The sequence below is a fragment of the Haemaphysalis longicornis genome, unplaced genomic scaffold (genome assembly GCF_048455015.1).
Source record: "Haemaphysalis longicornis isolate Haplotype H1 unplaced genomic scaffold, Haemaphysalis longicornis Haplotype H1 scaffold_6, whole genome shotgun sequence".
Classification (NCBI taxonomy): Eukaryota; Metazoa; Arthropoda; class Arachnida; order Ixodida; family Ixodidae; genus Haemaphysalis; species Haemaphysalis longicornis.
The window spans coordinates 84,193,404-84,481,761 of NW_027526407.1; the positions used below are offsets into that span (position 1 = coordinate 84,193,404).

Consider the following 288,358-nt stretch of genomic DNA (forward strand, 5'->3'; position numbering starts at 1 on the left):
GATGTACCCTAATCTTCGCACAGTGGCTAAACACCTTGGATGGCGGCCCTCATATGACCTTTCAGTTGCAGACCTAGAGTCCCCCCGTCCGATCCAGGGCGGTATTGATTAATGGACTACTACCGTCTCGAACAGCTGCATCCCCACACCCACAAAATTGCCCTCGCCGCTTCCACGTCTAAGAGGCAAGCGTCGTAGCCTTGTAAAGCGTTGCCAACGCCACAAAACCTCACCATAAAATATGATGCGTATCAGCTGCTTGCTTCGCTGCAAATGACGAAATGCGGTGATAGTTTTGGGCCGCCGCTGCCACGTAAATGCTTTTCTTCCCTCCCTGCCGCCAAACTGTGACGCTTTCCCATCTCGTTCCATGGAACCTTTCGTTACTGTTGGATTTTTTTTTGGATTGCCGCCAGAAGGGCTCGTGCCGCGCGCGAGCGCTTTCTGTATTTTGGGGTCAAAACATTTTTTCAATGTATTGATGTAATATGGGCAGGAGTAACGTCATATGGGCATGCACTATAAACAGTTATCAGTATGTTAACTGTACGTAAACACTCAAGTGATATCGTCAAAAGGAACTATAGGCCCCACTGCAATCGCCCTGTCATTTGTCATTTGCTATCGCGAAAGTAAAGCGGCCATGTAGTAATTGAAAGAACAGTGCAAATGTCACTTACGTATTAATGTTATGCCTCTAATATTCCAGTTATGTTTGTGCTCTACATTTTTGACAAGTATGCACATTGCCACCAGATTCATATTAGTTGGGGAATGTTCTTCCTATATAAACGCCTCGCTCAAAGTATTCTCTTGCGTTTTGCCTGGGCGGCTGAATCGCGGGACAAGCGTGTATACAGGCCAGAATTTTCGCATTTTGTAGCCTAAGAAAGACTACCGTGTTTAAAAATGTACCGTTCTAATTACTCGGCAATCCCAAGAATATCCGCACGCCCTAGAACATCTAAAATGGGTGCACTTTTGCGACCAGACAGCCAAGCCAACGAGCATTTTAGCCGGCATTTTAGGTAGTGGGCTAACTACACATTATTTCTAAATAAATTGGCAGAAATAATTTTAATTGCACTCAACTTTCCGAAATCTGACAGGTGGCGCCATGTGGTGTCTAAACGTGGCACTACCGTTCGTATGCAGAATTGCAGATAGCTCTGTTTCGGTTTCAATGCGTGATTCCAAAACCGCATAAAGGAATTGGAAAGACTCCATTTTATTTTTCTTTTAGCTGCGGACAAGTTTTTAAATACCTCCTTTCATCTCATGTACAGTTAAAAGCATGTTGCCTCGCGGCTCACTGTCCTGGTGGCCAGTATCCATTTTGGCAGCTTAAAAGTTCCGCTTTCGAACGTTGTGCGGTGTTATCAAGGAAACCCATGGAGGAAAGAATGAGGAAACCGCTTCGGTTCCTTTTCATTTGGGATAGAGATCATATACCCCACAAAAATCGTTTTGCTGTCGCTGTAAAGGAACCTTCAGCAGTAAACGAACGTGGGAACTATACTTCGCTACCTCATAGAGAGCTCTCATTCTCGAACCACTACCAACAGATTCTTCAGGTCATTGGCAACAGCGACCTTTCTCCGTGAGCCCTTGTATCCACTGCACAAGAGACCACCTCGTTGGCCACACCGTCACTCTTCTGATGGAGGCGAAAAGCAAAAACACCCGTGTGTACGAGATTTCGGCGCACGTTAAAGTTCCCCGGGAGGTCAAAATTAATCCGGAGCCCTCCACTACGGCGCACCTCATCGCCTGCGTTGCGTCGGCGCGTTAAACCCTACAATCAATGAATCAACACCGTCACTCATCCTAGCCCTCCCACCCAACCTCAATCTGGATGCACTCTTTTACTCAAGGAAACCTTGGACAAGCACTATCGAAACTCGCGTGCAATGCGACACTATGAAGCTTATAATATACCCTTTGCAGAAAGGCGGCCAACACTGAGAATTCAGCGGTGGCAACACTGGTGGTGAACGCGACGACGCCATAGGAAAGGAAGCACCTCGTAGGAACGCCGTTGCGGCTGCACGTTTTCGCCCACGGCTGCACGAGTCTGCTGACCCATATAGATTTTATTGCTTATTTCATGTACGTGCTAACGCTCTTGTAGCGTTGTAAAGGACGATGCCCTCGCACTTCTGTGTGCCTGTCTGGAAGCGGCACGGATACGTAAATGATACCGCACAAAAGCTACGTACGATGCACGTCTTTAGAGTTTCCCGTTTTGTTTTGGCTATCTTCTGGCCCATGCATCATTTTTAGGAGTCAGGAAACACAATTAGAACTGGACAACTAAACAAGGAGGTAGCACTAAGGCTATTTGTTATTAGCAACAAATCCTCTTGCTGATGTTCGTCAACACGGACGACGGTGTAACGTACGAATCCACGTTGGCGTTGTAGGATCTCTCGTAGGACCTCTTCTCAGTGGACGATCTCGTCGAATAAAAATCCAGAATATGCCGCTCTTCTATCAAAGGAACTACAGCTAGGTTATTTACCCACCCAGTAATGGGAAGCTCACTTTACGGGAAGCGTGTACCATTACGTCGCGGCGGACGGCAGCTACTCCGTGTTCGCACCCTTTTCGCTTCCCTTCTGATGGCGGCGCAGCGGGTGCACAGCGTTTCCAGAGTGGCTTGTTGCTTTGCCGCCAACGATTTGGCCATTTTGCAAAGGGTCTATTAGGGCCCGGGTCACCAGCCGTTCCTCCGTAATTTGGATCAAGACACCCAAGACTATCATCAATGGGCAAAATGTACTCTCCCAGCACAGTGGAGACACTCGGACATCACCCTGATTCCTGAACTTAACAAACGAATCCCCGCAACATCCATCGGGATCGCCGCTCTCACGTAGTGTTTGGGCAATTAAACTCTTTGAGCGCGTGGTTCACGAAAGCCTTGCCGCACGCCTACCTCGAGGCCCAACACCTCTACCCCCTCACCATGTTTGGATTCCGGCACAATCTCTCAACGCAAGATATTCTGATTCAACAGAAAGATCAAGTCATAGACCACCTCAGCCGAACCGCTCCCAAAGCGATCCTCGCTGTGGATGTCGAGGGCGCATTCGATAATGTCACCGATTATTCTATTCTGGAAAACCTCACCACAAACTGCGCACTCCGAACCTTACAACTATGTCGGGGCATTCCTCTCAAACTCAGACTGGGGTTGCACAAATCCCATAGCTTCGATGCACACGCCAAAGGTACACCCCAAGGCTCAGTGATATCCCCCTGCTTTTCAACATGGCTCTCCTCTCATTACTCAGGAAACTGGACGCTATCCCTTACATCCACCACGAACTCTACGCAGAAGACCTCACTCTGGAGACAACCACTGGGTTTTGTAGGATCATCAAAACGCCATCCATCAAGTGGTGTATGAAGCACTAATTAAGCAACCTCCAACCACGAGGCACTACATGTAAACCCTCTAAACCTTCGGGTCCTCGGTGTATCATCCGATCACGATGGTTTAGGGACTGCACTTCTGCCATAGCTCCAAGCGACAGTTACCCAACTCGCACACCTGATTCGTAGAATCTGTGGCCAGAAACACGACCCTAAAGAGTACGACACGTGCAAACTTGTCCAAGCCATTCTACTCAGCAGACTAACGTGCGGTACCCCTTTCCTTGCGCTCAAGCCAAGCAAGTACAGCAGGCTTGATGATCAGCCTTTAGCCTTCCAGCTTGTCCTGTCTACGCCCACTGCAGGGCAAAGGCCTCTTCCATAGATCTCCAATTATCCCAGTCCTGTGCTAACTGCGACCAATTTATCCCCGCAAACTTCTTGATCTCACCTGCCCACCTAAATTTCCGCCGCCACCTGCCACGCTTGCCTTCTCTAGAAATCCACTCTGTTATCCCTAATGACGGACGGTTGTTTTGCCTTCAGATTACATGCCGTGCCCACGCCCATTTCTTCTTAATTTCTGCTATGTCCGCAACACGCGTTTGTTCCCTGACCCACTCCGCTCTCTTCTTGTCCCTCAACGTTACACCTCTCATCCTCTTACCGGAGTTACCAGCGTGTAGCTCTAATCAAAAACTTCTTCAGCTCAGGCTACACAACACTTTTTCACAGCTTATCGAAGCACCAGCCTCCCCTTGAAACGCCTCGCCCTCACACCGCCAGGAAGGAAGGTCGCACGAGACAACGGCCGACCCCCTCCTAAATCGCGCACACACTCAACCCATCCCATCCGACGTCCGACGTTGCATTAGAGTGACACCGATACCCGAAAGTTAGGGGGGCAGATGAGATCAAGAAGTTTGTGGGGATGAATTGGTCGAAGTTAGCACAGGACCGGGATAATTGGAGATCCATGGGAGAGGCCTTTGCTCTGCAGTGGGCGTGCGCAGGCTGATGATTATGACTACTGCGCAGCACTGAAAGCGGGTTTTCCTGCTACATTGAGTAAATGACGCAAACGAATATAAATCAACTGTCTCGACCGGTACCGTCCAAGTACAACTGGTTTGTATACTAAATTGTTAAATAAATGAATCGGCCAAATGGCAGGTGGAATTTGGGCCATATACGAGGGTGGAGATGAAATAAAAATTGCCGCAGCTTGCACTGATGGTGCAATGCTGGAGAAACAGTAGAACTGGCCGCTCCTCTCTCTTCGTAAGAGACCAAGCTGCCGCACCTCACGTGGGTTTCCGTACTTGCCGCTGAAAGTTCTCCATGACTGGCAGGCCAAGATCGTTTCGCCCGCAGGCTTTCACCTCTCACAAAGTGGACCGCGTCAGCACGCGCTAGAACCCGCGACCAAGTCCGACGCCAACGCCCGCGCTACGAAGCCAAAGGAAAAGCTGTGTACCCCGAATGCAATAAGCAAGGCAAGAAAAAAACGCGATGATAGCTAAATCGGATAGGCGCCGGTTTCACGACGTTACGAGGGTCACAGGTTCGATTCCGACCACGGCAAGGGTTTTTGTTCCTTTCCAATTGGATGCACATGTTATTGACCCCTGCCACTGCTAACCCCGTACCTCTCGGGCCTTTGGGGTGGCCCAATGGTTGGGTTGCCGGTTTCATGACGTAAAGGCCCCAGGTTCGATACCCGAGACCTCGCTAACCCCACTGTTTTAGGCATCGAGGTTTTTGGGTGCGACGGAGGGAACAGGCTCAGCATAAGGGAAAAGCGACTAGGGCTCTGGGAGACCCCCCTGATCTCACCTGGAAAGTGGCGGAAAGGGTTGGGTTGAAGGTAAGGGGAAGAGGGAAAAAAGGGAATGGGCAATTGTAAATGGGAAGGGAATGGGGACAGCGAGTTTTTGTTGTGATCTATAGATGTCTGACTTCTTTTCAAGCCACCCGCCGCGGTGGCTCAGTGGCTAAGGCGTTGCGCTGCTGAGCACGAGGTCACGAGCTCGATTCCCGGCCGCGGCGGCCGCTTTTCTGATGGAGGCGAAAAGCAAAAACGCCCGTGTGTACGAGATTTCAGCGCACGTTAAAGATCCCCAGGTGGTCAAAAATAATCCGGAGCCCTCCACTACGGCGCGCCTCATCGCCTGCGTTGCGTCGGCGCGTTAAACCGTACAATCAATCAATCAATCAATCAATCAATCAATCAATCAATCTTTTCAAGCCTAACCTCTCACCTCAGGGAGGGCATGAGACTGCCAATTCAGCAATTGTGCGGCCCCTGCAACGGGGTTGCCGCTCACCCGCAGGTGCTGCTTGCTGGGACCATCAGAGACAGAGAGAACCCAGGAGGGGGTGGCAGCACTAGCCCCTTCCGGGACCCTCCTTTCAACGGTCCGTGCCTCAGGCGGGCCCCGATCCTGGGTACTGACGATTCACCGAGGAAGTTTTCAACTAATCCGGGTACTGAGCTGCTCTGGGTGCCGGTAGTTTGTTCGCCAGGACGGATATAGTGTCCTGGTCGAATTCGGCCTGCGTGACCTGTTATGTCCTCTTCCAGCCTACTCTTCCTCACACAGGAACAAGAGTCTTCAGGCTGCTGGCCGGAAACCCAGTGGAGGCGATCAATCCGGCCCTACTAGCCGGCACTCAGCAAGGAGAGTTGCCCCAGTCGGTGCACTAACCCCCTCTTTCGTCGTTTCCCAGAAAAGTTGAGACCACTCTTTCGGCACCGACCACTGCGTCCCCAAGTGTCAGTTCAAGACCTGGCCTTCACGAGCCCCTCGCGTAGGACATGATTCTTCGTGACCAGTGTTGTGCCAGAGCGCCCGGCCCAAATTACTTGCACGGGGCGGCGCGCCGACAGCGGGGCTGATTCAAGCCTCGACCAAACGAGACCAAACCGCCCGCGGCCGACAGGCCCAAACTCGCATCGCTGCAGAGTCGCCTCTCCCTTTCCCGTCGTGGCGGCTCGGCCGAATCATGCATCGGGCGAACGACCGGCAACCAACATGCTTGGAGGCGGCTTCGCTGAGACGGCGACGGCGCCGCCTCCCATTTCCCCGTCGGGGCGGCTCGGCTGACGCAACTGCTTCGCCTCCATTCGTCGGATTTCAAACTTCGGCCAGCGAGAGTCCTGATTGGAGCGATTCAAACCGCTAGCGGCTACAACGGACTCTCCGTGTGTAAAAACCCGCCCGGAGGCACTTATCGGAGGCTCTCTTCAGAGGCAACGAGTGGAGAGGTGTTGTCGCCTTTGTGCGAGCCATGTAACGCTGTTGTTACCCTTGTACATACTGTGTATAAATGTTTCTTCAACTTTCATCGGCTCGAGAACTTCATAGCTCTGCTCTGCGCCGCGTCGATAGCGCACGGATCAAGGAAACGCCGCTACACCGGTGACTGCGCTCGGATGGCCAGTCGCAACAGTGGTGGCTGCGGCGAGATGGCCCAGTCCCAACAGCGGTAAGCGTCGGGATGGCTGATTCCCAACATCGATGACAGCACTGGGAAGGCCAGCCACAACACCATGAACCTTCGCGTTGGAAGCCAGGCATGCGTTCCCTATGAAATGAAGGAGGGTTGTGACTTCGTGGAATTTTAAGAAGCATTTTTCGTCGCAATTTGGTCTAGTTGCCATTCCAAGAGCCAACCTCGGTAGCCAGTGCCACCCAGGCTGTCAGGGCCTGCGTCCGTATCACGTATCGGTATCTTGGAAGGAACTTGCCCTCAAAGTTTCTGGGAGCTGCTCCAAGCTTTCTTGGGACGATCTTTACCCCAAGAGAGGGACCTAGTCACCCACTCACCACTGTCATTGCGACTGACCAAAGCTTGGCAGCCGAAACCACCATTTCCAGCCATGGGATGACAGTCGAATCCCCCCTCCTCCGCTTTCCTGCTACAGTGGATCAGGCGGGGCGACTCGTGGAAATTAGAGCACGTACAGTAACACCACTTGCATCTATGGGATATGTAACATGAAGGTGGCGCCTCGGCTTGGGGCGTCTCAAAGGAAAAGTGCTCGCTTTGGATGGATACCAACCAGCCCATACATCCCTTATATACTGGGAATGAGGTGGCGCGTGCCACTGCCCGCGACCTTAACCACCGGGCATTCGCAGAAAGAGAGAGAGAGAGAGAGAGAGAGAGAGAGAGAGAGAGAGAGAGAGAGAGAGAGAGAGAGAGAGAGAGTCTTTTAGTAACACAAGGAGGGCCCAGGGGCCGGAAGGCGGAGAAGGGGGGAAAGGAGAGGGGAGAGGTGGTCACGAGGTGATGTTCATTTGAAGATCCTGGAGAGGAATAGTCAGTTCCTGAATGCACACATAGGGGTGGTAGACCCCGGCTAAACTACTTTTGCGAGGCCACTCTCGAGAGCGAAGCGCCCAAGGGCAGCAAGGAAGTCGGGGTCGCTGAATGTCGTGGGGGGTATCTCGCTTGGATTGGGTAGGGTATTTAACAGGATGGGGCGGAAGGAGGGGTACGCAGAGCAGTGCCAAATAAGGTGGATCAGGTTTGCTATTGTAGCTGTGTTGCAATATGGGCAATAGGGCGGAGGATCGCCGGTCGGGTGATGCCATTTGCGTGTGATGTGGGGAGTCAATGCCGTGTTCGCGCGAAATTTGTTAATAAAAACTTCGGCAGGACGAGTTAAGGATGGGCCGTTATGCAGGAAACCTGCAGGAGTGGCAGCGGCAAGGCGGTTGTGCCTAGCCTGCCGAGCGTGATCCAGCTGTCGCCTGAGGGAGAGCGGGGGAGCAGGGCTGTCAACCAGTGGAGGAGTTACTCGAAGACTCTCCTGCGCTGCCTCATGGGCAGCCTGGTTGCCGGAACCCTGAGCCATGTGTCCTGGTATCCACGCAACACGTACAGAGGTACCATTGCGAGCAAGCAGACTAATCATATGTTGAATCTGATGAACCAAAGGGTGATCGGAGAAGGGTTTCCGGAGCTCACGTAGCGCCATTTGGGAGTCAGTCAGGAACCGAATGCGGAGTGGTAATGGGGTAGACGTCTCGTATGTCAAGTGGTCGAGGGCTGCGAGGATGGCATGTAGCTCAGCGTCCATTATAGAAGTAGTGGATGTTTGTCGAGTTCGAGCGCCGTCTAAACTAGGTATACCTGGACATCGCCAAGCAAGTCCCATGCGACTAGCAGACACGCTCGCGTCTGTGTAAATGTCTTGTTCATCAGGGAGTTTAGCCTCCAGAGTGCGAGAAACAGCATGATGGCGAACTCTGGATCGGGATCTTGGGACGCCTATGCGTTACACGTTGTCAACCCCTAAGGGCCGTTTCCATGGAGGAGGAGGAGGCTGCGGTAGGGTCTGGGGGAGCGCCATTTGCGAGTCCCAAGCTGTAAGAGCCGCACCCTGCCAGGTCAAGGAACGGCGATCTTCGTGCAGCTGTCGGGTTTCCTCGAGGAGCAGTTCGAGCGGGGGTACCGGGGCTGATTGATTCAGGGCTTCCGTGCGGGTATGGCGCGGAAGTCCAGTAATGGTGCGAAGAACGGCCCGATGAAGAACGTGAAGATGCTTCATATGCACTTTGTTGAGCTTATAGACAGGTGCGCCATACGTAAGTCGACTCATTGCCACTGCTCGAGTAAGCGTAAGGCAGGCTGACTGCATGCTCCGCCGTACTTGTTAGACATGCGCGAAATGAGACGAAGCATGGGTTTCCAGTTGCGCTCAAGCTGGCTGATCCAACACTTAGCGCTATTGTTGCTGGCCACCGGGACTCCTAAAATACGAATTTGCCCACTTTTAGGGGAGACTGGCGTGTCGCCGAGGTAGATGACCTTGCGTATATCTGGTGGGAGCTGATGGCGACCATGAACAAGGAGAAATTCCGTCTTTTCCGGGGCAATCTCAAGTCCTAGTGTCGGAAGGGTTTCATTGAGGCTGTTAGCGGCACATTGAAGTTCGTCCGACATGTGATCCGGGTCGGAAAAGTCGGCGGCTTCTACCCAAACCGTGAGATCATCAGCGTATATTGCAAACCGAGCGGCAGAGTCCCGTTCGAGCGTACGAGCAACCCGGGCCATGGCTAGGTTGAAAAGCACAGGCCCCAGGATAGAGCCCTGGGGCACGCCCCTATCCAAGTAGTAAGTCCTGGGGCTCCATCCCGGATACGTGCTGCTAAGACGAATGGGAGGAGGGCCCAAAACTGGGTACGCAATTTTCTTGAGAACCACGGCAAGCGTTTTTTTTTTGTTTGCACGCCTGATGGGCCTTCGCGTATCATCATCGTTTTGTGAAACCCACTGTGCAAAGTTGGCTTTCCTGCAGTGCATTTTTGTGACGGGACGACCGCCATCAGTGAGGTTAGAAAGCTTCGTTTTAAACACGGTATAGACGTCGCTGGCCATTGGTGGCACTGGTTACTTATCAGTGTTCAGTGCTTACCCGTGGTTACGGATGTTTAACGCTGGTTAAGCACAGTAGCCAGTGGTTACCATCATTACCTTAGTGAGCCACCAATTGCAAGTGAGCCAGTGACCTCTCTACCGTGTTCATCGGCAGAAAAGTACGCGATGCCGAAGTTTCATGTGCGGAGCTTGAGTGTCTAGCAATATATCCGAAGACAGGAAAAAATCCCCGTATATGCCTTGAAGCACTCGAACGGCACCAATTCAGAAATAGCCGCCGAACACGTCTTGCTTCCCCAAGGTCACCTACTCTTTATGCAATATGTCATCGGGTGGTATACATAAATAAATCCGTCGTTTAGCAGTGTACAATGACGTCAATTGGAATTGCTGTTGGCGGCCTATACAATCCGTTGCGCTGAAGAAGTCAAGGCGAAAGTGACGTTGGCAAGGACAACTATTGTTGTGTATGTATAGAGCTTCTTGGGAGTCCTTTGCATGCATGATGACTACAATAGCATCGTAATACTTACCAACAATAGGTTCTGTTGGCATTTTTGTTCACAGCAGTACGAACACGCCGGAAAACGGGCATTAAAACCCTGTAACACTTCGAACCAGTTGCAGCCGTCAATCGCCGCTGTACGACGGCTGGTCGTCGCCTAATTTTTGTGACAGAGCACTTCTGCTGATGAAATCGTCTCCTTTACTTGTGTTCCGACAACGCTGTCCGGTACACAATCAATAGGATAAGACTTATGGCACGGAGGAGTGTATGCCACAGCATGCTTGACACAGCGCTGACAATACGACGACTGACAAAACCGTTCTTAAAACACAAAGAGGTTCTTAGTAGTAAGAAACTCTAAATCAAAGCGTCTGTAGGAAATGTGAGAAGCCACTTGTGCAAAGCTCTTTCTCTTGCAAAACCATCACCTCAAAAAAGCTCAATGAAGGCGACTGGCCTGTCGTGGGCACGTCGAACAACTCGACGGCAACTTCACGCGACAGGCCGTTCTAACCGTTATATCCATGCACCACTCAAGACATGCCTGGGCGCCCCGCCGTACTTTATTCGCCCCATTTCCTGACAAGAAAAAAAAAGCGAGATTCCCCCGGGATCGGGGAGGCACTCTACACGAACAAGTAACCACACTGACGATGAATGCGGCGTGCCTCAGACGAGCAGCTGGCGTTCGACGCCGTTCCCACGAGTCACCATGGGACACCACCAGCGTCCGTTGCTGAGCAACACGATTCCGCTGAACTTGGACGAGTAGAGCGCCATGACGACGATGCACGTGGCCGTTCCCACGAATGTCAGGCAGATGATGACGCCCAGAGTGGCGACCCTCTGGCTGGCCTCCTGGTTCACCAGTTTCTTCATCTCCTTCTCGGCCGCCGCGTCCATCACCGTGTCGTTGGCGACGACGACCGTCTGGTTGAATAGCAGCAGATGCTCGGTGGCCGTGACGCTGGTGACGTTGCCCTGCGGCACCACCTCCAACGAGCCGTTGGCCAGGAGGACGAGCGACGGGGCGACCTTGGTGACGTCGGCTACCGCGTACCTTGGTGGTGATGGCGAAGACACCTTGACGGTCCGCTTGGAATAATTCCCCTGCGGCAGCAACGCAGCCTGAGTTGGGTGCTGCTCGTCCGTGTCGTTGAGGAGCAGCTGTATCTTGTATATGAGGTCGTTGAGAAACGTCCGGCTGTCCTTTGTCTTGATTAGCGTGTCGAGGAACTTGTCGTTGAAATCGTGCTCCTGGTCTGTGCTGGCTATGCAGCCGACGAGCGCGCCGGCGATTAGCAACAGCAGCAGCATCACGGCCGCTCGCGACGTTGCGCTCACGGTCTCCTAGCGTAGGGCGCGCGTCTCGGGTGAAGCGATGCCGTCACCGTGGTCACCGTCCCGCCGAGTCTTCGAGGCACCTAGGAAGACGGAGCGCAGCGCTGGCCGTGGGTCGTCCTCATGGCGTGATGAATGCAGCAGCGGGGGTTTTTACCGCAGCAGCAGCAACGCTTTTAGGGAAAACGGCGCAGGGTTCTTACGAGCGACCGACTTGGGAGGCACGAGCTGGCCTAGGCCTCTGCGTCATCGTCTTCGTCGTCGTCGCCGCTCGGTTGCTCACAGATTTGGTTTTCGGCCGCGTGGCTGCTTTTCAGATGAAGGAGGGAAGCGAAAACGCCCATGTGTCGTGATTTAGACGCACGTTAAAGATCCCCAGGTGGTTTATTCCGGAGACCTCTACTGCGGCACGCCTCATAGTCAAGGTGTATCTGCGGCGCTCAAAACACGTACTCCGACATAGAAAAAATATTTAGATGTGATCTTTATGAGGAGGATGATGATTTGGTTGATGGTTAATGATGTCATTATCATTGAATTTTTCTAGCATCTTTACAAGAGCAAGCTGAATTTCGATCCATTCTGTACTAAAAGCCTTAACGATGAGTTTTACCGCGAACTAATCAAACTAATTACACTGTCTTTGTAACCTGTCCTTCATCTTTAGGACAGTAGTTCTGTGGAATAGCTATAGAACGCATGAGATTATAGAATGCAATTATAGAACGCATGCGAGAGAACGCACGCAATTGAACATGCTCGGAAAATGAAATGGCGTGACGGTTATTGAACAGTACAGTGTGGAACATACCCAATCAGGGGTTCGGCCAATAATTAGTGCGCAGAGAGAGAAATTTTCTTTATACTGGAGGAGCACTACGTAAAGATAATTTAAATCGATTGGAAATAATTTTGAATTCACACCCAGAAAAGAAAAAGAAATTGACAAATGCGAATCCCTTCCTATGGCTAGCGGCGCGCTCCGATTTTGCGTGTTTTATTTCACAGGCACGGACCATGCAACGCGCCGCAGGCACTTCGAATAGCTTCATATTTTTCGCATCAAATAATTATCGCCAAGTTTCCTCCAATTTCACGCTGTTACACTCGTTCTCACTTTAATTTTTTTGGAGCGTTTATTTTGCCACAGGGCATAGATAAGGGGTATGAGTTGATGAGGAGGCAAATTTGTTAGATGAACAGGAGAATGTTCGCTTCGCTTCGCGTATAAAGCATACAAGATCATTTCCGCTCTCTTTGGTGACCACAACGTCGACCTTGTGTTACCAAAGGAATGAAGAGGATAGAGGCAAGCTTACTGTTCCGCATCCGGACCAACTCAGCGCGGACACCGGCGTGGCTTCATAAGCTGAACATTATCTCTTCACCTCTGTGCGGAACGTGTGGTGCTATAGGCGACATCGGTCATTTTATTATGGACTGCCGAGAGCATGCGGAGCAGCGGTTAGCTTTGTTTAAAGAACTGCGAGGGAAAGCCGTTCCGCATGCCTCTTTGAACGATTTAATTTTCCCGAAAGGCCATTGGATCACGAGGAGGGACATCTTTCGTTTGATCCTGCAATTTTTAAGGGTCACAAGCCTCAGCGAATCATGGTGAATTCCCGAGCATAGCGGTAAAAGGTGCCGATCGGGTGAGCGATTGCCGGCATACCACGCAAGGCTAGGTCCACCCGTCAATAAACATCACCACCACCACCACCATAGGAGGACATCCGTATAGGGGGAGAAATGGCTGGAAACGGTGATTGGTGAATGTGTGTGACGTCATTAAAATATATATGAGGGAACGATGATGGGGCCCATATATCCATGCGTTGTATGCGGAGGCCTGTCGCCGCAAGATGTCGCAGTCTCGTAGGACGCAAAGCGAGGCAAGACCACAGCAAGTGGTGTATGTCGGCTATTGCATCGCTGCATGCGGTGGCAAACTGGGCAACCGGGGTCTGTAAAGCAATCTTTGAAGTGAGGCCATTGGCGGGTCATGGCGAGAGTTAAGGCCACCCCCACCCGGATCCTCCTAAGCGCAACCTCCTCGACACGAGTAAGACCCGGAGATAGGGTGGCAGCACACGGTGGAATTAGAGCACGTGTGCGGCGCCGGAGGTGTTCCTTTCTAGTCAGCAGGAGAGTCGCATCATCCAGCTCTAACGGGGAAGTCGGAGATGGAATGGAGGCAGCTAGCAGGGCTGCTACGTCTGCCTTGCAGTGGGCCGTCAGTAGCTGTCACGCGGAACCCATTCAATCAGTATCTTGTGAGCAGTTCGTGCCGCAAGATGGTGATTACTCTGGGCCAGCATAGGGCTACGGCTCACAAACCGCAGTAAGCTGACTGCTTGAAGGGCATCGGTGCGAATTACGTTGAAAAAGTGAGTCCGTTCACAGCCAGAAGAGCCTCTCTAATGGCTGCAAGGTTGAAGGCTGGGTGGCTAGTGCAATGAATGGCAGTGGCAATCACAGTATCTTGTATACTGGCGTTGTCATATAATATGGTGGAGCCGGGTGGAAGGAGGAGGAGGAGGAAAATCTTTATTAAAACAACAGGTGCAGTTGTTAGGGCACCCGCCCGGTGGAGGGGATACCCGGGATCCACTGGCTGCGGCTGGCTGCGCGGGCCCTTTGCACCAGGTCAGGCTGGAACGTAGGGTCCTTGCTGGTCAACCGCGCCGTCCACTGTTGTATAGAGGGGTTGGGAATTGGGTGCAGGTCCGGTGTCTTTTGGCACTCCCACACCTGATGGTATAGGGTACCGGGCGCTGGGCAGTAGTGGCAGGTGGCTGGATAGTCTGTCGGATAAATGGCATGAAGAAGGGTACGGTGTGGATACGTGTTAATTTGAAGTCGTCTGAACGTTGTTGCTTCATCCCTTGTGAGGTTGTTTGAGGGCAGACGCTGAAATGTTGGAATCTAGACGACGAAGGTCAGTTGGTTTGTTGCCACTCAATTGCACTAGAGTGAACTAGAATACTTGGGATTCTAGTTCACTCTAAATTGCACGAACTGCCACGGGGGAAGTACTCGCTGCGGTAGGGCTGGTAGCGTATGAGAGACTGAGTAAGCTATTGATGCTATTGATGCTCGCGCAGAATCACACAGTGCAGCCTTCAATTTCCGAGCTTCGCGCCACAACTTTACTACCATGCAGCCACTAAAATGTTTGCGCCACCTAGTGGCGCAATTACAAATGAGGAGACAATATTACCGTACTTTTGTGTTGTCGTCGATGTTGTACTACCTGACAAGTTAGGAAGCATCAGCTTGAAATCGCATCACCTGGGTCGGTCGTGCTGCATGTAATAAACGTGTCACGGTGCTGTGTTAACCTGTTTGCCATCCTGCGTCCAAGTTATGATCAAGCGGAAGATTTGTACAGATCTGTAATGTACATCGTTTCTGAAGCCAGCGGTATTTTTTTCGGCGTCGCAACTTTGAACACGCCAGATGAAGTCCTTCCGGGAGGAGGAGGTGTGTCATTTTAGGCTCGCCTGCTTCGCCGAGAAAGCTGTGATTGGCAGTGTTTGACAGACTTTCCGACTCTGTTCCAAGAGTTTCTCGTAAAGTGGCTTGCGCTGCACTCAAGCCCAAAATGGTTCGCCAACGAGACAGGTGAGATCGTTGCTTCCTTCGTCATTATTGTCCGTGTTTCCTGATGCTGTCGTAAACGTAGATGCGTGATCATTTTCCAGATTTCCTTTTCTTCAGTCTGATGTATGTTGTACAGTGTGTTCGCGCAGTTATTTCGACTGCATTATTGAACGTCAGTGGCTCACTGCAGCAGCAGCGTAAACTGTTGTGCGTCTGTAGTGATCTGAAGTTGTCGCAGTCTAACGCCAAAGTGAGGGCAGATTGTCGGCTCTTATTTGGAACTCTTGACGCCGTTTTAAGAACTAGGTGCAAAGACTTGTGAATCCTAGCACCTGCGGCTGATTTATAATCGATTGATTTATTTCTGCCCGTTGTAGCGGTTCTGTAGAAAACCAGACAATCTGAGTTTATCTAGCTGAAGCCAACTGCTAGTACTGACGCTCACTGACAGGCTGTTAAAATGACACGGCATAGTTCGTCGAATTCCAATTTGTGACTGCGGCATATATAGCTCAATCAGTGGATTTTTTTCTCTCACTTTTCAGTATACAAAACTCACAGGGAAAATAGAGAAAAAACACGCCGTAAAAACACAGTTGTCAGCCAAGTTAATGCCGAAGCATAATAGAAATATACTGAGAAGCTGCTTCACAGATGCGGCACAGAGTACAGGAACTGTTACGCCACACTGCTTTGTACTGTGTTTTGATGGTATCCCAGTCTCCGAAATTTGGGTGTTCACCTGACTTATCGTTAACGCCAACGTTATTGTTTCCACCTTATTATTAGTGTCATTACCGATGTTCTCGATTCATTCATTGTCGCCCTTTGAAGCCGTAATCACTTTATTGAAGCCAGTGTCACGAAGTCAACGAGAAGGAGAAATTCCTGAGAGAAGCGGTACTTCGAACAAAACAGTTCTCACGACACGAAAAACAAAACAAAAAAAAAAAGCGCTTAAATTGGCATGACAACCACTCTGAACTTAAAACCTGATAATGTGTTGTAATGTGTGTATGCAGGGTGCAACGGCTTGTCTCAATGGTCCAAAACTTGATTTTCGTTCCTTAGACCGCGGCAGCCGCTTTTCAGATGGAGGCGACAAGTGACAACATTTACCGTAAAGTTCCGAAAGAACGCCCACTCAGAGTACAGAGATAGCAAGTGAAAAATTCTAGATGGGCGATCTTTTGGGTCAGGTGCGAAAAAGTAGAAAAAAGTGGCCGCACCGTCAACCAAAACTATGGAGATATCAAGAAAAAATAGCAGATTAGCGAACTTTCTCGTCTCGAGTATGGAAAGGACAAAAGTGACTGCATCAACACATGAATAGAAGATTCATGTTTATTTTGCTTACTCATCGGTGCTAAAATCATCAAGTTTGTGTGGGTGACCTTTGGGGTGCTTTAGTAATTTGAATATTTCACCCCTAAAGGGGAGTACGGGCGATGTTTCGGGGGTGGGCGTTCGCTTGGTAACTTTACGGTACGGGTCGAGAATTTGGGACACGTTAAAAATCGGTGAGGTGGTCGAAATTAATCCGTAGCTCTCCACTACGGCATGCCTAATAACCCAAGTTTCGCTTTGGAACGTTAAACACCTAAAATTTGAAAAAATTTAGAGTTTGATTTTTGTTTCATCTCTAGGATGTACTCCGACTGGCTCGTGCTTCCGGTGACCGACGATGCGCGGGAGCGCTGTACGAGCGTTCTCCAGAAGTTCCCCTGCGCGGCCGGTCGCAATGTGGTCACCGCGGTACTTCACTCCCTGGCCAGCAACTTGGGGATCAGCACGCCAAAGTGTGAACCCAGCACCCTCGTCTCCGACATCGAGGTCAACTGGTGCATGGAGGTAATGTGCAACCATGCACTATCATTAACCGTGCATTCTCAACATGTCATATAAGATACACCATCTCTCGGTTTTCTTTTTCTGGCACCTGGGCCTTTCGACCACCAAGAAATGCCCACTGTATCATTTCTGATACCTCCTAAGCGTTTTTCAAGAAACTATTGTTTGATAATTGGCTGCATAGAGTCCCCAATACAGTTTGAAAGATGGATTCCTCCATTGTAAGCGCACCTGGTGCGTCTGCACCTACTTTCACTGGGTATATGATACATTATACACCTACAGGTGTGTATATATATATGTATATATATATATATATATATATATATATATATATATATATATATATATATATATATAGACACACACACACACACTTGCTTACTTTGCATTTATTTATTGTTTGAGTCACAAATTGTAATTTAATAAAGCATTACAGTTTTTATCTATTCTTTTCATTGTTTGGGCATTACAGCGTTAGAGCCTTACAGGGGACACGAAAACATGCAATTTTGTTCAATTTGAAAGAAGTTGCGTTTGGTGACTCACTCAGTCAGCTTCATGCCAGCCACAAAATGCGTTTTTTTAATTGGAAAACAAAAACGAAATGAACATCATTGCTTGGATTGCACTGATTATAACACAAGAAGGACTGAAAAGGGCACTTGCACTTGACGTATAGGCTGCGCTGTCTACATACGGTGCAGTCTATATACGTCAAGTGTACATGTCCTCTTTAGTCCATCTTGTGTTATAACCAGCGCAATCCAACGAATGACGTTCAATCAACAAGCCCGCCACCAGGCGTTACTCAGACGAAACGAACGTTGAAGCACTTTCAAATTTTGTGCTGCCGGAACATAATATGGGCCAGTGCTGAAAGCATTTTTACCAGTGTGTTAACTTGCTGTTAGCATTAAAGTTATTTGATCAAACAGAACTGGAGGCCCTGCTACAATCGACAATTTATGTTTCTCAGCGATGGCGTAGGTCGGCAGCCAGCAATCGCACCAACAAGGTTCTGTGACGTCTTAGAACAATTGCCGTGAAGTGGCTGGGGGAGTCTACTGCCTCATCTCTTTTCTTTAGTATCTCGATTATTTGTTTGCAGTTTGCCGTAAAGTTGGTATCATTGTTATCGGGGCGAGGCAGCATTTTAATAAACCAAACTTGTGTTTTGTCTTCACGGCCTCTTCAAGTCCAATTGGGAAAAAAAAAAACAGGTTTTGTTGTTGTGTGGTACAGAACGTGGCTGGGGCTGTCTTTGACTTTGTGGGAAAATTGAACGAGGGTCTGCAGAGTTGGAACTGAGTATGTTACAGTAAAGACGCCCAACGGACCCAGGAAACATGTCTTTTGTAACCAAGGTCTCTTCTATATGGTGTTGCTAACATGGGTAACATAATAAAACCAACCAAACCGTTTTTACTCAGTTGTCTTTTATAAACAAGTGTCTCTTGTAATGAGGTTTTACTGTACCACCGCTCTGCATCATTTTGTTGCCAGCAGTGGAACACGAGCTCGCCTAGTGTGTATTGTATGGTGCTCGCGTCATATTGTGCAACAGGTGAACATGGCTAGCTGCATGCTTACTAGCCGCAATACTAGCCGTGAAGTATTGCCAGGCTCTTGCATTCACACGATGTAGACAGACTTAAAGTGCCCATAGCGATTACTTGCTGTTCAATCCACCTTTACTGCTCCCCCTGGCCAGGTGATCTGCTTTGGGCTGCAGCTTCCGCTGTCAGAGCACGAGGCCATCCGAGACTGCGTGCACGTCTACTGCGAGTGGATGCAGGCTCTGACCCAGCCCAAGGTGTGCGTCCCGAGGCCCGTGCAGGAGGACGCCAACCAGTATGTCCGTCGGATGCTCCGACACCTGTACAACTTGTTCGTGCCTCGGGAAGACAGCCGTGAGTTGGTCCTCTCTCTCTCTCTCTCTCTCTCTCTCTCTCTCTCTCTCTCTCTCTCTCTCTCTCTCTCTCTCTCTCTCTCTCTCTCTCTCTCTCTCTCTCTCTCTCTCTCTCTCCCTCACCCCCTCCACCTCTCTCCTTCTCTACCATGTTTCTGTTCCTCCCTCTCTTCTCTCTCTCTCCCTTCCCTGTCACTCTCCCTCTCTTCTCTGTATCTATCTCTGGCCCTCTCTCTCTCCATCTCTCTCCATACCCTCACTCCTCCTCTTCTATCCCCCTCTCATATCCCACCATCTCTGTCCCCCCTCGCCCCCACATCCTCTCTCTCTCCCTTTCTCTCTCTCCCACTCCGCTTTATCTCTCTCGGTCCCTCGCTCTCCCTTCCTCTTCATACCCTCTTTCTTCTCACTCCCCCTCTCTTCTTCTCCACCCTCTTTGATCCTCACTCTCTCTCTGCCCCTCCCTGCCCCCTCCCCCCTATCTCTCTCTCTCTCCCCCATTCAAAAAGAGTCTCAGTGCAGTGCGCTGTGTTGCGCATTACGTGTATAATGAGCTTAAAAATTTCCTAGAACAGGAAGTTGGGCATGTTGACACTGGGATAGCTTATGCATGCTTTGTAGTGTGAAAAAGATACAAGCACAGGAGAAGTATGCGAACGTCTGTCCCATCCACGTTGTTCTCCTGTGTTCATTCCTTTTTTGCGCTTGGAAACATGCCTCAGTTAAAACATTCCCTTTGGTCGTAGAATATTTTTATTACCATTAAAAATTTGTCCCTTCGTGCGTAGCGACCCGTTGTCATTGCCTGCCTTTTCACTTACGTGGTAAGACAGGTAATCATGACTCTTCATGGCAACGACGACTTTTCACAACAACGAGGTGTTGACTCTTCACGGGGGCAGTAGAGTCTGGCGGAATGAAGAACAATCTTGATCTCATCAAGGATTGTAGGCGGGCCAGTTGGTTCATATTTCTGAGATTAACAGCGCGAAAGAATGGGACAACAGAGGAGTAGACTAACACAGACTAACTAACAGACTAACAGAGTAGACTAACTTGATCTCATCCCTGAAGGGGGACTAAACCTTGACTTTGGGCTGGTTGGGTACACAACAGGTGTTCTTCACGCTGTTTCCTAGGGTGTCCTGAAAGGGGACTATGAATTGATTGTGTGTGTGATTTCACGTGTATGATTACAACCATAACCATTAATTATGTCATTACCATCTACTCAAAATGTGTCGTAACCCTGATTTTCCTTTTTTTTCTTGTAAACTGTTATGCTGTCTTCAGGGCCGGATTAACAATGCTGAGGGCCCGGTTCAAAAGAACAAAGGGTTGCGCAGGTGTATCTGCACTGGGGAAAAGCAATTCCAATCTGAAACGACTTGAATGAAACAACAACACCTTTCAAGGCTTCTTGTTTATTGGTTGTTCCCTTTCTAGACACCGACATGATCAGTCGTCAGGCGGTGTTGTGCCACCAGGTTCTTCGGAGGCTTCAGTCAGTCGCTCAAGACTCGACAAAGATTGAGAAGGAAACCTGGGACGAGATTCTCCGCTTCCTCCTGGCGGTCAACGATATCCTGCTTGCGCCACCGTCCAAGAAAGGTGCGTTGCTAGCCTCTTGCCCGGACATGGCGTAAGATCTCAGTGTGGAAATGCATCGGTTTGGTTGTGCACGATTGATTGATTGATTGATTGATTGATTGATTGATTGATTGATTGATTGATTGTAGGGTATAACACGCCGATGCAGAGCAGGCGATGAGGCATGCCGTAGTGAAGGGCTTCGGATTAATTTTGACCACCTCGGTCGGGGTCTTTAATGTGCGCCAAAATCTCGAACACATGGGCGTTTTCGCTTTTCGCCTCCATCAGAAAAGCGAATGCCGTGGCTGGGAATCGACCCCCGCATCCTCGTTTGGTTGTGCGCGAGAATTTGTGCGTGTGTGTGGTAACTTAAAAATGGCAGTAGGCTGAAAAAGGAATTAGGGGATTTTACCCCGGTGATTTATGTGGCAAAAACTGAAAACTGAAATTTGTGGGTTTTTTTTTATGCGTTTAAGTTACGTCTGTGCTATGAGGCATACCGTAGGGGTCGACTGTGGCTTTGTTTTGACGATCGGGGTTTTTTTAATGTGTGCCGAAATCTTTACACATGGGCATTTTTGCTTCTTGCCCTCTTTGGAAAGTGGCGCTGCGCCCAGAAATCTAATTCACATCCTTGGGTGCACGGAATACAAAAAAAAAAAAGAAAAAAAAAAAGAAAGAAAGAACTGATAGGCGTTGCAATTTCTGCAGTCTCAAAAGGGAACAACAAAACTGGAAAAATTAGCGGAAGATTTTTGTTCTGAATTATTTGGTAAACCTTTTAAAGCTTGGAGATGCCTATTGTGGAAATGCGTGCATTGTCGCCGCCATTGGGGACTGATTGCGGCTTTTTGTATGTGAAATTACTGCTGAAAGTGTTTTTTAGGTGGAAAAACAACGTAGGCAGAAAAATATTAGCAAGCTGTCCGGTAGGAAGCTCTGTTGAGTTTGCTTTGGATGGATAGGTTGATGGTTTGTTTGACGCACAGACGACATGGGCTCGCACCTGTGCGAGCGCATCCTGACGGCGCTGTTCGAGGTGTGGCTGCTGGCGTGTGACCGCTGCTTCCCGTCGCCCAACCTGTGGAAGACACTGCGCGAGCTGTGCTGCACCTGGCGGCACCGGGGCGCCCTGGTGGAGCAATGGAACCGCACCAACCTGTTCCTCACGTCCGCCATGCTGCGCCTCATGTATGGACACCACTACCCCGAGATCAAGCTGGGTGAGGACCCCCCTCCCCCCTTCTCTCTCTCTCTCTCTCTCTCTCTCTCTCTCTCTCTCTCTCTCTCTCTCTCTCTCTCTCTCTCTCTCTCAAATGAAATGAATGACTGAAATGATTGCAGCAGCAGCAATGTATGCAACAGCTGGCGTAAATGTGCCCATTGAGGGATCATCATCATCATCATCATCATCACCAGCCTATCTACGCCCACTGCAGGGCAAAGGCCTCTCCCATTAATCTCCAATTACCCCGGTCCTGTGCTAACTGCGACCAATTTATCCCCGCAAACTTCTTGATCTCATCTGCCCATCGTGGAATGGGTATGCCAAAATAGGCTGGCGTCACGTTGATGGATTTTTTTGGATTGGATTAGTTCGGATTTTGGGAGGAGCTAGTGCACATGATGATGCTGCTAGCTGCTTTGAAGCCGATATTGCTTGTGAGCCTGGTTGTAACGTGCAGACAAATTTGAAGGCCAGTTTTAGGGAAAAAAAGGTGTGTGGGTGTGTTATAATTGGGCAAAAATCATAGATAATTTCATTTATTGTTAGTTTAATAATTGTTGCAGTTTCTCGTGTGTACATCTATTTTTCTCACTTACCGTTTGGGCTATGAACGTGGCTCGTGTTTATGCCTGTAAGACCATCAGCTGTTGTTTGATTATTCACTTTCCCCTCCCCTTATGCAAGCCCTGCTGGTTCACATAAGGTTTATGTAATGACAATGGTGACATGGCTCTTGATTATATTTTCCCCAAAGTTGGCTCTCGGTGGATTAGCATCCTAGCTTTAATTACACACCTGAAGCCATCAGTAATGGGTGAGTTGTCTGTGTTTTATTAAGGGTTTGACGAAAGTCAATCTCGTGAGGCATTCTATGAAGAAATAGTAATGTGGTAACTGGCCAAGTCAAAAAGCTCAAAGACGTATTGGAACCCGTATGGAACCCGAAACCCATATGGGGAATCCATACGAAACCCGTAAAGAACCTGTACACGGAACACAGAACGAATCCATCCAGACGGGTTCCATGTTCAAATGAGGCCAAAAAGGACGAGCAGTGGAAATTTAAACGTGAAGCTTGTGACATAAACTACTGCATGCATATCAGTGGCAACGTCCCTTCTTTCGGTTCACTGTATCAAAGTGTGTTTGGGCGATGATTCCTGCAGAAGGTGTGATGTCGGGATGTGTTTCTTTGTGAGTTGTGTGTGTGTGTGCAACGCCGCCTGTATAATCATTGCCTAATGCGTGAGCGAAAAATGGCCAAACAGCCACTCCTGTTGCTCTTTCCGACCCTTCCCCGCTCCGTAGCCTTCCTGCGTGCTTTCATGTCCGCCAGCTAGCGCCGCTTCTTGGAAACTATGCAAAAGAGTTGAGAGTTTGTTTAGCGTTCCCGTTGCGGCGCTCCTATGCCTTATTCTTTTTCACCATGCCTGTCTACCTTGGTCCGTCGCTGATAAAACCGCCTTTGCCTCGGAGCAAAACCGCTTGTGCTGGTGGAAGCTGACGCCAGCTTTGCGCGCTTATCAACTTGGATCACGGGCCCCGAAATTTTCTGAGTGGGGCATCCCCCCTCTCTCCCCTCCACATTTCGGTCTTGTTTTGTGCCCGCTGTTCGCACTCCGCATCGGTACGCGCTTTTAAAATTGAGAAATCTACTTCAGAAGCACCCAGACAGCGTGGCAGGACCCTCTGATGCTTATCCTTTTGTTTTCTATAATCTTCTGAAACTTACGAGCACGTAATATTTTTGGAAAGTAACGATAGAAGTGAGCGCCTGAACAAAAAATGTGCACGCAATTATTTTTTACTTCCCTAAATCCTCCAAAGAGAAAAACATCAGTAAAATAATGGCTGCACCATCCGAAAATATCTTTTTTCTGTTCACTGTTTGTCTACCCGGCAATTAACATGTTCTTACACTATTTCAGTTACGCCTCCGTCAGTTATCTTTGGAAAAATGCCGCAAGTATGAAGTGAGGACATGTTGAACGAGATCCCCAGTGCGCCCCAGAACTATCGCCCCGTCGCGACTAAGATGTGAGCGGAACGGTTCTTGAAACCCAACAGGCAAGCTGTCAGAAACAAGTCGTAGAAGTGGGCGCAGCGTTCGCGACTCGCGAGCAGTGATGTAAGGCAAGATGTTCGCCGGCCCGTGCCACATAGTGGATAAGTGCCTGAACTAAGCGTCACCTACCCTTCCCATTGAAAAGCGCGCGACGCGTTAGGCAATGTTTCTACAGGCGGCGTTGGTGTGTGTGTGTACGTCACATGACCGAGATTCGTGCTGCCTTTCCCCGCCCTGCCAGAGGAGGAGGTTCCGTCGGCGGTGTCGGAGCTGAGCGGGGAGCAGCTGGCGCAGGCGTGGTACCGCTTCCTTCACCTGCTGGGCAACCCCGTGGACCTCTGCCGGCCGGAGGTGGTCAGCCAGGGCTTCTACGGACTGCTGGAGGAGGCCGACTGCATCATGGACCCCTCCCAGAGCCCCTGTCTGGCCGCCCTCCCCCACATCTTCCACCGCGCCATGGCGGGCATCGCCACTCTTGTCGATGCCTTCCTCGGTGCGACGGTTTTTCTTTTAACCCATGCCGTCATTGAAATGGTGGTGCAGGCCATACATCACTAAGTCGGCTGTCACGAAGCCACTTGTGTATGACTCCACCGTGTGTTACTATCCTTCGCACCAAGCAAGAACGAGAGAACGAAAACTGTATCTGTGTGAGACTACTCAGTGCAGAAGCTGAGGCGAATTGGTGGTAATTGAGTTCAGACATCATAATAAGTGCAAAAGAATACGAATGCAGAGAAGAGGCCTGTAGGCCCTTATTTACGGACTTGATGAGGGTAGGTTCAATTTAGATCATCCTTGTATTAGCTGGTGGGCTGAGTCGAAAAGGCATTGGAGCAAGCTTGTTTGATCCACAAGCAGGGGGTGGGTTGACCTGCTTATTGGGCTGAATCTAAGGGTCATGAAAGGCTGTACAGGCCTTGTCAAGACCATGTATACAGGGCTGTAGACGTCATAGACACACAGATTACACCATATACACATAGTGCCCATCCTGTCTGCATCTCCCTCCCTTGTGTTCAAGTTATTTTGTACTTGCTATGATGTAGAAGTCACGGAGAGGCAGGTGAGGGGGCAGTAAGTTAAAGGCCATTGTCCCTCTTTATGGGTGTACCCTCCCCCCTGCGAGCCGTTAGCGAGTGCATTGAGAGGAGTTGTGTGCTTGTGCATGTGTGAGTGCACCCATCGGCTCGCATTGTACAGTAAAATCTCGTTACAAGAGACACTCAAGGGAGCCAAAAAACGTGCCTCTTGTAACCAAGGTCTCTTGTATGCAATGTTGCTAACATGGTGAACATGAGAAAACCAACCAAACTGCCGTCATTCAAACATCTCTTATAACCAAGTGTCTCTTGTAACAGTGTCTCTTGCAGTGAGGTTTTACTGTATTTGATTTCCGTACGGGTTCCTTCAAAGGTGGAATTTCCCCTCAATCTGGTCGATTTACACCTGTCCCTCACTTCGAGTTGTTGATAAATTCGCTCTCGCGCTAAAAACGGCTAGCCCCCTGGTTAGCTCAGTTGGTAGAGCGACTGCTCCGGTTAAGTGGTGGTCCCGGGTTCCAATCCTTGACCAGGACGAATTTTTCTCCAACTGCGATGTTTCTGAGAAAGCTGTACAGCTCTCCTGTGTAGCCACACAACTGCATTTTAGGTGGATGTCAAGTTTTTCGTCGCAGAAACTTACTCAACCTTCGGGATTTCTCCTCAGTCTGATCAATTTATCGACCACTACCATCTAAAGAGGAATTATAGTCCAGCCCGCTTATAACGGACACATCGGGAAATGGAAACCAGTTTGTTATATCCGTTTTTCGCTGTATCTGGACGTACAATCTATGTATACAAATGGTAACGGGAAACGAAGATTTGTTCGTTATACCTGGTATTTTGTTAAAACCGGGTTTGCTATAAGTGGGCGATACTGTACCTCCAACATTTTTGTTGTCCCCCATCAGGCATAAGCCCGGTGGCCGCTGAGGAAGAGCACCAGAAGAGCCTGTCACTGCACAGCAGCTTTTCGTCCACCGCAAGCGGGCTGTCGACGGTCAGCACGGGGTCATCGGCGATGACGCCGACCACGACACCGCCACACCAGCGGCGGGGAGCGACGCGCATCTCGGCCATCTCCAACCTCAAAGGTGATCACTTGTCGAAATGGCGCTAGAATATCTCAAGGGGGAATTATAATGTAGTCGACATTCGATAGTTCGAAGTTGCTTACTTGGAATTTGTGGTTAATTAGAGGTGATGTGCTGGTCCTGTCAATTTTACATGCGATTCAGCGGAAGAAATTGTCAGATAATTCGAAGCTAAAACCAAGTATATTGGTTAATTGGAAGTTATTTCAAATAAAAAGCATCAAGAAGACCCTGTGTCTTTAGCAACCACACCTCTCCCTCTCCCTTTTTTCCCTTCGGGCAGGCATGTCAAAGCCCGGCGTCTTCTCCAACATGAGGAGTGGGACGTCAACGACGGTCTCCTCGGCCGGTCTCCAGTCGGGACCGTCGTCGCCGCAAGCGCCGCCACCGACTCCCCCAGCCTGCAGCACGGTCCCCCAACAGCTGCGGTCTATGCCGGCACCCATGCGACCGCGCTGCAACTCGGTCCTCCATCTCTTTGGTGCCTGGCTCTTCGAAGCCGCCCTGGTGGGCTCTGAACTGGACAACCACGCCGGATCAGGCCACGTGCAGACCGACGGTACGGAGGGTTCCGTCGTCAAGTAACTTCAAACCGTGTACAGTGGATGCTCGTTAATTTGAATGTTAATAATTTGAATTTATGGGTTATTTGAACTGTGGGATTTGGTCCGGCCAGGCTCCATATGAGTCGATGTTAAAAAAATCAAAGCCCCTTTCTTGAGAGAAAGATAGTTAAGGGGGACACTGCTCTTAAAACAGCTTCCTTTAATTGTTGAGTAAACCCTTTGAAACTTGTCAGTCTTGCTTCTTCTTTTTCCACTGATTTCAAATGTGCCATTATTTTTTGAGTGAGTCAAATAATTCCCAAGATAATTACAGATAATTAGCCATTTTTGGAGGAACAATGGACAAAACAGTGTTAGTCATAAAACTGTTCTCTTGAAATTTTCCAATGCTATGAACCCTGGTGAGTGCTATAAGAGCATCGGTTTTTTGATGCACCTCTTGGAACTAATTCTACTGCCCATTAAACTTTGGCGTTTGAAATGGGCATTCGAAATGGTTCCTTGCCATTGGTGCCACTAAGCTTTAATGAGCTGTAAAATTAGTTCGGAGTGGTGCATCAAAAAACCGATCCTCTCATTGCACTCGCCAGGGTTCATAGTAATGGAAAATATGCAGATTAGACTTTTATGGCTAGCACTGTTTTGTCTATTGTTCCTCCAATAATGACTAATTATCCCGATTATCTTGGTAACTAATCGACTGACTCAAGAAGAAATGCTTTATTCGAAATCAGTGGAAAAAAAGTACCAAGACTGACAAGTTTCACAGGGTTTACTGGACAATTAAAGGAAGCTGTTTTAAGAGCAGTGTCCCCCCTTAAGGGGGCACACTGGTTTCAAAAAATTTTTTGCTTTCCAACCAATCTTCATGAAACTTGATGGGCGTGTTCAGTTTTTTAGCTGATTGCAAATATCCAGTTAGTTTTGATGTAAAGCATTTAGTTTCTGAGATAATTAAAAATCTTTCCTGATTGTTCTTGAGAACAATGGGGAAAAAACTAATAAACGAAAAATTACCAGCAAGGGAGGAATAGATACCAGAAGTTGTGGAGAATGACTTGTGGCAAGCAGTTTTTTGTTTTGCAATCACATAAAAGTTTATGTCATTTCTAACTTCTAGAATTGAAGTACTCCTGCTAACCAGTTAAGAATACTGCTAATTAAAGAACTTCTGAAACACAAAATGCAAAATCTGCTCCCCATATTTGGTAGTTTAAACATTTAGCTTATCACTACAAAAGAAATTATCTTTCTAGCTGCTCTACATGCTGGGATGTACCCCTTGAGAATTTTCTATTGCTACAATATCGCTCATGCCGAAAAAGGAGAAAATTATGGAAAAATGATTTTTTTCATCAAAATCGGGCCTGTACGGCTTTTATAAGTACCTTGTACTGTTCAAGTACCAACTTTTCAGAGGAAACATTATGCAAACGTAATGAAAAAAGGATACCTAAAAAAATGCCTTTTTTTTGGGGCAATGTGCCCATGTGCCCAAAGACCCATGTGCCGCTTAAAACACGAAGCTTTCTCCCATGCAACCTTAATCAAAGTCAAAGTCCAAAATCCAAACTTTTTTGTCCGTGGCGGAATGGCGCAATCAAATAGACGTTGGCTTGATAACGCGAGGGATCTAGGTTTGATTCCAAGCACGGGAAGCATTTTTTTCTCGGGCCTTCTCTTTTCATCATGTTGTGAAACCCATTGTGTCAAATCAGCCTTCCTGCAGTGCATTTTTGGGACGGGACAGTCGCCGTCAGTGACGCTTAGAAAGCTCTTTAGAAGGCCCGTTAATTCGAATGCAAGTAAATTCCACCACGGCTAATTTGAAGCATGCGGCAGAGAAGGCAGAAAAAAATGACGTCCATGGGTCCAATAAAAGATGTCAGCTGATGGCAAAACAGCTGAGCAAATCACAAACAAACTTTTTCCCCAATACTATCAAATTTGCAGAAGAGTGCAGTCTTTGTCTAAATTTTCTAGGCCTCACCTAGAGTTCCCGGGCCACAAAGTTTTCAAAGCAAAAGCTTAGCATTCATCTGTTACCCAATTGTTTTATGAGAGTGAAAGGGAAAGTTTTTTTGTTGCCAGCTCTCTGGCTGAAAACTTTTCAGTCTCACACAGTGGGTAAACTCGGGTTTTGAATTCTTTGTAACGTAAAAACTTTCCTACATGGTCCAGAAACTTTTGGCAATGACTGTACCTGATTCTAGAAGCTGACTGTAGCCTTTTCTGCTCTTCAGCACTCTTGGCACATGTTGCAGTCACCAGATTGGGTCATGACAGCAAAAAAGAAAAAGAAAAGTGCTTTCCCTAGTTTTCTTTGGGAAAAAACTCTGTAGCCTGACACAGTCGGTAAGCTTGCATTTTGAATTCTTCATTTTCTGCTACATCGTTTACACAGCATAGAAACTTTTGGTTTCTATGCTGTGTAAACGAATAACCTGCTTAATGACCTGCTTCTCGCCAGAATGTCATGACAGTAAAAAAAAGAAAGGTGCTTTTCCTAGTTTTCTGAGAGAAAAACCTTTCAGCCTGATGCAGAGGGTAAGCTTGCATTTTGAATTCATTTTTTGGCAAAGTCTGTACCTGCTTCTTGAAACTTAAAACGCCCCCCTCTGTCCATTTTCACGCCTGGAATGTCTTCCAGGTGCCGAGTCGAGCTTGCAGTCTCGCTCGAGCTCGGTCATCGACTCGAGTCGCGGCGTCACTGGTGGCGGCTCACTGCCGGATCCGATCGAGATTCCCGGGAGCCTGACGTGGGAGAGCTTCGAAGCCGGCCAGGCCGAGGCTCTGGGGACTCTGTGCCGCCTGTTCTGCTCCAAGCGCACTGGGGAGGAGATCCTGCCCGTCTACCTGTCGCGGTTCTACCTCTCCCTACAGCACGGGCTGGGGAACATCGAGGTGAGCCTAGGGAAAGTTGGGGAAACTACCTCTCTGGGAAACATTGAGGTGAGCCTGGGGAAGAGCCTAGAGCCTAAGGAAAGTTGGGGGAACTACCTTTGAGGTGAGCCTGGGGAAGAGCCTAGGGAAAGTTGGGGAAACTACCTCTCTGGGGAACGTTGAGGTGAGCCTGGGGAAGAGCCTAGGGAAAGTTGGGGAAACTACTTTTGAGTTGAGCCTGGGGAAAGTTGGGGAAATAGACTCCCCAGGCTGCTGTAAATTTCAGCTTTGGGTGAATTCGATATCGAGTGAAATCGTTTGGTGGATTTATTAGAGTTCATGGATTGGAATTGTTGTTTGACTATACATCTTGTCTGGCCTTGCCTTATTACCCTCTGTTTGTCTGTTTTTGCTCCCCACAAGAAAAGTTTAAGGTACAACTTAATGGGGCAAGGCTGGACAAGACATGTAATCAATCTAAAAAAATTCAATCTATCAATAACAATCAATCCACCAAACAGATTCAAACAATGGGGACTTCATCCCAAGCTGGAATTCACGGCAATTGTATTGACAACCATGATTGACAACCGTGATTGACAACTGGCATTGACAACCATGAATGGTGGGAATACTTTACTATGACTCATGTGAGTTTTTGTGCAACTATTTGTAGCCATCATAAACCATCAAAAAAAGAGGTTTTCCGATCGTCTGCTACCTCACTCCTTCCTACCGCAAATCGCCATCGCGTTTTTCGTAGTGCATATCCCAGGTTACTCCGTTGTTCCAAGATCAACTTGCATGTCCAAATTGGCCGCCATTTTCCCATAGGTGAAACTAGTTCTTATTTATTTTTAGAATAAACAGGTAAGTACTGTTGTTGCTCCTGGTGTCAAACAAGATAGACCACAAAGTGTGAAGTTTGAGCGTGAACGGAGCAGCGGTTCACTCAGGAGTAAATTTTAAAGTGTTCCATATATCGACATGACACCCCGTATTTAGCTGATTATAGTTGAGAGGTGCGGATTTGTTACAGTGGTTGTCTATAACCTGGGGGAAGGATAAATCAACGCAGCTTTGGTACGCCCGATTTCTCTTTTTCTTCTCCACCAGTCACGAAGCCAGGTGGTGGCCAGCATCCTCCTGAACTCGTGCGACCTCTTCCACCAAGACATGGAGGGCGTCAACATCCTCCTTCCCCCGTTCCTCCAAGCTCTCGAGTCGGTGTTTTGCGCCGACAAGGACTCCAAGATCAGGCAAGGCTGCTTTTCTTGCTAAGGGAATACGCTGCTGACCGCGAGGACGCGGGTTCGATTCTCGGCCACGCAGCCGCTTTTCTGATGGAAGCGAAGCACAGCGGCATCATCTCTGCCTCGACATCAGTGGTCCCACATACCATATTTGCTCGCGTAATGATGGCACTTTCTTTTCCAAAAATATGATGCAAATATAGGGGTGCGTTCATTACACGGGGTAAATTTTTCGCGAAAAAGTTTCAGCGCAGAAAACGCAAGTTGCAGGTCAGAGTGTTTACGATAAGTCTCATGAACATAATAAACATAACAAATAAAAACATAATAAAAACTCCATTGACCACCGAATAACCACTGAGTGACGCCAAATGAAGTGTTTTCATTACGGAATGCGCCGGAATTACGGAATTACGGAACGCGCCTTAACGAGTTTGCTGCGAGGTGAGAACAGGCCGACCATTAAGTGGCTGCTGCTGTCACAGTGTGGGACATCAAGACACGGCTGCCGATGCAACGAGCCGAGCGCATTTTTTTGTCTTTTAAGTACATTATCTGCATTTAGTGAGAGTTTCTTCCCCACCAATAATGAACTCATGCTTGCCGCTATCGCTAATATCATCAAGTCCGCGGCAATAACGTAGCCATGTCCACTTTGAAAGAGGAAGAAACTAAGGTAAGCACGACAATCGTCATCTAGATTTGGCACACATACAACATATGGCTGCGGCAGGTTCAGGGTGCGATCATTGCGTGGGAAATAAAAAAAAGTCGTATTTTGACGACTAACTTCAGGGGTGCGATCATTACGTGAGTGCGATCATTATGCAAGTAAATACGGTAACCCTTTCAGTCACCGTGTCTCCATTGGAGACGCGACTTTCTTCGTCGTTTTCCTCGTGAAAACGAAAAGAGTTCATGCTGCAGAGCGGTGCGGCTGATGTTCGAAACCTACGGAAGTGAAAGGTTGCACCATGTGATGTGGAATGGCGGAACCGCACTCATAAACATCATTTCAAAATGGACGCTGCCGCCAAGTTTTCTGGGGTCTCCGGTGTGTTGCCGTCCTAAGTTCTCTTTTACTGTGGCGTAAATCATTTATATAAAGGCTAAAAACACCTCTTTCATGTGCAGAAATTATTATTTCACCTCCTTGTTTGTAAACTGCCTCAGGATATTTATTATTTTTTATAGCTAAAAGCAGGATTGAGTAATGGTGTCTCCGTATGAGGACGCGATGCCATTTGCGTAATAAGTATTCTAGAGAGACTGAACCTCTTTTTTTTCTTACGTCTAGACGCTTGACACTGCTAAACCTCCAAGTATGGAATTTTTCTGCAGTGAATATAATAATTCATGACTGAAAGGGATAAAGATTAATGCCCCTATTCTTTTGTATCCTCACACGTACATAAACAGATTTGGGTTTCCTTTGTAATTTTTGTTCCTTTTTAAAGTGCATTTACGAGACTTTGCGTTATAGTGTCTCTGAATTGACAGGTCCGTGCCCAATGTGTCCCAAGTGGAGCTGCGCTGGGCTTCGACACATTTGCTGCTGTCTATGCTCCCCTTGCCACTGCACTACGGGAACCTCAACCTCAAGGGTAGGTGGTGAACTTTGCTCCATTTTCGTACATTTTTTCTTGACTCAAAGTTAGGCCTTTAGGGGGCCATGCAGACACATTACAAGTTTGTTTTATTCGAAAGATTTCGTGTTTTATATAGAGCGAACGATGCTTTATTCATCGAGCAATCAATCAATGTAAGTTAAAATTTTGATGCTCCCGCCAAATCGTATGCTTTTGTGACGTTTGTAATAACGTCACAAGAACAGGTCTTCAAGCAAAACCTAGTGCGCCATTACGCTCTGCAGCTGACTGTGGAGCATTGTTTACCGTCATTCCTCCTAGATGGCGCCACCATACTGCTCTGCACCGCTATTCGCCTTTGCCTTGTTTTTGATCGTATTTGCACCTGGCTTGTTTTTGTTCAGGTAGAAAGTAATCGTTTCGTGAAACATGGTGTTCGCTCCACAAATATGGTCACGTAAGGCAACATCGCTTATGCCAATCTGCCAGTGTCGTGTAAGACAACTACAAAGCAGCGGACTGCTGCGCAGCCTAAACAATTGCATAGTGCACGCAGTACCAAGAGCAGTACGCACTGGTAATTCTTTTATGTACACTTTCGTAACTTTCACTGTTTCCCCCCACCGTTCTTATTGCTATAAAATGAACATGCATTACACTCAAGCGCAAAAAGCTCATTCGGCAAGCTTATAAGCCCTGCCTAATTTGCGTTTGCCGGCCTCAGCCAATCACAGAGCTGGCACATACAACATCAAAAGTTCTGTTGCAGGAAATGAGTTACAGTTAAACCTCGTTATAACGAGAAGGGCTATAACGAAATAATGGATATAACGAGCAAATCATAATTCCCCTTGAAAGTCCCCATAGAAACCAATGTATTTAAAACCTCGTTTTAATGAGGTAAAATTTCCCCGTTACGGGATATAACGAACAAATTTCGTTGAGAAATCAAATTTTCAGCTAATTTTACAACAGTGCGCAACGCAGATTTGAGACAGTGCGTGACGCGGCAACTGTATTAGCAGTTCAAAACTCCCGCCACGCGCGCGAAGCTGGCTGGCGCGCCATGCGGACGCTGCGCCTGCGAATGCCCCCCCCCCCCCCCCCCTCCTCTCGCTGCGCACGGCATGCAGACAATGGGGCCCTTCGATTAACAGTGTTGGACTCACCGCGGGCTCCCCGAGAAGCAGTTCGACGTTCGATTTTCCCACGTATCCCTATGGCTTCGGGGAATCCGCGGACTATCCGCGGTGAGCCCGAGAAGAACCCCAATGCACACGGCGCACGCGGTTGCGTCGCCTTCCTCTCCCCCCCCCCCCCCCCCCTCCCTCCTCTTTTCGTATCGCCGGCGTCGCTGCGTAGTTGTGTGTGCGTGGGTTTTGGCATATCTTTTATCGTACTGCCGGCGTGATTACAACAACGCGAGTGCGACAGGCGGGAAGCGAAAGCGAAAGACTATCACGCTTGAACAGAACACGGCTATGATAAAAGCCGTCGCGTAGGGCGCGAAGGAAGGTGCACCCCGTCAAGGTGGCAAAGAGACTTTGACTTGTGGACGAGTATGCTGTCCACCATCGTGCATCGTGAGCAACCGAGAGTCCATCGTCAGCGCTGTTGCCCATGGCTTGAAAAGAAGCGCTAAGGACGGCGTCGGAGGCTGATGCGGTGGACGTGCTGCGTCGCTACTTCGGCACGCACGAGGGCGGCGAAGATGGCGTGAACGTAGCGGCCGCAGCTGAGGGAGCAATCGCTCGCATCAGGAAGGTGCATCAATGTCCATTTGCGGACTTCTTCGTAGCCAAGTCTGTTTGAAATACGAGTTTTGAACTGCAATAAAGTAGGTTCGTGACTTTTCCTTTTTACCTCCGGAATGTGTTTATTTTACTGACTATCGCCGTGCAGCAAGATGCTATTTCGCCCGCTTTTTGTTTAAGGTAATTACTATGCATATTATTTGCAGTAAATGTCGGCTACGGCTATAGCGAAATATTGGCTATAACGAGCAAATCGCGGCGCCCCTTCAATTTCGTTATAACGAGGTTTAACTGTAGTAGGTGACATGGCCGTGCCCTTTTTTTCCTAATTATATAGCCTATTTGAGCGCGTGTTAAAAGTGGTGTCAGTATGATTCTAACGAGGCAATCTTTCGAATGAAGCAAACTTGCGTTTTGTCTGCATGGCCTCTTTAAAGGAGCCATGAAGAGAAAATGCAAGTTGGTTTTATTCGAAAGATTTCGTGTTTTATAGTGCCCCCAGCGCTTGTCCGGATACAAACGATGCTTTATTCACTGAGAAATTAAACAATTTAAGTTAAAATTTTGATTTTCCCGCTAAATCGTTTGTCTTTGGGGTCTGCAATGACATCACAGGAACAGACCGCTCTGCAGCCTAGAATCCCTTCATTCACGCATCCGCCGTACAGGGTAGAGACACGTATACGCTGGCGCCGCCATTTTGGGTTGCTCGCTCGCCGCCGAAGCAAGTCATTGTGTCAAAAACGTGCTAAAATTATCGCCGCAACGCGGTTTACTGAAGACGTTTGAATCATATTGTCTATTTCGCGTTGCTAGGTCTCGTGGGAAACGAAAAGAATAACGCGTTGAGCCCGTTGGCCCAATTGCGGCGGCACGGGACCGTTCAAAGGTTGTCTCCACCCTGTACAGCGGTGTTGGTTTGTTCCCGTGTTTCTTTACGTTACCCGAACCTAGATGGCGCCACCATACCGTGGCAAGCATTTGGTTTGTTTTTGCCCGCATTTAAACTTGGCTTGTTTTTGTTCTGGGAGAAAATATTTGTTCCCTGAAACAGTGCTCGCTCGACAAATGGGGTCACGTAAGACACCGTTGCTTGCGTCAATCGGCCAGTGTCGTCTGAGACAACCCCAAGCCCCGTAGTGCTGTGCAGCTGAACCAAGCATGCCGTGCGCAGTACGAGCAGCAGAACGCATCAGTACTTCTATGTTTACATGTGCTTTCGTAACTTCCACTGTTTGTCCCATCATTCTTATTGCTTTGTAAAGAATGTGCCCTAAATTTAAGCGCAAATCGCTCGTTCGTCTAGTTTGTAAGCTCTACCTAATTTGCGTCTGCTTCTGCCAGCCTCCGCCAATCGCAGAGCTTAGCTCATGTGACATCATAGGTTCTGTTGCGGGAAATGAGCTGGTGGGTCGCATGACCATTCCCGTTTTTCCTAATTATGTAGCTTATTTGAGCGAAGTTTACGTTAAAAGGGGTGTCAGTATGATTCTAACGAGACAATCTTTTGAATGAACCAAACTTGTGTTTTCTCTTCATGGCTCCTTTAAGTATGCCACAAACATTACTACAGTTGGGGCAACAACACTGCGGTTTTCAAAGCCGAACAAATTGGAGGGGGTAGTAAAGGAAGAGGCTTTGGTTGCTATAGGTGAATACTGGCACATCAGTTTTGCTGTGTGATCTTTTACTCATGTTACGTGTACAGTCTCTGTCAAAATTTTCTAGGCCAAACTGGAAACGTGCTGGCTGCAAAAAATTTGATGTGAAAGGTTCATTCTGAGCAAGGCTGAAATGTTCTATGCAGGAAAGCTAGAGAAAACACCTTTCTTTCTTACCGTCATAAAAGTTTTTTGTCACAATGAAAGATAAAGCTTATTCTTTGAATTCTTTGTGGTCGAGAAGGCTTAGGATTGGCTTAGAAAATTTTTATAAAGGGTGTACATGCTGGTAAAGAGTCAAGTGTTGGCACTTTCATGTTATTTGAAGCATCTTTTAAGTGTTGTGTATTGTTATGTGCTGGCAGAAAGGAACAACAGATGATTACTGAAAAAAAAGTATTGTTGAATTTTTTGCAGCAATGAATCCTTAAAAACGATAGTGACATTTTTGCAAGAGTTTTGTTATAGCTAAAAATGTTTGCTAAGGATGAATTTATGCTGTAGTGTGTTTGTTTATAAAGTTGCAGCAACCATTTTTTTCTATGGGAATTTATAATCGTGGCAGCGGTTAAATTGCAATTGCTATTTCAAGAAATCTACCATGATTCGGAACGCCATTGATAACATTCATGTATAAACGAAAATTTGTCCTTTTCTCTTCAGGAGATGTAACTTTCAGCGCCAAGTTCTTGCTTTCCAAAATCAAAGAGTAAATTCTGTTACAATTTCTGGCTTTCTCTTGTTTTAGAAATTTCTACTTGTTTGTTTGAGTAATACAGCAGAGTAGACGTTGCGAATGAGTGTATCAACATCGCTGTTTTGTCTTCTCTTTTCACCTGTTGCTGTTGCAGATTTCGGCACCAATCAGACGATAACATTCCAGTCGCTGAGAGCGCGCCTGATGAACCTGCTCATTGGAGCCCTGCAAAGCGAAAGTGACTCAACCAACACGCAGATGCTGCTCGGTGAGTCAACAGTTTGCGCTCTCTTTGCTTCAACTGTACAGTGCTTGGGTAAAGCTGATGAGGAGTGCTTTTTGAGGCTATTACCTAGTTTCTGGGGTTTTTAGAGGGTACATCGGTCTTAAAACAACTTCATTTAATTTTCAAGTAAACTCTGTGAAACTTGTGAGTCTTGCTGCTTTTCCACCACCGATTTCACATATGTCATTATTTTTCGAGCAAGTCAATTAGCTCCCAAGATAGTTAAAGATAATTAGCCATATTTGGTCTAACAATAGACATGACAGTGTTGGTCATGAAACTGTAATCTTTATATTTTTCAATACTATGAGCCCTGGTGAATGCAATAATAGAAGCAGTTTTTTGATGCATTGCTTGGGACTAATTGCATAGCTCATTAAATTCGATGGCACCAGTGGCAAGGAGCCATTTTGAGTGCCCATTTCAAACACAGAAGTTTAATGAACTGTAAAATTAGTCCCAAGCAATGTTTAAAAAAAGCTGCTTCTCTCGTTGCATTCGCCAGGGTTTATAGTACTGGAAAATATAGATATTACAGTCATGGCTACACTGTTCTGTCTATTTGTAACCAAAAATGACTAATTATCTCTAATTATCTTGGGGACTAATTGACCAACTGAAATAATAATGGCATATTTGAAATCAGTGGGAAAAAAGCAGCAAGACTGACAAGTTTCACAGAGTTTACTTGAAAATTAAACGAAGTTGTTTTAAGACCAGCGTCCCCCCTTAACCCCTTTAGGGTTTACAACGACCTGAGCTCGTCATGAGCAGTCGTCGCTTTTTTACTTATGACGACCCTTGGTCCTTTCCCAAGGTTCTAAGTGGCTTTTGATGAGCTCAGCTCGTGAAATGGTGCCTTATGTTTTAAACATAGATGGCAGCACAGGTACTATCATAGGTGTCTTTATTCTTTGAGATTTGCACACTAGATGGCGAAATGCGTGGCTTGTGTTTTCAGCGCATTATAAACAGACGCGGCCCCATTCGTACGCTGTTTTGTCTTTGTCTCTCAGATAATGAGAGCTGAAGTGAAGAAGACATCATTATCGCACTTGATTCTTCGAGTGAAGAAGATAGCAATGGTGTGCTCAGGGACAGCGATTCTGAATTTTTTCCGAATACACTGCAAATGTCCCAGGTATCTAGTATTGCGTGATGAAGAAAGGAATGACCAATAAAACATTATTATCTGGCGTAAGATGTTTTTGCAAATGTTTTGTTTTTCACATGTTACTGCTTCATATCAAAATGCGCTGCATATACTAATACGAATTGGACAACAAAGGGACTGGGACGAAGTTGGGCTTCGTCCCAGTCCCTTTGTTGTCCAGTTCGTCTTAATATACGCAGCACAAATCGATATGAAGCAGTACCAACTAGCCCCATTCTACGTCCTTTTGAACTGAAACATTTCATGCCATATAAAAAATGGGCAATTTTGGAACATTATTGTTTTGTTTAATAAGCCCTTAAAGGGGCCATGGAGACAAAATACAAGTTTATTTTATTTGAAGGATTTTGTATTTTGTAGTGCCCCCAGGGCTTGTCCGGAAGCAAATGATGCTTTATTCACTGACGAATTAATCAATTTAGTATGCAGTTTTGATTCTGCCCACAAATTGTGTTGTTCGTGACGTCACCAATGACATCAATTGTGCTGGGAGCCTTGTTACTCTTCGTAAACCTAGATGGTGCCCTCATACCGTGGCGGGCTGCTTTCTGCCTTTGCTTTTTTGTTGACCGTATTTGTACCTGGCTTGTTTTTGTTGAGGCAGAAAATAATCGTTTTGTGAAACATGCTGTTCGCTTGACAAGTATGGTCACGTAAGGGAATGTCGCTTATGTCACTCAAGCAGTGTCGTCTGAGACAACCCCAAAGTGCCATAGTGCTGTGCAGCTGAAACGAGCATAGTGCGCGCAGTACCAACAGCAGCACACATTGGTGCTTCTATGTTTACGTGCACTTTCATAACTTCCACTGTTTACCCCACCATTCTTAGTGCTATAAAAATAATGTGCCCTTAATATAAGTGCAAATAGTGCCTTCAGCAAGCTTATAAGCTCTGCCTGATTTGCGTTTGCTTTTGCCGGCCTCAGCCAATCACAGAGCTGGCACATATGACATTCTGTTGCGGGAAATGAGCAAGTGGCCATTCCCTTTTTTTCCTAATTATGTACCTTATTTGACCAAAGTATGCGTTAGTAAAGGTGGCGTCAGTATGATTCTAAGGAAGCAATCTGTCGAATAAACCAAACTTGTGTTTGTTTTGTCTGCACAGCCTCTTTAATTAAGGGGTTAAGCAACTTGCGAGATAACTATTGGTGTTAGGTGTGCAAGAAACACGGAGTAAAACAAAGTGCTCAACTTGTGGTCCAGGTGGGCTGCTGTTTTGCGTCCAAGACGCGACAGCGTACGAGGAAGCCAACCAGGTCACGCAGCCGGCGCCCTCTACCGGCCAGGACAATGCCAGCATGGCCTACTCCAACCTACTCTGCTCAGGTGGGGAGGATTCACGCTGTTGATGCAGAACCAAGCGATGTTTACTTTTTTGCGTAAAGTTTCTTATCTTTTTGTTTATCTTTTATTTCCGATAGTGTCAGCCCTTGCAGGCTGTGACAGGTTTGGGGAAAAATGGATTTCAGGAAAGACGTAATGACAATTCCGCATTAAACAAAGAATGTATTCCGTATTTTATCAATTCTAACGTGCCCCTGATTGTAGCTTGCAGGAAAGTTTTTTTTTTTTAAATTTTTTAGAAAAAGATTGTTTTGATTGGATTGAATTATATTTTTGGATGCGTTTGTGCTCATAGAAATGCTGCTCAGCCCTTAGAAGCCATTTTCAGCTTGGAGCCCGATTGTAACTTGTAACGTGCACACAAATTGAAGGTTACTTTTAAGCAAGGGGTTCGCTCACAGACTCCGTGGCTCACTGCATCCGCGGCATTGAGTGGCCCGTGTTGCCGTGTTTTATTGAGACTCCCTTTCAGTGCTTGCGTCTCCCAAAATATACCTCTACAACCTAAATTTCGTGCCTAGTTCTCCATAAACTTTGTTACATTGAAATTCCCGCTAACGGGACTTCGTTACACACAGGGTGAAAATACATGGTGTGCATTCACTTGAAGTTATGAAAAATTCCGTGGTTCCTTACATGGAGGGTTTCGTTACATTGAAGTTCGTTACATCGAGGTTTAACTATAGTTATAATCTGTGTTGAGCTTGACGTCCCATCGGGCCGTTGCCAAACTGCCTAAAGCCCACTTTTTGGTGGTTTAGCATTGTAAAAATTTAGTGTCTTTTAATGTGGAAGTCGTCCTCAACTGAAATTGAGGGCAACTTAGTGAGCAATGGAAGGGAAGATGACAGGTGTAACATTAAGGGACAAGGAGAGAGTGGACTGGGTCGGCGAACAAACACGCGTTAAGGACATATTAGTGGAAATTAAGAAGAAGCAATGGATGTGGGCAGGGCATGTAATGCGAAGGCAAGATAACCGTTGGTCATTAAGGGTAACAGAGTGGATCCCTAGAGAAGGCAAGCGTGGCAGGGGGCTGCAGAAAGCTAGATGGGCAGATGAGATCAAGAAGTTTGCGGGGATAAATTGGTTGCAGTTAGCACAGGACCGGGAAAATTGGAGGTCTATGGGAGAGAGAGACCTTTGCCCAGCAGTGGGCGTAGACAGGCTGATGATGATGAATGTGGAAGAGAAATGCATCATCTCTTGAGGCTATGCATCAGTGGGTGTGACCATCGGCATCATCATCCTCACGAGGCATGCCCACTCTGCAGATGACAGCTCTGCACGCCCGTGGAAGCATCGCAGCAACTCTTCAGACTCGGACATTGATTGGTGGATGGAGGAATGCGGTAAACGTGCTTGTTGGCGGAGTCACTGATTGCGCCTTTCTGTGTGCCATGTGTGTGTGCGTCTAGGGCGTGCGTGTTTGCCCCACGCCTTGGCCGTTGAAGAAGGCACGGATGTGTTGGAATGCTGTCTGTGGGTGGCTACAACGCTGGCCGCTGGTTATTGGCAGGCATGCTCGTGCTGTTACAGTTCAAGCCGTTTGTAACAGTACTGGTTATGGCATAATACCGGTTATGGCGTTGTATCGGATGTAACGATACAGTCATGGCGACTCCAAATTTTCCGTATGTTGACAAGTGGAGGAGAGGACTGACAAGCAAGATTAGAAGGTGTCCTGTTGTGCTGTTTATTATTTTCGTCTTTGTCCATTTTGGGGAAAAAAAGAAACCTGTCATTGCTGAATTGCATGACTCACAGATTGGATAAATGTTCCGATAAGACTTGTCTTCACTTTTGGCTGTGGATTGATTTACCATCAGAGTTCAAGCAGCTTGCTTCAACTTAGCTTAGTTAGACCAAATGTTATCGATCAGTATGGATTTTTCTTCAGTTCTGAAGTTTGGGAAAACCTGCATAGCTTTCTTTTGTTGCATATATATACAGGGTGTCCCAGCTATCATGCACCAAGATTTAAAAAAAGAGAAATTGCATAACTCGAAGAAAACCTAGTGCATAATGTTTGCAGTACTGTCAAGAAGCGTAGCGTATTTTTTTCGTTAATGAGACTTAATTAATTAATTGTAATTAATTATCTAACTCTAGAAATACTGTCATAATCACTAAAGTGTCAATGAGGCACTTATAGGTAACCACGAGGGGCATCTAGCTGCGCTATTTTCAGCGACGAACTAACTGCGTACTCATTTATTCTGACTGATAAAGGAAACCCGCGAAATATGAAAAGTACCACGTGACGACGCTTACGCGCGCATTGTAAAGCAGCGTCCCCAAACAAAGCTGATTGAAAGCAACTGCTTCGCGTGTTACCCGCCCGAAGAGACAGCGCATCACCTCGATAATAGCATGCATGGAAGGAGCAGCAGCACCAAGATTCGCGGGACGCGTGTGCAGATAAGGAACAAACTCGGTCGCGATTTCTTCTTTCTTTATTTTGTCTATTTCATTCTGGCTAACTCAGAGGCAGCCTGTTTGAGGGCGTTGCTTTACGGTGCGCGCGGAGGTGCCGTCACGTGGTATTTTTCATATTTCGCGGGTTTCCTTTATCAGTCAGAATAAATGTGTACGCAATTAGTTCATCGCTGAAAATACCGCAGTTAGATGCCCCTCGTGGTTACCTACAAGTGCCTCATTGACACTTTAGTGATTAGGACAGTATTTCTCGAGTTAGATAATTAATTACCATTAGTTAATTAAGTCTCATTAAAGAAAAAAATACTGTCCGCTTCTTCACAGTACTGCAAACATTATGCACCTGGTTTCTTTCGAGTTAAGCCTTTACTCATTTTTTAAATCTTGGTGCATGATAGCTGGGACACCCTGTATGTGTGTAGCTGTATATATACCAGTGTGTCGAACCCAAAAAAATACCAGTTCGGTTACGGTTCTGGTTCAGGCGAAATTCATTCCGGTTCAGTTCCGGTTGACAAAATCACGTACTGAACCGGTTTGCGAACTGGTTCGGGAGCTTGAACCGGTTCGCGAACCAGTTCGATGAGTTGAATTATCACTTAAATAATAAAAAAAAAAACATTTAGTAGTTTAAAATGACATTCAAATCAAAATACAAACACAAAATAAAAATGCTGCTGTTCCTCAAGGCCAGTGGCGCAGTTGCAAAACAAACTTTAAACAATTACGAGATACTAGAAAAACAGATGAAGTGGCGACGATTTACCACCTACTTTCTCGCCCAGACTTTATGTTGTCCTAGCGACTATTTATAAAGCCACCGCCAAGAGATATGACGGTGGGATATATTTTCTGCCCTTTCCTTTTTTGTTCAAATCGCAATCGTCGCTATGGAATCGCCAATCACGCTAACCTTGAAGCCTTATATTCAGGCCTGCGTACTGGCTCGCCCAAATGCCACCGTTTAGTACCAATGGCGCACATTTTTTATAGTTGTAACAAAACTGTAAAATCATACCACAGGCACATAAATACTACCAATGAATTAGATTATTTGGTCACCCTCAATAATTTGTTAGCTGTCACCTTATCGAATGTGTTAGCCACACTTTTGTTAAAAGTAAGCTTTAGTTAACGCTTTGTCACTGCAATATTGCTCTGACCACTGCAATTCCTTTTGCGATAGCTATACAGGATGTGTGCATTACAATCAGTATGTCATCGTACCGCCTCACCCCCGGCCATCATTCCGTGTGCTACATTGCGGAATCTTATAACAAGTTATGCCGTTACAAGATGAAAGGGAATTATTTGACGCGCGGAGCATGAGATGGGACATTTTTGGGTAGACGCTCCTTAATTCGTCCACAGCAGTACTCCCCTCCAGAACGAGCAGCAGTAGAAGTAATGTAGTGAGTTGGGCAGTCAGTACAAGTTCATCTTCGAAAAAAAGCAGATCTGAAAAAACTGCAGTACAAGCAGAAAAGATGATTGCTGGGTGAATGGGATAGTGTGAGGTACCAGCCTGCTCTTGTGCACGTGTCATCTGCTTTATTACTGTTTCTGCTTCCAAGACAAGGTCGAGGGCTGCAGTTTCTTGCCAAGGGACTAAGTGCGCACCTTAACAGTTTTCCCTAACATATCTGTTGTTATTTGTATCCATAAAAAATGGAACTTGTCCACTGTACTGTCCTCAAAAACTGACCACGGAACTCACTTTCTTCGTATTGATGTCACGTTTGGTGGTGAAAGGCAGTGTTTTGGTACTTTTTTTACTTATTTGGTTTTACCTATTTTTTCCGTAATATTTTAAAACAACGTGATTCGTCTTTTCTTTTTTGTTGTTTTCCGTGTAAACACATTAAAAAAAACTGGCGCATTTGATGCCTCATGCTAGGTATATCTTTGCTCCGAGGCGCAGCTTATGTTGCAGGCCGGCAGACTTGTTTTAACCAGCTGGTGATATTAAACGTGGATCAAAATCTCGATACATGGACGTTCTCGATTTCCATCTACTTCAGAAAAACGGTTGTGGGGAAGGGAGATCGAGGCCGCTTGTGGTCAGCAGCAAACGGCTTAGCCACCGAGTAGCTCCTGCGGTCACGCTTGTCAAGTATTAACAATTTCAGACCTTTTAAGCAAATTATGAAATGCAAAGTTTGCACACATTGGGTGTGGGCTTTAGCTGCTGCGCAGTGGAGCCCTCCTGCAGCCTGATTGCTCCAATAAAGTCGCAGCTAGGGAAGGGCAAAGTCGTTTTATATCTCCTGCAAGCTGCCGAGAATGACATTTTGTTTGGTCAGCTTGTACTACACTCGCGCTTCAAGCAGCAACAGACCATTGCTACATTGGTGCTCATTCATTTCCCCTATTGTTACATAGAGCGTGATAATGTTCAATTGTCTGGAGGGGAAAGTGTGCGAGCGGGTACGAAGTTGATGTACGGGAAAGAAAAAAATGCCTGAATTGCATTGTCTGTGCAATATCAACAATAGAGGGTCGAACCGTTTCGGCATGAACCGGTAACCGTTATTTGTTTTTTTGGTTCACTTCTGGTTCGGGTTCACCGTGCTAAAAAAATAACAGTTCGCGTTCGGGTTCAATTCCGGCAAAAATACCAGTTCAGTTCCAATTTTTGGTTCGGTTTGGTTCTGGTTTGACACCCTGGTATATACACACACAGAAAGGAAGGCTAGCAGTCAAGAACACCAGGGAAGGCAAAGGGGAAGTGGTTCATAATTTTTTTCCTTCTTGACGCAGATATATTTTTTTGCCGAGTTTGAAAGATAGAAAGAAAGTTGAAGAAAACATGCTGCCCGGGTGGAACCCGAACTCAGAACCTTCAGAATGCGCGTCTCATGCCATAACAACTAGGATAACGAAAAGAATGTGTTTCTCCCACTTTCTTGTGCATTTATGGGATAGTCAGCACAGCTCTGACAACTCTGGGTGAAAAGTACCTTATTTTTAACCTCTGGCCTGTGACTCGAGCGTCGAAGATGTGTCGGGAGCACTCAACCAGTGGGGAAACCTCTTGAAGGCCAACTGCACTCAAAATTTCAGCCACTTGAAAAGCTTATTTGCACAAAGTCTGCCAAAAAAGACTGCAAAATACAAGAGACAAAATGTGGCAGCTGAAATACGTGCATGCACAGCGCAAAGGAATCGGTGATTTTGGAACCGAAATTGAGGAGAGCGTGGCCATCATGCCCAGGCTGAAGTGATGTCGCAGCCGATGAGTGAGTGGCCATCTGGTTGGAGCAAACCTGCGCACAACGCTTCGCCCTCACAGCAGCCCTAGGAGAAGCATGCCCAGCAGAACTTGACTGGTTCTCCTGGCTGGCCGGAGGAACGAGCGCCTGGCTGGTCGAAATGTCACTTCTACTTCACGGCTGTTTGCACGATCCGCCGGCATGTGTAGCGTCACCTGCGGCAGAGCTACTTTAAATGTTTCCAACTGATTAACAAGGCACGTAATGGGGCTGCCAGTCATGCCCCAGTTGGTTTGGTGGTACGTGCGGTACGTTCAAAGTAAATTTGAGTGCAGTTGGCGTTAAGACTACCTACGGCACCAATACTGCCATAACCAAGGCCCTTGCTATGAGTGTAGCGAATTAGTATTGAAAATGAAAAGCTCAGCTGAGGGGCTCATTAGACTCAAGTTAGTAAGTACTAATGTGTGTAAGAACAAGCACTGCTCTTAAAAAAATGAGGCTAAGCCAATTTAACACTATTTATTGACAAATATCATCCGCACATACAAAACAGCAGACTTCGTTGGTGGTAGGAATAGATCTCTTCTGTATTCTAAATAGGACAGGCGAAAGCACCAACCCTTGAGGAATGCCCCTGCTCTGATCTAGTGTAGATGTCTTAAAAGCAGGCGGGTTTGCTGTGACTGGGAAAAAGTATATAGTATCTTCAAGCGGTTGTGGGAGCCTGCTTTTAAGACATCTACACTAGATCAGAGCAGGGGCATTCCCCAAGGGTTGGTGCTTTCTCCTGTCCTATTTAGAATACAGAAGAGATCTATTCCTACCACCAACGAAGTCTGCTGTTTTGTATGTGCGGATGATATTTGTCAATAAATACTGTTAAATTGGCTTAGCCTCATTTTTATTCGGATTTTTATGTTTGATTGTTTGACAGCTTTGTTTGACGGTTATCTTGCCTTCGCATTACATGCCCAGCCCACGCCCATTTCTTTTTCTTAATTTCTACTAATATTTCCTTAACACGCGTTTGTTCCCTGACCCACTCCGCTCTCTTCTTGTCCCTCAACGTTACACCTATCACCTTCCGCTCCATTGCCCGCTGAGCCGTCCTCAATTTAGGTTGATCCCTCTTAGTGAGCCTCCAAGTTTCTGCCCCGTAGGTGAGTACCGGTAAGATGCAGCTGTCATACACTTTCTTCTTCAGGGACCATGGTAGGCTGCTATTCATTATCTGAGAATGTCGGCCATATGCATTCCACCCCATTTTTATCCTTTTAATTATCTTTGCCTCATGGTTGAGATCCGGTTATCAATGTTATCAAAACATAGTTATCAATGTGTTAACTATAGGTTAGCGCTTAAGTGATATGATCAAACAGAACCAGAGGCTCTACTACAACCGCTTAGTCATGTCTGTTGGTGGTGCCTTTAGCCGACGACAATCAATCACACAAACAAGATTCTGTGACGTTACAAAAAATCACGCGAAAGTTACTTGTGAGTCACGAATGGTTCATACGTTTTCTTTAACACCTAGATTGGTTCTTCGAAGTTTAGGATAAAATTGGTGGCATTGTTATTGGGACAAGGCAGACCTTTTAAAGAACCAAACTTGTACTTCGTTTTCGTGGCTCCTTTAAAGCTGCAAAGAAATGTTTAGGTAGCCTGCAACTATTTACCAGTTTTACCAGCATGCATACACGATGAAATCAGGACAACTCTAAACAATACATGCTGGTTGACGATTATGTCTGTTAGGTGTTTCGAATGCTAGGCTAGGCAGCGGCACAATGCCAAGATATTTTTTCCCCAGAGACATGTGCCAGCAGCAATACATAGCACGTGCTATAACAGACAAAAGCAATGCTCTGCGTGGATTCCCAGAGAAGGCAAGCGTGGCAGGGGGCGGCAGAAAGTTAGGTGGGCAGCTGAGTTCAAGAAGATTGCAGGGATAAATTCCCGCGGGGATAAATGCGGGGGATGATGATGGTGATGATGATGAACTATGTTTTACTGCTGGCCTCTATTGCATCACTGCTGCTGCTGTTGCATCGCTGCTTACAGTGTGTAGCACAAAATTTGATTTGTGGCTCGACTAGAGTTGAGCGACTGTTTTAAATTGAACAAGTTTGCATTTCGTCTTTGTGACCCCTTTAGGTGTGCGCAACTCGGGCTGCAGAATGAGTGTCTTGTGGTCTGACCAATTCTGTCAGTTTGCGCAATTTTTGTTGTGTGCATTTTTTGTGTGCAGTTCGTCTCTTTGCGATGTGTTGCATTTGTTGACTGAGTGTGTATCGCGATTGCTTCTGTGGAAATTTTTTATGCAGACGTAGAATTGAAATTGACTTTCTGAAGTATTGCTTGTACATAACATTGTATTGCTTGAAATAAAAAAAAATCAGGGCTGAAAGGGTTAATTTTGTTAGAGTAGTGGTATAATTATTGGAAAACCAAGTAATACTCGCTCATAGCTAAGGACAGTGGCATTTTTATTTGCTCAGGTTCTTGAGCATTTTCATCACGCTTGCTCGACAAAATTAAGGTCTTCCTGCCAGCCTAATTCTAACACTTTATTTGCGAATTAAAGTGCAACGTGTGCATTTTTGCGGTGCTGTGTGCGGCATGGCTGATATTGCTGCATGTGTGAAAGTTTGCATATTACGTATGCATCAAACAAGTCTTCTCTGTGTGGAGTGTGCTTCTCAGAGAAATGCTTTTCATTCAAGTATTTGTGTGGGCCGGTGAACGCCGATTTATGTATTGCGGGTGGCTCATGCAATGCTGCGGAGAGCCATTTGTGCAACTGAATGACTTGTGTGTTTGTGCCACTAACTTTTGCGTCCTAAACCCTGTGTGGAGTATTTTTGCGTGGCTTGTATGACTCTGTACTTTCCTCTTTTTGCTCATTGTCGTAAAATCTGGTCTTGTAATCTTTTTTTGGTCTTGTATCGAGTCTTGTAGCATGTTTCTCGTTTCTGCTGTTCATTTCATTCATCTAGAATGGACTTCACATTTGAGTAATTTCTTTTTTGGAGGGCAGTGTTTGTTGCTTTGTAACAGGGAAAGGATTGGATGTAAACAGAAATTGCGAATTTTTTGGATCGATTAATCAGTACTCTTCAGTAACAAATCTCCTAAGTTTATAAATAAATCCACTTAGTTACAAAAAAAAAAAAAATGGGGGGTGGTAGCTAGTGCAAATTCAATAACTTTTTTGCTGTATTTGATGTACCTTGCGATGCCATGTGTGGACTTGTGCTTTTGGATTGGAGAATGACTGTGAAACTAAATATTGGGCAGTAGCACTTTGTGGGAGGGCTTAAATATAGGCGTTACTGGTGCATTAAAAGTTAAGATTTGGCATTACTGGCGTGTAAGTCAGAAACACATATTCCCTTAGAGTCTCAGAATATTCAGACATTTGCAAAAATTGTTGTTCGCACTTAACAAGGCATACAACACTGTATCCACTTTTTTTTTTTTCACTAGTCGAAATAAAAGTTCCCCATTGCATGATCATAGGCTAATGAAAGGTTGAACGTCGAAATTTATTGTTTTTTTGTAATAATGGCTGAGGGTAATTTTTTTTTCTGATGGTTTTTCTAGCGTCTTGAAGGGAATTGACTTGCTACAATTTTTACTTTTATTGCTTTTGTTGCAGTAAAGTTTATTTTTAGAAACTAGTCATCGCTATTTATAAAGAAATGAAAAAAAGGGGCGCACATATTAGGTCCTGTGGATATTTAAAACAGGCACATGTTTATGGCACCAAAACGATGGACCCTTCAGCAGTTTCTTTGGCATTTGAAGGCAATACCGAATTGAATTAGCTCATATACGTAAAAAATCATCAAACTTACTGTCTGCAATAAATTGGATTCTGCATTTCCCTTCACCTAAACAACTAAGCAAGCATTTTTACAGAGGCAAAAATCTTTATTGCATCTGTTTCTTGGCTAGGCCATGTGCATGGATTTTGTGGAACCACCTTTTTAGATCCGTGCATGTTTCCGTTTTTGGCGACAACTCGCAGCTTACTTTTTGGGCCTAGATCAGTTTGTAATTATTGTATTCTCGCCTATTTCAACCTTTAATCATTTTATTCTAACTATTCTAACCGCTGCCTATCTTTTTCCAGATTCGGCCAACGCGCTGTTTGTGCGTTCGATCTACCTCGTGTGCCACCGACTGATATCCTCGTGGAAGACGGATCTGCATGTCTCACTGGCCGCCCTCGAGGTTCTTTCAGGGCTTGCAAGAATTCGCCAGCCCCAGCAAGGTGAGGTCTGCACGAAATTTGTGCAAAGTTGCGTGCCTATTTGAACCACGAAAAATACCTGCAAGGCTGGTTTTTTGTTGATCCGAGCTTGTTGATCACCAAGTTGCCATGCCTGCTTACAGCGCTTTGCTGGTTTGTTTTGAAGATGAGAATATGTTGCATCTGGCTCTACAGTTTGTCCACCAAGGTTTTGGTAAACAGAAGTGGCCTGCAAAAATCAATCGCAAGTTTTGTGAGGTTCTAGGTTTTCAGTAAAGTCCATCAGCTGTCGTTATTGCAACAAGCTCGCGGGGTGAAGTCAAGGGTATGACGGAAGCCTGTCTGGTGAGGATGCACATTGAAGAATAAAAGGCAAGAATGCTGACCACAATGTTAGTATGCCCATAAGAGCTGAAGTGCGAAACTTTTAAACGTAGCACATTTATGATCGGCGCCCTTGCCTTTTCTTCTTCAACTTATGGGTGAGCCTATTCAATTGCGAGCGCATTAGTGCAGACTGATTGGTAGTTTAACTCGCTGTTGAGTATTGGTCTGAGTTAGGCTGAAGGCGTGAGGCTGAGTCTGTACAAGCATTGTATAAAAATGCGATTTTGATGGTCAGTGGGCTTCCGTGATTATCGCTCTGGGCTCTTGCTTTTCTCATGCATTCCTATGGGGCCCCGTAGGAATGCATATCTATCGCTGATAGGTACGGAATAAATCATAAGTACGGATAAATTCCGTACCTATTGCTGATGGGTATGGAACGAATCACAAGTGCACTCTTGAATAAGAAGAAAACGTTGGCGCAAACTAGACGAGAACAAAGAAGAGAAGATACGACAGAAACAGGCGCCTGTTTCTGTCGTATTTCCTTTTCTTTGTCCTCATCTAGTTTGCGCCAACGTTTTCTTCTTCATTCAAGTATGTAACAACCAACTCTGCGCAAGTTTTGTGAAATGAGAAGTGCACACTTGCAACTTCTCGCTGGACATAGAAATTTTCAGGAGTCAGCAGTCACGATCAGTGCTTATATAACCTGTATGGCTGAAATAGTGCCTAATTTGTGCCGCATGAATTCTGCACTGCTTACTCAGTGAAAAACTAAAATTAACACATATGTGCTCACATTGTACATGTGCACATAGGCTGCATATGTTGGTATTTTAGGAGGGACATTGCTCTTAAAACTGCTCCTTTTAATTTTTAAGTAAATGCTGTGGAACTTGCCAGTCTTGCTGCTTTTCCCCCCACGGATTTCAAATATGCCATTATTTCTTGAGTGAGCAATTATATACCGAGATAATTAGAGATAATCAGCCATTTTTCGAGGGACAATAGCCGATATATGGTGAGCCATAAAACTGTAATCTTTATATTTTCCAATACTATGAATTTTGGTGACTGCAATAAGAAAATCGGTTTATTGATGCATCGCTTGGGACTAATTTTACAGCTCATTATACTTTAGTGGCACCAGTGGCAGGGAACCATTTTGAATGCCCATTTCAGACACAAGGTTTAGTGAGCTGTAAAATTAGTCCCAAGCGATGCATCAATAAACCGATTTTCTTATTGCAGTCACCAAAATTCATAGTATTGGAAAATATAAAGATTACAGCTTTATGGCTCACCATGTATCGGCTATTGTTCCTCCAAAAATGAGTTATCATCTCTAATTATCTTGGGAACCAATCGACTGACTCAAGAAATAATGGCATATTTGAAATCCGTGGGGGGAAAAGCAGCAAGACTGACAAGTTTCACAGTGTTTACTTCAAAATTAAAGGAAATTGTTTTAAGAACCGTTCCTTAAGGCCATAATGGATGCCAGAGGTGCCATAACGTGCGCTCATGCTCTGATTTCTTCGCAGACTCGCTGGAGTGCCCGCGGGCGGTGAAGTGGATCTGCGACTTCATAGTGTACCAGTGCCAGCGGCCGCCCCCCTTCCACTCGCGGGACCTGCACTCGACCATCGTGGCGGCCTTCCAGTGCCTCACCGCCTGGCTCGTGGCCCACCCGCTGCTGCTGCAGGACAAGGAGAGCGTCCACCACGTCCTCGAGGTCGTCGAGCTCGGCATCTCGGGCTCCAAGTCGCAGGTGCCCTCTTCGTTGTAGCCGTCTTGTATCCTTAGGACGTATTTTCTGCACATGCAACGAGGCCCTCAGTTTCGGCTGCCTTGGTGCCATAGGTGGCTTAAAAAGGTTTTCGCTGGTTGACCGTTCCTGACATGTCATAGACCCTTGAGTCACGTCCCGGGTGTTAATGGGGCAGATGGGTATTTGGGGCCAAGAAATGGTCAAGAAATCATTTTCTGAAAAACGGCCTTTTTGGCATCCATGGCCATTTTTCTGTCCATCTGCAAATTTTCTCATCAAAAGGCGCCATATTTTAATGTAAATAGCATTTTAAAGTGCACCCTACGGCCAAGTTTGCTGAATTCGATGGTAAAATTGCACTTTTCTTGCAATGCAAAGATAGCATTTTGCTGACGGATATATCGGCACCCAGAGCAGATATGACTGTAATTTCTTTTGCTTCTGGTACCTAAATGCGTGGAGAACACAATTTTGGAAACAAATTTTCAAGTGGAGGCTTGGCAAAATTATTATAGCGTTCAATTGACACCACCTGTGAGCCATTTCTGGCAGAGCACAGGGGTGAAGTTCAGTGCATTGTAAAATGACCAAAAATAGCTTAATAAATAAATTTCTTCCATCATTGTATTTTTTAGTCATCTGTCTGCCTAGCCATGTGGTAATAGCCATTCTGTATGGCATGGTATTTTTGTAATTGTGACCCAAAATAATGGCAATATTCATTATCTCGAAAAATAGTCAACTTGCAAAAAATGTAATTGCAAATTTGAAATCAGCGCAAGAAACTTCATAATGCTGTGCAGTTTAATTTTAATTAATGAGTAAATAAAAAAATGGCTCTAAGACCAGTTTGCTGGCTTGAAAAGGAAGGTCCCCTTAACCCCGGATTCCGAATTGTCGGAGCGGTGCTGGCCACCACCCTCGAGGGCAGGAAACAGTTGCGTTCACGTAAATGCACAATGAAGTGGAGGGGAACACAGCCTCCACGGTAACCTAGTTGTGAACGTCGTCGGTTTGGGTCTAACCGGGGGAGCATGTTTTTCTCCTCTTTTTTTCTACCTTTCGAGCATTTCAGAAATAAATCTGTTTCAAGAAGAATAAAAGTTGAACCGCCTTGTCCCCGTCGCCTTCTTTGGCGTTCCTGCTTTAACGTGTGTGTATATGTAGGATGTAAGTAATGTAAGTACACATTCAATGTTTTTGAAAGAAAGGAAGTGGCGAAAAACATGCCTGCCAGGTGGGTGTCATGGTGAGGTTGTGGGTTCGGATCCCACCTGATGGGCATGTTTTTCTTTTATCTTTCAAAAACATTTCAACAACTCTATCTGCTTCAAAAATAATAAATGACCTGCCTGATTCTCCCCTTTGCCTTCCTTGGCATTCTTGACTGCCTACCTTTACATATTTAATATGTATATATTGCCAAAAACGCTTAAAAATAAAATAAATAAAAAAATGAAAAATGCCTAAAAATAAAAATAAATATATGAATTAATGCATACATAGGTATTAAAAGTGAATATGAACATACATCATATATATATGCATAGTTTATGTATGTTTTATTTTTATACCTACGAACGTCTGTACACTTTTAATACGTATGAGCTTTCGATGCATGTCTGGTTCTAAGCAAAAAGATTTGTCTGTGCATTTGCTGGTCAAAAAAATAAATTAAGAATGCGTTCGAAGGCAGATTTTCTTCCCTTCTCTTCGGAAGATTTTTGCCCTGTTTCGTGTACGCAGCCAAAGGTGTCGGACGTTCCTCAGCTGAAGGCGGAGAAAGAGCTGAAGCCGTCTTCTTTACGTGTTCGGGATGCTGCCGAGGCCCTGTTGTCCTGCATGATGGACCATGTGGTGAGACTCGCCACCTACACAATCTATCGAAGATGCGCAGGGGACCAAATTGGTGGTTTAACTGGATGAGTGGTTGCAATAATTGAAGAGTTTCATTAGGGACATGGCAAAGAGTTCTGAGCTGTTGCCTTATCTTTTATAAATGCTAGTGCTACTTAACTCTTTCTAGGTCTACTTGAAGCTGACAATTTGGTCTTTCAGTCTGTTTGCCGGTCTGTCGGTCGTCCGTCCGTCCGTCCGTCCGTCCGTCCGTCCGTCCGTCCGTCCGTCCGTCCGTCCGTCCGTCCGTCCGTCCGTCCGTCCGTCCGTCCCGTCCCGTCCCGTCCCGTCCCGTCCCGTCCCGTCCCGTCCCGTCCCGTCCCGTCCCGTCCCGTCCCGTCCCGTCCCGTCCCGTCCCGTCCCGTCCCGTCCCGTCCCGTCCCGTCCCGTCCCGTCCCGTCCCGTCCCGTCCCGTCCCGTCCCGTCCCGTCCCGTCCCGTCCCGTCCCGTCCCGTCCCGTCCCGTCCCGTCCCGTCCCGTCCCGTCCCGTCCCGTCCCGTCCCGTCCCGTCCCGTCCCGTCCCGTCCCGTCCCGTCCCGTCCCGTTCCGTTCCGTTCCGTTCCGTTCCGTTCCGTCCGTCCGTCCGTCCGTCCGTCTGTCTGTCAGTCGGTCACCCGGCCAAAAGAAAAGAATTCTGAAATGAGAAGTTTACATAGGCAAAGCATTTCCAAACCACCACATCTGGTGCCATACTTCGCACTAGTCAACATTGTTGAGCAAAAAGAAACATTGGGCATGTTTTAAGCAAAACATCAATACAAAGCTGGTACTAGGGCATGTTACCTATTTTAACCGAAAATACATAGATGGATGCTTGATATTTGCGACAACCCGTTGGAAACAATATTTTGATCCAGAAATACAAAAAGAGCTCATGCCCGAGCCTGGACCTCAGGTGGAATTCCAAGAAGTCCAACAGTAATGAAGGGTTCTGACAGACTCCGCAAGAGCTGTGGAACGCGGTAAAATTGGGTTGACTTTAACTTGAGGAAACCTCTGCCGTATTTATTGTGGTAGGAGTGAAATGGGAAAGGTAGCGTGAGAGGTCTGGGAAGAGAAAGAATGAAAGGAATGGAGAGAGAAGGAGAGAGAGAGAGGCAATGAGAAAAAGAAAATGGGAGAGATAGAAAAAGAGGGAGAGAGTGAGAGGGAAGGATAGAGAATAAGAGAGAGAGAGAGAGAGAGAGAGAGAGAGAGAGAGAGAGAGAGAGAGATTTACATGGCAGGGATGGCAGAAGACTATTGTCTGCCGACGACATTTGCAACGAAGTAGTAAAGATATGTGGTCAATTTTTTTTCTCACTTTGTCGAAGACAGGTGCTGGGGCACTTTAGGACCGGAGGAGTACAGTGAATGCGTCTTCTTCCCCTCGCAGGGCTACTTTCCCAAGCTGGCCGGTCCTGAGACCCTGTCTTCCCTGCTCGATGAGGAGGCGCTGCTCAAGTTTGGCAATGCCGACGCCACGCCTTCACTGCCCGAGGCCGTGGGCAAACACTTCCGCTACTTCGTCTCGCAGAACTCGGCCATTATTGCGGTCTTGGAGCAGAACCTGGGCAATGACCAAGGTTGGTGTTGTCAGCACCTATGGGACAGGGGCCTGGATATACCATACGGTGTGGGGATCACTGTTTTTTACAGCAAAAGTTGTTCGTAGTGTTCTGTAAGAGATTTTGTGGCCATGTTTCAGACCAGCAATGTCAAAACGTACCTTCTGAACGAAATGTTCGCTTTAGGGGGAGGTGCGCCTCGAAAACTTTTTTTTTAACCCTTTCAGGGTCACGGACCTACATATACGTCCTCTGCAAACACCTTAAAAATGGTCAATAATGTATGTGTACGTCATCGCTTGTATGTGTAAAAAGCGCACCTTTTTCATGAACGTCTCTTGCTTGGCATGGGCTGCCACACTGCGGAAATACGTCAAATTAGAGGGGGCGCGCACTGGGTATCGCCCATTGGGCGCCTCTCGCTTCTTACGCCTGCCGCAGACCAAGGGCGCCTGCGAAACTGATGAGGCTCTGTTCTCCTTTTTTTTTTGTATTTTACAGGACTGGTGCGCCGTCTATCGCTCGCGCATCCGGCGAAATTTCAAAATTTCAACAGGCAAAATTTCGTGCGAAAAACTTGATTTTTCAAGGAGCATCTCCCCTTAAAGGGGCCCTAAATAGGCTTCCGAAGGTCGCCATTTCAATCGCGCAATCGCTAGAGTACCCCTTCACGACAACGTGTACCAAATATTACACCTCTGCGTAAAGCAGGGGCCGCACAAACACGAAAAAAAGATTTCAGTTTCCCTCCTGGCTCACCAACCATACCTTGCCGCCACACTTGCGCGCTCTGACGCAGTTCTTTTCGGGTCTGACGCGCCTCTATGACGCACGAGACACTGCCCAGTGCGGCGCCGCGAACGCGAACCACAGCGACAGCGCTCACCGTGCAACCGGAATCTGGTGGGCGGAGCATGCGCGTCGAGTGCTAAAAAAAAAAAAGCGTGCGCAGGGCTTGGCGCAGCCAATGACTGCACGTACATCAAGGAGGGTGATGGATTGCCCTGTTTCTCTCGGTGGTCTTGCGCCGGGTCGATGACGTCGCGGCTTCCACAGTGCTTCGGAGGAGCTACTAGAGGAGGAGAGCCCCAGGCCTTATGGGTGGCCCCTTTTAATGAGCGATAACTCGGCTAATACTTAACGCATTTAAACAATTTTTGCGGCATGACGTTCCTTGGATAGTACTCCAGTGACTGCGCACGCAAAATCGTAACATTTGGCAGCCTATTTAGGGCCCCTTTAAAGCATCATTGCAACATCTGTTGCTATTTTTCACATACCCTTTGGGGGGGGGGTTGTGGGTGTATTTTTGCATAATTGTCACTAAACGCCCACAGCCTCCCCTGGAAGTGGTGTTTGCAATGACTTTGAGTGCGAAATTTCGGTCTTGGTTAATTGTTAAGAGCGTGGCAGATGTAATAACTGAGGGCCCTGTAATTCATGCTGGTGGAAACTACGTTGTGTTGTTTTGCGAGTAACTAATTGCTGCTAAGTTAAGAAAAATCTGGCAACCAGTTTGAGCAACAACATTTTTTAAGGGTAAAGTGTGACTGTTAATGCTAGCGCTCTTTAATTATCACTCGTAAATGCATCCGCAGTTGCTGTAAAGCGGAGTGTGGCTTTTTCACCTCTTTTTATTATCTGAAAAACCTCCTCCTTCAGTCCGGTAGTTTTCTGAGTGGCATATTGCCAGAGCCGCCCCCCATTCTTTGCTTCCTACTTTTTTTAACAGCGAAGCTATTTAGGAAATTGTATTTTTTCGTGTCCGCAGTTAAAAATACCAAAAAAATTGCCAAGCACACGCGCACCAGAACGAGGGCCTCGCGACGACCCCTCGGCAGGTAACAAAACCAAGAAAATTCCTAGTGCTCGTGCGTGCGTGAACCGCGACGACCTCCCAACGTCCCCTGTGCACGTTTGTCAAGCCAAGCATACACACTTCATTGAGGAAATTGCCCAAGATTGGCCAAAAAATGATTTACAGCCATTGCCATAATCATGGCAACACTTGCTTTGAATGAGGAAGACATGTTATAATGAATGCCTGCCTCTCCAAGGTGATGTCCAATAATTATAAAAAAAATGAAAGAAGCTCACACTTATAGCAACATTGATGAAGTAAAGGTCGTTGCGGCAGTGAAGAAGGAGCAAATTGGCTGCAATTGTGGTCTTAAAGGAGCCATGAAGACAAAATACAAGTTGTGTTTATTAGAAAGTCTGCTTAGTCCCGATAACAATGATACCAATATCATCACAATCTTCGAACAAATAACGGAGATATTGAAGAAAACGTGTGAAGCAGTGATGATGATGATGGTTGGAGTTTTTTAGCGCAAGGCCAGCAGTGTGAAAGTCGCGACCCCTTAGCCAATTTCCCGCAACTTTTCTGTGACGTCACGGAACCTTGTTTGTGCGATTGGCAGCCGCCTAACTGACCTGTCGCGACGACACATGACTGGACGTCTGTAATGGGGCCTCTAGTTCCATTTGACCGCATCACTTGAATGCTAACGTGCAGTTAACGCACTGAAAATTATGTTTTATTGTTGGCCCGTATGACGTCATTCTTGCTCATAACACGTCACTGTGGCGCAAAATTTGAAAGTTTTTAAATACTTCTTGCTTTTTTTTCATTAAAAAAACATCTTTTGTGGCGCTAATGGAGCTGAGTGAGATACTGAATCTTAGTTCGTTCAAATTAAACGAAGTTGTATTTTCTCTTCATGGCTCCTTTAAACCTTCGTGATGTTCGGAAGGTTGCATACAGCTTCGCTACTTTCAAGTCTTGCGTGTTAGTGTGAGCTTCCTTCATTTTTTTTTCTGACTTGATGACAAAGTACATTTAAAGACATGTTAGGTACATGTGATGACCATTCTTCATCGAAATGCAGGAGCACTGCCGACTGTGACGCTGTTGGTGCGGGTCCCTTTTGGACGACACGCTTGGACAATGCAGCTACGCCACTTACCTCGACACAAGGTTGGTTTTTTTGGCAAGAGTTGCTGGCAACTGAGAAAGGACTTTAGGTAGTCATGTTACATGGTTTTACGAGCTGCACAGTTGACTTACATTTGGAGGTAGTGGAAAAGCTGTTACGAAAATGTGCTCCCAAACTTTTGCTGCTCAGGGGAGTAGTTATGGTAGCCATTGGCAATTCATTTCTTCAAAACCAGGTGTATACACTACTTGAGTTTTGCTTAACTTGTATTTTGATGAAATTACGTACTTGGGATGAGTTTACAACCTGGTTGCTATGGCCTAATTTTCAGTGACACGAAGTACCCTAAGCTTTGAGAAGTAGGCGGGAGTGCAACTATACTGAGATTTTATTTCGTTTTGGTAACTCGTAGTGCTTCAAACTATGCGTGCTTTCACTGTGGCTATCTTGCAGAAAAAAAATATTGCGGGCACAGTCTCGGTCTAAGTGCAGAAATTGTTAGAAATAAGCTGTTAGAAATAGTTGTTAGTTGTTAGAAATTACAAATAATCGGTCGAGGTTGTTAGAAATAAGCTGTTAGAAATAGTTTTTAGTTCTTAGAAATTACAAATAAGTAAGTTGTTAGAAATAAGTGCGGCAGATATGGCAAGGTGCCAGTTCAACATTTGCTCCTCTGGGACGGGATTTTTGGTGTCCTATCGACTGAGCTGGAGATTTTAATTTGCAGGTTTGAAGTCGTCGGAATTGCACTTACTAAATAACAATGCAGGATATTTTCACAGCAGTTTTTAAAACACTTTTTGGAGCTGTTTTATCAATCATCTTGATAACATAATAGTTCAGGGGAACCCTGCTCACCAGGCTGGCACATCCAAGGACATTGCAGGACTCTAAAAAAAAACTTCTAAACTTTAGTTGTAAAAAAAAACTAATGATAATAAAACACACATAAAAAAGGAATGTAATGAAGAATGTCCCATTGTAAAGAGTATCTTAGAATAATTTTGTGAAATGCGACACTAATGTTTTTTAGGGCTAGAAAATGTGAGCGAGGGGAGCGAAATTTTTGTTTTGACTAAGTTTACTCTTGGACCGCTGGTGACATTGAAGCTTTGCTGAGAATGCTTGCTCTGCTGGATGCAGTCTGGGTCTCGGAGTGCTGCGGCAAGCCCGGGACGACCGACGCCCTGTTACGAACCGGTTGTCGGAACGAATCCGCTACCATCTTTCTTCCCCGAGAGCATCGCAGACATTCCAGTTTGCGAGATGTGAGTGGTGCTTACTGTAATATTCCCATCTTTCAAAGGGTGCCTTGCACTGTTTTGAAACTGATTATTGTAGCTGAGAGGAGCGGGCGTTACCTTCACTTTTAAAGTATTTTTTTCTGTTTGTGCTTTGTGGTGTTTGTGTATTTACATTGTTTTATTCGCACGTTTTGCTTCTACATTTGTGACTGGACAACAGAACACCTTTGGAATCGCACATAGTTTCAGGCTTAGCTTGTTGTTAGGGCTTCCCTCAAGCATGAAGGCTGCAGTTGCAGTACAATAGATATTGGGAAGCAGGCCAACTGCATTGGATTCAGGAATAAAATAAGTAAAGCAGCAATGTAAAACGCTAAGGTGTAAGCTTAGACATGCTGGTGGTTCATTTTTGGATACAGCGCAGGAAAAATGACATGGATGCCGACAAGTTTCATCTTGCTCCGTTTTCTCGCCTCTGTTTGTGTCGTTTTGTTTCGCGCTGTACCCAAGAGTCCCCAGTGGGCGACAATCCTACAAGGTGACCATTGTTTGACTGTCTGGTTGCACGTCGGTGTATTTAAAGGAGCCATGAAGATAAAATACAAGTTGGGTTTATTAGAAAGTCTGCTTAGTCCCGATAACAATGACACCGATATCATCGCAATCTTCGAACAAATAACGGAGATATGAAAGAAAACGTGTGAAGCAGTCGCGACCACCTAGCCAATTTCCCGCAACTTTTCTATGACGTCACGGAACCTTGTTTGTGCGATTGGCGGCCGCCAAACTGACCTGTCGCGACGACACATGACTGGACGTCTGTATTGGGGCCTCCAGTTCCATTTGACCGCATCACTTGAATGCTAACGTGCAGTTAACGCACTGAAAATTATGCTTTATTGTTGGCCCATATGACGCCATTCTTGCTTATAACACGTCCCTGTGGCACAAAATTTGAAAGTTTTTAAATACTTCTTGCTTTTTTTGTTAAAAAAACATCTTTTGTGGCTGTAATGGAGCTGAGTGAGATACTGAATCCTAGTTCTATCAAATTAAACGAAGTTCTATTTTCTCTTCATGGCTACTTTAAACAGCTTGAAACATTTTTACCGTATTTATTCAATTATAAGGCGAGCGTGCAGTGTGGAAAGTAAAAAAAAATCGCCGTACACCACACACTTGCACACACACACACCTAGCTGCGAAAATAACGCGGGGTATGATTTTGAGACCACGGATTTTGGAAAAAATCTCGCCTTACATTCGAATAAATACGGTAACTTTCCCACATGGGCTGGAGATTTCCGTGTCGGGTAATGCGGGGTTTATTCAGCGAGTCTTAAGTGCCTCACTCTGTGAAAGACCATTTTTGTTGTTCTTGCTGCAGTTGTAGTTGTTGTCCGTGCAAGAAAACGGCTGCCCCTATAAGGAATTAATTAAAAACTCGTGATCCAATGGGATTTCAAACCCTAGTCTTCACAGCAGCAGGCATTTCACTGAGCTATCAGTGCACGTAGTAGCAAGTGGTAGAACAAAAGTTTTGTTGTTGTTTCTTTCTTTGTAGCCCACACAAATTCGGCGGATTGGCCAGGCAACGGAAGCTTTGAGGGGCTAATGCGTCATGAAATTCACAAAACTTTGAATCGGAAACGTAACAGTTGTACAACACTGCGCGCCTCATGCTGTAAAAGGAAGAAATGAAAGCTGAGAGACGCATACAGGGTGTAGCAGAAAAGAAGCTGGTCGAAGTAATTCCGCACCAGAAGACAAAAAAAAAAAAAATAAGTGAAGAAAGAGATGTGGATGTGATGTAGTAGTAAAGAAGTAGTTAAAGGAGTACTGACACGAGATTTCTTAGCTGAGATAACTATGTGAGAGGCTTCCTGTGTATATGGAGATATCTCCCAGCAAGTTTCAACAGTAACCGTTCAGTATAACATATTTTAAATCAATTTCAATCTTGGCATGCTGCAAAAAGCTCAGAACGGATACCCTTTTGACATTGGTATCAGCATGACGCCATCTGCTCCTCACTCCAAACTGCCGATGTGAGGGCTCTTGTGACATAGCCGAAGAGCTGGCTGCTGTTTGCGCACACTGCTTCACCTTGTACATCACGTCATAGTTCTAGGACTGATGTCATACTGCTTTGGGGCGTGCAACTACGGCCGTGTGGACGTATGTGCATGCGCTTTGAGGCCGGTTTTGGTGCGACGGGAGCGGTGGTGTCGGTGCACCCTCCTGTAATGGCAGCCACCTCGGTGTTTGTTTCATCAAAACTGAAACTGACAGAATAAATGTGGCTATAAACGATTATTTACACTGCGATCAACCATTTAACAAGTTCTATGATTAGTGGGTTGGTAGGAACTTGTAGCAGCAAAAAAGCCTAACATGAAAATTTTGTGTCGTCGTCGTCACCATCGTCATCATCATCATCACCACCACCACCACCACCACCACCACCACCACCACCACTACCAGCCTGTCTACGTCCACTGCAGGGCAAAGGCATCTCCCATTATTCTCCAATTACCCCGGTGTTGTGCCAACTGTGACCAATTTATCCCCACAAACTTGATCTCATCTGCCCATCTAACTTTCTGCCGCCCCCTGCAACGCTTGCCTTCTCTAGGGATCCACTCTGTTACCCTCCATGACCAGCGGTTATCTTGCCTTCGCATTACTTGCCCTGCCCACGTCCATTTCTTCTTCCTAATTTCTACTAAAATGTCTTTAACACCAGTTTGTTCCCTGACCCACTCCGCTCTCTTCTTGTCCCTTAATGTCACACCTATCATTTTACGCCCCATTGCCCGCTGAGTCATTCTAAATTTAAGTTGGACCCTCTTAGTGAGCCTCCAAGTTTGTGCCCCGTAAGTGAGTACCGGTAAGATGCAGCTGTCATACACTTTCTTCTTTAGGGACAATGGTAGGCTGCCATTCATTATCTGAGAATTTCGCGTCAGTGTTCCTTTATTAAGTATCTCCAGGCTTTCGCCTTCAAAGCACGTAAGCAGCATTCAGTGCCCCAGTGAATTTTCGCCCCCGCGGTTCCCTATTGTTCCAGTGACAAGAGCATTCCAGACCCAGCATCGCAGAGTTTGACTCGGGAAGAGGCCCAAATGCTGGGCTTTCTGGACCAGCAGGCCAAGGTGGAGAAGAGTGTGTGCCACCAGTGGGAGGACGCCATGCTGGAGCAGAACTTCCCCGACCCTGCCACAGACTGCCAGGCTCCCAGGTGGGTGTGGTTTCAGTATAAGAGCTATGGGATATGTGGTCATACAGGTTTCAGTATATATGGGTTACTATTATACGGGTACCCGTACATGGTTGTACAGTGGAACCCCAATAACACGACCTCAGTATACAGGCTACAGCATATACGGTCATACAAATTTCAGTATATGGGTTGCTATTATACGGGTATACGTACATGATTATAGAGGTACACATACATAATTATACAGTGGAACCCTGATAATATGACTTTCAAGGGACCGCGTGAAAGCGTCGTATGATTGGGGTACGGATAAATGCCGGCCTAGTGGACGGTCTTGCACAAAAGATAGGGCTACGAATTTGTTGAGACTGGTATACAGTAGAATCTCGATGATACGAACCTCGCGGGACCGCGAAAAATATTCGTATCATCCGAAATTCGTATGAACCAACACAGACCAAAAAATTGAGCTCTGAAAAAAGTTTTCGTTTATTTCTTTTCTTACTTTCGCGTGGGGAAATCCATGATTTTTTCTGCTTTTTTTAAACCTCCACGTCACAAAGCAGTCCTTTCTGGAGCGCGTAACGCTTCGCCTAGCTTCGCGCTTGTCTCCTCACTCCCGGTGTCCAAGCTCGCTACACGCCGCAACAGTCAAGCGTGAACCGCATGGTGCGCTTTTGCACGCGATTCGCACGCCTCGGCTTTGCGCGCGCTGTATTTTCAAGGCCGCATTGACGATTTCGCGCCCGCGGTATCTCCTACCTCGGTCAGAAAAAGACGCTGAGCTGACGACTTGCGAAACGCTCGAGACAGCCCACTGGCTCCGCCCGAGATGTTTAGGCTTAGCACTCCGGCAGATATTTTATGGGCGCTTTCACTAGCGGCGCGGATGGTGTTTTATAGTACCGTTTTCGGCAACGTTATCAGCTCCTTTACTGCACAAGACACTTCGTGTCTGCCTTGAGCGGCATTTTAAAGAGCGGCTAGAAGCAGTCGCTCAAGCAGCCGTGCCACTTCGCGGCCGAAGCCGCCGCCATGTTGCCGCCGCCGGCCGCGGCACGCGCAGCGTGCGAGAGGTTTCGCGGCGCGCTTTCGCGAGCAGAAAACAACAGCCCGGCCGTTTCTGGAGAAAGAAGAGTGACAAATGGGGAGAGAGAGCAGTCACTTGCTTGTTCGGCAGTCGGGCGCCTCGCCGGCTCGTTCGTATCATCCGCCGGGCCGCGCAGGTCCGTTCGTAACAGCCGAAAATTTTCCCATTGCAAACAATGCAATTTTGCCGGGACTTTTCAGAAATTCGTATCATCCCGAAATTCGTATCACCCAGAATCGTATCATTGAGATTCTACTGTATTTAGCGTGTCGTCGTGTAGTTTGCAAATTTTTAGCTAAGGTCTCAAGTTTCTAAAAAAACGAAACGCATATTTTGTGCCCTCTTCCTGTCCACGGCATCTGCGCTAGCCTGCCAGCCATGTACCTTGCATGGCCGAAACAGCCGAACAAGTTGAGACGGGGGAACGTGAGGGTGTGAAACTGCCAAGGTGAAGTGAAAGGAACAATAGTGCGAGGCAGCTATTGAAAAAAAAAAAGGAAGGAAAGAGAGCAACGGAGTGACAGCACGGTTTTGAAAACCACTGATAAGGCAGAGAGCAGAGAGAAGGCGAGAGAGAGCGTCGTGAAGGGAAGAAACTTCAATCAGGCGAGAAGAGTGGGTGTTCGGTCATCGCTGTGGGGTTGTACCGTATGTGCTTTTGTGTTTGTTGGTTTGACGGGAGCTTCAAATTTGCGATCTACCGGCCACCTGGATTTTGACTTCCCATGGTTGGTGTGTTCGCATTCTGCCAGGGTTACCAGATCCTCAGGACAAAAAGTCGCTGGAAAATTGCTGAAAGTAGCCACACAATGCGCCACCTTAAACTCAACATTTGAAGAGTAACAGAAAAATCGCCATTTTTAGGAAAATGATGCAGTGATTTTTTTGTCGATGGTCTGCATAGTAAAAAGGCAGAAAATTCTAGGAGTAGTGAAACTGGACCTCCAATATCAAAAAACTTTGAACTCAAACAAACACGCAGTTTGAGTTCGAAGAAAGCCTGTCAAGATGGAAAAAAAGGGCTGTTGCAAACGCAAATAATGTTACGGTATTGTGCAGCAATCGTACACGTGTTCAACCAATAACGCTCTGAAATGTCCTTTGCCAGAAGTTCCACTGACCAGAGAAGGTAGGGCAACTTTGTTTTTGCTGAGCAGACAATACCCAATTTGATCAGTTCACAATGGCACGCTAGGAATACGTCAAGTTTTACTGCACGTATGATTCTGCGGAGCACTCATTCGATGTTTCTCTTTGATCGCTAAACACCTCTACTAATGCTGCTTTTTTGAACTATCCTTCAGCTTCTGACATGTTGTATTTTTGCTGCTTGGTTCGTTGTGACTTGGTGTTCACAGTATATCGTGCTTTGCAACTTTCAGTGCTTGCCAGGAGTTCCAGACGGCTCGCTTGTTCCTGTCACATTTGGGCTTTCTCTGGGACGACGTTGCCAAGGTATGCAAAGCGTGGTGGTTGTTCTTTATTTACCGTATTTTCCGGTGTGTAAGTCACGTTTTTTTTCTGAAATTTTCATTAGTGCGTCATATCCACCAGTGTGACTTATGTATGGAATGAATTTGGTATGTGGTGGCCGCGCGTGGTCCACGCTCGAAAAGGTGCCTGTGTGCTTGACGTCAACGCACATTAAGAGACAGCTCTATGGTCTAAATGAATGAATCATTTGTTAGCGAATTGGAGGAAAAAGGCTTCGATGGTTTTGCCTAAAAGCGATCTTTAAGTACATGCCATCTGTGTGTATTAATAAACCATTTTTGAGAAGTTAGTTATGTCTAGATTTTGAACGGTAGGTGCACGTGTCTAGCACTGCTTACCGGGGGATGCATACAGAGGCGGCGGCCGCCTCACTTTCTAACGACCTGATCCTCTTTGAGTTTACCTGATTAACAAGTGCATTTTGTACAGCGGTGCGTCTTATACACCGGTGCGACTTATATATGTTTTTTTTTCGGAAAAACTGTCATTTTTGAGGGGGTGCGACTTATACAAAAGTGCGACTTATAGACTGGAAAATATGGTATTAATTTATTTATTTACAATACTGAAAGCCCTGTTGGGCTGTTACAGAGTGGGAACTACACACAAAAACAATTCTAATTTAGCAACAAAAGATTCAACTGTATCTACATTTTCAAAGAAATCTACAGCAAGGCAGTTCCAGTCCACAATCGTTCTGACAAGAAAAGTCTTTTTAAATGTGTCGATTCTTCAGGCTTCGTTTGAGCCTTGTGCCTTAAGGCACCTGTGTACCTTGGGGTTTAGTAGTTCCCAGATTCCTATGTAGGGAACTTTTGAAAGTTCTTTGAACGTTGAGCAATTTTAAATTTATTTATGAGGGAATTGACTGGCAGTCTCTCTATTTACCACTAATTTAGCATTTCTTTAATTATTTTTTTCTGGAAATGCGAGGAGTTCCGATCGATTTAATTTTGCAATGAGCAGAGTGTACCTGTGCCCGATCCAGTTCTTAATTGTTTCTGTATGTTGTTATGCTTTTGAGTTGTCGCATGAACTAACCAGCTTAGAAGCACTAACTTTTTATCGATAACTTGGCAGCTTTTCGCTCTGTTTTCCAAACTTCACCACTCTGATCAAGCCGCTGGAGTTGGTAGCTAGCTTAGGCACTGCCTTTATCTTGATCCTGTTCGCAAATTAGATACACAAAATCTCTAGGGTGGCCTCATCATATCACTTGAGAAAGTGATACGACGAGGCATTAAAGGGGCCATGCAGACAAAATACAAGTTTGTTTTATTCGAAAGATTTTGTGTTTTATAGTGCCCCAGCGCTTTACTGGCAGCAAATGATGCTGTATTCACTGCGAAATTAATCAATTTAGGTTAAAATTTTGATTCTCCTGCCAAATCGCGTGTTTTCGTGATGTCTGCTATGAAGTCACAAGGACGGGTATTCAAACAAACTTCCAGTGCGTCATTAGGCTCTGCAGCCTTGCTTAGCGTCAGTCCTCCCAGGTGGCTCTGCCATACTGAAACGCAGACTATTGCCCGCTGTTGCTTTGTTTTTGACCGTATTTGCACCTGGCGTGTGTTTGTTACGGTAGAAAGTAATTGTTCTGTAAAACATGAGGTATGCGCGACAAACAGGGTCACGTAAGACAACGTCGCCTACACCAATCGGCGAGTGTCGTGTAAGACAATTCAAAAGCGGCAGACTGCTGTGCAGCTAAAACCAGCGTGGTGCGCCCAGTACCAACAGCAGTGTGCATCGGTACTTCTATGTTTACGTGCATTTTTGTAGCTTTCGTTGTTTACCGCACCATTCTTACCGCTGTAAAATGAATAGGCATTACATTTTAGCGCAAATAGCTCGTTCGGCAAGCTTATAAGCTCTGCCTAATTTGCAATTGCGTTTGTCGGTCTCAGCCAATCGCAGAGCTGCCACGTATGACACCATAGGTTCTGTTGCGGGAAATGAGCTAGGGGGTCGCATGGCCATGCCCTTTTTTTCGTAATTATACAGCTTATTTGAGTGAAGTTTACGTTAAAGGTGGTGTCGGTATGATTCCAACGAGGCAATCTTTCAAATGAACCAATCTTGTATTTTGTCTGCATGGTTCCTTTAAAGTTGTCGAGAGCAGAACAGGAGAGAGAAAGAGTGTGTGTTAAGGTGCTGGCATGAAAGAAGACGCAGTGGAAGGGGAGAGGATGACTTTCACCAGAGCCGTGGTCATGCTTATACGACTGGTGCTTATACGACGATCTTGCCATGGAGCGCTTGTTTCCTTTCAACCAGGTGGGGGAATCGGGCGGCGGGGGTGGTCAGCCTCTGATGGCGCTCAACCAGAGCCAGCCGGGTTTCCACGCCGCCTTGGACAGCCTGGACCGCATTTCGTCTCGCACCAACGACACCGTGTTCGTCTTCTACGTCAAGGAGGGACAGGTCACGCCTCTCGAGATTCTCAGCAATGTGGTGAGTCCAGTTCTCTCATTCGTAGATGCGAAAAACTTTTAATGGGACTACTCTTCAACATTTTTGTAGATGTTTTCTCTCAGTGGTTGATTTGTGTCTATACCCTGACTTGTCTAAAGGAAAAGGAGCAGCCAACTGCTTTTTCTGGAGTGGAGGTCCTCTAGCTGGTATGAAAGCCAGCGTTTGATATAGTGGGGTAACTATGAGGAATTTAAGAATAAATTGGCGGAGATAGCTGAAGTTTGGCAATAAACTTTCTGAAACATGAACAGTGGTGTCGTTTTTATGCCTAAACGTGGCACTACTAACGGCTCCGTCGGTTTCAATGCACAATTCGAAAACCGCATAAAGGAATAGGAAAGACTGCCTTTCATTATTGTTTCAGCGGGGGACAAGTTTTTAAAGGGGCACACTGGTCTTAAACCAAAAAACTTTGTTTTTACAGTTATGATTAAAGAAATTGGGGGATGCATGTGGTTGTTCATTCTGACTTTAGATATAAAATTTGTGTGTAAAACAACTATATTCAAATTTATTTGAATTCTTATGTTTGATTTTTTGACAGCCTTTGTTAAAAAACTGTTGGAGGGATGCAGCTGAACAGAATACCAGTGAACTGTGCGCAAATCAAGGAGTGCAATGAGACTAACATTATCATTCTATCTGGTCTGTGGCATAAGTTACAGCCATTTGAAGTTTGGGCTTGGACGGCAACACGAGGGCCCGTTTGCCCGAACGCGATAAGTGTGGAAATACCGTATTTACTCGCATAATCCTCGCACTTTTTTTTCGGAAAATTCAATGCAAAGTTAGGGGTGCGAGAATTATGCGGGAAAAAAAAAATCCGGTGCACAGTGTTGCCAATTTGCCTTATGCCAATCCCGCTAAATGTAGCGGTCGTTTTTTGTATAGGTAAGCTCAGTGTTGCCAACAGCAGTTATTTCTTTTTATTTTATTATTTACAACGTAAACAGTCTCCCGTCCATCAGCGATCATGAAATTGCCGCCTTTGCTTTCTGGCGCGCGCCTTATCTCGTCGTCGTATGTGCGTGTCCTACTCCAGCACTCCAGTAACGCACGTTGAAGTCGGTGACGCCGAAGCGCCTGCCTGCGGCACGGTTGCCGTGTTCGATCGCGTACTCTTTCGCTTTCAATTTGAAAGCGGCAGTGTAGCTGGCATTCCTCCCCATGGCGAAGCGGCACCAAGCACAAAACAATTAGATCAAAAAGTTCTCAAAACGGCAGTGAGCTATCCACCACTGACGCGAGTAACTCACTGACTGCTGCCGCTCAACGGCGGGACCACGACGGCGACACGACGACACGACAGCGGGCTGCGCGAACACCGTCTAGTTGCGCGCACGCGAAACATGCGCGAAACCGGCTCAAGGACAGTGTGAGTATAGCGTGTTAGGGCGCCTGTTAGGGAGTAGCCATGCAGGTTGTTAGGGCACCTGGATGGCCTTGGATAAACAGCGCTCTCCGCCGAACCGAGAGGCGGCGGGGGAGGGCGCGCGTTGGAGAGCGCGTGCACCATGCGGGTTTCGCGAGCAGGCAACTTTCGCCGCTGCAAAGTTGGGGGTGCGAGGATTATGCGAGGAACCAAAAAAATTCAAGTTTTGGTGGCTCACATTAGGGGTGCGAGGATTACGCGAGTAAATACGGTAAGTTCTCAACTACGACTTTAGCGCTGTCTAGGTAATAAGTCGCGTGTCCAAAACTGATACGAACGCTCAGTTAAGGTAGAGTTCCTGTCGGGTTTTCTGGCAACCGGCTTATTTGCCGTGACCGACTTCTACTTATTGGCGTCTTATTTGTAAGTGAGAACTTAAGGGGAGACACTAGTCTTGAAGACATTTTTGTTATTTTTTAACCCATGTTCTTGAGATTTACACATTCGGTGTACTATTTTAACATCCTAAGCACAAATATACAGCCGGTTTTCGTCTATGGCGTGTAAGTTTAGAGTTGTGCAACATGGTATGCCACTCCGTTTGGAGCAATATTTTCATTATCTACCTATGAAATACTCAAATAGGTTTTATCCCTTTGTGCTCCGTAAGGACCACAGTAGTAATTTTAGCCTTGTTTCTGCAAATGCTGTAAACTTCATAAATGTCAGGTCATCAATGTTCAATGTTTTTGTAAAACCAACTGCATAAAATCTTGCGCCAACAAAAAGAAATCCTATACTTTTTTATTTTATTGCACTGTTTAGTTCATAAGCTTTCAAATGCTGCAAAAATGATACATATCGAACCAGTACATCCCAAAGATATTGTACCCGACAGCTGACCATGTGGGGAAAAAAATTGGTTCTGAGAAAACATAGGCAAAAATGGCCATTTAGGCGACTTCAAAGGGCAACAGCTTTGTGAATACTTATGATACAGCTATGATGTTTTGCAGGTACATTCTTTGGGACCTGTAGACTGCAAATAAAATTAATACAGAAAATTGATTTTTTGGCAAATTTTCAGTCCTCAAGACCAGTGTCCCCCCTTAATTGGGAACTTAAGTGTACGGGCAAACGGGCCCAGTTTTTCTGGTTCCCACCTTATAGGCCCAAACTTCAAACCCTAGACTCTGCGCATGATGTGTACCTCTAGTGAGCATAGTGTAATTTTGGTTTTCTTTTCATATTCCCTGCAGACAAGCAGCCGGAACGTGCACCCACAGTTCCTCGAGTTCCTGCGTTCCCTAGGCTGGCCAGTGGACGTGGGGATGCACACTGGGTGGACGGGCAACGTGGCCACCTCTTGGAGGGTCACCAGCGGGGACTTCAACATCGGTGAGCACGCGGTCTGCATTGTTCTGCGCCTTGCATGTTCGCTCCTAAGTAGGGGTGTGCGAATATTCTAAATTTCGATTACGAATTGAATATTCTGTTCATTTGAAGCATATCCGATTCAAAAAATGCATATTCGAAAGTTTCCGAATAATCGGCTATGTACGAATGTTTCAGCAAATAACAAATTATTTGCATGCCACGCGGTCTCCTAAGCATACGCTCATCTACTCCATTCTAACACGCTCACGTTTTTTCTCTGGGAAAGCATCCTGAAATCGCAGTTGAAATAGCGCAAGCAGTTGCTGGAAACTATGACTGCACATTTGCATGAGCAAAGCATCGATGAGTGCGCGGTTCGTGGTAGATCCGAACTTAGAAAAAATTGCAACCGATAATTATCTTTCCTAGAGGAACGTAGGCACGCACTGCATGCAAGGTGTTACACGCTATAGCAACTCCAAGCAACATGCGCACATGTATGCACGCACACACCTACAGAAAAAAAAAACAATAAAAGATACTCTCGGTGGGTGTGGCCATGTTATCTGCTTAAGGGGCCGTTTATTGCTGTTGCTTTAACCCTTTGCCTACCGTAGACTAGCTGAGCTCATCCACACGGGTTGTACCGCTCCGACCGAAGACGAGCTACGCTCGTCCACGCTTAAACAATCGCTTGCGCGCTGCCGCAGTCAAGCTACCCTTAAATATGTTAGTTTACGTGTCATTTTAGCCAGGTTTATCATGTTGTTTATCATGTTACTTTATTTTGAACCAGTTTTATTCGTTATACACTTTTTTGACCATCGTTTGACAACATGACGGCAGAAGATGTTGGTGTCTCCTGTCGCTTGGTGACAGGAGACGCCGACAGCCCGAGTTCCTAAGGTGCTTCACCCTAAAGAACTTCGTTGAAGCCTTTTGCTTCCATTGATAAAGATAGTCATCATGAGATTTTGTACCAAAATGATCAATTACGAGTATAGTCTCATCGGTCATGACAACTATACTCGTCATCGCTCATTTTGGAGCCCTGATGGCGCTTTTCTTGCAAGACACTGTGGTCATGCGGTGAAGCCATCCTTGAGCAACCTTTTTACACAATTAAAGAAATAAAGGAACATATTTCATCGAGATAATGGTGCCGTTGAAGCCACCTTACAGCAATTTTTTTTATGCAATTAAAAAATGACGGAACTTTATTTCATTGAAATAATGGTGCCATTTTATCCAGAAAAAAAAGCTCTACAAATTGAGCGAAAAACATTTTTCGATAAATTTGGTACATCTTTCTTTCTTCTTTTTTTTTTTTTTTCATGGTACAGAAAGGGTTAAAAGGACTGAAACAGGGTCAAGTCGCGAACTCACAGCTGTGTTCTTTAGCAGCATGGAACTCACTACAGGTGCAAATCACCTTGGCTCCTCATACCTTCTTGCGTAATCGAGCTGGCACTCGCAGTCTGTTAATCTTAAAGATGTTTGTGGCCATGACTAAAGAACGGTCGGTAAAACTTAAGGTCCATATCTTACTTTAACTTGAAGGTCCATATGAAGTAGAACAGCGAGTTCATGTTTTTGTGCGCTAAGTGCAAGTCCGACCAAAGGTGTTGGGTTCGTGTGTCACTTGTCGGACCTTTGGACTGTGTACGGGGGGGGGGGTGTAAAATGTTTATGTCTTTCTTGCAGCCGATCTGCCAGCGGATCACGGAGGAAGCCTGTACAGTGGCCACCACCAAGTGCTCTACTGGTCCGACGTGCTTTCCGAGATTGTCTTCGTAGTTCCGTCGCCTAAGAGCCTTCCACAGGACGTGGTTTCCGGCGAGGTCACCCTAAGGCCCAAAGGTGGGTAATGGGAAAATTTTTCTACGTGCAGTTTATTCGAAGCATGTTGTTCCAAAGTACAGAGGGCAACCTATACCTGTGTCATATGGCAGATCTAATGACATTAGAGCAAATGTCATTCGCTCTAAATGTCATTAATTCGGTGCTACATGAGAATACTGAATGACATTAGGCGTGAATGACATTTAGCGGCTAACTGAGGTTTGGGAGCTCATTCCGCAGCCAAATGAGCAGCCTCTACAGCAGTGGCGCGTCGCTAGACAAGAAGATTCAGTAATAAACTAAGGAATACTGCTTCTAAAAATTGTCAGTAAACTTATATTTTCCTTTTTGTGTTGTTGTTCAAATAAAGAAAGACAAAGAAGTACTAAAGAAAATCTCGCCCCACTGCACGCGCTACCTAGTACGGATTTTTTGCAGACTTGTATCGGCTTGTGATGTCTACTTAAATGCCACCTAAACCGGTGATTTTCCTATTTTTATTAAAAAAATAATTTTTTTGTTATGTTTTTAAAAAGGTATTATGTGTAGAAACATTCTAGATGTGCGTAAAATATAATTTTGTGGTTTTGCGAGCTCTCTAAACGTCACCGCTATCACAATCAGATGACGTTTGTTTCACCGTGTAGACCCGCACGGCCGAACCGAATGTCATTAACCGCTAATGCAGTGATGCTACCGCTGCGCCAATTGCGCCAAACTGCGCCAAAGTGCTCTGGCTGCTACATCCTGCTACATTTCCTCTAAATTTGGCGCTTCTGCGCCCAACCTGCGCCGAAGGGTGGACGTCCCCCTTTCAGAAACGAAACTAACTACTTGAGGTTCCACATTGAAAGCGACATCGCGGTGTACCTGTTTTCAGGACGCAATCCGAGCCAAGCCAAGGCAAACTGGCCGTTGTTGCGAATCTTGCGATAACGGCGATGATGCGTTTTGCTGCTGGCGCCTCGTAGGCGTTGGGAAATCTCCCCATCTCCCCCTGTATAGAGGGGTAGATGGGGAGATTAACAGTTTACCCATCTCACGGAATTAACAGTCTCGGGTATACCCGAGGCTGTTAATTCCGTGCAGTGCGCTTCGCACCTATTGGGCGCGCGAGACCGGCTGCCGCCGTCGCGACCGTCCGCCTCGCGGTCTTCGGGCCGCGATATGCGTCGTGATGTGCGTGCCGTACCCGTGTGCGTGTCGTACCCGTGAAGCTCGGCAACAACGTCAGGCTTCGTGAAATTGCCGTACTCGCTCGCCAACGCGCCCCGACAGCGTACGCGTCGACCGGGGGCCTGCGGAGTTGTGCTGGTAGAAAAGTAGGCAAGAGATGAGGACGCAGGAGTTGTAGTTACAGTGGAATCTGGATGATACGATTCTGGGTGATACGAATTTCTGGATGTTACGAATTTCGGATTAGTCCCGGCGAAATTGCACTGTTTGAAATGGGAAGAATTTCGGCTCTTACGAACGGACCTGCAGTGCCCGGCGGATGATAAGAACGAGTCGGCGAGGCGCCCGACTGCCGATCGAGCAAGCTACGGCGACGTACGGGCTCTCTGCCCTCTTTGTCGCTCTTTCTCCAGGAACGGTCAAGCTGTTTTCTGCTCGCGAAAACGCGCCGCGCACTCCACAGGCACGCTGACGCCGCCGCGAAACCACCCGCACGCTGCGCGGGGCGCGGCCGGCCGCGGCAACATGGCGGCGGTTTCAGTCGCGAAGTGGTGCGGGACGCTCAAGAGGCCGCTTCTAACCGCACTTTAAAATGCCGCTCAAAGCACACGCGAAGTTTCTTGTGCGGTAAATGAGCTAATAATGTGAGCGAAAACGGTGCTATAAAACATCATCCGCGCCGCTAGTGAAAGCGCCCATGAAATATCTGTCGGGGTGCTAAGCCTAAACATCTCCGCCGGAGCCAGCCGGCTGTCTCGGGGGCTTTGTAACTGCCGCCATGAGGCGCACGCCTTCCCATTGGCGCAATTCGTCAGGCTCCTCCCACTGCCACGCGCGTCGCGCGTAATTTTGTGACCGCGGGCGCCGAATCGCCGACGCGGGCGCGCAGACGCGCACGAATCGCGTGCAAAAACGCTCCTGTAGTGAGTGAGTTTGGGCAGCGCGAGTGCGGAGATGAGTCCAGAAAGGACCGCTCGGCGACATGGAGGTTTAAAAAAAGCAGAAAAACGTCACGGATTTCATCACGCGAAAGTAAAAGAAATAATCGAAAACTTGTTTTAGTTAGGGGTGTGCGAATATCAATTTTTTTAATTTCGAAGCGAATTCGAATAATAAAAACAAAGTTCGAATCGAATCGAATATTTTTCGAATATTTTTCGAATACGAATACTTATTGTTTTTTGTAAAATTAATGTTTTCACCATCTAGAGACACAAAAACTGCAACTTTATTGCACAACAAATCACACAAAGTAAAATTAGGAATTACACAATACCATTGCACTCCACAGGTTAATGTCTGCACTCACTTAAATGTTAACATGGAGAAAGGTTAACTGCTCGACATGTTCGGGGAGCAGTGACAACCTCCTGCTCGTCACCACTACCAGATATCGAAAACAGCCGCTCACTTGAGACACTAGTAGCTGGCATGCCTAAGCCCGTGCACATTGCCGCGCGCTGATACAGTAAAATCTTGATGATACTAATCTCGCGGGACTGCGAAAAATATTCGTATCATCCGAAATTCGTATGAACCAACACAGACCAAAAAATTTAGCGCTGAAAAAAGTTTTCGTTTATTTCTTTTCCTACTTTCGCGTGAAGAAGTTCGTGATTCTTTCTGCTTTTTTTAACCCCCGTGTCGCAAAGCAGTCCTTTCTGGAGCACGTAAAGCTTCGCGCTCGTCTCCTCACTCGCTGTGCCCAAGCTCGCTACACGCCGCAACAGCCAAGCGTGAACCGCATGGTGCGTTTTTGCACGCGATTTGCTCGCCTCGGCTCTGCGAGCGCTGTATTTTCACGCCCACATCGACGATTTCGCGCCCGCGGTAGCGCCTACCTCGGTCAGAAAATGACGCACGACGCGCGCGGCAGAATGGAGGAGCCTGACTACTTGCGATGAGATCGAGACAGCCGGCTTGGCTCCGCCGGAGATGGTTAGGCTTAGCACCCCGGCAAATATTTTATGGGCGCTTTCACTAGCGGCGCGTATGATGTTTTATAGTACCGTTTCGCGTGCATTATCAGCTCCTTTACCGCACAAGCAACTTCGTGTCTCCCTTGAGCCGCATTTTAAAGAGCGGTTAAAAGCGGTCGCTCGAGCGCTCGCGCCACTTCGCGGCTGGAGCCGACGCCATGTTGACGCCGCCGGCCGCGCCGCGCGCAGCGTGGGGGTGGTTTCGCGGCGGTATCAGCGCGTTGGGCGTGCGCAGAGCGTTTTCGCGAGCAGAAATAAACAGCCCGGCCGTTTCTGGAGAAAGAGTGACAAACAGGGGAGCGAGAGCCGTCACTTGCTCGTTCGGCAGTCGGGTGCCTCGCCGGCTCGTTCGTATCTTCCGCCGGGCCGCCCAGGTCCGTTCGTAACAGCCGAAATTTTTCCCATTGCAAACGATGCAATTCGCCGGCATCCCGGACTAGGGACGCCTTCCACGGGGCGACGCCCACACATCAGCCTCTGCTGGAGAAATAAAAATTTTTTTTCTCTCTCTCTCTCGCCGGGACTTTTCGGAAATTCCTATCACCCCGAAATTCGCACCCCCAGAATCGTATCATCGAGAGTCCACTGTAAATAAACACCGATACAGACACGCTCTGAATTTTTTTTTTTTTTTTTTGTTTTGGGTGGTTCGAATATTTCGAACAATAAAAGTGTCGTTCGAATCGAATCGAATACCAAAAAATTCGAATCGAATATTCGAAGTTTCGAATATTCGCACACCCCTAGTTTTAGTGCTTAATTTTTTGGTCTGTGTTGTTCACACGAATTTCGGATGATACGAATACTTTTCGCGGTGCCGCGAAATTCATATCATCGAGATTTTACTGTAAACAGATGAGAATTTACAAAGTGCAGGGGGGAGAAAATAGTATGCAAGGGCAGGAAACGGTGACATAGTTCGGGCCGTGCACTGGCGAGCAAGTACGGCAATTTCACGACACCTGACGTTTCCGAGCTTAACGAGTACGGCACGCATTGACGACGCCCGTCTTAGATTTCATGTAGAGTTCATAGAGGCATAGAATTCACATACGTGGAAATTGAAGGTGAAATGCGTGCATGTGGCCTCGCAAGGAATTAACATAGTCTCGGGGTTATTGGGGAAGGGGGGAGGGGGGCTAATGGGCTACCTGCGGCAAACTTGTCGTGAAGGGGCAAGATTCAGCCTGCTGCATGTTGGTTGCCAGATATGGCTGCCCGCTGCCTTTGTTAACAATAGCGCTGCTATCGGTGGCTTGTCGTTTTAGACCCTTGCGGTGGCAGCGCTGATGCTGCTAAATAGTGACTCATGTGCAACACGGGGAGGAGCGTGATGTTCAAGTATGCAGTCAAAGCCGTGGCGCTACTGATGTAGCCTTCCTACGATAGCCTTCCAATAGTGCTCGATTTTACACAGCATGTTCGTTGTGATGAGCAATTTTTAGTTTGTTCATAGTAAATCTTCTATTGTGTAAAAATGAGAGCTTGTTTTTTTTTTTAATTTTTGTTGTGCAGACTGCTGAAAAAAGTTCAATGCAGACATTCTTCAGGAGACTGATGAAAATGGGGACAAAATATCCATGTTCTGGGTTCTTTTAATTTATTATTATCCTTGAAAGGCGTGCTTTTAGCGATTATCTATCTCATGAATGCAATACGTGTCTTAAAATTGCTTCTATCAACACCTGCTCCGAAAGCTGGTTTTGTTGCTCCGAAACGCATTTTTGCCTGCTCCAAAAGCTGCTCCAAAGCGGCCTAAGCCGGTAGCATCACTGCTAATGCCATTTACTTTGAATGCCATTAGATTTGTTGTGTGATGGGGTAATACTTGTCTATAACACAGCTTTTGTACTTTTAGCCCTATGCTCCCTCGTGCAAGCAAGATCTGAACAAAACTACTGCGTTTTTTTTTCAAGTCTAAGCCCGCCCCTTTTGGCTCCAACATTTTTGCAAATAATTTGTTTCTCTTAGCTCATTTCTATGCATTATCATCATAAATAAGGATGGCTTGGTATCTTTTATGTTGGTGGGGTGGTGGGACATGTTGTGTCGATACGCTTAACGATCGGCATCGCACCAGCATTGCTGTACTTGTAGCTATCTCAGAAACCCGCCGCGGTGGCTCAGTGGCTAAGGCGTTGCGCTGCTGAGCACGAGGTCGCGGGTTCGATTCTCGGCCGCCGCGGCCGCTTTTCTGATGGAGGCGAAAAGCAAAAACGCCCGTGTGTACGAGATTTCGGCGCACGTTAAAGGTCCCCAGGTGGTCAAAATTAATCCGGAGCCCTCCACTACGGCGCGCCTCATCGCCTGCGTTGCGTCGGCGCGTTAAACCCTACAATCAATCAATCAAGCTATCTCAGAACACAATATCACAAGTGCAAGGAGGGTGTGTTTATAATAAACTCATCATCACCGTCATCATCATCAACAACAACAACAACAACAACAAAAGCAACAACCTTGTTGACTTCCACTATAGAACAAAGGCCTCTTCATAAGACAAGAAAGTGCTCCTATCCCGTGCTATCCAAATCCGTTATTGGCCACCCAATTTCTTTAATTCACCCCCTCATCGAGTTATTGGTTCACTCCTATTTCTTGTGCCATCACTTGATAGTTACCCCATTACCCTGATGGTCAGTTTTCAGGGCTCCAATCTACGTGCTGGCCAGAGTTCACTTTTTGACAGAGAAGCTCCTAGCAAATCGTAATTTTTCTTGTCCGCAGTTAGAAATGCCAAGAAATTGCCGAGCGCTCATGCGTGCATGCCTGACGGCGACCACCCAGCGTCCCTGACGCACGTTTGTCAAGCCAAGCATACCCACCTAGGGTGATTGGCCAAGATTGTGGCGTCCACCCGACAGTTAAAAAACAAAACAAAACAAAACAAAAAGCCGAGCGCTCGTGTGTGCGTGTGCGTGTCTCGCGGCAACTGCCCAGCGTCTGCGGCGCATGTTTGCAGGCCAAGCATATTAACTTAAAGAGATTGGCCAAGATTGGCAAAGAAAACAATAAAGAACTCCAGCGTTCGCCATAATCGTGGCAACCCTTGCTCGAACGAGAAAGACACGTCATAGCGTACGCCCCTCCAAGGTGATGCCCAGTGATTGTCACTTCCAAGAAAATGAGGGAAGGTCACACTTATGGCAACTATGATGGAGTGAATATTGTTGCGGGAGGGAAGAAGAAGCAAATCGGCTGCAGTCTTGGACTTAAACCTTCGTGGTGGTCAAGAAGGTTGCGTACTGCTTCGCTACCTTCAAGTCTTGCGCGTTAGTGTGGGCTTCCTTCATTTTTTTTACCCTAATTTGAGCTGATATCTCCCACCCGAGTTTGCTATCGTATGCCATTTGGGGGAGGGAATATTATCTCGCCACCTCAGGGATGGACAGGGGTGAGACAGCTGCGCATATTGCACAGTTTTGATACAAACTCGTTTTCCTGCGCCAGGCTGCTCCAAAAGCTTGAAAATTGCAAAAATTGCGCCAAACTGCTCCGAAAGAGTATGAGCGCCAAGGATTTTAACGCTTCCGTCAATTTCAGGGGTGGAAAATGCTTACTGACGACATAATTTTCCAGCACCTTGAAGGTGATGCTGTTTGTAAAGGTTTAATTGATTGATCATTCAATAAAAAACCCGCATAAAATTGTCCACGGGATAGTTTGTTCGAAAAGTCACAATGTCAGGTTGCACATGTTATATTGTGCGAATTTTTAAAGTTTTCCCATATAAAGTTTTCACAAACTACTTGTGCAAGTTGATTTTAAAACAGCAATTTCGGGAGCACCGCATCTCCAGAACGACAATACTGGGTGCCGCCATCTTGGTGCTATAGTGCCTAGAATATACTGGCCAGTATTGGTGCGGTGAAGATTGGAAAACATGGCCGCTGGGCGAAGCAGTTTCTCGTGGTTCAGGCAGAGTGCTCTTCGCCGATTTCTATCGCGGTTTTGGTTATGGGGGTGGCCGGGTTTACGTTTGACCTGTTGCGGGAAGTTATGCGACTTGAAAGACGGGGGTTCATCAAAAACAACGGGGTACCTGCGATATCGCCGTGTTTCGTTCTGAGTGTGAGGCGCGGTGCGTGCTTGAAGTGAAATTTGGGACTCATTGCGGCATTATAAAACGCCGAGTTATTGTTGCTATTGACAGTGAGCTTGCGAGTGGCGGGAGTGGGACGATGGACACTGCAGAAGTGGCAACGCAAGCTGCATCACCGCCAAATGTTCAAGCAGTGTCCGATAGCGGGACGGGCTATTATCGCACGCTAGTAATAATGGTTCATCTACCTGAATTGAAATTTAATGCCAAAAGGGAGGTGACTAAACATACCAATACTCTAATTACGATCGTAGTGAACGCCCACCTTGGGGCTTGAAATGGGAGGGCTGGTAGGGTGCGACGACTGTCACCTCGCTTTGCGCAACTTTTGTCGTGGCTCTTAGTTGTGCGTAATGCCGAGTCTGGGATTACAAAAATAACAACTTTAGCATTCACGGGATAATAAAAATTCCTTAAAATTGCTTAGTTTTTCAATTCGATATTTGCAACGGAACTCCTCGTTATCTATGCATAGAGCCCAAGAATGTAAAAATGGTTCGAAAAAAGGTAGTGTAGTTCGTTCCTTGTGATGCTCAGGTAGAAAAAACTTTATTGAAAGGCTGTTTCAGTGTTATGTACATTCAAAACCGATTAAAAAGCGCACTTCCCCCTTTTCCCGAGTGGCCAAAAATTTGATTTTTTAGGCTCCTAGGTGACATAATAAATGTCGTTCTTCTGCTCCGAATCAAGGTTCTTCTGCTCCAAAATCTAAATTTCGCTGCTCCAAAAGCTGCTCCCAAATCTGGTTCAGCTGTCTCACCCCTGGATGGATGATGTGTTATTCTGCACAGCTGTTTACGCATGTGCCGCTGCTTCTCAATGGAGTGGAGCTGCGTTCCTTGCCCTGGTGCTCACATGAGGAGGTGGAATGCGCAGCGCTGCTGTCTCTTCTGAAGGAATGGAATCTTGATGAGGGTGGTGATGCATTGCGATAAACATATTGCAGCATTGCGATGAACGCATTGATGAATCTTTATAAAAAGCCAGGCACGTGCTGTACCGTATTTTTGCGTGTGTAACCTGCACGAGAAATATGAAAATTTCAGTGGCAAAGTAAAGGTGCAGATAATATGCGGGTTTTTTTTCCTTTAGTGCAGCTTCACGGCAATGCTCGTTGTGCCGTGAAGCTGCATTGCACATTGTGCCGTGAAGATGAACTTGTGTACGACTGTGAAAACTGCTGCTCAAGTGACAGCTCCAGCGAAAGCAGTGACACTGAGTGAATTGTGGCTTTTTTGCCTTGCAGTCAGTGTATTCTACTTGCTAAATGTAGCCTTTTTCTGTCTACATAGTATGTGATGTGTTGCTTGAGCAGTAGCTTTGGTGCAGCTTTGCCTGTACCAAATGCGTGGGCAATACGCCAGGATTTTTTTTCTTTTTTGGTGGGCTGAAAGGGGGGGTGCGGATTATATGCAGGGGGGGGTTATATGCGCGAAAATGCGGTATTCTACGATAACAGGCATGCGTGTATTTGTTTGCTCCGCTGAAAATGTGGACAAAAGAGGGTCTGCTGCACTTGCCACACAAATCCCTCTCCTTTTTCTCCCTCCCTGTTTCCCACACTTTTTCCTTTCCCGCTCCTTGTGTGACGAATGCAGGATGCAATAATTTATATTGTTTCATTCGCTATCAAAAAACCAATCTGCTCAATGAGTGGATGCTGGTGCTCTCGGTTATTTACTCACATTTTGTGTTAGGTGTTCCTGAAATTTTCTTTGTGCTGAATAATGAGCCATGGAAGCAGAGAAGCAAGCAGATACATGGCCATTTTTTGGCCAGGTGGGAAATAGTTGAATCAAGCGATGGGCAGATAGATAGACCAGACTAAAATTTCTGAGTTGACGTAGCCCAAGAGAGATTGTCATGCTTAGAAAGAGGAATGACAAAAAATGCCAGGGTTTGTTAACTTTCAGAATAGGGAGCTTTTGTGTGGACTTCATGGCCTGTATGACCCATATGGCCTGTACGACCGGGGCAGAAACGTGGAGGCTCACTAAGAGGGTTCAACTTACATTCAGGACGATTTAGCGAGCAATGGAACGGAAGGTGATCAGTGTAGCATTAAGGGACAAGAAGAGAGCGGAGTGGGTCAGGGAACAAACGCGTGTTAAGGATGTATTAGTAGAAATTAGGAAGAAATGGACGTGGGCAGGGCACGTAATGCGAAGGCAAGATAACCGTTGGTCATTAAGGGTAACAGAGTGGATCCCTAGAGAAGGCAAGCGTGGCAGGGGGCGGCAGAAAGTTAGATTGGCGGATGAGATCAAGAAGTTTGCGGGGATAAATTGGCCGCAGTTCGCCCAGGACTGGGGTAATTGGAGATCTACGGGAGAGGCCTTTGCCCTGCAGCGGGCCTGGACAGGCTGGTGGTGATGATGGTGATGATGATGACGACCCTCATTTGGTGCACTGTTGGCTCTCCTCTTTCCGCAGCGGACAGCTTTCCTGAGCGGAGCACGGCGACCATGATGCCGTCTTACGAGGCTTCGGAAGGCGCCCCGGAGAAGGCGCGTGCCATGTCCCTCAACATGGACAACACGGACACGGTCACCCGACCGGCCCGGTCACGACCGGCGCGCTCGGCCAACGTGTCACTGGCCGAACTCAAGGTGCTGGTCGTCTGGCTGGAGAGCTTCGAGGATCACGTCTCGTTCCCTCTGGGTGAGCGAGTGTTCTCTTTCTGGTGAATGGACCGGGGCTGTGTGTGAGGGAGACAAGGTGTCGACCACATTGCTAACTTGCTCATGGTAGAACATTTGGGAGCGAGGTGTTGGCATGATTGCGATCAGCTGGCAAAAGCTGTGATTGAATTAGAGCCATTTTACCAGCGAAAAAAGACTGGGACGTAGAGAGAAGCAATTAGAACAATCGCTAGAATTCAACTGTTCGTCTTGTTTGCTCCTGTCTAGGTCCCTGTCTTTTTTCACTGGTAAAATGGTTCTAAGTCAACATTAACTAGCCCAACTTCCAGCCTTAACTGCGATTGAAAGTGGATCATCGGGATGAGATGACCGTGAGTTCATTTTGATCCCGTCGAATGCAGTGGTACCTTGATGATTCCATCACAGCCGGTGTGAATTTGGTATCCTTCAATTTGAAGCATTGCTCTGCTCAAGTACATTGCATGCATTAACTCTTTCGTTACCGTGGGGAGTAAACCAATTTTTAGCGGTCTAAGAAAACATGTTTTTCAGCTAAACGTATTGGTTGGGCACTAATTGCAGCAACATAAAATGCAGATGATTGAACGCCCTTTCCAAGAACACCAGTTCTTGAACTGTTTTCGTATATCATAGTTGCGAAAAAAAAAAGCATCAAAATCAAAATTTTTGTCAAGTTGTAGAAAATGATAAAAAGGAATTGTGTATAAAAAACGACCAGTAGTAGAAACAATTTTGAATAAGCATTTTGTAGGGAAACATTTCAGAAACATGTCCTAGAAAAAAAGTTGATTTGCGCGGAACAGTTTGTCAGATATAAAAAAGAAAAATGCTAGCACGCATGGTGCCCATGCCATGTGGTGAAGCCCAACTTCCATTTCGAAATGTGCGATTTTGGAGAAACTTGGCGCTTTGACATTATCAGAGACACTAATTTGTCCCCACGTGACATAAAAACATCTTGTCAATGACTGACTTTGCATTTACAGCCAGCACAGTAGCACGCGACGTGGAAGAATCTTGTTGACGGTCACTGTCAGTGGTCTCTCAAAACATAAACCTGATGTTAATCATTCCCTTCTGACCCGCTATTGTAGCCCTGCCTGCAGGAATGAGGTTCGATACGCTAGAATTGTGCCCTGTAAACTTTCGCTGAGCATCTGTCACGGTACAGAAAGAGTTCCGCACTACAACCCTCCTGCATTGCAGCGCCACCTAACATTTTCAAAAGAACCAATACCAAACCTGTTGGAGACTCCGTCCGAATAAACAGTTCTACTAAGAAGCAACACTAGACCTCCAGAGATACCCTCGTATGGAAACGAAACTGGCTGGCAAAACAGCTGGTGGTGTGCAAGGCTGGTTTGAAGCGCTATGCTTGTCGTAGCTGATATCTGGCAACTGGATGTTATCTTTTGACTTGCATCAGAAATTTTTATCACAGAAATCAGTTTAGGGTGGGATGAAATCACGAGTGGCATGCTTTTTTCAAGGATCAGTAGCGGGCGCTGAAGGCACCATGGCAGATAGGTTTGAGGTTGGGTAACTGCATAGTAGCGCCAAATATGAGTTTCGTGATGCAGAAACGAAACCAAAACTGTTGTAAACTGTTTGCGAGGGGCCCTGTGGTAAGTAGAACTACAACACAGCCTAAACCAACTTGCACAAAGGCAATAAAACAGCCCAAAATCATGAAATAACTTTGCAGACAGGCACTGCTCGATATTTTCAGCCAATTTCAGGGATTGTTACTGTCAGAGTGCAAACCTGACTTTTGAAATTCATCTTCTGAATCACTATTTGTGCCCTGACAACAAAAACCAAACGCTGATGCAGAGTAATTACGAGCAGCACGCCTTCTTCTTTGGTAGCAGTGACTCACGATGACCACGCCCCTTTTCCACACACAGATAGTGCAAACGCATTTCAAAAATCACGTTTTTCTTGCACAAATGAAAAGAAAACTGCTTTTGAAAGGGTGTTTTCAGAGCTAACCCCAAATAGCTTTACTTGTTCCCAAAACGCCTGGAACAATATGAAAAGGGGCTCTCAAGGTATTGTTCAAATTGAACGATTTTCAATAGGCACGGTAACAAAAGAGTTAAGCTAAACTGGGTTAGTAAGCTTGTTCGAACACCGGCATAGACGATAAGAATTGATGATAGCTTCCGTTGGGTAGTGATGGTCCCACAAGACAACTGTAGCTTGCATTAGAATACGCACATACTAAATGCTAATTATGCTGCTGTTGATCACTAAAAGGACCCTGTAACCATGCTGAGTTTTCTTGCTTTCACTGATGTTTACTTCACAGTGAAATTATGAGAATGTCAGATGGTCTTTGTGTGCTCTTCAAACTCAAATGCATGGGCTTTCGTTGGAGAAGTATGGAACAAAAAAGTGGATGTACTTTCACCTTGTTCATTACAACAGCTAATTAGCAATTGCAGCTCTAAGACGAGTGACCTAAAATCACCAGATGTAAAACAAGGGAGGGACACCTGTGTCATGTGCAGCCACAGTGATGTTATCGTGACCAATGTGAATTGAATAAGTTGCCCGAGTACCAACAGAAGCCCAGGAACCTCAGGTGATCCAGTACTGGTACAGAACCCAGGCCTTGGCTTGCCTCATATTCCAGGTCTTGCCTCAGTTGGTTGAACTTGAGGTTTGTAGATGAGGAGTCTATGTTTTGTGTCTGTCGCTGCAGCCGAAATACTTTTAGCTACAAACACTGGCCAGGGCGCATTTTTTGCACATTTCAACTGAGCTATGCTTCTCAGCCTTGTCTACACCGTTCATAGCAGCCTGTTCCGCATAAACAAGCACAAGTCGTGCCTCAGTTCGTTGAACTTGAGCGTTTGCAGACGAAGGGTCTATGTTTGGTTTTGAACAGTGGAGCTGTTTAAGCTTTTAGGTCTGCCGTATAGCATTACCAGAACAAAATACAAAAAAAAAGAAGGCTGAGTGCATGTGAGCATGCGTTTCATGAGGAGCGCTCGTGGTCAACCAGGCTTGCTTGCGCAGGGGCTTGCGTCACGTGATGAGCTCGCAAAAAATAAATACTAATAAAAAATATTTAGCACACAGAATCGTGCACCTGAAGAACACTCTTCCCATCATTCATGGCGTGATCTCGCACGTGCTCTTCTACTCGCCAGTTCACAAGCGTTAGTGCCTGAAGTGGGGAGCACAGATACCAAGTTCGTGAAGCCGGTTGCCGCGGGTGCTAGCGCGTGCTGACATGTTCCACTTTGGGAGAGATGTGAAAGGCTGCGGATAGGGTTGCCACCTTTCCCCGAGAAAAAAACCGGCCCTTCGGGGGGGGGGGGCGTGGTATATAGAATATTTAATTTGTGTTGAAAAAAGACGCCATGTTTTTGACATGCGGCTTGTTGTAGCGTTTTCTTATAGAGAAATTTAACCAACATAACATTTGTATTGAAAGTGATTGAGAGCTTGGTTATTGCTCTGTATGTGCTTCACTGAAAAGTAACCGCAATTTCTGACCGCGGCGGTAGCATTTCGCTGTTTTGTTCCCACCTTAGCTCCCCCTCCATCTCAGGCAGCGCGCTAGCCCGCGTATTTTCTCTGCTCGCGTGCCTTTGCGCAGCTTGTCGGCACATATTTATCGTCTTAGTTGTTGAATTTACGCTTATAAAACGCCAAAACGGACATAATCACGGCATGAAGGCCAAAAAACCAGCCAATGGCGGCCGGTTTTAAGCATGGACCGGCAACCGGCCCGCTGTTTAAAAAAACCGGTCGGGCCGGTCCAAAACCGGGCAGGTGGCAACCCTAGCTGCGGACAACACGATCCGGGCCTGCCAGTCATGTTTTGAGCAGCAAGTTCGGAAATCTGCGTGGGTGGAACAGCCGGGTCTCCGACAAGGGGAGAGAGGCCACCACCTTTGTTGTTTCTCCAGCCTTCACCACTAGGTCAAGCTGCGCCAACTTTTTGCAGCTTAATTAAATGCTTCCAGCCACTACCGTATAAACCGGATTATAGGTCGACCCGGTATATAGGTCGACCCCCTACCTTGAGGTGGGAAAAGTTGACAAAAAAAATAATTCGGCACAGAAGCGCACTCACGATGTCTATATTTATTTTCGACGCCCGTCCGTCACTGCCACTCACTATGCCTGCCGAAGTCACTCGTCCGAGCTCTCAGAGTCGTCCGAGTATGACTGCTTCGCACTGTCATCTTCCATGCCATCAGGCGCGTTGCTGATGGAGCACTTCCTGAACGTACCCGCCGCGGTGGCTCAGTGGCTAAGGCGTTGCGCTACTGAGCACGAGGTCGCGGGTTCGATTCCCGGCCGCGGCGGCCGCTTTTCTGATGGAGGCGAAAAGCAAAAACGCCCATGTGTACGAGATTTCGGCGCACGATAAAGATCCCCAGGTGGTCAAAATTAATCCGGAGCCCTCCACTACGGCCCGCCTCGTCGCCTGCGTTCCGTCGGCGCATTAAACCCCCACAATCAACACAATCACTTCCTGAACGTTCGTATAACCATGTCGTCGGGCAGCGACTGCCCAGAGAAGGACACCCAGCTTGACACGGTCGCAACCGGCCCGTATAGGTCTTTTTGTTGTCGCCGGCTATCCACTCATTGTACAGTTCGCGGAGCCGGTCCGCGCATGGCTTCCGGAGGGATCGTGAGTGATGTTCCCGGACAAAGTTCCCGGACAAAGTCCGCCACTTTGTTCTCCAACTCAGGGTGCACCGCTTGACGTCCACAGAACGATCGGTTTAGGGGGTTGCACGCGCACAGCTTAGCTTTCTGGCTCCGCCAGTACCGCACACTTTTCTCTGAAACGCCTAACTGGCGTTACGCCGCCATATTCCCATTCTGCTCAGTGACTCAGTCGCCGTCAGCTTAAACGCCGCGGTAAACTGGCGTCAACTGCCGCCACTTATCTGGGAATGGAGACGTACAGAAATGTACGCACGCACGCGTATAATACACGAGTAAAAGACGAAAAACTAGAGAAAAGCGAAATAAAATAAAGGCCTGATAGATCGAGAAAGCAGTCCGACACGAATGGCGATGGCGATTGGCGACGGACTACGCTTGCACATTGTTGCCAGACAACGATTTACATTCTGCCAATGACCGCTATATAAGACGGGGGTGACTTTTGTGCGGATTTTTTTTGAAAAAAACTCGACCTATATTCCGGTTTATACGGTAACACTGGCCAGGACATAATTTTCACAGGTGGCGAGTGAGGGTGTTTTTTTATCTTTGTTTACACCCTTAAAGGAGTAGTGAAACAGGAATTTCAAATCTCAGATAACTATGTAAAATGCTTCCTTTTGATCAGGAGATATCTCCCAGCAAGTTTCAACAGTAGCCGTTCAGTATAACATATTTTAAATCCATTTTAATCTTAATAGGACGCGCTGGCTGCGGTTGGCGCACGCTGCTATGCCATGTGTATCACGTCATGGTTTTTTGCTGCCCGGGGCGCGTAGAGGTGGTAACGACCTCGGCCGGTCTGGGCGCGTGTGTGCGCTTCCTCATGCGCGCGTCCAGACCGGCAGCAGTGTGGCAAGAATGGTGACGTCAGGGGTGCCTTCCTGTCATGGCGGCCACCTGGCATTCGTTTTGTCGAAACCGAAACTAGCATGAATGAATGGCGCCGTAAATGATTGTTTATGGTGCGATCGACCGTCTAATGTGCCGTTCTATGATTAGTGGGCTGGTGGGCACCTATAGCAGTGAAAAAAATGTAACACGAGAATTTCGTGTCAGTAGTCCTTTAAATGCGCTTTGTTTCGTATAAAAGTGCATAAGCCTTTCCTAAGTTTGTTGAACTCGAGGGTCTGCAGGTAAAGATTCCGTGTGTTGTTTATCTTTTGCAGCCGACATGCTTCCAGCCACCAACACTGGCCAGGACACATATTCCTCACGTGGCGACCGAGATGTCTTCGTCATCTTTGTCCACGCCCTCCAGAGTGGCCTATTCCGCATAAAAGTGCACAGTCGGGGAACCAAGTGAGTGGGCGTTCGGCTTTTAGCGTTAACATGAGCAGTGAAATGAGATGGATCATCATCACCAGCCTATCTACGCCCACTGCAGGGCAAAGTCCTCTCCCATCGATCTCCAAATATCCCGGTCCTGTGCCAACTGGGACCAATTTATCCCCGCAAACTTCTTCATCTCATCTGCCCGTCTAACTTTCTGCCGCCCCCTGCAACTCTTGCCTTCTCTAGGGATCCACTCTGTTACCCTTAATGACCAGCGGTTATCTTGCCTTTGCATTACATGCCCTGCCCACGTCCATTTCTTCTTAATTTCTACTAATATGTCCTTAGCACGCGTTTGTTCCCTGACCCACTCCGCTTTCTTCTTGTCCCTTAATGTTACACCTGTCATCTTCCGTTCCATTGCTCGCTGAGTCGTCCCCCACTTTAAGTTGAACCCTTTTGGTAAGCCTCCAAGTTTCTGCCCTGTAGGTGAGTACTGGTAATGAGATTGATAAGCTTGAACAAAAATCCACAAGCCTGGTTAGTATCAGTTGCGCTTCTTTAATATAGAAGTGGTGGTAAATATTTAAGTCACTTAACAAATCATGCTGTGGACATTGTTTCAACCAATAAAAGTGCGAAATACTTTGAGTACTTTACGGTACTTCATAACAAAACTGCGCAGTACTAGCAAAGAGTGATTAACGGTAAAAATGGGTAAATAAAAAAAAAGGGATGCATCAAGTGATAAATTTTGGCAGGAGCAGATTGATGCAAGCAACAAAAACGAAGGATACTGGTTACAGTAGGCTCGATAAATGGAACCTCAAGGGACCAAAAAAATTAGTTCCATTTAACAGGAGTTCCGTTTACTGTGAGAGATGTGCTATAGTGCAAATTTATGTGCGCACATGTGCAAACTCCTGAAACTATTTCATGGAATTCTAAGCACTGGAAGGTGAATGTAGCAGATAGTTTTTCAGAAAGCAAGAAAACTACAAGAGATTTACGCAGAGCATTTGCAAACCTTATTTGGCGACAATGGCTTACTGTGCATTAGAAAATGCATCTTTTTTTTGTTTGTTTGAGTCCTTGCAACTGCATCTTCAGGATCGGGATCTTCAGCAGCTGATGCTCATGGCAATGGGTCTGACAAGAAAGAAGTTCTACTTTCGGTTCCGTTTACACGGTGACGCGGAAATGGTAGTTCTGGTTACCGAAAGTTTTTTTACGTTATCTGAATATAAAACCAACCGACGTACAGGCTACCGTTCCATTTAATGGGGAATTCCGTTTAGCGATTTCCGTTTATCGAGATTCTACTGTATGTGTATTTTATGTAGAAATGGTCTTAAATGAGGAAATGAGGTAGTTCTGTGAGTCTGTTTTGTGTTGTCAAAAACACTTGTGCGCCTTTCTTTGTCCAGAACCATGCAGGCCCTGCCATTGGTCGACGGCATGATTGTGAGTCGCCGAGTGCTGGGAGTGCTCATTCGTCAGACCGCGCTCAACATATGCCGGCGGCGCAGGCTGGAGGCGGAAATGTGAGCATCCCTGTCCTGTCGGGTTCTTGCGTCTTAGAAAAGGAATTCAGTCCTGCTTACAAGGGACTCACCCGCTAATATTTTTGTGGGACTGACTACTTCATGACCGACGCACTTAAAAACCGCTGTGCACAAATATGAAAAGCTGTACGAATTTATATCAATGTTCACAAAGGCCTAGTGTGCTTATTTTGGAAATATGTCATGCCTGTACTGAAATAAAGAAATAAAACTCTGGCTTGCTAGACAGCAACTGCATCTAGCGAAAAATACATAAACCTAAATGCGTTTCTTGTTTATTTTTTCTCCCAGTAAAGAAGTAATATATTTCAAAAAGAAGCGAACTAGGCCGTTAGGAACATTTCTGTGAATTTGTAAAACCTTTCATATAGGTGCATGATGCCTTTTAATCTCGTGGGTCCTGAATTTATAAGTCTGATAGGAATGCGATCAGGTGAGTCGCCCTTAAGCAGTTTCCAATCATTTCTCTGCTTGGCTTTCCTAATGACAGCCTAAATCCTAAACTTGGGGAATGCTACAACATTGTTTCTATTTCAAACAGATTGGTTGGTAAGCGCTTTTTGCTGCCAGTTTTCTATACAAATTAGATTGGAAAGGGAAATTTTTTTTATGTGACTGTTAAAAATAGCATCTTTCTTGACTGGGTGAAATTGGTTTAGTGGCAATTGCCACTAAAAATAGCATCTTTCTTGACTGGGCGAAATAGGTTTAGTGGCAATTGCCACTAAAAATGGCATCTTTCTTGACTGGGTGAAATAGGTGGTGGTGGTGGTGGTAAAAAATTTATTTATCCAGAGCTGTGAAGAAAGAGGCACCGGCTGGGAGCACCGGCACACTACAGTCCCCTAGTCGACGGCTAGAAGCCCGTGGGCCCTAGCGGCGAGTTCGGCCCGCTGAATCACACACTCTTGAACTTGTTGGTCGGGGCTGAGCAGAGTAGCCTCCCATTGCTCTACCGTGGTAAGGGGCAGGGACAGAGTAGGATGGAGGGTGGGTCGCGAGGGGCACGCGCCTACTATGTGGTGGAGGGAAGCAAAAGGCACCACGTGCACGTGTGGCAGTATCGCGTGGGGAAGTGGAGGTGGCACAATGCGGGATGCGGGAAGGTGTTAGTCTGCAGTCGACGCCACTGAACAGACTGCCTGCGTTTTAAAGTGGGAGCTGGGCCAGGGAAGTGCATCTGACTAAGGCGGTAGTGCTGCGTTATTTCCCGATACGTAACCAGGCGATCCCTCCCTCCCGCCCGAGGTGGAGAGGCAGCATCCGAGGCATCCCGGCAGCAGAAATCTCGGGCTACCTCGTTAGCCAGCTTGTTACCCGGAATGGACGAATGGGCCGGAGTCCATATCAGGCGTGGACAATGTGCAGGCGGAGTCTGTGCAGTCTGCAGGATACGTGCGGTGATGGGGGATACACGACCCGTCGCAAAGTTCCGCAGAGCCGTCTGCGAGTCGGAGATTATTGCGGTGGCCTTCAGGGTGAGGCGTGGAGACCGAACACGAAGCTACAGAGTCTCCTCGGGAGTTGACCACTACGGCGACGCAGGCTGCACGGTCGGGATATTCCGCTGTGTCGACGTATAGGGCAGTAGGGTGCGAAGCGTGGGCTTTGTGTAAGGCCTTGGCCCAGGCAAGGCGGCGTTCTTGATGGAAGGCAGGGTTCATATTCCGTGGGATGGGGGCCACACTCTAGCGGGATCGTAGAGAGTCACTCAACTTGACCTTATCTCCGTGCTGCGTAGCAAAGGAGATGCCCAGTTTGGTTAGGATAGAGCGACCCGTCGGTGTAGAGGCCAGACGGGGGAGTTGACCAACACGCTGCGCTTCAACCAGCTCCTCGAAGGTGTTGTATGTCCCGGTGTTGAGAAGCTTTTCAGTAGAGGTATGACGAGGGAGACCCATGGCCAGCTTGACCGCCTTGCGGATGGTGCATTGGAGGCGTCCAATTTCGGTCTGGGTAAACTTCAGAAAGGGGGTGGCGTATGCGGCTGGTAATGAATGCGTGCACCAAGCGAAGGAGGTTGGCTTCTTTGAGACCATGGTTGCGGTTGGCTATGCGGGCGATGAGTCTGCCAATCTGGTCAGTGGTGTTTTCGAGACTGCGGATAATTTCAGTGTTAGCCCCATTTTCTTGAATTCGGAGTCCGAGAATGCTAATGGAGGGCACGTGCGGAATGAGGTTGCCTTCTAGCGTGACCTGAATATCAGGGGCACAGGCATCACGATGGCGACGCTTCGAGTGATAGAAGAAGACCTCCGACTTTTGTGATGAGCAACTGAGCCCCCGTTCATCGCCACGTAAGTGGCGATGATGTTGGCAGCTTGCTGAAGGCAGTCTTGAATTTCACCATCGCTGCCCCCAGCTGTCCAAACGGTGATGTCATCCGCGTAGATGCTGTGGCGCAGGCCCGGGATGTATTCCAAGAGGGGAGGGAGCTGGAGCATAGCCACGTTGAATAGAAAAGGGGAAATGACTGACCCCTGAGGTGTGCCTTTACTGCCCAAGGGCATGGGGTCCGGTTCAAGGCCTTGGACCGAAAGGGATGCTGTGCGACCAGTGAGAAATTTGGCGATGTACTGGTAGGTGCGGGGTCCCACGTGAAGTTGGTTAAGCCCGGTCAGTATACTATGATGAGTGACATTATCGAATGCCTTAGTCAAATCGACGCCCATGATGACTTTAGTGTCTTGCCGGGAGATAAAGGGGTTATCGAAAATTTGATGCTGAAGCTGCAGCATAACGTCTTGGGCAGACAGTTTAGGATGAAAGCCCAGCATGGTGTGTGGGGGTGAAGGTGAAATAGGTTTAGTGGCAATTGCCACTTACATGGCCAACTGCTAAACTACAGTATGCAACAAACTAAAATTACATAGCAATTTGCAATTACACGATGCCTGCAGCCAAACTCACCCAATGAAGGCATATGACAGGGACGTACAAGTTGATATGGCTGTCCAGGTACAGTACTAGGTGAGAAAATGGGATAAAAATGGTATAGGAAAGACTAGAGCACAGATACCAAAACCGTGGGCCAGAAAGTTAGTTCCGCTGATGCTCAGTAAGAGCAGTTGGACGCCATTGGGGGAGGACTTCATCAGCTGACGATACTGATAACTATTGTAGGAGTAACTTTTGCTCAGGAGCAAGTGCCTCCAACACTCACACTGTTTCAAATGGCAGAGGCGCTCAACCATTATCGGAGAAAATGGGTGCAAACCCGGCACACAATCCTGGTTGGTTCGCAACCTGGATTGTGTGCCAGGCTCCGTGCTTCCCAACAGCTTTCACGTTTAGTGGAACTGCTTTAATTTCAGAAGGGTATGCTGACGGTCCAGTTGGTACATTGTTAATACTTTAGTGACGGGCCAGTCGGTACTTTAATTTCTTTTTTTTTCTGAACATGCCACACATTCCGTAACTTGTGTCCTTTTAAAACACGGTGAACATAGACACCAGTTCGTTTTGTATATCTTTCCAACAGGTGCCCTCCTCCCCATGTGAGGCGTCGGATGAAGATACAGGAGATTGGTACCAAGTTCCACTTGTCCCAGAAACAACCAGAGCTCTACGAGCAACTCTTCAAGCGCACCCACTGAAGAAATGCAGTGGAGTTATTCCTTAGTTGGACGCACCATGCCTTGTGCGCGTGTTGGGAAGTTTTTGTATATTTCAGTATTTCACTGGCATTCTACGTACCGCACAACTGTTTCAGTACCGTACAAATATGTCATGCAGGGATCATGTTTTTGGCACAAAGAACCATCAAATGGTTGTATGCTAACCTGGCATTGATTTGTAAAACTGCAGTTGTACGCATCTTTTTTACTGAGGAATTTTTTTTTTTTTTTGGTCTGAGTGGTACATATTACATATGAACAGATCATAATGTCTTAATGGTCAATGTGCATGGTATTGTGGTACAATAAAGTCGCGTTATATACCACTATGGTGATGGCACAAATTACTGCCCGAGCCTTTCAGCTGGCGTAAGAACTATTCGTTCCCTCTAGAATAATACCTTCTTTGTTTAACTTTGTGTTATGTTGCTTGTGACACAAAGGCATTTTTAAATGCTTCTTTGTGAGCATCCCAGAGCAAAGTGGCGTATGAGAAGCAGAACCTGGGGACTGATGTTACCGGTAAATGCAATCACAGGTCGTACGACATTTGGAGCAGGCTTGAAACCAAAGTGAGGCATATTAGTGGTTTGTCACTGAGCTATTTAATTCTGACTAGTGCTGCAAGCTCACAAATGGTGTATGTTTATGAATTGTGATTATACAGAAAATAAATGTTTATATGAAAGCAAATGGTGGCGACAGTGTCTGTGCTTCGGACGTAAGCAGATTGCTTATGTGTGAGAGGACGTTTTTCAGGCAGGCTTTTGGGGATGGTCTTTGGGAAGAATTCCCTCAGAAAATCATTGACGGTGAGTGCTAAAAGTAGGGAGGGGGCTGAAGGCCATGACGTACTTTTACGATGGAACACAAGGTGCATGCCAGTATAGAGCCTTACATTTTCGCAGACACAAGCTCGAGGGCTTATGGAACTGTTGTTTACTTCTTCTCGTCAGCGTGAACTTGCAAATCGGAAGTATACTTATAAGTGCTTTGTAAAAGGCTGCCGCACTACGCTGTCAGAAAAAAAATGTATGCGCGGCGATTCCGCCCGCCAGAGCGGAACTATTGCTGCAAATCAATTTATAAATGCGTGAGAGGTGGTGACAGTGCAGTGAAAGATTGCTTTGGTGATCGTCGTCGGCGCGGCTTCGTAAAGCGGTGATGGCGATGCTAAGCCTTTTCTGTGCCGCGACAGCGCCGCATGCAGAAACGCTAGCGGGCCGCTAGTTGTCAGTGGAAACCGTCAACTACAGTAGTGAGCAAGCATGTTGTGCTTGGGACCCCCAACCTGGCTTTCAAACGCTCGTTTCTGCTATTCTAAAACTGACGTGCCGACGCGAGGAGCACGGCCGCACGGAGGTCGAATCGGGCCCACCCGCTCAGAAGTAGCTGTAGAAGGAGGTGGTGGAGCATAGGGCCATCAACTGATAAAAAAAAAAGCGCGACGTGCCGCCACGCGGAGCCATGGCTGCGCGCATCTCGAGCCAGCATGCTAGGTGCTCTTGCGTCTGGTCGGTGACGTCACAGCTTCCACAGTGCTTTGGAGGGCCGATGAGAGGGTTAAATGCTCCAGGCTTTATTGCTTGCCCTTTTTAATGAACGATAACTCGGCTAATACTCAACGCTTTAAAACCATTTTTGTGGCAGGACGTTCCTTGGATACTACTCCAGCGTTTGCGCACGTAAAATCGCAACCGTTGGAATCCTGTTTATGGCCTCTTCAACCATGTGAAATGGGAAGAACATGTTTCTTCAACGAATAATACACCTCATAGCACCAACACTCTGCTCGGCAGGCAAGCACTCACACGTTTTTTTTTTTTTTTTAACCAGCGGAGTTGTTGTTACTGGCCGTAAGTTCGGGGTTCGTGCGCGCCGAAAAATACCCGCGAGGAATGTTATTCCGTAGGCACCGCGCAGCTGTCGCATTACCCACTCTACAACGGAAAGGCGTGCGATAGCGGCCGCCCCATCACTCAAGAGGAGCGTGCGCATGCGCTAGTATCGTAGTATCGTAGGAGAGCTCTTCGCGCGGGAGCTCGCATCGTCGTGCGCATGCGCCGAGTATCGTACAAGAGACCTCGCGCGCAACGTCGACTCGCAGTTCTCGGCATGGCCCGGCCGCGGGTTGTTCACATGGCCGAGGAAGATAGGTTGCGAACTACCCATACAGGGCGTGCTACTGAAACTATGTGTCCGTCAATGCGCACCTACAACAGCGTCGTGATTCAAGTCTTGCGAATGAGTGAAAGTTTCCCTAGATTTTTTTTTTGTAACAGTAACTTCATTTGCTACAGAGCTACAGCGAGTGGCTTTGTATGTTTACCCGCCGCGGTGGCTCAGTGGCTAAGGCGTTGCGCTGCTGAGCACGAGGTCGCGGGTTCGATGCCCGGCCGCGGCGGCCGCTTTTCTGATGGAGGCGAAAAGCAAAAACGCCCGTGTGTACGAGATTTCGGCACGCGTTAAAGATCCCCAGGTGGTCAAAATTAATCCGGAGGCCTCCACTACGGCGCCCTCATCGCCTGCGTTGCGTCGGCGCGTTAAACCCTACATTCAATCAATCTGTATGTTTCAGAGGTTTCACAGAAGAAAAGAACACTATTTTCCGCATACTGGAAAATACATGCGTCCGCGGATAATGTGAGCCATGAGTCAGCATGTTTTACCGGGGAAGTGTAAATCAGCAAAGCTGCAGAGTGTCGGCGAAAGTTATGCAAGCAAGATTGTCAAATGGGTGACGTTGCAGTTTGTGACACTCACAGTTTGAAAAGAATGGGAGGGGGGCAGAGGGATGAGAGGGAAGGGTCTGGACGAAAGTCGTTGGTGTGCAGACGCGAGCTAAAATGTTTTCCCGGTCACAGCCCTCAAATGAAGCCCCATCTCCTCTCTCCGTAAGCGCTCGCGATCCCCGTGCCAGTGCGTCATGAAGCTCGCAGTCTGAATCAGGCCCGTCAAGGGCTCTCGCTGCCCACTGCACAATCTGCGTAAAACGCCTCCACACCGACCGAGGGCGTTCAGGACAGTCAACAAGATACACTCTCGTCTTCCATGGCGAGTGGAGACCTAAGACGTGGTCGCAGTAATGGAGTAGTGGGCATTCCAAAGAGGCATCCAAGAACCTCAAGTTCATCCAGGTGAGCTGCCAGTGCATGACAATGTCCTGTATTCAACTCATTTGTACGTGTACATAGTTGTTAATATGTATTGTAAATATCATTTCCTACACTGACCTGTAGTGCAGTAAGTAGCCTACCATATGAAAAATGAATGGCGCAATCGGAAGACGTTGTCTTCGTAACGCGAGGGACCCAGGTTCGGTTCTGTTGCATCCGGGAAGGCCGACCCGAGCCGAGCTCCGTCGCTTCCGACATACGTGTGGTAGCGTGGTTTGAAGTGAGCGGCCAGCCAATGTTGCAGCCGTGAAGAAGTCCAGAAGCCGTAGGCAAAACGTAACTTTATACCCAAAGCGCCAACGGTCAAAACAAGCGTTCCTTTTAGAAACGGAACAGACACACACAACGCTCTTTCCAGAGTTCGTGAGTGGTCGGTAGTAGCGGCGCACGCTTCGTCCGAGAGAGGGGAGGGAGGAGGTCTCCGTGGCGGCTTCTGTGTCCTTCGGACAGGTTGATGCCTGCCTCGTCTGCCAACGCCGGTTTCAATTGCGCCGATAGATAGCGAGGCGCCTGAGATCCAGGCCTGTCCCAGCTTGTTTGAATTGTCGGCTGCAAGCGTGAGTCACCGACAAGGGGGGCCTGCTTGAAAGGCGCACATAGTGGAGGCTTCGCCGCACCGCCGCGGAGTATTGCGGCGGGCTGAGTCGTAACAGTTCCGACCACGCGAAGCGTCTTTCTATCCGAGGCGCTTGACGCGCCTTCGTGGAAACCCACCGTCGTCATGCGCCCTCTTATTGTGTAAAGTTGGCTGTCCGGCAGTGCGTCTTCACGTAGGGTATCTATCAGTGAGGCAAAGAAAGTTTGAGTTTAATAAGTTTGGCGCCGTTGCCAAACACAATTTAAAGCTTGCAGCCGTGAACAAAAAAGCGCGAATTTAACTTTTTCAAGTTGGCTTGTGTAGCGATTTTAAAGAAAATATACGCTCTGGAAATACAATACCACTCAAGGATTCATGTTCGGAATATCCAATTGTCGTTTCCAGAAAGCCTTCAAGGTCCCGACCTACACAGAGGAGAAGCGGTAGCTTCCTTACGCCAGAGTAAACCATGCAAAAAAATTGGCCGTGTATCTGCTCCTTTCGTTGCAAATGACGTCAAAAGACGATAGTCTTTATCGGCTTTTGCGAAGTAAATGCTTCCCTTCGCTTTACCACTCACCTGTCATGTTCTTCCTCTTGCGTCGCGCTCCTCCCAAGGTAAAGACGCCAAATGTTTGCTTAAATCATTTTAAATTGCCCGCGTTCCAGTGCTCCAAACCGGGTGTCTCGATGCGAACGCTGCGGTACGGCGAAGACGCGCGTTAATCGAGGCACCCTACTTCATCGTTTATAGAACCGCGTTTCCCTACTCCACGTGCGTTGCAAGCAGAGCGTGGAAACTATCTAGTGGAACCTTGCGTGACTGTTGCCGGTTGATTTCTTAAAATGACGCGAGAAGCTATAGTGGCGCGGGCGACAGCAGGCGACGGCGGAGTGAATTCTTTTGCTGAAGTTGATGAAGTATTTAATTTCGCAAAAGTCAAGCATGTTTGAATTTTTATAAAGGAACACTGCAAATATCACTTCTGTATTGATTTGTTGTCTCATATTTGCGTAATGTCTTGTTCTTCTTCAACTATGTTGACAAGTATGAACATTACACCGGACCAAGACGGGTAGATTTAGCTGTGACTATATAAGACTATTGCGCAGGCATTGTTTTGCTTTGGCCGGTTGGCTGAATCGAGTCACAGACAGACAGACGGACAGACATACAGACACACAGACATACAGACAGACCAAAATGGTGGTTACCGAACAGATAGCCTACATAGGTGAGTGGCGTTCCCTTCTGTTTCAGCTAGGTTTCACGTTCTGCTTGGAACGCGCGTGAAGCACGGCCACGCGGTTCTATAAACCTTTAAGTCGGCTGCCTTGATTTACGCGCGTCTCCGCCGTACTGCAGCGCTGGCATGGAGGAACTCCGCCTGTAGCAGTGATTTGATTGATTGATTGTGGGGTTTAACGCGCCGACGCAACGCAGGCGATGAGGCGCGCCGTAGTGGAGGGCTCCGGATTAATTTTGATCACCTGGGGATCTTTATCGTGCGCCGAAATCTCGTACACACGGGCGTTTTTGCTTTTCGCCTCCATCAGAAAAGCGGCCGCCGCGGCCGGGAATCGAACCCGCGACCTCGTGGAACGCGGTAAATTCAAATCGCCTTGAGAAAACCTTTAGTGTGTTTACCTTGGGGTGAGCGCGACGGAACAGGAACAGCATGAGAGGTGAGCGGGAAAGCAAAGGGGGGCATTTACTTGGCAAATGTCTACAAAGAATATCGTCTTTTGACGACACTTGCACCGAAAGGAGCAGATACGCGGCCAATTTTTTAGCTCTTTCTTTTTATTACACAAATATATTTGCCTGAAAGACACGGAAAAGGGTATTTTTTATGCGCAGTTATTTTGATGATGTAAAGTGGGTTTCATTATACTTGCTCTGGACAAAAATGCGATACACAAAAATAAATCAGCTCACAAACGATTTAGAACCTGAACACTCTTTGGAAGGGTGAGGATAGTATTCGCCCGCAAATGGGGCGAGTCCTTACAAATTATGAGATATATTGGCGCCGGGGAATCTCGAGACGAGAATATTAGGTGATTGTCTCATATGTTTTTAATTCCAAACGTACTCCGGTTTCTATTACTCGTTTATTCAGGTCCCTACGTTTGTGGTAGCATTTTATGCTTTTCATTATGCTTAATGCATTAACTGCTGTTAGTGCATAATGTGAAAAAAAAACTACATAAGCTGCGCATTTGACCGCTATTAGGACGATACCGCAAGATGCCTGTCTGCTTTGCCGCCACAGGCAATATAATCAGTGTTGGTGCGTTTTAGATGCGAAGCGTCTTATGCTCGGGGGTATGTCCCGCGGCGTCGGCGGTGGTCTGGCGTCCGCACACCACCGTTTCTTGGCCAATCCCCCACGTGGGTACGTGCCATAGAAGAGGAACAACAACAACAACAAGAACAACTCCGGTTGTGCTTGCGCTTGACTCCGTGATTCTTCAGATGAAGTAGGATGGAAACAACAGCCCCGTCAGTGAGTGTGCTGACGCAATTAAGTGAGAGCATCAGCGCAAACACTAACAGATACCACTTCAATCTCGTCTCACTCGCGTATATACGCATGCAATAAGGAAAAGTACACCCATCTCCCCGAAGGGAACCATGAGTAGGATATATGAGCATTACGGGGTTCACCACATATTCACCAAATTTGGCTAACCAACATCACGGAAACGCAAGCGGAACCCCCATGACGCTCCGCATCCTACTTATGGTTCCCTTCTGGGAGATGGGTGTAATCTTTCTCAGCGTTATTGACAGTGTTATGGGAAAAGACAAACTCTTTGTGTGTATGCATTTATGAAAACATTGTACAGCCACAAAAAAGCAGCAACTGTTTAACCTGCTTTGTAAGTTATTAAGCACACACGTCAACGTTTCCCTTTTGTTTTCCAGGAACATCTAAATGGGAGACCAATTACTTCATTGGCACCTCTGGTGTGGGACTTGTCATTAACCAGCCTTCAAAGGATTCCATTAGAGGTGACCTAATGGCAACATTCAAGCGGAAACGGAATTAAGATTTTGTTGAATATGTTACGCCTGACTTTATCTGAACGAAGGTATCACATAAGGACGGCTCAGACGCGGGAATAAATACTTACAAAATCTCTTCTGTGATTTTTTTGTGGTTTAAAATTAACCAGCACGCGTTCACAACGGGATTTCTTTTTCCGGTAGAATATCTTTATCAGAACATCAGCGTGATTATTCACCAGAGGCAATATTTTTTAATCAAAGCTGTGAATCAAGGTGAATGTGCAACTTGACTGAAGCTAGCTGAAGTCAGAATACAGCAGAAACATGGTATTTGCTAAGTTGCTTTTTGTCATGTCTAGACCACTTCATCAGAAAACTCGTCGACAACCCCAAAATTAGGAGTCTCCCCTTGCCCGGACAGGGCTTTGTTAAAGTGTCTGCGTGCGCAGATGACGTCACTATTTTTGTCCGGGATACAGATAGCCTCACGGCTGTTTTAGGAGACTTCGTGTCTCATGCCCGACTTTCAGGTGCCGAGTTAAATGTCACAAAAAGTGCTGTCCTCCCTCTTGGAAACGCTACACTCGCCCCCAATCAAACCTAAAAATAGTTAGTGACCTGAAGATTCTCGGCGTCAAATTCACCGAAGAAGGTGTTTCTCCAGACAGGTCGCCCGAGCCAGTTGATGACGTTCAAAAGAATGTTGCCCGGGATAGGTCTTTCAACTTCTCTTTTTCGTAGAAATCTTATGTAGAAATCGTGTTTTTCTTGCTAAATTCTTTTTTGTCTCCAGGATTATGCTGCCCCCCAATCCTGTTACGCACAAAGTGTCCCAATTTTTTTCTTTTGGGATGGGAGCACGGAGCGTTTAGCGAGAGATGCCCTGCGCCTCCCACGCCGCTCTGGTGGTTATGGTTTTCCTTGCATCGACCTCATGAGCCAGTTGTGTTAGCCCTTAGAGTCGTCTCTTCACTTCTCAGTGACGCAGAAGCTCCGGGCAGACCTTTGATCCACTACTTTCTCGGTTCTTCTAGACGGGTTCTTTGTCCAACTATGGCAGCTACATACACCCCAGTGCAGCTATCCCGTCGAGGCTCTTCAAGGGCGTCATTACTTTAGCTAAAGAAACTCATGGACTCGATGCTGATCTCGATTTTGTAAATGAACAACCTGCCAGGCTGTGAGAAAAAATAGTTACTGCGAGGTCGGGCAGGCGAGTGGATCCACCAGATTTTCCCTGGTTACGTCTGACTTCAAGTACGCTGCCCGAGAACGCCAAGAACGAGTGGCAAAAAGCTTGGCGAATTCTTCCCACAAAAGACAGATTATTTCGCTGGGGAGTGACACAGAACTCTTCCTGCCCCAACTGCTGTCAAGCAGAATCCACGGCATACACTTTCTCAAACTGCACTGTAGCGCGTTGCTTTTGGCGCATCATACGCCGTGTCGCCCCAAGTTTGGGGCTTGCAAGTGATCAACTGAGAGAACAGTGCCCTGGCACACCCCTTGGCAAACTATTCGTAGTAATTGGCGATTATGTACTATGTATGGCGTAATCGCTGCAGGGCCGTTGCACAGAATCGCAGGCTGCGTATGCAGTGGCCCTTGCTTTCCTTTTTCGGACAACACCTCGGGACCTCTCTCGAAGGCGAGTTGGCCCTGTTGGGCGAGGAAGAGTTTCTGTGACATGTGTCTACGTGGTTTATAGAGGTGTCGAACAAAAGGGTTGTTATTCATGCCAGCTTCCCAGACCTGTGTCCTTAGGGATTATTGTTGTTACAATTGATTTTGGTGTTTGAATTGTGTGTTATTGCGCTGCAGCACTCGTTGTGACATTAACACCGACCTTGTTCCGTATATTGCGGCCTTCTTAAAGCGAATGTATTTGTATCCTTGTTTCTCTCGCATGTTAATCTTTTGGTTGTAAGCAACTCTAAATTGTTTGTATGTGAGTCTTTTGCCTGCAATCAACTTGAAACTGTTTGTTTGTTTCTGTAAGTGTCTGTAACTGGCAACTTTCGGGCTCTGTTAGTTTTGTAGCAACATGCGCTGCACTTGTTTAATTGTTTCTGGTTGTTACGTTGTATCATTGATACCTGGATTTTTTATAATAATTTTATCCCTTTGAATACAGACAGACACACAGACAGACAGACAGACAGACAGACAGACAGACAGACAGACAGACAGACAGACAGACAGACAGACGGACGGACGGACGGACGGACGGACGGATGGACGGACGGACAGACAGACAGACAGACAGACAGACAGACAGACAGACAGACAGACAGACAGACAGACAGACAGACAGACAGACAGACCAAAATTTCTGCGTTTAAGTAGCCCAAGAAAGACTATCGTCTTTAAAATTGCGCGACAACGAGTATGAGGACAGGAAGAAGGTACGGCGTGCACGCACTTGTTTTCCCATCTTATTCTTCATTTTTCGATCTGTTTATTTCTGTATGAATCATAAAGAACGCGCCATCGACGAAGTCTATTTAAGTAAGTTTGGGTTGTGTAACAATTTTGGTGGCGAGCTGAATTCACTTCTCTCCTTCACCTTCCTCGTGACTGTCCTCTCGTGCGCTGTCATCGATGCTTCACACACAGAGTTCTTGAACCAAGAGGCTAGGCAGGGACTGCTGCACCGGAAAGCGGATAAAGCCGCAGTAGTGAATTGAATTTGAGGGTGTTTAAATATCAAATTATGAATCAGCCTAGAAGAGATCTCAAACAAAATCAATTCTCCTTTTTTTATTCTCCATTTTCCTTTACTGTGGCTGTGGGAATTTTCGAATTTTGTTTCAATGGTTTGTAATGTCATGATTTCGTTTTGTTTATATACTGTCTGTGAAACTGTATTCTCCCATTTTTAGCACCTAAAAGATGGGAATAAACTAAAGCGCACGTTAATTAAACTTCATGTTATGGCAGCAATGCACTCTTCTTTCTTGACTGGGGCAGTTTGGTTTGGGTGGCGATAGGTCGTTCGCTAAGCAGCCGCTCCATGCATTTATCCGCATAGAGGCATATTGAAACACTCCTCTGACTTTTTCAACTTACTGTTTTATTGAAAGAAACGAGAACAAGAACAGCTGTACTCCGCAAGAAAGTCTGCTTCCTTGTCCTGAGCATCACGTCGTTCAAGTCGCAAGAGATGTGACGTTTAAACTCGTGTCTGTGATTTAGTCGCTTGTTTGCACCAGAATGACTGTGTACGTGATTAGTGCTCCAGTGATCTGTAAGCGAAAGAAAACAGTTAGTGTATAAAGTAAAAAAAAGGTGTGGGTAAGTTTTAATATTTATTTCAGAGTAGCAATCACTGAAAACGGCGTGTGTTGTGAATGCATCTTTCTCTCGCATTGCGAACTGTATCCAAATGCTGACACAGGTCGCCAAAGAAATGTTACTGCGAAGCGGTATACTTCTAACCAGCCAAGAAAATTTTCGTGTCCGCGTCAGCAGAAAACTCCCAGGCTACTACTGGCTACACAAACAAACATTCCAGGCTACTATTGGCTACTGGCTACAACCAGGCTACATAACTGAACTTCTGACAACGCCTGGTATCGACCCTGGGCCCGAAGAGCAGCGGAGCGAGAGCCCGCCGTCTTGCCGACTATGCTACGCCCACACGTGGGGACGGGGAGACAGACGGTGGTTTGGATTCAGCGTCTGGGGAGTGAGAGGGCGATTTTTGGAGGCGGCGAAGAAACAAAAGTGAGGGGGAGGAAGTGAGAGAGGTGACACCATAGTTGCGCTTGCCGCCCTCCCCCTCACCCTTCGAAAGACGCTCCTATTCGTTTTCTTTCGGTCGACGCTGCTGCGTTTGTGACGCCGCCCCCGCGAATCCCAGATAACGGCTGGCAGAGCCTCTGGTTTTACTCTTCGTAGAGCCACGTGTGTGAATTCAAGTGACGCCGCATGGGTAATCGTTGCGGGCGTCGTTTACAGCTTCGCAGTCCAACCACCTTCACAGCGTGGATTCGAGCCAATTTTAGATGCGAAGCATCTCTTGCTCTCGGCTCCGTCATCCGTCCGTCCGCACCTCTCTCCCTACACTATAAAAAAAGAAATAGCTAGCGGCGCCCAGTTTCGATCCCACGACTCTCTGGCCGCAACGGGAGGTACGTGGCGCTCTTCCCACTGCGCTACAAAACCGAGACAGAAGAAAGTGCTACGAACGCGCCTTTTGTCCTTGACTCAGTCAAACTACGTCAAGAAGCTACTGATACAACGAAGGCACGCGAAGCTGAACGTCAACGGAAACGACGAACTGAAAACTTTAGAGGAGGATGTTGAATTTCCCGTGGGAAAGTTGCGGGAAGCGCCACGCGCCTTGCAGCTCAACCAGAGAAGAGGACGAAGAGGGTGGGCAGCGGGGTAGGAGCGTGAGCACGCAATAAAGAAAGGCGAGAACCAGGAGGTGTTTGATCAGGTAACGCGGGTGTCGGTCTCTTCGCTGTATCTGCATTTCTATACATTTCTCTGTCTCTGCATGGGGGTTCACACTACGTTCCCATTCGTGCTCCGATAAATGAAACAACATAACGGCAACACAATGGAACCTACACGGAACCCCTATGATGCTTCGCATCCTCCTCATGGTTTCCCACGGGAAGATGGTGTAATTTTTGAAATTATTCCAAAGGGGCCTCAAATTTCAGTAGTTACACGTTTACAAATAGCTGATCAACCTACGCGACCGCAGTTCCTGAGACTCAACAGGACAGAATACATACCGAGACGATGAGAGACCGGTCGAGGCGAAAGAAACCTCCACCACTGATACACATTGCTTTCGGATTGATTGTGTCTTTCAGAAACTGGATCTGCAAATGAAACAGTTCAGAACAGATATCACTTTCAGCATGGCACAAAATGCTACATGTGAAACTTGCCTGTCGGTCGTACGGTCCGGAAGGCCGAAATATAGTGGCTGATAAGACAGATTTCCGCAGCTCGTGTGTCTGAAGCAGAAAAAATGTTCCTGGAGGCAATGACTATGGTGATCTTTTTGGAAAGCATGGTCACGAGACCCAAAACAGCTTCACAAGGTTTTTATTTACATACGTGCCTAAAGTTTCCGGCGTATCAAATTCTGCAGACCTCAGAAGGTCTGGAACCTATAGTTGGTACACACGAGAAACTATATTAGCGTTACTGTAGCTAATGCAGTTGCTGATTTGGATCAGTAGCATCGAAATTTATTTTGGACCTGGAGGCCATTGCAAATGTCAATAGTTGTGTTGTTTACAGTGGAGGGACTTGCAAGTGCGTAAGCTTGGGCGAGTTGGTAATACATTGCATTAGCGGGAAGCGTAAAATTAACACGAGGGCAGAGAAGAGAAGAGAAGAAAGGAAAAGAGAAGAAAAGAGAAGAAAAGAGAAAAGAGAAGAAGAGGACAGAGAAGAGCGCTTCGTCTTATCTGTATTGTGGTTCTCTTCTGTGTTCTCGTGTTAATTTGCGCTTCCCGCCAATGCAATACAGTGGAGGGAGTGTGCGGGGAACGTATTTCCAAACGCTTCGCTGTACAGAGCACCCACGTGACATCTCTGTTCGCGCGATGCAGAACGGTAATGAAATGCCGTCATTGGCTGCGCCCCAAACCTAAAACGACCGAAAGCGTACCAAATCGCTATTATTAACAAAAACAACACGTAGATTTGTGTTTAAAAAATAAGTAAACGTGGAAAAAAGAAGGTAAGCAATAAAAACAAAACACTGAGACAAACGTGCGGGGCTCGAACAGAAGCCGTCAGAGCCATTACTCAGTACGCTACATCGAGGCCACAGAGCCCGAACAGCGGGTTTCTGTTAGCAGGCGCTCAAAAGAATAGCGCGCGCAGTGACATCACACGTCACGTGGGTGCTCTGTGCAGCGAAGCGATTAGAAACACGCGTACAGCATATGTTAGCTACCTTCAACTGCAATCTTACTGACTGAATTGTTACAGTCGGAAACACCACCTCTCTAAAATCTAAATTACACATTCTATGCCAGACAACCCACCAAGCAATCTCTATAATATAGTCCGTAACAGCATGTGTTACTTTCCATTACCTCACAACGTTAGGAGACTTGGAAGATGCAAATGAGAGGACAATATTCTTTCAACTTGATGGTCTCACTATCAGTTGCATAGTCTGTAATGTTTAAGATCATCCAGCGCCATTTTGACATTCGCTCTCATTTAAGTTTGTTTTGGTGGAACGAATCTTCAGAATTCCTTCACCTACCCGAAGCCAAAATTTTAAAGGTGTTGGTCATTTTGTTTTTCGCATAACCTCACAAAGGCGAAGCCACGATTAATCATAATGATAAAGATATTCAAGCTTTTAAAGCAGTTGCGGATGACGAAGAAAGAAGTCGACAAAACTTGCCACTCTGTACTCATGATTAGACAGTTTTCGTTTCACGTACGCAGAACCTCCACGCACGTAGAGCTTTCACGAATAATGATGATGCGCAGGCTGAGAACGCGAAGGGTCTCCGTGGGTGTTGTGGGCGTACATGAGATTCGAGTTTGCGTTGCGGTCTTTGCGTAGCTTCTGTACGTAGAGTAGACCAACATGGCAGGGCTCTGCCATCCCGCTTTCCAGCGATCACAGATTCGTCGCTAATCCCCAGGTGCGATATCGTGTTTTAAGCTGTAGACTTTGCCTTTAATTTTCCCATTATAACGCTCACCCAAAGTATCAATCGAAAAACAGCCTTTTTTTTCAGCTGTTAAGACTGACGAAGTAGCGTTTGTCGTCTTCAGCAACGGGCTCGCGAGATCACGATTGGCTACAGCAGTAACGCGCCGGTTTTGCCGGAGAGCGCGTGCATAAGGGTTTAATACTACATACAATATTGGTTTAGTACTACATGCGTGTGGGCTACGTATACTTTCACGCTTGCGCACGTGAACTGTGTACGCTCATGAAAATTAAACTGTCTATTCTTTTCACTGTATATGAATGTATATTGATAACTTTTTGATTTGCTACGGTTATACTTGTACTGTACTAAACACGTTGTTGCAATATCGAATTCTCAGGCACGAGTGTCAGTCGCTCAGAGTACAGCTGTACACGTGTACTAGACTTCTAAACACATTGTTCGAATATCGAATTTTCACGTACGAGTGTTTGTCACTCAGATTACAGTTTTACACTTGTACGATAGACTTCTAAACGCGTTGTTCGAATACTGAATTCTCAGACACGAGTGTTTGTCGCTCAGACTGCAGTTGTACACTTGTACGTACTAGAGACTTCTAAACACATTGTTCAAATATCGAATTCTCACGCACGATTACTTGTCGCTCAGAGCACAGCTGTACAGTTTAGACAGCGCCCAAGCCACATATTTTCCCACAAACGTTTCTGCGTGTTATTTTTTGTTTGTTTGCTGAAATCATGAAATGGGCACAGTCAAAAGCTGAGTCAATAGGTAATCAGACACTTCTCACGAATGTTGTTGGAGTGTGTAATAAATTGCTTGTTCCGCAAAATTAAAACTAAGAACTGCTGAGCCCAGTGATCTATTCGTAGTGGGGAAGTCAAAGAGGACGATTTTTTATTCAAAGAAGTACCTATGAACATTCATCTACAGCTAGTGATAAAGTTTTGCCATTACCTTGGAGCAGGGACACTTATGGCATCATCACACAAAGACACGACAGAAATACAGAACGCTGATTGTCCACCTGGTGTTATAGGGGGCACCTTTTTGTTGGCCGCTCTAATGGACGTTATCGTTACATTGTATCGGGATCAATAACGTTTATTTTTCTTCTGTCCATTTACGGTCAAACGTGACCATAGCGCTTTCAAAATCGCGTCTTTAATTCATTCGTGTTTGCGCAAGAAGGGTGAATCTTTTGCAAAGCTAACACGACTCATAAGCATACTCACCTCATCACGCAAAGATTGGCTGACAACTGTAAGTTCCACGAAGCTCACTGCGTTGTACGCTGCATACAATAGAGCCACGTACATAGGCGAGCCTCCTGCTCCCTTCAGAAGTCCGTGTAGTGTCCCACACACAGTTATGAGCAGACACATTGTGGAAACAGTTATCGCCACATTACAAATGCCGTTGACAGAAGCCTTTAGCTCTCTGATCTTGCACAAATTCACTCGCACTGATTCCACCTTGGCAGCGGCCAAGACCTCCAATCCCGCTGATACTGTGTTTACGGGCCCATTGTTGTTGACGGCCTTTATACATTCGGTAAGGGTTTCTTTTTCCGCACGGATGTACCACACCATAGTCTGACAGCAAGACGTCAAGACTAGATACATTAGTAAGTCGTAAACGACGTATCCAGCACCTGACAATATGCGCAAAATAACCGGAAGCATAGCGAGTCCCTTCTTGGTGTTCTTCATAGCTATCAGAACAATGACCATGACAGATATACCGACAGTTCCAATTAGGACTGCAATCCTCAGAAGTTTGACCTTCCACTCCGCCTTCCGTGCTTGGCGCACGTTGGGAGGCTGGAATCCTGAGAATTTTTCATAGTCGGCACATTTCCGAAAGAACACCAGCAACTTTTTCGAACCGAGAAGGATGGAGGTAAGGTTGACGAACACCTTGGCTGTTATTGTGAGCTCTACGAGCAACGCGAGAAAATGGGTGAACCGACGGGTGGCAGCGAATCTGGTGGCTAGTCTGACGATCAGGCTGCATTGGAAGTAGGCCATTATGGACACCCACGCTCCTGTGTAGAGAGTGTACGGAGTTTTCCAAACCAGAGCAGCCTGATGTGGATCCTTGTCGGTTAAATTTTTGATGAACATACACCCAAAAAGCCAGAATAGTAGACGGCACGGGGCGAAACGACGCACTAGAAAACAACCAGCAGCTGTTCTCTGGATGTCTACAAAGTGGCGACACCTGGTTGTGCTGGCCTGTTTCGTGCCACCGTCGACCAGACCTGAAACGAAGATCAAGCTTTGACATGCGTTGCCTTGACATTATATCAAAGGGGCAATGTGCCGTGCCACAAACAATTTCAGGAGAGAATCCAGAGGCCAGGATTGACATTTTTCATTTCAATTTAATGTTGACAAAGTTAAATTACGCATTACCGGCCATAACCTTGACACCTGTACTACTCTGATTACGTGGAAAATATTCCAGAGAAGGGGCTCACACTGTGCCCTTGGGGAGTGTGGGGCAATCTGCCGTGCCACAAACAATTTCAGAAAATTCCGATGCCACGATTGACATTTTTTTAAATTTCGATTTCATGTTGACAAGTTCCAATTACGGGTTACCGGCCATGACATTGACATCTGTACTAAACTTTAATTACGTGGCAAATATTCCAGAGACGGGGCTCAAAATGTGCACTTGGGGCGTGTGGGGCAATGTGCCGTGCCACAAAAAATTTCAGAAAATTCTGATGCCACGATTGACAAGTTTTTGGAGATTTCGATTTCATGTTGACAAATTCCAATTACGCGTTAACGGCCATGACCTTGACATCTGTACTAAACTCTGATTACGTGGCGAATCTTTCGGAGCAGGGGCTCAAAATGTGCACTTGGGGAGTGTGGGGCAATGTGCCGTGCCACAAGCAATCTCAGAAAAGTCTGAAGCCACGATTGAAAATTTTTTGAAGATTTCGATTTCATGTTGACAAATTCTAATTACGCGTTACCGGCCATAACCTTGACATCTGTACTAAACTCTGATTACGTTGCAAGTATTTCGGAGCAGGGGCTCAAAATGTGCACTTGGGGAGTGTGGGGCAATGTGCCATGCCACAAGCAATTTCAGAAAATTCTGATGTCACGATTGACAATTTTTTGGAGATTTCGATTTCCTGTTGACAAATTCCAATTACGCGTTACCGGCCATGACCTTGACATCTGTACTAAACTCTGATTACGTGGCGAATCTTTCGGAGCAGGGGCTCAAAATGTGCACTTGGGGAGTGTGGGGCAATGTGCCGTGCCACAAGCAATCTCAGAAAATTCTGATGCCACGATTGGCAATTTTTGGGAGATTTCGATTTCATGTTGACAAATTCCAATTACGCGTTACCGGCCATGACCTTGACATCTGTACTATACTCTGATTACGTGGCGAATCTTTCGGAGCAGGGGCTTAAAATGTGCACTTGGGGAGTGTGGGGCAATGTGCCGTGCCACAAGCAATCTCAGAAAAGTCTGAAGCCACGATTGAAAAATTTTTGGAGATTTCTATTTTATGTTGACAAATTCCAATTACGCCTTACCAGCCATAACCTTGACATCTGTACTAAACTGATTACGTTGCAAGTATTTCGGAGCAGGGGCTCAAAATGTGCACTTGGGGAGTAGGGGCAATGTGCTGTGCCACAAGCAATCTCAGAAAATTCTGATGCCTCGATTGACAATTTTTTGGAGATTTCGATTTCATGTTGACAAATTCCAATTACGCGTTACCAGCCAGAAGCTTGACATCTGTACTAAACTCTGATTACGTTGCAAGTATTTCGGAGCAGGGGCTCAAAATGTGCACTTGGGGAGTGTGGGGCAATGTGCCATGCCACAAGCAATCTCAGAAAATTCTGATGCCACGATTGACAATTTTTTGGAGATTTCGATTTCATGTTGACAAATTCCAATTACGCGTTACCGGCCATAACCTTGACATCTGTACTAAACTCTGATTACGTGGCAAATCTTTCGGAGCAGGGGCTCAAAATGTGCTCTTGGGGAGTGTGGGGCAATGTGCCGTGCCACAAACAATTTCAGAAAATTCTGGTGTCACGATTGACAATTTTTTTTTGTGATTTCGATTTAATGTTGACAAATTCCAATTACGCATTACCGGTCATAACCTTGACAACTGTGCTAAACTCTGATTACGTGGCAAATGTTTCAGAGACGGGGCTCAAAATGTGCAATTGCGGAGTTTAATTCCCACAACTTGCAGTAGTGAAGATAAAATAGAGTGCACGAAATGTTAATCAGGGTCACCAAAGCAATGATTCAAAACCTTAACCATCTACTGTAAGTGTTACAAACAAAAATGTGCCGCGTAACGAGCGGCGGGATAAACTGACACGTTGAGGATGCGCACAACTTAAGGGCGGCTTTCTGGGACGAGAGATTCAGGGGGTGGTGTGGCAAGACGCGAAGTGTTCCTGTTGCAATGCAATTTGTCCGTAAAATTTACAGAGATTTTTTTTTGCAACACCATCTGTATTGAACATTTGAAGTTTTCCTGGTTACCTTCCCCATTACTGTCGAGGTCATTTATAACGGACGTGATGGTAAACCGGAATTCGTTCATTGTAGTGTTTTTCAAAGACACCACTGTGATTGTACACTATTTTGTGGTCCTCTTAATTCCTAATAAGCAAACGTACGCCCTGTTGCAGATCTAACAAAATCGATAGGGGAACAGTTAGAAAAGTCCGACAACAATTGGCGTACACAAAACACTTCAACGTATGTAAAACCCAGATAAGCGTGCAACATGCACTTACTGCTCAATGAAGTGATTGTTGTAGAAGACAAATGACCGGTGCGTTCTTGGCCTTGAAAGCGCTGCCACATGTTGCCAGCGCCACAGCAAGCTCAGCATGTACTGAGCTACAGCCGAGTCCAGTTCTTGTGTGATATAAAGTAGGAGTCGCTTTGAATGAAAATGTTTTATAGATGAATTGTATTTTACCCTATTTCTTTTTTAGCATTCTTGTCCTGCCGGGATTGATTTAGTCAACCCAACAGTACCAAATGCATTTCGTTTTCACCCGGTGTTATTGCCCCCCTGTATTCACAGTTCATGCTTAGGCATTCACCATCATGTTGTTTGTTACAAGCAAGAGAAAAGCACTGAATGGAGTTCTGCGATGACGCTTGGACGTCAGCAAGAATCGATAGTTCGTAAGTTTTTTGCCCCACCTTCAGATACGTACTAAGAAAATACCTTGCAGCAAAATCTAGGTGAATAAAAACTTAGAAGTGGCGAGTCATGAAATACCGAAAAGGACACACGACGCTGAACGATATTGTTTATTCAGCAGCGTTTCTGCCACAATCGATCGAGCAGGCTTCCAGAGGTTGTTTTTCGCTATTAAGTTTGTTTGGAAAGTTACGCCAAACTCGCAATTCATTTTGTGCGTGACCAAATGCCCAAGGTCTTCATTGAAATATTTAGTAGCCGTAAGCGGGGCCGTCCGACCTCAGCCGCCAAGACAGCCGCCGATAACGTAGACGGCAACGATACAGTTCCTCACATCCTTTGTTCAGCAATGAAACACTCGTGGCACAAATATTTTATGCCCCTCTGCCACTTCTGATTATCAAAATATTTGATATGATATGGAGGCTTAGGCACCATGCTTTCAGAAATGCAGTCACTGTATAATACAGTCTGCCATTTAAGCTGGCTGCAAATTGATACTCTTGATATCACAGATAGCATAGATAGCGTAGATAGAATCTACTGTTGCTAGCTGATGTTGATAGCAATAATGCACCTATATATGTAACGCCGTGGAAGGCTTAGAAGAATGGTCTATCATTTTGTGTTGTTGAAACAGGTATGTGTTTTGAAGCGTTCAAAAGAATGTGAAGAACAATACGCTGCTCTGATGCCATACCAACTAGCCTACCGTAGAGGAGGTGTTCCCCTCCGCTGTCTTGGGTATTTATGTCAATGTAACCGTATGTTACGCTTGAGGGCTGTAGCCAACGCTTTAGTTTCACCCGAAGGCGCTGTCTGAGTTTCTAGAGACGAACTATTGTGTTTGGGAGGCCAGTCATTCTACAGCGCTGGTTTTGAACCGCTGGAAAATATGGTACACTAATAATTTTTTTTGCTGTAACTGCAGTAGTGTGTTTTTTTGTGATGTTTTTACAACTTTTTAAAGGCCGGGTTAAGTCTGTTGAAACAACTGTCGTAATATCTTTAAAGGAGTACTGACACGAAATTTTTATGTTACGTTTTTTTCGCTGCTATGCGTGCCTACCAGCCCACTAATCATAGAATGACAGATTAGACGGTCGAGCGCAGCGTAAACATTCATTTACGGCGTCGTTTATTCGTGCCAGTTTCGGTTTCGACTGAAAAACGCCGAGCGGCCGCCATGACAGCATGTATAACATGACGTCACCATTCTTGCCGTATCGCTGCCTCTCTAGAAGCGCGCGCGAGCGAGCGCACGCGCGCGCCCAGACCGGCCGAGGTTTTCGCCGTCCCCACAGGCCCGGGCAGCATGACGTCAGTCCCAAAACCATGACGTGTACACACGCCCGAGCAGCGCGCGCCAACCACAGCCAGCGCGTCGGCTTCGTCACGGGAGCCCCGACGTCGGCAGTTTGGGGCACGTAGCAGATGATGTCACGTCGGCCCGCTCTGGGCTTTCTCGTGCGGGCGAAGATTAAAATGGATTTTAAATATGTTTCGCTGAACGGTTGCTGTTGAAACTTGCTGGGAGATATCTCCTGATAAAAAGGAAGCGTTTTACATAGTTATCTCAACTTTGAAATTTCGTGTCAGTACTCCTTTAAATATGTATGGCGTCATTTGACGTCTCACCCAACCGAACGGCGTGAAACACCGTTTTTTACGTCCATAGCGCACCATATGGCTGTTACGTCGGTAGTCTGAACATAGCCTAATTAATAATTTTAACCTGAATTTGGTGGATAAATAGTAACGAATAAATGTATTTTGTTTAAAAATTTAAACTACGGCAAAACTAGATGATTGCGTGAGGCGGAGCCCTCGATAATTTATTTCAGTATTTTTTTCTCTGAACCTCCCTGTCATTAAAAGCCGTATTATTTGGTTTTGCAAACATTATTTCTTGTCTATAGATGGCCAAAGCCACGTCGTAGTCCAGAATTCATTTGTTCACCATTATCATTACTAGAGCGGAAAATTGACCTAGTTGGATCTAATTCATATTGTCACGAAGCCAAGGACGACGCAGTTGTTTGGAAAAGAAACAAGTTTATTGGAGCGAACTTGTGCTCCCCTAACAACTGAAAAGAATACAGAGGCGGCGAAGCAGCGGTCAACAAAGTGACGTACGTGCGTCGGCGAGCGTCGCAGAATCGAATGCCCCGGCGTCCGCACTGCAGGCTTTTTATCTTTCGGCGCGCGTGGTTCTCGAAACGTCGATTCACATCGAGAACATAGTAGATCCAAGAAGATTATTCTGGGCTGTTCACGTTAGATCGGAATGCTCTCCCTATCACAACAGATAACACATGCGGCACAGAAAGAAAGAAAGAATGGAACACGCGCTTCCCTTTGCGCAGAGATAACACAGACCGGCGCAGCCGGGCGGTAAAAGCAAAACACAAATAAACAAGCCCAATGTATGGTTCGCGGCAATATTTAAAACGCAGACAGACGATGTACAAGAAGAGGACAACACACACAGACACACGCACACACACGCACGCACGCAGGCACGAACACACACGCACGCACTCACACACAAACACGCACGCACACGTACGCACACGTACGCGCACGCACACACACGCACACACACGCACACACACGCAAACGCACGCACGCACGCACATACACATGCACGCACACGCACGCACGCACGCAATGACGCAAGCACAAACGCACACGCACACGCACGCCCGCCCGCACGCACGCCCACGCCCACGCACACGCACACACGCGCACGCACGCACATTACACTCGATCGTTCCATAACAACACATGCGCAAAGTACATGAAGATAGCTTTTTTTGCGTTACCATCCCGTGTTACCCTCGATTGTTTAACTCCATTCGCGTGTACTGTTATCGACTTGTGGGCGGCGCACGTGTCTCCTGATTTCCTTATTTTGTAGGCTTCCATGATGAGGCTTCCACATGAGGCTTCCACATTTCATCTTTGTGTGCATATTCTGCAGTTGCACTCCCAGTAGCTGGTTGACACCCATTGCACGTTTTACAATGAAGTGCGAGGTCCGAGTTCTCCGTTCCTTTCGTGGAATTATCATGCTCGCCCAGCCTCACCTTTAATCAGCGACCGGTTTGGCCTATATAGTGCTTCCCGTAGTCCCGCAGGGCGCAGCCAACCCGGGATCAATTATGGCTGCCTGTAAATATTTCGCATTATACAAATAGATCGCTTCATCGCTACCTGGTTCGCGTCATCTGCCGCCCGTGCCCGTTACAATATAAAGACAACAAAATGGTAGCAGGAATATTGTCGAGGTAACGGCTGGACTCGCTGTGGGTATAAATTACAAAAATTATCAGTGGCGTAGCTCGGCTATGCCAGGATATACGTATAGTGAGCTAAGGTTCAGTTGATTATTCTTAGTTTTCCTGGTTGTCTAGGATTAGCTTGATTATCATGCTTACTGCTGCTTCAATGCCACACACACACGGTATACGCATGATGTGACACATGAATATTTATCAAGTTGCACTTGAGCAGCGTCACCAATCGCCCCAGAGATAAGCTGGTTCCACCTGCGCACGCCGGTGTTGCTGCGACGCATGAGCCATCGGTTCCACACCCGGCCACCTCTCGCATGATCATCAAGTGGACCGGGCCGCCACGTGCGGAACGGAGGTCGGCGAAGACGCTGGGCGCGGGGGGTGTGTGAGAGACGCCGGGCAGCGAGCAACGTTCTGTGCGCCGTGTCACGTCACTGCTCCTCGCGCATGGGCAGCACGGGTTTCCAGGAGCCACGCAAAACTGCTCAACCTCGGCCTGTGTAGCTCACTCTACAAACCCAGTTTATACGTCCAGTGCAAATGACTCGTGACTCCTTTGTGTTAGATGATGTAAGTAGAGATGCGTAGACATTGGTCTGTGGAAATCGGGCTCTTGGCGATGCTCAGACAGATTCCTGTGTCATTCATACCAGGTTCTTGATGCTGAGAGCGTATGCACACCTGGTAAAGGTGTTACTAACTCCGTCTGGAGGTTGTTTTGACTCTTCACGAGGTCTGTGCTGAAGTCATTGGCCACGAGTGATCAACTTTGCAGACTCTAGGTGGACGGTGGGAAACGAGAAATTAAAACATTGTGATGTGTTGTCCACTCAACTACCCAGTATTCTTTTGAAGAGACCTTACACTGGGCATGATTACGAAGACAAGCACAGAACGTCGGTTGAGATATTTCAAGCGTTTGCCTTGATGTCATGGCAGGGTGTGTGAGCACTCCTTCGTGAGATTCAGTTTTTAGAAACATCTCTTTAACCACAGCACGTAGGCCGGCTTTGACGCCCCCTATCTTCTCATTTTACCCATGGAACTCCTCTTTCCCCCTCTCCGGAACTTCATATATTCTGGTTCTAGCTTATATGTTTCGCCTTGTTTGGAATAAAGCTGATGTTAATGCGCCGCCTTCACGCGATAATGTGTGTATCCGTCTTTGTGAGCCTTACCAGAGCAACTTCCCTTCAAAGGAATGTTACACCATCTAGCCCAACATCACGAACTACGGTGCTCCTGTTACTCCAAAACAGGTTATGCATTGTGGGGCTTTACCTTTACAACAGGGGCACGCTCACTAGAAATGTATAGGTACGGAGAAGGACATCCGAAGATGCGGGCAGCACAGTTGAAGGCACAGGTCCCTAAGTCATTCGAAAGGGCCAAGAACGTGAAATGTGTTACCCTCATTTTCCTGATGACGTAGACAAAGGAGCGGCGGGTGTCGGTCGTGGTAAAATGCATTTATTTTGTGATCAGACAACATGTCATGCACTGTCAAATTTTGGTGCCATTGCGGGAATAAGGAAAGAAGAGATCAAAAAAAGGAAAATAAAGTTAGTTAGAATAACAAAGTAACCAGCTGTGAAGGCCAGACGACTCGAGGAAATCTTCCATCCGCCCCACTCTGGCTTCTTCCTGTTGGCAGTATTCAGTCATAAAAACTGGAAGATTCCCTAGAGATGCTGGCCTTGTTGATAGGCCTCTTGTCTGCACTCAGCAAATTAGGGCAATGCCGTATGACGTGTACACTGTCATTAATAATAACACGACATCGTGGGCAATCCGAGCCATCTAGTGCACCTAAGCGTATCGCTCGGAACTGTGACGTTGTTGCCGATATGGTTCGTAGCGTGTGACTACTAGTGCTTTAAAAATATGTGCCACTTGCGAGACCAGTGGTACTGGACGCGCGCGCGGTTTTCTTCCTGTAGCTTCCACAACTCGGCTTTCGTTTTTTCCCCGGCCTTTCTGTCTTTTTTCGAGTAGTGAAGGGAATCAGGTTTTCATTACTATCTGAAGGAAGAGCAAGTTCCAACCTTACAAGATTTGCCACAAGTTGATCTGGGGCTGCCCTCTTAGCTAGCTTGTAGCAAGTCGGGCGGCTGACCTCGCCAGTTCATTTAAGGGTTTCCGCCTTCTCTCCCGCGTACCGTGTGTCTCTACTCATTGGCTTCAAAATAACCCCATGAATGTCATAATTGTGGTGTGCCTGCTGTGCCAGCGATGCCACAGTGACTTGGTATCCCATCACAAGGCAAGATGCTAACGCGCTACACTACCAATCACGTGAACAAGCTGCAGCCTTGCATTCGTCTGACCCGCAGAATCGACATGAACGACTTCTCAGGCTCGATCCAGAGCAAAAAAAAAAATTCTGGTGAACTCATTCTCCTCAACTTCGCAGAAGTAATGAGACATTGCTACACCGGCTGCGTCTTGCAGTAGCATTGACCCGGAGTTATCTCCACACAATCGGACGCAAGGACAGCCCGGACTGCCTTCTGTGCGGCTGTCATGAGACTATCGAACATTCGCTTAGCACTTGTCCAAAGAACTCTAGTGAGCGAAAGAGCCTTGAGGCAGCATTACAACGCTTGGACACTCGCCCACTGTCCGTACAAAAGAATTTGGGCGCGTGATCTGACAACAGGAAACAAAGCCAAGCGTTAAAGCCCTGCTTATATTTCTATGTGACTCCTCTCTGGATTCTCGGCTCTAGGTTGCGACAAAATTTAACAGACTGCGAAATAATGTCTCAATTTTTTATGAACCATAATCATGTGCTGAAGAGTCGACTCTAATCATCTTATTCAGCATCCCGTTTTATGTGAGACGTTTCTGGGTTTTACTGCTTGTACATAGTTCATTTGTTTATTTCATTGTCATTTATCATACCTTCCACATTCATTCCTTTCTCTTTTTGTCCCCAGTACCCTCCCCCAGTGGGAAGTAGCAGGCCCAAGATCAGATTCTCAGGCGGACCTCTTCTCTTTTCTAATAAACATTTACTCTCTCTCTCTCTCTCTCTCTCTCTCTCTCTCTCTCGTGAATGTCACCACCTCATCAGAATTTTACAAACCTTCATTGGCACACATTCTATGTCGCAATCCAAACAGCATAAAAACTGTCCTACATGTTACAAACATTTTCTTTATAGTCCACGTCTTTCAGCTTGTAGCAGCACATGCTCAAAGCGTTGGCTTGTGGTTAAAACAATCATTTTTTCTTGCCTTGTGTTGGATGTGTCCACTGAAATAGTGAAAATCAATATTTAGTGATTTTTTGCATTGAAGTTTTTCGTAGAACACGTAGCAAGCTCGCAACGGGCAGTCTCAGGTTCAAAAGGTCGAGCACCATTAAGACGTTTCCTGTCGATGCTGGGCAAACGCGGCAAACGGCATTGCATTTTATTGTCGTTCCCTACGCACAATTTATTGTAATTAGAAGCACGAAGAAGGTAGACAATAAAGCAAAACAAGGGTGCAGTTGAACTACACTGCAACTATTGTAGACACCATGCGATTTCCACCAGTCTAGTGTAGGGTGCTGCCATGTTTTGGGTTTTGCGAATGTTCCAGATTGCAGTATCGATCATTACGCAGTGAACGGCAGCAGCAGTCACCAAACTGTCTGAAATAAAACAGGCAAAAATGTGTTTGGATGCTCACTTTAAAGCGACAAAATTAATGGTTAAGTTTAGGGGCGAAGCACCTAGGACCTCGCTTTGTCAGTGGCTTGTCCCCTGGCGTCCGTGTGCACAGTGTTGCGCATGCGCGAGGAGCGTTGGATTGCATTGAATCGGATTTGGATTGGATTAAATTGAATTGTATCGGTTTGGATTGGATTGGAATTGTATATACTGTACACACGCGTTGTCACTCATTTACATGCGCGAGTGGGCAATGCCACGGGTGATTTACGGTAAGAACGATCCCCAGTGCTTCGCCCACTCGTCATGATTCACTTCGTGGAAATGCGTGAATTTTTTGTGCTCAGCTATACAACTGTTACAGATTTGTGGTCTTACAGTGCCGGACTGCTTTTTTTGGGGTTTTTAAAATTTTATCATGTTTTTGTTAGATAATCCTAAACAATATTGGTGGTCTTAAACAACTATGTGAGGGGCTTACCTTTGCTGGTATTACGTGGCCATTCCTGCCAGCTTACTGACGTCGATATGGGCTTCTAGCTTATCTCCTGTTTGGGCCAAGATGACGGTATTGGTAATTATAGAGCCGGCCATCTGTAAGCATATTTCGGATAGATAATTTCACCGGTATAATTTTGGTGACTTTTCTGCACATTTTCATTTGAATGTAGGTAATTTTCTCGGTCGAGCTGATTTTTTAAGTTTATATTGATACTTCAGGTGCATCATCGGATTTTCGACAAGCTTTTGCCAGATTTCCTACAAATCTGAGGAAGAAACATACGAAATTATTTTCTTGCAACTGCAAAAAAAAAAAAAAAAAACAGTCGAACTTGAGCATCAGCCTCGAGCGTTCAAATGTAAACTGTGCCGGATGCTACAAACCACTTATAAAAAGGGCCTCTATCTGGCAAATTGTAGTAGAAAAAATCTGCTCAAACCTCGTGCTTTACTGAACCCTCAAGCACAAGGGGGTACTCAGATTAGTTTTATTGGGGAAGTTGTTTAATGCCGGCCTCGGGAAAAATGAGGTAGCGCACATCGTTGCTGCAGGACTTGAAATCGGGAAGGGTCAGTATCGTTCCCTACCCTGACGTCAGACCTTCCGGGTCAAGACTGAAGACTGCGTACGGATTGTTCGGCATTAAGAAAACATGATTTAGGTGTCGAAACTACGCCGGCAGAACCACGTTGTAGGCGTCTATCGTCGTTATTATATTATCCAAAATTTTTACATAAATGCAAACAATTTCAAACGCAGACGTGCGCGACCCCTATCTACGACAAAAAGACTAGAAATATTGTGTATGATGACACAAGCGCGCCAACAGATGAACACTAGCATTCGATTACGCCATAAAACTGTTGGACAATGGGCGGTAAAATGTGCCCAATGCAACAAGCCCACTGTTTACATTCATGTTGAATGGTCACTAACATGCATGAAAAGGAATACTTGAAAGCAGGATATACAGTGTAAACACACACTACCTTATGTATGACTGACGCAGTTAAACTGCAATGCAATAAAAAAAGACAAATAATAAACGCAAGGCAGACGACTATTTTTAAGAAGTTAACATGTCCTTACATGAGGACCGTTGCTTACAGCTCTGGCAATTTTCTCATACACAATGATATCCGATTTGTACAGGCAAGACATTCGCACACTGCCAAGTACACTTACGATCATTTGAAAAGGACTTTTTAAAAGGTGTTTTGCAGCCGAACAGATTGTTGGTGGACAAGCGTGTTTTAAAGCAAGTAGGCAGCGGGACCTTGAAGGTGTAAGCCTTCTGCACTGCACATGTGCACTGAACATCACTGCACATCTGCATTTCCTTGCACTGTAAGAAAACGCAGATGTGCAGTGATGCTGCGCCGTTGGCTCTTCAATATTGGAGTGATCGACTAACAAAAGCGCGTTCGATGCGCAATAATTTCGTTGAAAATAGAGTTGGATTTCAGTGTACCTCTAGAACCGAGGATGCGACTGCATATGTTGAAAGAAATCTTTTGCGAAAGCACGTGGACGTAGTATCAGACTCTTTGCAAAAATAATGGAAAAAATAGCAAAACCACCATCTCCAGATTTTTGGATTCAAAATGGTACCTTTTGTCACTGAGAATTTCCCTCTCTCTAGCTGTTGTTTCCCCGGAATTAGTTGGACTAGGCTGAACTTCATCAAATTCAAAACAGTCAATTTGTCCCGGTAACGTGAATAACGAGCTCAAACTGCACTTGAAAGCAAATTTTCTGGCTAAATAGTGTTGAAATAGGCGCCGATTTGGAAAATAGGCAGTTATAGGCAACTATACGCACTAAGACGCTAAAGCAAAAATAGGCATTTATAGGGGCTATCAAAACACCAAACAGCCCTTAACATATTTCATGCTCATATATCAAAAGGGGCCGATATGAGCGGAAGCAACAAAACAGCCATTTGTCCTTAACTTTCGTATCTACTGATGATACATGAAGACACTGCCACTCAATACCGCTTCGCCCGCTGGAAGTATCGCCCCGTGCCTCCTGAATTACGGTCAGGAACGAACATGGAGTCTCTTCCAGACTTACACCCTTCATTGCCGAGGGGCAATCCGCCACATTTACCCCTTCCTCTACCCGTCTTTCAAATGTCCTACGCCTGGCGCGTGTCAGGCTTGAGCCAACAGCCACCCCGTCCCCAGGCGTACTACACCGACAAAGTTTTCTCTCTTTGTCTCGACTCTGTGAAACGAGAGAACATCAGTGCGAAGTGCTTCTGCAGCGTGCCTAAAACTGCTGCGTTCCGGATGGACTCTTTCGCACCACCTCATTTGGTGTCTGTCGGCAACTACGTTACGGCGACCACGTCACGTTGCGACCACGTTTCTAATGAAATTTGAAAAAAAAAGCTTTTGCAGGACAAATTATAGAACCCAAATGCTGAAGCAAGCAAAAAAATTTGATTCTGTGAAGGTTACTGATAAACACGCATACATCACGTTATCAACATTTCAAAATACATTAAATTTGGTTTGATTATGTCCTTGCCCCCCCCCCCCCCCCCCAGGTTAGATGAAGAAGCACGGCAGGAGAGACGTATAGAATATAAAATCGAACGACCGTCCCACTTGCACACGCGTTATAGGTGTCTAACCAGGGATTAGTCCATAAGCCCGAAGCTCCGACGCGAGAACTAACGCATGCAACCGCACAAGGGGCACGCGGGGTCATACAAACCCACATACCACGGCCTCCCCGTTCAGCTCCGCTCCATCATCATGCTGTTGCTGATAATGGTGGCCGTACACACACACACACACACACACACACACACACACACACACACACACACACACACACACACACACACACACACACACACACACACACACACACACACACACACACACACACACACACACACACACACGCACACGCACGCACGCACGCACGCACACGCACACGCACACGCGCACGCACGCACACGCGCACGCGCACGCACACGCGCACGCACACACGCACACGCACACGCACGCGCACACGCTCACACGCACGCGCGCGCGCACACACGCACACGCGCACACACGTACACGCACACACACACGCACACACGCACACGCACACACGCACACGCGCACACGCACACGCGCACACGCGCACACGCGCACACGCGCGCACACACACACGCACGCACGCACACACACACACGCACACGCACACGCACACACACACATCCACGGACACACCTCAGACACCACACACTGTCTTTTCAACGAGCCATAGAAACATTCTTCCTGCTTGCTATAGCCAACCGAGAAATTAAAGGGGACCTTCAATTATGGCGCGTTTCATGATAAACAACATTAAAATGATCTTGCACATCAAGCCGTAACCAGAATGCGGTAAAAACAACACCGGTTGGCTGTTGAATTGAAGATGTCGGCCGTTCATCGTGACCTTTAAAGATGACTTTAAAGAGTGCCCCAGAGCAAGTATTCTTCTACGAGAGAAACTATCACAACGTAGCTGATAATTGAACAATATATCGCAGTTGTGTAGATAATTTTTGACAATTCATCATCGCTTATGCCTAAGTTGCGATGTGCTATAAGTGAAGCCAACCAGAATAGTAGCATCTCGTTCGCGTAATTGGCTGCCAATTGGTAGGCTGAGAAATTACCCTGGGCTGCGGGAGTTATCATGGCGAAAACTAGCATTAAATTAATTAACATAATTTACTTCAGCTAAATTTACATGAGACCAAGTACCTTTCATTACATTTTCTCGTCTTTCAAGTGACCCGTTGTATCCTCTTGCCTTCATTGATTGGGGGTGTTTTGTGGCGTCAACGTTAGTTTTCACAGCGCTGTTTTGTTTTAAGGAACAGAAACTTCAAAACATACTACTCGGATTAGTTTTGTTACAGTCTTAGCGGTAATATACTTACAGCAATCAAGAGGGCTTTGTTGAGAACAAAGAAAGTTCCACCTCGTAGGCTCATGGATTCGGGGTCAATGGTGTCGCGTAGAAACTGCACCTAGGCGAAGAATCATGCAGAAGCATAGTTTGTTGGTTTAGATGAGTAAGTTTTACTATTGGCATTGTTGCGCTTACTTGAAGTTCAAAGCAGTGTGATTCTTCCATGGATAAGCGAACTTCCTTGGTGGCATTCTTGAGTTTCTGGGCCTTTTTAAAAGCGGTGTCGCGAAGAACCAAACATTGCAATCTTTGGCTCAATAACTTATTACAAAGACTATTAAACAACTTTACTACTTTGATTACAGTGAGCATGCGATACTCGCAGCTGCGTTTTCTCTCTAACAAAGATGTTAAAGTAGGTTTTGTAAAGAACGTGTGACTACCTGATGCAGATTCGTTTTATGGGTAGGCAAGGTAGGCAACCCGCAGCCCTGAGCAATGGCAAGTTTACACGTGCCGCACAAATCGTTGAAAGCAAATGCTGAAAGTTTGCCTCCCTTCAATGCTCAATCGACTTTATTGCGAACATGAAACTGATATATTTACACTATCTTTTAAAGATCTGCGTAACACTTTTTTGTAGTGGTAGCGGTCTCATAGACCTCCTGTATATTTTGTTTTTTTTATTGTATTCTGTTTCTTCTTTGTTATCAATGACATTTATATGTTGCTGTAATGCTGGATTAACTATTATTCTTAGCGTCACACATTATGGAATGCTTTACTGACCTCCTGGTGCGCACAAAAATCCTTACCCTGATCTATAAAAGAGTCGAAAGTTGGGCAAGTTGGTATTGACGCATCTTGTGGTGTCTTCAGTGTGTTCACGTCCTCGTTATTTTGCGCGCAGTTGGATACCCTGATCTAGTCACTATACTACGGTCTCTGTTCTTTGTTATCGTTTTTTTTGTTTTACTAAAGTGGCGCTTTGCTTCTGTACGCGAAAAACATGTCATTGCTTTGTTGCCAATATATGTACACGGCCTCCTGTTACTCTCCACTGTGTGCCATGTAGGGGCACGTACCTTTGTCAAGCCTTTTGATGGCTTTTTGTCTGTGCCTCAAACATCCTTGATGTTGAAATAAACTGAATTGAATTGAATTGAATTGAAAGTAAGCCTCATTTAGTTCCGTTTGAAATTAGTATAGCGTGCTTTATCTCTTTAACGCGCGTGCAGAGGCCCATAAATCCCGCATGTAAAGCCTTTCCCGATTCCCAACTGAAATTAAGTGGTGCTCTACGGATATGTAACACGTACTGTGCTCAGCTTCAGGGTATGCTCACAGGTTTTTATGATCGAATCTCCAAGCACCTGAGCAATATCTTAGGGGGTAATTGCTTGAACAAGTTTAGTGACTGAAATAATTTTGTTTATTTAGTCACTTCAGCAAAGTGTGCTCTTTGTTTTATATAGTTCCTTATCACCTTTAAACGCGGTATTTATATTGAACCCAATAATGTAATGCTCAAATCTGAGGCAGAGTACTTCACTATTTGCTGAAACTTGATTGATAAATACACCGGACATTGCATTGCCTTTTTATGTAACAGCGAAACAGTATTTTGTAAACCTTCCCCAACCGAAAACACACACACGGGAAAGAATGAATCTTGGCGCGTTACTACATTTAAAATGTAAAAGTGAAGTCTTACCTCGTCTACCAAAGACTGGCTCACCGCAGCAAGGTCAACGAAGTCGATCAGGGAGAATGCAGAGAGGGAAATGACAATTTTCACACTTGGATGTGTCAAGCCATCGGCTGAAACCGCGTAGACTGTTGTGCATAGCAAAAAAATGAGGCAAGCAGCTGATGTGACCACGGCTGTATGCCAGATGCTGTCGATAGATCTGATGAGTCCCTTGATCCTGGACACATTGAACCTTATCTCTTCAATCTGGTGGGCAGCCCTGTTGCAACGCTCCCCCTGTGGTGCTTTCGCGAGCACATTAAAAAATGCTACAACCTGTTGGTGCAAATAGTCAGCTAGGACCTCTGAAGTTCGACTCAAGATTGTGGTCAGCATGGAGCCATACACAAAGAAAGCAAGGGTCGAAATGACGGTGCCTATTAGTATGAGTGGACGCCATCGTTCGCCGTAGTCCTGTACAAGGTAGCGCAGGTAAGTCTTAGTAATAAGGACGTAGCAGGTAGATTCTATTATAAGTGCTGAGATTCTCCGCGCGGCGCCGGACAGCCGGCGTTTCCGGCAGACGGAATCAACAGGAGGTGCGTAAGAAGTTGATTGCTCATACGCTGCTGATTCTCGCAAGAAGTGGAGGAGCTTCGAAGCCCCAAGCACCACGCAAAACGCGTTAGCCAGATTTTTCATGACACTTATGGCGGCAATAATGAACACGAGGGATTTAGTGAAGGCACGAACAGGTGACGTAAGGTATGCCCTGCTGAAGAGGAACGCACAACCGAAAGGTAGGACGACAGAAAGCCACGCGGCCGTACAAAAAATGTAAGGGCTCACGAATTTGACCCTGGCCTTTGCAAGAGTGCGGTCGTAAAAACCTGAAATAAAGAGACAGCCGAAAACACGATAGAGAAGGCAGTGTTTCCAGATGCTTTTTGTCATGTGCGAGCATGTGTTAGGCGTTGTCCTCTTCATATGCTGTGACCCTGGAGGCATGGCATCGTTTCGGAGCATGCTTGTGCGCCAGCTGAAATTATAAAAAAGGGTACGTAATCCTAATATGAGTAGAACAGAGAATAGCGCCTAACGCGTCAATAGGAGGAAGAGTATCAATACGGATACCGTCAAAGCGCTGTATTTTACCACGAGGAAAAAAAAGTCGCACCAATGCACGTCTGCTGGCTTACCTGGATAGATCGCTGAGATTTTGTATTCAACAGATTGAAACAGGGGACCGAAGACTATTAGGAAAATTAATAATTATATTTGCTGAGACGCCTGGTGAATGAAATATAACGCTTATTATCTTGCCCCTTATTGCAATGTTTGTGATAAAGACAGTTCTATAAAAGCAGGAATTCTGAAACGCAGCTTGGAATTTTTTATACCAGCTCGAAATGATGCTGCCTTTCTGAATGCTTCTTGAATTCCTATAAGTACTGTTCAATTGCTAGACATATATGTCAAAGTAAATATATCGCGTCCGACGACAGCTCGGAGGGGGAACTACCGAATAGTTTTAAGGACATCAACACTAGGCACTCGGAATATGGTGGAGTAGGTGGATTTACCACCCCACAATGGTGGAGAAGTGTTATAGATAGCAGAACCCCATTTGTACCAGAATTTTGGTCTTTCGTTTTTTATGCCTACCACGCTTACTCATTTTTCAACAAAATCATGAAGCGGGCCACCGCAGAGTCAGTTAACAAGAAAAGGAAAACTTACTCACAAATTGCCTCAATTCCCAATCCCGATTTTTCTTAAGAACCGTTCCTCGTCTTAGGACTCTGCTCTGCTGTTTGGTTAGTTTTCTGTAGAAACCTGTCTCCCAAAGGTTCAGATCATCCACGCAATATCCACTTGTACAAACGCTGTTTCCAGAGAATGGCTAGAAGGCTTTGACAAAGCAAAGGTACGTCCTCTGGCTCTGTGCAGATATCGATTAGGGACACACGTTAGAGAAACAGGGAAGTAAAGCGGTCATTAGAAGCGCCCCCATTCACAAAATATGTCGTCCGTAGTCGCACCTTCCATTACACAAACAGAAAGATTAATCCGATGGTTCTCTTTGCCGTGCTAGTTGGCATTTTCGTTTGACGAATGGTTCCCTGGTGTTAATCCAATTCTGTGCGCCTGCTGAGGGTTGTGCGTTGAGTACGCGCACTCTGGCGTGACAAGTGCAATGTTGCGTGAAAAGTGTATATACAATCAGTTTCCCCTCCAGGATGATGCCATTACTAGATGCAAACGCACTTGTTGGTTGTGTGTTCAATAGGAATATGTGCGTTTATGTCATGAAGGAAATTGATGGTTGACAAAAATGTTACACATGGTTACGACTGTTGAAGGTCAAAATACCGCACTTGCCCACATTATCCTTCTTTACCGGCCTTTTTGTCGCACGAAAGACATTTGTGTCAGCCTTTCCGACGTAAAAACATGATTATACCCAATACTGTGTTGTGGAGCAAAAAGCGGGCATATCTTCACGGCATCGGAGGACAGGAATCGAACGCCATATTAAAACGCTATTTCTGTTTCGTGTCGAAGGCGGAAGTGTGATGCTCTCGAGAGAAGGCAAATGCGTGATATCATTAGGACTCTGTCGTATATATATCATCGAGAAGAGACCAGCCGTCAGCTCTTTCTCGTGTCTTTCGGTGTCTCTCACACACACGCACACGCACGCACACACGGGCGTACACATGCAGATGATTAAACTATGTCCATAACTTACCTCTATAATGACATCACTGGGAAAAGTTCATTGCCAGCTTCACTTTTGTTATTCATACATTGATAAAAATGTGCATACTAAAGCCGATAAACACGCGGAGCTTCGTCAAGCACCCATTATGGCTGGTTTCTGTAAATATTGAGCGCAGGTAAATATTTGGTTGTACACAAAATGGGTTTCTGTGAGGTTTTGGTCCTGTATTCTAGCTGAAGTGAAACTGTTGGGATGATGAATGAACCTTTATTAGAGAACAAAAAGGTGAGTGAAGCGAGTGTGGTCAGCCTCCTATGTCCAGGAGGCTGCGAGAGGACACCGCCTTCACCGCCCAGTCGATTATCATAGCTTGATCTTCATGATTGGACCTGGACAGCAGCCTCTCCCACTGCTCACGGGAAGGGGTGGGGTTAGTCAAGGAGGCTGGAGTGGGGAACGCGAGCATTAAATGACAAGGGGGGGGGGGGGGGGAGTTTCTAGTGGGGTATTACATGGTTGACAGGTGTTAGGGCGCAGTGCAGGCACAATGTTGGGAAGTTGTGTACAGTTGAAGTAGGTACCTGTTTATTGGCGTTGCCAGGTGTATGCTGGTGTGTGCGAGCGGGAGTTGTGTGGCGGAGAATATTTGTAGTGGAGCCTGTTTGTAGTGGGTGAGAATGACTTCTGTGGTGGTCAGCGGTTTGGTGGGGATGTCTTCAATGGTTGACGATTCGGAGAGAATACCCGGTTGAACATGCAGTGCTTCATTCCCAGGCAGGCGTGTGTGAGCAGGGGTCCAATTATTGTGATGGGTAGTTGGGAGGTTTTTTCTATAAATTCTGAGATAAAAGTTCTTCTACGAATTATGCGCCCAAAAAATCACGCAGCTCAACTGCGTATGCAATATTATGTGCGGTGCAACCGTTTGGACTTCCCTGTCTCACACCATGGCCAGTAGTATTGCGAAATGGGAACGGGAGAAAATGGCATTTGATAAAGAGGGCGAATTACCGTAAAAACCCGCGTATAATACGAACCCGCGTATAATACGAGGTGTAATTCGGGGACATCAAAATCAGAAAAAAAGTTTTCATCCGCATATAATGCGAGGTAAAGAGCACATAAAACATTTATTTGCACTGCAGTTACCGTTCAGTCTTTGTCAGTTTTCGCTGGCACCGTCTCCCGACGTCCGTTTAGTCATCGTCAGGGTCGCTGCCGCTGTCTGCTGAAGTCGCCTTGTCGGAAATGTCTTCCCACAGAAAGTGGTCCTCAGTGCTATCAAGGGCGTTCGAGATGCCGCATTTCTTAAAAGAGCGACTGACGAGCTCCTCTGGAATGCTGGCCCACGCATCCGCGATCCAGCCACAAAGCACCGCTGGAGAAACCCGCGTCAGCCATTCGGTAGCTGTCACCCACGGGTATCCTGTCCTCATCCACTCTTGGTAGCAGGACCCGATGCAGTCTTTGAGAGGCTTGTTGATGCAAATGTCTAGCGGTTGCAGCTGCTGGGATGTCATTCCTCCTGGCATGACAATGAGTTCGGTGCGGGGTTCGTGCAACAACTTCTTCACGGAATCGGCCAGGTGGCAGCGAAAGGCGTCCAACACGAGCACTGACGGGAATCCCCAACAGTGCTCCAGGCCGCCGACACCACACAAACTTTATCCAGTCAAGCACCAGTTGCTTTCTCCACCCACGAATGCTGCCTTCGGTAACGCCGAACTGCCGTCCTGCAGCGCAATTTCTGATGGTCTCGGCACATAAAATAACTTTTCTTTTAATTGCAGCCGAATACTGTTTTAGTGCACCCGACATCTTGATAGACTTGCGGTGAACGTGCCGAGATCCTTTGCGTAGTCAAAACAATCAAAATGGCGCCGGCTGAGAGAAGCAGCAGCCAGCTAACGCCACAGCAAGATGGCGCTCCCTCCGCTGAAACCGAAAGTGCAAATTCTCGGGGGAAAGCTTTGGGATCCACATATAATACGAGGCACAAATTTAACAGAGTAAAATTTGGAAAAAAACCTCGTATTATACGCGGGTTTTTACGGTAATGTGGCATGCCAGATCTTTTGAATAGGTGTTGCGTAATAAAGACATAATACCATTCTCACCGTCTCTTACATAGGCTACGATGCAGTTAGTCTGTAGTTGTAGGTGTGAAACAGCAAAAAGGGAATTGAAACCTTCAAGGTCACGGTATATAGTGACGACGGTGCAGATTTGGTGGATGTTATAAAAAGAGGGGAAATCGGTTAAAGGTGACCTTTTGTGTAAAGTACCGTCTTCTACATCTAAAATGAGCATCAAAACAATGGGGATGGCGCAATGTAATGTGTAGCGGCAGGGAAGCTGTTTTTCTTCAAAAAACAACGGTCACGCACACTCCTGAAGCAGAACTAACAGCGTGCTTGAACACACGTCGTAAAAACCTTTTCGGGACTGGTCAGCACATTGAAACACCTATTTCGAGCACGACGTAGGCCAGTTAGCTTTACAAGCCCGCGCTACTGGGTCTGAAAATAGCACCGTTCCCTGGTGATACACGCCACTAATGCACCTTTAACCACCGCAAAAATCGTATTTGCACGATTCAAACGCGCGCCTTGTTTCACTAGAAATAGTCTTGAGACTTGTGGGCGCGTTACAGTGGGCTCAAATATAATATCGGCTTCAAAGCGCCCGGCAGCATCGTCACGAGCAGTTCTGTTGTTCTCCCTGCCGTTCTCGCGGCGTTCTCTCAACTGTCTTGAGTAATGGGGAACGAATGCCCGCCACTTCGCGAGCACGTTCTCCGTAGGAGCAGCCCCGGCTCTTATTTTGTGTACCAAGGCTTAGGCCATCCTGGGAAGTCCTTCTGGCAATGGTCTTGGGTAATGTAGCGGCACTGAGCATATATTAGCTTCTGTTGTCGTTAGTGGCAAATTACGTGAGTGTGTATGTTGGGCTTGGAGACAAGTGTTCAAGAAGATAACGCCTGCAATGATAGAGGTAAGCCTGAAAAAGAATAGCCCGACTGATATTGACTGCGCATTATCGAGAACCGTCTCGTCGTGAACCGGTAGTCGTCGTTTCTTCTGTGGGTTCAGTTCCGGTTCAGCTTCAGCGTGCTCAAAAAGTAACTGTTTGGGTTCAGGTACAGCTCCAGCAAAAATACTGGTTTGGTTCCGGTTCGACATCCTGATACATAGGCGTCGGCAGGGGGGTGCAAAAGGGGAACTTACCCTCCCACCCCACAAGCCAAACCAGCACAAGTGCCCTTTCCCCTCGTCCTCTCCCTCTCTCCCCGCAGTGCAATCGGTTTGCCCCCCTCCAGACAAAATCCTGCCGGCGCCCATGCCCTGATTTATATATTATAAGGCACGCACCAGGAGTCTTCGAGGACGTCTTTATTAGGCGAGCTTTGTCGTACCTTACAAGGAGCGAGCCACAGAGAACAACCAAGACGGGCGTCGAAGATGATAATCAACTGATGACGATGATAAAGCATGATTGCGTGTGGAAGACCAAGCGTGCCAAGTACGAGTCCACTGGCGCATAACCTTGTGCTAGCGGGGGATTGTCCGGAAGCATATTCCTCTGGCGTTGTGGCCCTAGCTAACCTGCGCTTACAATATCAATTTACTTTTACATTCGAACATGGATTTCCCACGGAGAAAGAACATTTGCAGGAGGCGAAACGGCCCCTTGCGGACGGCGAAGGCGAGCGACCAGAAGATACAGCTTTAGCTGACCGTTTTGGACGGAATGCTCCACTTTCGAAGGCCCGCTCAGCACAACCAGAGTGTCAGCAGCAGAAATGCTTTAGCTAAACGAAAACCGTATGTCCCTCAAAGGGGAATCATTCGCGTCACTGGTAGTGTCCTGTGCGTTTGCAAAAGAGAACTTCACCCAAGAGGACATCTAAGAATTGGTATCTTGGTCACTCAAATAAAGTAAAATACCGTGTTTATTGCCTTATTTCAACTTTTTTAATATAATTTAGTCGCTGACACGATATAATGGTCCTAAATAATTTAAAATAGGCCGTTCACTTTTCGAATAGTCAAGACAAGGCCGTCTTTCTGGGAGCCGCATAGAAGTAAACTTGCGCTTCGGTCGACGGTTTCCGCTTCTGTTCTAACCTCGTTGGGGTGTGTAACATCTTTGTCTATTCGGAAGCGCTTTCGCGGTTTATTCTCTCACGTTTCAACTAAAGAAACGGAGTTTGCAGTTGCGCAATCCCTCGCTGGGGGCAGCCATCTTAGAATTATGCGCAGTAGCGTGAGCTGCCGCGACGGTCCGCTAAGCGTGCCCGGCGAGGAGGAGAAGGAGAAGGAAAAACGTTTATTTATATTCAGGGAGACGTCAAGGGCAGCCGTCACCCAGAAGACACGTCGCAGAGGCAGTGGAAACAGCGCGTTTATTCTGAGCGGCAACCCAGAACTCCAGCCCCAGGAATGATGATGAGGATGGGTATGAAGAATAGATGAGGTACGGCATGATGATGATAACTGTCCTGGGAAGCAGACGAAGTATACGATGAATTGGCCACGGTAGTACAAGGGCCCTTATCCATGTCTCCTTGACGTGGGCATTAGCGCATCGAACTGATTGATTCTCACAATATTTCTTAGTGGTCGGGCGGCACTCCACCGAGGGCTCGTGCCACGTGCGACAGTTCCCGACGGGGTCGGCGAGAAAAGCGGTGCACAGCTCCGGTAACGCCGCTTGCGCCGGAGCTAGCCACGCATGCGCAATGACTCTTCCGCTTGCTATCGGAGAGGAGCGAACAGTGAAAAACTGTAAGCTAAAACTGTCTAATGTCGTTATACACGGACGACAAAGTTAATCGCCCCGGTATTTTTACAATGCCAAACGCATCAGCCCGTAACGGCCAACCAAGCCCTCTCCTACTCCGGCCACTCTCCCCCAATCGCTAGCCTTCCCAGCGCTTTAGTCATGTGACCTTTTAATCTTGGGCGACGCGTGGCTGAAAGCGGCAACGTTGGCAAAACGTGCTCCACCGCGGGTCTGAGTTTTCTAACGCTAGCGAGAGTGTCGTTACTCCGACAACGTGAAACATCGGTTGCCTTGGCAACCAGGCACAAGCCGCTCTCGAATTTAGTTACAGTTGGGTGATGCCGGTTCAGCTCGGGGCCCCACCTTGCGACATATGGACACTGCAGGCGTACCATTCACTCACATTGGGAAGCGGGCGATGCGCTTGGCATTGTATAAAATACAGGAGGCAATGCAAAGTTTCGTAGCTGCGATGGCCAAGGAGTTGGTAGCGGCACCCGATTGCCGAAATGACGGCGGCCACGGTTCGTTCCACGGCTGCGCAGCGCAGGTTATTTTCCTACGAAGAAGACACTAGTTTAAGCCAGGCCAAGAAGTTGTGACGTTATCTGGTCGACCTAGGAAGCGCAGTTCCCCCTCCGTCGTGTTCTTCCTCCGTGGCACTTCCCATTACTGCCGAGGAAGGGAACAAGGCCCGTGGAAGTATCTTTTTTTCAAGGACCTGCATGCATAGCCTAGAAATTTACGGAAATTCCACGCGAAGAAACTTCCATTTCCGCTCAGCCATAAAGTGAAGTTCAGTCACTGGATTTCTTGTGGGTGCTCGACGTCTTGAATTTTCTCGCTTCGTTTTGTTTTTTCTTTGGTGTTGGCCCCTTCTTGTATTTTTTGTATTTTCAGCAACTATTCCAGACCGTATGAACCAGCTGGTTCCACTTGAAGCTTGCGTAATTGAGAGCGGCATAAAATAATAAGTCTGGTTGCAAATGGGCGACTACTTTACTTCCACCAAATAAATAATAATGGTTTCGCATTGAAATTGTGACGTTTTTTTGACAGTAGCTCTTTATTGAAAGAACGGCTACAGTAGCTAATGATTTTTTTTTTCAAATCGTGTTATTTTAGGCTTGCTTTTCGCGGGCAGGATTCTTTTCAAATTGCCAGTGCTGTCGTTGCTGACGCCGCAGATTCACGCGCTGAGGGTGCTTCAGACAGGTCCGGGCTCGTCTGCACCAGTATCACTGTGTACGTGATCACGGTGCCAGCCATCTGCGATGAAGGAAAAGAACACCATTATGAGGAGTGCTCGGTGGCTCTTGATTACACCTACGTTTGTCAATGAATAATTTGGTTCTGAAATACGGTATTTTCAACGGGCCTCAGTAATCAAAACCTTGGTTGCCAAGTTATCCTTCCTAGTAGCTCATTGACCATCGTAGACAGATAGCCTAAATTAATCTTGATGCTTCAAGATATAGCAAATAGCATCTCACATGCTGTGTAGAGCATGCATTTCCTTCCATTTCTTTTTCGTGGGAACATGCTCGGGTAGCGTTAACTTTCAGTAACAGAAGATTACGTGCTGTTTTCGGCCGCGTGTCTGTCAAACCACACATATCGGCTTTACACTGAGCATTCGTATATAAAGGATCGCGTCAGAAATCGTGACGATGAACCCACCCCGTCGGTAGACCCAGAATCATTAAAGGAAAACGTGACTTTACTGATTTGACAATTTTATTCTTGTATTGTATATTGTGCTTCCTTCTATTGATTTTACCGATTAATCAAACTAGGTGCTCTTACTTCTTGAAGCTTGCGTGTCACTCTACAGTTAAGGGAATGCATCCCGACCTCCTGATATATACTTATCTATACTTTATTTGCCGTACGATATTAAGCATTGTTATTCTTTTACGGAACGCTGTTTACGCAAGTAACGGCGGCAGGCGAACAGTCCGGGCACCAAAAGGTAGCCTAGTGGAAGTTTGACATCTCATTGCGCATGCAGCTTTTACCAGAATAAATATTCAGCTACTCCGAAAAACTTACTGTGCCAAGAAGCGCTAGGTTGATCTTGAAGAAACCGCTTCCGCTGAGACAGATATCGTCAGGGTTGATCGTATTATGTAAGTACTCCACCTAAGGAAGATAGCCAGGTTGCAAGCCATTATTGAGAGATTGGCAATATTTTTGAACTTGTTTGGTATGCATACGCTGGAATAAAACAAACAAAAAAGTAGCGCAATTGCATCTTTTGGCGACCAACTGTGAATTATGTGTGGCATAAAAGTGTGCAGAGATAGAGCAAGCTGTTGGCTTCGAACTTGCTTGTTCGGGCGTTTCTAGCCATGACTTGTGCATCTTGTGGGATTGCTTACTGGAACGCCATGGTGATGAATATGTGTTAGCCAAATTCCACATTTTATGATAATTTACGTTCCAAAGTGGCAGCCAGATGTGACAGCGCAAGTTGACGCAAGTTTGACGCAAGTTTTGCGCAGTATGAAGCTTTCATGCCTGCTTGGCACGAAAGAAATCGGCACTTGGTAGAGGAATAGCGCCGATATCCTTCTAAAGCAGTGCACAAGGGATCCATAAAGACACAGCTACTGTAAATCCGTCACGTTTATGCTATCAATGTTACTGGCCGTGATTGGTGAGAAATGCATGCCTACGTGAACATACATGTAATTTTTATTACATAGTGAACGTGCGCCATAAGAAATGGACGCCAATATTTTTAACACGAAAACAGCGTGAAGCCACACAAACACAAAGTAAGCCACATCGTGTTCTATATTGTTTTGCTGGCCAGCCCCTATTTACCCCAGGCTTTACGTGAGGGAATCGTGTACAAGTCTTTGATTCAAATTGGGGACTGGTGTAAACGTAGGATATTCATTGATTCAAGCCTGTTACGTTAGCAATGTCAATGTGAACTGCTCAGTACCTGTTGGCTATAGGCGGCTGTGACGTCCACGGTAGGCGTCTTGCGGCAAGAATGCTTGAGGGCCTGAAACTATAGGGCAGGTAAAAAGCAAAGCTTGTGAGCGGAAACAATTCCCAACGTTTAAATCTGGAGTTGCCGCGTCACCGGCGAGAACGGTGATTCAATACAGATATAGCCCGCAACGTTAGCATAAAAATGGTAGAGACTACAGGTGACTGCCAGAGGGAGTGTTAAAAGGGGATACATTTGGAAAGCACGCAAAAAAATTCTGCTCCCCACCGTTTTAGAGCCTACGCTACGTCATTTGGCCTAATATGGTGGGGGTTCATACAGAATCTCTTGTCGTGCGGAACTTCTGGGGGATATCGCCACTGAAGTAAGGTGACAATACCGCTTAACAAGGTGAGAGTTATTTTTGCGAAAAGAGTACTTACAGCGTTAGACAAACATTGGCTGACTCTTGCCAACTGAAAAAACTCGAAGCACGAGAAGGCCGAGTAGCCAATGGCAATCCAAAGTTCTGTCCTCCTCACGCCCTCAGTGATGACCGTGTAGAGCGAGATGCACGTGACGAGAATGAGTCCCGTGCTCGACAATACTACTGATTTATCCCATATGGCGTTCATAGCGTTCTTGAGCTCCAGAACCGTACACAGTTGGAGCCGCATGGTCTGCACCTTCAGTGCCGCCTCTTTCTCGCAGCCGACGAGCTTTCGGCCGACGCAGTCATCAATCCTTCCCTTCAAGAACATCACGTAGGATTCGAGCACCTGGGCCGAGTGTCTAAGGGCTGTGAAGTTGAGGCCGTCGTACGCGTAGAACAGGATACCGGCGAACAAACCGCAGACCCTGAACACAATATCGCTTTCACTTAGCCGGCCATCGTCATCAAGTTTTTGCTCTTGGTGAAACAGTGCAGCCGTGTAGCTGATGAAGTAAGCGCCAAATGTCACGAGCCCAGTAATGTCGGTCAAAAAGTAGCCCTTCTGGCTGCAGCAGAGGCATGAAGGAATGCCAATCTCCTTCTCGAAAGCTTCCGCCTTCTCGAGGAACTCGAGGATCTTGCGGCCGCCAAGTATCATCGATATGAAGTTTCCGCATGCCTTGAGGATGACCACGACGTGTAACAGGACGAGCAGGGACTTTGTGAAGAGTCTATGTGTGTCACTAAGATTGATGGCATGGCGGATCACCACGTCTGTCTCGAACCACAGAAAGAACGAGAAGCAGATTGCAGCGTACAGGGTGTACCAGTGCATCCAGACGAGTCTTGGCGCCCTAAGGGAAGAGGTTGAAATCCAAGAAAAGGATATAATTGAAAAGCAGTTTTGTTTGTTTGATTAGCTTCAAACAAGAAAAAGGGAAGCAAGAGGAGTGCGTTCACTTCAACTTATTTCGCAACAAAAATAAGGATGCGCTTTTTCTTGGTTTATGTCAAAAAACTTGTTTCCTTAAAAGCTCGACCGATAAAAACCGAAGCGATATAACTACTTTTTAGGTACTCAAACAATAAATGAAAAAAAATGCCAGCGACGAATATTATGCATTAAAGAAACTAGCAGTAAATTTAAAAGTTGTTAACCATTGCTTCGGTATCGCTTATAACGTTTTTTACGTAATGGTATGAAAGTAAAATTTCCCCCAGAAAACCCTTTCTATCCAGACTTATGCCGCAACGGGTAAAATCTGCCTCCCAAATCTGCCTACAAAAGTAAAATCTGCCTACCAAAAGTCGCTTTCGAAAATTGTGATCGCTTGTCTCTGATATCTGCAACATAACTTCGTACGGGTGTGATAATCAAAGAAGTCGAGGAGGGCTGCGCCTTGTTTGTATTAGAAAAAGCTTGCAGTTTCGCTTCTTGTCAGCCAAAGAAAATGTCAGCTTGATGTAAGCCAAAGGTGACACCAATGTGCCCAGTAGCAATTAAGCTTGCGTAACAACAAGAACCAAACAAATTCGATCCATTAAAGAGCATGAAAATGTATTTTTAGTGACTTGCAAGCAGCCCTCGTACTCGTAAGAAATTTTATATTCTGAGAAATTCAATTTAGTACTCGTATTTGCCTACTTTGTGTTGTTTTACTCGATACCTGTCGTGCCTTCGAAACGGCAGGTGCTTCTACAAAGCAGTGGTATTTAAAGAGCCGTGCATTATGTGTTGTTCATAGGCTATTTTTACCAGTGAATTATCCCTCCGTTTCAGCGACGAATAAAGTCTGTGACGCTGTTTTGAACATCATGGTTGAGAAAATTGAAGAAGTTCCACCAACGGTTCTCTGTTTTGATGATGAACTGAATGCAATGCGGGGCAGAGCAAAAGTTTGGTGCGGCATTATTTACCTTGTTCTACCAAAAAAAGGTCATTATCGCGTATGTTGACTTTTTTGAGAAACTTACATATGCCGAAGAACGCATCACTTTTTAGTGCCCGTGACTTGTGCAAAGTAGTGACACTACCTCGCAGGTTTATTTTTATTGTAGTATAAAACGTGGCTAAGCGCTTATGTGAGGGAACTCTATTTTTACTGGACGTTATCTCAAATGTATAAACTTTTGTTTCAGACGTTTGTGCATTAGTTCCAACTTGGGTCTTTTTTTCGGTTGGCGTAAGTGGGGTTAGCTAGGCTTCTAAAAATTTGCACTCAAGGTGTATACATAAACACCCGTTAAGACGAAGTCCAACGAACCGTGAAAAGTGGTTCGTATTATAAGAAATTAGTCTTAAGCAGACGTTTTTTTTTGCATTGCGAACGTTACCACACAGCAAAAGGGTTGTTTGTCTTAATAACCGTGAAATTCGCCTTAAACGAGTTGATCCTAATGAGTGTGTATATACAATATTTTCAATAATACAAAAAAGTATCAATACTTAGGAGGCTTGGCAAACATGTCCTTGATGAAAAGACAACCGCAGAGCCGGCATATTCGTGCTTGCAAACAGAAACTCCGCAGCATGTTGCTGTACTGGCTGGTCTTGTGCTCCCCATTTTCGCATTTCACGGCATTTTGCCGCCATCCTTCCACCGTGAAAGGCCCGATAGAAAAATGCTTCATTTTCTCTGTTGCCGATGTCGCGTTTCCAGTTGTTTCGCTGAGGTACATGTCCTGTAAATTAAAAACCAATAAAAAGTAAATGTTGGGTAATGACCTGAGTACCAAAGTTCTCTCAAAACGCACATTTCGGTGTATATCAAAATGTACTCCGCTCCTCTTAAAGTTTATAAGGGCGTTGGCTACCCATTCGGTGAGACATACACAGATATGTGTTTACAGAATCCCTAAGATCTGGTGTGCTGCGTATATCGGTAAAATTGGTAACATCAGTGGCCAGTGTGGACTACACTACATAGACTAAACTCTACAAAGAAGGTTCTCTCTGACAAAAACAGCTCTTTTACAAGATGCACATTTGACCACCCTTGTGCAGTTATTTATTTATTTATTTATTTATTTATTCAGGTTCTCTAGAAGAGGGTATTACATAGGGGGGGGGGTAAATACAACATGGTGTGAAGACAACAACAAAAAAAGAAAAAGAAAAGAAAAACCAGAAAAAAGCAGTACAACAAGATACAATGCAACGTGAAAACCGCAACAAAACGTAAACCATGAATACGGGCAGCAATTGCATGGCGTTTTACAATAGTTAAAAAAAAAGAGAAACAAAAACAAAACAACAAAAGCAAAAAAGTAGTTAGTCACCGTAGTGCGCATGAGCTCTAAAAACTTAGCCGAGTCTTTCTCGGTGGCAATGTGTGCGGGTAAACTGTTCCACTCAATAATAGTGCACGGGATGAATGACTGAGCGAAACGAAGCCTTGCATACTGGGCAGCATCAAGGCATCACGACGAAAAATCACCTAATATGCTATTTTGCTGCCCTTCCACACCAGCGGCTGTAAGCGCCACTTTGCTACCTTAGTGACAGAACTGCGGCATCAACCTCCGCGGTGGCTCAGTAGCAAATGCGTTGTTGCTGCCAAGCCCAAGAACGTGTGTTCGATACTCCCTCGGGGGCTGCTTTCTTGATGGAGGCGAAATTAAAAAACGCGCATTTGTCGATGTTCCGCGCACTTTAATGATCCCCAGGCGGTCAAAATTAATCAAGAACCCTCCATTACGGCACGCCTCACAGCCTAGGTGTAGCTTGGGCGTGTTGAAACACAAAAGGTAAAAATTTTGGCATCTTAATAAGTTTGAATAGGCCACTGCATGATTAAGTCCTCTGCCTTTGAGTTGCAAGTGCTTCTATCTTGCGCTCTCCGAAAAAGTACTCTGTCACCAACCTTCCTTATCTCATACCTCCATCAAACTATTCAAGTTCTTTTGCTTGTACTGGCATTTTCCGTAGCCACTCTATTTTCCTTGTGGTTCGCCGGTAGTCACTCAGTTCTCCGAGACTCTTGCGCAGCCTGACTCCTTTTTATCGTAATTTCAGCGAGGAGATCTTCCACAGGAATTGGTTCCTTAATCCGAGACGGGCATTTCCTATCCGTTGCTCCTGTGAGTCTTCTTTCCATACCTTCTTGGAGGTCGCGGGTTTGATTCCCGGCCGCGGCCGCCGCTTTTCTGATGGAGGCGAAAAGCATAAACGCCCGTGTGTACGAGATTTCGGTGCACGTTAAAGGTCCCCAGGTGGTGAAAATTAATCCGGAGCGCTCCACTACGGCGCGCCTCATCGCCTGCGTTACGTCGGCGCGTTAAATCCTACAATCAATCAATCAATCAATCAATCAATCAATCAATCAATCAATCAATCAATCAATCAATCAATCAATCAATCAATCAATCAATCAATCAATCAATCAATCAATCAATCAATCAATAAATCAATCAATCAATCAATCAATCAATCAATCAATCAATCAATCAATCAATCAATCAATCATACCTTCTTGGGTCGATCTAAGTTGTTTTTTTCAAGGTGCTTATACTGCAGGCGCTGCAACTCATCACTAGAAGTACGAATAATGTGTACAACTCTCTGTTCCAGTGAAGATGTAGTCTACTGTTCATTACTTAATTCTGTCTATCAATTGGTCTATAGCCCGTAGCAACTGTATGACTGGTTTGCCTCTCGACTTTAGTACGGTACTCCCAACTTGGTCAAGATTCATCGACTTAGTACACTCAGCAGCCTCGTACAGTACTTCTGAGGTGAAACCTTTAAAAGGCCCATTGGGTGAAAATGTCGGCGTCCTGCGTCCGTAACAGAAAAAAATGCTTCATCTCTAGGTGTTATGTAGGACGAGGCGTCCTATAGTACGTGTAGTTATACAGCGCAAGCTTGGGTGGACAAGTGGTCCGGTGTCGGCCTCCATGGTAAAAAAATTAGCAGTGGCTTAGCTCGGCTATGCCATGATATACGTAGACTGAGGGAAGGTTCAGCTGGTTATTCTTAGGTTTCCTGGTTGTCTAGGATTAGCTTATTATCATGCTTACTGCTGCTAAAACGATTTCAATCAAATAGACTCCAATCCAATTAAATCCAGTGCAGTCCTGTCCAGTCCAGTCCAGTAACTGCTCCTCGAGCATGCGCAGAACGGCTCTCCAGGAGCTACGCGAAACGGCTATCAAGCGGCTCCGGCGCAGCGTCAGACTTTACTACTGCGCAACAGAGGCGCAGAGCTAGGCACGCGCCAGCGCCAGTGCGTCTGCCGCGGCTATGACGTCACTCTGGAATGCGCAGACCGGTGAATGAGCAGACCCAATTCTCTACACACCCGTATTCCAATTGGATCGGATTTGAATCCAACACAATCCAATTTAATCCAATCCAATCCAATCCAATCCGATCCAAACCAATCCAATGCTCCTTGCGCTTGCGGAGAACGACCATTCACGGCACACGCGAAACCGCTCAACCTCGGCCAGTGTAGCTTACGCTACAAAAATATAAAAACGATTCCTCTGGAAGCTTTCCATAGTGCGAGGCGTTAAACAGCGCGAGCTTAAACTGGGCTGTAGCGAGGTGCGACTGTCCAAGCCAGAACACTGCGTCTGAAGGGAGCTGACGCAGCAGTCAAATTCACCGACGTTGTCAACCCTCCTATTACAGGGAGGCAGGAACAGGAAGGGCGCAATGAATGAGAGGCAGATGGAAGCCATTGAAAAGCGTTGAGGCAGATAGAAAAGCAAAGCTCCTCTAGCGGTAAGGTTATAGAGCTCTTCGGAAACACGATGCTGATGCAAGGCTTCATAAACGCTCGACTAGACGTCCATGCTTAGGCCTCCACATCCCAGAGAAAGGCTTAGGTGTCCTTGGATCTTTTTTAATTTTGTGTTCAGGAAGGTAAGGTATACTCATATTCACGTTTATCTTACCACAAAGCTTTCTGAGTACGGTTTTCTGACGGTGTACTTACAGGTATTATCCCGAATTGCTGAAAAAGACTACGACACCCAAAACGTTTAATTGATTTTACTTTTCTTCGTTTACTCGCGTCCCTGACTCTCTAGAAAGAGGAAAGCAGTTATCAACCAACTACCATACTGTTGGTTGTATGCAAGCTGTTTAGAAAATACAGTAGTAAACCGCGCAAACAGTGGAAAACCTTACAAATGACAACCCAAATTGTCAGCGTCTGAGAAAACAGGAATAATTACGAATAGGCTAAATAAATAGGTTCATGCCATCAACCAAGTAATGGCGATATCCACAGAATACAATAAAACTCTTTGCATGTAATTAGAGGTTACGTAAAAGACTTCGATTCAGTGAAACACCAGCAGCGATAGAGGGATTGAAAGAATGGGGAAACAAGAGGGGTAAAAGGGGTTCCGGAAGGACACATACCAGGAACACAGTGAGACGATAATGCTTCGTTCGAAGAGTTCGAAATCCCGTAATAGAAAAGGGCGTCTGTAAGGGGTCAGCATACGACCAAAAGTATTTTCGGCATGCCTAGAGATGTTATTTAGGAAGCTTGATATACGCAAAACCCGCCGTGGTGGCTCAGTGGCTAAGGCGTTGTGCTGCTGAGCACGAGGACGCGGGTTCGATTCGCGGCCATGGCGGCCACTTTTATGATACAGGCGAAAAGCAAAAACGCCCGTGTGTACGAAATTTCGGCGCACGTTAAAGATCTCCAGGTGGTCAAAATTAATCCGGAGCCCTCCACTACGGCGAACCTCATCGCCGGCGGTGCGTCGGCGCGTTAAACACTACAGTCAATCATATATGTATACGCACAGAAATACATACATACAATCTTACATACCCACATACATAAATAAATCAGCAGGTTGGAAAAAAAGTTTCCTGAATGGAAGCAATCAGGAGAAACTCACGTTACGAAGAAGATGGCAAACGTCTTTCGTGGAAACTGCAAGCTGCGTTGAGAGCCGTTACGGAATGCATGCACCACCTGCCCGTGTAGGCGGAACAGTGCTACGCACGGGTGCTTTGGCTTTGTGCGTTCTACAAGGTCACTCCTTTCATTCTGCAGCTTCCTAGATTGCGCAATATCCCAAGGCGTACTCCGCGCCGCCTAACAACCACCAAGGTACAAAATTGCAGCTTTTTTTGGAAGAAACGGCCTGCTGTTTTCTGATGTATGATTTATACATCGTATCAAAAGATGCGAACCTGTGCAAACTGATGAGGAAGATATTTGAGTGAGCGTTGATGCACATGGCAATGAAGATACGAATTTGTAAACTAATAATAGAGGTAGCCTTACACAAATCGCCACGGAAATGCATGTGTAAAATAATATTGGAGGTATTTGTGTTACTGCTTATGTAAATCACAATATAAACGCATCGCATCATTGTAGAAGTTACTGCAGCACTACTCGGAACCAAACCTTCAACCTTGATGTCAAGGGTTTCTCTGCTAAAAAGCCCTTTCTTGTTCAGGAGAAAATGTGCTCTAACGCACCGCTTTAGCTCTGTGCATGGTACAAAAACGTAAGCAAAGCGACAAACTATATTGTATGTTAATCGTGGGACACACAATCACGCTTACAGTTGTATGGTAGGGGGGTTGGGATGTCCGCTCGAGTTTCCCTTATGGCATTCGGGATTTTCTTGAAACTGAGACACACCGCAGAAATGGCACAATTTGTAATACAAGCAGATGCAAACTTTGTCGCAGCACGCTAAACAAAATGAGAATAAGCACAAAAGTGGGAAAGTTGAGTTGGAAATACGGTACGTATTTTAGGCATGAGAATGCGCTGTGTTAGTGGCAAATATTGTGAAACGCATTTTTGAGCTGAATGGGAGCGTTTTTGACGGAAGGCAGACCGCGCAGAATTGTGTTCCTTCGGTAATTACTGTAAGGAACGGAATTTAAACTTTGGCAAAACATCTTTGATTAGGTGTTCAGTCGTCGGCTTGTCCTATTTTTAATCTGACGCTAATTACCCTCTCAGGGGAAAAAAAAAGTTGACCAAAACAGCAGGAACACATGTCCTCTACGGCGAACACGTATTGATAAATGCAGGATTATGTTTCTTGTGTACATTCTTAGAAATCAGAACAAGAAAAAAGAAGACCAGTCTAAACTGCGCAAAAAAACGTTAATAAAATGCGAGACTATGAGCAGGTGTGGAAAGAAAAAAACACAGCAATTCGCAGGCTTGAACAGCATAGCATTTATTGTAACCAGGAATGGTGGCATTGAATACTAGGAACTGTTGTCGATGCCAGGACAGTATAGAAGAAAGGAACAGTAATTTTGTCAGTCTCACACCTGTATGGATGCTACAATTTGTCCTGCGCTTGATATTCACCCTTCTGTCGCACGGCACCCATTCGAAAAAACAAACCTCGGAATTTCAAATCGGAGAGAAAGTAATTTGGAAATTGGAGAGGAATTACAAGTTGGCGTGAATTAAAATGCCATGTGAAATGGTTCTGTTTACGCGGTCATAGTTCAAGGATTACTAACTTGGGAAATCCACATTTCGTGTAAAAAGTAGTAAAGGGGGTAAAAATTCGTGGTTCTTGAGGACAGTGAACAAAAATGGGTTAACGTCGCGTATAGTAACGCTCCATTTGAATCACAAACTTTTCTGATACATCATTATTGGCTTACAAGCCGCTTATAAATATCCATCAGAGGTTCTCTCCCGGTACTCTGTATATACTCAGGAATTACGGTGCGTCAGTCATTGGCGTCATTATAATATCTATCTGTACCAGAGCAGCCTAATGTAGAAACACGAAGTTTAGGTGAGCCGGACATTCTTAGAGCATGATATATTGCCGTTTCTTTGGAGATAATTGGGAGCATTGTACCCTTCAACAAGAGTATTGTTACTTATTTTCAAAAACCGCGGTTTCTGCAATTTTCCACCTGCACACAAATTACGACCATAATAACTAAGCATGTGCTACCTTTCATAGGACAAAACTGTTAAGACACGAGTTTTGTATTCAATTGCTTAAACAGCTGACCTTTAAAAAAAACCCCAAAAGTCGCTATGATGTCTTTTTAAATTGCAACAAAAACAGGCATATATGTTCTCCACAACACGGCGTTTGCTTTTTATGGTCAGAGTGCCACATTAAGACCCTGATGAAGCAAGAATGAATAATGCAACAAAACGATTTTTACATCCAAAAAGCATTCAAACATTTCTCAAGAAAAGGAAATTACAGTTAGGCAGGGAAAGTCGTCATTTCCTCCACCATCACACCAAATAAAAAAAGCACGTTACCTCAAAGTGGGTAGTATACGGCGAAGTTCATGTCACCGTGTTTTCAAGGCCACAGAGTCCAAACCAGCTTCCCCACGGCAGTACTCTTGCATGTTCTTTGCAAAAGAACGCGTCTTTCACCACCTGCAGTGAAGATGGAGGCGCTCTTTTCACGTCACAACGCACTGAAAACGAACAAAAACAGTCACCAGATACATGCCGCTCGCGTGACACAGTCTTCATTGTTCGGAAGTCATGTCTATTAGGGTGGTTCGTTACCTGAGGGATGGGCCGCTTTGTGGGTTCTACCAATGCCAACCTCCATCGATTTTAGGCGGGGTGGGGGTTGCTGGGCCTGCAGTTGTTTTTCTTATTATTGTTTCGCGAGCTACAAGACGCACGCGTTCCCGGCGCTTGAGTTATTAACAGAAGCCTAATGAGGTTACCCTCGCTGCCCTATAGCGGAGTGTGATCGAAGTGCCCCGTTGCTATGATACGGAATAGAGCCCAGTTGTTCCGACGCAAGGCCGTTTTCATCAATCAGATGAACACCCAAGGGAGAAGATGTGACCCTGCACGCACTATTCCCCGGTTCTTGTTCATGCATTGGGCGTATCCTTGGTTTGATGGCGCGTTGCTTTTCATGCGGGTCTCTAAATGCATGCACCGGTAATGTAGTTAGACATTCGGGTATGCGAGGTAGAGCCTTCCGTAAAGGAAATTGCAAAGCTTTCATAATGAACGCCTTGGGAACCATCGTTGTTGAAGTTAGTACCGTCTGGCGTTCTACTGCATGCATTCTGAAGTAAGATTTAGTATGGTCGGCTGCAGCGAAAAACATAAAATAGTCGAGTCTGACACACTCCCAAATAAGAGATTTTTTTATGTTTGGTCGAAATAAGATGCAGCATGGTCAGCTGCGGCAAAAATTACATAAAATCGTCGAGTCTGATATACTACCAAGAGTTTTTTTTATGTTAGGTCTGTGACAATTTGCAAGACCTTATCACGAAAAATGTGCCGGCTTTGATAAGAAAAGTTTGGTCCTAGAACACTACATTTGAATAAAAGTACCAGAAACGAATCGCAGTAGATTTGTGAACCGATTCTTATAACGGTATTCAGAAGGATTTCTTCCATTTACCAATTTTGGGGCAATAGGCCTACAAACAATTAAGGGAAATGTGCGTTGAGGTTTTTTGTTTGGTAGCTTTAACCGTACGTTCTACTAATGAAGAGCCTCCGGGTGAGGAAGCACGAATAAGACGTTGGGAAAGTGGACAAACCGTGAACGCTCTGCATTTGCACAAAAATGCATAATTGGCAGAGTTCACCCATTTAATTGTTATAACAGAGCAAATGAAGACAGATGGTTGAACAGAATTTAAAAACAAAATAATGCTAAGAATTGAAAAATAAAAATTTTAAAAGTGAATAACGAAATAAAAATAACCTTATCCATCTCCCGAACGAAACGAACAAAAGCAAAAATCACAAATAGTACGATGGAAGCACGAGCCAAAAATTGTGAACACAGACCAACTCTGTACTACGCCTTGTATCTGGGGAGAAATACATACGTAGCGAAGTAAGTACACCCAATCGAAATAAATCGTGGGTGTACATCATTCACGAAAAGACAGAAAAGGAGCACTTTGGAACAATAAGATAACTGAAGGTATTTGCATACTCATCAGGCTACGAAAAATTCACAATGAAGGTAACCTCAATCATAATTTCCGAATTTGTAGACAATTCCCCGAATTTCCGTACACGCTGATGTGCTAAGAATACCATGGTGAACGTATTCGGGTTTTCATGCACTGCTTTCCTTCTGGTGCAGATTTACTGCAACTGATTTTAAAGCGAAGGTATTAGTTATATGTGGGGGCCGAAGGTCACACGTCCCTGGCATTTAAAATCACCGGCTGCTGAAAGTATAAAGAAAAAGCCAGTGATTGCTCGCAATGGCACCAGAGTTTTATTGGGGGGCTCCGCAAAACAAAGCAACTAAATCAGTTTAAGGGAAATTACGTTTATTGATTGATTGTAGGGTTTAACGCGCCGACGCAACGCAGGCGATGAGGCGCGCCGTAGTGGAGGGCTCCGGATTAATTTTGACCACCTGGGGATCTTTAACGTGCCCCGAAATCTCGTACACACGGGCGTTTTTGCTTTTCGCCTCCATCAGAGAAGCGGCCGCCGCGGCCGGGAATTGAACCCGCGACCTCGTGCTCAGCAGCGCAACGCCTTAGCCACTGAGCCACCGCGGCGGGTGAAATTACGTTTAGTTGGCGCTGGCTCGGATAATAGCTACGGTCCCTTTTAATGCGAGACGAGCTCGAAAGCCCTCCACTAGCACAGCTGCTTATTATAGCCGACTAAAGGCCCACCTAACTAATGAATTGCGGCCTGTGGCATAAAAACCTGTGTTAGAGACATGTACTGGCGACTAAAGAAGAAATATGAGCATGATAATTAGGCTAAAAAATTGTATAAGTGGCAAGTGACGTCGCCGCTAATATCGTGTGTGTAGGGCTAACAAGGGCAATTGGCTAGCCCCTCAGTAACCCAGAAAAGAAGAAAAAAATTGCAGAGAGAAAAAGATCATTAAGGTGGTAATGCGAGGACACATGCGCACTTCTGGACACGTGCCACTATAGTCACCAGGTCAATGTGTACCGTGCATGGAATAAACGCGCTACCTTTCATGTGGCACTCGTTCGACAAATTTCATGCGTGGTGTGTATGCGGCAATTCGTATTCATGAATCGTCTCAACCATGTACACCAACAGCCGCAAAAGATGGCGGGACACATAACACCGTCATCTGTTCCAAAACAAAACGCTAGTACCTTCGCAACCACTCGATCATATGGAGCTCTTTGGTGCCCCTGAACTTTTTCTCTCCACTCGAATTTATAGAGGCGCTGCGAGTCTCGAAACCATAAGCGAAATAGCAAGTTGTAGATTTAAGATTTAAGATTGTACTGTTGTCGTCATCGGGGAGGAGAAACTTTATTTACAACAGTCAAAAGCATAGAAGGGTGTGCCCTACAGAAGGGTGTGCCCCATCATAGGGGGAAATTTATTTCACGTCTCAACACATTTTAACCAAAGACAGACCCGGAGAAACAGTTTGGAAGACACATAAGTGTTTAATTGTTGTATATTGGGGAGCACAAACAAAAAAGCAATAAACGCTTCACTGTGCTGTACTCCAGAACAAGGTGAATAGCACTAATTAAAAACACACCAAACTGCACAGTTATCGCCAGGACGGTAAGGGGGATTCACAAGACGATGCATAGCATACTAGCGTACACTGGATAACTTTCATGCAAGGCTTAACCGTGCAAGGTATTTTTTAATGTATGACTTATAATTATAACTGAAGGGCACACTGAAAAGGCAACGCATTATATTGATTAAAGCAACATGATACGGTTTTCCATGATATGCTTCGCAATTGAGTAAAAACATTCGAATTGAAACATGATGCTTAGCGGAATAAAGGTTGAAGCAATTGTGCGGAGTGTCGAGCACTTGACTGGAGAGTACACAACGATCACCTTTGCACTAAGCAGAGTGCTGGAGTCCGAGTTGTGCAAATAATGCATTGTTTTTTTTTTGGGGGGGGAGGGGGGGAAGGGAGGGATTGCCCACAACTCGTCTCGGTTTGAACGGAGCTTAAAATTCTCCCTCGTACCAATGTGACCCTTTTCTTGTTGGTGACATGTCATCAAAAGTGAAAAAATTCCCTCGCACTTCCCCGAGGGGGAGAGTGTGTAAGTGCGAATGCACGGTTGTTGATTGCGCGATTACGGTGGATATCGTGATCTTAATGAGTAGTCGAGAGATTACACACACGCACACAACTACAAAGAAAGATATTTCACTCGTTATTGCTGGTACCGTTGCCCGGTCCGCCATCATCGTTATCGAGATGCAGGACCAGCGACCGCTCTCGACGACGGCGCGCGCTCGACTAATACCCTCCCGCGCCACGCGGCCGCTACACGAGCGCCCTCACGCGTCGGAATGCGGAGCGCCCGCTACGCGAGCGAGAGCTCTCCCGCCCGAAGTGGAGAGGAGGCGCCCAACACCCGCAGTCACTGAGCGGAGAGAGGAGGAGGAGAGTAGCGCCCGCCGTTACGGCGAGGGCTACACGAGCGCCCTCACGCGTCGGAATGCGGAGCGCCCGCTACGCGAGCGAGACCTCTCCCGCCCGAAGTGGAGAGGAGGCGCCCAACACCCGCAGTCACTGAGCGGAGAGAGGAGGAGGAGAGTAGCGCGCGCCCATCTCCCCCCGTTGCTAAGGAAGACGAGGAGCGCGCGCACCCGCAGCTGTTGCTATGCGGACGACGGCGGCGGACGATTCAGGCTCGCTTAAGAAGTGCATTCGCACTTAAAAGCAACTTTGAGCACATATGTGACGCTCGTTAATTGGTTAGTAACAAACGTATATTAAGGTGGGTCCACGCAGAGCTTGGAGGAAATGAGACACACTGAGGCGGGCGAAAAACATTAACAATTCGTTTAATGGGGTGCCTCAGTGGTGCCGACTTCCTCACCAGGTTGGGCGGAATCGTTCGGGTTGCCGGGGTGGTCAAACGTCGACGGGAAGCCGACGGGCCAAGTGGGTCTCGGGGCCAGGAGATGGAGGCAGTGCGGGGCCGGTGGCTCGAAAGGTCTGCGCGGTGAATCCGAGGGCAGCAACGGGAGGCAGTACCGGAATGGTAGTTCGGCGAGCTCGAGCTGTAGGCCGCGGTCAGGAAGGGGAGGCCGAGCAGGAGCGGTAGCTCGACGGGCTCGAGGTGTAGACCAGGTCAGAGAAGGCTGGCAGTGTGCGAGCTCTTGGGAGGGATGCGCTTTCGGATTGCTCCTACAGCTACGTCCGAATAACAAGAAGGTCGCCCCAAGTCCAACCCCCGATCCTCTCCGTTCGCTCCTCTCTATCTGCTCCTCCTCCTACGTCTGAGCAGCGGCGGGGAGAAAGGCGAGAAGGACCGGCTACAAGCGGCAGTGGACGACGCGGCTGTCCGCGCACCCGCCAAGGATGCGTCAAACGAAGGGAAGCTTGCCTCGCCCCGAGGCAAAAAGGAAACATGTGTTCTTTGCGATGCTGCCACACGTTCCCACAGGAAAACTTCCTGGGGCCAAAGTTTTTTCATCTGGCTCGGAGAAGCCGGGACACACGCACCGCCGTCACACATATATAAACAATTATGCGTTTTGAATGCGGAACAACATTGTCGGGCTGAGCGCCGCTGAGTGCTCATTCGAGCATCGCGCTCAAATAATTATTTTACAATCAGCATGGTTTATATTAAAGGAGCCCTGCAGTACTTACCATCCACTACTTGTAATTTATTATGGGGTATAGTCTACTGCCCCAGCAATTTCCTCCCGCGAGGCGATGAGGCGCGCCGTAGTGGAGGGCGCCGGATTAATTTTGAACACCTGGGGATTTTAAAGTGCACCGAAATCTGGAACACACGGGCGTTTTCGCTTTTGGCCTCCATCAGAAAAGCGGCCGCCGTGGCCAGGAATCGAACCGGCGTCCTTGGGTTCAACAGCAGAACGCCTGGTCCACTGAGCAACTCCGGCAGGTTGTTTTCGACGATTGCTGTGGACTACCTTCAATGCTACCTTTTGCTACTGCCAATCTGTCAGTAGCCTCCGGTGTTGATGCTCCAGAATACCAGTACGGGGTTCTGAAGCGCGTATGGCTTTGACGAGCAGCGTGTATTCTTTTGAGTTTTAAAGGGAACCTGCGGAACGTTTTCTCAATCTTATATGCTCTCAGAACGTAGGGAACAAACATATCCGGTACTTAGAATAGGGGGTAACAAAGTAACACACCCAAAAATTACTGCTCTATGCCCATCGGATAACTTGGAACCCGTCTCAATAGAGTTTTCCGTATTTTCTGAGAGTTGGCGTTCTTAGAGCGCTCGAATTACGTCATCACAGCAACGTAGCGACTATTGGTCGCTTCCTTTCTGCTTGAGAAATAAACGCGTTAGACAGCCACTGTAAAAAAATTAAAAAGCAAAGCAGAAACGCAAGCAGGATATTTCTGCTGCGATGAGCAAATCATGCAGCGCTGCTCCGTGGTGGCGATACCCGTAGTTCTGACAATGCTTCTAGACGTGAAGGAAAGAGTGAAAGCGTTCATCGGAAGTGTTGCAGAGTACCAAAGCAAACGTTATGGAGCACGTCATTGCAGCCGAGGCCCAGCTGTTATCTCACAGAGTGGGAAGCACGTGTCGTGAAGCGCGTCGCAGACAATGAGCATGCCTACGCAGCGCTTTCTGATTTATGTTTAATTAATCTGACACACGCGTTATGGAAAGCGTCGCAGTCGGTGCTATAATCGCGGTCTTAGTCTTCGGTCCTGATGTAGTGAAAGACGCGCTATAGCATGGTTCGGAGTTACGTGGGTTTCGGGGCCGTTTAATTGTTACAGACGCTGTACGACCTTAGGTTTTTTGTTCAGTGGAACGCATATTTTTCTCGCTATAAAACTCCACTGCAATGAGCAGGTTCTGATTCCAATTCGCGCGTGTCCTTTGGTCTCCTGCACCCAGGTGGCGCAGAAACAATAAGGTTCAGTGTCTCCCTTGCGGTGTTTATTCTTTAATTCAAAAGTGATTTATTTTTACAGTACATTACTAAATCTATGAACGCAGGTATGTTCCATCATTTCAAATAATATGGATAAGCAGGATGACTAGGAAGAGAAAAGGTTTACTGAAGCCGATAACAAAGCCAAGAAATCTACGCGGCATCTACTGAATCAATGGTTCTCAAATGGGGGACAGAAGACCACAAGGGGTCCGCGATGACATTTCAGGGGTCCGCCAAACCCTCCCCGAAAGTTTTCAACCTCCCCACCCTCATTCATGTTTTCTTTTTGCTAAATCGTGCTGGAAACGCAAAAAATTAAAGCCCTTCCACTCAATGTGAAAGCGGTCGGAAGTGCGGAGCAATGATTAGCCATAATTGGTGGTGGCGCCGTTATCAGCTCACTGCTACCACCCATCACGCTCTTCGCCACCGTGTCTCACTCCTCTGTTGATAAATATGCAATTCAAATTTCCCGCCTTCGCAATGATCGCGCCCCCCTCCCTGAAACTGCGCCAGCGGGAGTTCTGTTCTTTTTGTGCTTGCTTTAATTTCGTATGTTGGAGCTGTTTTGTGTCATTTCGAACGCGTAATTTTTTTTTTGCACGGCTGGAGCCTTTCTGCGACATTTCGAACGCACCATATTTTTGTTGCGCGGCCGCTTTTTTCGCTTACTATCGTAAAAAGCAATCAAACGAGCGTTCGTAACTAAATGAACGCGGGAGCTGCAGGTTATACACACTGATTTTGCCTGAAATGTAACTACAGTTTTCTTTACGCTAAGCAAAGGGGAGATATATGACAAGCGCCAGCGGTTCACGAGGTTCAAACGTTTATGACTGTTTAAACCGCGGGGTTTTCGAAGCCTCAGCCGGGGGGGAAACTTCGCCGTTTTTCTGTCTCGTGGCAGCAGCGATCGTAACGTCTGGGGGCTTTACTACATACGAGCATAAATGAAGGTTGTTCTCGCATTTTATATCCATTACCAGGTGACTTGTTAACTCCAGAGTTTTTTATATGGAAGTGAACCTAAAAGCTGCAGTTCAAGAGTCCGAAAACACGAGCGCCACCCGGAGTGGAAAACGGCAACCGCGCCTTCCTACCTAGCACCGCTGAAAAGGAGCATTTCTTATCGCGCGTACACGTATGCTACGGCCTACGGAGTTCCCAAGCCGCTTGTACCACCGTTAAGTTTGTTCCATCGAAACAGCCGCATGAATGGATGCGCGCCGTCATCAAAAATTGTGCTGTGCTGAGTGGTGTCAAAATTCTTCACGCAATGCCCGAATAAAATTGTTTTGGATACCGGCGGATGAAAGGTACGGTCTGCATGCTGCTTGTTTACAAAGGAGGATGCGGTTGTAGCAGTAGTGATATAATTTGAGCATACACGTGCATTTATTATTTATTACATTCGAATTGGGTGTCAGAGCATCTGGCAAGTAATCTAATGACTAAATTAGCTACACATGTTTGTTTATACGTGCGTTTTTAATTTAATTCGTTTCGATCATGTGTGTCGCATTTGTGTAAGTGAATGCTCGATATGCAGCAAAATGTATTTCTAGCAACAGATACAATAACTAATAGAACAGTGTAGGCTTAATCGCAGTATTTTTATTACCTTTTGATTGCCTGCGTGGAAGTTGTTTTGTAGAATGCGTCATTGTTGTTGTTGTTATGATTATTGTAGCGTAAGCTACACTGGCCGAGGTTGAGCAGTTTCGCGTGGACCTTGAAGGGGCGTGCTGCGCAAGCGCGAGGAGCATTGGATTGGATTGGCTTGGATTGAATTTGAATGGGATGGGATGGGAATGGATTAAATTGGATTGAATTGGAAATCCAAACCAATTGGACTACGGGTGTGTGCAGAATTGGGTCTGCACATTCGCCGGTCTGCGCATTCCAGAGGAGTGACCTCATAGCCGCGGTAGACGCACTGGCGCCGGCGCGTGCCCAGCTGTGCGCCTCCGTTGCGCAGTAGCCAATTCTGATGCTGCGCCGTAGCCGCTTGTTATCCGTTTCGCGTGGCTCCTGGAGAGCCGTGCTGCGCATGCGCGAGGAGCAGTGACTGGACTGAACTGGACCGGACTGGACTGGACTAGACTGGATTGTATTGTACTGGGCTGGAGTTGATTGGAATGGATTGGATTGGAAATCGTTTTAGCAGCAGTAAGCATGATAACCAGCTAATCCTCGACAACCAGGAAACCTAAGAATAACCAGCTGCACCTTAGCTCACGCTACTGGTATAGCCGAGCTAAGCCACTGCTGATTTATAGAAGTACTATTATTATCGTTATTATTATCAGCCTAGTTATGTCCATAGATGGAAGACTCCCATTGACTTTTGGCTCAACAGGAGGGTCCATAGGTTGTTAGCACTATGTTAATTAAGTGGTGACTGCATAAACTATTTACACCTGTGAGTTTAGACGGACAATATTTCATTTGTTGCGCTTCAATTCCGTCGTTTGCGTTTTGGTTTCACGTGAGCCCACGGCATATAGCAGAATGAATTTGCAGCAATAATTATACCAGCTATGCAGAAACTGGGTGTCTATAATAACTATCTTAATTATATTAATTACATTGCTTATGATTTATAGTTTGTGTTTTAATTCCACCCTTTGAGTTTCAGCTTTATGTACAATTACAATACTTTTACAAGAACGCAGTTACAGCTATAAGCCGATAAATAATTGGACAATGCAGGCTATACCTGTGCTAATAATTTATTACAGGTTTTCCAATAAGGTTTTTATGACCGTTTACCACAGGGCCCGAGAAATACCAGACGACTACGCAGTGCGCGGGAGTATATATGCATGAATAATTTTTTAGAGATCCTGGTGTGGGATGACTGAATTTTTCTGCCGAAATAAATTTTAGATTAGGAGGAAAGGTGGGTCGTTGCCAGAGAACATTACGCTCGCACAAATCGAATTATGTATGCCCGTCTATGAATAATAAAAGCAGATTTTAATTTAAATTTTGGCTTCCTGATGGTGTTGCCACAAGTTGTAGCAAAAATCAAATTAAGAAAGAAAGATGCGAAATATATCAGATAGCGTTTATTTCGAATATAGATGCCAGTTTTTCGTCAGAATTATCTTATATGCGGCTGAAAGTAGGAATAAAGCTAGTATTCGTTCTAACCCAAGTACTCCACACGTGCGCGTTGATGTTACAGGTCTCGCGTTTGGCTGCAGTTTGCGAGAAGGCAGGATCTGGCTCATTTATCACGTCGTCAGATCTACAGCAGCTATTGGCTGTGTGCTCTGCCCATTTCACCAGCAGAGGCTACGCGGATTTTGGACAGGCAAGGCACTGGACAGATATGTACTGGCTTGATACCTAGTTATTCGCATGCGGCCATGTGCCCTACACTTTTGTATGCAACTAAAAGCGTAAAATATTCAAGTTATGTTTGTTCTGTACGAATGGTACATTTAGGCAATAAAAAGATAAAAACTGTGCCCTTTATTCTTGTATAATTTGTGTGCAATAGTAAACCAAAACTATGCCATACTTTGAATATGTGGTGCAAAAATAAGTGGATGCGCAAGACTTTAGGCAATAAAACGATAAAAACTGTGCCCTTTATTCTTGAATAATTTGTGTGCAATAGTAAACCAAAACTGTGCCATACTTTGAATATGTGGTGCAAAAATAAGTGGATGCGAAAGACTTTATCAATCAGAACGCGACAGTCGCCATTTTGATCATGTGGCGGGTGGTGCAACAGAAAGTAGGTCGCGAGCTCTCTATCTGAATATCTCCCACTCTCTCAATTTGCCTTGATTGTGCATCCCAATTGAATTTGGCGCTAAATAACCCCCCCCCCCTCCCCCCCCCTCCGCCAACGCTCAGTTTTTCAGTCCTCATCAAGATGGAGTCTCCGAGTGTGTGTCTGCAATGCGCTGCCATGTTTTAGTACGGCCACCAAATACCAGGGCTTTGGCCGGCGCTGCGAGCGAATATCGCGCCGCATGCATGGTAGAGGAAGTTTCACTCCCCTGGCCTCAGCGTGACCCCCAGACGACGGTACACAAGGCTTCACTTGGGTCCGTTATCTCGCTGCGCCGCCTGATTCCGGCAGTCACTTGACATCGCGCGTTACAGCGAGCTACGGCGACAAGGCGAATCCATAAAGTGCTCTGCACTTAAAAATTACCCCACCTTCCAGTAGGGGAACCCTGTGGAGATGCGACGCATCTTGGGGGTTCACTTGGTGTTTCCGTTGGGTTGATTGTCTAATTGCGTGAAACGTGTGCGGAACGCGTATGATGTATTCTTTATTTAGCACGCGGCGTAACGTTAACGATGACGGCCTTGTGGTCGCTGAAGTGTACGGGTAGTGGATGGTGAAGTAACGGGACCACCGTGCAATTTCCAGCGAGGATCAAGTCTATGCACGTGCCCGAAATCGGAACGCCGGTGCTGGAACGACCGCGGCTATGACGCAACACAATCCAACACAATACACTTTAATCCAATCCAATCCAATCCAATCCAATCCAATCCAATCCAAGCCAAGCCAAGCCAAGCCAAGCCAACCCAATCGAATCCAATCCAATGCCCCTCGCGAGAGAGTGTTCGCTATCGGAGAGGAGAGGGGGTGAGCGGCGGAGAGCGCAGCTCGCGCGGCGAGGAGAATGGGGGAGGGGTGTGGACGGACAACAACAACGCCGTATGGAGGGGCAAGGCGAGTGAATGAGATGCAGTCGCATCTAAAAGGTGGTTTCGCTACAAGACGTTTAGTTTTTGGCGTACCTAGTGTATCGTCGCCCATTGTTCAACGTTGGCGCTTTGCATGACAGGCAAGCTCTTCGGAAAGCCAGGCATACAAAATGCAGCTTGTATGTGTTTGGGTGACCATTAGCTTTGCAAGAGCACATTGTTTGGCAAAAGGACACGCATACGCATAAAACACAGACACGAGAGGCGAGCATTGATAGGTATGTTGGTGACTTTAGCTGCAACTGCAAATTCTTGAGGATTATGACACGGATCAACATGGTTGATCGCGGGCTCTCCCACCGCTTTTGAAATCCTTGAAGGGGTCCCCGAGATAGTCATTGTGGAGAACCGCTGTTCTAAGGCATTAAGTTTATTAGAATACAACAACACTACTTTGTCACTTTATTATATATGTCAGGTTGCTCAGTGTGGTTGGCTCAGAGGTTTTATACCACCAAGGTACTGGGACGATGCTGGCCGTGAATTGAACTTAGACGACACATGACTGAAGAGCGGATAACATATTGAGAATGGGGCTTCTTTTCCGGCATGTGTAGTATATAATAGATATCTGGTGTAATCATTTTGCGGGAGTTTTACACCAATAGGCTTAGCTCAATTATAGGGCGCCTGAGGACGGCCATTGTTTCGGAACTGCTGATGCGAGCAGTAGCACTAGACGCTAAATGTGCCTGCCGAACAGACTACAATGATGTCCTGCCAGGTACAAATAAAAAAAAAAAACAGTCATAAGGAACGGCTTGACGCAACAGACTTGCTCCTTTCTAAATTCCTGGCACAAATATCACAAAGGGTTAGTGACGTTTTTAAGGATCGTCGCACAAGGGAGTGTGTCATTAAGTTATTAGTGAAGAACTCTTCTGCTGTTAGCTCGATACTGTAGGAAAATTTCATGTGAAGAAACGACTCCACACGCATTATTATTCGATGGCTATCGCGTGTTGGCCACTTGCTTAAGTGACTTAGGGGGAAGCATTTTGTGGGAGAATGTACGCGAAAACGTATGAATACAGTAATAAGACGTGGACGTAATTTCGGTGCCTTTTTCATAAAACTCAAGCCAGTGAAGTGGTGTGCGGAACTTTTCGTCTCGTAATGTGCGTTTATAAAACAGTACCGCCCGTTAAAATGCAAGTTTTTCGGTTTCGAAGGATCAATATGCGAAGTAAAGTCTCCCGGCGTTTTCTTTATCGCCATGGCGGAGTTTATGCGTGGATCGATGTTTATAATACAAGCCTGTATGGATGCAATGGTGGCTCATTTTTTGTGCGTGTATGGGGCCGCAGCGGGTCGTTCTTTTTAACCTATGAAATTACATGTCATCGGCGGCGTTAAATGGTTCCTAAATATCAAAGGGAGACGTCGGTTCCTATTGACAACGGTCACTTTGAGGTACACATATTGCGTATGAGGGCTTCCTGTTTTCGTAATAAACAAAAATTGAACCTTTTTTCCGGGTGATTTATTATTTAAATGAAGCGGCCTTGCTGGAAATTCTTGCAAACGATCGCAGACAACGCAGTATTCGAAGTTCACCCCTGAAGAAAAGCCCTGTGTGAAGCACTTGATAGCAGATTAATCCGCAGTTCACTTTGGGTGAGTTGTAGCGTACACTTGATGCTTCATCACAGAAGCTATTACAGATTCGCAAAATCCCGAAATTGAAGAAGGTCTAGTTGCCAGTTTAGTGAAGGCTAGAGGGCTCTACAGCACCACGTCATCATAAGTGCGGTACATCTCATCATCACAAGCCTATCTACGCCCACTGCAGGGCAAAGGCCTCTCCCATTATTCTCAAATTACCCCGGTCCTGTGCCAACTGTGACCAATTTATCCCCGCAAACTTCTTGATCTCATCCGCCCATCTAACTTTCTGCCGCACCCTGCACCGCTTGCCTTCTCCGGGGATCCACTCTGTTACCTTCAATGACCAACGGTTATCTTGCCTTCGCATTACATGCCCTGCCCACGTCCATTTCTTCTTAATTTCTACTAATATGTCCTTAACACGCGTTTGTTCCCCGACCCACTCCGCTCTCTTCTTGTCCCGTAATGTTATACCTATCATATTCCGCTCCATTGCCCGCTGAGTCGTTCTCAATTTAAGTTGAACCCTCTTAGCGAGCCTTCAAGTTTCTGCCCCGTAGGTGAGTACCGGTAAGATGCAGCTGTCATACACTTTCTTCTTCAGCGACAATGGTAGGCTGCTATTCATTCATCTCATCTCATCACTTACAAAATATCATTGCACTGTTCCTTTGCTAGAAACTTTGAGAACAGTTCACAGCTCTGAGGGCACACACCTCACGCATGCGCCTTTCCTGTAAAAAATATTGTTAGGCGGTGTAAGCTACCCCCATAAAGTTTGATTTATTTGATTGACTGCAGGGTTTAATGCGCCTACGCAACGCAGGCGATGAGGCGCGCCGTAGTGTAAGCCTCCGGAGTAATTTTGACCACCCGGGGATCTTTAACGTGTGCTGCAATCTCACACACACGGGCATTTTTGCGTTTCGCCTCCATGACAAAAACGGCCGCCGCGGCCGAGAATAGAACCCGCGTCCTCGTGCTCAGCAGCGAATCGCCTTAGCCACTGAGCCACCGCGATGGGTTGCACATAAACTTTGACACATCAAGCCAGCTCGATTCAGAGGCAGTCTTTGCTATTATAATCCATGACATCCGGTTTAGTTTCGAGTATACTGTATACATTTGCGGTAAAGAGCTTTTTCTGGTATCGTGTTCTGTGCTTGAAATTTGTATGCAAATACAATCAACGCCTTCGCTATCCTGGTACTGGCAGATTGTTTTACAATAACAACAGTATCTTATAAAAAGATTAGAAAAGCGGCAAGACCAGGCAGCGTGTTTTGTTACTAACAATTACGACCCTTTTGCCAGCGTCTCGACTATTAAATCTACCCTGAGCTGGGCACCACAGCAGCCATGACGTAAAAAAATTAAGTTTAAAATTTTTCCGCTGCATTTACTACAATCACACTGGTATCGACAAAAAACAGTATCTCCTCGAGCCAAACTACGTATCACTGCGTCATGATAATTCACAAAATGTTGTAGAGTATTCCCACAGAACAAGTATTTCTGCGAATTCAATTTGTCTAAGAACAATACGCGATTGCAATATGTTGTCAGATGAATTGGTTAGCCTACAAAACAACGATCTCTTTTTCTCCCGTTTATGATCATGGGGTGCTCGTTTTTTAACCAATATGAATTAGCGCTTTTGAAAAAGTGTATGAATGTACAAATGTATTTGTCTCCTCTGTTCTGCACATGGTACGTGTCCTCCCCTACAAAAATGCCATCGTGGCGATGTAGGTATCTTGAAAATAAAAATAATAATAATAACAATTACAGAATTGGCGAGAGCAAACGCGCGAGCACACGCGTCGAGGTAGTAGTGATTCTAGGCTGCGCCACTTTGCATTGCAGAGTGTGATTTAAAGGGAGACCGTGGTGCCATTCCAGGTTTCTAGTGACACGTCTCCACCCACATAACAAACAGCATAATTAGGGATAGAATCTCTACACCGATGTGTTTTCGGCAGCCTTTCGAAGGCTTGCGTGTGGGGGATACGCTGTTAGATCGCCTACCCGTTTAGGATTATTCGATGCCCTGTGGTTTGAAGGCATTGCAGCAAACGTAATAAAGAAGGGTATATAGGAGACTCAAGGGAAAATAAAGCGCTGGTAGAGAATGAGGGGTGATAAAAGAATAGCTACCACCTGTGGTCGACAAAATTTAATTTAACCCTGCGCTAACATAAATTTTAATATAAGGGCAGTACTACTCTGATAAAATCTTCAGTTGCGTGACGCACGTCCTCGGCGAATACAAATGAGGTGCCATCAACAAAACTGCACTCAAATTTGGTTAGTGCATTTGCGTGTTCATTTTGTTAGTCATAGATCATTGCACCTAAAATTGAATAGGAATTTTATAAAACAACTCTTTTTGTTTTATCTCCGTACAACTTTCTAAGGTAACACCGGCATCCGAGAAAACACTGACGAGAGAGGAACGAGTGCTGTCACGAGGAATCGCAGAATGAACAAGAGGTTTTCCACAAGGAAGATGCGGAGAGTGGCTGCCAACTGCATCAATTCCGCTTCTGGTCACAAGCCTTCGGGATGCCCTTCCTTGATGGCACGGAGCATCCGGTTTCCAGCACGTCTGTGTCGCTTGTGCGGGAGCTTCTTCATCTCCGGTCTTTTCTCCAACACTGAGCAGGCGGAACCCCGCGTTGTACGGAAGAGCATTTACATTCTTTACTCTTTCACATGCATTTCATTCTTGCTCTGGCTGGACCTTGGTATGCTCATCGCTGATGTCCGACAGCTCTCAGTGATGCCAAACCACCTCAATTGTCTTCTCAGAGTTATCATGCAAGTGGCGCTTATCTCAAGGTAGGTACGCCTTCTTTTACGTTATGCAACCTGAGCTTGATTTATATGTTCGCAAAAGACACGGTAACGGCTGGACAGCCCTTACAGTGTTAATGGGAAATTAAAGAAGTAGCAATTTCATTGAGCCACCTAAATGTAATATTTTTATACATTGACTCTAAACCTCAGCAATTGATTCAAAAAGGAAGCATGATAATCTCATATGGTTATGCAGCAGAGTGGAAACTAGCTCTAGTTTGTAAATGGTGAGCAGGGAAACAGCCGAAGGTCAGTATCTAGAAGATAAGGGAGACAAAGACGCCAAAGAGCTGGAGAGCTTATTTCTAGGAGTGAACTCTGACGTACCAATACTTTTTCACCTTGTTGATGATTTTCTTTTTATGGTTAAGTCAAGCGCTGACGACTGTCCAAGTGGAAAAAGTGCTCGGCGTGTTCCGCATCACGCTACGCGTGTTTCCACTCACGAATGAAGTTCCACTGCAGGGGAAGCTGCTGTTATGACGCGATGGCGTTGTTAGGCTCATTTTCGATTTCTTCATGGGTATAGCCGTCCGCTATCAGCCGGGCTCATCAAGCGTTCGCGGAAGTACGTCATTGCTGCTAAAAAGAAGCCACGGAACAGGAAACCAGATGTGAGAGCTCGAGCGAATATGCTATATGGAGGAGCGGCAAGTGGAATGCGGAAGGAAGGGGAACGATAATACAGCGGAGGCAAAAAGAAAGGATACAAGATTTTCTCAGGCGCCGCGAATGCGGAAAAACCTTTATTATGCGCCCCCTCGGTGGTAGCGTGCTCATCATACATGGTTGCCAGCTGTGGCAGCACCTGTTGCATTACACCAAAGCGCGTCTCTCTCGAGAACTGCTCCTGGCATTATTAGGTCACATAACTAAACAAGGCCACAAAATTAACGCCTACTTCTCAAAAACCAAGGAAAGCCCAGATTATGGCCAGAAACAAAATAAAATATGTTCTAATACATAATAAAACCCGGTATATGGCTTTTAATAAAACAAATTGCCCATCTTCAAATCCATTTTCATCGGTTCTGTCAACGGCGCAAGTTCTTTCTAGCGGACGATGGATGAAACCACGCGCCGAAGTTAAAAAACTTAAGTACATAGCTTGCATGCGTCGCCGCCACAGCCATTTATGAAGTACTGCTCTCGGGATTCGCAGTGCCATTCGAGATGGGCAGATAAGTTCACAGCCTTCCCCAGAGCGATCGGTGCTCCAACATAGCGGCTACAGTGACGTCAGTGCAAGCTATGTATGAGTAAGGACGGTGTCCCGAGTACAGTAATGTGAGAATTCTCGACGTGGCTTCACAGAGAAGCGGCAGAACCAATACTGCAATCGCCAAAATGCAGAAAATCTTAAACCGCGAGTCTATGCGACCGGGTAGTGTGTTTAGGTCCTAGCAAATTATGTTAACTCTGCAATGTGTTAACTCGCAGGACCAGCGTAACGCGGCTTGCAAGAAAAACAATGGGAAAAATGCGTAGACTGTGTAGGAGTGTTTACGCGATGTTGCTCTCATGTGGGAGGTCTTATATCGGCCAAACACGTCTTTGTCTAAATGAGCGTGTCAGGGATCATGCGAGAAACCTGCGATCATAAATTGGCAGCAACGTGGCCGCATTGCTGGTTTCTTATATGCACCTCAAACCTCCACTTGTGCGGGGTACTGGAACTGGGCAAAGACAAACTGACACGGGTGATCTTCGACGCCTACGGTATTTTCCGGAAAGGTTCAACATTCGTCAGCTCGCGCTTTCGCGCGCTTTTGAGTGCACAAGAGGCGTGCTTGAATGATATACCTTCGGTGTGGCACAGCATCGCTTCCTTTTTGTTCCCTCGCAGTGTGTATACAAACAGCCATATATGTTCTTTGTAAATAAATTCGTGTGTTGCTAGTCAGCGCCGTGCCCGTGTCTCTCGCTCTCTAGTTTTTGTCCTGGAGCTCCTTCCCGATCTTTTATGTTTTCTGTTTGTAGAGAGTAGGTGTTATTTACAGCTGTCTGATGAAATACTGATAAAGCACGCCTCAAATTGCTCACTTAGACTGAAATAGTAACCTTATGTTTATTTCGCAGAGCGGATAAGGCTTTTAGAATAATGTATCAAAGTTAAACCAATCAGGTTTTCGTGTGGGCCATTTATTCCAAACTACCATGCTAAATTGTTTCGTAAGACATAGCTGTCTTACACCTAGGTCGTGCTGCCAGCGCTAGAAATACAGAAAAACGAAACAAATTATTCAGAAGTTTGAAAAATTCTAGTTGGAAATTGGACTTGCCTTATTGCGGAGTATCCACCAATGCAGAACGACACATCTTTGAGGCGTTTATAGGAATGTAATTAATTGAGTCAATGTTGCTAAAGCGGCAGACAGATGATTTGGATCTTTAAACATAGCATTGAACCACATTTACTGTCTTTTTTTTCAGGAGGATGGCCAATTTTCTGTCGATGCTTCTCGGGTCACCAAAGCTTGTAGCCTTCTACAGAAGGGCGTCGGCTTTTGAAAAGCGGCTGGGGTTTCCATCTTCCTACAGCTGCTATCATGCACGTTTCTTTTGGTCTGACGTGCAGTGGGCTCTTGTGTGCGGTTTTTACTGCGTGACATTCACCCTCACTCAGCCAAATCCACCGCTATACCTCGCACCCCAAACCAGCAACCCGCCCATGTCGCAGATTGGCTCGTGGCTGAAGACAATCGTCACACTATTCTTCTTCTTTGTTTACAACACAATGTACGCGGTCGTCCTCGGCTCGTCGGCTAAGGTTCTTTTGCTGTACCTGGGCGAGCAACTACGCAGTCTGAAACAGTGCATTTCCATATGCAACGTTGGATACTTCTGTAACGCCGATGTCTGTGCTCGCGTTGAAAGAATCAGATTGAACCTGTTTGCCATACAGCGATTGAAAGAGGACATCAACGAACTGTGGCATTGGCCTTTGGTATTCTCTAGCCTCTCGGTCCTGGCAGTGGCGTGTACTAGCCTGCATGAAGGTATTCAAGAAGGGTTCAGTTTCGAGCAGGACTTCAGCTTCGTCGTCTTCGCTGGGTACCTGTCGTGTGAATTCTCTACTCTCGCCGTCATAAGCCACTCCCTTGAAAATATGGTAAGATTTTGTGACTACTTAACACAAACTACCAAAAATCTGAGTGTCGAAATGTGACTGTTTCAGTTTTGTTTAAGACAGAAAGAGAAGAAGAGAGAAAACAATGAATGAGCCATTTTCTATAGGGATCAAAGTTCATTTTGTGTTATGAGATATACAACAAGATTTTCGTATACCTTCTCAGATAGGCATGCACCTTCTGAAAGCTGTGGTGAAGCACTGTACTCTGCTTGAATGGGAACGTAGTGTTTCGATGAAGTGGAGGTTGATTTATACGGCCGAAAGTTTCAGCTAAATATTCATTTCGCATTCCGAGAAGATTTTTATTGATTGATTGATTATGGGGTTTAACGCGCCGACGCAACGCAGGCGATGAGGCGCGCCGTAGTGGAGGACTCCGGATTAATTTTGACCACCTGGGGATCTTTAACGTGCGCCGAAATCTCGAACACACGGGCGTTTTTGCTTTTCGCCTCCATCAGAAAAGCGGCCGCCGTGGCCGGGAATCGAACCCGCGACCTCGTGCTCAGCAGCGCAACGCCTTAGCCACTGAGCCACCGCGGCGGGTCAAGAAGATTTTTGAGAAGCTTTGTGTACACTAGGAAAATTCTAGCTTTATAGAAATATGTTGAAAATTTCAAAAGCACGCTTCATGCTCTTATAGAGGAGGAGTCATGCTCACAGGATTTATATTGATAATTACGCTTGTAGAATTTATTTAAACGGTAGGAAAGTTAAGAAATCGTCTACTCGGCTTTTACTACTCAAGGAAGCAAAATAGTTTGTACCATGTGATATTTATTTACAGTATGGCGAGTAACCTTTCCGGTGGTGTGATGTATAGTTTCATTGTGCTTAAACCACGTTTTATTGTAATATGTAATATGCCTTAGAAGGAATCGAACCTTCTCGAAGCGTTCGAAAATCGTTAACCAAAAAAGTGCTAGCAATTGCAATGATAGGTAAAAAGAACGGACGCCAACAGCAAATACTCCATCCATACCTGCTGTGTGTGTTCGCGCGCCCAATGTCCACAGTGTATGTTGTATTTGACATGGAGAGAATTTGCACATTGGTTAAAATTACAAATAATTTCTTACAAGAAACCAAAGCAATTCATTGTGCAAAAGAGTCTCAATGAATATCAAAGCGTGGTCAATACAATACTTGTTGTAAGAGTACAAATCATGCATAGCTATTAATGCATGTCGCCTTTTTATGATGCTCTCTAACAAACTAATTTTTACAACAATACTTAGAACAACTAATGTGAGTTGAAAATACCCTTCTTTTTTCGTTATTATGAAAACCAAGAAATACTTTCAGGCCAAGAAGATTAAGGACGAGTGCCGGACGGTTCGGTTGACTCAAGATTCAAACTTCGGAGTGCAGGTTAGTAAATAATGGGAAGCACTAAAAAGCTTACGTCCCTGTTTGCAGGACTGTTGTTTTCAAAATATTTTGAGTTCGCGAACAAAATTTTATTTCTTTTTAATATTTCTATCCGTATAGAGTTCAAAAATCTGCATACGTGTCAGTCAGTTTACAGAATAATTACTCAGAAATTTTATTTTTTAAACTTCCGGGAAATACAGGCGCAGGCACACGTTATTTTGTTTTGTTCCGCAACAAAATTGGCTTCTCCCACTTTACACTTCTTTGCAAAAGTAGCCTCCGGGGTGTAAGAGCGCAACCAACTGATAAGATGTGCTATCATTCACAGTTCAACTGCCAGTATGCATAAGGTAAACAAACATGTTACTGTTTTCCCAGATGAGTTACACCCTTTTGGAACTGAGCGATCTCAATTTCGTAGGCCAGAAACAGTGACGGAAAAATGATGTTTTCTCAAATGAACGAAACTGCAAAATAGTCCTGGCTCCACTCACTGAACGTCGCGCAACGCTGATGTTAATACCGAAGCTGCCTGGCGTTCCCGAATCGCCAGGCTAAGCTTCATAGAATTTCTTAAAGCTCAGAAGATCGATGCTCTTTCACGCCAATTCATGTCTGCCGTGTTCCAGTGCACGCACGACGTACAGGAACCTTTTGTTAGTTTTAAACTTGGAACAGCGCCACGAGGGTGCGCCACGAGCGCTTTTTATTTTTCACGGGGTATTTTTTTATTTCCTATCGCAAAAATCAAGCAATAATGCATTTTTAGTTAAAAGAAGAATGCGAATATCACTTATGTATTGATGACTTGCATCAAATATCCTTAATGTTCTCTTTTTGCTCAACAATGTTGAGAAGCGTAAATGATGCCACAAGATCTAGTAGTTTACAAAAGCTTTGCCTATATATGCATCTCCTTCAAGCATTACTTTAGCTCGTTGGATGTCTGCTTTGCACTTGCTCTTCTCCTTGCTAGGCTATACCCTTTCCACATCCCTGCGATTGCGTTATCACAATCCTTCCCACAAAAGCCTCGACCAAGAAAGGCCACGCTGCTAAGATAGGTTAAGTTCAGAGAAGAGGGCCGGTTTCGGTACGGTACCTGATAGTCTCCCGGCAGCGCGGTGCGTACGCTGGAAGACGAAATAGCCGGAACCGTAATAAATAGTTTGCCCTAATGCTAAACTTTGTAATGTGTATCGATTATCTGTAAGGGGTGCAAGAGTTCACAGTTCGCGAAAATAGCTAGAACTCGAAGTGTAAAATTTATAAAGTACAATGATGTTTATGGTCGTATATTTAGTAGAGCAGAAGCTATGGGTAATGTCGCCACGCAGTTTTCCTGAACTTGATCACCCGAAAGGCTGCAGACGTGAGACAGTATTCTGGCGGAATACTGTCGTTTCTCGTTGCATACTTCTCGGCGCTTGAACTGCTGACGTCGATGGCAGGGTCGAAGGTGAAGAAAGAGAACGGAAAACCAAGAATAAGTTTTATTTTCTTCAACCTGAATACAAATACGCGGTTCTCCTTGCTCCCACGAAGAACATCGGGAAAGCATAATGACGTGATTATGAAAGCCCTTGTCTGTAGTGTTGTTTACAGACAACTTCTATAATACTAGCTTAGCTTTCGTGGTGCCATTCTGTATCCATGCTACATGTGTCTTAATGAAATTGCTTGGGAGGTTACACAAATTACAGAACTGGTTTCTCGCCAGTAGTTAGGACGCAAACATTCGATTCCAAGGCTCTCTATTGCTGCGGTATTCTAATCAGTCTAAGTAAAAATTGATGGCTGGGTCTTGAGCTATGAAATCTCAAAAGATGAGCTATTACAGACCGAATGCCACTTTTGCTGGAAAGGGAGTGACTAGGCGGAATAAGACGCAATGTTGTACCGAAACGAATGCATTTTTAATTGTCGATGTTGTTGGCTTCTGCAGATTAGGTACCTTTACAACTCCATAGATCCTGAGGACATGAGCCTAAAAGGAGCAGGCTTCTTTAACCTCAATACGCCACTGCTTGTGTCGGTGAGTACAGATGATTTAGCCAAGCTCACACAAAAATGCTTGAGTAAATTTAGCCCATGCCACGAACAACTTTAAATTCTCTGCTATCTACCCATAGATAAATATGCTTCACGGTTGTTGGCTACTACATATCGCGAGGAAGCACTTTCTTCGCTAAAGTGGTTTTGTAAGCGTCTTGGCTGGACGTGATCAAGAGAAAAAAGACAGGTCTTCTGCTCTACTAACAAAATAAAGACTGAACACACGCGAACGCCCATGTGTGTTCAGTCTTAATTTTGTTCGTGTTCCATCTGACCTGGCCTTTTCTTCCTGATCACTTTCTCCACCGGTCAAAATGGTTCTTGTATAATTACTTTAACCATTTCCACAACATGTCGGGTTAGATTAAGGTACTTAAAGTTGCCAATTAATGAACCCCAGTGAACGCATCCAACTTGTCTGTCGAAACAACGTGGTGAGCGAATGCTTGACAAGACTGGGGGAAAAGTGCTTGCTAAGAGGTGTAGATGAGAATGGCATCTTCTGCACACGGCTCACAAGTGTGTTTGTATAAGAAATGCAGAGAAGTGAACAAGAAGCGTACAGTTGTGTGCGTGGGAGCTCAACAAGAGGCTGGTCTTGTGCGTTCACCGCTATTAAGTTTGGCGTCCATGTACCTCATGACGTATTTGTGATGGGGCTTCTGCCACATATACACGCAGTTTTAGCATGTTGATTGCTGCAGACAAGTTAACATATGAGATGATGCTATGCACGAATTGATTGGATATGTCACGTATGTCGCGCTTTAAAAAGCCTGTTAAGCGTCAAATGATTGGCAGTCGGGAATATCAAATGGTGCTCCGCCAGAAAAGCGAGTTAATGGCCACAGGTTAATCAACCAAACACTTTTTTTGAAAAAAATATTGCTCTTTCTGGAGAGAAAATCGAACTAATTTTTACGGGTTGCACTGTCATTTTGAGCCGTGGCAGAGCTTATATTAGGAATGTAATGCCCATTATAAAGTTTCTTTAGGTAATTTGGAAACTGTAAGACGAGTACAGATCGCCTGTATTCGAAACTGCCCATTTGGTAAGTATTCGCTATCTTTCGACCAAAAGCAATTTAGTTATTGTTAGAGCCATAATCGTCATGGGTAGCATCTTCAAAAATAAGCTTGGCTGATGCACTGAGTTCTACTGATCATCGCACATTTTTTTTAGTTTCGCATGCACTAAAAGTTTCAGGCAACTGCTTTTCGACAATTCTTCACCTTTATTTCTGGCAATACCAATAAATGTGTAAAATAATACCGATTCATTCCGACATTTCCTAAGCGGATGTTTTGCGTGCGGCGGCAGCAAGCACAATCCGTCATTCTTCAGCAGACAGAACTGTCTCTTACGTGTGCACGTATACACCCTCACCTTAGAGGTCCGCGTGGGTGGTTTGCAAAGCACGGGGTTGAATGCCGAGAAAACGGTTTCCTACGCAATGTGCCGGCCTCACAGTGTCAAGTCTCTCAATCAAGTTCACACAATAAAATTATGACTTGTGAATAAAGAAACGCAACACCAGGATACCAAGTGTGGGCCCTGGGAGTTGTATTCAAAATCGTGCCGCGGATAACCAAAAGGAGCCCGTTGCACTCAAGTGCTATCACTCGCTTTGAGTTTTGTAGAGCGGCTTGTAATCTATCGCGTGTGCGTACGTGTTCGTACCGTGGTGATTCGCGTCGCTAGTGTATGAGGGTAATAAATATTCGCACAGTGCGAAATACAAAGTGAGCGGGGCAGCCGTCATGGCGGAAAAATGTCAGTCATTCTAGTGTCGGGATGCGGGCTGGTATAAGGCATCTAGTAACCTGAAAAATAGCATAACCAATTACAAAACAAAAAAGGAATTGCCAGATTTACAACCACGGCTCAAGCGAGAGTAGGGTCACGCAAGATAAACGTTCACTTCGTACAACAATCATGTTAGTTATTCCGCGCGCGATGGAAGCATTCACATCAATGTAAACGATTTTTTGCGATGAGATATTTATTGCGGGTGATTGCTCAATTTGATAGAAATTTCTGTTGGGGGGTATAGTAGAAACGCGGAGCCATTTACAGTTATGAGTGCTTTACCGTACTTAAAACATACTCTCGGGAAATAATTATTACTTTGCCAGGATATTTTCATAATTACTCATTATTAATCATGAAACCTACTGTGGACGTTATGCTAATTGCTACTGGGATTTCCCAAATGAAGCAGTGAAGTAACAGACATTGCTAACAGTAGGCGGCCCTTTGAAAACCAGCTGATGGTTTGCAGGCTACCGGAATCCCAATTTGGCGTTTATTTTTTAGTTCGTGGGAATACCAGAGGTATTCGTGATAAATTTTAACAGAGTAATTGGTGTTGCTTATGATTAGTGCGAAAAGCAAATTATATTACCCCAAAATCGAAATTTCGTTTCTCAATATTGCATTTAGACTGCAGCGAACTGACCACATATGTTACAACTTTCCAGATGGCGTCGGCTATTCTAACGTACACTGTCATCCTTCAGCAGACCATTCAAAAATTCGGGAACTCAACCAACAGTACGTCTGCAAGAATCTTCAACATAAATTCTTGAGGAAAAATAAAGTATTTTTTGTCAAGGGAGAAAGCTTCTCAATAAATATTTATCTTGACACTCTACTTGCCACCTGATTTGTGTGAGCCTACAAATCAACCGTCGGCATTGGAAAGTAAACTTCCTTGAATCGAATGCGGGATTGCGTCTTACAACCTAACCACAGGTACGCTTCTGCACTTGCGGTTTTCACCCTAACTTCAAAAGAAAAGAATTACACTTGATCACTGGCATCCAAAGTTCGCGCGTACAAAAAACGTGGAAGGCTTTTTTTTTGGTTAATATTAAGGTCGTTTCTAGAACTCTCTTACTACAGTGCACGGTTTAACACCTTTTTCAGGGCAGAAAGCTCTTGCATGGGCAAGAAAGTACCTCGAGTACTCACATTTAGCATGCACTCGTCCGAAACTCAAAAGAGGTCTTTTTTCAAGGTGTTTAAATTATCAGTTACACTAATCATGTTTAAAGTAGTTACATGATTTGGCAGTGGTCGGATACTATAAAAGACATTTCAAATAGACCCGGCTAATGTTTACGTGACGCTCCGTGGCAACAGTGACTTTGTGCCATCAGAATGTTAAAAAATATCAATCAATCAATCAATCAATCAATCAATCAATCAATCAATCAATCAATCAATCAATCAATCAATCAATCAATCTTTTTTTTCGGATGCGCAGGAAATCACAGGGTGTTGGCACTAGTGTTGCGGAGTGGGCAGCCCTATTAAATGCAGAGCATTTCAGTAACTCACGATGTCACCCGGGTTGTCGCGTCGTAGTCCGCACCGTCGTTGTCCGCACCTCTCCCCCTACACTATATAAAAGAAAATACTATCCGGCGCCAGGTTTCGATCCCTCGACCCTGCGGGCCGAACGCAATGTACATGGTGCTCTACCCACTGCGCCACAAAGCCGACACAGAATGGGACGCTACGAACGCGCCTTATATCGCTGACTCATTCAAATTACTGCTGACGAGCGCTCTCTCGTCAGCAGTTGCCACAAGTGCAACAACATTAACGTAACGCAAACTACTTAACGTCGTGCGCCCCCGGAAATGCTCTGCATTTGATCGTGCCCCTCGCGAGGGGGATGTTTCACTGCGTCGCCATGCGAACAGTTTTCCACGCTTTAGTTTCACTTCTTTCTTTGCTGGGGTGCCGACGAGCGGCGCCACCTCCTCGCACTTCGCCGCGGGAGGATCCGCGGCGGGGGCGAGAGATGGCGCTGGCGTCATCGCGGCCGCGTCTGCGGCCTCCGCGGGCACCGGCGCCGGCGCGGGGTCATCGCCCTTCTTTAAAAGTTTAGTTCGCACGCCGCGCAGTTTATTTGCCAAACCTTGCTGACAAGAAGGTGGCTTGGCTGCATAACATGTACCTTGATTTTTGCATTCCGATTCCTTTCCGAGGAATAAAATTCCCTTAATATCATTCCTTTCAATTCCGTAGAATGCCAGAACGTTGTCCAGCCTCACTGCTGGAACGGCAGGGCAGCTCAATTGTTTTCCTCTAATTCCACATCGTAGGAGAGTCCCCTGAGTGGCTGTATCGAGTTACCTACAAACTCCATATAATGTTAATGCTATTAGAAGCGTTGAGAGCTATCAAAATATGCATACACACCGCAAAAGCCGTCGGCTGTTAGCAGCTAGGCGATGTTTCGCGTAGAGCAACCATCCTTCTAATTCCCAAAGGGCCAGTATTCCAGGTGCGCAATGTAATAATTGCATGATCACTTAATTTAATGATTTCAAGTGTTTGATGACAAGGGAAATAGTAGCAAACCAACGCAAGGACCAGTGCGGCGGCGTAACGGAACAGCGTTAAGTGTTTGGCATTCACCGCACGAACCTCTTCCACTTTGACCTCATTCCGAGTGTTGATTCTCCTAGCATTAGTTTGAAACTATTCATACAGTACATAGCATATTTCGGCCCCACATTTTTCGTTGCATTTTGGCGACGCACCCCGGCGCGTGTAGGCGCCAAACAGCTCCGACGTGTCAAACCACCGAGAATCCGTTGCATGAGGTTGGACTATTACGATGCAGGTTTTGACGCTTGCTATAACAAGGTGCACCGCGCCAATATGTCATGACAACGGAAATTTATGATACCAAAATCAAATTGTCCCTCCGAACTACAGTTCATGAAAGGTTGTAGTTGCAGGTCGGGATAAAAAGTGGTGAGGCAGGCAGGGTGTAATTATCAACAATTGTCAAGACAGATGTTGCTTTCTATCCCCGTAGTTAGCGTTACCGCCTATCCACGGAAGCAAGCGTTTTGTGGCGTTGTCCGTCTCTTAATATCGATGTTACCGCTCGGACAATTACTCCGGTTTACGGAAACGATGAATACTATTAACATCTCGGCAATTTCTCAGGGACCACATTGCAGCCTGTGGGTGTGGACTCATAGTGATTGAAACTTCAGATGGGCCGCACGGCACTTCGCGTTTGGATACACAGCGACTAGTTTTGGATGTTTCACTGGATATTCTGAACGTTTCACTCCAATTGATAAATGTGTTTGTGAAGGCATTGGCAGAGATTTCTTGTAGATATAGTTCTCGCTAAGTGTTGTCAAGAGAGCCAAAAAGTGCAGCTAGCTCACTGGTGGTTTAATATTTAAATGAAAGGGCTGAGCAGAAATACGCGTTACCTGTGCCTATCAAGTCGACTGCAGGAAACCAGTTCCCCTGATCCATTTCTCATATACACACCCGACGTAAATTATACAACAGGAGCCCCCCTTCCACTCTGCGGTGTAGTGGTAGTTCACACTTGATATTTCACTGGTCGGGAAATCTCAATCCTCGCGGTCCAAATTTCACACCTTAATCAGGTACTCGGGTTAACTAGGGAAAGTTTGCATTTTTCAATACTGTAATTTGTATGATGAAGGGATCAAATTGTTATGGTTTTCATTTCTTGATTCAAAAAAAAGGCAAAAGTTGATAGCCTTTAAGTGCAATTCTCACTTTCTCACAAATATTGGTAACGCATTGTAACTAAGCTTCAAGAAACTTAAAACTCGGCCAACAGGTTTCCAGAGATTGCAGTAATTTTCGATGTCTGGAAATTATTTACCGTCTGGCAGGCCCGCATGTCTGCGTAATTCATCTTTTTTCGTCACTCTCGCCATCCAATAATTTGACAAATAACCTTTAATTTACCCTGTCTTGTCTTTGGTAGAGAGCAATGGAGGCATTTTCAACAGACATCACAAACTAAATATACAAGACTAACACTACAAATATAATTTTCCTTGTAGCCCAGTTTGCTTCCAATTTATTATCGGAATGCACCATTCGTCATGGTACGCGAGCAGCTGTTACCAACAATAGCTACAGATCGCTTTACATACTGCGCCTCTGTTTTAAGGAGACCTTTACTGCCTTATAATTCTTTATTCACAACAGACAAGCACTATCGCGTTTTTGTGAACAATCTTTTTGCATTCATCCTACATGCGGTATTGTATTGCACCAGAATTTATGATGTCTCGATAAAAGTACATGAAACGAAAGGGTCTATTTTGTTTTATTCTATGAACAATAGTTCTGAGGATCACGGACCTCTAAAAACAGCCAAAGTCAAGAAAGAAGTGCTCTTACGTCGACTAAAACAATGCATAAGGACTTCTTTTATACAAGGATGCGGAAGTTAGCCAATCGCAAAATACATGCTCGCCGACAAATTGCCACAAGCTGCCCGTCACTGATGGCATGAAGCATGCGTTTTTTCTCACGAACGTACCGCTTGTGTGGGACCTTCTTTATTTCTGGTCTTTTCGAGAGTAATGACAAAGCCCGACTACGTGTTGCCTGGAAAAGCGGTTACACGCCTTAGTCTCTGGCATTAGTTCCTTTATGGCTCTAGCTGGACACTGCAATGCTTCTTGAAAAAATGCAGCAAACATTCCCCACACCTGACCAACTCTACAATACCCTCAGGGTCCTCAAGCATGTGTCGCGTTTGTCCAGGTAAGCATGTTTTTAAGCCAAGAAGGCTTTCTTTAGGTACGCACATAAGTAGGAAGAGGAACTACTCCCAGATAAGTACGAACAGACGGATCGTTAATAAGTACTTTTGAAATAAGTAAAAAAAGTTTATTTGCAGAGACAAAAGCTCCAACCACGCACTTTTAAAGGGTACTCCATGCTCCTATTTTTCAAGTGCAGCGCGGTTATGGACTATAGGCTCCATTCAGTGCTTCTTGGTGAAAACTACAGAATAAGTGCGCATTATTCTGTAATATTCATTTATTCTGTAATTTTCACCAAGCAACGCTGGTTCACAAGGCGTTGATTAAGAAAGTCTGCAATTTTTTTCACTAAAGGCTGGACCTCACATAAAATTTTAGTTTAATTACTGGTGCATGCATTGAAAGACATCCACGAAAAGAAGCAATTTTTAACCAAGCCTACGCCCAATGCATGAGTAAGAACTGGGGAATAGTGCATGCAGGGTCAAATCATCTCTTGTAGGTGTTCCCCTTATTGAAGAAAACGGCATTGCGTCGGAACGACTGGGCTCGATTACGTATCACAGCAACGCGGCGTTTCGATCCTAGCCGCTATAGGGCTGCGAGGGTAACCTCATTAGGGTTGTATTATTAACTCAAGAGCCGGAAACGCATGTGTCTTGTGGCTTGCGAAACAATAATAAGAAAAGCAAATGCAAGCCCAGCAACACAACCCCGCCTAAAATCAATGACGGAGCTGGCATTGGTAGAACCCACAAAGCGGCCCATTCCCCAGGTAACAAACAACCTTAATAGACATGACTTCCGCACTATGAAGCGTGTGTCACGCGAGCGGCATGTGCCCGGGAAAGGTTTGTCTTTGTTTTTTAAGGTGCTATGACGTGGAAGGAAAACCTCCAGCTTTTCCGCAGGCGGCAAAAGACTCCTTTTGCAAAGACCGTGTTACATCAACAGTACTACCGTGGGGAAGATGGTCTGGACTGTAGGACCTTGAAAATGCGGTTACATGAATTTACCCGGACTTCTGTGATGTAACGTGTAATTTGTACTTGGGGTGGTGGCAGGGGAAATTAAAACGACTTCCCCTGATTACTCGTAATTGTGTTTTTTTCGAGAAACGCTCGAATACTTTTTGGACGAGAAAAATCGTTCAGTGGCATAATACATTCGGTGCATAATCAGAGTTTTACTGTGCGCACACAAACAATAAAATCAAACACCGGCCTTTTGGGGATTTGTAATACCTGAAACATTTCAAAAACACCACAGACACCTAGTTGTCCAATCCTGATGTTTAATTGCTTTGCAATGTAATTAAACGCTGCCCTGGCTTTTTTATTGTGCACACACTTGGTGCTTATTTAAGGCCGTCAATGGGTTGTAGGGCTCAATCAACTGCTAAGCTGTTTACCTCCATTGCCGAGTTTTATTAAATGACGATAACTGACGACGCCAAATTATTGCTTTTCTTTTCCCCTGTATTGCCTATTGTGTGGTTGCTGCAGGTTTGTTTAAGGAAATTGTGCAAAATTTACGAAAACTTGATGCGCGATGTTATTCAAGGAGACAGAATCACTGCCTTTTACTGGAAAATGGCGCGGCCTTAGAAACGAGAATTCGGGACTATAAGGAAGCAAAAACACTGAACAAACTACAACACAAAAAAAGCTGAAAAATCTAAGCATGGAGTCAATTAGAAACAAAAATTTCGGTGCACCGAAAGCACCATTCTTCCCAACGTTCTGGTTCTTTCCCAACCTTCAATCAGAAAGCATTAGGCTGATATCATCCGCATTATGATTGAAGATGGTTTTAATTGGCCAGAGAAAGAAACAAACAGAAATGTAAAATTTAGGGACTTGGTCTATCACGCTAACCCTGGCCTACGCAATGGGGCTCGAGGCCGAATCACTAACACCACGGCCAGCACTTTCCACTAACTAAAAATAGGTCTAATTAATGCTTTGGGACCTTTGGCTTAGAAAATGTGTTAGAGATATGCCCGGAGGCATGCAGGAGTAATGTTAGCAGTTTAATTACACAGGTAGCAAAGCACGCTTACGCTACCTGTGCGGCGAACAAGAGTGACTGGGTAAGCTCTTATAGGAGTACTCTCTTAAAAGAAACTTCGTGGCACTTACTAAAACATTCACCATTTGCGTGTCACAGTATCCACTAGGTACTTAGTTCTTTTAGTAACTGGCCATGCATGACCTAGCAAAAAGCTACTCGTGACAAGGTAAATTTGAGCTTGCAGCACGACACAGAGGCACATTCGATACGTTTTAAATAAATTTCTTTTCGCATAATGAAGGCGTTGAAGTCGCGATATTTTAGCGGCGAACTAAGGATCTTTTACTAGTGCGAGAAGAGACAGCCAGCAGTACCCTGTTTGATGTTTACGAATGATTGTTCATGCGCAATAAAACTTCTTATTTCAAAACGTTAACACCTTTCATTTTATTGCAGTTCACCGAATCCGTCATTACGTACTTGGTGATTCTTGGGCAAGACAGATAGATATTTAGAATCTCCTAATCGCCCCAGCCGCTTCAGAACACTTCGAAGACCCAACGGCACCTAAGAAATCGAATTATTGTAAACTACGGCCGTTCAGGACGAGCGAGCGCAGAGCGAGGGAGCGCGTCCATACCGGCCGTTTGTGAACCAAACAAGAATAATTTCAAGCTATGCGCTTTCAACACGTGGGGGCACATTTTATTTTTCGGATATTAAAAGTGATACACTTACCTTGTTTTGTTACAGCCAAAATATTCACAGTTCTAGTTGTTTGTAGTGCGGAAGTGTGAATTTATACAGTTATATAGTTATATTTTTAGTATGTTCTTATTCATGTTCACTTTGGGGTGCAAATCCCGAATGGCTTCTTTACTGAATGCTTATTTCATTCGTGACGCGAACAATTGTTGAGACAGTGCCACTAAAGGAACGAAAGAATCAATTCCGCTAGCCGTTATTTGAATTGCGATAACACACCCTTAGACGACATGTCATGCGTGTCGTACTATTAAAAATGTTTAACATCGTGCGGTATCCGTATTTTATATTTATTTCCCAATATTTATTAATTTTAATATGTAATTTAACGAAAAGGGCTTTCCATAGAATGCCATACTTCGGTACTATATGCACTCCACCGGAGCTTTCCAAAAACATGGCGCGTCTGGCACTACTTTTATCTCTCTGGAATGTAACGTAACCTAACTTAACAGAGTCTAACGAAGAGAAGTCAATCATTCGAAGCCCCCAAAACTAGCCCTACTGTTAGTGCGGCTGACTTCTTCAGGTTTCATTTAAGGATTTCTGCCTCTACATTTCTAGCCTTGGCTATGGAAATAAAAATATTCCTTAAAACATTTAGCTGACTTTTCTACCGCGGCGTTTGGTGTTATTTGAGGTTTTTCTACGCGCTTCTTTAAGTTTCTGATAACTAATAACTACTGCCGAAAAGCGTTGACCGCAAAACATTCTTTGTGGACAACGGTAAGGTGTATGGTAAAACAGTTTTTCCTATTTCATGTTTTTTGGCATGTTTGTCACCCGCCACAATTTCCGTGAATAAACTCTATGCTGGCAACTCGTGCACCATAATTCCAAGCGTCTTGCAGCTACCATCATCGTCCACAACGTATTTACGTCTAATGCAGGATAAACGCCTTTCCCCTACATTCACGCCTACTAAGACGTTATTATGTCTTAGCTAATTCTTTGCGAAGAATTTTTATATTTCATCTCTCAATCGAGTAGCCTTCCCTAATTGTATTCCGTCTCCCGGTGGTCACTGTGTTACCCGTACGCGCCACCCATTCTAGGTACTTCAATGGCCGGCCCTGGTTCACTTCTTTTCCTTTATTCCTGCCATGGTTCTTTACAGCTAGGATTGTTTTCTAATCCCGAACGGTCGTTCCTGTCCTCAGGTGTCACTCCTACCATCCTTCTTTCCGTGACTCGGTAGGCTGACCTAAAATTCCTCCCGCACTGTTCCTCCCGTTAGGGCATCACCCGCAGGACGCACTTTTTGTAAATCTTTTTTTTTTTTCAAAATAAAATAGCCCTTCGCTAAACGTTTCCGACTGCTTGCCGAATGCGCCCCGCTTAAACTACACTGCGCAAAATTTTGTTCTCTTGGCGAATGTCATTTCTGACCACTTGTCCTAGATTGTTTTGTTCATCTGCGTTTTCAAGCGTTTCATCACCTAGGCAAATAGTGTGAACTTCTGCGAGTGTTTCTGCCAATGCTTTCGATCTCTCCATATTAATCCTCAATCTGCGATGATGAACATTTATACTACCACCTTTGTGAGACATTTTACAGCGTGTTAAGAAGTGGTGATAGTGCTAACTGTGGCATGCTTTCTAGGAATTCTTTCTTTAGGACTTATGAGAATTATTGCAAAATTATCTAAACATGACTTTTCCTTGGTATTCGTTAGCCTCGTCCTCAGGAATTGCACATTATTACCTAAACGGGAACTTTATGTCGCCATCTGTTAGAGAAAACAATAAAAAGGCATAGGTAACCACGGTTATGCTAGGGGTGATTTCTTGTTAATATCGCAATCACTCCATTACATACTGGTGTGCAATTCGGTATTATTGTCTGCGTCACTTAATTCAATCTAATAATCTGACGAAAATACCAATACAAAAATTACAACACGTTCGATATCAGCTCCATCCAATTTAGAGTATGACATCTCGGCGGATTCTTTTACCCTTTCGCTTTCCCATTTTCTGTTATTTTCTGTTTCTCATTTTTAACCTATCTCAGGAACACAATGATGCATGTGTTATATTTAGTCAATTCTTTTTGCCGCAGCATGAGGTTATTAAAGTCAAAGTCAAACCCATGTTGTACGAACCGCAATTACTCAAGGCTTTTCAAGCGTGACATCCACAATTAGGGAATATTTTCACGGTTAACTGGAGTTTCATATCTAATGAGTGTATCTGAATATGCTACACTAAATTTCGCTAAGGTATAAGATAAGTGCTCAGCTTGTTGTGAAATTTGACCTATGCGACGTCGGAGTTATCTGCTGAACAGTTTCTGTCCTGGCGTTCAGGCAACTTAATGAAAACTTCGACTGAAAAATGATAAAAGACATAATAAAACAATTACAGGGGAAACGGAAAAAATTCTGCTCCTCTGTTTCCCGAGGACGTGGCATTCAACCAACACTAACAACCACGTCACACGGTAGCGTGTTCTAAATGAATGTACTGCGATGTTAAAGCCAGCCAAGACTTATTTGAGGCTGTACCTTACCCTCAATGTTTTTTTCATACTCCGGTAATATGTAGATTGCATCTGTCTGCATTTATATATCACCCAAAAAGTATCAGTATCGTAATATATGGCCTGCAATGTGGCCTGTACACGTCAGACCGTGTATCATAAGCGAAAAAAAAAACCAACCGAAGGCAGCTGCACTTGGAATGTTTGTGCTGAAATTGGAATGTTGATGCCTTCTCAATAGTCTGTTTCCGTTTGCTCAGTTCCACGGCTGCGATTCAGCTGTAGTAAGAACAAAAAAAAAAAACAAGTTTTCGGTAAACCTTTAATACTATTTGTAAAAAAAATGCAAGTGGTGAATAATGAAACTGAAAATGTCGATCAAACGTAGTAGCTACCTTCGTGTGAAGATCGCGCAACTGAACAAAACAAATTGGTGAAAGGTCTTGACCAGAGTCAAAATAAGGGGACAGTTTTGACGCGGGCGGGAAGAGAAAATGACGTAGTCACAGGTCGTTAGAGGAGGTCTCAGGCGGCATTTTGTTTTTGTGTGTTTTTATGCGTCGGCATCGCTGAGGTCATTTGTCGGCAGAAGCGGCGTCCCATGGTACGCTTAGACCAAATGAGCGGGCAGAGCTTGTCATGAAAATTCACATTGGCAGGGTGTAGCCCGAAACATCGTCAAAATCAAGGTGCCATTTTAGCTGAAAATAAATTGATCCACCACGAAGACCATTATCACTGAGCCTAGTATCTAGTACATGACTCTCTACCCCCACTCAGCGCAAAACCCTCTCCGCGTTATTTGAGTTCCCGAGGACATTGTTGTACCTATTACAGCGCATCCTTTTCTACATTGCAAAAACGTGTTACTCAATGTCCTGAAGCAGGACTGCATTATAATTTTTTTTATTCCACGACTCAACTTCTTCTTACATCAACTACCTTTCCCCTCTCCTTTCCCCCAGGCTATCATGTGTGCGAACTCTTGTCGGCAAAACTGCCTGCGTTTTATTCTTTACTAGCGGTAGTACCCGGCGGTGCCCGGGTGGGCCATTATGTAACATCTGCTAGCAAAATCAGCTGGATGAAGGAATCGGTCAAAACTTTATTTGAGAATCTTTGGGAAAAGCAATTTCAGATGCGACGGCATCTCATTCACTCGCCTTGTCCCTCCATACGGCGTTGTCGTTGTCCGTCCACACCCCTCCCCCAATCTCCTCGCCGCGCGAGCTGCGCTCTCCGCCGCTCACCCCCTCTCCTCTCCGATAGCGAACACTCTCTCGCGAGGGGCATTGGATCGGATTTGATTGGATTGGATTGGCTTGGCTTGGCTTGGCTTGTATTGGATTGGATTGGATTAAAGTGGATTGTGTTGGATTGTGTTGCGTCATAGTCGTGCCACGTTGCGTCATAGCCGCGGCAGGGGGTTCACGGCACGTTTCACGCGATGGGAGAATCAACCCAACGGAAACAACAACGGAACCCCCTATGCGTCGCATCTACACAGGGGTTCCCGCGAGGGGAGGTGGCAGTAATTTTTTTCCGGAACGTGGAATCACCTCGACAGTGTTGTTAGGGAGAAATCCAAAAACTACTTTTTAGATATTCTTAAGGGCTACATATATCAGCAAAAAACGCCTGAAAATGGGAACGGGTGAAGGAGGTAATCAGGAATTTCGGAAAACACAATTTGTTCCTTTCCCTCTGTTAGGAGTGCAAGTTCCTAAAGTTTCCCTCAGCGCTACGCCATGCCGCAAATGTACTCCGGACATTTCAAGTCTCTAGATGTAGCAGTTTTCGCTGGGTGTTGATGAGTCAGTCAGTCAGTCAGTCGGACACTTCATTTTAAAGGTATAGATTATAGAGCCTCTCTCTCTGTCTGTTTCATTCGGAGCGACGGCCTAACAGCCTAGCCAGTCCGGTATACTGACCATAAACGCATACAGAAGCCGTGAGAAGCTCAGCGCAATTCAACAATTCCCATTTGGTTGCGAACGCGTGTCCGGAAACGGGTAGTCCAGGCAGGAGCGGACAAAGCGGCAGGTGGATAACGCACGAACACCTTATCTCTCCTGTTTTGGTTCAACTTCTCTTCCTCGCAATTTGCTGCAAGCGCTGCAATGAAGGCAAACTGTACCAGGATTTATTCACTTATTTTTATATCCGAAGGGCTTCGTGGTGGTGGCATTACACGAAGGTGGTACAAGCTGGAGACTAGTAAAGGAAGCAATGGGGGAGGGGGTTCCAAGTCAAACACAATACTTAAGACAGGTATAGGAATATATCAGTGAAAGAAGTATAAAAACAAGAATACACAGCAGAACTTGCTTTACATCGAGACTTAAAGAGTGTTTAAACTGCTTGGTTTAACGTTCATAACAGGCGTGCAGTTGTATAAATATACGCACAATTTATTTGCAAACAACGGCAAAGAGCAAAACGAGAAAAAATAGTCACAAGAAAAAACGAACATAATGTGGTTACGCAACAAACCACTACTCCGGCTACACTAAGAACCATAAATTCACGAAGAACGGTAAATCAAAAAAGAACGAAGAAATTGACGATGATACTGATGATAATGCCTTCGAGGATATTGGCACCGTGTCAGCTCTACTGTTGGTTTCACCTTCTTCATCACGTCTATCCAATCCCAGCATGCCCACTCAATAGGATTAGCCTATGACGATGGCAGCAGCTTCCTGAAGCTCATGTCCACCCTTTTCCCAAGTTTAAATTTGGCTACGGCGTCAACATACCAATTAACAATTTACGCATATCCTCTGCAACAGATTGGCCAACGACAATGACGCTCATGGCTAGCGTTCGGTCTTCACTGTTAAATTCCCACTTGCAATTTGATTGTGCCATCACACCCCCAATTCAACACCTACAAACACAATGAACTTCCAGTTCATGGAGGTGTCACGTGCGAGCGCCATTTTGTCATGTTCGCATGTTCGCATCGCTCCGCTCTTTTCTCACCCATTGTAGCGGTTAATTGAGTCGCACGCTTATGAGAGTGTATCGACGTGATACATGAAGTTGCGAGGATCATCGGGAACCTAAATCTTGAGGTAGGGGCCCATTTTCGACGATTTTGAGAGACTTTTTCGCACCCACGAGGAGAGCACGCCGCTAAGCCTAAACACGACTACGGCGTCGGCCGGGGCGGCACTAGGCCTAGCCCGAGATCGAGAAGTTCGCCGGCGGGATATCGAGTGATTTCGATGTTCACGTGTGCGGACATTGACCTAAAATGGCTACCGCCATGCTAGTGGAAGTGGACGGCATCAAAATTTTGCCGGCCCAGTGCACGCGATCGCAAGGCTGGAAGACTGCCGTTGAAAGAGTCCGGCGGGCGGGCGAAGGCAAGCTCAGCCTTACGCCCACACTTCGAAACAGTAGAGAAGGCGCCGAGAACACGGATGACGTCACCGGCCTGAGCAACAGCGGCAGCCGCGGCTCGGGAGAGGGGGCCCGCGACAGAGTGGCATATCATCCCAAGGAGAAACGTATAAATAAGGGCAAGCTGTTGAAAGGCACGCGTATGCCAGACCTGCCGCGGGAAGCTATGAACATCATCGTGCGCCCGCGCGGAGGCATCCGCGTCAGCAACGTTACCCGAGTGGAGCTCTCCCGAGCTCTAACGGTGGCGGCCCAGATCCCCGCAATCGAATCGAGAAAAGACGTCGTTTGTCTGAACTCGCAGCAGAACATCGTGGTGGTGAGCACTTCCAAGAGGGAGAACGCCGACTGGTATGCTGCCGTAGAGCGGATCGGCGTACGTGGCACGACCCACGAGGTCAGTACCTACGAAGCAGCCCCTCACGGCACTGTGAAGGGGGTGGTACGAGATATCTCGCTGGAGGACACACCTCAAGAAATCCAAGAGAACGTTGTCCACGAATTCAACCCGACGGCGCTGCAGGCCGACCTCATTGGCAAGACCCGGTCGGTGGGGATTGCCTTCGCAGGAAAGAAGGTGCCTCGTTACATCAGGTACGACAACCTACTGATGTAGTGTACGTTGCACAGAAAGCAGATAGACGTGTGCTACGCATGCGGACGGCTGGTCCACCGCATGGACGTGTGCCCAGACCCTTCGAACACGCGTTTCCGGGTTTGTGGAACCCCCGGGCTGACGGCCCACCATACGTGCGACCCCAAGTGTAGCCTGTGTGGAGGCAATCAACTCACAGCAGCCAAGGCCTGCAAGGCGAGATTTAAGACCCCCTACGTCGTTCGTCGATGCCGGTGGGAGAAGAAGCATTCCGATCAAGAAGCCTACGAAAGAGGAAGAAGCCGAGACAAGAGAGGTCCTGCAGGCGGACCCTACCGTAGCAGCTGGTCGCAGTGCCGAGAAAGTTCGCAGACGCCGGCCCGGAGCGGTGACGGCCGCCATCAGAACCACTCCCCGTCGCAATCTAGGCTGCGGAGCTGCGCAGGTCGAAGTCCGCAAGGAACGGCGGCGGCGGCGGTGCTGGCGGCAACCGGCGCCGGTAGGCGGCGGGCAGAGCGACGTCGAAGGCGAGGAGCGGTTCGAGATCGAGGGACGGATCCGGAGACCAGCGAGGGAACACCGGCAACAAGGTGGGCTGGGCTAGCGGGTCTCCCGGGGCTCGAGTCCCCGACTCCGAATTCCCCCCTTCTCCCTCCCCAGTCGACCCCGCGCCTTCAAAAGGACGGTGGCGAAGTGACAGAACTCAAGTAAATTATCGAGATCGAGGACGCTCACATTCAGGAGCAGAATGTCGAAATCACGGCACTTATGTCCAAGATAGAGAAGTTGGCGGGCAGCGCAGGCTGGACTGAAGCGGGACCACAGGAGGGCCCGACGGTGATGGCAAACGTCGCTGAAGGTCCGCGCAAGGTGCCACGGAGGTGATCTCCCCCCGCCATTAGCACGAAGAGAGCGATGCCGGTAGCGAGCAGAGAGGGAAACAGAAAAAGCACCCAGGAGGCGATGGACGCCGAAGAGGCCTCGGTTAGCAAGGCGGCCGTTGAAACACCGAAAACGGAGGAGCAAGCCTCAAGGGGATACCCTGATGGCCATTCTGGCAGCGTTAGGAAGGATAGAAGATCGCCTCAAGACGCTAGAAGTGAACCACCAGTCTAGCAACGGAGGTTGCTGCCATAAAGGTTCGAGCCCGCTTTGCGTCCCTGAAGAAGGAACGCGCCGAGAGGATCAAAGACGCGATCACGAAGAGGCGCGGTCGACTAGACATTAGCAACAAGGATGGCACAGAACCCAAGTAAGCAGCGTCACAAGCCAGTGGACGGCAGCGAGTCCACCGGCATCTATCAATGGAACTGTAGGGGCATCCATCATTTGGAGCTCATTTTACACATCAGCGGACAGGAAGAACCGCCTGCCATCATTGCACAGCAAGAAACGAACGGGAAGCCGCGACTCCCGGGATACATCACGTACACTGACCCCCCGGAAACGGGGACAGCCGTTCTCGTCCGCAGCAACGTGGCGGCAACCCAGCACGTCACGGCGCAGAGCGGGTGCGAGCACACACTGGTAGAAGTCCACGCACGGGAAATTGGCAGCACAATAAATATATTCGTGATGAGTGTGTACTGCAGGTCGTCGAAGAGGCAGTACGACTTCGACGGCAACGGGCAGGAGGCGAAGAGGTTGGCGGGGACCAGGCCGCTTCTGATCCTCGGTGATTTTAACGCCCCACACACACTATGGGGTTAAAAAATTTTGTCCAAGAGAGGAAAAGCCCTGATGCGAACAATGGAAGACCAAGACCTGGTCCTACTTAACGAACCGGGAGTCACTACGAGAAGAGGCAACAGCGTGGCCAGGGACACCACGCCTAACCTGTCGTGGCTAGGCGGGTCGCTCGAAGCGTCGTGTCGACCTGGGGTCGGACCAAAGCATCATCAGCATCACCGTCCGCGGTCCCCGTTTCCGAGCCGAGCTGGGCAAGGCGCGGATCACCGACTGGGACAAGATGAGAATTTTCACCCGGGAAGACGAAGACGCCATGGCCGAAGACGCCGGGCAAGAGTACAGGACACAGTCTTACGAGGAATGGGCACGTAACCAGAAGCAGGCCTTTTAAAAGTTCACTTAGGAAATAGCGACGACGACGCAGACGCTGTTCGTTGACATCAGGCTGTCCATATGTGGGCGGCCCGTCACTCGCTAACTCGAAGGTAGAAGCGTCAGCGACACAACAGAAAACACGCCACACGCATCGCCTTGCTTAACAAGCAAATCTCCGAATACGCGGCTAAGTTAAGCAAGGAAAATTGGCTCAAGATGTGCGACGGTCTGCAACGTCAGCTGTCCGTGGGGAAGACGTGGAAGCTCCTGCGCCACCTCATCGACCCGACGAGCAGCAAAACGGCGACCAACCGCACCCTCACCAAGATGCTATAACTTGTACAATGGCGACGGACGCAGGCTACTCAAGGCCCCCGCGGACAAATACCTGAAGACCGAGAAGGGCGTACACCCGATCCCGGAGGAGTACGAAGGACCCGAGAACGAAGACCTCGACAGACCGTTTACCATGGCGGAACTGTGGGCTTCTACAGACGAGAGCAACAAGAGAAGCACACCTGCAAGGATGCCATAACTTACAAGTTACGAAGGCTGGGAGAGCTCGCGGTTGCCGCGCGAGTGGAAGGAAGCGATGTGCGACTCATCCCGAAGCCCGGAAAGGCCCCCTCGATCAACAACATGCGTCCCATATTCCTCCCGTCCTGCGTAGGAAAAGTCATGGAGCGCATGATGCTACGTCGGTTGCAGGGGCATCTCGAAGACACGGGGCAAATGCCCGCGACGATGTTCGGCTTTCGCAAAAATCTGAGTACCCAAGACGTAATGGTGCAGCTTTACGAGCTGGTGGTGAAAAAAGCCCCGAGGCACGGTCCGCGGGTGAACCTCGCTCTCGACCTGAAAGGTGTCTTCGACAACGTGACGCACGCGAGCGTGCTGTCGAATTTGAAAAAGACAAAGTGCGGCCAGAGAACCTTCGGTTACGTGAAAGACTTTTTGACCAACAGAACAACCACCATCACAGTAGGAGGGGAGAAGTCGGATCCCATCGAGCTCGGCGAGCGGGGCACCCCTCAGGGGTCTGCCTTGCCTCCCCTGCTCTTCAACCTGGCTCTCCTCCCCTTACCTTATTTACTCGAGCAAATAGACGGCATTTACCACGCCCTTTATGCCGATGACATCACGGCGTGGACGTCGAAAGCCGGCTCCGACGGGTGGATCGAGGATTCCTTGCAGCGTGAGGCCACAACCGTGCACGAGTGCGCAAAGTCGTGCGGGTTGAGCTGCGCACTGCAGAAATCAGAACATTTACTCATACAGCCGGGCAGACCAAAGAAGGCACCCCAACCGGCCGTCACGGTCAGAATCGATGACATAGAGATCAAGCCGACGCAGAAGTGTAGGATACTGGACCTGCTCCTGCAGAACAACGGGAAAGCGCACGCCGCCGTCGTTAAAATCAAAAGCATCACGGAACAGATACTCGGCATGTTACGCCGGGTGTCGAACAGAAACAGATCACGGAACAGATACTCGGCATGTTACGCCGGGGGTCGAACAGAAACAGAGGCCGCAAAGAGGACGACGCCATCCGCCTGGTGTGGGCGTTTGTCGTGTCGAGGGTCACCCACTCGGTCCCGTATCTCCAGCTGACGAGGACGCTGAGAAACACCCTCGACACGCTCATTCGCAAGGCAACGAAGCAAGCTCTGGGCATTCCCATATACTCGTAGACCCAACGACTGCAGGACATGGGCGTCCACAACACGGTGGACGAGCTGGTTGAAGCTCACCTCTCTAATCAACGCGTCAGACTAAGTAGCACAGAACACGGACGCGCCGTCCTGCGCAAGCTGGGATGGCGGATCGTACCGATACCCACGATGGCGCCCCTATCTGAGAGGTGGAAGGAGGCAATCGAAACCAAGCCCCTATCCCGGAACATGACCCCGGGTAAGGATGACCGGAGGCGCGATGCGCGGGCCAAGGCCCTGGCCCTACAGCTTGAGGAGAATCTCCGGGTTCTATACGCGGACGCCTCGCTTAGGAAAGGCAGCAACCGGGCGGCGGCAGTCGTTACGAGGCACGACCGACTGATCGTCACAGCGTCGACGAGGACGAGAGATCCCGTGACGGCAGAATAGGTGGCTGTGGCTCTGGCGGTCGTTCAACCGTGAGTCGAGGCCGTGGTCACGGACTCCAAGACTGCGTACAGCAACTACAGAAGGGGATGCGTTTCCTCCGCGGCATTTGCGATTTTGAACAAGAAGGCGGCACCGGGACGAGCCGTTGAGCTTCTGTGGTCCTACCCCCTATCCTACATCCACTTCCCCACCCCCCCTCCTTGAGCGATGGGAGACCTTGCTGTCCAGCCCCGCCCTGCCGACCCAGCTTGCCCTGGCGGCCAGGGGCCAGGAGTTGTTGGCGACAAATGGGTCCCGTGAATAGGGAACCACCCCCGTCTGGTGCATGTGGGAACCACCAAATCTTTTGGGCTCAATAAATGTTGTTTCATCATCATTATCCAGTTCATGGACGTATTACAAACTCCCACAGGCACAGATGCCCACCTACCTGCCCACACGTATGCTTTCAAAGCTGAGGAAGTGACCCTCACGCATTGAGACACCGTAACAGTTTCATGCGAAGAAAACGCAAAACAAAGACCAACCACAGAAGAGCACGCCGGCTAAAAAGAAAGCAAACGACTCAATGCAGGTGGACCCCGGGCTATTGCGCCGAGCGCTCTTGGTAACGACACGAGCGCACGCCGTGAGGAGGCCAATAAGGAGTTGCCAGCGGCCGCGACCCGGCGACGAAGGCGATCCCATGGATAGTGCAAAAGAGAGTCAGTGGGGAGTGTGACGTCGACGCATGACGTTCGGGCGTTCAGACCCGTTCTACGTGTCAGTTATAGTGAACTAGAATACTTGGTATTCTAGGTCACTGTAGTGTCAGTGGTCATCCAAAACGGGAACTCGTAGGTCTTGTCCCCTGGAAGCCAGTCGCCTCGTCGGGCCACCATAGAAAGCACCCGCGCCTCTAATAAAGCTGTATTCGCTTCGACGCCGGCGGGAGAAGCTCGGAGAACGTTGCACAATCGGGAGTCCCGAGATGTTCACTGGTGGCGCGATGCCGGCCCGGAACGACGGTTCTCCGAGGACCAGCGGTGCTACGAACCCGCGTCAGTGAGAAACACGTACTGTGACTTTTTTCATTTACTTAAACTGTTTCTCATTTTAGCCGAAGCTTACCCGTGCCCATCCTTTGTCTTGTGGGTCTGTTGTATGTATTTCTTGTCTTTTGTGGTACTACACGCATACTGTCTCCTATACAGAGTTTCTTCTATTCACTATTGTTCGATCCTGAGAAACAGCCAACTCAGTTGCCTGAATTAGTTTCTGTGCATGTGTATTTGGTGACTTCCGCGCTGGTACATATTTCATCTTGGGAATAGTACGCGTTCACCATCGCTGAAAAGCTCGACCCATTCTGCCTTTGTTTATTCATTACGAAGATATATCTTAACAAATCGGCTGGTTCTCGAGCAGCAATACAGAATATACAGAATGCGTTTCCCTAATTACAACACAACATTTGTTATAAGGGTTATTCATCTTCTCACGCCACAACAACTGACATGAGTGACTCATGCATGGCAAGAACGGGGACCATAAAAACAAAATCGTTACAGGCAGTCTTTCGATCGTTATGGACCGTGCGTTGGTGTTATACCTTCGACAGCGGTCAATGTGCTTTCTGAGGCCAACCAATTTGAAAATATATGCACAAAATACGAATGTGTTTTTGTAGTATTGTGATCAGCCCGACCACAAAACGGGGGGTCTAAACATTATTCCAAGACCGACACGCTCACGTTGTCACACCAGCACGCATGTACTCCAAACTGAACGCCACCACGGATTCTATCAAGGCTACAGAACAATTTGTCAAAGGATAATGACAACAAGCACAGAAGCCTTCGCTCTAGGCTCAGACTTTTGACGATAGATCATGCGCCTAGCTACAATATATCTCGTGAATGACGTTGGCTATAAGTAGCGCATGGCGTCAGTGTTTCCATAGTAGTGACCCCAAAGGAGAGCCAAGCAGAAAAGGCAGAATTTGCTTCTAACCGCTGAGGTAACCTAGCCGTTCTGAGAAGATACGGTTTTACCGTTTGTGCACGTGGACTGCATCAGAGATAGCCTGTGGTCTTGCTGACGGGGTTTTACTAAAAATAAATGTAAGTTTATACAATTGAGGAAGGAAATGATGAGTATAGGTAATCGCGGCTTGAGGCAAGCAATTTGTGAGTAAATTTTCCTTAATTTCTTACCCGTTTATGCTAATATAGCGCAGACGTGAGTGTCGAAAAAATGGCGCAGCGTTGAGCGTGGAGGAAGGGAACAACATACATTCTGGCACAAAAGAAGAAACGAAATTTTCCGTAAACGTTAAGAGTCAAATTAATGCTTACACATACTCCACACTAAGATTTTGCTATCAATGCCATTCTAAACATCTAGCAATGAGTTGGTACAGCGGCAGGCGGTTTTATTTTTTACGCTTAGTCACTCATCGTATGTCGATAACCAAGTACAATAAAGTATTCAACGAACAATAGCGTTAACCAAAATTGTCAGCTGAAGACCCGCTAAGAACTGAAGGTACCTTTTAGTTTGAATTGTTCTCCGCAGGCGTAGAAAAAGAAAAAAAAAAGCCCAAACCGTCATTTTTGCCTGTAACCTACCGGAGTAGCTCAAAAGTAGCACTCTTCCTAACACTTCTTCGGAACCCTGCTGCAGGCTGTTTAAAGTAACATCTTTCTTGAAGAAAACCTATTTTTACTTTAATTCTTTGTGTACATATTCTACACGCAGATATAGTCCCACGTAAGCTCATCTAACTAGAATTATTTCTTTGTTTCAGGAGGCAGAGGACCGTGCTCGAAAACGATTTGATGCAGTCATGGTCTCAGCAAACGCGAAAGACTACGTTTAGGCCATACTCTCATATGGTGGGACATTTCTGGAAATACGGCCTTATTTTTAGAGTTTTTGGCATTCTGTTCATTGAAGGTTTCTACGACCGGTCTCTTGCGAAAGCCAGGGTCAAATTTGCTAGTCTTTACATCTTCTGTCCAATGGCGTGGACTTCTGTCGGAATTTCTTTTGGATGTTCGTTCATAGGAAGCAGGGCGTTTCTCACGTCGGGATCTGTTCGCTCCTTCACTAAATCACTAATTTTCATTATTCACAGCATAATAATTGTAAAAACTCTCGCTAACTCATTTTGTGCGGTCCTGGGAACTTCCAAGATTCTACAATTTTTGCAAGAAGCATCCGCGTACGAGGAATCAGCTTCCTACGTTCCTCCCACTAATGCTGGCAATCGTAATCGAACGATTTTGGGCACCGCACGGAGAATCTCAGTCCTTGTAGTTGGTGTGGGGACCTTTGTCGCTGCCACTGAGTGTTACTTGAGCTACGTTGTCCAAGATTACGGAGAGAGATGGCGTGCCCTCATAACAGTGTGGGCTATCCTCGCCGTCCTTGGTTTCTTCGTTTACGATTCAATGATGGTCGTCGTCTTGACTCGAGTCTCTGATGTCCTAGCCGACTATATGCATCATCAGGTTTTTGTCCTCGTCAGAGCCTTTGACAAAGCAGCAGCATCAGCAGAAAGACAACGTGGTGTACAGCTATGTGGCAAGATCGAAAAGATAAGAGTGAATGTGTCCAAGATCAGAGGACTCATACGATTGATTGACAGCGTCTGGCATCCGGCTGTTATCTCATGCGCCGGCTGTCTTATCTTTCTCCTGTGCATAACAGTCTACGCCGTTTTAACCAATGGCCTTCAACATCCAGTAGTGAAAGTTACCCTTTGCTACTCCCTCTACTGCCTAATCGGCTTCGTGGACCTTGCTTCGATGAGTCAGGCTTTGGTGAATCAGGTAAGCCTTTGTATTTATATTTACACAACTAATTGGTGCTATAAAGGTAAAGACAGGCAGAGAATCCCTCTGTTTTGCGTGCGTTTTTCTGCTGTTATTATTTTAAGAAGAATTTGTCCTGCCATTACTTTCTTCGCATTGATCTGAGTCTTAAAAGATAATGTTTTCGCAAATATTTAAGCACTTTATTTTATAATTGCGAATCGCATTCTTGCCAGTTAGCAATACCGAAGCTTTCAAAAGCTGAAGAAACTATAATATACAATGCCTACACTTTAGTTAGCTGTCTTAGACATGGTTGATGCGGTACTCAGTATAGCGTTAGGCCGAGTAGTTAGAATGAGTGAAAGCCAAGTTGTTTTGGTGCAAAAGTATTACTAAACCATTTTCGTGGTCTTGCTGCAAGCGAATATCCAGGCGTATGTACAGCACACCAGGATAAATGTCATAAAAGTCCATTCCGAATGAAGCGATTGCAATACGTTTTTGTGCCAAAAACGGCGATGTTTGCTTCTTCCTGGTACCATTTTAAACAAGGCGCAAGAGCTCAAGAATGCCATCAAACAAGTTAACCTGTCCCAAGAAGACTCGCCATGCTTCGAACCTCAAGTAAGCCAAAGCTAAAAATTGTGAAATGTGCACATGAAATACGCCCTTCCACGTTTCTTCACCCAGGTTCAGTTCCTGCATGACAGCATAAATCCCGACTCCATGAGACTTTGCGGGGGCGCATTCTTCTCTCTCGACAACCATCTTTTGGTTACCGTAAGTATACCGCTCGACAATATACCAAAGCTAAAACGACGGCGACATTTAACAGGGACGTTTGCATCAGCGCAGCAGACAATACTGGAGTATATAACTAGCACAGTAGTGATCAGTAAAGCACTACGTTACCAAAAGTATGTACCGACACAAGGAAAGAAACCAACCTCTTTTCTAAATAAAACTTCTCATGCGTGGAAATGAAGGTAAATATTTAGAATTAGCATTAATGAAGCTTAACGCTTTGGTCAATCTTACTCTATAAGAAAGGTTTCAGCGAACCACTGGACAGACGATAGCACAGGCGTAATTTTACTTGTTGTTGATTTGCCTTCTATTTTCTATGTGCTCCTAAATAAGTAACTTTAAGTTGTGTTATGGTTGCCATAACTTCTCAAAAAAATATCAGCTCACGCGGTAACACTTTCCCTCTCTGGTTACGTTCATCTGGTACGTTCAGCGCAATACGACTGCACCTGCTGCAAAACTCTTCAAAGGCCAGTCTCTCAGATGTTGATACTGGCACTGAAACTGGCCGCCAACGCCAAAAAAAAAACTTGGTGGGTGCTTCAACTTTCTATTAGGTGTGGAACACTATAGCGTTATCACGCCTTGCTTGCACCGCTGAAAACTTTTCGACTGGTGGATACTTTCGGCGCCGGCTCGCACACCGCATATTAGGGCAGCACCGTAGGATTTGTGGGTTGGAGTGATCGCTGAAATGTTGCCTCTAGAGGATTTTTCACTCACGCCAATTTTTCCGGCACATTATAACACCGCCGAGGTGAAACGGGCACGTAGCTTGAATACATCAACTGGTGTTAGCCTTAGTGCTGCTTACTTAAGTCTTGACGTGCCAGCGTAGTTGAATGTTATACAGTATGGGCCAATGGGCCAGAAAAATGTTTTACTGGCAATGCTCTGCACGAACCAACAATGCTGCGGCATCCTGCTTTATATATATATATATATATATATATATATATATATATATATATATATATATATATATATATATATATATATGGCTGGTTGGTGCCCGCCCTGGTAATGACCAAGTAGTAGGATTTTATACATTTCGTAGTCACGACAGATTGTTAAGTGTGAACTAAAATGCGTTTTTTCGTGTATTCTGTTACTAAAAACACCGTTGAAATTGAGGCCACAGGTGTGTCATAAAAGCTTACGTAAAGCTTCGCAAATCTCCTTAAAAAAACCTCTGAAAGTGCAAAAAGACATATAAAGTATATATCCTACCCAAGGGCGAAGTGTTTCCGTGGGGACATTGAAGGAAGCATTTTTATGGAGTTATGCAGCAGTTGAAGATGAGCATCTTGCACGAAGGCCTTAAACCTCAGAAAAGTAATAATACCGAAAGAGCGATGGTTGTGGGGCTAGACGGTCGATTGACTATCAAGTTATCTGCAGTGAGGTAAAATAAAACGCATTTCTTCCATTTGCCTCTAACATATACTTATCCAGTTAAATTTGTAGGAAGGAGCGGAGGCTCTGTGGCCTTCTACAAATATTGTGGATGCGCAGTCCCAGCCACAACTATGAGCGGCGATGAAATGCGACCGTCCAGGCGCGCAGTCATGCTGGATATCTAATGTGGCGCGTACCAGCTGCGTTGATGCTTCAGGCCAGGCACCCCTGATGATGAAGGCAGGTAAAAGTTTATGATGATGATAATGGCGTTGCATTCCAACGAGGACACTGCCACTACAAATTTACAGGTGTTTGACCTCGACGTGCTGACATTTTGGCTGTAATAACAGTTTCAGCCTCGAGGATCGCAAACGACGTCACGGCACGGGAAATGGTCATTAGGAAGGACGCGTGCTTTGAACTTTCATATTGAGAAGGACCCCAGCTTTTTCAAGGTAAACACCTCAGGTATCTTATGAAACGGGCAACGGGACCGTAGTCGTCGTCCCCGGCATCAAAGCGAATGGTAACAACAAACTGATCAAGCTTACACTAAGTCGCGCAAGGCTTGAACCATAGCGAAGCTCCAGGATTTCTTTCTACGTGAGCACTGATGGACACATCACCACACATTTGTACAAGTTCGAAATTGTCTATTTACGTGTTCCGTCATCGCTTTGCAGTGCGCTAGTAGAAGTCATTGTCACAGGCATCGATACCGTCGTGTTCCTCATGCCAAGCATTTCATGTGCGGTAGCTCCTGACGACAGCTGGGGTGCAGCGGTGGCGTGTACGGGCACGGCGCATGCGTGATGTTCCTTGAGTGGCCTCGAGGTCCCGTGAACAGGTGTTGCGCCAGCTGTGGTGTTGTTGGTTGCTAGACAATGCGAGGTGCTCCTCGGTGTTTCCGCCAGTTTTCGCTAGGCGGAAGCCGCGAAGCACGCGCTCATGAGCATTCGGCACTTTCTCGCTGCTCGGGGTTTTTTGCCAGTTTTTGTTTCGCTAAAGCCGCTGAGCGTGCCGGGGACGCTCGGTGGTCGCCACGAGTCCCGCGCTCACGAGCGCTCGGTAATTTCTTGGTATTTCTTGGTGTCATGTAGGATTTGAGCACGGGTCGCCATGGCAGTAGCCAGGTGTGCTAACTAAAGAACAAAGCTGGCACCCAGCCAGGATTGAACTAGCACTAGCCTGATTCATCCGCCGTAACATTTGCACGTGGCGGCACGTGAGGAGAACCGGAGCACGTAGCTGAGAGATCTGAATCTGGGGGCACTCCCCTATAAATTGGAAGCCGGAGTAATTTGTGTCCAAAGACTAATAAACGAAAGCGAAGAAAGCGACGCAAATACGATGCAGCCGTAAAGATGTCTTTTATAATCGCAAAGCATTTCCTTCCAGAACCCGTAACCAGATTGAAGTTTCTGAGGAATTTTTTGTCGCATGACAGCAGGTGAACTATTTTGTTGCCGCACCTAAATACAAAATACGAAAATGAAGAGTGGCCAAACTGCGAGTTCTGCCACTGTTAAGAAAGCGAGAATGAGACATGGAAAACCGAACGTTTCTTTGGTGTTCATGAGTTTTGTTACAATTTGACTGCCCATTTGCTTTCCTGGCAGCCATATACAATTCGCGAACCAAGAGAAGCGTCCAAACAAATACTAGGCAGCCTTTTAAAGGCACAGTACGAGGGTAGCACCAGTGAAGCCAGAAATTCCGGCTCCTTATGTGATGCATCCCGACAGCTTTTTGTGGCGCACAGTGGTTTCTGCAAAAATAATATTGGCGTAGAAACGCGTTGTTAGTGTTCTATAATCACACCTGATAACCACAATTTATTACCCACTAGTTTCTATATCGCTGGCTGTAAAACTATTTGAGAGAATTATATTTTGATGACTTTTACAGCCTATGGAAGCGCGCAACTAAGCAGGTAAAGGACATTCAAGAAGAACTTTGTACCACTGCCATTAATCTCAACACAGCACATCCGTTGGAGCGTTCATACCCAAATATCATTTTTGATGGAACTACTTTCATTTGACAAGAGAAAAAAATGTCATAGCGGAACAAAAATTACTATAGTTGATTTTCTGCCACATCTCATGGGGGCTTCCTAGTTTCTCGAAAGCCTATCATAAACATAATTAGCGCATTCGGAAGAATAGGCCTCATCATTGCATGTGCATGGAATCCACCAATACTTTGTGGAAGGCCTGGCCTGTAGCATCGCACACGTTTCTAAGCTTCTTTAAGAGCACGTATAAAAATACTGCATCTTGTTACTGTAGGAGTGTTTTTATTGGGTATTATATTTTCGTAATGTTCTGGATCATTTGAACTATGGTGAAATAAGAAAGAAACCACATTAGTTGCGAAACCTACTATAAGAGCGCATGTAGGAGTCAGTTTACGAACCTTCCTTCAATGAGAAGCACAACCCATTCCAACTTCTTGGTTCAGGGAAGCACAAAGTCAAAGATTTTTCGCAACACCTTGGTCAGAAAGAGGCTCGTCCGTTAAGTTGTTTAGCCGTTGCGATAACTTTATATTTGTACGTTCATGTATGCTTGCATCATGCATCATATCTGCTTGCAACTGGGAGCAATTTCTTTTGAGTACAACACCCGCGCATTTTATAGAATATTGACAAAAGTTATCAAAAACACAAACCACTCACCTCAAGCGACAAATGTTCCAGACATTATAGAAAATGTGTAAACGGACAAAATATAAAACATTTAAAAGAAATGTGAAGGCAAGTGAAGGTAATGACACCGCAATTACGCATCCAATACGTATTTCCAGATGACTGGCGCTATCATTACCAACACTGTGATTTTGTTGCAAACAAGCGATAATCTAGAGGCCCACGTGGATGTCAGCAAACTGGCGGGAACACGAGGCTAAAGTGAGGAAGGCATACTCCAACAGCAAAGGTAAGTTCCTTACACAGTTTGCTGAGTTGCTTAGTAAGTCCACCCCATTTGTTCGTAGTTCTTCCACCAGAACAATGTTAAAATTATGCCAGTAACAAACAAACGTTCCGTTCTTTAAGGCAACACAACAGCTATTCACAATTTCTTTGCTAGCCTAATGGGATTTATCACTGTTACTTTTGTTTAAAAAAGAGTAACTAAACATATTTCGTGAGATTTGTTTAGGTCTCCTTAGTGTAGTTCTAAACTGATCCAAGATTTCACAGTGCACTGGTATTGACTCCCGAAGCATTCGTAAAGCTGGAAAATTTTCATAACGCCACGACACCTGGTGGTCAAAGGATGATGTCTACTCACTTTGCTGTGTAAATTAAGCACTACTATAGCTTTCTCCGATCGTTACCTACTTGCAGTTTCTTAATTAAAATGAATCTGTTGTAGGGCTGGAAAAGACGGAACGTTTTTACCGAGTTTCTGGAGCATCAATAACTGGAGATGTCAAATTGGTGCCGAACATTTAACGCTGTATTGACTATCCTTTCCTTGCGACACAAAATTTTCAAAATCCTGATGCACGTTGTCATTCGACCCTGGCGTTTCATTGGGGAATTGCGGGCCCCCAAAAGAGCAAGAGAGAACAGTAAAGGAGCAAAAATTAAGAAAAAAAAAACAATACCAGGAAAGGAACATAGGAGAGTTAGAAAAAATCAATCCAAAACAAAAGTTTCTGTTTGTGGGAGGTGGAACACAGTGCGAAACCTTCCGATTCTTTTCCGAATTTTCAATGGTAAAGCTGATAGCCCATTAAGCAGAAGTCTCGCAAATCGTGGCCTAGAATGGTTACAAAAGTCGCCAGTGAATACGAAAATGAAAAGAAAATCGAGAGACTTTTGGTCGCGGGCTCCAACCTGGGGCACCAGGAATTCGCGTTTAACACCTCTCACTAACGCGATGCCGATCTTCGGTTCTAGCTGACAGAAGATGATTCTAATGAATGCGTTGTGGCTTTCGACCTATGAACGTGTAGTCAAGACGTACTGAGGCCTGCGAAAGTAATTTGAGCACCCTAATTACAAAGGTAGCAGAAGCACGTTTACTCCATTGTGTAGTGTACGGCTAACGAGTGCTACTGGGCTAGCCTCAGTCGTGTCACCTACATTTATTTCCTACAACCATTCCCCACTGATATTTCATTCAGGCTGGGCCACTACCCCAGAGAATCCGCGGGACGCCCTGTGGTCCCGTTTGGCGGCCCAAATTCAAGCACTCTCGGCACCCCGGCCCAGCCCGCCATCGTTGGGGACCGTGGAACACCCCCTTCTCACGAGGACGCATAATAACGTCGTGGCTCGGACTTGAGTAGCTAAATAAATTTTTGTAGCGTAAGCTACACTGGCCGAGGTTTGACAGTTTCGCGTGGGCCGTGATGGGGCCCTTCTGCGCAAGCGCGAGGAGAATTGGAGTGGTTTGTATCGGATTGGATTGGCTTGGATTTTGATTGGATTGGATTGGATTAAATTGGGATTGCCTTGGACTGAAGTTCAATCCACTTGGGGTACGGGTGTGAAGAGAATTGAGTCTGCACATTCGCCGGTCTGCGGATTAGCAGAGGAGTGACGTCATAGCCGTGGCAGACGCACTGGCGCCGGCGCGTGCCTAGCCGTGCGCCTCCATTGCGCAGTAGCTAAGTCTGACGCTGCGCCGGGGCCGCTTGATAGCCGTTTCGCGTGGCTCCTGGAGAGCCGTGCTGCTCATGTGCGAGAAGCAGGGACTAAACTGGACTGGACTGGACTGGACTGGACTGGATTAGTTTGGAAATTGTTTTAGCAACAGTAAGCATGATAATCAGCTAATCCTAGACAACCAGGAAACCTAAGAATAACCAGCTGAACCTTAGCTCACGCTACGTATATCCTGGCATAGCCGAGCTAAGCCACCGCTAATTTTTTTATTCTCTCTCTATGTCTGTACACGTCAGAAAAGTAGAGAGAAGAAAGCGACGAAAAGGAGATGGATAATGACGATGGTAATGAGAGAACACTATCGCACCGCTGTAGACCTGCAGGAGCAATATTAGCACGTAATTAGAAACACAGTGAAGCACGTTTACGCTAACCAATTCGAAATCGGTGTCCTATATTTAGGACATTATCCATAATTCCGCTAGCGCATCAAAACATAAAACAAAACAAACAAGCTAGTTTCCGGGCAAATTGTCATTCAAGGATGCCTCTTGCGATAGGTATCACCATGCGATTTTTTACAGCTGGAAGCTAGAAAAAGGAAAGCGGTGGCGTGACGACCCGGCTGACGTCGGGGTGACCCGCAGGAACCAAGTCCTAGTTTAATGACATGTCTGTAAATATAAAAATACTTGTACTGCCCTCTTTCGTTTTTGTATGTAGTCTCAGTGCTTTCCAAACTTTTGAAAAACAAGCAAAAACACTTTTTGTTGGAAATAAAGCTTTAATTACCTGATAACCAAATAGCTTTCTTGCCTGTAAATCGCTAATTCGTCGCACCACAAACTCAATTCTCAGTTTGTAAGCTCACAGGGTCGAAAACGTGAGGAAAACACAGAGAAAAACGTTCTACGCTCAAAGTAAAACAATTCAGTGCTGAAAAGGCTGATAGAGCGAATGCAGTGGTAACAATGATTGTTGGTCAACTCGTCCTGTCAAAGTAACAGAAAAAAAAACTGTGGTTGATCCTCTGTCGTAGGAACCACTAAAACTCGAAAGTGAAATGTGCAGCGAAATCTGCAGCTGAGCTTGATTTGCGGGTCGGCGGATGTCCTGTGGCTGTGCTTGGCGAGCGACGTCCTGCTGGCGGGTCGCTTCGGCAAAGGTATACTTGCGTCATTTTCATGACGGATATGACATCAGTGAAATCTTGGTGTATCCCGACCTAAAAAACTTTCGTGTTAAAATAAAAAACCCGAAAACAAACAACCCTAAGTATAACGTACTCTTCAGTACTAAAGGTTGCTTCCCCGCAAGAAGGCCCTGTGTGCAGGGGTGCACCCTCTACAGGCAGCTTGCTTCGTTGTACTGGCGTCACTTCCGTGACGGATATGACATCAGGAAAATGTTAGTGTATACGGGAGTAAAACACTTTCGTGTTAAAAGAAAAAAAGACGCGGGGAAAAGCTGATATAATGCGCGAGAAATATTGCCCCAAAGTGCAGCTTACTGCAGTGGGTGCTTCCTGTACTCCGAAGGAATCCGCACTGTCAACCTACAGGGCAGCTTTGAAATGCGGCTGCACAGGGAAATACCCGTCGAAATAAGCAAAAGGGTGCGCAAAAACGGCGCGCCGCGAGAAAAGAAGCCTTTTCTCCCCTCAGCTAAAAGCACCAGCAGTCGACAACGCCCGTAGCCGTTACAACAGGTGGACATATATCCTGACATATATCCCTCTGATGATGAAGACACTCTCGTAATCGAGGACAGAATCATGACTGACCCACTTTTGCAAATAATGGATCCCATAGATTAAAACAAAATGTGACGGCTCCGCATTCGCACGTATAAGCAGTCAAAAGTATATGATTGTTATTTCATCAGGGTTAATGCAAAAACTATCAACGACATTGTTCTGATTCTGGAAAGGGTCCGGCTTTGCTGCCTCGGTAGCCTGAATATAAATAAGATTTTTAATAATTTAGAAGTTTCGTTTATTAATCACATAATGTAACAAACTTTGAGCATTATATTTTACACGTTTTATCACTGAAAAAATGTACTGTACTCTATAACGTGCTTTCTAGAGTGCTGCTGTGAGGCTGGCCTAATATAACTTACAGGTAAAAGATGTTTGCCCTAGCACTAGTAAAATGCATTCGAAATGTATTTACATTGTAATGCTACAGCAAAGCAATACATGGCCAGTCACAGAAAATAATAACTATGCACTGTGGCAGAAAATTATTTTTATGGATGTGGCTCCAACTCCAATATTTTCCTCTTGATATGTATGGCCTGCTTGGTGGCGTATTGGTACGGCCCAGACGTTGAGCTAACTGCTGCTAAATTAGGCTGTTGCATAATGTTCACTTAAATCAATATACCCCATTTTGTTGGAGACGTCACTTTCAGTGTTCTAAACAATTCCCATGAGAAAGGAGGAGTTAACACTAATTTAGCCACTTATAGAAATCAGACGCAAGCATTGCTCATTCTCCACCTGTATTTGGGAGTATTATTGGTACTACGAGAGTGTGAAAAGCGGGAAATTAAAATGTTCAGTTGCCACCGTATTGTTGCGCAGCAACCACATTTAACGTGCCCATAATGCCGCAGTATCACAGTGCGAACTCTATAGGTGTAAAAGCCAAATATTTGGAAAGTACCTGTCAAGTATTATTCACAGTATATTTTCGAAGTTCAAGGAAGCCCAGAAATGCATTAATGTTTGGTGCACATCATGATGCGACTACTTTGTGCCTAAGCGCTTTGTAAATGATTCCGCATCTCCGGCTACCACGGACGCTGACGGCATAACATTGCAGGAAGGGGTCATTTTTTACACGCACTTCGTGATGTAAGAACTCCTGATAGGAAGCACGTAAACGTTATGGGCAATTATTCTGAAGTCACAGGTTCCCACTGACATTGACAGCATACAAACGGCTGCACACTTTCTAAACAAGTGCGCGTGGCTGCACACTTTCTAAACAAGTACGCATGTTTCCACAAAAGGAACGTCCACAAAAGGAACGTTTCGTTACAATGCTACTGCTAAGATAACCACTGCCCGTTCCATTTCTCTACAGGTCAGGAAGGAGAGTAAGACTAGTGTAAATAGAGCATTTGAATTCGTCAAAGGCACTCGAAGAAGCATGAAACAACTTCCTAACACACATCACAGATAAACGTAAGCAGTGTGACCGCAAACGCCTTCAATGCACATCTACTTTAGGCGGAATAGCGTTATTTAACTCTCACGCTCTCCTCGGGTCATTCTACGTTTAGTGCACGCAACGGGCAAGGTCAAAGATTCACGGTTTAATTATCACAGTTAATTTATGCTACTCAGCAGACCAACACAACGCCGCAATTAACACGCAGGCACAAAATACCGATAAATCTAAAGAAGGACACTCTTCGAAGTTGCAGAGCGTGTGCGTGCGAGGAAATAGCGAGCGACTAACTCGAGCTGATTCACGACCGCCGACAGGTACAACAACCGCCAATATACAACTAAGCAACACCACAATGTAAGTGGGCATGCAGACTCGAGAAATGCGCGCACCAGCTACTTTCTAAATAGCACTGGCTAACGTACGCAGTCAAAAAATGTCAAGAATACTCCGACCAACGAATTACGGCAGTAAACGTTTCTCCTACCAGAGCAACGGGCAACGTAGCGGTATGTTTATCGGACGCAGTGAGGAACGATGTTACAGAACAACAGCCGTTACGAGCACGTAAAGAAGCAGCACTGACGCTTTTTTCGTCTCTTGGCATAACTCCACTTCGTTCAACAGTAAATGCAACCCGAGGATATGAGGAAACACGCAGATACACGCCGCATCCAAACTGGTAACTGTTTCCGCCAGTCTGGCCCACAATACTTTTAGTAAACATGAGGCGCGTTACGTGAGCAATAAAGAAAACCGCAGTGAAACGTTAAAGTAACGGAGTAAATGCTAATGTTTACGGGCGCTGCTGGCGTTTGAAGTGTTGACGCAGCACCGTTCTTCACTCATTGTCATTGTACACATGTTGCAACCGTTGCAGTCCCACTGTACCACGCATCAACGCAAGCAGGTCTGCCATGCGGCAGCCGACGCATGCGCATGGCATGCGCTACTGGAGTGCCGGTCATTTCGTAACGGTTTCGGCCAACTTTGTGTTCCTCCGTGGCTTGGGCGGTGCGCGCCATCGCCACTGGCCAGTCCCAGGAAAACCTCACACAAACTCGGCACCCTCGATCGCTCTTATTTGCTCTGGAAAATGGTAATACACCTATAAACGGACATCTAGGTTCCGCTGAGGCTGGCACAAATAGACCTTATGCAAAAACTGGCGCCCTCTTGCGGGAACCACGTGCGCTTCCGCCATGTTGGGGGATTCCCGGATCTCCGGATACCGCTCTGTACATGATAGCCCGGGGTTAGCGACGCGCACGTCGGAATTTATTGTTGTCAAAGATACCCAAATACTGCCGTGTAACGTGCTGTGCACAAAGATGATACGAGGACGACCACGGAAATAGCGTACACATCTTTTTTTTTATTTCTCAACGGAAGCATGACTCGAGCCCTGAGAGAAGTCGCTTGCGGGTGTCGACTTACCTTTGCGCAATAATATTATAGCTAGATCGCATGCATAGTCACGAAACGAATAATATGTGCAGGACTAAAAATGTCCCGAAGTGAGCTATTTTCTAGCCCTGTATTTGCCGCGGAGCACTCCTCCCTGCTGGTAGTTAAGGCGCACTGCATCAGTCAGCTCGTACTTTATGGTGCGGGTAGAGTTTTGAGTCTGCCGTTCGTGCTTTGCGCGCCAGCGTTTTCTCTTTATTCTGGACGTTCGGTAGGCTTTTATGGAAGTACTACGCATTCTTTCGTTTGCTAAACGTTACAGGAAATAAGGGATCCGCGAGAGTGCAATGCGCAGTGCAACGAGTAGTGCAACGAGTAACGCAAGTAACGTACTAGTAATTCAGTGTATCGGTTATTTACCGCTCGTCGCTTGCTGTTCCACCGTAGCCTATTTTCCCAATATCAAATTTCTCGAGCGGAATTTTCTAAGCGGTAGTGTGCACGCAGTTTTGTTGGCCACGGCGCTAGCAAAGGACGCTCAGCGGCCACCGCGAGGCACGCGCTCACGAGCGCTCGGCCTTTTCCCGCTCTTTAGGGTTTTCGCAGTTTTTTTTGCCTTTGCGTGTGCTGGGGACGCTCGGCGGTTGCCGCGAGGCACGCGCTCACCAGCGCTTGGCAATTTATCGGTCATTTAATTATTCATTAGCAATTTATTGGTAATTTATTGGCAATGTTTAACGCATTACACGCCACACACGTTACGCGCTACACATTACGGCCAGCTACAACGGCTCCGCTGTTAAAAAATGTCAGGTGAGCAACTTATTTTGTTAAGTGATTTTTTTTTGCAGGTTTCCTCTGCATCCCAGAGGATCCTTAGCGTATAGCTATATCGAGAGTGCCCCCCCCCTCCCCAATTTCAACCTCAGGACAGCCCGAAAGTTTCGAAGCGTTTCAGGAATGACCTCCTGAGAAACCCGAAGGATGCGAACCAACACGGTTGTGCTTTTAATGTTTGCGTTCTCAAAGCCAAAAAAAGGAGAAGAAATGCGACAGCCCCCAACAGCTTCCCTGCTGGTGCCTCCCTGACTACTTTTTCGATGGATAATGCGCATTTACGAAGTCGCCCGCAAATGTGGGCAACAGAGGAAGGTCCACAGATCACTCGCAGCTCATTTGGCTGCGCTTAAATCTGATATAAAAGGATCGCCAAGCCTAAAAAGCCCCTCACACGCTCCGTACCAAGCAATCCCGCGACCGCCATCCCCCAAGATAGCGTCGCGTGCTCGTTTCGTTTTTCTTCCGGTAGATGGCGGCACTTTTGCATAAGGTCTATAGGCGAGATATTAGCCGCTTTAACACGTTAGTTTCGGCTAAACTTGTTTCTCTCCGCGGGCCATGAGCGCATGCGATATCTGTGCATAACCTTTGATAACATATTTTCTGCGCTGCTGTTTGCAGAGAACACAAAAAGACGCTGCTTCATTGACTGCGTTCTCTTGACAACAAGCCTTTTCACAGCCAATAAAATATACTGCGACGCTTTTTGATACCCACATGATATAAAACCACTTCCGTATAGTGAAGGACCAGTGCCGCACAGCTAATTAGCGAGTAGTAATAAGTCGGCTTGTTTCCCAGCGGTCTTTTCTCCTGAACGCTAACACGGCTGGAAAACAGCAAAACGGCCACTGGGGGAGTAGCAGGAGAAGGCGAATCACTCGGTGAACTTGAATTTATTGACAAAACACAACTCAAAGAAAGGTAACATTGCGGAATTTTCCAACACTGCAATGCATAATTTGAAATAAGAATTTCATTTCAATATGAGTACATAGACGGTAAGGCAGATATCGCGTGGTAGAGTTAGTTGTCGAAGTTTTGTTTCGTTCTGCATCCGAATGGCACGCTGTCAACCGTTTCCTGCAAAGAGGTTGTGCAATTGCTTGTGAAAATTGATAGCCTTCACGAGACGAAAAACACAAACGAATTTTCAAGCATATAATTGCATGCCTAGCATGCTCCGTGCGGTGTGAAATGCGTCGCAGTAGGCTAACAATACGTATACATCGCATCACGGTATAAGTAACGTGGACAATGTACACATTTTAACGCAGGCTGTCGCCATTTATACATGTCTATAAAGCACTTAAAATTGTGCACGTACTACGCCACAGAGGGCTGATGGCTGAGCGTTGAACGAAAAACGCTGTTTCTGCGACGCTTTGTGAACCAAATGCACGCCTCAAGAACTGTTTAGTTATGAAGGTGTTCACAAAAGCACCAGGAGTTCTTCAGCATTATAGCAGTTACGGCTTCGCCCGAACGGCAGAGGGGGAAAATGAAGACGTTTAGTACTTCTCGAATACAAAACATTGGTGGTTCTGTACTGCACGCCTCACATTCGACCCGCCGCGGTGGCTCAGTGGCTATGGCGTTGCGCTGCTGAGCACGAGGTTGCGGGTTCGATTCCCGGCCGCGGCGGCCGCTTTTCTGATGGAGGCGAAAAGCAAAAACGCCCGTGTGTACGAGATTTCGGCGCACGATAAAGATCCCCAGGTGGTCAAAATTAATCCGGAGCCCTCCACTACGGCGCGCCTCATCGCCTGCGTTGCGTCGGCGCGTTAAAACCCTACAATCAATCAATCAATCACATTCGAAAAAGACGCTGTTCACGAAAACGGTTGTAGCGGATCAAACAACCTAAAAAGGGGTTCCAGTAATTTCCTGTTTTCCCGAAGATATTCTTCTCTCGCACTTTTCAATGCTTTGTACGATGTTGGTATGGAAGTGGGATTTTGTTTTCTATCAAAGGACATCACTAAAATACGCCTTACGCGCCTTATAACAGGGAACTGCTGCAAGGCAGTTTCCTAGATGTCGGCGAGGTTTATTAAATTTTATATGCGGTGTGTGCGCGTATTTTAAGGGTTCAAGTGCATCATCGGCCAAAAAGCTCCAAATATATATGCGGGTCATCGTTCGAGTTGATGCACGAAACAGTGTATACTTCACTGCAGCACTGAAGTTATGCGGAACAAGACAGGAGCAAAAATTATACGAATGCACTCCTCCCAAACGCTGACTGATCCATACGTGGAACAGTAACTGGATCCTCCGACAGCGCCTCCCCATATTTATTTAGTTATATATATATATATAGATAAAAATGCAAACATAAAGAAGAGAAGTGGGCGGTTACAGATAAGAAATCTCGCTCCAGTTATTTTTCGTTCGGCCCCACATAAAATATGTGCTTAACCCTTTTTACTGGAACTTACATGAAACAAGCTGAAGAGTGTATTTTGAAATTGTGACCCCCTTCAGTTATATTTTTTGGTATGTTTTTGGTCATGTCCACCCTTGGGCGGAAACTCAAATTTTTGCACTCCACTTGCTTCTTTTCATTCCTAACGCTAGCAATTGTTGAGACAATACAATCGCAATTGGGGACCACGGTATTCACACCCAAAGCGCTAACGGTCACAAAAACTTTTCACACTGCTTTTTGCACACACAACGCTCTTTCCAGAGTTCGCGAGGGGTCGGTAGTAGCGGCGCACGCTGAGTCTGAGGGAGGGGAGAGAGGAGTTCTCCGATGCGACGTCCGCGTCCTTTGGACAAATCTCCACACGTCGCGTTTGCCGCGAATCCCGCCGACAGCGAGGCGGCCGCGATTCGGCCTTCCCCAGGCACGTTGCGGCTTGTCCGAGGGAGGTTTCTTTCACACTGGGGACTCCGCAAAACTTCGCAGGACGCGCGGACGTCGTTTACGGTTTTATTTTCATTACGGTTTTATTTTCATCCGAGGCAGCAGCTGCTTTTTAAAGAACATTGCTCTGTACGCTGCCAAGTTACATGGCAGCTGGCAAAGGCGGAAATCTCCATGGTGGGGAACTTGTGGCGCGCTTGCTGTTGTGGGCTCTGGCCCATGAATTAACTAGCGCGGATTGTTTTGGTTCTGAGCGCTGAGGTAATGTGAAGAAACTATATTGATACCAGTGACTTGCACTAATGTACAGGCTGCTTTATTAGTTTAAACAATAAAACGAAGTCCAGTGGCGCCTTTGCTACCGAGGTTTCTGTCGGATGTCAGGTGCCGGTTGAAAGAAAAGCAAGCAACAGTTGCATATGCTGGCAAAAAGGGCCGTCACACTTTACCTGAAAAAATAGCTGTAAGCGATGTTTGGTCAACTGATCTTCAGAAAGCTATTAGCCTGTGTGGCTCTCTACATTTGCAGTAATTCATGACGCAGAAATGGTGTCTAGATTTTCGCATAGCAAGCTGGGTCTCGTAGAGGCATTGACAGCTGTGCTTAGTTTTTCAGCATTTGAGGAACGCTCGTTTCTCACGCAACGACCATGCAGACGAACCCAAGCAATGCAGCCAGAGCTTCTTGAGTTCACTTGAAATTGACAGCACATCAACGATCTTAATACAAGCCAAGGTAGCCACAAGTGGGATCGAATCCACCACTAGAACTTCAGATGTCTTGGGTAAGAGACAGAGGGAGGCAGAAAGAGAGAGAGAGAGAGATAGATAGATAGATAGATAGATAGATAGATAGATAGATAGATAGATAGATAGATAGATAGATAGATAGATAGATAGATAGATAGATAGATAGATAGATAGAGAAAGGGAAGAATAGAGAGATAGATAGATAGAGAGAGAAAGAAAATGAATAGGGAAAAAGTGGAATAAGGATATGAGCTCACCTGGCAGCTTACTTGAATTCCACTCATGCCGGGGTTGGGAATATAGGGACTGTTACGAATCGGCCAACGCCACCGTACTTTCCCGCATCACTCCTCGGCTGTGCGGTGAAGCCACTGCGTGCGTCTTTCAGCCGTCCGGCGCCACCATGTCGGTGACTCGTCATTCAAGTTTCGACAAGCCGGGCCAGACGCCTCGCTTTCAACGCGCTTCAAACTCCGGCGGTTGTCAGCGGCGCGCCAGGACTTGTTCAAGGACACAGAGGCCTCGCGATCTCAGCGGAGTCCTCCATTCTCCCCTCTCTCGGACTCAACGTGCGCCGAGGTACCGACGACTCGAGAACTCTGGGAAGAGCGTTGTGTGTGTGTGTGACGTTCGTGGCGTGTTGCCGCTTGTTGGCGTTTTGACCGTTATCGCTTTTGGGTATAAAAAGAGCTGCCCAAGTGTTGTAATCCATTCCTGTTTGAGCAGCGAATCCATGCTGTCACTCTGCTAGAGTCCTGTATTGTAACCTCGCCCGTCGAGGCATTTTTCTCTGGCTTCGGCTCACCTCTCGCTACGAAGGAAACAGTTACGTTGGCCTTCGGCTTCTGGACTTCTTCACGAATGCAACAGCGGCTGGCCGCTCGCATCATACACGCTACCACTCGTATGTCGGAGGCCACGGAGCTCTGATCGGGTGCCCCCGCCCGGTCGCAACAGGACAGAGAACAGGTTAGGGTAAAGGAAGGAAAGTTTAGAAAAGGTTGAAGTAAATGGGATGGGTTTGCCACCGTTGTTGGTATTTGCCACGCAAAGAACACACCACACACACTGGTCCGTCGTTGTGCGGCGTCCGGCGGCTGACCCTCGGTGGGAACGGTGAAGCAAGGAGGCAAGCTTGTTAATTGGTGAGCCGACCACGGTGGTTCCGAACCTCGGAATTTGTTGGGAAAAGAATCAAGCAAGTGAACAGGTACTGACTAGCGGGAGACTGTGCTCGACGGTCCCACGCAGCAGGGCGCACACTGAAAGCTGTCTTCCACTTTTCGATGCTCGCTGATAGCACTCCGCTTTTTTCGGCACCACATTTTTTTTGCCTTTTGGCTACGCACCCCAATGCGGGTAGGCGCCAAACAGCTCCGACGTGTCAAACCACCGAGAATCCGTTGCATTAGGTTGGACTATTATGATGCAGGTTTCGACGCATGCTATAAAAAGGTGCACCATCGGTGATCCTATAAGAAGGTGCCCCATAAAACTGCGCCAATATGTCATTACAACGGAAATTTATGATACCAAAAGCAAATTGACCCTCCAAACTACAGTTCATGAAGGGTTGTAGATGCAGGTAGTGATAAAAAGTGGTGACGCAGGCAGGTTAGAATTATCAACAATTGTCAAGGCAGATGTTGCTTCCTATCACCGTTGTTCATGTTACCACCTATCCACGGAAGCAGCGTTTTGTAGCGTTGCCCGTCTTGTAATATCGATACTAATACTTAAAACTGCGCATTCGGACGGGACAAGGAAAAGAAGACAGAGGACGGGCGTCTTTTTTTTCTTGTCCCGTCCGATTACGCAGTTTTAAGTATGAATATGAACAAACTAGCCCAACAACATGCTTTGCTGAGTCGTAATATCAATGTTACCGCTTGGTGAATTACTCCGGTTTACGGAAACGATGCATACTATTAACATCTCGGCAATTTCTCAAGAACCACATTGCAGCTTGTGGGTGTGAACTCCAAGTGATCGAAACTTCAGATGGCGCACATGGCACTTCGCTTTTAGGAAACACAGTGCCTAATTTTGGACGTTTCACTGAATATTCTGAATGTTTCACTCAAATGGATAAATGTGTTTGTGAAGACACTGGCAGGGATTGCTTGTAGATATAGTTCTCGAATGTCAGTGCTAAGGTTTCTCAAGAAAGACAAAAAGTGCAGCTAGTTCGCTGGTGGTTTATTATTTAAATGAAAGGGCTGAGCAGAAATACACTTTACCTGTTCCTATCAAGCCGACTGCAGGAAACCAGTTCCCGTGATCCATTTCTCATATACACACATTACGTAGATTATACAACAGGAGCCCTGCTTCCACTCTGTGCGGTGTAGTGGTTGTTCACACTTAATATTTCACTGTTCGGGAAACCGCAATCCTCGCGGTCCAAATTTCACACCTTAATCAGGTACTCGCGTTAACTAGGGAAAGTTTGCATTTTGCAATACTGTAATTTGAATGATGAAGGGAGCAAATTGTTATGGTTTTTATTTGCTGATTGCAAACAAGACAAACGTTGATAGTCTTTAAGAGCAATTCTCACTTTCTCCCGAATATTGGTAACGCATTGTAATGAACCTTCAAGAAACTTAAAACTCGGCCATCTGGTTTCCCGAGATTGCAGGAATTTTTGATGTCTGGAAATTATTTACCTTCTGGCAGGTCCGCATGTCTGCTTAATTCGACTTTTTTCGACAGCTTTCGCGATCCATTAATTTGTCAAATAACCTTTCATTTACCCTGTATTGTCTTTGGTAGAGAGCAATAGAGGCATTTTCAACAGACATCACCAACTAAAAATACAAGACTAATACTACAAATATAATTTTCCTTGTAGCCCAGTTTGCTTCCAATGTGTTATCGGAATGCGCCATCCGTCATGGTACGCGAGCAGCTGTTACCAACAATAGCTACAGATCGCTTTACATGCTGTGGCTCTGTTTTAAGGAGACCTTTTCTGGCTTATAATTCTTTACTCACAACAAACAAGCACTACCGCGTTTTTGTGAACAATCCTTTTGCATTCGTCCTACATGCGGTATTGTATTACACCAGCATTCATAATGTCTCGATAAATGTACATGAAACGAAAGGGTCTATTTTTTGTTTTAGCCTCTGAACAAGAGTTCTGTGGAAGACGGACCTCAAGAAAGAGCGAAAGTCAAGAAAGAAGTGTTCTTACGTCGAATAAAACAATGTATAAGGACGTCTTTTAGACAAGGATGCGGAAGTTCGCCAATCGCGAAATCCGTGCTCGCCGACAAATTGCTACAAGCTGCCCGTAACTGATGCTGTGAAGCATGCGTTTTTTCTCACGAACGTAGCGCTTGTTTGGGACCTTCTTTTTTTCTCGTCTTTTCGAGAGTGCTGACAAAGCCGGACCACGGGTTGCCTGTACACGCTTTATTCTCTGGCATGCGTTGCTTTGTGGCTCTGTGTGGACACTGCAGCGCTTCTTGAAAAAATACAGCAAACATTCCCCACACCTGACCAACTGTATAGTAGCCTCAGGGTCCTCAAGCATGTGTCGCTTTTGTCCAGGTAAGCATGTTTTTAAAGCTAAGAAACCTTTCTTTAGATACGCACATAAGTAGGAAAAGGAAGACACAAAAGCTCCAACCACGAACTTTCAAAGGGTACTTCATGCTCTTATTTTTCAAATGCAGCGCATTTATGGACTATAGGCTAAATTCAGTGCTGATTGATGAAAATTACAGATTAAGCGCGCATTATTGTGTAATTTTCACTTATTCTGTAATTTTCACCAAGCAACGCTGGTTCACAAGGCCTTGATTAAGAAAGCTCTGCAATTTTTTCACTAAAGGCTGGACCTAATTGTCAAATATTTGTTTATATTACTGGTGCATGCATTCAAAGACATGCACGAAAAGCAGCAATTTTTAACCGAACCTACGCCCAATGTATGAGCAAGAACAGGAAAATAGTGCATGCAGGGTCAAATCATCTCCCGTAGGTGTTCACCGGATTGATGAAAACGGCCTTGCGTCGGAACGACTGGGCTCGATTACGTATCATAGCAACGCGACGTTTCGATCCCAACCGCTATAGGGCAGCGAGGGTAACCTCATTAGGCTTGTGTGATTAACTCAAGAGCCGGAAACGCATGTGTCTTGTAGCTTGCGAAAGAATAATAAGAAAAGCAAATGCAGGGGCAGCAACACAACCCCGCCTAAAATCAATGACGGAGCTTGGCATTGGTAGAACCCACAAAGCGGCCCATTTCCCTGGGAACAAACCACCTTAATAGACATGACTTCCGCCCTATGAAGAGTGTGTCACGCGAGTAGCGTGTGCTCGGAAAACTTTCGTGTTTGTTTTTTTAGGTGTTATGACGTTGAAGGAAAACCTCCAACTTTTCTGCAGGTGGCAAAAGACTCCTTTTGCAAAGACCGTGTTACATCAACAGTACTACCGTGGGGAAGATGGTTTGGACTCTGTGACCTTGAAAATGTGGTTACACTAATTTACCCGGACTTCTGTGATGCAACGTGTATTTTGTATTTGGCGTGGTGGCAGGGGAAATTAAAACGGCTTCCCCTAATTACTCGTAATTGTGTTTTTTTTTCCGAGAAACGTACGAATACTTTTTAGACGAGAAAAATCGTGCAGTGGCAGAATACATTTTGTGCATCATCAGAGTTCTAATGTGCACACACTAAGAATAAAATCAAACACCGGCCTTTTGGGCATTTGTGATACCTGATAATTTTCAAAAACACCAAAGAAACCTGGTTGTCCAGCCGTGATGTCTAATCGCTTTGCAATGTAATTAAACACAGCACTGGCTTTTTATTGTGTACACACTTGTTGCTTATTAAAGGCTGTTAATGGGTTGTAGGGCTCAATCAACTGCTGAGCTGTGTACCTCGATTGCCGACTTTTATTAACTGACGATAACTGACGACGCGATGTTAGTGCTTTTTTTTTCTTGTAAGAAATTTTGCAAAATTTACAAAAGCTTGATGCGCGTTGCTATTGAAGGAGACAGAATCACTGCGTTGTACTGGAAAGGAGTGCGCCCCTGGAAACAAGAATTCGGGACTATAAGGAACCAAAAACACCGAACAAAGTGGAACACAAAAAAAAAGCCGAAAACTCTAAGCATGGAGTCAATTAGAAAATAAAATTTCGGTGCAGCGAAAGCACCATTCTGCCCAACGTTCTGGTTCTTTCCCAACCTTCAATCAGAAAGTATTAGGCTGATATCATCCGCATTATGGTTCAAGGCGGTTTTAATTGGCCAGAGAATGAAACAAACGGGAATGTAAAATTGAGTTACTTGGTCTATCACGCTAACCCTGGCCTACGTAATGGGGCTCGAGGCCGAATCACTCACACCATGGCCAGTAATTTCCACTAACTAAAAATAGATCTAATTAATGCTTTGAGACCTTTGTCTTAGAAAATGTGTTAGAGACATGCCCGGAGGCATACAGAAGTAATGTCAGCAGTTTAATTACATAGGTAGCTAAGCGTACTTCCGCTATTACCTGTGAGTGTGCGAACAAAAGTGACTGGGTAAGCTCTTATAGGAGTACTCTCTGAAAAAAAGTTCGTGGCACTTACTAAAACATTCACCATTTGCGTGTCACAGTATCCACTAGGTACTTAGTTTTTTTACTAACTGGACAAGCATAACCTAGCAAAAAGCTACTCGTGACAAGGTGAATCTGAGCATGCATCACGACACGGAGACGCATTCGATACGTTTTAAATAATTTTCTTTTCGCCTAACGAAGGCGATGAAGTCGCGATATTTTGGCGGTGAACTTTCGATGTTTTACTAGTGCGAGAAAAGACAGCCAGCAGTCCCCTCTTTGATGTTTACGAATGATTGTTCATGCGCAATAAAACTTCCTATTTCAAAACGTTGACACCTTTCATTTCATTGCAGTTCACCGGATCCGTCATTACGTACTTGGTGATTTTTGGGCAAGACAGAGAGATATTTAGAAACTGCTTAACGCCCCAGCCTCTTCAAAACACTTCGAAGACCCAACGGCACCTAAGGAATCGAATTATTGTAAACTACGGCCGTTCAGGACGAGCGAGCGCAGAGCGAGGGAGCGCGTCCATACCGGCCGTTTGTGAACCACACAAGAATCATTTGAAGCTATGCACTTTCAATACGTGGGGTATAGATCTTATTTTTCGGATATTAAAAGCGATACACTTACCTTGTTTTGTTACAGCCAAAATATTCACACTTCTAGTTGTTTGTAGTCCGAAAGTGTGAATCTATGCAGCTATATTTTTAGTATGTTCTTATTCATGTTCACTTTCAAGTGCAAATCCCGAATGGTTTTCATACTGAATGTTTATTTTATTCTTGACGCGAACAATTGCTGAGACAGTGCCCCTAAAGGAACGAAACAGTCAATTCCGCTGGCCCTTATTTGAATGGTGATAACACATCGTTAGACGACATGTCATGCGTGGCGTACCATTTAAATGTTTAACAAGATCATGCTGCAAGAATAATTTTATATTTATTTCCCATTATTTATTATTTTATATGTAATTTAACCAAAAGGACTTTCCGTATAATTCTATTCACTGGTATGCACTGGTATGCACTGCACTAAGGCGACGTCCACAGGAGCACTAGTTTTCGCTCTCTGTAGTGTAACGTAACCTAACATAATAGAATCTAACGAACAGGAGGCAATCATTCCAAGCCCCGAAAACTAGCCCTACCGTTAGTGGGGCTGACCTCTTCAGCTTTCAATAAAGGTTGTCTGTCTCTCTCTCTCTCTAGCCATGGCCATTGAAATTATAGTCATCATTAAAAAATTTAGCTGCCTTTCCTACCGCGGCTTCAGGTGTTATTTGAGGTTTTTTCTACGTGCTTCTTCAAGTTTCTAATTCTGAATAACTACTGTGAAGGAGCATTGATAGCAAGACATTCTTTGTGATTAGCGGCAGGGTGTACGGTAAAACGTCTTTCTATTTTACGTTTTTTTTGCATTTTTGTCACCCGCTACAATTTCCGTGAATAAAATCTATGTTGACAACTTGTGCAACATAAGTCCAAGCGTCTTGCAGCTACCGTCATCGTCCACAACGTATTTAGGTCTAATGTAGGATAAACACCTACTAAGACGTTATTATGTCTCAGCTCATTTATTGCAAATAATTTCTATATTTCATCGCTCCCTCGAGTAGCCTTCCCTAATTGCATTCAGTCTCCTGGTGGTCACCGGATTACCTTTAAGCGCCACCCGTTCTCAGTCCTTCATAGTGGCCGGCCCTGGTTCACTTGTTTCCTTTATTTCTGCATGGTTCTTTACACTTGCGCTTGTTTCCTAATCCACAACGCTCGCTCCTGTCCGCAGGTGTCACTCCTACCATATTTTTTCCCGTGACTCGGTAGGCTGACCAACAATTCTTCATGCACTGTTCCTCCCGTTAAGTCATCTTTCGCACGACGCATTTTTTGTAAATTTTTCTTTTCAAACGAAGGTAGCCCTTTGTTAAACCTTGCCGACTGCTTGCCGAATGCGCCCCGCCGAAACTACACTACGCAAAATCTTTTCTTGGTGAATATCATTCCTGACCACTTGTCCGACATAGTTTCTCTACGTTTTCAAGCGTTTCATCGCTTAGGCAAATAGTGTGACCTTCTGCAAGTTTTTCTGCCATTACTTTCTATCTCTCCATATTAGTCCTCAATCTGCGATCATGAACATTTATACTACTACCTTTGTGAGACACATTTTAGAGCGTGTAAAGGAGTGGTGATGGTGCCGACTGTGGCATGCTTTCTAGAAATTCTTCCTTCACGAGTGCCCGAAGTCTCGTCAGAAATATTACAAAATTTTTAAACATGCCTTTGCCCTGGTAACCTGATGGTAATGATGGCATGCCTGGTATCATTAGCGTCGGCTTCAGGAATTGCACATTATTACCTAAACGGGAACTTTATTAAGTCGCCATCTGTTACAGAAAACAAAAGACATAGATAACCATGGTTATACTAAGGGTTATTTCTTGTTAATATAGTAAACGCGCCATTATATACTGGTATGCAATTCGGTATTATTGTCGGGGTCAGTTAATTCCTACTAATATTCTGACGAAATTGCCAATACCAAAACTGCAAACACGTTCGATATCAGCTCCATCCAATTTAGAGTCTGAGATCGCGGCTGGTTTTTTTTACCCTTCCGCTCTCCCATTTTCTGTACTTTTCTGCTTCTCATTTTTAATCTATCTCAGCAACACAATAATGCACGTCTGATATTTAGTCAATTCTTTTCGCTCCAGCAAGAGGATATTAAAGTGTACGTCAAGCCCAAGTTGTACGAACCCGAATCACTCAAGGCTTTTCAAGGGCGACTTCCACAACTAGGGAAATTTTTCTACGATGACTGGAGTTCCAAACCTAGTAAGTGTATTCCAATATGCTACACTAAATTTTGCTAGGCTATTAGATATGTGCTTCACTTGTTATGAACGTGGACCTATGTGACGTCATATTTACATCTCCCGAACAGTTTCTGTGCTGGATTTTAGGCCAATTAATCAAACGTTCGATACAAAATGATAAAACAACTCAATAAAACAATGACAGGGAAAACGCAAACAATTCTGCTTCTTTGTTTCTCAAGGACGTGGCTACAACCCACGCTAACATCCCCGTTTGACGGTAGCGTGTTCTGAATGAATGTACTGCGGTATTAAGGGAGCCAACACTTATATGAGGCTGTGCCATACTCTCAAAAAACATTTTTTTCATACGCTGGTAATGTGTCGATTGCATGTGTCTGCATTTTTATATCCCCCCAAAAACATCAATAACAAAATATTTGGCCTGCAGTGTGGCGTGTATAGGTCAGCCTGTATATCATATGCGAACAGAACCAACCAAAGGGAGCTACGCACTTGAAGGTCTGTGCTGAAATTGGAATGTTGACGCCTTCTCAGTCGACTTTTTCCTTTTGCTCGGTTTCACAGCTGCGAGACGGCTATAGTAGGAACAAAAAAAAAAAAAAGAAAAATAGTAAACGTTTTCACCCTTTTTGTAAAAAAATAGTAGGGTGTATAAAGAAACTGAAAATGACGTTCAAACGCAGTATCTGTATAAGATTTACACCTGTGTTAAAAACGTTAAACTGAACAAAACATCCAGTGGGGTAGCTAGAAGATCTTGACCAGAGTCAAAATGATGGGAGAGTTTTGACGCGGGCGTGAAGAGAAACGGCATTGTCGCACGTAAATAGAGGAGGTCTCAGGGGCACTTTGTTTTTGTTTATTTTTTGTTTATTTGTGGGAAGAAGCGGCGTCCCTTAATACTCCTCGACAAAATGAGCGCGCAGAGCTTGTCATCAAAGTCATAGCTTGTCATCATCACCAAAATTTATTTATTTATTTTCATACCTCAAGGGCCTCCATGGTGGAGGCAGTTTACGGGGGTGGTACAAGCGGGACAAGAGTAAAGGAAACAAGGGGGGGAGGGGGGCGAGGACGGGGTTCTAAGTTAAACACTATATTTATGACAGGTACAAAAATAAATTAGTGAAAGAAGTATAAAAAACAAGAATACATAGACGACCTTGCTTACATCGAGGCCTAAAGAGTGTTGAAAGTGCTTGATATAACGTACATCATAGTCGTGCAGTGGTACAAATATACGTACACTTCATATGCCTACAACGCAAAGAGCAAACATAAAAATTCGCCACAAGAAAAAAACTTACATAATATGGGTATGCAACAAAGCAGTACTCAAGCTACAGTATGAACCATTATATCACGAAGAACGGTGAATAAAAAGAAAAAGAATGTGACTATAATACTGGTGATAATTCCCTCTAGGTTTTCGGCACGGTGTGAGCTCTACTGTTGGTCTCACCTTCTTCATCACGTTTATCCAATCCCAGCATGCCCACTCAAAAGGAGTGGTCACTGACGATGACCACAGCTTCCAGAAGCTCATGTCCGCCACTTTCCCAAGTTTCCATTTGGCTACGGCGTCAACAAACCAACAAAGAATTTACACGTACTCTCCGAAACAGATTGGTTAACGACAATGACGCTCATGGCTACCGTTCGAACTTCATTGTTAAATTTCCACTTCCAATTTGACTGCGGCATCATACCCCCCATTTCATACCTACCCACACAATGAACGTTTTCCAGTTCATGGACGATTTACAAATTCCTACTGGCACAGATGCCAACCTACACGCCCACACGTACGCTGTCAAAGCTCAGGAAGTGACACCCACGCATTCAGACACCATAACAGTTTCATGCGAAAAAAATTGGCCGCGTATGTGCTCCTTTCGTTGCAAATGTCGTCAAAAGACGATAGTCATTATCGACTTTTGCCAAGTAAATGATTCCCTTCGCTTTGCCGCTCACCTCTCATGTTGATCCTCTTGTGTCGCGCTCCTACTAAGGTAAGGACGCCAAAGTTTTGCTTAAATCATTTTAAATTTCCCGCGTTCCACTGCTCCAAACCGGGTGTCTCGATGCCAACGCTGCCGTACGACGAAGACGCGCGTGAATCGAGGCGCCCTACTTCAACGTTTATAGAACCGCGTTTCCCTACTCCACGTGCGTTGCAAGCAGAACGTGGAACCTATCTAGTGGAACCTTTCGTAACTGTTGCCGGTTTATTTCTTAAAATGGCGCCAGAAGCTATAGTGGTGCGCGCGACAGCAGGCGACGGCGGGATGAATTTTTTTTGTGCAGTTGATGAAGTATTTAATTTCGCAAAAACCAAGCATGTATGATTTTTTTATAAAGGAACAGTGCAAATATGACTTCTGTACTAGTTTGTTGTCTTATATTTGCGTAATGTCTTGTTCTTCTTCACCAATATTGACAAGTATGAACATTACACCGGACTTAGATGGGCACATTTAGCTGTGACTATATAAGACTATTGCGCAGGCCTAGTTTTAATTTGGCCGGGTGGCTGAATCGAGTCACAGACAGACAGACGGACAGACAGCCAGACAGACATACAGACAGACCAAAATTTCTGGGTTTAAGGAGCCCAAGAAAGACTATCGTCTTTAATAACGCAAGACCAAAACCCACCACAGAAAAACACGCTGGGTAAAAAGAAAGCATACGACACAAAGCACGCGGTGCCAAGGTCATTACCCCGGGCTGCGGCTCCGAGCGGTCGAGGTAACAACACGAGCGCACGCCTGGCGCAGGCCAATACGGAGCTGCCGGCGACCGCGCCCCGGCGGGGAAGGCCATCCCGTGGAAAAGGAATAAAAGAGAGTAAGGGGGGTTGTGACGGGGACGCATGTGCGGTCGCGCGTTCAGGCCCGTGCTACGTCTCAGTAGTCACCAAAACGGGGACTCGTAAGCCTTGTCCTCTGGAAGCCATTCCTCTCGTCGAGTCTCCAAGGGAGGCAGCCGCGCCTCTAAGAAAGCCACGTTCGCTTCAAAGCTGACGGGAGAAGCTCGGAGAACCTTGCACAGTCGGGAGTCACGAGCTATTCACTGGTGGCGTGATGCCGGCACAGAACAACTGTGCTCCGAGGAACAGCGGTGCGACGGATACGTTGCAGTGACAAACACGTACTGTGACTTTTTTAATTAACTTGAACAGTTTGACATTTTCGCCGAAGGTTAGCCGTGCTCATTTGTCTTTTGGGTATGTTGTAAGTATTTCCTGTCTTTTTTTTTAATTTCGAGTTTTTGCCGCGCGGCATATGAGAGGCGGTTTAAAGATTGGAGGAGGGAAGAGAGTAGGAAGGAAAGAGAAAGAGAAGAAAATAGTGAGAGAGGGGCTACCAAGAGCACACAAGGTCATGAAACCGACAGATTTTCAAGTCTACAGGTATGCATGCAGTCCAGTAGCGTGCAGAAAGTCCATCAGTGACCTGTAGTATTTATCGTCCTGCACCCAGCGGTTGTAGTCATCCGGCTTATCCCACCGGAGACCAACCTTTCTGAAGGCATCGTCTCGAGCTGTTCTTGTTCCCGCGCACGTCCACAAAATATGCTTGGCGTCAGCTTCAACCGCCGGAGACGGACACTTGGGACACGCTCCTGGGTCGTCTTGTGAATGTCCCCAAGTCCACGTGACTGAAGGTGTGAGGGCCACCTCAGCCGGAAGCCTCCTGAGAGAAACCTTCTCCACCCGGGGAAGATTACGGGGCAGGGAGCAGACACACGGGGGAATTAGGGCACGTGTGTCCCTTCTCAGAAGGCGTTTCCGGGCTAAAAGACGGGAGCGCGGATCACAAGGAAGGAAGCTAGGGGAGGATTCAGGGGGGGGGGGAAGAAGAGTGGGAAATATGGTCTGCTAATTGATTCAGTAGATTCTGACCATGCCCCTGTACCCAATGTACACGGATCGTTAGCCCTGGTGTTCTGGCTGTGAATCTGCTGGCAGATCAGAGGTATCTTCTTTACTTGCTTCAGATGCTTCACAGCACTGAGCGAGTCTGTCTATATATGCACCTCCGTGATGTTATAGAGTGCACTTGCAGCATTGACTGCGTCATGAACAGCCTGGAGCTCCAGTAGCAGCGGGTCCGGAGCGTCGGTGGCGTAACAGCGCGAGCCTTTGATTTCCGGGTGCGTGGCACTGACGAAAGCAGTTCGTCCTCCGTCCGGCAGAAGAGCTGCGTCTGTGTACAGTACGCAGTGGCCTTCAGGGACTGTGGTATCGGAGGTTGGCGCTGGCTGGTCACGGCAACGAAGCTTCGTCGTCTTATTCGTTGTCATTGCCGTGTACCGCCATGGTGGAAGATCGTCTGAGGTTGAAGTGACGGGCGACGCATGACAAAAATGTGAATGAAGCGCTGCGACCACTGGAATATACAAACACTTGAGCTCCCTTCCTATCGTTTCGGGTAATACACGCATACTGTCTCCTTCATAGATTTTCTGCTATTGATTATTATTGTCCGATCTCGACAAACAGCCAAATAAGGTGCCCCCGTCAGTTTCTGTGCGTGTGTGCTTCGTGACTTCCGCGCTGGTACATATTTAATTTTGAGAATGGTATGCAATCACTATCGCTGAAAGGCTCGACGCATTCAGCCTTTGTTTACTCATTACGAAGACACTTACCTTATAGGTCGATTCCCGAGCAGCAATGCAGAATATACAGAGTGAGTTTTCATAATTACAACACATCGTTAGTTATAAGGGATATGCATCTTCTCACGCCACAACAACTGACATAAGTGACTAATGCATGGCAAGAAGGGGAGCATAAAAACAAAATCGCTACGTGCAGTCTTGCGATCGGTATGGACCGTGCGTTTGTGTAATACCTTCGACAGCGGTCAATGTGCTTTCTGAGGTCAACCAATTTGAAAATATATACACAAAAGACGAATGTGTTTTTTTAGTATTGTCATCAGCCGAACCCCGAAACGGGGGGTATAAAGATGATTCCAACAACAACACAATCGCGTTGTCACGCCAGCACGCACGTACTCCGCACTGAATGCCACCACGGATTCTATCAAGGCAACAGAACAATTTGTCAAATGATAATGACGAGAAGCGCCGAAGCCTTCACTCTAGGCTTAATCTTTGGACGATAGATCATGCGCCTAGCTAAAATATTTCTCATGAATGATGTTGACTACAATTAGCGCATGACGTCACTGTTTCCATAGTACTGACCCTAAAGGAGAGCCAAGCACAAAAGGCAGAATTTGCTTGCAACCGCTGAGGTAACCTAGCCGTTCTGAGAAGGTACCGTTTGTGCAAGTGGACTGCATCAGATATAGCCTGTAGGCTTGATGACGGCGTTTTACTGAAAAATAAATGCAAGTTTATACAATTGAGGAAGAAAACGGCGAGAATAGGTAATCGCCGCTTGAGGCAAGCAATTTGTGAGTAAATATTTCTTAATTTCTTACCCGCTTATGCTGGTATCGCGAACACGTGGGTGCCGAAAAAAGAGCTCAGCGTTGAGCGTGGAGGAAGAGAACAATATACATTCTGGAACAAAAGAGGAAACAACATTTTTCGTAAAAGTGTAGAGTAACATTATTGCTTATGTATACTCAGCGCTAAGATTTTGCTATCAAGGACATTCTAAATACCTAGCACTGAGTTCGTACAGCACCTGGAGGTTTTAATTTTTTGCGCTTAGTCATTCATATTATGTTGATAACCAAGTACAATAATGTATTCAACGAACAATCGCATCAAGCAACATTGGCAGCTTAAAACACACTCAAAACTGAAAATACCTTTTATTCTGAATTGTTCTCTGCAGGCAGCAAAAATAAAAATGCGGAAACCGTCATTTTTACCAGTAACCTACCGGAGTAGCTCAAAAGTAGCACTTTTCCTAACACTTCTTCGGAAACCTGCTGCAGAGTATTTAACGTAACACCTTTCTTGAAGAAATCTTTTTAGAAAAACATTTCTAGAGTCCCAACGACGACGATTGGTGTCGAATGGTTTTTCTCTCACAGGAATGGCATCACTTTATTACCACTTTGCTATACTTTAATTCTTAGTGCAGATGTCCTAGACACAGATATAGTCCCACTTAAACTCATCTAACCAGAATTATTTGTTTGTTCCAGGAGGCAGAGGACCATGCTCAAAAACAAGCTGATGCAGTCATGGTCTCAACAAACGCCAAAGGCTACGTTTAGGCCATGCTCTTATATGATGGGACATTTCTGGAAATACGGCCTTCTTTTTAGAGTTTTTGGCATTCTGTTCATTGAAGGCTTCTACGACCGGTCTCTTGCAAAAGCCAGAGTCAAATATGCTAGTCTTTACATCTTCTGTCCAATTGCGTGGATTTCTGTCGGAGTTTCTTTTGCATGTTCGTTCATCGGAAGCAGGGCGTTTCTCACGTCGGGGTCTGTTCGCTCCTTCACTAAATCGCTCATTTTCATTATTAACAGCATAATAATTGTAAAAACTGTAGCGAACTCATTTTGTGCGATCCTGGGAGCCTCCAAGATTCTGCAATTCTTGAAAGAAGCATCCGCGTACGAGGAATTCGTTTCCTACGTTCCTCCCACTAATGCTGGCAATCGTAATCGAACGATTTTGGGCATCGCACGGAGAATCTCAGTCCTTGTAGTTGGCGTGGCGACCTTTGTCGCTGCCACTGAGTGTTACTCGAACTACGTTGTCCAAGATTACGGAGAGAGTTGGCGGGCCCTCATAACAGTGTGGGCTATCCTTGCCATGCTTGCTTTCTTCGTTTACGATTCAATGATGCTCATAGTCTTGACTCGAGTCTCTGATGTCCTAGCCAACTATATCCATCATCAGGTTTGTGTTCTCGTCAGCACCTTCGACAAAGCAGCAGCAGCAGCAGAAAGACAACGTTGTGCAAAGCTATGTGGCAGGATCGAAAAGATAAGAGGGAATGTGTCCAAGATCAGAGGACTCATACGATTGATTGACAGCGTCTGGCATCCGGCTGTTATCTCATGCGCCGGCTGTTTTGTTTTTCTCCTGTGCATAACCGTCTACGCCGTTTTAACCAATGGCATTCAACATCCAGTAGTGAAAGTTACCCTATGCTACTCCCTTTACTGCCTAATCGGCTTCGTGGACCTTGCTTCGATGAGTCAGGCTTTGGTGAATCAGGTAAACTTTTGTATTTATATTTACACAACTAATTTGTACTATAAAAGTATAGACAGAGAATACCTCAGGTTTGCGTGTGTTTTTGTGCTGCTATTATTTTAAGAAAAATTTGTCCTGCCATTACGTTCTTCGCATTGACCTGAGTCTTAAAAGATAATGTTTTCGCAAATATTTAAGCACTTTATTTTATAATTGTGAATTGTATTCTTGCTCATAAGCAAATGCTTTATTTAGCTGTCTCAGGCTTGGTTGATGTGGTGCTCAGTATAGCGGTAGATTAAGTAGTTAGAATGAGTGAAAGCGAAGTTATTTTGGTGCAAAAGTATTATTGAACCAGTTTTGTGATCTTGCTGCGAGCGAATATCCAGGGGTATGCACAGTACGCCACGATAAATGTCATAAAAGTCGAATCTTAATAAGGCGATTGTAATAAATGTTTGCGCCAAAAAGTGCAATATTTGCTTTTTCCTGTGCGATTTTAAACAAGGCGCGAGAACTCAAGAACGCCATCAAACAAGTTAAGCTGTCCCAAGAAGATTCACCATCCTTTGAACCTCAAGTAAGCCAAGGTAAATATTGGGAAATGTACACATAAAATACGCCCCTCCACGTTTCTCCCTTCAGGTTCAGTTTCTACATGACAGCATAAATCCCGACTCCATGAGCCTTTCTGGGGGCGCATTCTTTTCTCTCGACAACCATCTTTTGGTTACCGTAAGTATACCGCTCGACAATATACCAACGCTAAAATGAAGGCGAAATTTGAAGTTTTTTGAGTGTTAGAGCAGCGGCAGCCGAAACGACTGACGTATATACGTAGTCCACTACTTATCAGTAAAGCACGACATTACGAAAAGTATGTACAGACACAAGGAAAGAAACGAACCTCCTAAACTGGTAATGAGTAGAAATTAGGTGAAATATTTAAAATTAGGAGTATTGAAACTGCACTTTGCTTATTCTCACTCTATAATATAAGGTTTCAGCTAACCAACGGGCGGCCGATCGCACAGGTGTACTGTTATTTGTTGTTGATTTGCCTTCTCTTATTCTACGTGCTGCGAAATAAGTAGCTTTAGGTTGTCTTTATTGTTGCCATAATTTATCAATCAAATATCAGCTCACGCGGTAACACCTTCCCTCTGGTTACTTTCATGTGGTACGTTCAGCGCAATACGGCAGTACCTGTTGCAAAACTTCTTAAAGGCCAGCCTCTCTGATGTTGATATTGGCACTGAAACTGGTAGCCAAAGCAAAAAAAAAAAAAAAAACTTGGTGGGCGCTTCAACTTTGTATTAGGCGTGGAACACGACAGCGTTGTCACGCCCCGCTTGTACCGCCCAAAACTTTCGGAACGGTGGAAACTTCCTGCGCCGGCTCGCACACCGTATGTTAGGGTAGCACCGTAGGATTTCTGGGTTGGAGTAGGCGCTGCAAGGTTGGTCGTGGAGGATTTTTCACTCAAGCCGATTTTCGGGGCACATAATTACCGCCGACGACGACGCCATTGCTGTGAAACGGGGCCCGTAGCTTGAATACATCAACTGGTGTTATCCTTTGTGCTGCCTACTCAGGCGTTGTGCCATCGTAGTTTATTATAAAATATGTGCCAGAAAATAATTATACTGGCAATGCTGTGCACGAACCAACAATGCTGCTGCATCCTGCTTTATATGGCTGTCTGTGGCACCCTGGTATTGACCAAGTACGATTTTATAAATTTCGCGGTTACTAAAGATTGTTGAACCTGAAGTAAAATGCGTTTCCTCATGTATTCAGTTACTAAAAAGACAGACAAAAAATTCCCCGCATTTCCCCGAGGGGAAGAATGTGAAAGTGCGAATGCACGAGTTGAATTTGCGCGGTTCGGTAATGTTCGCGAAAGAGAGATCACACACACACACACACACAACTACAAAGAAAGAAAGATGCATTTATTCACAGACACCTATTTGTGTTGTCGTTGTACTTGATTGCTAGAGCGGATCTCAGCTTTGAAATTTCGTGTCAGTACTCCTTTACGCGGGTGCATTAGCCCTTCTCACGCCCGATTCTTGGCCAATCCCCCACGTGGGTGTGTGCCATGTCAGCGGCCAGGCAGCGCGCGCCCATCTCCCCCCGTTGCCAAGGAAGACGAGGAGATTCCTGGCCAATCCCCCACGTGGGTATGTGCCATGTCAGCGGCCAGGCTGCGCGCGCCCATCTCCACGTGCGCGGACATCGCCGGTGGACGCAGGTTCAGGGTCGCTTAAGAAGTGCATTCGCACTTAAAATTGAAACCACGTGTGGTATAAAATCTTACGTAAAGCTTCGCTAATCTCCTGACATTACATCTGAAAGTGCAAAAGAATACATAAAGTATATATCCTACATAAAGGGAGGCGTTTCCGTGAGGTCATGAGAGGAAGCATTTGTAGGGAGTTGTGCAAGAGTTGAAGATGAGCATCTTGTACGAAGGCCTTAAACGTAAAAAAGGATGAATGCCGAAAGAGCGATGGTTGTGGTGTTAGACGGTTGATTGACTATCAAGTTATTTGTAGTGAGGTAAATTAAAACGAGTTTCCTCCATTGGCCTCTAATATATACTTATCCCATCAAATTTGTAGGAAGGAGCGGTGGCTCTGTGGCCTTCTGCATAATCTGTATGCGTAGTTCCTTCCACAACTATGAGCGACGATAACATGCGACCGTTCAGGCGTAGTCGTGCTCCATATCTACTGTGGCGCGTACCAACCAACTCCACTGACGCTTCAGGCCAGGCACCCCTTATGATCACGGTAGGATAACGTTTATGATGATGATAATGGTGCTGCAATCCCACGAGGACACCACCAATAAAAAATTATTTTAAAGGTGTTTGACATCCGTGTGGTGCTGACATTTTGGCTGTAATAACAGTTTCAGCCAGTTTCAGGTGTCTTCTGTGTCCGTGTGATTTTATGCGCTTAAGATGAACGTCACAGAACAAAGCCGGCACCACGCAAGGCCTGAACTGGCACCAACCTAATTCATCCGCCGTAACGTTTGCACGTGTCGGCATGTGGCGGCACGTGCGGGAAACCGGTGCACATGAATGAGAGATGTGAATCTGGGGAGACTGCCGTATAAATTGCAAGGCGGAGTAATTTGTGTCTGACGACGAATAAACAAAAGCGAAGGAAGCGACGCAAACACTATGCAGCCATAAAAACAGTCTTTGATAATCGCAAGGCCTTCTCTTCCAAGCAAGTAAGAAGATGGAAGTTTGCGAGGAATTTTGTGTCGCATGAATACAGGTGAACTATTTTCGGGCTGCACCTAAATACAAAATACAAAAATGGAGAGTGGCCAGACTGTAGCCACCCCACTGTTAAGAACGCGAGAATGAGACATCGAAAAGGAATTTTTTTTTGGTTTTCATGAGTTTGTTTTACAATTTGACTACTCATTTGTTTTCTTGGCCGCAATACCCAAGACCCAAGAGAAGTGTCCAAACAAATACTAGGCAGTCCTTCAAAGCCACAGTGCGAGGGTAGCACCTTGTGAAGCCAGAGATTCCCGCTCCTTACGTGATGCATTGCGACAGATTTTTGTGGCGCGTAGTGGTTTTTGCAGAAATAATATTGGCTTAGAAACGCAATGTTGTGGTTCTGTAATCACACCTGGTAAACGAAAGTTATTACCCCCAAGTTTCTATATAGCTGGCTGTAACACTATTTGAGAGAAATATATTTTAGTGATTTTTACAGGATACAGATGCGCACAACTCAACAGGTAAACCACTGCCACTGCCACTGCATTAATCACAACACAAGACATCCGTTGGAGCGTACCTACCAAAATATAATTTTTGATGGAACTACCTTCAATTGAAAAGAGCAAACATGTCATAGCGAAATGAAAATCATTTTAGTTGGTTTTCTTCCACACCTCGTGGGTCTTCCCAATTTCTCGGGAGCCTATCATAAACATAGCTCATTCGCAAGGATAGACTTCATGAATGCATGTGCATGGAAGCCACCAATCTTTTGTAGAAGGCCTGGCCTGTAGCATCGCACACCTCTTGTAGCTTCTTTAACGTGTAAAAATACTGCATCTTGTTAGTGTAGGAGCGTTTTTATTGGGTATTATATTTTCGTAATGTTCTGGTTCTTTTGAACTGTGCTAAAATAAGAAAGAAACCAAATTAGTTTCCGCAAGCTAGTATAAGAACGCATGTACGAGGCAGTTTAGGAACCTTTACGCAATGAGAAGCACAACCCATTCCAACTTGTTTGTTCAGGGAAGCACAAAGTCAAAACGTTTTCTTGATACCTTGGTCAGAAAGAAGCTCTTCCGCTACGTTGTTTAGTAGTTGAGGCACGTTTATATTTATACCTTCATGTATGTTGGCATCATGCATCATATATGTCTTACAGCTGTGAGTAATTTCTTTTGAGTACAACACCCACCATTCGACAGAATATTGGCAAAATTTAGCAAAAACAGTAACGACTCTCCTCAAGCGACCAATGTTAAAGATATTATAGAAAGTGTGTAAACGGACAAAATATGAAACATTAAAAAGAAATGTCAAGGCAAGTACAGGTAATGATGTCGCAGTTACGCATCCAATATATATTTCCAGATGACTGGTGCCATCATTACCAACACCGTCATTTTGTTGCAAACAAGCGACAATCTAGAGGCCCACGTGGATGTTAGCAAACTTGCGGGAACACCAGGCTAGAACGAGGAAGGCATACTCCAAAAGCAAAGGTAAGTTCCTTATACAGTTTGCTGTGCTGTTTATTAAGTCCACCCCATTTGTTCGTTGTGATTACACCAGAACAATGTTAAAGTTCGGCCAGTAACAAAAAAATTCCGTACTTTAAGGCAGCAGAACAGGTGCTTACAATTTTTTCGCTAGCCTAATTGGATTTATCGCTGTTACTTTTGTTTAAAAAAACTTTAACCGAACAGATTTCGGGAGATTTGTTTAGGTCTCCTTAGTGTAGTTCGAAACTGACCCAAAAATTCACAGTGCACTGGTATTGACTCCCAAAGCATTCGTAACGATCGAAAATTTTCAGAGCATCCTGCCACCTGGCTGCGAAAAGCTGATGTCTACTCATTTTGCTATGTAATTATACGCTACTACAGCTTTCTCCTAGCATTACCTACTTGCAGCTTCTTAACTACCATGAATATGTTTTAGGTTTCAAAAAGCAGGAACGTTTTTTACCGAGTTTCGTGAGCATCAATAACACCAGACTTTAAATTGGCGCCAGATGTTTAAAGCCGTATTGACCATTCTTTTCTTGCTACATAGAATTTACGAAATCGTGATACACGTAATTAAAGGTAGCACCACCCCCCTGTTTCATTGGGGAGGTGATATCCTTCCAAAAAAACAATACAGAATGGTAAGAGAGCAAAAACTAGAAAAAAAAACAGTACCAGCAATAGGACAGAGCAGAGTAAGAAAAAATGAATTAAAAAATTTCTGTGTGCAGGAGGCGTAACACACTGCGAAACCTTCCGATTATTTTCCAAATTTTCAATGGTAAGGCTAATAGGCCATTAAGCGGAAATCCCACACTTCATGGCCTGGAATTGTTACAAAAGTCGCCAGAGAATAAGAAAAAAAAAGGAAAATCTAGATACTTTTGTTCTCGGACCCCAACCCGGGGTATGAGAAATGTGCGTTGAACACCTCTCACTAACGCAATGCCGACACTCGGTTGTAGCTAACAATGATTGTAATGAATGCGTTGTGTCCTTCGACTTATAAACGCGTGTTCGAGACGTGAGGCTTACAGTAGTAATTTCAGCACCCTAATTACACAGGTAGCGAAGCATGTTTACGCTAATAGCGTAGTGTACGGCTAACAAGTGCTACTGGGCGAGCCTCAGCCATGTCTCCTCCATTTCTTTCCCACAATGCTTGCCCAAGTGATATTCCATTCAGGTTAGGCCACTACCCCAGAGAATCTACGGATCGCCCTGTGGTCCCGTTTGGCGCCCACATTCAAGTACTCTCTGCACCCCAGGCCCAGCCCGCCATCGTCGGAGGACTGTGGAACACCCTCTGCTTCCGAGGACGCATAATAACGTCGCGGTTCGGACTAAAGTAGCTAAATAAAGTTTATTGTCTCGCTCTCTGTCTCTCTGTCTGCGTCAGAATAAGCCGACAGAAGAAAGCAGCGAAAAGAAGAAGGATCGTTACGATGGTAATGAGAGAACACAATCGCACCGCTGCAAGCCTGCAGAAAAACTTCAGCACGTAATTAGAAACACAGTGAAGCACGTCTATGCTAACAATTTCGGCCCTGGTGTCCTATGTCAAGGACATTACCCAGAATTCCCCTGGGGCATCAAAAACAAAACAACAGGAACGAGCTAGTTTCCTGGAAAATTGTTATTCAAGGATGCCTCTCGCGATAGGCGTCATTTTGTGCCGTTTTTTCTACAGCTGAACGCTAGAAAGAGGAAGGCGGTGCAGTGAAGGCCAGGCTAAAATCGGGGTGCCCGGAACGACCAAAGTCCTAGCTTGATTATATGGCTGTAAATCTAAAAATTATTGCCCTACCAGCTTTATTTTTCGTAAGTGGTCTCAGTGCTTTCCAAACTTTTGAAAAACAAGCAAAAACACTTTTTGTTGGAAATGAGGTTTTAATTACCTGATAATGTAAATAGATTTCTTGGCTGTAAATCGCTAATTCCTTGCACCAGAAACTCAATTTTTTATTTGCAAGCTCACGGGGTCGAAAAGTTGAGGAAAACAGAGAAAAAAAGTTATTTGCTCAAAGCAAAAAATTCAGGGCTCAAAGGGATAATAGCGCGAATGTAGTGCTGACAAGGCTCATTGGTGAACCCTTCCTGTCAAAGTAATAGAAAAAAGAAAAAGACGCAGTAGAAAGCAGATATAATGAGGGGATATATATTGCCCCACTGGACACCTCACTGCAGTCGGTGCTGCCTCTACTCCTAAGGAATGCGAAGTGTCAGACGATGCACCCGCTTTCAAACACGGCTGCGCAGAAGAATACCACTTGCAATAAGCACAAGGGTACACAGAAATGTCCCGCCGCGAGAACAGAAGCCGGTGCCCGCGGCAGTAAAAACACCAGCAGCCGACACTCCCGTAACCGTTACAACACGTTGACTACACGCCATACATATATTCCCCTGTTGAGGGAGCCACTGTCGTAAAAGATGGCAGAATCAAGACTGACCCACCATTACACATAAACGTTCATATAGATTGAAAGAAAATGTGACGCCTCTGCATTTGCACACATGAGCAGTCTAAAGTATATGATTGTTATTTCATCAGGGGTAATGCAAAAGGCCGTGTCTAGAGTGCCGTCCGACGGTATTATAAGCACTCCACTATATCGACGTCCACCGGTGTTTGGGGGCAAAATTGCCGAGTCTAGCAGTACATCGCTCTAGATAACGTAAACCTCGGCAACCTAACCTAAACATAACCTAAGATAACCTAACGCACACAAAGAAATCATTTAAAACACCCAAACTAACCTAAGGCATAAAAATTACACCTCAATTAAATAACAAAAAAAAAACCGAGGCAACAGCCGGTTTTGAACCACCGACTTCGGGATTAAGAAGCTAAGACGGATCATCTACACTACAATGAGAGTCTCTTTGCACGGTGCTAGTCTAGTGTTAAATATTCGAATGTCGTCGGACGGCTCTCAAGCCATGCTTGCAACGATCAGCTAGAGTGCCGTCGGACGGCACTCTAGACACTGCGAATGCAAAAACTATCAACGACATCATTTCGATTCTGGAAAGGGTCCGGCTTTGCTGCCTGCGTGGCCTGAATGTTGCTACGGGGAAAATGGGATATTGCAGGTAATTAAAAATGTAACATGGTGGGCAACGCAGCAGCACACAGTCTAAAGTGGGTGCAGCCAGAGAGCGAAATAGTTCGTCCTCTTCTTCCTCGCCACTCAACCGTCCACCACACCAGCTGCTCCGGGCTGGTGTGGGGGATAAATGACCAGTCACAGAAAAGAATAACTATCGCACTGTGGCAGAAAATTAGTTTCGTAAAGTGGCCTCTACCTCGAATATTTTCCTCTCCATATGTACGGCCTGCATGGTGGGGTAGTTTTATGAGCCAGAAGTTGAGCTAACCACTTCTGAATTAACCCATTGCACAATGTTCCCATCAACCACAACTATATCCCATTTTGTTGGAGATATCACTTATTGTGTTCTAAACAATTCCCTTCAAAAAGGAGTTAAACCTTTTTTTAGGAAAACTTGGAAAACTTAAATTCAAACTGGTGGTCTTTTGTCCACCTGTTGCAGCATCCGAACTAAGCTGAATGTGAACACGTTGCCCAATAATGCAGTTCAAGATAAATGATTAACAGTGAAATTTTATTAAATTGAACATTTCCACAAATTGTGTCTTACCAAAATGAAATTCCAGCTTACCCAACCAAAACTAAGATCTGGGTGTTCCTGCCAGGGCCGTATCAAAGCGCATTTCCACGAAAGGTTTGCCATCCCGTTCCCATGGTGTCCTACTGCCACCTTGAACTGCAGGTCGAGATCGAGAAGTGATGTCACCGAGGAGATGTTCCGCAACCATTATTTATAATACAACAACCTAAAAACGCACCATCAAAGTTCCAACACTGGCAGTGCGTACCTACGTGTAGAATGCAAAGATTTCATCCCGTACAAAGGCTTTTATGCGTTGCCTTGTTGTGAAGATACGCTTTCAAGAATGGGTTCAAATACGAATAGAACGGCCATATGCGTTCCTTGTTCCATTGCTTCAAGTCCCTGGTTGTCCTATTGCCTAGATAATAGACTGAACAAAAATATCAGAAGAAATTTATGCTTTTTACTCTTGGAGCACTGCAAAATATTTTACATTGCCTGGTTCGTCCTACGAAACTGGACATTTTAGGGGCGATGCCCCTTAGGGGCGGGGGCTGTTCGCGTCTCCTGTCGTCGTCGTTGTCGTAATCGCGGTCTCGTGTAGTCACGGTAATAAATCACCGGGAAGCTCGTTTACGCCTCGCGCTAGAATGTAACGCGTACTAAAAAATATTAGCAGTGGCATAGCTCGGCTATGCCAGGATATACATAGCGTGAGCTGAGTTTCAGCTGGTTATTCCTAGGTTTTTTTATTATCGCCTATTGTTTTGTTGTTGTAGTTACTTTAATTTTTCTTTTATTGCTGCTGAAGCTCTATTCCCTGTATTTTCAATACCCGTTCTTTCTCTTTAAACCCCTCCTTCCCCACTTCCTATGCGTAGGGTAGCCCGCCGGACTGTAACCTGGTTAACCTCCCTGCCTTTCATGCACTGTATTATCCTTCTTACCTTAGATGATTATCATGGTTACTGCTGCTAAAACGATTTCCAATCCAATCCAATCCAATCTAGTCCAGTCCAGTCCAGTCCAGTTCAATCCGATCCACCCAGTCCAGTCCAGTCCAGTCACTGGTCCTCGCGCATGCGCAGCACGGCTCTCCAGGAGTCACGCGAAACGGCTATCAAGCGCCTCCGGCGCAGCGTCAGACTTCGCTACTGCGCAACGGAGGCGCACAGTTGGGCACGTGCCGGCACCAGTGAGTCTGACCATAGAGTTTCTTACAAAATACACTAGAGAGGAATCTGGCGCTAACGTCTATGCAGCTCACATCAAGGCCGTCTGTGTAGTCATGGACCTCCATTACATCATGCGCTCGCCTTAGTTTCATCATTGGCTTGGATTGAAGCGTTTTAGTGACCGCAAATTTAAACAAAGTGCCACAAAAACGCGAAGAAAAATGTGGAATTATGTAAGCGGAAAATAAAAGAGGCTTTTAAAACTAAAAAAGGAAGTAAAATATTTTTTTTCCGGAACGGTTGTACCTGCTATTCTGCAGGCCAACGTGCTAGTTACGAACGATGTTAATATTTGTTGGGAAACTCATTACAGACTCTTATCTTATTAATGTTACCATTATTTCAAATAATAGGTTGTTTGAAGAGTTTGGAAAGCTTTTTGAGCGTGACTATGAAAACGTTGCCCACGTGGTGAAACGTTGCACCTACCGTCAGGTACAGCAGGATGGACAGTTGGGCGAGTTGGTACATTGACATGATGTAAAAACAGCGCGGTAGGACGAAATACACAAGGAAAGAAACCAGACAAGACGAACGCTCGTCCTGTCTGGTTTCTTTCCTCGTGCATTTCGTCCTACTGCGCTGTTTTTACATCACGTCTGCTAAAGGTTAACAAAACTTGCTGCTGAGCGAGTTGGTTTATACTTAGAGAAAAAAATTCACGCCAATCCACCCTGTGAATGTGGTTGGAAAGCAAAGCTGTAAACGGCACCCACAACGATTACCCATGCGACGTCACTTAAATTCACTCAGGTGGTTCTACAAATAGTAAAACCAGAGACAAGTGAAGTGCACTTAACCACAACCTTTATTATTTCAAAGAAATATTCTTTGCTAGGCTTAAATCAATGCATGATGCAAGAATGGTGTCTGGTTGAGTTGTATTGGTATAGCACATGAGTTGAAACTCTTTTTTTTATAAAATTGAGGGAAGCTTAAACCCGCTGTTATACCATGTGATTTCAGTCTTTGCTGCCACCGACGGAGGGGACGAGATCGGTGGCAGAGACGTAGGAGATGAAGGAGGGGAAATACTTTAATTCAGATTTCTGAACAGCCCAGAGGTAGCCAATAGGAGGGCTTCCTTCTTCAGTGAAGCCCATATGCAGTCCGCGCCGTCTGTGCTCCGTTCACCAGCAGAGAGGAACTGGACAGCAGCCTCTCCCATTGCTCTTGTTGGGTAGTTGACGGGAAGAGAGAAAAGTGCTCAGGGCTAAAGTCGCACACCCAGATTATGCGGGGGAGTGTGTATACTTCTGTGTAAAATGTACATTCAGCGTCGTAGAGATTCAGGTGAATTAGGTGAAGACTCGTTAGATGTGGGAAGGAGCCGCATTGTACAAGCCATAGGGTTGTTTGTTGTACTCTGGAAAGGTCAGGGTATGGCGAGGGTAGGGTCTATCTCTGAAGTCGATAATGCTGGGTTTTGCCCCTGAACGTCACAAGCGGTTGACCGTCTTCGTGCAGCTCCATAGCCTGATTGGTAAAAGCGCACACTTGTTGGTGGGCGTATTCGTTGCCCTCCATGGAAGCGTGAGCGGGCGTCCAGATGAGCTGAATGGAACCAGGTGGGGGGTGGTTTTTTAGCACACGCAGCACAGCTCGGGACACCCACTCTGACTGGTAATTCCGGTAGGATTGTTGGGAATCGGGGACTACCTTTCGAACCCCTGGTTGAGTGAGAGCCAAGGCGATGGCTGCCTCTTCAGCTGCCGTCATGTTTTGGGTCTTGAGTGAGGCACACGCAAGGAGGTTGGTTCTCGAGGTAGCCACGATGATGACGTATTGCTACCCTCTATGTTGGGAGGCGCCTGTGTAGATAACTGCATGATCCCCACCGAGGGTGGTGTTTGCCGCTTGAGCCCGTGGTTTTCGGCGACGCTGGTCGTGTGAATGGTTCATATTTCTCAGCAAAGGGAGCCTCTTTAGTTCTTGTTGCCAAGAGTCTGTGAGTACATGACACGGTGTGACCTTCTGGGCTGCCCAGCCAATCTGGTGAAGGATGCGGCGACCCACTGCAGGTCTGCTCAATCAGAACTTCTGCTTAGAAAGACGGACCTCTATCAACTCTTTTACGGTGTTGTGGAGCCACATCCTAAGCAGCCTCTCCGTGGACGCACTCATGGGAAGACCAATGACCTGCTCAACCGCTCTTTCTAATCATTCTATCAAGCATCTTTATGTCCTCCTTGTTGATTCTGTAGATGACAAAAGCTTGAATTAATCAAAAGCTATTGGCTTTCTTGAGGCCTCGCTTCTTGGTGGCAACTGTGTTTGATGCTGTGTTTGAGGTGCTGCAAGGATACGTCACTCTTGGTGTTCGCCTGGAGATGTAAGCCCAGGATCTTGGTGCCTGGGCTTGGAGTGATGGCCTGGCCATGAAGGAGTATTTGAGTGTCTTCCTTGATGCGGCTTTTGGCAGGAGGGCGGACAACAAGAATCACTGATTTTTGTGGTGAACCCTGGTGGCCACAGGCATTAGCACATTGGTGTACTAGAAGTGAGATGTTATGCGTTGTTGTGAGCTTCCTTTAACTCCTTGTGCATGCGGAAGGCGCGCACACGGCTGCTACACATGCCGTGGGCGGAGCGCACAACGCGCGAGAGGTCGCGTGACGTTATCACGTGGCATTCAGCGAGAATGCAGGGGGTACACACACAGATGTGCTTGGTGAGTGCACCACCTGTCTTCCACATCTCCGCGTGGGCTCGTAGCTGAATCGGTAAGACAATGGGCTCTCGCTTTGTTACCCATCAGTTCCAGGATCGATTCCTGGCGGTGCCAGTGAATTCTTTTATTTGTTGACGGCAGTTGTCTGTACACAACAACGGTCACGAAAGAACCCTTGGGGGTTAGAGGTAAAAAGCTTTCCTATAAAACATTTGTCACAATCTATCACTGAAGAGCGAAATGTCTACACACTCAGCTATAGTTTGTTTCTAGACAGGTTTAGAGATCGAATACAGAATGTAGCGATCTACTTCCGCAGTATATTTTCTACATCAAAGGAAGCGCAGAAATGGATTAATGTTTGGTGCACATCGTGAAGCAACAACCTTGCCCCTAACCGTTAAGGAAATTATCCCATCTTTGGGGTTACCACTTATGGTGGCGGTGTAAATTTGCATGAATGGGTTATTTTTTACTCGGACTTCGTGATGTAAGAACTTTCAATATTAAGCAGGTGAGCGTTATGGGCAATTATTTTGAAGTCCAAGATTACCACTGAAATTGACAGAATAGAAACGGCCACACATTTCCTGCGTGCTTCCACCTTTCTTCCCTTCCACAAAAGAAACGTTTTGTTACTACGCTACTGCTAAGACAACCCCTGCCCGTTCCATTTCTCTACATGTCAGGGACCAAACTAAGACTAGTGTAAATAGAACATCTGAATTGATCAAAGGCATTCAAAGAAACATGGAACAACTACGTATTGCAAATCTCTGATAAACGTAAGCAGTGTGGCTGCTAAAGCCGTTAACGCACATAAACGTGAGCGGTATGGCGTGACTTAGCTTTCACAATCATCTTGGTGCATTTTACGCTTCGTGCGCGCTATGGGCAATGTCGTAGCTTCTCGCTTTGATAAGCAGAGTAAATTTATGCTACTCAACAGACCACAACAACGTCTGCACAATTAACACGCAAGTTTACAACATACAAGTACGTTTAAGGACCGACACTGAGACAAAGTTCCTTTGAAAAAGTTCAGCGTGTGTGCGCGAGACGATAGCGAGCGACTAACCCGAGAAGATTCAGTACCGCCGGCAGGTGCATTAACTGTCAATAAACAACTAAGCAACACCACACCATAAGGGGACATGCAGACTCGTAAAATGTGAGCACCAGGAACATTCTAAATAGCAGTGGCTAACGTACGCAATCAGAAATGTCGGGCCGAGTAGTACACATGAACACGCGAGCGTAGGTGAATTAAGGCTGCAAACATTTCTCCGAAACAAAATGATGCTTCACACTGCGACCATAAGCATAGAAAACACACGAACAACGGGTAGCGGAGCGGTATGTTTATCCGACGCAGCCTATAATGATGTTTTTGAACCACAGCCGTTACCAGAACACAAAGAAGCAGCAGTGACCTCTTTTTCGCCTTCTGGCAAAAGTCTACTTCGTCGAACAGTGAGTGTAGTGCGAGAATATGAAAAAATCCGAAGTTTCACGCCGTATCCAAACTGGTTACTGTTCCAGCCAGTATGACCGACAATATTTTTCAGTATACATCAGGCACATTACGGGAACAATAAAAACCGCTGTAAAATGCCACTGGTGGCGTTGCATGCCGAAGAACGTAAAACTAGCGGAGTAAATGCTACTTTTTACGGGCGCTGCTGTCGTTTGAAGTGTTGACGCAGTTCCGTTTTTCAGTCATCGTCATTGTAATCATGTTGTACCCGTTTCAGTCCCACTGTACCTCATATCAACGCAACCAGCTCTGCCATGCGGCTGCCCACGCATGAGCATGGCATGCGCTACTGGAGTGCTGGTCATTTCGTAACGGTTTCGGCCAACTTCGTCTTCCTCCGTGGCTTGGGCGCTGCGCGTCGTCGCCACTGGCCAGTCCAAGGAAGACCTCACACAAACCTGGACCCTTGATCTCTCTTATTTGCTCTGTAAAATGGTAATACGCCTATAAACCGACGTCTACGTTCCGCTGAGGCTGACACAAATAGCCCAGATATTAACTGCTTTAACACGTTTGTTTCTGCTAAAGTTATTTCTCTCCGTGGTCCGAGAGCGCATACGGTATATGTGCATAACCTTTGATAACGCATTTTCCACGTTGCTGTTTGCAGAGAACACAAAAAGACGCTCTTTCATTGACTGCGTTCTCTTGACAACAAGCCGTTTCACAGCCAACAAAATATACTGCGGTGCTCTTTGCTACCCACATTATATAAAAGCACTTCCGTAGAGAGATGGACCAGTTCGACAAAGCCAATTCGCGAGTAAATATACGTCGGCCCATTTCGCAGCGTTTTTTTCTCCTGAACGCTAATACTGCATAAAACCTGACCCTGTGGGAGCTGCAGGAGAAGGCAGGTCATTCATTGAAGTTGAATTTAAGGAGAAAACTCGCAGAGAGAACAAGGAGAAGACAGGTAACACTGCGGAGATTTTCCGATAATACAGTGCATAATTCGATATTAGAATGTCATTTCAGTATGAATGCAGAGAAGGAAAGGCAGATATTGTGTGGTAGCTTTAGTTATCCATGTTTTGTATTCTTCTTAATGGCACCCAGTCAACCGTTTATAGTCAATAGGCTTATTAGCCTGCACTAGACTGAAATGCAAACGAACTTCCAAGCATATAACTTCATGCGTAGCATGCTGCGCGCTGTGTAACATGTGACGCCGTAGGTCAACACTGCGCGTATATCGGATGACGGTAAAAGTAACGTGGACTTTGCACCCATTTAAACGCAGGCTGTAGCCATTTATACATTCCTATAAAGTACTTAAAATAGTACGCGTCGTACACCGCAGCGAGCTGATGGCTGAGAGTAGAACAAAAAACACCGTTTCAGCGACGCTTTGTAAAACAAATGCACAACACGTAATATCCTCAACAACTATTTCGTTACGGAGGTGTTCACAAAAGCACCACGAATTCAGCATTATAGCAGTTATGGCTTAGAGCAAAAGGCAGAGGGTGAAACGGAATACGCTTAGCCACTTCGAATTCAAGTCATTGGTGATTTTGTACTGCACGCCTCAAATTCGGAAAAGACCATGTTCAAGAAAGCTGTTTTAGCGCCGCATACAACGTGGAAAGGGGGCCTGCAATTGCTTCTTTTTCCTCAAATATCCTTTTCTCGCGCTTTTTATTGCTTTGTAGGATGTTGGTCTGGAAGTGAGATTTCATTTACCGTCAAAGGACGTCAAAAGAAATACTCCTTAGAAGCCATAAAAAAGTGGACTGCTGGGAGGCAGTTTGGTAGACGTTGGCGAGCTTTATTAAATTTCATGTGCGGTTTGTGCGCGTAGTTTAAAGGCTTAAGTGAATATTCGGCCCAATATATATGCTGTTCATCGTTTCAGTTGATGCACGAAACAGTGATGCACGAAACAGCAGCGCAGGAGTTACGTAGAGCAAAACACGAGCAAAAAATATACAAATGAACTCCCCCCCAAATGTTAACTGCACCATAAGTGGAACAGTAACTAGATCCTTCGGCAGCGCACTCCCACCCCAATCTTTATATTTAGTTCCGTCTACTTTTTGTTCGGATCCGCATAAAACATCTGGAAAACCCTTTTTACTGGAACGTAAATTGAACCAGATAAGGAGCGTATTCTGAATTTGCTACATCCTACAGTTATATTTCTAGTGTGTTTTTGGTTATGTCCACCTTTGGGTGGAAATTCTAAAAAATACTTGCACTTGCTTCTTTTCATCCATAACGCTAGCAGTTGTTGAGGCAATACAACAAAACAAACTGTCTCTTTCGTTTGCTGTTATTCAAAAGCCGATGAAACATCCTTGGACGACATTTAATCCTGATATTAGGACACTGCCACACAAGTTTTCAACCAGTGTCTTCAAGTTCTCGAAAAAACTCTTAATCTGGGCCGTGAAGCGTAGCGTTAAAATATGGCTTGGCTTTGTTTGTTGGACAGCACATCGGTTTGAAATAGGTGGCGAGGCAGTGGAAGTGGTAATCGAATATATCTACTTAGGCCAAGTTGTCACCCCGGATCCCAACCATGAGGTAGAGATATATAGAAGAATAAGAATGGGGTGGAGTGCATTCAGCAGACGTTCTCAGATAGTGAATGGTAGCCTACCATTGTCCCTGGACAAGAAAGTGTATTACAGCTGCATCTTACCGGTACTCACACGGCAGAAACTTGTAGGCTCACTAAGAGGGTTCAACTTAAACTGAGAACGACTCAGCGGGAAATGGAGCGGAAGATGTTAGGTGTAACATGAAAGGACAAGAAGAGAGCGGAGTGGGTCAGGGAACAAATGCGGGTTAAGGACATCTTAGTAGAAATTGGAAGAAGAAATGGACGTGGGCAGGGCATGTAATGCGAAGGCAAGATAACCGTTGCTCATTAAAGGTAACAGCGTGGATACCTAGAGAAGGCAAGCGTTACAGAGGGCGGCAGAACGGTAGATGGGCAGATGAGATCAAGGAGGTTGCAGAGATAAATTGGTCGCAGTTAGCACAGGACCGGGGTAATTGGAGATTAATGGGCGAGGCCTTTGCCCTGAAGTGGGCGTAGAGAGGCTGGTGGTGATGATGATGATGTTTACACCAGTTCCGCACTGTTGCCTCCGTGACGCCCAGGGCAGTGATGCTGCTCGGTTCCTCTAGCTGTCAGCAATTAAGATTACCTTGCGCTCGAACGATGCTTTATTAGGGACTTGTTGGAAGCCATAATGACTGATACAAGGTACTAATTGCAGAAGCAGTAATATATGCGAGAGTTTGCTGAGATTTGGTGAGCTCCTTGTGCAAGGTGTCCTCATCGGGGAATGGGTACGCCAAAATATAATGTTGTGATGATGGCGTATTTCTTTGGAGTGGATTGAGTTAAATTTGAGAGGAGTCAGTGTTCGCGGCAATACTGCCAGCAGCTTTGAAGCCGATTTTGGATTTCAGTGTCACTGTACCGCCACACAAATCTAAATACTATTTAAAGGAAGGTGCGCGTTAGCATTGTGTAACTACGATATTCGCCGTAGTTAGAGATGTGTAAAGGGTGCGTACCACAGAGAAACGGAGTTATCTGAAGCAAAACGGAGAGACGAGCTAGTTGGTTCGTGCTGGGTTGTTCGGTCTGGGGGTGCTATAAATGTGTATTCGTTTTCATTAAAACTTTCAGTTGATAGTAAGCGCCTGTGTCGTTCCCTTTCTCGTCCCTGTGAAAAATTTTTGCGCTTAAGTTTCACTCATGGAAACGGAGTTATCGTCTAAACCCAGCAGCGCGGGTTTGTAAAACTAACTGGCCTAAGTCGTGCTCGAAATATGTCATTTTCGGATGCGGCCCAGTCACAAAAGGGTTTATATGAAGTTTGATCGAGAACGCTGTTCGTTCTGCTTCACCTGTGTGCGTGAACGTTATCGTTTGAAGATGGCACTACCAAAACAGCTTCCCTGTCGCTTCACATTACGTTGGGCCTTCTCCCAAGTTTGTTTTCTTTTTAGGTGTAGAAGAGTGAAACCCCACAGACAAAGCTACCGTTAACTAATTTTGCCTTCCTTCAACCGGCGCGAACCGGAACTATCGTCACTATAAATCGACACTTTCAGAATTTTGATTCTTTTTGGCTGGTTGTACACTTACAACTAGAGACAAATTGTTTCGTAGGACATGTAACAAACGGTGCGAACAGTTTTTCTTCCTTAGTACGCAATACTCTCTGAAAAGACTGCATACAATATCTCTTCGCCTTTTTTATCAACTACCATTTCCCCCATTTCGCGAATCTGCCGGCAAATGGTGTTGAAACTGTGAAGACCAAACGAATGAAGCACAATAAACATCTGAGCTTACTGATTTTTGGCCCGTAAATGGTAGATGAGAATTTAGCCGTGAATTTGATTTGTAAAAAAACTCCCAACTATCCATCACAATAATTAGAACGATGCTTACACAGGCCTGCGGGTGAATGAAGCAGCCTATATTGCAGCTCGCGAGATGCACATCCGGGTATCTTCAGTATCCGAATTGTCAGCCATGGAAGACCTCACCACCATCCCTTGGTGACTTCTGAAGCCATTCTCACCCACTGCAAATATGCCACTTCAAACATTCTCCACCACACATATCCCTCACACACAGAAGCTTACGCCCGGCTACGGCTACAAACAGGCACTTGCTGCAGCTGTACCCGACTTCACTACAATGCCCCTACTCTCAACCCTAACACATTTCAACCATGTAATACCCCGTAGCCCTTTGCACCACGTCATTGAACGTACGCACTCCCCACCCTTACCTCCTCAATCAACCCCACCCCTTTCAGTGAGCGGCGGGAAAGTCTGCTGACCAGCTCCGATTATGACGATCGAGGTATGCTGGTCCACCGGGCGTTGACGGCGCTGTCCTCTCGCTGCTTCCTGACATAGGAGATTGACCACACTCCCTTCACCTAGTGAACGTTTATTAATCACCTCAACATTTTATACGGCAAGAATGGTGTAGTAACACAGGCGCGCGCAGTGCAGCAGCATGGACGATGGTCGGGCAGTCAACGACGGCGTTTATTGCCAGAACGGTGATTATATACGTTGCCATCAAGAGAGGTAAAGGGAGGGGGAGAGAGGGAGAATCAAGGCGCACAGGGCCGAAAAGAAAAGGTGAGCGCGCAGCTGGTTTTGCTGGCTGGTACAAAACGAACGAATACAACATTTCTTTCCTCTTAAAAGTGGAACCGTTGTACCGGTTTCCTAACTCTTGTCGATCGCCTCAGAGTGGGCTGATGTGGGATCGCCTCAGGAGGGTGCTCGGCCATGACGACTGGAGGTTCCGTTGCAGCTGGTGTGGGAAACCCACTCAGACCATCCGGTGAAGTAGCTCTGGGCTTCGCTCTTGCTCCTTCCGCCTGGGCGTGCGTTGCAACGCAGGAGACGGGACCGGAGTAACCACGCTGTCAGGTTCACCTTCAGCCTCTGCGCCTTCAGTCACCCCCGTAGATGTAGACTCCGGCGTCGATTCGCGACGGCGGCGGACTTGGTCGATATGACGCTGCACTACCTCCGTTGGCGTGTCTACTGCTATCATTCTCGCCCCCGAAGCAGATTTTACACGTCCAGGCGTCCATATTTTGCCGACACCGTAGTTCCGCACGTAGACGCTGCTGCCTGGTGAGATGGCCCAGTCGTCAGCGCCCGGCGACAAGTTCTCATCCCTGGGCGGCAGGCATGTGTCGAGACGGGAACGGAGCTGGTAGCCGAGAAGCAATTCCGAGGGTGACTTTCCTTCCTTTTGCGGGGTCCTCCTGTAATGGAATAACAGGCGCATGAGGTTATCTTCGAGTGGGCCATCTTGCATTTTCCGCAAGCCGTCTTTAATGGTTCGCACTGCTCTTTCCGCTGCTCCGTTTGACTGAGGATGGAAAGGCGCTGTACGCAGGTGCACAATATTGTTTCTTGCTACAAACGTGGCGAACTCCTGACTCGTGAATTGCGTGCCATTATCGGACACGATTGTGCGTGGCACACCGAACCGACAAAACATACTTCTCAAGCAGCGAATGGTACCCGCTGTGTTAAGAAGAAGAAGAAGAAGGTTTATTTTTCAGAAATTTTTATATATACAAGTGCTGCGATGAGCATCTGGATCCATAGCCCCAAGGCTAGTTTTGAATCCATACGAAAAAATTCACATTGTTTTTTTATCATCCAAGTCAAGAACCAGAAACATATCAGGGGTTCAATACATGTGACAAGGAAGATGTGTTGATACATTACAAAAATAAACGCCAAACTTTGAACAAGAATAACGGTACATACACTTGGGAACTATACAAGGTATCAGGGAAAATACGTATTATGTGCTGCAGAGCAGACTTTCAACTAGGTGAAATATATGTGTCAGACATCATGTATATTTTTATTGACTTATCGTTGTGTGACATGCATTTTATTGTTGGAGGGAGGCTATTCTATATTTTTGTGCCAATAAAAGGAAGGCTTCGACACCCGTATACATTTGATATCTTCGGTAAGTTCAGGTTATTATTGCTAGCATGCCTAGTATTTCTACTAGGAAAGCTTAAGATAGATGAGTGGTACGGAGTGTTAGTACTTATGACCCTCTTGATCAGTATTCCTGTTTTGTAATCTCGTGCTTTATTGAAGTGCATGATGTTCAGCTCCTTAAAAATTGGCGAAGATTTTGCAGTTCTTGCTGCTGATACTATTATGCGCACGGCCCTCTTTTGCAAGGTGTTGACAGGTGTGCAGTACGATGTGTAAGTGTATCCCCATGACTCTACACAGTAGGTTAAATGCAAGTGAAAAATACTGAAGTAAATTTGGCGCAGTGTTCTCGCGGTGAAGTGTTTCCGTGCTTGGATAAGGATAAAGCATCCAAAAGATAGCTTTTGGCAAACGGTTTTTATGTGTTGTGCCCAGTCAATTGATGTGTCCAGTGTTACGCCTAAGTATTTATATGCATCTACTTGGCAAATCGCTTTTCCATCTACTTTAAGGTTACACAGGTGGGATAACTGTTTTTGACGCGAAGAAAAAATAATAAATTTTGTCTTTTTAATATTTAGTACTAATTTGTTTGTGTTGAACCACTTTAATGTTCTCGCGAGATCTTCATTTGCAAGAGTTTCAGCTTCGGCCACAGAGTTACAGCTGATTAATAGTGCTGTGTCATCAGCATACAGCATTGCTTTCGCGTAAGTAAGAGACGTAACATAGTCGTTAACAAATAAAGAAAATAAAATAGACCCAAAACCAAGCCTTGTGGGACTCCAGACTTTACGTCTTTCAGTGTCGACTGTTCACCTAAAACCTCCACAAACTGTTTACGGCTGGTTAAATAACTCTTAAAAGTGGAACCATTGTTCGCATGCCTCATGGGTACTGCTTCAATCCACTTCGTGTGAGCATCTACCACCACAAGTATCATCTTGCCGGCTAACGGGCCCGCAAAATCGATGTGGATCCGGGACCACCTCTCGGCAAATTTCGGCCAACTTAGCGGTGGTGCTGCCGCAGGCACGGGCAGGTTTTCAACACAGCTTACACACTGCGCCGACAATTCCTGAATCTCCCTGTCCATGCCCGGCCACCAGAACAGTGACCGCGCTACCGCTTTCATTGACGAGGAGCCCTGGTGTGTTTCATGCAGAAGCTGCAACATCCTTTCCTGCGCCTTCCGTGGTATGACGACTCTGTTGCCCCAATAGATTAGCCGGTGAGCCATCGACAGCTCCATTTTGCGATCGAAAAACGGCAACAAGTCGGGCGCCATTCCACTTGTGGTTCGAGGCCAGCCATGCAAGATGTATTCCGCGACACGGGCTAACAACGTGTCCTTGGCAGTGAGCTCCTGCAACTCGTGCGTCGTCATTATACCTTCGTCAAGGGCTTCCAACGACAGTACGTAATCGGGAGGGTCCCCCTCAGCTACCGGTTCCGCTGCCGTCGGGGCTGGTAGTCGGCTGAGGGCATCTGCTGTCAGTAGTTTGTTTCCCAGGAAGGTACTGCAGCTTGTACTGGTAGCCTCCCAGGAACAGTGCCCATCGTTGAATGCGCGCGGCGGCCATCGGCGGCGTTGGGCGGTCAGGCTTGAGCAGTCCCAGCAGTAGCTGATGGTCGGTTACCAGGGTGAATTGCCGACCTAGGAGGTAGTCACGGAAACGAGAAACGCCAAAAATCAGTGGCAATGCTTCTCGCTCCAGCTGAGAGTAGTTTCGCTCCGCTTTTAACGTTCTGGAACGAAACCCAATTGGTCTGTGCTCATTTCCCTCCGAGTGGAACAGAACAGCACCCACGCCGTACGGGGAAGCGTCACATTCTAGCTTCAGTTCCTTGTGGGATCAAAATTAACGAGAAGTTGCGCATTCTTCAAAATTTCTTTCGCTTTTTCGAACGCTGTCTGCTGCGGTTCCCGCCATTCCCAACGGGCTTGTTTTTCCATGAGCTGATACAAGGGGCTGAGCACAGTAGACAGATTGGGCAGGAAACGGGCGTAGAACGTGAGCATGCCAAGGAACGAGCGCAATTCGCTAACGTTACGTGGGCGCGGGGCTTGCATGACGGCGTCTACGTTCTTTTCAATGGGGTGGAGGCCTTGCCGATCTATGCGATGGCCAAGGTAAGTGACGGAAGGCTGCCGAAACTTGCATTTGTCAATCCTAAGTTTAACGCCGTGCTCTCGGAACCGCTCCAACACTCTCTTGAGCTGCTCTCCGTTATTACTCTTGCCTTCTAACACTAGCACGTCGTCAAGGTAGGCTTGGACACCCGGCAGCCCGCCGAGTACTGCATCAATCTTTCTTTGAAAAATAGCCGGTGCGGAAGCTATTCCAAACGGAAGTCTGTTATACCGGAAAAGCCCGCGGTGTGTGTTAATGACACACAGCCCGCTGGACGCTTCGTCAAGGGGCACTTGATTGTATGCATCTTTTAAATCCAAGATGCTGAAATATTCGCCTCCGTTTAAGCTTGAAAACATGTCCTCTATCACCGGAAGAGGGTAATGCTCCACCTCACATGCCGGGTTGAGGGTGACCTTAAAATCACCGCATATCCTCACGCTTCCGTCCTTTTTCAAAACGACCACGATAGGCGTAGCCCATTCTGCATGTTGCACAGGCGATAGAACACCAAGTGACACCAGCCGATCAATTTCACGAGAGACCTTATCGCGGAGGGCGCAAGGAAGAGGTCTGGGCTTACAGAAGTTTGGTGTCGCCGTCTGCTTGAGTTTCAGGCTGGCTGGTGGACCTTTGATAAGTCCAAGGTCTGTTGAGAAAACATCCTCGAACTCGCCGAGCAGTCGGTTCAGCATATTGTCGCTTGGCTCGGCACTTGTTGTAAGGTCCGGCGCGGTCATTTAAGGCTGCGACCGCTTCAGCGTAAGTAAGGGAGTTCGGCATCCGAGGTGCAATTAGCCCCGCTAGCACTTGCACAGTCTGCGTGCTGAGTGCTGCCACCAGAAGTGCTCTCTGCCTTTTGGAGTCACTAATAGCATTTGCTTCAAAATACGCTTCAGCCCGAATGAGGTACGCTTTGTGTCGTCGAAGACCGGGAGCTGTAGGCTGGTCATGGTCGTCGGTACTTGTTGCGGCAGGCCGTGGGCTTCAACTTTCAGGGCAGCATGGGCGGTTTCCGGGCTCGTCGCCACTGTAGTAACACAGGCGCGCGCAGTGCAGCAGCATGGACGATGGTCGGGCAGTCAACGACGGCGTTTATTGCCAGAACGGTGATTATATACGTTGCCATCAAGAGGGGGTAAAGGGAGGGGGAGAGAGGGAGAATCAAGGCGCACAGGGCCGAAAAGAAAAGGTGCGCGCGCAGCTGGTTTTGCTGGCCGGTACAAAACGAACGAATACAACAAATTGAGGAACAAACCCTGCACAGAAATCTATTTTGGGTGCAAACAAATGATTTACCTCTGCTCATTCTTTACAGACGCCAACGATAATGTGCTTCTTGACGAAACTCCACGCCTTTATCGGCTTTAGTATGCACATTTTTCCGAATGCATGAATAACAAGAGAGAAGCGCGCAATGAACTTGACCCACTGATCTCATTAGGGAGGTCAGGTATGTGCAGTTTTTAACAAAATTTTCTAGGCCAAGCCGAAAGTCCGCAGGCCACAATAAATTCAATGTTGGCATGGAGCGAAGATGAAACATTTTATGGCGGAATGCTAGCGAAAGCACTTTTGTTTCTTTTCGTGATAAAAAATGGTCACATTTAAAGGTAAAGCTTATTTGAATTCTTTGTGGTCTAGCATGCTTCGGATTGTGCTAGAAAATTTTGACAAAGGGTGTACATTGTTTAATTGTCTGTATGCGTAAGCTTGGGTGTGCATGCGTGGGTGTGTGGGTGAGAAAGAGAGAGGTGATGAAGAGTTGAAACATAGAAGCTCCTGGGTAAATTATACAAAACCGGCTGTTAATGATGTTATGCATTCGCCATCTCTCGAAAGCATCGCACTTCCCTCTCCGATACGAAACCTAAATGCCGCGTTATTATTGCGGTCGATCATTGGCCGCTGATGGCGGGAAGAGAGTGCACGCTATTTGATCTACAACACCGTAGTGGGTATAATGGATATTGTTACGTCGGAAAGGCTGACATAAGTGTCTTACACGTGGCAAAAAGGCCGGTAGAGAACTACAAGTGAAACGACAAGAACCGGAAAAGGAAGACAAATACAGCACGTGCCGTGCTTTGACCTTTGATAACCATAACTTAATTTACCATTTTCGTCAATCGTCAATTTGCTTCAAGGTATAAACACATATATTTCTAATGAACACTCACATCACAAGTACCTCTGAATGTAGTAATGGCATCAGCTTGGAGAGGAAACTTTGCATATAGGCTTTTCGCGGAACAATGCACTCAGCTTGTCACGCTAGACCGCACGTACTCCACGCACAACCGTCAGTAGGCTCGGCGCATTGTATTACCGCCACAGAACCATTTGTCTAATGAAAAGGCCAGCAAGAACGGTAGAAATATGGGATTCATCTATCTTCTTAGTTAATAGAAGGAGTGACCACAAATGACATTTGTTTGGGAATGGTGCTCCTTCTGATGACCGTTTGACTTCGGTGCTTCTCTAACGCGCGTCCCTAATGATGAGAATATACTTTTTCTCAGTCAAAGCCTTCTTGTCAATCTGTGGAAACAGCGTGTCTGAACGTGGATATTGCGTAGATGGTCGGAATCGGTCAGGGAAAGGGTTCCACAGAAAACTGAACACATATAACAGAAGAACACAGAGGGAAGACGAGGAACAGTTCTTAACAAAATCGTGTGTCTGAATTAGGACAATTTCTGAGTAAATGTTTCTTTGCTTGTTACCTGATTCGGACATAGACCCGGTGACATAGTTTTCTGAAAAAGTGGCCCAACATTATAGCTAAAAAAAGATGAAAATTTTGGTAGAAATTTGTGTCTGGCTTTTACAAAACCTGCCGTCCATTGTGCTGTATTTAGGAATTTATATATTTAGTAATTCAAAAAACCTTCAGAAAGGACGCATTATTGAAAGCTTGTATAAGGCATCACAAGCACGTTCCAGAAGTGCGGTTACTTTCGAACTGTCTTTTTTTCAAACATTGAAATTAGCAACACATTCTTAACCGTTATTTTTTATTCCCCTGGATTTTGAGTAATTCTAATGATCACTGTTCATCACAATCTTTCGGTCCCATGTGTAAACCTGTTGTTTACAAAATCTCAGCAATCTATCTAGGTAAGCTAGAAGACGTGCATTAATGTGACCTACGTTTTTCTCGTTTTAAAATACCGCGGTTTTGCAGTGTCCGTACTGATACACTTCCTCATACTGACGTGTTTGGCGCTATTCGCTGTTCTACTCATATTAGGATCACGTACCCCTCTTTATCATTTCATCCGGCGCACAAGCATACTGAACAACGATTCAATGACTCCAGAGTCACAGCATATGCAGAGGACAAGCCTAACATTTGTTCTCACATGACAAAAAGCATCTGGAAACACTGCCTTCTCTATCGTATTTTTGGATATCTCTTCATTTCAGGTTTCTACGACAGCTTTCTTGCGAAGGCCAGGGTCAAATTCGTGAACCCTTGCACTTTTTTACGGCCGCGTGGCTTTCTGTCGCCGTACCTTTCGGGTGTGCGTTCCTCTTCAGCAGGGCATACCTTACGTCGCCTGTTCGTGCCTTCACTAAATCTCTCCTGTTCATTATCGCCGCCATAAGTATAATAAAAAATCTGGCTAACGCGTTTTGCGTCATGCTTGGGGCTTCGAAGCTCCTCCACATCTTGGGAGAATCAGCAGCGTATGAGCATTCAACTTGTTACGCACCTCCTGTTGATTCTGACTGCCGGAAACACCGGCTGTCCGGCGCCATGCGGATAATCTCAGCCCTTATAATAGAATCCACCTGCTACGTCCTTGTTACTAAGACTTACCGGCGCTACCTTGTACAGGACTATGACGAACAATGGCGTCCACTCATACTAATAGGCACGGTCATTTCGAGCCTTGCTTTCTTTGTGTATGGCGCCATGCTGACCACATTCTTGAGTAGAACCTCAGATGTCCTAGCCGACTATTTGCACCTGCAAGTTCTAGCGTTTTTTAGTGTGCTTGCAAAGACACCATACGGACCACGTTGTACCACGGCTGCCCGCCAGATTGAAGAGATAAGGTTCAATGTGTCCCGGATCAAAGGACTTATCAGATCTATCGACAGCATCTGGCATCCGGCCGTGGTCACACCAACTGCTTGCCTCATCTTTCTGCTCTGCATAACAGTCTACGCGGTTTCAGCCGATGGCTTGACACATCCAGGTGTGAATATTGTCCCTTCCTTCTCTGCATTCTTCGTGATCGATTTTGTTGACCTTGCTACAGTGAACCAGTCCTTGGTAGACGAGGTAAGACTTCGAGGTAAGAGTAAGACTGCACGAGGTAAGACTGGTAAAGGGTGCTTGTTTAAGAAGGATAGTGTCTCCTTGCTTGAGGTCGTGGCGTTGGTGGGTGACGCGGCGGATCTGGCGTACAAGTTGGGAAATTGTTTTTTGGAGTTGTGTCATGGTGGCATGGCCCCGCCATTTCGTTGAATGTGCAGACCGAGGATCCCAAGAATGTTAACCTGAAAAAGGGGGTGCCGTTATTTTGGCAGTAGAGTGTGTCGTGGGAGATAGACGTCGTCGACGATTGTGGGCTCGAATAACGAGAATTGGAAACTTTTCGGGAGCACACGCTAGTTCACGGGGGCTTACGTAGGCAAGAGTTTTTTCCATTGCTTGTTGAAGGAAGTTTTGCTGTTGCCCGACTGAACCCTTGGTAGGGAAGGGTACATTGTCGGCGTAGATGCTGTCAAGGAGGGTTGGTAGGCCAGGAAGAGCAATATTGAAGCGTAATGGGGATATGACGGAACACTGAGGTGTGCCGTTTGCTGGGGGGGGGGGGGGGGGGCGTGAAAGGTGGAGCTGCGGTAAGGGCCAATGCCTAATGTGGCCGTACGGTACGTAAGAAATTGCTTCACATAGTTGTAGGTGTTTAGGAGACAGCCGGTCTTCCGGAGGCCAGCCTAAATGGCGGAATGAAACACGTTGTCAACCGCGCCCTTTACTGCAATGGCGAGAATGTCAAGAGTACTGGTGGCACTGACGTGGCGGAGGTCTTTTTTAGACATGGAGGAGGACGTCCTGGGGTGAGACATGGGCCCGAAATTTAAACAATGTGGGGGTAAAAAAGCCCGCATCTTCTATGTAGGTACTAATTTGGTTAGAGATCAGGTGCTCCCAGAGCACGACTAAACAAGATGTCAGAGAAATTGGTCGTATAGGTTACCAACTGCTATTGTCTGGTTGGATTTTAGAATTACGCTAACGTCGGCATGTTTACATTGCGCCGGAAGGGGGTCGTGAGCCAAATGTTGAAATATTTGAGAGTTACGTTAAGGGAATCGATGTCAAGATTACGATTAGTCATTGATTCGGTCACTGCCAAGGGCTGCGTTTTGGGTCAGTTTAGCTAGAACAGCTTGCAATTCTTGTAAAGTGAAGAGCCCAAGATGATCAGGATTGCGAGTGCTCGAGTAGTCAGGGTGGTCCGGTATCAAAGAGACTGTGGTAACAAAAATATCCCTTGAAATATTTTAAGTAAGTGGTCGGCAGTAGCGCCATTGTTATGCATGAGGCAACTCGTTTGGTAAGAGGCGGTGGACATGGCGTGTTTATTGCTGAAGAGTGAGCGGAGAAGGTGCATGTTTGCTTTGTGCTGAGACTTCCTTGAAAGCAGTCGTAGAGCGATTTGTAGTTCTGATTGGGCAAGGTTAGGACGTACTTGGCCACTTTCTTTGTACTCAAGGATCCGACGACGAAGTTTTTTGTTATATTGTTGTCATCGCCATTATTTGATAATTTAAGACAATTTCCCGGTCGTGTGCATAGTTAGCAGCCTGTAAGTAGGTTTTTAAGAAAGTTCTTTTAAACTAAAATCCAATGGGGTGGTCCCTCTGAGGAAGGGAAATTTTCCTAATTACATGAACACGTGCTCCGTTTACCTTTCATTGCACCTGCACGTCTCACATTTGTGCATTGCTTTGCTGTTGCAGCTTATGCTTGTCTAGTGGCATAGTACTTGCGTGCCCAGAAATTTCGCATGGATTAACTGGATATATAGAAAATAACGTAAAAATAAACAGGGGAAAACATAGAATGCGATGACCACACACTTCTCTTTAGTTAAAATATTCGCACAAAGTAAATGCGGCAATGGCGGTAGATATACCTTAAGTTTAATCGCCCAATGCAAATGACTCCATTGTAACATTACACGTACGTAGATTTGAGTAGACATCAAAAGTATGAAATCAGGTCCTTCGAGATCCTCAGAACAATGCATGTGTCACATATGTCAGCAGGTTCTTGACGTTGAGAGCGAACATGCACGCCGAGTTGAGCTGTTACTAAATCCAGGAGAGGTTTCTCTTTGTGAGGTCAGTGTTGATGCCACTAGTCAAGAGCAGTGGTCTGCCTTGCAGACACTGGGTGGAAGGGGGGAGCACGAAGCTATAACTTTGCGTAGTGCTGTCCAGTCTAAGAGTACGTACTTCAGTTCTGCCAGTTGAGTCCTTGCGTGGGTGGCCTTATCAATTATACTTCAAGCGTACGCCAACTAGAGATGTAGTCACCGGAGAGGCACGTTACAAAGGGCACAGGTCCCCAGCTATTAGAAGGGACCAATGGGATAATGGTCGGTGTGTTACTCCCCTATTTCCTGCTATTGTGGCCTAGACGGTAGAGTTCCGTGTGGTGGTGGTAAAAATGCCTTTTATTGGGCATCGGAAACTACATGTACTAGCCCATATTGGCGTCTAGGTGAAAGGGGAAAGGGTGTCGAGAGGGAAAATGGAAAGTAAAAAAATAACCAGGGGCCAGTAATAACGCTTATATGACTCCAGCGTGACTCCGAGAGCGGAGAAATCGCTCACAACTTGGGCTGCTTGGTGTTCGCAGTATACAGTCCCCAAAGCTGGGTGTGAGAAGGGTGCAAGTTTTGTAGGAAGCTTCTGGTCTGCGCTCGGCGAGTTCGATAAGGGGAGCCGGGCTATCGATCGTTGTATCTAAGCGCGTTGCTCAGAAACCTGACGCTACCCGCCGCGGTGGCTCAGTCGCTAAGGCGTTGTGCTGCTGAGCACGGGGTCGCGGGTTCGATTCCCGGCCGTGGCGGCCGCTTTACTGATGGAAGTGAAAAGCAAAAACGGCCGTTTGTACGAGATTTTGGCGCACGTAAAGATCCCCAGGTGGTCAAAATTATTCCGGAGCCCTCCACTACGGTGAGCCTCATCGCCTGCGCTGCGTCGGTGCGTTAAAACCCTGCAATCAATCAGAAATCTGACGCTGTTGCTCGTTCGGTCCGTAGCCTGTGTAGGAATGTGGACTGTTTATTGAGTCCACTTGCATGGGAAGGTCTAGCGCTTTTCCTGACGGAGCGCCTATGACAATTTTTTCGGTGGGTAAATATTATTGTCTGACCGAAGCTAGTCATTACTATGTGTACGGAGAGCTTCCATTCCGATAAAACCTGGAATGCGGTGTTCTTGGAGCTGTCGACGCGGCCTTATTAAATAGCTCTCACAATGAGACTGTAACTGTTAGCTTTTCTCATGACCGTTTTGCACACGTCCAAATTCAAATGTTGGACTCCGAAAGTAAAAGAATATAAGAACCTGTGTAAACGTTTTAAAGAAATTCTTTATACTCCATATCTTTCAGCTATACTCCATATCATTCAGTACATGCTGAAAAAATTCGGTGGTGGTTTAAGCGATCAGGTGTTCTTGCTTTTTGTCTGTCGTGTCCTGTGGAGGAGCAGCGTGAATCAACAATTAGCAGTTTTTATTTAGAGATATTAGCGTTAACAAGAAACATGCCCACAATATGCAATCTCACGTGTTAGAGGTCTAGGACCATCTTTAGTTTTGCTGTCGTTGCTGCGCGAACGCGGAAAACGGTATTGCATTTAATGGTTGGTGCCTATATTATATGTTTTTGTAGTTATAAGCACAAAGAAGGTACACAATAAAATAAAAGAAGGGTGGAGCTGAAGCTATCCACGGTCTCCACGGTTTGATATTCGCGAATGTTGAAGACTAAAACATCGACGAGTACACAATGAAAGAAAGTTGCGGTCTTCACACCACACTCAGCAGTCTGAAATAAAGCAAACAAAAATATATTAAGATGCTCATTTAAAAGAAAAGAAAGTAGTATTAAAAATTCTGATTCTAGCTATAAAACTGTCACATCAATGGTTGCCTTACAGTACCGAACTATTTGGTTGGGGTACTGGCGTTTTTAACTTGTTTGATAAACACAAATACGTGTGGTGGACGTATTAGCAAACTAGTGAACTATGCGACAGGCTTACCTTTAGTCATAAATGCTGGCGTTACCCCTATATGCCTGTCAGCATGGTGACGTCGATGTGGGCTTCTAGCTTACCGCCTGTTTGCGCCAAGATCACGGTGCTGGTTATTACAGAGCCGGCCATCTGTACGGAGTTTTCGGATGCAAAAGACCGGCGGAATAATTTTCTTTACTTTTGCACATTTTAATTTTAATGTTGCGAAATTTGTCAGTTAAATTATTTTTTATAGCTTTAAGTTGGCTCTGCAGGTGAGGTGTCTGCGTTCTGGCCGCCTTTGCCCAATTTGTTGTAAATTTGTGGGTCATAAATTGTGGGTCATAAGTTGTATTTCACGCGTCGCAAAACAAATTATCGCGTAAGGGAAGCACTGTTGAAGGGGCGAATTTCCCATACCGAAAGGGGCTCTTAATAGTCAATTCATGTAAAAAAATCTGCTGGGACGCCGTGCATCACTCAGCTACCGAGCATGAGGCGGAGCCCACGTAAGTTTTAACACTTTTTTAGTAAGATTCGGTGTCAGCTGTAAGCACCAACTGTTTGCGGTTTGTCATATGGTTACGAAAAAACTAAATGCTGGCCCTCGAAGTACGTACCGGAAAAGTTTTTGCAAACAGACAGTTTTGGTCAAGAGAATCGAATGCCTTTTAAATATCAAGAAATATGCCTGCCTGTGGTAAAACAGTTGTTATTTAGGGCTTGTTTTATTACTTCTGTATCTTCACTGAGTGCCGTTGTGAGAAGAGTAAGTTTTGCGAAGACCGTATTGTTTCGTTGTTAAGGTATGTTATTTTTCAATGAATTCTATTACCCTCCTAGCTATTAGCTCCTCAAACAACATAATATGTCACTGTAAAATTATTATAGCGCGGTAGTTTTCAACCAGGGTAGGGTCGCGTCCTTGAACTACAGGCACCACTGTCCTAATTTTTATGTGGGGGGGGGGGTAAGTTCTAATAAATAAAGGTTTATTTTTTTCCTGCTGGATAGCACAAAATGGCAATGTTGTTTTTCAATATCTTAGTCTATATATTGTCATGACCCATTGCCTTATTTCATTCCATATTTTTAGTCACCTCGATTATTTCCGAGGAGGTCAGTTCTCTGTACGCGACACTTTAAATAATCGGTGGATGCAGCTAGAATCCCAGGCTCTGGTGACGGCGGACACAATTCCGTTCTGCGCATGAAAAAGTTTATACAAAACAAAACAAAAAAACTGGTTTTAGGGCCTCTATATTTATTATAAAATAGCTTACAAGCAATACATTTGCGTTTCTAGGTGAAGCTAACATTAAGGAGATCAGTGTAAACTAGGTCTTTGCAAACTGACATCTCCACATTGTTTGTTGCGCAGTGCAACAAGAAAATTTACGGAGGGAGTAAAGTACAGCGCCACTCTATACTCCTCTGCAACGGTGTTACGACTTCCTCACGTCCAGTGATCCTTGCCACGCGCGGTGTCTCTCACCCCTCATATTTCGCAATGCTGCGCGCTCTTTAGCAACCACATGTGTGGTGCACTAGAATTTGTGCCGTGACTGGCTGAGTCGCACTATATAAATAGCAATTTTCTATACCCACCAGTCGTGTGTGTCCTTAGCTTGTGATGTAGGAATTGGGACACTGTCTTTATATCAGAACATACCAAATACCCAACATTGTGGAACCTCGCCATTGCAAATCCAACCAGAGGGCCAGCTTCCCTCCACTTCACTGTACACATTGTGCATGAGCTCTGATTTTGCTCTAGTCTTTCCAGAGATCCGCCGTATGCTCTTGCTTTCATTGGTCAGGAGTGCTGTTAAGTTTCAACGCCAGTTTTATCAGCACTACTTGTACGTAGAGAAACTAAAAGAATATAGTGCGTTATGAATAGTTTTGTTTTACTAACAGCAACCAGGAAGGCTTCGTCGAGAGTGAAGAAAGCGCCACCTCGTAAGCTCATGGATTCGGGAACAATGGTGTCGTGGAGAAACTGAACCTAGGTGAATAAACGTCCAGAGGCGTTATTTTTTTCAGCATACGAGTTATTTCTCATTATTGTCTCCAATACGCTTACTTGTAGTTCAAAGCGTTTTGATCCCTCCTCGGGTATGCGGACTTCTTCGGTGGCATTCTTGAGTTTTCGAGCTTTGTTTGAGGCATGGTTGGTGAGAAAACAAACATGGTGATATTGCAACCGACAATTTATTACAATGCGTATTCAACGTTTTTTTACAGTTTTCACAATCATTGCAGGTGTACGGCTTCTGTTTAGCTTGCAGAAAATTGGCTTAGAAAACAAAAAAACGAGATTATCTGATTCAGATTATCTATTGGGTGACTACACAAGTTTCAGTTGGGTCCTTGCGTTATTAAAGGATACCTTTAACGTTTGATCCCTTATTTGGTCCCTTCAACGCATGTGTACCAGACTCAGCTTGAACGGGTGCGTATAACGAGTTGTTGAACAGGCATCTTCGGGTGTGTAAGACTGCCTAAGCTTCCGAGTATCCACAAAAGCTTCGCGGTCGACGTACAGGTTTCTTATGGTCGGCAATCTTTTTGTTAGCGCAATGTTTATTTAGCGATTGATTCCACTTGTTGACTGCCTGAAGTAATTGGGCGTATTAGCCGCTTCATCAGCCGTTAGCCAGTACACGTCTCCGTTCCTGTGCTGGTGAATGGGAGGCAGCGCTGTGCTAAGAGTGAGTCCGCACGCACATGATTCAGAGCAAAAATACTCCTTCTGACTGGCCCTTGTTGCGCCCGACCATCAAATATTATACCAACTGTAGAACAATGGAGTATGTACGTCGCCACAGCTATGCATGCTCGTTGTTCTCTATAGTTCGGTACAACCGGTCTTGTGGCGGTTATGATAACGGCAGTAATGTGATGCTCAGTCAGGAGAAAGAGGATTTAAACAATTGTATATAAATTACCATGGACGACGAACGCCATTGGGTTACGTTTTTATGTAATAGCGATACAAAATACTTCTTAAACACGGGAAATCAGAAAGCGTGCAAATGAAAGAATCCATCCTCTGGTCTCTTTGCATTTGAAAGTAAGTGGAGACTCTTACCTCGTCTATCAATGCCTGGCTTACCGCAGCAAGGTCAGTGAAATCGATGAGGAAGAAGGCAGAGCAGGAAATAACAATTTGCACCACTGGATCTGTAAGGCCTTCGTTTAGAACCGCGTAAACTGATATGCACAGGAGAAAGATGAGGTAAGTGGCTGATGCGACGACAGCCGGATTCCAGATGTTGTCGATCAATCTGATGAGCCCTCTGATCCTGGACACATTGATTCTTATTTCTTCAATCTTATGAGCATCGTTTATGCAGGGTTGTCTGTGTGTTGCCATCAAAGAACGCTGCAACCTGATGATCTAAATAGCCGGCTAGTACAGCCGAGGTCCGACACAAGAAGGTGTGCAGCAGGGAGTCGTACACAAAGTGAAGGTCGCGAGGACGGTCCATATTAGAATGAGTGGACGCCATTTCTCGCCGTAGTCTTGAACAAGGTAGTCCACATAAGTCCTAATCATGACGATGTAGCTGGTAGATTCGATTATAAGGGCCGAGATTCTCCGCGTGGTGCCGAAAAACTTGCGTTTACGACAGTCCAAATCAGCGGGAAGGACGTAACAAGTTGATTGCTCATACGCTGCTGATTGCCGCAAGAAGTCGAGAAGCTTCGAAGCACCAAGCACCACACAAAGCACGTTTGCGAGATTTCTCACCATAGCTGTGACGCAAATAATGAACATGAGCGACCTAGTGAAGGCACTAACTGATCCTGAAGCCAGAAACGCCCTGCTTCCAATGACAGCCCATCCGAAAGCAGCGGTAACAAAAAGCCACGCGGCGGTACAAAAAATATAAGGGCTCAAAAATTTAACCCTGGCCTTCGCGAGAGTACGGTCGTAGAAACCTGCAATGAAGAGACAGCCGAAAATACGATATAGAAGGCCACGTTACCAGATGCTCCTCATCATGTGAGAACATGGGTTGAGCGTAAACTTCTGCGCTTGTTGTGACCCAGGGGGCATGAAACCATTGTTGAGCATATTTGAGCACCGGCTGAAAAAAATAAAGAAAGAAATCAGGATAGTAATGGCGATAAGAGCGGCGGTTGGCCTCTAGCACCTCAAAATGAGCAACAGTAATCACGCTCCCTTAAAGGGGCGTATTTTAACACGGCGAAAAAAGCCTGTCTTTACCAATGCACGTTTTGCGGCTTACCTAGAAAAATGACTGCGATTTTGCATTCAGCAGTTACCAGAGTGGACCGAAGTAATGTTGCGAAGAATCTTAATTTTAATTACATAATAAAAACTAGCTACTACGTACTTACTCCTCGTTGCAAGCTTTTGACAAAAAAAGCAGTTTGAAGTTAGCTTTAATTCTGAAACGCATCGTCTGGTGTCTTAGCTGAAAATGATGATTGCGTTGCGATTCATTTTCAGATTCCTAATTATACTGGTTTATAAATACATGGAAGTACATTTCGAAATATATAAATAACCCCTGACTGAAGTTTCAAGAAAGAACCACTGGGCATTTTAACACAGGAATACTAGGCACAGAGTACCGGGCACCTATGACGGAGCAAAAAGATTTAATTTCGCAAAGGTTTAAAAGTGGTTTTCTTGATGTCACAATTAATATTGTACCACAACGTTATGTTTCTCTTTTTGCAGACTTAACGCTGGGTCGCTTTACAATAAAACGACGTCAGCGGGATCACGGGAGAGGCTGGTAACAAGGCAAAAAATAGTTACTCACAAACTGATCAAGTCCCAAGCGAGGATTTCTGTAACGATCGCTCCAACCTTCACCAGCGTTTTTTCTTGTGTAGGTGTTCTTGTTTTTAGAAACTAAGATATGTCGCCCAAGCTTCAGATCACCCACGCTGTTGTCTGTTGCACAAGCGGTATTTTCGCTGAATGAACAGGTTTGACGCGGCCTGGCAACTTCTCTTTCGTCCTGTTTTCTGTTTACGAAGCAGATTACACAAACAGGGAAGTCAAGCGGTCCTTACAAGCACTACCGTTCACGAGAACTGTCATTATTAGCAGCACCTTCTATTAAAAAGAAACAACGATTCACGCGATGGTTCCCTTTACTGAGCTTGCTGGCATTATCATTTGACAGATTGTTTGGTGGCCTTAACGCAATGCTCCACGCCTGAGAAGGTTTGCTCGTCGTGGTGTACATGCATTCTGGCGTGACAAGGTAGGTGCGTTGTTCCGGGAAATATTTACATAATCTTCTGCCCATACCACTGACATTAGTGCGCGAAAAACTACCCGATAGTTTTGTTTTCATTGGGAATTTTAGGTTGTGTCATAAAATATACTGATGCTTCAATCTTTACATTCGGTTGCTGTTCACTAAGATGAAAATACAGCACGTGCAACATACGGTTTTTTAACACCCTCTTGCTGCGCACTAAAAACTCGCGTCAATATTTTGGACGTAAGAACACCTTTCTTGAGAATATATGCTTTATAGCTGAGACTGTGAGTTGAAGGGGAAAATGCGCCATATTTTCCTTCTCATCTGCGGCGCTCGCAAATTGACCGGATTATTGAAGCACTGCGCCAACTGTAAACACGACGCGCCGTGCTTTTGAGGGAATGAAAATGAATGACACTGCAGGATTCCTTCTTGCGTAGTCTATAAATCGTGGTAAAGTGTCCAATGGGCGCACGCGCGCACGCACGCACGCACGCGCACACACACACACACACGCACACGCACACGCACACGCACACACACACGCACGCACACGCACACGCACCCACGCGCCCCACCCATCCCCCCCCCCTCCACACACACGCGCGCTTACTTGACGAGGTAATTGACACCTTAATGACCATTTCGTTGTATCCTTGTTGTAACGTGTGGATTTATTTACTTATTTACTCATTTTAAAATAACCCTGAAGGCCCTCGTGTGGAGGGTATTGCAAAGGGTGTACAGCACATCACAATGGTAAAACGATAAATATAAATTTAATAACACAAAACACAAAAACAAAAATGTAAAAAAAAGATAGTGCATCACGAAACAAAAAGAAACACTCGCAGACAAGACGAAAAAAAATGTTCTGGGAGCGCCATATCAAAATTTATACAACGTCACACGTACGTTTACTAGCCTGCAGAAAGATGAACAATAACAAGGAAAGGAAAAGAAATCTACAAATGAGGCAGTGAAAGGGGGTTAGGTGTGCATGTTTCTGTTTACGGCATGTGTAGATTTCTAGAGATTTCTTTCGGTGACAATGTGTGATGGTAGATTATTACATTCTATCGTGGTTCGAGACATGATTGATTGAGCAAATGCGAGTGAATGGCACGTGATGCGTTTGACTTTGTGTGGATGACCACGACGGGGGAAGATACATAATCTAATCATGAACAGACGAATGATAGCAAAGTTTATGAAATAGTGTTAATCGAGATACACAATGACGATGGGATAAGGCTTCTAGGTCGGCGCGATTTCGTAATGCTTTTACACTAGTGTGACATGAAAAAGCCGAATAGATTAAGCGTACAGCACGGTTTAGCAGGGCTTCTAAATCAGTTATTATTGATTGATTGTGGGGTTTAACGCGCCGACGCAACGCAGGCGATGAGGCGCGCCGTAGTGGAGGGCTCCGGATTAATTTTGACCACCTGGGGATCTTTAACGTGCGCCGAAATCTCGTACACACGGGCGTTTTTGCTTTTCGCCTCCATCAGAAAAGCGGCCTCCGCGGCCGGGAATCGAACCCGCGACCTTGTGCTCAGCAGCGCAACGCCTTAGCCACTGAGCCACCGCGGCGGGTTAAATCAGTTATTAGGTATGCTTGATGAAGATACCATATTGCTGAAGCGTACTCTATTTTATGAGGTATTAGTGTTGTGATGCCAATCTGTGTAAATGTGCAGGAACATGTTTGAGGTTATGTTTCAGAAAGCCATGAGAACGGTTTGCAGATGCGATAATATGGTTAACATTTGACGACAAGTTAGTGGTTAGATGAACGCCAAGGCACTTGTAGGAAGAAACCTGTTCTACACGATTGCTGTTTAAGATGTAAGGTGTTGATAGGCAGGGTTCCCGATTAGTGAAATACATTAAAGGGAAGGTGAAGCGGTTTTAGAATTAAAAGAAAAGTTGACTAACAGCAAGTACACATTGAATAGTTCCTGTGTACGAAATATTTTCGCAATACATGCAATAGAAGCGGCGCAATGAGCAAAAAAAAGTGGCCCGATGCCCCGCCCCCATCTCGCGCGCGATGCCGGAAGACCGAAGAGCGCGGGCGAAAACCGGCTGAAAAACGTCATACCTGGACTTCCGGTCGGATCGGCCGCCTCGGCCATGCTCTTTTCGCCGTGTTTCCTTGTGAATGATACTTGTTGTTGTTGTGGTTGATAGCACTCATTTGTACAATTTTCGTGTTCAAAAAGTATGCACGAACGCCAAACGAGGCATACGTTATCATGCCGTATTCCTAAGCAGAATAATGCCACGCCGGGATGCTTGATAACATACGGAAGCGACAGCCGAGGTGGCTGTGCTTGATGACAGAGAATATACTACACTACGTTAAATACTTTGTAAACCGCTCCAATGCGTTTTTTTTTTTGATGCGACGGACGTGAATGTTCACATTAGATTCTAGATTTAGGAAGGATGGGGAATACTGCTGTACTTTGGCCGGGGATGTTTCGTTCCATTCTAGAAACCAAGTCACATTTGTTCAGGAAATACTTGTTTCGTTAAACGCGTCGGTTTTCTTTCCCTATGGGCTCAGTACAGTGTTCAAAAAAACAATTTTTTGGCGAAACTAAAACAAGGGGCCAATACTGATAGAAGTTCTCTCCCGGCTGAGAGATAAACAGTATTCCTACAAAGTAAAAGAACCAAGACAACCAGATTACTTATTTTGCAAGTATACATGTCACGATAAGGTGATGTTTGTCTGGAATTAAAAAAAAACACCACTCCGAACCACCACCGTGCCATAATTTGTGTTGACTGCGGGGGCGTAATTTTTTGCCCAAGATTCCGTGTGGCTGCATATTATAACCTGGCAAGCACTTGTTGTCACTGAACCTCAAGTGTGCTCCAGTGATAGTCGGTGATATATATAATGATGATATTAAAAAAAATCGGAGCGAAGAGTAAATATACGGCCTCTGTCCGACTAGCGCGGTAAATGCTTAAATCTAGAAATGCTAAAACAGGCCAACGATTCATTATCACAAACGTTTGGTGATTGTTACCTAAAGTAACGTAACTACAACGTAACTGCCTTGTCCGACTGGTCTGTTAATTATAACGAGGTGGCCGTAATATTGTAGCAGAATGCGCAACGCACAAGCCAAAATCAAGCCCTACAACAGCCAATAATGCTGAGCAGGCACTAGTATGCTGCAGTGTTTTCAGAATAAATGCATGTGAAGCAGTAAGACGCCAGTCATCGAAGTGCAGCTAGCAATCGCGGAGGCGCCGTAGCGCCGCTGCCGAAATGACGCGCGCGTGTGGGTCGGTGTACGGGGATGAGTAGCGGGGCTGGGGTGGGCGACAACGAACAAAGGAAATGCGGATGCAGAGTCTGCTTGTTGGTTTATGCGTGTACCGGCAAGATGTGTCTCGCATATACGTTTACAGCGCGTGAACTCTATTTTTTCGCGCAGTGCACGTACGTGCTTTTCGCTGGTAGATTGTTTATAAAACGCCCATTAATCTTCGGCATAAATAGTTTTGTGTATAATAAGAAACAGTTAAGGCAGTACCTAATATTAACATAAGGTATAAAATCCCCCTATGCTGGTTGCGTAATTCAAAAATATTTTGATAGAACCCACTAGTCGACGTCACAGTCACTGCTTTGGGGTTCTCTGTCGTGTAAAGCAAATTTAAGCTCCAAGATAATTGAACCAACAGCACGGGAAATTATAAAACTAACTTCCAGTCATGTGCGAAAATTAAACTGCAAGCTAAATTGCCGCAAAGGCAACCGTGAGATCATTCGCAATGCTTCCGACAACCCGCGCGGCCGAAGGGTGTCCTCCTTTGACGTCATGACGGGCGCAACCAATCAGGGGCGTCAAAAGACGAAAAGCGCGCGTCTTTCAAACGGGGCCGCGCTTTTTGCAAGATAAATGCCACTTGGACTCTTGTACGATAAATTTCAATGAGATATTCGGAATCATAGCGCAAGAAACTATATAACTGTTAATCTAACTCAAATTTTTTGGAAAGCGCTTCAGCTTCCCTTTAAGTTTGTTTAGCAAGGTTTTGGGGCATTAGCTAGGTGGTACACCATGCGTTTACAGCGTTTAGGTGGGATTGAAGAAGGTCGTGATCACAGTTAGAATGAATATTACGATATGTTACGCCGTCGTCCACAAATAATCTGATGTTAGATTTGACGCCATCTGATATATCATTAATATAAATTAGAAAAAGTAGAGGCCCAAGTAGCTTAGATGAGTTTAATTGTTTACTGATGAAAATTGCATCCTGTTAGAAAGAAATTTTTTACCCCTGTGACAACAGTAGGGTCAAGGTTAGGTTCAGCTTAGTAAGCTTGTGAATGAGCCGACGTGGAGGGACATGGTCAAATGCTTTTGAAAAATGTGGGAAGAAGGCATCCACTCGAACTCCGGCATCTGTAGATGAATGCACGTCGTGAATGAAGCCAATGAGTTCGGCGTCACATGAATAGTTTCTTAAACACCATCTTCCCGTGGGGAACTATGAGGAGGATGCGAAGCATCATGGGGGCTCCGTGTAGGTTTCATTGTGTTGCCGTTATGTTGTTTCATTTATCGGAACACGAATGGGAACGCAGTGTGAACCCCCATGTAGAGACAGAGAAATGTAGAGAAATGTAGAGACTGCGAAGAGACCGACACCCACGTTACCTGATCGAACACCTCCTGGTTTTCGTCTTTCTTTTTTGCGTGCTCTCGCTCCTACCCCGCTGCCCGCCCTCTTCGTACTCTTCTCTGGTTGAGCTGCAAGGCGCGGGGCGCTTCCCGCCACAGCTTTCCCGCGGGAAATTCAACATCATCTTCTAAAGTTTTCAGTTCGTTGTTTCCGTTGACGTTCAGCTTCGCGTGCCTTCGTTGTATCAGTAGCTTCTTGACGTAGTTTGAATGAGTGAAGGACATAAGGCGCGTTCGTAGCACATGCTCCCGTCTCGGTTTGTAGCGCAGTGGGAAGAGCGCCACGTACCTCCCGTTGCGGCCAGAGAGTCGTGGGATTAAAACCGGGCGCCGCCTAACTATTTCTTTTTACAGTGGACTGCGCTGACGTCAGGCCAAACGCTGACGGGGTGAAGAGACGCGCATGCGCAGTAGAGTGTGCACGGCGGACAACGAAAACAAGGAAGGGAGGAACACAGCCCCGAGCATGAGATGCTTCGCATCTAAAAGGGTGCTGATGGTTACATATCTGATTATGTTCTTCGAGGTATTTAATGACTTGTGAGTGTATAATGTGCCCGAGCAATATAAAAATTGAGATTATTAAAGAAATGGGTCGATAGTTAAGGGGTGAGGAACGATCACCTGAGTTCAAGAATGGTACCACCTCGGCTACTTTCCAATCTCGGGGTACTAAGAGCAATGTGCATGTTAAAGCGTACATATGCTTGGAGCTCTGTCAAGCAGTTCCTTATCCCGGCTATATCCAAGCTGTGCGCGGAGTTCTATGATTTGTTCTGGCTATTTATAAACCTTGGGAAACTCATTTTTAAACACAGTGGTAAATCCTCCTTTTCTATCTGTATTTCAAAAATGACAAAAATCAGGCGCGCCAATATTGTGCTCTGGGTGCACTTGTTTGCTTCCAACTGTTTCAACCTGACGAGCGGTAAAGTACGTACCGGGGAAATGGTAGGTGCTTAAAGAAAACGAGGTGATGGTGGCAAGCGGAAATCTCTTTTTATTGGTTTCGTATTATAAGACACTTACAGTAATTTAATGTTTCCTACTTATGCTAGAAAACATCGTTTGCAGTTGGGGTGTGAGCAACCTCCGGAACTTATTAAAATTCCCTATATAAAGGAGGCGACAATAGGCCGGTCTGCCACTGCTTTGTAAAGGTGTAGAATCAGTCAGCGGCGACTTTATTTGTTAGAAATTCTACTTGCCATTAGAAAAAAAGTCATAATATAATGATTAGTTTTGTGCTTGTCCTCATAAAACGAATGTCATCATAACACGAATGTGAAATGATTGGGAGTTACCGTCAGCGTGCCGTTTTGAAACCACTAAGAGTCACACACCGCCGAAGCAAAGCGAAATGTATTTTTCAACCTGCGTCGCCTACACCTTATTTGTGAGGATGCTGGCTTGTACTGAGAAACTCTAGAAGTATAAACTTGAACTAGTGCCTTTTATACAGCGCGCAGCGCCCAATACGCACAAATATGTCTTTTCACCGTGGCATACACAGTTAATATCTCTTTCATGACCGCCTACACGTCTGCGATCCCGCTCCGCTTCACGCTCAGGCGTCACAATCAGTACCCGTATTTGAATAGCACAAGACGAAAGGGGCCGTTTAGTGTAGACGAATAGTTATTGTGAGCCAACACATGGCACTTGTACAGCGAGCCTGCCTGCCCCAGAGAAGATCCGATGAGTGCGACAGAAGGGCACCACCCGCAAAGAGGGCCTCGTGACCCTCGTCTTTCAAATTTCTTCCCTGACCCATGGGTTGACCCACCATAGCCGAGATGAAAAACGGTGTTTTCCCTAAGTCGCGCAAGGCTTCTTTCTGTTGTCACGAAGCCAAAGATGACGAAGTTGTCCTGAAGGAAAAACAACTTTATTGGAGCGAACTTGTGTTCTCCTAACAACTCAAAGAATACAGAGGAAGCGAAGAAGCAGTCAACGAAGTGACGTGCGCAGGCGAGCGTCGAAGAATCGAATACCGCGTAGTCTGCTCTGCGGGCATTTATCTCTTGGCGCGAGTGCTTCTCGAGCCATCTAATTACATCGAGGACACCGTATATCAAAGAAGATTATTCTAGGCTGGTGACGTTTGTTCGAAACACTCTCTCTATCAAAACAGATAACACGTGCAGCATAAAAAATAAAGAATGGAACAAGCGCTTCACTTGGCTGATGACACAGCCCGGCGCAGCCGGTCGGCAAAAAGAAAGCATAAATAAACAAACCCAATGCATGGTTCGCGGCACTATGTAAGCACTATCGGACATATCATGACTTATTGCATTAGGTTAGGAATTGTTTAGTTCAATGTTCCATTGTCGCATTTCACTGTGGCAGTAATAGGTACCGTCATATTCATGTATATCATTGTCCTCCTCGTGCAGGACTGCCGGGCCCGTATGGTTTCGTCAGCAGGCTTTCCCTTTTCTCCCAAAGTATGACGCGCCAACATGCGCTACAACCAGCAGCAACCCTCTCCGCGAACTGGACGTCTCTAGCGCGAGCTGTATTGTGCTCCCCTTTAAGGCGCGCACGCACGAGAACTGTTTTCTTAGCATTATTTGCGAGCGCAACGTGCAAGCCTGGACGACGCCTGGCGCCCGTCGTGAGGAGCATGCTCACATGCGTGCTAAACGGCGGGAGTAACTAGTACTCACGGTTTTCTGATGACGCTGAACACATTACAGCCAGCAACAACAGCTCCGCTGTTACAACAGTGAGTTCTTTTAAAAGTTTTATCTTAATTCCACGTGTCCTTGAAGATAGCGAATGTGGATGCATGGACAGATAGTAGAAAATCAAACTGAGCTGAATGAGGTAGCTATGTAATCAGCCTAGCGGTGCGCCGCACTCACCAGTAGGAGCGCCAAGGGCGAGCAGCGCACTCGCCAGCAGCAGCGCTACATCCTGGCCAGGTCCACAGCGCCACTTGTGTGGGTAGCGGGGAGCATGGGGGCTTTCCTTCGCTTTTTACAGCTAAATTGTCCATTTCTCGAATGCAGCAAATCGTCTCCGATAACAGATCGAACATACGACAACCATTTTCAAATTAAAAATCATGGAAGTAAGAAAGTAGTAAGTCGTTGATATTTTGGTACATGACGGCTTATATTGCCTCTAGAAGGATGCCCTGCCAGGAATGCAATCGTTTGGAAAGTGAAGCCTACTTGAGGAGGATCGGCGTAAGATGTGTATTTATAAGCTCGCTTTCCCACGCAGCGTTTTGTCCCTTGAAGCATGGCCGTCTACGGAGGAAGTACGGTTGCATCCCCACTGCATTATTCTCTCCTTAAGCTCGCTTAAGCTCCTCGCCAAACGTGGCGTCTCTCTCCTTCTGAAATTGCGCAATGGCCTGCGCTATGTGGCGGCCACCTCCGAGGCGCACTTGAACCTTCGCCGTGATTGGAGGAGCCGCTTTACAATAAAACGCCATTGCCTCTGCACACCAGTCGTGTGTGTCCTCGGCCGTGACATGAAGATCACGACGCAGTACTTACAATTTAAAAAATCAACCCCCCAGTATGCTAAACCCCCACATAGCAAATCCCACCAGAGCTCCAGCTTCCCTGGACATCTCCATTCACAAGGTGGAGGGCGTGTTCTGCGTATATGTCTGGCGGAGGCAGCTTACCGGATGTCTGTGGTTGGCACAATCCCGGTGTAGTTATGTATGTATGTTATGTATGTATGTAGGTAGAGGTGCCCCTCGAGCCGTAAGCCGGATGTAGACAATTTTAGATGCGCTTCTATTTAACGTTCTTTCCACGGCACTTTTAAACCACCCGTCTCAATTAGTTTTTGCAAAAACAAATCACACTTGCATTTTTTAAATAAAAGTATACGGTATTCTTATTAGCGGAAATACGTTTTGCATCAGATAAGGAGAGATTTCTTTTGGTTGAAAGATGTAGGTCTACATGAGCAGCGTCACTAAACCTGGTTGTTTTGAAAATGTAGGTCGTGTTCACGGACTTTATTATGGCGTCAATGCTTCTTGCAACAGTATACCGTTCCTTCACCCCCTTTCATTATCTCCGAATGGAATCGCACTGTTCTCTATCCACATGAATAGCTTACAACTTCTCCATTGCTGGTCATTTTCGTCCGATATAATTTTCTGACTCGCTTCCCCTCCGCTGTCTTCTCGATCGCGTTTCTGTCTACCCCACTTTGCCTCCTCTCTTTTTCTTGCCAGTTCTCTTCCCCTAACCAAAATTCACACCAATTCCCAATGGGGTAGTGATCACTGGAGAGCAGACTCGCTAGTGAAATTTATGAGCGTACAGCAGGAGCTTGGGAAGTTTAGTTGTAATTCGCAAGCAAAAGCGGAGTTGTTTGGTTTATTTTGTACAATTGTAAATAGGAAACCCCTATTGCCGAACATTGTAGCGCCTAAATTGCTGGTATGCATGTTGTGTTTTTTGACGCCAAGCTAATTGGAGCTCCTTTTCTCGTTCGCCATGTCGGCCGTGAAGGATTTCTTAGCGGAACCGGCTAGTCTACACAGCAGCCGCATACCCGTTTTCTACTGTAGTGCGAGGTGTATGTTTTGTTTCCCTAACTTGAGTTCTCATAACTTGAGCAACAGGAAATGAAAGATGGTAAGGTGGTTCAATACCCCATTAGTTGATTGTCTGCCTATCCCGCGGCCGCTGCCTTTGTGTAGCTGGCGCCCTCACGGGTCACGTTCCGTTTCCAAGTCAGTGCAGGAGTGGCACTTCCGGTGCGTTGCGGAACTTTAATTAACGTGGTGATAGGTTGCGCTTTGCATAAACATATTTAAAAATACTAAACAAGTCCTTTTTCAGTTATTTATTTATTTAACCTTTGACCATCAGAAATTTTAATGTGGCTCATGCAAAATGCACTGTAATGGTCGCCTGTCGAGGCACCTAGCACAAGGCAGCATGAGGGACAGAAAAAGAAGCAAGAATACGTGGGTTAATACATACACAAAAAATACAAATACACGTACACACCTTTTAATTAAGAAAAACAGTAAAAATAATACCTACTACACCGATATATAACTGAACATAGATAGACGTCTTTTCTGTAATAAAGATTAACTAATAATATAAAAAATAAATAAAAATGGAAAACGGCAACAACTACGAAAATTAAACGAAAATAGTGCAAAGATATGTGCGACATACAGGAGGGTGCAAAAAAAAGTGTTACACTTGATGTACAAAATACATTTTCGTTTGAAAGCGGCTCCCGAGGAGGCGTGTTTACTCAGGTGAAACAGTACAGGATAATTGTTGAGAAGATTAGGAAAATGCCAGTTAAGAGTCTGTGTGCAATAATTCGTATTTCATAAGCTTTTTATACCCGAAAAAACATGACACTTCAATGTTAGGGTAATACAATGAAAAAAAATTACTGTGTCAGCTTTAAATACCAAAAAATAATTTCAGCCAGTCGTTGATTATACGAAGGTTGAAGGTAAAGTATAGAATCTTTTGGATAAAAACCCTGGAATTGATATAAGGGAGCATTTCTGATATAAAAAGTCCCGGAAATAAAAAAGCGCAGAAGTGTGAAACCACGTTGAAGTGGAATTGTTGGAAGCGTAGAAGTGCTGCGTTGGAAAGAAACGTACAAGTCTTGGAAGCTCCGGAGCGGTAGGGTAGGCCACAGAGGCCGAACAGCTACCACGCTATAATCGTTGGTCAAGAAGATTCTGGAAGCGTTCTTAGATGAAAGAAAATGGCGCTAGGTGCCACAGGAGCTGCCCGCCTGCACTGACTTAGAAGGGCCATGTCGCCCCTTACGGTATACAACAGTAATTGATTGTAGGGTTTTACGTACCGACGCAACGCAGGCGATGAGGCGCGCCGTAGTGGAGGGCTCCGGATTAATTTTGACCACCTGGGGATCTTTACGTGCCCCGAAAACTCGTACACACGGGCGTTTTTGCTTTTCGCCTCCATCAGAAAAGCGGCCGCCGCGGCCGGGAATCGAACCGGCGACCTCGCGCTCAGCAGCGCAACGCCTTAGCCACTGAGCCAACGCGGCGGATGGTATACAACAGTAGTGCGTATGAAATCTATGATTGGACGGAGTCCCGTCTGGTCTGGGTGGGTCTGATACAACGGGAAATAAAAACACCGACCAAAAATATATTTCGTAAAATAAAAGACGTTTCGGCTCCCACACAGGAGCGTTGTTCACAATGAATTCGTCATCACATCAGACCACGTTTTATGTACGTCTAAGAATGTGACGTAGGCAATGGGACTAAACAGAGGCATATTGCCCTGCGTTCGATTCAATGTTCGCTCCGTTGTCTGTATGATCAATGATTTCAGATGAAGTCGTGACGTCAGGTTCGTTTCTTTTGCAAGAATGCGTGCCGCAACCCAGTTTATCTCGTGGCCCGAAATGTCAGCATGCTCACCCAGAGCGTTTGAAGCCACGTGGCGTTTTCTGACGTCGCAGACATGTTGTTTTATCCGTTTTTCGAAGTTGCCGGTCTCTCCTATGTAGCTGTACTCGCAATCGCCACAAGGGACGGAGTATACCACTCCTCGGAATTTTTCCTTTGATAATTTGTCTTTCACATTGACCAGGGCATCCTTCAGCTTGCGAGTAGGTATGTGCGCTATCTGGACGCCGTACGTGCGCAGGACACGGGAAAGAGTATCGCTGATTCCGGGAACGTACGAAACAGGTGCACGTTTCGGTCTTCAAGTGGCCGAAGGAAGCACCGGGCGAGACAGCTGGCGTTCCACCGACGAAATAAAGGAAGGGACATCACGCATTTCACGCATTGTGATATGCGTGATGTATTTTTGCGCTGCACTAAGCTGTCACAAATAAAACTTCTGGACGTGCATTTAGGCGCTCGTTTATTACACTAAAGTAACAGGAGAAGTTTTTATCGCTTGGGAGAGACTGTTGAAAGGTACCTTCTTGCTTTACAGTAGTGAAGGGAGTCAGCGGCGGTTCCTTCAGCCTCAGACATTTTTAATGTGTTTCTTTTAAAACAACTGCGTACAAGCGGAATGCTCACCAAATTAAGAAGTGACTTACCTTTGCCTTTAAATGCTGTCCTCAACGTTTATCCCTATGTTGCAGCAAGTCTGCTGACATCTATGTGGGCCTCCAGCTTTTCTCTTGTTTGCGCCAATATGACGGTGTTTGTTATAATGGAGCCAGTCATCTGTAAACAGTCCTCTTATTAATATTGTGTGGCGTGGTTTAATTCACCTTCCGTACAGTTTTTTGAAGTTTAGAAGGTTATTTGTTGAAGTATTTCTTAAAATCTCGATATAGTTCGAAATAAAGATACGTCGTCTTCCTTTTGCCTAACTATATATCTTTTCTTATGCGTCTTTCTACCATCCCACTTTTCCCCCACAAAAAAGGTTAAACATGAACAAATGATGTCGGGTATTAGCAAAACAAATGTATCGCTTTAGTGAACCATCCTTGAAAAGGCAAATATAAAGTATGTTAAAAGTGAACCACCTAATTCAAATTCTTTTTTGTGAGAAATTTATGTAGGTTATCTGCCCTGACCTTATGCGCCGCCCCACTTAGAAGTACAGAGAAGCGCCACTTTTCATAGTTTCAAGGTTTTGATGCGGCAATATATTCCTACATTACGTTATCTCTTAAAAATGCATCGGCTTTGGGATTTTGCTTATGCCGAGTTGAGATTAGCAAAACACAAGAGGCTACTGTAGCACAAAAACTATATAGAAAACCTCCATCAGCTGTGACAGAGTGTATGCAGTATGCTGTTGGTATGATGTCCTGAAACACAAACCGCAAAGCATGCGATAGAAAACCCTTCATTCTCTGGATGTCGCCCCTGGGCTTCGCTACGCATGCAGCCATGGCACCTGTTCTCTAGAAAAAGCCGTGGGAATATGTTTCTCTAAGCTAGGCAGTTGGAAATTTAAACAGTGGGTTGGTAAATGACCTCCTGTTTTATAACGCTTAGCGTTCACCAGAAGTTGTGGATCAAAAGTAAACGGACCTCAATAAAGATAATCCTAAGGCGTAATTACTGTGCATACATTTTTTACGGCATGCGATCTTTCATCGAAGATGTCGGTTGTGTATCATGCGTGCGCTGATATCATCAAGATCATCCGCGTTGGGCAAGGTTAAAGAGGTACATAAACAGTACATTTACAATGAGGGGAAGGTGGCAAAGAATCACTTGCGTGGGTAACTGTTACATGGCTCGGTAGTAACTATAAAGATAACCTAAGTTAACTTTCAATGTGGATCGGTCGCCGATGAACGATGATCGATGCGATGATCCGATGAGATGATCGCTGAAACGGTGACTCGCTGGCTCGTTGGCCGACGGCATATAGCCGAGCACGATCTAGTCGAAGCAAACTTAAAATGTACAATATGTACACTTTATCTACCCTACGTATTTACAACTTTCAAGGCTCATGATCGCATACGAGAGGTCGGGCAAGAGGTCATTCGCCGCGCTTTCCTCTCCTGTTTCCTGTGTGTCCTCCCGAAACATCAAACTCCTCGGTTTTACCACTAAAACCCACCCACAAACGGGACGCCACAATTTAAGAGAGAGGATGGCTCACTGATTAGCCTATACTAGGCCACTGATTGGCCACCGTGACCAACAAAGCTAGGTGGGTTTTAAGTAGTCACGTGACCCACTTCTCACTCTCATACACAAACCCGCAGGCATTCAACAAAATACAAATATATCACATAAAAACCAACCAACTAAAAGCAAACCTTCCGCCTGCCATCGGTTGTAGGGCGGCGTGTCTTAAAGTATTGTCCATACCATGCCCCATATCATAGTGCCTCACGCCGCCAAAATTCCTTGCCTTTGTTAACACGTGGAGCACTTAACAAAGCCTGGTCGCCTACCCATCGACGCATCCGAGCCGCCGAGTCGCCAAGTTCAGACGCGTGACAAACGGCTACTTTGCCCAGTAACTTTGAGCGTTGCAACTGCCACAGACAGAACGTATGGTGCCCTCTTCCTATGTTTGACCCAAGGTTTGACCCCTTGACCGACCTTCAGCTCCCCTCCGCTTCGGGCTTTCTCATGGCGGTAAGCGCGGTCGTTAAGATGTCAACGGTCCCCCTCTGCCGGCTTCCCAAACGAACTAGAGGAAAGCCGCCTTCAAAAGCTTACATCGCTTTTAACTATTGTGGGGTGGCCGGCGCATTTGTATAACTCCTCTCCGGTCCGCTCGCCCGGTGATCACAATAGCGTGGCGAACAAAAAGAAGCCTACGCGGTATCTCCCCGCGCCCCTCGCGCCCAAGTCAGCTCGGCCGGCGGGAAAATATAAACGCCATACAGGTAAACACGCTATGCCCACCGAGAAATACCTAGTTGCCGGGCGGTATTGGTTAATTAAGTGAGGTGCGCGAACTTAACAGCCTATAGTAACCATAATAGTAGTTGGTCGTAAGGTATAAAAATTATGCCTTAGGAGGTAGAAGCTATTTGACAAGCATACCGCACAAAAATAGTATTGTCGTGTAAACGTCTTCAGGTACCTTTATTCGTTCTGTATTTCATGGGCATTTCTAATAGTTACCACAACTTTCCTACCATTCAGTAATCAATAGTCGGTCACTTCGTTTCTTCACTTATTTTTTTTTCTTTGCAAATACGCTTCCTACTTTTCTAAGTTTCATGCCATCTTTGATTACTAGTGTTCTTAGCTCTGAGTGCCAGCCATTTAGGCTGTAGGGGCTGTAACCTACAAAAATTTTAAAATGTGGCGTTGGACTTACTTTTGGAAAATTTTGAGCAGTAATACTTACAGTAACCAGAAGGGGTTTGTTGAGAAAGAAGAAAGAACCACCTCTTAGGCTCATGGATTCGGGATCAATAGTGTCATGCAGCAACTGGACCTAGGGGTATAAACATGAACGTGCGAAATATTTTGTGCGCAATACGTAGTGTCCACAATATTTGTCAATTTACTTACTTGCAGTTCAAGGAATGACGAGTCCTTCTTGAGAATACTGATTTGTTTTGTGGCATTCTTGAGTTTTCGAGCCTGGTTTGAGCGGGGTGTACACACCAAACATTGCAGTATTCAGCATAAACATTTTATTACAAAGTTAATATACGCGCTTTATGATTATCACTACAATCGGCATGTTGTCATCAGCGCCAAGTTTCCGTACCATTGAAGGCACCAAAGAGAAGAAAGCGAAAAATATATTCCAGAAAGATTAACTTATCTGCAGAAGTACTGTAAATTGAGCAAGTTCGCACTGCTTCATGATGGGAAACACAGAGACGGACTTTGAAAACAAGAGTGACATGTCTTGTGTCTCTTCTTTTCAAAGTACGTCGGCCTAGAGCCATTTCCAACGATAATTTAGATTCCAGGGAAGCCATGTTTCCAAACAAATGCAGTACTAAGCTGTTCATCAAAGAAGCCTGTGAAAAACCCATCGGTACGTTGTTTTATTGAGCACAGTCAGATGAACTTTAAAACGCTAATGTTGCGGTAAGTCACCTATATCATGCCTAGTTAGGGAAAGAGCCTAAATATGTTTTCCATGTTTTTACTTCACAGGTAACCGAACTGTCATTTTAGTTATTAGCTTGGAAGGATCTTTCTTAACCCCAAGATGGCAGACAATACTAGTAAAATCATAATTGCCACACGAAGATAGAAAGACATTGTTTAAAGGTGAAGCACAAGGTCTTACCTCGTCTACTAAAGCCTGGCTCACCGCCGCAACATCAGCGAGGCCGCATAAGGAGAATAGAGAGTAGCAAATAGCAATCTTCACAACTGGATCTGCAAACCCGTCTGATAGAACTGCGTAAAGTGTTATGCAGACGAGAAAAATAAGGCAAGCAGATGATGTTACTGCAGCCGAATGCCAGACGTTGTCAATTAACCGTATAAGCCCTCTAATCCTGGAAAGATTCAACCTTATCTCTTCGATCCTGTGAGAGGCCTCGGCCCGAGCTTGTCTTGGTATATTTTGCTGGGAGACATTCAAGAGTTGAAGAGCCTGATGGTGCAAATAGTCGGCTATGACATCAGAGGTTCGAGTCAACACGATGTGCATTATGGAGTCGTATACAAAGAAAGTAATGGTCGAAGTGATACCCCACACTACTAAAAGAACACGCCATTTTTCACCGTATTCTTGTACAAGGTACTTCAGGTAATTCTGGACAATAAGAACTGAGGCAGCGGCGCCCACTACAAGGACTGCGATTCGGCGCGTGGCGCATGAAAGCTTGCGTTTACGCATGTCAGCATCAACGGGAGGAACGTACGAAACTGACTGCTCGTACGCGGCTGATTCTTTCAGGAAGTCTAGAAGCTTCGAAGTCCCAAGAAAGGCACATATAGAGTTAGTGAGAGTTTTCACCATTACAATGGTGTGAATAATAAACAGGAGAGATTTAGTGAAGGAGCGAACTGAACCTGAGGTGAGGAAAACCCTACTTCCTATGAAGGCAGCTTCGAAAGGGAGTCCTACAGAAATCCATGCGGTTGGACAGAGAAGATAGGGGCTCAGAAATTTAACCCTGGCATTTTCCAGAGAACGATCGTAGAAACCACTGATAAAGAGAATGCCGAAAATCTGGAAGAGCAGACCATATTTCCAGAAAGATCTCATCATGTGAGAATATGGCCTAAGCGTAGTGTTCTGCAGCGGCTGTGTTCCTGGAGGCATGTAGTCTTTGTCGTGCAAGTTCTTGTGACGGCTGTAACAAATAAAAAAGTGACGGGTTCATATTGGTGGCCGCAGTATAGCACCTCAATGTATGATAAAATTTAAACACAAGGTCTTAGATTCACGCTTTGAATGTGAACAAAAGCCATGTCGCCACTACGTATGTTTTTCCGCTTGCTTAAGAAAACTGTCTCGATTTTGTATTGAAGTAGTTTAAAATTACTCAGATGCGTTCTCGAATAAAAAACGCCTTTGAGAACTTCCTTCTGAATGAATGCAAAGGAAATAAAAGGCGGTTTGAAGTTAGCTGTAGTTATGCAACGTACCCTGAAATATTGTGTATGCATTGCGTACAAGTTCACAGCGAAGGTTGTTTTCTTGTTGTTTTTAATAACTAATTATTCAGAGTAATCAATAGGTATAAATGGCAAAGTAAATGAGTGTCATGTGGCAATAGCTTTGAGAAAGAACTCGGGTATTTTTTATGACATGTGTGCCATGTACGACTTATAAGGCATGTTTTCTCAGTTACAAGGATTCGCTCCCACAATGGTCAGGAAGTGCTGCTTGCAATGCGGGGAATTTATTTTGTTCTAGAATTTTTGCCCTCCTTCTCAGCTAGAAGGCTGAGTCATTTTTCCACAAACTGCTTCAGCGGGAGAAAGCACGGGTGGGTATCTAAGTGAGAAAAGCTTACTTACAGATTGCTTTAGTCGGAAGTGCGGATTTCGTCAACATTAGTTTCCAAGCTAATAACTCTCTTCCTGTGTTGCCTGTGGTCGGTTTTGCTTTGAAGTAGACACTGTCGCGCTGGCTTCAGACTGTTCCCCCTATAGTCCGCTTCCACAAAGGTATCGTCGTTGAATTAGTAGAAGTCTTCAACGGGGGTAAGCTATTTTGCTATGCTATTCCGGTTTTGCATTGGCCACTTCTGTATAGCAAGAGTGAGGCAAGCCGCCTTATTAACGACCCATGAGAAATGCCATTCCTAAGCGCATCGTCCATCAAACGAAGAGAAACGTGTTGCCGGCAGTTGAGTCTTCCGTACCACCCAGCCTTATGGCTTGACAAATCGTTCTGTGGCGTTAATGCAATGCACTCTCCTTTTCAGTCCTCTGTGTGATAATAGAACCAAAAATGGTGATCAAACGAAGACAAAGAACGGGAATAAAAAACACGAGTAGAGACATCCTGACATGACAAGGTGTGTGCGCTATTCCCGAAAGTGTGGTTGCTGTCCACGCTAGCGGCATTATTTGCACTCGTCGTTGGTGTGTTTTTATGTGGGAAGACAAATTGACGGCTCACGAGTATAATACATCAACCTACGTTTCAGAAAGGTCAAAATGCGGCACGTGCACCACCTTATTTCCGTTTTTCTGCCCCCTCAATTCCCGCGTAAGAGCTGTAATGTTAATATTTAGGGCGTGACACAATACAAACAGTACCTCATAACCGCTGCTGTGTTGCGGAGCGGAAATGCGCAGCATTTTCTGCTGCATTGCTGTTCGAGTACCAGGGCACGCGATGAAGGCAGCACGTGTTAGGCTTTTGAGCGATGACAATTATATTGCTAGATTGAGATGAAGCATGTAGCGTTCCTTGTCACAGTGAAGACACACTTTCTGATCCAGCGCTGAAGAGAGAAATAAAGAGGCCGGAGAGAGAGAAAGACATGCTGGCGCGAAAGCAACGTATCTAACTTCAATCACTTTAAAATAAAATATTACTGTGACATATACATTGACGCCTTCGTGTTTGTAAGTATTGGATTGAAAAGAGTATGGAGATATTTCACGTGCAGCGTTTTCACGGATGTCTGCTATCAGTAAGCCCATCTAATGAGTTGCACTGTCTGTGTTGTTGCTGTAGTGTTGCTCCTTCTGAAAGGTGGCCGAACATCCTCTTACAAATCGAAAGTTAAATTTTATGTTCGCAAATGAAAGCTCACCTGCCGGGGTGGCTCAGTGGCTAAGGCGTTGCGCTGCTGAGCACGAGGTCACGGGTTCGAATCCCGGCCGTGGCGGCTGTTTTTCTGATGGAGGCGAAAAGCAAAAACGCCCGTGTGTACGAGATTTCGGCGCACATTAAACACCCTCAGGTGGTCCAAATTAATCCGGAGCCCTCCACTGCAGCGCGCCTGCGTTGCGTCGGTGCGTTAAACCATACAATCATCATCATCATCAAGTGAAAGCTCAACATCATGAAGTTTAAATGCGTAGAATCTGCGCTGCCCGGTGCACTCGTTTGTTTTACGCAATTAAAGGAGTACTTATCTTATGATAATTTTTCTGTTTTTAAAGAGAAGCTTTGTATGGCTAACCAAAAGATAACCCCCGTGGTTCTGTGTACGGAGGAAACCTTTCCGACGAAACCAAACAAGGTTACGTAAAAAGCACATTGGAAAAGAGTGAGAATGGGAGAAAGTGTGCCTGGGTTAACCTCCCTCGGTACAGAGCGCTATCTCAGCGAGCTGATACAAGAGTCATAGAAAAGTAATTCCAAGAGTCATCCAAGACAAGCGTAATAAAAGAGTCATCCAATGCTTCGAATGACTCTGCATTGAATGACTTTGGTGTAACACAGTTCAAGCGATAACAGCGGGAAGGGCAGCAGCGGTGCGGGATAAGCATCGTCAGCGTAGCAACGGCAAATGCCGTTCTCACGTTACTTCGAAAAGGAAAGTCCCAGCTTCACACGTACGTGCTTCAGAGGAGCAAGAAGCTTACGATCAGTGACGCCCCGATGTGGACCGCGAACAAATGAAAATACGGCAACCACGCAACGTCTCAAGAAAAACACACTAACGAACTAAGAAAAGCAACACACAACAGCAACACGTCACAGCTTCGCTACCTAACCATCTGTGCCGAATGCGTGAGCGCATTTTTTCTGCCCATCGCAATATATAACGCAATAACAACTGCTGAAGAAAGTAAAGCATTAAGTGAAGCAAAATGTAAGTTAATTTGTCATCAGTGTTAGGAGAATAATGTAGGGAAACCATTATTGCGATACAAAACTTTTTTTGCCCATGGGGAAAGCAGCACAAAAGAAGAAAAAGAGTAAGAAAAAACACGGCGCGTCTTCGTCGGCGCTATTGGCCCCATCAACGCTCACCAACTCGCCCAGGCTGCCACACATTGAAAAAATCACCTGTGCAAGAGTACAAGTTAAGGACGGCAATAGCTCATGTAGTGTATCACTCCGCCTAAGCGACGGACCTATAACAGAAACTTGCGTGCGGGTTTTGAATGGAGGTTGCGTATAATGCCTGTTACGGCTGCTTTTCCTCATTTAGCTTGTTTCTGGTGGCAGGAGTAATTTAAGACCAGATTGAGCCCGAAAAATTTGCGGGAAGGACTGGCGTCCCGTTCACAATACTCAGAGTAGCGCACTCCTTCCGCGACGTGGAGCAACAGCCGGCTGCAGTTATGAGGCGCAGGGGAAACTTCTGTATTCGTTCTTCAGTTGCATTCGTGTGTAGTAATTTTGTTGGGAACCTGAGAAATCAGCTAGTGAAAGAGAGCGACGATTGGTGAATTATTATTTAAAGGTAAAAATCACCGATCTTCAACTATTTCTTTAGCAGACATTCCTTGTATACTTAAAACAAAGGAGTAAGCTAGGATGTGATTGCACTACAAGGTGGTGTTAAAATCGGCGAAGGCGTCCCCGAACTGAGATTCGTTACCCCCGTCGTGTAGTTGTAGCGTGGTGTGCCAGCTTCTTCCAGGGGAGTTGCTTCCGTTTCGAAAATTAAGAGCTGAGAGCAAAACTTAACTGGTTTACTGAACGGCGATGATACAGCGATGATTTAGGAACAGCACAGATGATCCACGAACAGCAGCCCGCAGGCGTCCTTACAGCATGGCAGGTAAACGGGCTGAGAGCAGCGCTGTCAGTCTAGCCTGCAAGGTGTACCGACTGGGTTCACGGATGGCCCAGAGTTTATCCACACAACGGCCAACAATCCACAGCCTTCCCGCACCTTTCGCACGACATGAAAAAAGTACAAACATAAAATTAAAACCGTTCGACTCAATGTGAAGGTGGTCGGAATTGCAGAGCAGGGATTCGCCATTATAGGCTGCAGCACCGTTGCCCGCTCACTGCTGCCATCCAGTACATTTCAATTTTCCCGTCTTCACAGTCCTACCGCGCCCCTTCTCTGAAACTGCGCCACCTGGAGTTCTGTTCGTTTTGTGCTTCCTTTAATTTCGTATGCTGAAGCTGTTTCGCGTCCTTTTGAACCCGCAATTTTTGTCTTGGGCAGCTGGAGCTTTTCTGCGGCATTTCAAACCCGCCATTTTTTTTTCTCGCGGGGCTGGAAATACATCTTTCTCCGTGCCTCAGAGCCCCGTTCTCCGTGTTTTACTCTTTAACTTATTTGAGACTGACCTACCGTTACTTTATAAAACATTATTATCTCTTGCAGTTTACAGACGATATGAAACTTTATCATGCAGTGGCGTCACAAGCTGATTGCGCCTAGTTCCAAAGCAACGTACCAGATACTTTCCTCTGCTGCAAACCTGATTACCTAGGTCTCAATAATTTGAAGACGGTTGCTATTACATACACTCGAAACAATTCTCCTGTAACCTTTTTGTGCCCCCTCGATTCCAACAAGATAAAAATAGTGAACGGATCACGCGGTTTGAGTGTTTTTATGGATTATAAACTTCGGTTCACACATCATGTTAGCTACCTAGCACGCTCGTCTGTTCAGGTTTTGGGTGCGGTCTCTCGTGCAATGAGGCTTCTCAAGAGGATCACGTTTGCTCGCCCCGTGTAAAGCACTTGTTATCTCAAATGTGTAGCTTGCATTGGGAGTCTAGAGCTGTATTAATTCGTCGTCATCTTCGCGCTTGGAGAGGGAGCGAACAGGGTTCATTCGCATCTTCTCTCGCAGCGGCACATCCAAGTAAAAATGCGCTACAATGACGTCGTGAATTGGGTTAACCTGGAAGAATTACACTTTCCACGCGCGAACCACGATTTGTTCTTCCTGTTCAAGTGTATCCACTCCAAATTCCAAAGCCCAAAAATAGTGAGCTCTGGTCGGCTGAGGGTGCCAATTCGAGCCCTTGGTACGTAATGACCACAGAGACCCTGTCTCCAGCGTTCCGTGTGCAACTCGGGTATAATGATTTTATTCTCTCTCATCTTTTAAATGCGAATGCATTTCTTAATCGGGGGTTGTCGTGCGTTGGCCGGCGTGCGCCTAGCAACAGCTGTGGCGCGCCTAGCAACCGGAGCACGTGGTAGCTCGGGCGAGAGTAGCGGAGGGCAAGGGGAGAGGAGGAGCGCGCTCGGCGTGTGAGGGCGCTCGCATCGCGGAGTTCGGGCGGAGTAGCGGAGAGTGAGTGGAGAGGAGGAGCGCGCTCGGGCGTGTGAGGGCGCTCGCATCGCGGAGCTCTGCGGAGAGAGCTCGCGCACGGGGCGGGCGTGTTGCGCGGGTCTCTCTCTCCTCTCCGCGTACCCTCTCTCCGCTCGCTGCGCTCGGAAAAATATATATAAATGCAGTGGAGCGCGGGCCTCTCTCCGTGACTGCTTGCCGCAGCGCACTCATCGGTGCACCCAATGCATTCGCATTTCCGCACGATCCCCTTCGGGGAGGTTGGGGGAGTTTTTTTGATGTCTTATCTTTGTCTTCCATACTTTCTTCTCCCCCTTTTATCTTTCTTCTCTCTTCATATCATTACACCTTCTTCATATGCGGTATGGCAAAAAATACATGAAAAAAATATTTTCAGCAGTATTGTTGGGGCTCTTGAGGAGACTCGTTTCCCTGGTTTTGAAGAAAATCGCGACCGAGTTTTTTTATCTTGATTTGTAAAGTTATACATTTTGGCAAACAGCACATCAGCCAATATTTTTGCCTATATCTATATTTTCAAAGACAAGCGATATTTGGCAGATATGTTTAAAAATATCTGGTGGACGTTACCTCTCGCCTACAAGTTGGGCACAATTGTAGATAGAGAGACAGGGGGCGTCAAAGTAAGCGACAATTTGGCATCTGGCCCGTTTTCACAATTTATTTCTTATTGGTTTGTTCACGGGAGAACGCAAACGTTGTCTTGAGCTCTTTATAATTTTTTGTAGTGTCTGTTTAAAAACATAATTTAGGTATAACGATCAAAGCTTGCGTGCGCGAAGCCCCAAAGGCGGAACAAACTGCAGCTGGAACAAATCGCCCGTCGTCCGCGCCACCTTTGCAAATTTTTAGTCCGGATATATCCAAGCGCTAGAGGAAAACGAATTGCAGTTTTAAGCTATTTGTCTGGTTGCGCATAACGCATCAAAATATGGGAAGAAAGAAACAGGTTTGTGCGCACGTGTTCATTCTCTCGTGAAATCACCCATCAAGTTCCCCAGCGTGCCAAACGTGTAATGCATGCGGGCAACATTTTATCGCTAGCCCGTCTCGGCAGCTTACCTATACATGATTGTAAACACTAGAGTGTGACGACTCCATACCGGTCATTTTTAAAGCTATACACATTCCTATTTATATGTACGGTGCTGGCCATTAGAGGAAGCCCGGCAATGTCGTCTAGGTAAAGAAAGATATAACCCTTGGTGTTGCATGACCGCCACGCCTTTTGAATAGCTATCACACATATTGGCTGTTTTGGCACTCCACCTTCGGAAGCTGCAGCCCAAAAGGCTGGTGCTACTGCACATGGTCACACACCTGATACAGGTCAAACATCGATTTAAATTTGTGAAGCATGAATTCAGGTTGTTGTCGGGTTTGCAGGAGCAAAGGCACCAACAACAGGGGTTTACGAGTCCCCTGGGGCAGCGCACGTTTGTGTCTCTGTGCAAAATACAACTGATTGGTCCTTCTTATTGTGCGGACCAGCACACTACCAATGGCGTAACAATGAGAACGCCTACTCTTGAACCTTGTACTTATTTTTCCGACTTTCTTGGGCACAAGTAATGAATGAAAGGGCTCCTTTAAACAAGGTTGAGTATGAAAGTATCGCAGTGGGCTCATTCTGTTATCCTGGGACAGTGTCATGACCTTACGGGACCTATCTCATGAGTGATGTCCCACCTTCATGGAATAATTTTTAAAGGAAAGCTTTCTATTTGTACCAGCCAACGGTTCCTTCGTGGCGTACGGGACAAGAAACTTCCAACGCGGCTGCGGAGGGAGGGGCAGTTTTCCCTCTCGAAGCACAGTGTAGATGGCGCGGCGAATGGTTACCCCGCGTTCCCCGCGCGCTGGTCGCTGCTCACACCGGCGGGTGCGTCGGCGGAACGGCTTTGTCGTCTGCTTTAGCGACGGTTGTTTGGGGCATGTTTTGGCGCAGCTTCGCGTCTATGGCAATCTTCGTTTGCATGGCTTAACTTGTTCGACTGCACCTGCTGGGTAAACCGGACCCGACGGACTTATATTGTCGATCGGCAAAGATACGTTAAGGATTGGTTTTCACGGCGGAAAAACAAAATGTAGAGACCACATACAGACATCTGGCCGCTAGCGAAACGCCACCTTTTGAGCACTGCTTGCCGAGAATGGGACTCCGTTTTCTAAGTTGGTGTATGCCCCTTTAGTTGTGTTTTAACAGGCATTACAAAAGGCTAAAGGAGCAACTGGTTCTCATTAATGCCGATTATAAAATTTCCCTGAGCTTTCTCGCAATTCTCAAACTTACTAAACTAACTTGTTTAATTCGGTATAAATTGGAATCACTAAGCTTGCATGCCGAATTGTTTCGGTGTCTGTGCTTGTGTCGCGCTGTGGTGTAACCCCGAGCTAGCACATCAGGATGGCTAGGTTCCGCTGTCTCATTCCTTTTCCCTAACAGCGCGCACACACGAAGACCAAGGCAAAGAAGGGGACAGGACAAGTGCTGACTCAGAACTACTTTTTATTGAAGAAAGACATGAAAATATATACTAACAACACACCAGCTGCGCATGACAATACAAAGGAAAAACATCAGATTAACATAAAGCTTGATATGGATAACCAAAGCCAAATCATAAAAAGGTGACGCCACTGCAAGAAAGAAAACTTCACCGGCTAAGCGATATCGACGGATGACTGACGGACGTTTTGCCCAGTTTGGAGATATAAAATGCCTCCACCCCCTCTCGAGTCATCCTATTTTTATGTTTGAATCGCACCTTTGTTTCTCTGAAATGGTGGTAGCACTGTGAAGGACAAGTTTGGCAATGCATTGACAGGTGCGCCTGCGCGTCATTTTTTATGCTATTCCTGTGCTCCAATAGGCGCCCATTAAGGCTCCCGCAATTTGGCCTATAAATTGGCCCCCGGATATACAGGCCAAACAGGGCGGTGCCTTGTATTGTAGTGAATGTCTTTTACAGCTTTGCTTTCCAACCACCTTCACGGATTGTAGCCATATTTTTACCTGCGTACTGCGTCCGGTCCCACCACATCCAAACCGCACAACACCGCCATTAAGGATGCGGGATTACTTTTAAGAATGTGGCAAATATATGTATTAAAGCGAAGCTTTAAAGTCCTCACTGATGGTGTTGCAGTCCAATACGCCCTGCAGGAGTGAGTGAGTGAGTGAAAACTTTATTGCATAACAGCCAGTAGTCCTAGACGTCGGCCAAGAGCCCTTGGGATCTAGCAGCGTCTTCGGCCAGCTTGAATGGCCCAGACTTGATCAGCTGGGTCGGAGCTGAGCAATACGGTCTCCCATTGCTCTACAGTAGCGATGTTGAGACCTAACGTTGTCGCCTGTGGACAAGCCCACAGCATGTGGGCTAAGCCTGCCCTGTCCTTACACCGGTGGCACTTGTCATAATATTGCCCAGGGTAAAAGTGACTGTACGCAACCGGGTTGGGATACGAGTTGGTCTGTAGAAGTCTCCAAGCCACGGATTGCCATTTACTCAGGGTAGGATGAGCCGGGGGGAAGCGGGTCCGCTCTAGCCGGTAATGATTAGTTATGTCAAGGATTTTCTGACCGAGCTGGTGACTACAACAACGCTCATTCACTTCGCTGTTCGGGTAGGGATCGCCTTGTGTCCTACAGGGACATAACTAATCATTACAGGCCCTGCAGGAAATTAAATTTTCTTTGACGTTCACAATGAATGATCGTGGATGAATTGGACGAAAAAAAAAAGCTTCCCGTGGCCGGAATGGAGCCTGGGTCCTTCGCGCTATGAAGCCGCTGTCTATCCGGTTGCTCCATTTGGACATGTCGAAGCTGTTTGGAGAACTCAAACGACAAGTGAAGGAACAGCCGCGGAAAGAATTGCATTGTTTCGCTTGCCGTAAGGCTGTTTGCCACAAAACGTTCGGCAGGTTCCCATTTTGAGTTTTAGGGCGTTAGGTTTAAAGTCACATCTCGGAGTTTAACCCCTCAAAACAGCACCCAGTAAAAAATTGCTCCCTGAATGCCACGAGAAGGTTGCGATTCGCGCCGTACACCCCAAACCTAAACGTTAGTCCTACAGAGAACTTACCCGGGAGTTGATGTGGGTATTCTAGAAAAGCGAAGCATACCTGCAGAGGTGCACATACTCGCAAGGGTGCTGGTTCGGGCCTTTTGGTAGAGAGAGAGAGAATAAACATCTTTAATTTGGCGCTTAATGGTGCAGGATGGTGAGAGCACCACCGGTGGGGGGCGTCAGCTAGTCCGAAATGCCTTGGTCCTTGCTGGCTGCTCGTGCCCTCTCTATCAGCAAGCGCTGAGTCGAGAGGTCCGAGCTGGACAGCCTGTCCACCCACTGCTCGTACCTGTGGCAGGGATTGGGTTTGAGGGATGTGGATTTTGGCACTCCCAGACCAGATGGTACAGGGTGCCTGGCTGGGGGCGAAAGTGGCAGGTACTATAATACTGGGTGGGGTAGATATGGTGGAGGAGGGTACAGTGCGGGTAAGAGCTGGTCTGTAGCCGGCGGAGTGTGGTCGCTTCGATTCTGGAAAGCGCTAGGTTTCGAGCCGTACCGGCTGGGTGGTGATCGATGGCTAAAACGTAAGTAGTTCATCTTGTTTTTTGAATCCGGTTACTGTATGGATATCTACATAAATGTCTTTGAAGGCGTATTTGGTCGGAGGAATGAAAAGTTTATCTGCGTCGAATATAAAGCCAATATTGCGGGATCGGTATGGAGAACAGTAACAGCAGCGGCTGTCTACCAAACAACCAAACAGGATACCAAAATGTTCCGGCTATGCATTATCTAACGCAAAAATTAATAAAATTACATAGGCTTGATTAACGCACTCGGTTATGAAGGGTATCGCCAATTCCCCCCGATGTTTTTAAGGTATTTAGATAAGACCGAATAAATATACTGTAAATCTTCATATTGTTCTTAGAACAAAGCCTATAAATTATTTTCTCCTTGCTGAATCAAATAATTTTATAGAGAAACCACCGGAATGTGCATTAAAATTCAAGGTTGATCACTGTTTTTGCAGTTGCCCTAGGCGACCAACCACATTTACTGAGGCGGGATTGGACCAAAAGTATAGAAGAAATTCAAGACGGATCTCTTTTATCGCTGCCATTTATGCTACCGTTTTCTGGCTGTCCACAGAAGCAAGCGTCGAGTAGCATAATGTCTCTTAATGAAACAGTACCACCATTAAATCGCTCTATCGGGGTGCACTTGAACGACGTATACCATTACCATTTCCGCATATTTTCGAGCTCCACAGCGTAGCCTGCACGTGCCACATCCGAATGATTGTAACCCTAAATGAGCCACAGCGGGCTTCGCGTGTAGGATGGACGTTTAAATCGATTGAGCGCCTCCCCTCTGCCTCTAGACATTTCCCTCAGATCGATAAATGTGTTTGTGAAGGTGCTGACTGAGATTGTTTGGCGATTGAAAGATTTGGCATATCTGTTCAACGTGTCGTGCAAAGATATAAGAATTGCGGCCTGGTTGCTGGTGATTTATTATTTAGAAGCTCGTGCTGCAGAATAACTCATTAGTGGTGCTGTCGATTTGGAGGGGGGAAAGCAGTTTCCGTTGTTCTTTTTTTTTTCAGACAAGATCCGTATGTAAAATATGCAGCAACAGTCCTGCTTCTATTCTGTGCGCTGTAGTGGTACTTCATCCTTGATATTTTGCGGGACGGGTATTCGCTACCCTCGTGATCCAATTGCACTCCTTAATCAGGTTGTGGGGTTAATTGAGGTAAGTTTGCATTTCGCAATTCAGGAATTTGTGCCACGAAAAGTTCCAATTATTTTTTGCTTTCATTAGTTGATTACAAACAGGAACAGAAGGTTATATTCCTCATGTGCAAGTTTTACATACTTTGTGAGCCTTAGACCTTCCGGTTATGACCTCCCGACCATGACCGGCGTTGCGAAGCGTGTCTCCGCGACGCCGGCTTAGGGATTCTTGCATTTGTCGTCTGCTTCACTCGGGCTCGCTCTCCTCTGCTGTTTCTTCCGCTCGTCTGACTTGGTGGGAGTAAGCACCAGAGTTTGCATGTGAGCAACTTGTTATTATAATAAAAGACTTAAAATCACATAGTCTAGCTCAAGTGTGATTTAAAGGATATTTTTTGATACCGCTCCGAAAGAAACATCGCCGGCGTGACCCGTTCCTTGCGAAGCCAGTCGTGTGCAGAGTGCGAAGAGTCGGAGCTAGGCGTGAACTACTGTATTCAGAAATCTCTCGAACAAAGAGAACAGCCAGCTGTTAAAAACCTACCACAACAAAAATAGAATGCGAAAAGAAATTGCAGGCGTTTGGGGTTGTCAACTTTGACAGAAGGCATTGCGATTCTCGGTAATGGTATATAAGGCGATGGTAAAACAGGTTTTGCTGCCTTGCCGAGCGCTCAAAAGTACTGTATTACATTAATTTACGTTGTCATGACATGAAAGTATGCCGACGTTTGTTTCAACCTAGTCTGATATTTGTAGGTGTAAACCAAATCATAGAGACTTATAAAGCATTCATATTTCACTACTCTTTTCTCTCCTCAAATAACAGTAGTGTAGAAAAAGGAGTCGAAGTAAAAAAGAAAGAAGTAGTAGCAGCAGCTCGGAACGACGGCCTCCAGTCTCTATCTTCTCTTCGTCCGTCCCCTTTTTACATCTAGTGGCGAAACCAACGGCGGCAGAAGTCTAGTGGCTCTTCGTCCGTTGAGGCGTAACAGTTAGTACGCAGTGTAAAAGCCAGTACGAAGACGAGCTAGTGCTAGACGGTTTCCAGCATTTCTGCAGGGGCCCCGCCATAACGTTTCCGCCATATTACGCACGCACGCTCGCACACACACGCACACTCAGCCACGCATGCACGCATATAGACCAGCACGCACGCACGCACGCACGCACGCACGCACGCACGCACGCACACACACACACACACACACACGCACACACACACACACACACACACACACACACACACACACACACACACACACACACACACACACACACACACACACACACACACACACACACACACACACACACACACACACACACACGCTGCACCATTGCGGACGAACGAACAGAAGACCACAAGCGCACGCACGCATGCGCACACGCGCACGCTATTCTATTCACGTGTACGCTGAAAATGCAGTAAGGCTATGTTGCATTTCCTACAGCCATATCTTGCGTTGCAGTAAAACTCCCTTCAAGAGGAACGGGAGGGGGAAGAGAAAATTTTAACAGTAAAAGAGAGCTGTTTAGTGGGTGGGGTCCTCAGTCGAGGACAAGAGAGCTTGAGTTAATGTTCTTCCATTCACAGAACGTCATCCTGACGAGACCGCGATTTGTTCTTTACGCCTAAGAGGTTGGAAAACAAGGAAAAGCTGCATGGACAGATTTATCGTTTTCGATTCATGTTATACTAGAAGCCGGCACGTATACTATTTATTGCATTTGTTAGGGAGTATATCAAGGCTTCAACAACGTAATCATGTCGTAACCGTTCGGATTAACGGTCAGTTTGTTGTGGTAACAATGTCTACGATAGAAATTGGGGGCACAAAATCCGCCTTCGAGTACTCTGGAAAACGTTGTCGGCGCCCGCACAAACCTCCTCATATTTTCATGCGAATAAACAACGCATGCTGCGCGCATGCAATTTCTTGCACGCAGCCATAACGAAAGCCAATTTATGAAGAAGGGAATGTATATGCTGCAGCCTGAAGAAAATATGCACATGAACTTTGTGAGTCTCCCAGAAGTTTCTGACGGTGCAGAAAAATAATGCATTGGACAAAGAAAAAAAACACTTTCATCTGATACAAGTCAACAACGAAATAGACGACAGCCGTTTTATTTCCTCCTGTGCGATGCGCGTGTAGGGGCCCGTTGCTTGGTGCGTAGCACTAAACTGTTGAAGCTTCGTAAGAGCATCGCCAAAATACTTTAGAGAAGCCTGCGCATTATAAGTACTCATGGAGAATCTCTGGGCACTGTACTTCGCAAATGAGCTAGAAAGGCCAAGTTAAACATGATCTTCTGACCGGTGCTCTGAAGGAAGATGTCATCTCTCTCCGCATGCGTTGCAAAATTGTGCGGGATACAGTTTCAAATGACTCAGTGGTGTCAGGAAGTGGCGAACTAACTGAATTACTGGATATACGCTTTTTAACGCACTAGAACATCAAAGCGGGCGATTCCTAGCACATGCATTGCTGCTTTTCAGAAGCCCGGTGTAGGAGACGGCCGCGGCGTGA

At 46.0% G+C, this 288,358-nt stretch overlaps 3 protein-coding genes and 1 long non-coding RNA gene across 7 annotated transcripts; 2 read left to right on the forward strand and 2 right to left on the reverse strand.

Annotated features, from left to right (window-relative positions):
- Positions 1-10,825: 10,825 nt before the first annotated feature.
- Positions 10,826-11,863, reverse strand: LOC144141728 (uncharacterized). Its single transcript, XM_077673238.1, has one exon. It carries the CDS (start codon positions 11,591-11,593, stop codon positions 10,946-10,948), a length of 648 nt encoding a protein of 215 aa, XP_077529364.1. The 5' UTR covers positions 11,594-11,863; the 3' UTR covers positions 10,826-10,945.
- Positions 11,864-14,871: 3,008 nt separating this feature from the next.
- Positions 14,872-93,499, forward strand: LOC144143599 (ral GTPase-activating protein subunit beta). Of its 3 annotated transcripts, XM_077675419.1 has the most exons (30): positions 14,872-15,100; positions 15,182-15,241; positions 16,867-17,071; positions 18,786-18,984; positions 20,430-20,594; positions 21,566-21,799; positions 24,111-24,362; positions 25,827-26,009; positions 26,293-26,568; positions 29,226-29,479; positions 30,575-30,717; positions 32,212-32,315; positions 36,567-36,680; positions 39,079-39,201; positions 40,494-40,571; positions 49,012-49,152; positions 51,006-51,232; positions 52,979-53,089; positions 54,504-54,693; positions 57,567-57,655; positions 58,758-58,882; positions 61,929-62,099; positions 64,554-64,626; positions 66,943-67,119; positions 69,772-69,910; positions 71,594-71,749; positions 81,422-81,649; positions 87,519-87,651; positions 89,052-89,168; positions 92,671-93,499. In XM_077675419.1, exons 2-30 carry the CDS (start codon positions 15,222-15,224, stop codon positions 92,783-92,785), a joined length of 4,542 nt encoding a protein of 1,513 aa, XP_077531545.1. In that variant the 5' UTR covers positions 14,872-15,100; positions 15,182-15,221; the 3' UTR covers positions 92,786-93,499. The 3 variants fall into 3 exon arrangements, with proteins under 3 accessions (XP_077531545.1, XP_077531544.1, XP_077531546.1); XM_077675418.1 differs by having other exon boundaries at positions 14,872-15,241; XM_077675420.1 differs by lacking the exon at positions 40,494-40,571 and having other exon boundaries at positions 14,872-15,241.
- Positions 93,500-133,163: 39,664 nt separating this feature from the next.
- Positions 133,164-144,923, reverse strand: LOC144141729 (uncharacterized). 2 transcript variants are annotated; one of them, XM_077673239.1, is made up of 6 exons: positions 144,666-144,923; positions 137,867-138,102; positions 135,431-136,274; positions 134,997-135,065; positions 134,096-134,185; positions 133,164-133,312 (listed from the first exon to the last, which is right to left on the reverse strand). In XM_077673239.1, the coding sequence occupies exons 2-6, from the start codon at positions 138,097-138,099 to the stop codon at positions 133,196-133,198; spliced, it is 1,353 nt and encodes a 450-aa protein (XP_077529365.1). In that variant the 5' UTR covers positions 138,100-138,102; positions 144,666-144,923; the 3' UTR covers positions 133,164-133,195. The 2 variants fall into 2 exon arrangements, with proteins under 2 accessions (XP_077529365.1, XP_077529366.1); XM_077673240.1 differs by lacking the exon at positions 144,666-144,923 and adding an exon at positions 142,288-142,434.
- A 45,665-nt stretch (positions 144,924-190,588) lies between these two features.
- LOC144141730 (uncharacterized) lies at positions 190,589-195,985 on the forward strand. The gene is made up of 4 exons (XR_013316684.1): positions 190,589-190,866; positions 191,404-191,475; positions 191,542-191,631; positions 195,868-195,985. It is a non-coding gene; the product is annotated as an uncharacterized LOC144141730 (long non-coding RNA).
- The last annotated feature ends 92,373 nt before the right edge of the window (positions 195,986-288,358 follow it).

What these genes read in the sequence shown, in the direction of transcription:
- LOC144141728 (XM_077673238.1), bottom strand. Translation starts at nt 11,593, where the DNA reads ATGCTGCTGCTGTTGCTAATCGCCGGCGCGCTCGTCGGCTGCATAGCC.
- LOC144143599 (XM_077675418.1), top strand. Translation starts at nt 15,222, where the DNA reads ATGGTTCGCCAACGAGACAG. An exon ending in CAACACGCAGATGCTGCTCG is followed by an intron (nt 36,681 to 39,078) that starts GTGAGTCAACAG and finishes CTTGTGGTCCAG; the next exon opens with GTGGGCTGCTGTTTTGCGTC. An exon ending in GTGCACAGTCGGGGAACCAA is followed by an intron (nt 87,652 to 89,051) that starts GTGAGTGGGCGT and finishes TTCTTTGTCCAG; the next exon opens with AACCATGCAGGCCCTGCCAT.
- LOC144141729 (XM_077673239.1), bottom strand. Translation starts at nt 138,099, where the DNA reads ATGTACCTCAGCGAAACAACTGGAAACGCGACATCGGCAACAGAGAAA. An exon ending in ATGTTTGCCAAGCCTCCTAA is followed by an intron (nt 136,275 to 137,866) that starts GTATTGATACTT and finishes CTCTTCCCTTAG; the next exon opens with GGCGCCAAGACTCGTCTGGA. An exon ending in CAGCCGCCTATAGCCAACAG is followed by an intron (nt 134,186 to 134,996) that starts GTACTGAGCAGT and finishes TATCTTCCTTAG; the next exon opens with GTGGAGTACTTACATAATAC.